This window comes from Callospermophilus lateralis, chromosome 1, assembly GCF_048772815.1.
Source record: "Callospermophilus lateralis isolate mCalLat2 chromosome 1, mCalLat2.hap1, whole genome shotgun sequence".
Taxonomy (NCBI): domain Eukaryota; kingdom Metazoa; phylum Chordata; class Mammalia; order Rodentia; family Sciuridae; genus Callospermophilus; species Callospermophilus lateralis.
The window spans coordinates 156,725,604-156,939,937 of NC_135305.1; the positions used below are offsets into that span (position 1 = coordinate 156,725,604).

General features: G+C 41.4%; 8 protein-coding genes, 1 long non-coding RNA gene and 2 other non-coding genes across 15 annotated transcripts; 5 read left to right on the forward strand and 6 right to left on the reverse strand.

Annotated features, from left to right (window-relative positions):
* Positions 1 to 1,501: 1,501 nt before the first annotated feature.
* Hvcn1 (hydrogen voltage gated channel 1) lies at positions 1,502 to 31,398 on the forward strand. The gene is made up of 8 exons (XM_076852350.2): positions 1,502 to 1,557; positions 1,889 to 1,968; positions 5,964 to 6,003; positions 20,296 to 20,574; positions 24,680 to 24,784; positions 27,299 to 27,530; positions 29,146 to 29,258; positions 29,585 to 31,398. Exons 3-8 carry the CDS (start codon positions 5,983 to 5,985, stop codon positions 29,648 to 29,650), a joined length of 816 nt encoding a protein of 271 aa, XP_076708465.2. The 5' UTR covers positions 1,502 to 1,557; positions 1,889 to 1,968; positions 5,964 to 5,982; the 3' UTR covers positions 29,651 to 31,398.
* Positions 29,926 to 60,066, reverse strand: Tctn1 (tectonic family member 1). Its single transcript, XM_076852227.2, has 15 exons — positions 59,786 to 60,066; positions 55,722 to 55,842; positions 51,033 to 51,163; positions 47,593 to 47,744; positions 45,602 to 45,701; positions 43,854 to 43,963; positions 42,102 to 42,122; positions 37,920 to 38,054; positions 37,299 to 37,424; positions 36,850 to 36,935; positions 36,134 to 36,274; positions 34,452 to 34,614; positions 31,593 to 31,718; positions 30,779 to 30,923; positions 29,926 to 30,009 (listed from the first exon to the last, which is right to left on the reverse strand). The coding sequence occupies exons 1-14, from the start codon at positions 60,027 to 60,029 to the stop codon at positions 30,780 to 30,782; spliced, it is 1,800 nt and encodes a 599-aa protein (XP_076708342.2). The 5' UTR covers positions 60,030 to 60,066; the 3' UTR covers positions 29,926 to 30,009; position 30,779.
* A 14,054-nt stretch (positions 60,067 to 74,120) lies between these two features.
* LOC143407488 (uncharacterized) lies at positions 74,121 to 78,543 on the reverse strand. Its single transcript, XR_013092357.1, has 3 exons — positions 78,480 to 78,543; positions 75,108 to 75,195; positions 74,121 to 74,221 (listed from the first exon to the last, which is right to left on the reverse strand). It is a non-coding gene; the product is annotated as an uncharacterized LOC143407488 (long non-coding RNA).
* A 2,051-nt stretch (positions 78,544 to 80,594) lies between these two features.
* Pptc7 (protein phosphatase targeting COQ7) lies at positions 80,595 to 121,788 on the forward strand. Of its 4 annotated transcripts, none has more exons than XM_076852170.2 (7): positions 81,035 to 81,109; positions 94,342 to 94,597; positions 104,571 to 104,750; positions 111,185 to 111,383; positions 115,091 to 115,214; positions 116,604 to 116,733; positions 117,992 to 121,788. In XM_076852170.2, the coding sequence occupies exons 2-7, from the start codon at positions 94,531 to 94,533 to the stop codon at positions 118,048 to 118,050; spliced, it is 759 nt and encodes a 252-aa protein (XP_076708285.1). In that variant the 5' UTR covers positions 81,035 to 81,109; positions 94,342 to 94,530; the 3' UTR covers positions 118,051 to 121,788. The 4 variants fall into 4 exon arrangements, with proteins under 4 accessions (XP_076708192.1, XP_076708285.1, XP_076708327.1 ...); XM_076852212.2 differs by lacking the exon at positions 81,035 to 81,109 and adding an exon at positions 85,472 to 85,486; XM_076852204.2 differs by lacking the exon at positions 81,035 to 81,109 and adding an exon at positions 93,391 to 93,440.
* A 1,785-nt stretch (positions 121,789 to 123,573) lies between these two features.
* Rad9b (RAD9 checkpoint clamp component B) lies at positions 123,574 to 155,504 on the reverse strand. The gene is made up of 11 exons (XM_076855587.2): positions 155,468 to 155,504; positions 152,612 to 152,682; positions 150,639 to 150,788; positions 150,313 to 150,427; positions 143,056 to 143,155; positions 139,548 to 139,654; positions 132,414 to 132,520; positions 132,259 to 132,323; positions 131,047 to 131,169; positions 129,029 to 129,272; positions 123,574 to 123,711 (listed from the first exon to the last, which is right to left on the reverse strand). The coding sequence occupies exons 1-11, from the start codon at positions 155,502 to 155,504 to the stop codon at positions 123,574 to 123,576; spliced, it is 1,257 nt and encodes a 418-aa protein (XP_076711702.2).
* Positions 155,505 to 155,726: 222 nt separating this feature from the next.
* On the forward strand, positions 155,727 to 165,057 carry Vps29 (VPS29 retromer complex component). Its single transcript, XM_076851816.2, has 4 exons — positions 155,727 to 155,810; positions 161,170 to 161,361; positions 163,933 to 164,168; positions 164,562 to 165,057. The coding sequence occupies exons 1-4, from the start codon at positions 155,808 to 155,810 to the stop codon at positions 164,677 to 164,679; spliced, it is 549 nt and encodes a 182-aa protein (XP_076707931.1). The 5' UTR covers positions 155,727 to 155,807; the 3' UTR covers positions 164,680 to 165,057.
* A 1,265-nt stretch (positions 165,058 to 166,322) lies between these two features.
* On the reverse strand, positions 166,323 to 179,588 carry Fam216a (family with sequence similarity 216 member A). Its single transcript, XM_077110180.1, has 8 exons — positions 179,438 to 179,588; positions 178,782 to 178,950; positions 177,375 to 177,412; positions 171,255 to 171,376; positions 169,107 to 169,236; positions 168,852 to 169,029; positions 168,217 to 168,299; positions 166,323 to 166,605 (listed from the first exon to the last, which is right to left on the reverse strand). Exons 1-8 carry the CDS (start codon positions 179,586 to 179,588, stop codon positions 166,487 to 166,489), a joined length of 990 nt encoding a protein of 329 aa, XP_076966295.1. The 3' UTR covers positions 166,323 to 166,486.
* Positions 175,946 to 176,052, reverse strand: LOC143384556 (U6 spliceosomal RNA). Its single transcript, XR_013089362.1, has one exon. It is a non-coding gene; the product is annotated as a U6 spliceosomal RNA (small nuclear RNA).
* On the forward strand, positions 179,414 to 190,350 carry Gpn3 (GPN-loop GTPase 3). Its single transcript, XM_076851676.2, has 8 exons — positions 179,414 to 179,634; positions 181,876 to 181,984; positions 184,679 to 184,846; positions 186,279 to 186,403; positions 187,575 to 187,690; positions 187,842 to 187,938; positions 188,459 to 188,587; positions 189,131 to 190,350. The coding sequence occupies exons 1-8, from the start codon at positions 179,587 to 179,589 to the stop codon at positions 189,191 to 189,193; spliced, it is 855 nt and encodes a 284-aa protein (XP_076707791.1). The 5' UTR covers positions 179,414 to 179,586; the 3' UTR covers positions 189,194 to 190,350.
* On the reverse strand, positions 186,708 to 186,901 carry LOC143384029 (U2 spliceosomal RNA). The gene has a single exon (XR_013089242.1). It is a non-coding gene; the product is annotated as a U2 spliceosomal RNA (small nuclear RNA).
* A 3,146-nt stretch (positions 190,351 to 193,496) lies between the features above and the next one.
* Arpc3 (actin related protein 2/3 complex subunit 3) lies at positions 193,497 to 207,046 on the forward strand. Of its 2 annotated transcripts, XM_076851449.2 has the most exons (8): positions 193,497 to 193,604; positions 196,572 to 196,671; positions 197,896 to 197,931; positions 200,828 to 200,904; positions 203,089 to 203,157; positions 204,340 to 204,466; positions 205,931 to 206,025; positions 206,743 to 207,046. In XM_076851449.2, the coding sequence occupies exons 1-8, from the start codon at positions 193,599 to 193,601 to the stop codon at positions 206,803 to 206,805; spliced, it is 573 nt and encodes a 190-aa protein (XP_076707564.1). In that variant the 5' UTR covers positions 193,497 to 193,598; the 3' UTR covers positions 206,806 to 207,046. The 2 variants fall into 2 exon arrangements, with proteins under 2 accessions (XP_076707564.1, XP_076707657.1); XM_076851542.2 differs by lacking the exon at positions 197,896 to 197,931.
* Positions 207,047 to 214,334: the final 7,288 nt, after the last annotated feature.

Here is a 214,334-nt window from a genome sequence, read left to right on the forward strand (position 1 = left end):
CCTTCCATGCATTGAGGGGACCTTGCCCTTGTGAATAAGCTGAGAATCTTGAGATAGGAGAAGATCCTGGATTGTGGCGGTGGGGCCAGTGAAAGGAAGGTGCTAAAGAGGTACCATCTCAAATATGGAAAAGGGAATGTTGGTAGTTCAAAGGCGAGTCACTTGAGAATCTGTGATTTGAAAAAGGGCCATTTGGCCTGCGTTTCCCTACATGCAGCAGCACATCATGAGATTCTTCTAGGAAGGATGTCCTTCACATGCCAAAGCAGGAAAAGAGACTTGGTCCCCAGAATCTGGTCATTAGAGCTACAACTGACCTGAATAAATAAGCTCTCTGAAGTAACCCCTATCTTCCAGAAGCTTCCACATCTCCTCTCCTCCCCATATCCCTGAGTGACGTCCCTAAAGTTTCATACCTAGTCCAGAGACTCACCTGATCTCTCTGTCACTCTTTCTTTGTGACAGCATCATACTTTAGTCATTTCTTTCTTCACATTTCACCCTCTTGGGAAGATCACCACGAATGTGTAAAGCTAACATGACTCTCATGTTTTTCTCTTGTCACCCAGTTCTTGTATTAATTGGGTTCCCAGATCTAGCCCAAAAGCCCACAAAGAACCAAGGAGGAAGTGGTGGTTCTCCCTCTCCTTACAGTAATCACAGGGTCCTTATGAGGGGGAGAAGGAACCCTGAGGTGGAAGCAGAGGTGGGGCTGAGTGGCCAGGAGACAAGGAACACAGGCACTTCTGAGCGGACCAAGGCAAGGAGCCTGCTGTCCACAGAGCTTCCAGAGGGGACACGGCCTGCCAGCAAGTTGGTTTTAGCCGTGTAAAGAGCCACTTCACAGTTCGAGTCTCCTGACTCTAAGAGAACACATTCTGGTGTTTTAGGCACTGGATCTGTGGCGACATGTTACAGCAGCAACAGGAAACTCATACCAGCCCCAGGGGCTGCACGGCAACCCCACAAGTAAACCAGAGCAGGCAGAGGTGAGCAGATGGCCTCTGCGCCTGCGAGCCTGGGACCAGTGGCCTGTTGAAGCCACGCTAACAGGACAAACCCGAGGCACAGCCGCTGGGAGGGCCGCAAAGAGCCAGGCGGGCTCCTCTGACCACCCAGGCCTGGAGCAGGGCGCCCCTCCCCTCCTCCAGCCTCAGTCCCATCAGGGGAGCCCTGAGGGTTTCCAGGTTGGCCACCCCCTTAGGACACTCTGGCACCCTCCACCCCCTGCCTGACAGACTGTGCTGGGGACAGCGGACGGGGTCACCCTAGGGATTCGGGAGGCAGGGGTGGCGGGGAGGCTGCGGGGGGCCAGGCCTCGACCCTCCGCGGAGGAAGGAAGTGCGTCCCTCCCCCGCCCCTTCCCGGGCCGCAGATTCCTGTGATTCGCGACGGGCCGCCGGGCGGGACTTAGTCCGTCCGCAGGACGGGGGCGGGGCGGGCACGGGGACGCGCGCTGGGACCCGGCCAGAGCCCGGCGTCGGGGCGGGGCGGGCCTGGAGGAAGGGGCGGCGGCGACGCGGGGCTGCCAGTCGCTGCGGTGGCCGCCGACGCGCGGTGAGTGCCCGGCCGAGGTCGCGCCCTTCTCCCCCAGCCCGACCCCTCAGAGCAGCGGGGACCCTCTCACCCCGGGCGCCCTCGCCGAGGGGACTTCGCCGGACCCGCCCCCAGCCGCGCCCGTGCTCGTCGCCCCCGCGGGCGGAGGGACTCCGGGACCCCGCGTCGCCGGGTGCCAGGCTGCCCTCCCGCCGCGGCCTTGTACCCCTGGGGTCCAGTTCCAAGAACCGTCCTCTCTCGCCGCGTGTGACCCGGCCAGGTGCCATCACTTCATCACCCAGGACAGCAACAGGTGGCGCAGCGCCCATCGCGGTCTCCCTCCCGCTTACAGGTGGAGACGCCGGGACTTGGAGAGGCCGCGCGGTGCCTTGGGTCGCAGCCGAAGGAGGCAGAACCTGAACTCACAGCCAGGTCTGTGTGGAGCCCGGTCCTTCCGTCCCTCTGTCCTGCCCCAGCCCCTGCTGCCCAGGGGGACAGGGACAGGGAAGGCAGGCGGGGTGCCCCAGGAGGAGCCCGAAGTGAGCCCCCCAACCCGTCCCTGCAGAAGGAAGACCTAGGGCAGCAGGTCCTTCAACTGGAAATTCCTTGGAACACCCACTCTTGGGTCAGGGGAGCTAAGGAATAATAATGGTGGGCTAGGTGGGGTGACCTCCAGGAGAGAGGGGGGCTTTCCTCTCAGCCAGCCCCCTCCAGGAATGCTGGAGGTTCCTCTGCCTGGCCGGGGCAGGGGATCTTGCAGGCTTAGCCATGTGACTTTGTCACTTTGTGTCGCTTTCCTTATCTGCCCCCTGGGGTTCAGCCTGGCACCTACCTCACAGGATGCCGAGGAGATTAAGTGAGATGCCTGGTGTAAAGACTTAGCTCGGCTTCCTACCAAGCTGTGTCCCCTCCCTCCCATCCCACACCTCTGGAAGCGCTCCTCCTCCTGGGCCCCTCAAACCTTAGGCTGGTGGGGCTTTAGATCTGCAGTATTTCCGGAGGTCCCCCTACCAGGAACTTGAGTAAAACCAAGATCAGAGCCAGCAACTTCTCCCCTTCGAGTCCCCTGGGGGAAAGCTGATGAGGACAGGGTTTTGACAAGCTTTGGGCTAAGACTTGCATAATTCCAGGCTCCTCTGCGGCCTCCAGCCCTCCCCCACCACATTGCTGTCTAGCAAGGAGGAAGCCCAGAGAGCTCTTGCCACAGCCTAGCTCGCCTTGGTGCCTTGGTTCTCCATTCCCCACCCCACACCATCTCCCCCTAAGCATATCCAAGTCTGGCCTCTGTGTTCTCACTTTGATCCCCAAGTTCAGGCCATTGTCACCTTCACTGAGGGCCTCCCCTTGGCCTCCCTGCAGCACTCTTGACCCCAAACCCTCATCCACCTTCCATACTTGGGCCCCAAGTGATTATTCTTTTTCTTTCTTTCTTTTCTTTCTTTCTTTTTTTTTTTTTTTTTGGGTGGGGGGAGAGGTACTGGGGATGAACCCAGGGCTGCTTAACCACTGAGCCACATCCCCAGCCCTTTTTATATTTAACTTTGAGACAGAGTGTTGCTGAGTTGCTGAGGCTGGCTTTGAACTTGCAGTCCTCCTGCTTCACTCTTGACTCATCTCCTGCCGCTGTCCTCCATCAGGAGTCTCCCCATTCTCCCAAGCTTCTTGCTGTCTCAAGGGATGAGAGCACAGGCTCTCCTTTCCCCAGGAACGCCTTTCCCTGAAATCTGGTCAGGGAATGACTGGTCCCCTTGACATTCCTCAGGAGTCTGACCACTCCACTTGCAGGAGCCTCCCTCGCACACTGGCTGCTTTCTAGTGCATGACCAGGTTTTTTCCTTCCCAGCACGCAGCCGAGGGTGGTGGGGGGTGTGATCTCGCTTATGTATTTCTTTCCTTGGGTTTTTTTTTTTTTGTTTGTTTGTTTGTTTTTTGTCTCCTGGGGCTGAAGCATCAGCCTACCCTTGACCTGACCTCTTTTTCCTTCCTCTTCACCCAGCACAGTTCTTGGCATCTGGTAAAGGTTCAGATAATTTTGTACAATCACCAGCAGAATGTAAAGCACCAGAGGCCTCCATTTCTACCTTCTTGTTGCTCACCAGAGTTCTTTCTGCCTCTCTGCATAGACCTCAATATTGTCACTCTTCCCAGTAGCCCTCTGCCTTCCTCAGCTTTTCCCTAAGGGGGGCCTGTTCTGGATTGTACCCAGAATATCCAGTTTAGCTGTAAACATTGTTGTACATTTGTATAAATATTGTCATTGCTGTCAGATGACTTCTTTGACATATAATTTCCAAAATGAAGTGTTCAGGTCAGGGGTCTGATCATCTTGAAGGCAGCAGACCCTTGTTGCCATTTGCCCATTAGAGCAGTGATCCTCAGAAGTGTGCATAAGTTTCCCCACAGCCCTGTGAGCATCATGCGTTATCACTTTTATTTGTCTTGACTAGTTTAATGGGGGAGAGCCTGGGAGTTCTACATTTTCTGCTGCTTGAATGGGTGAAGCTGGGTGTTCGTGGGTGCCAGCTCTGCTTCCTGTCTTGTGAGGAAGGGACCCTCCAGAGCACCTTGGTCCTTCCCTTCACCTTCATCTGTGTAAAGGAGCTGCTGGAGCCCATCTCATGCAGAAGGGGTGAGGGAGGCCCCGGGGTGCTGGGCCAGGGCTGCACTGAGCTAAACTTGCCGGCTGCAGACGCTGCTCTGTTAGCCAACCAGAAAGAAGCTCTCTGGGTCTGTTGCACCCAGACTGTGGGAAAGGAGAGAAAGCTGGGGTTTGTTTTATTTTATTTTATTTTTTTTGTATGTGAATTTTTTTCTCCAAATGCTAATATTTTACTCTTTTAATTATAAAAATAACACAAAGCGTGTAGGATTACTCATTGGCACATTAAGGCAAGAAAAGACTGGGGAACAACCTAACTGTCCGTCACTAGTGGCCCACACACGTCTCTGCAGGGGACTCCTATGTGGCCATTACAAGGAGTGCCCTTGACCCCCAGCGTGCTGGCGTGGGACCAGCCCCGAAGTGCTGTGCTAGTTTCCTTTTGCCATTGATCAAATGCCACAGACTTGGTTTTTGACACAACCCACATTTGTACCTGTACAGTTCTGTGGGTCAGGAGTCTATGTTCAGTCTCAGTGAGCCTGAAGGGGGCGCCGCCGGGGCTGCCCTGCTTCCTCAGACTCGGGGCGGGGGACTCTGGTGGCCCATCCTACCAACTTCTAGAGGTGCCTGCAGCGGGCCCTTCCTCCGTCTTCAAAGCCAGCAGCTTAGGCACCTCCCGATCTCTGTCTCCTCTGCTTCACATCCACCTCCACTTACAAAGACCCCCTGAGTTCTGGATAATCCCCCATCTCAGAATTCTTACAGTTCAGACTTTACAGAAGCAAAGAGGAGGACAGTCACTCAAGCCCAAGTCCAGGTTACTCCCTCTGCTTCCAAAGATGACCACTGTGAACACTCTCACTGCTTCCCTTACAGACTTAAAAAAAAAAAAAAAAAGCTTTTAAAGCACGTGCGTGTTTTTTCTATGTAGATGGGGCCATCCTGCCCCTGCCATGCTGTGACAGGATCTTCTTTCTCTTTTCTACATCTACACTTGCAGACTGTGCACCCTCCCACTGCTCAGGTGCACAGCAGCCAACCACCCAGACCCCCGGTGGGCGTGAGTCGTTTTCAGAGCCCTCCACTGCAAGGCAATGTCTGTCTTTGGAATTGGAATGAAATTTCCATAGCATTAAATGGACCAGGTTGAAGCTCCTAATTCAGTAGCATTGAGTGCATTTGCAATATCGTGCTGCCATCAAGCCATCCCATGGATCTAATTCCAGATCAGTCATCACTCTAAGAGGAGACCCTTTAAGCAGCCACTCCCTGCTCTTCCCTTCCCCTGGTCCCCAGCATCCACCAGTCTCCTTCCTGTCTCCATGGATCTGCCTATTCTGGCTGTTTCATACAAGTGGGGATCACGTGGTATGTGCATATTGTGTCCAGCCACCTTTTCTTAGCATAGTGTTTTCAAGGTTCATCTGTGTCTTTGCAGGGATCAGTGCTTCATTTCTGTTTGTGGCTGCATAATATTCCATGGCATGGATATACCACATTCTGTTTATCCATTCCCATCAATGGACATAGGGGTTGTTTCCACCTTTCAGAGATGGTGAATACTTCTACTACATATTGTTCACCATCTCCAAAATGTGGACCCAGTACTCCAACAGGAGTTTGTTGGAGTGCTTGTTTTCAGTTCTTTTGGGGTGTGTATCCAGGGTACATGTCCTTCTACATACATTGTGAGCTTTATGCTATTTTCAAACTCTGTTGACACTAAGTTAACATAGACCTAATCTGTAAGGAGAGATTGCCAGGTGCATGCTGGGGCCACAGCAGCAGAGTGACAGATCCAAACAAATATGTTCTTGTTTTCCAGATCCAGAGACCGCAAGAAGATGGCCTCCAGTGACGTAAAGGTAAATTCCTGTTTTAACAACCCTGAGTCACAAAGCCCGGCCCTCCACCTCCTTATGCCTCAGTGTCCTCCTCTGGAAAATGACAGAAAGATTAGTTCCCACCTCAGCCCCAAGGGCTGTCAGGAGGATCAAGGAACCGGGGTCTGCAAACACCAGGGAGATGCTGCGTCTGTTGGGACTTTTCTTTAGCATCCGTCTTACAGGTCAGGATATTTGGGCACAGAGACCTAAAGCCACTTGCTCAGAATCACACAGCTAGGAAGTGGCAAATCGGGTTTCAACCCAGCCTGACTTCACAGCAAAGCTTGGCCTCCTGTGTCCTGTGGCCATTCCATGCAGGACTGATAAATCCTGACCTTGACGTGGGGGTGTGGGTTGGTTGGGTTTGGGGTATATCAGTGGCAAAAGTTGCAAGGGGGGAAGGAAGTGTCGGCTTCCTCTTCTGGAGTTCCCCCCAAGGGCCTAGGGGCCGGCAGGGGCTGGCTGTGGAGGGGCAAGCTACAGGAGCCTACGGTGGCAGGGGGGGTGCCTGGGGCAGACCCAAGAAGCCACATGGGGTCCGCAGGACACAGAGTGGTAGCAACATGTGTGTCCTCACATGGGTGGCAGGTGACCAAGTGGCTGTGAGAGTTAGGTGGTCCCCAAGTTCCAGGTAACAAAGTGTCAAAGAAAGGTGTGGAAACCGCGGTGACTTTTCTTTCATTTGCAATTCTCTGTTAAGTGAACCAAAAAGGTACAGGCAGCTGGGTTGACACCGGCGAGGCCAGCGCCGGGGCACCTGTGCTGGGGACTGGCTTAGCCTCCGCAGCTATGCTGAACAGAGGTGACATTGTGTATCAAGATTGGTGAGGATGTTGGCGTTCAAGTGTGTCCATCTCATTAAGGGAAAGGAAACAATCCATCAAAAGGAAAAAGTCACTTGTGGCGCTATGTTCTTAGGGCGTCAGATGCCGCTGACTGTACCTGCACCGTTATTGCATGTGCTGTGAAGGACAAGGGGTCCCGGGCAGGCCACGGGGGAGTGCCGAGGCCTGGCTTTGACCCCCAGCACCTCGGGGAAAACGCAAAACAGGCAAAGGCACATCCCGATCCCAGAGCTGTGAGAAAACATGGTCTTGGCGTTGCTGATAAAAGCGCTCAGAATGAGAAGCCGTCAGGATTCATGAAGACTCTCTGACTCCTCAGGAAGTTTCTTGGCCATCAAAAAGGCCTGTCCCTGGTCTCCGGTCCTTGATTATAATTGTCAAAGATGCAAATCTGAGAGGAGGTGGTGGAGGAGGTGGGGAGGTGACAGAGGTCTGGATTGTTGCTGTTCCCTTTTGTGGCCTTGCCTTTGCCCCAGCCCCACTAGACGGAGTGGAGTAGGGCAAAGTCTCTTCCCAGGTAAAGCCGGGCAGGGGTCCCGAGGAGGCGGGCGTCTGACTGAAGCTGGGCAGGTGCGGGGGTGGGGGTGTCTTGTCACAGGCCGTCACCAGGGCATGGCCTCTCCAGGGCAACGGGAGGCTGAACCAACAGGGACACATCTTGGGGAGGGCCTGGGGGTCACCACACCAAGGCTGGCCCTGGACAGCACGTCCAGGAGCTGGGAAGAGGGGTCAGGACCACCTGGGACAAACCCGCCTCTTCCTGGCCAAAGATCAGGCTTGTGTTTGTGGTGGAGCTGGTCCGGCTCCTCGTGTTCTGAGAACCGAGCCTTCGAGGCTTTGCTCCTAGAGCTGTTTCATTGACTGGTTCTCTTGGTTTTTAAGAAGAAAACAGCCGTTTTGTGGGAGAAAGCAGTGGGGTTTCCAGCCCCAGGCAGACCTGATTTGCAGTGGCCATGGACGCTGTCCTCTTGTGGGGTCCCTCTCTGCCTCTCCCTGCCTCTCTGAGCCCCAGTTTTCCTCTTCTGTAAAATGGGACAATAGCTTGCAGAGTTGTGGTGGAGGATTCATCAGCACTGGGGGCGGGGGCGGCTGGCTGCAGCACGCAGGGCGTGGACTTCGCAGGCTCCATGGTGAGTACAAGGGGCCCATCGGCCAGCCTGACTCCTCAGTGCCTTGCAGGCAGGGGCATCCGCCCGCCCCATCTGGGGAACCTGGGAATTAGGGTGCTCTGCCTCCGAGCTCTGTCCCCCACCCTTTGCATTTCTTGAGACAGTCCACCAAGTTGTCTCTACTTACAGAGGAGCAAACTGAGAACAGAGAGGCCAAGTGACTTGACCCACATCACACAGCCAGAGAGAGGCAGAGCTGAGGCTAACCTCAAACTTGTGATCCTCCTCCCTTAGCCTCCGAGTCACTGGGATTCCAGGAGTGTGCCACTCGGCTGCTGAGACACCCTTGTAGCCCTTTAGCTCATTCTGGGTGCAGGCTGAGGGTGCAGCTGTGGGCTCTTTCCGGTGCAGGTTGTCTTCCTTGGCTGCACATTAGCAATCACCACACCAGGCCAAGTAAAGCAGAACCTCTGAATCTGGAGGTTCATCAGGGCTTTTTAAAGTTTCTAGGTGATTCTAACGTGCATCTAAGGCCAAGAGCCACTGGTTGGGCAGGGCAGGGTCCCCTCTGTGGAATGTGGAGAAGGAAACGGGGGACCCTGAACTGCTGCCTCTGTCATTTCCATGGCTGAAGCATCACTAAGACATTGTCCCTGGGGACTGAGCCATGCTGGTGACAACTCTTATTTATTTAGGTACTGGAGGTTGAACCCTGGGGCACTATACTACTGAGCTACACTCCCAGGGCCCCCTTAATGAATTTTTTTTTTTTTTAATTTTTAGACAGAGTCTTGCTAAGCTGCTGAGGCTGGCCTCAAACTTGCAATCCTCTTGCCTCAGCCTCCTGAGTTGCTGGGATTCCAGGCCTGCACCATAGAGCCCAGCACAACTCTTAATTTCTGGAAAATATTTTTCCTCTGCGTTTACGAAGCCAGCAGCACAACGTATGCCCTTATGGCTGTTGCTCCAGACTTTGGACCTTGGGACCCTCTCACTTCTCTGATTGTCATCTTCTCCCTCCTCCAGGGAAATAGGCAGGGCCTCTCCCCTCAGACCAGTGACCGTCAAACTCATTGCTGGTCTTGAAATCCATTTAGTGGGCTGTCTTAGGGTATAGAACAGGGAAAGTGGGAAGTCTGGGTGTCCCACACGCAGTAACTGCAGAGTTGGCTGCAGACTGTGCGAGTCAGTACGTGCCAGGAGGCAGGATATGAAGTCTAATGTCTTACTGAAGAGTACTGTCCCAAGCTCCCCACCCAACATGGGACTTCACCAGCTGGGAGCTGGCAGTGTTCACAAGGGTCACCCAACAGGAAGGCATATGCTGGGCAGCCTGGGTTGGTGTCCTAGCTCTGCTTCTCATTGGCTGTGTGACCTGGGGCAAGTTGCTTACCTCTCTGTTCCCAGTTTGCTCATCTGTAAATGGAGATGATTCGGGACCCCCTCCCCCCACAGGGTTCCTGCCCTGTGCTATAAAGCACTCTGCACAGAGCTCCTACCACCGCAGGTGCTCTGGAGAGGGTTCCAATGACCTGTGCCGTCCACTCCTGTAGCTATGGTCTCCCCGCGGCCTTACAATCCTTGTGCCAGATTTGCAGCCAGGCCTGTCGGCTCGGGAAGGAAGCACAGGCTGGGGACCTGGGCCACCAGGTGTGCTCCCAGCTGTAGGGCCCCCTCCCACCTCACGGGCGTTGTTTTATGAACCTCGGACACACTTCCTCCCCACCCCAGAAAAGGAAAACCTTTTACGCTTATTTAAAGACTTCCCTGATCTTAAAAATAGGCATTCCTCAGAACACAGCCTCCCAGGGGGCAGGTGAACTGCTCTCGAAGTCGCCCTGCCTCCCCGCGTGAAAGATCTGCCCAGGGTTTCATCCCTCCATCCCATGTGTGTCCCTGAGGCAGGAGCCCACCTGGCCTGGCAGTGCTCCGTCAGGGACAGGGGTGACAGACTCAGTCACACAAATAGGTGGATGTGAACCTGCAGTTGGGGAGCCCTGGGCCAGTCCCATGAGCTGGAATGCTTGAGAGGGACCTGAAAGAGGGAAAGGAAGCGAGATGACAAGGCGAAGCAGGTTACATATTCCAGACAGCAGAACCTGCATGTGCAAAGGCCCTGCAACAGAAGTGGCAGAGGCAGGGCAGACCAAGGGTCAATTATTGCTGATATGTAGATCAGGGCCACAGTGACAGGCTCTGCGGGGCAGTTCACTGGACTGCCTGGGAGGGGACCAGGAGGCGGCAGAACCAGGGGCAAGTCCCATGGCCTGGATGGCCACTTTGCAGGACCTCAGTGTCCCCATCTGCTAAGGACAGAAGACCACAGCTCGGGACCTTGATTCCTCCTCTTACAGTAACCATCATTCTTATTGCTTTTTTTTTTTTTCTAAATCCTTTTCTGCCACATTTTCCCTCAGCAGAGTGTCTTGAAATAAAGCCAGTAGACTAGAGTTTATATGCTGGATTTATCATTTACTTATCATTTTTTGTTTTTTACATCACTCTACACAAACAAGTTCTCAGCATAAGAAACTAAATCAATGCACATGCCTATATATAAACATATATTAGGTTGAACTTTATGAAATTCACAATTTATACCAGTTTTAACCTACAAAAATGGCATTTTAAAAAAAAGTCCTCATTTATTTCCAGAAAGTTTTCTTGAATTATATCTTTAGTTATTTTGGTTTTCCATATTCAGGGATTCATTCTCTCCCTGCCCCCACTGAATACTCATTTACCACTTAATTTTTTTCTTTCTTTTTTTAAACCACTGAGCTTCATCCTCAGCCCTTTTATTTTTTATTTTGAGACAGGTCTCATTAAGTTACTTATGGCCTTGCTAAGTTGCTGAGCTGGCCTTGAACTTGTGACCCAGCCTCCTGAGTTGCTGGGGTTACAGATGTGCCCCACCTCGTCCAGCTCACCATTTGATTCTTTAAAGGCTGGATCTTCCTCTCCAAATGACAGTTCTTATGGTTAAAACTAACAGGAAAAAATATGGAAAGTTCCTCTTCACCCTGCACGCCAGCCCCACTCTCCTCCACTCCCTGGAGAAACCATGTGGTTTGGGAGGTTGATTTTTGTCAGTTCTCCCAGCGAGCGCAGATCGGGGACTTTCAGCATGGCTCTGTCACTTGCCACCTTCTGCATGGCTGCACACGCTGCTCTGCAGCACGGGTTGACCGTGGTGTATTTAGCAACAGAGTCTGGGGTTGTTTCCAGTTTGGGGCTGACTTAGGGGGCTGTGGGGAGTGTCCATATGAACGTGTGTCTGTTGTTAGGGTGAGTTTTGGTAGAAACCTGTCTGAGCCCAGTTCCCTCCTGCACTCCCATACCTGGCAAGGCAAAAGGGAAATTTTCTTTTTTCTTTTTTTTTTTTTTTTTCCAATTTACTATATTCCCTGGTGCTTGGGAGGCTGAGGCAGGAGGATCACTTGAGCCCAGGAGTTTGGAGCCAGACTGGGCCAGATTGCAAGACTGTGTGTCCCAGAAGAAGAGGAGAAGAAGGAAGAGGAGGAGCAGAAGGAGGAAGATGAGGAAGATGAGGAGGAGGGGGAGGGGGAGGGGGAGGAGGAGGGAGGAAATGTCTGGTGGCCCTTCTACAAAGGGCCTACCTGTCAACATGCCCCGCAGGGGCTCCAGGAGTGCCCACTGCCCTGTCTTATCGCCGGCTGCTGGTGTTTGACACAGTGGGACTTGAGGCCAACTTCGCTTCTCTCCTCTCCACCCTGTTTTCCCTCCCATAGATGGAGAGGCTGTTCCCGTCACTCCACCTGTTTCTGCTGGTCATCAGAGGCGTCGAGTGAGAGCAGGGGGATGGCCTGCAAGCTGGGCACAGAGGGAGCCCTTGCTGCCCGTACCAGCTGCAGAGATGCGCTGCATCTGCCCAGCGGTTTGGGGCCTCTGGAGAAGCTTGATTCCTCCTTGGGGTCCAGGTGGGAGGTGGCCTGGGAGGATGAAGGGACAGAGCATGTGGTCCATAGACAGACTCTGTGTTAGTGTCCTAGGATAGCTGTCCCCGCGTGGCACAGGCTCGGGACCGAGCACAACAGGAATTCCCTCTGACTTGGTTCTGGAGGCCAGAAGTCCAGAATCGGGGGTGTCGGCAGGATCTCCTGTAGGCTCTGGGGGAGGATCTGTCCCAGGCCTCTCTCTAGCGTGGGTGGGGCCGACAGTCCTGGGTGTCACTGGCTTGTGGAGGCATCACCCCTGTCTCCTCCATCTTCACATCCTCGCCTCTCCTCCTAGGGACACTGGTCACTGGATTTAGATAGGTCCCTCCCTCACTCTAGGACGAGTGTATCAAGATCTTTAATTATACAGGTAAAGTCCCACATTCCAAATAAGGTCACATTCTGAGGGCACAGGAGTTTGGGGGACCACGGTTTAACTTGCCGCACCCTCTGAGCTGGGGGATCTGTGCTCTGTGGCTCCCGACTCCTGGGGCCCTGTGTCCCAGAACGTGGTCTCCAGGTCACAGCCCAGGGCAGGCACGGCTCTCCTGGTTTCTGGCAGTGTGTGATTTGGGGTGACTCACCTCCGTCCACGAGACCCTAATGGTGGCAGGGGCTCTGGCCGCTCTTGCCCTTGCTGGAGCCGGGGTGCAGGTGGTGGCCAGTTGGCAAATCAGGTTCCCAAGAATAGTTCTGGGCCAGAGCCAGGGAGATGGGGACCGAAAAGCTGTAGGCTCTGGGAATAGCGAGGTGACTGAATTTCTTAAAAAGTACCTTCTCTGTAGTCGTTGGAGGGCCCTGAAATAGGGACTTTCCCCTCCTGCAGACGGTGGCTTCAGGGCACTGGGGACCTTGTTCTGGCCCCTTCTGGGTCTTGCTCTTGCTTTCTCCCCTCAGGCCGTAGCTGTCCTGGAGCAGCACCTGTCCTGTGCCCTAGCCAACACGCTGGGCGGGGCAGCTCCTGTCACAGCCATGTGCTGAGAGTCCATGGATTAAATACCCATGGAGCCCTCCCAGTGATCAAGGGAGAAGGGTTCCTGCCCACCCCCTACCCCACCCGCAGCACCGCGGCCCAGCTCTCAGAGAGGCGATGGCCCAGGTGCAAGTAGATGGGGAAGGATCGCTGGAAGGCCTCCAGGGAGGCAGGACCTCTGTCCAAAACGAGAGGATGAGCTGGCAGAGGGCAGCGCGGACTACAGAGCAGGCTGGTGGGGTCCCAGGAGCAGAGGGAGTAGGGGTACCTAGAACCCGAGGAGCCTGGAGTAGCCCGGGGTGTGGCAGCCACAGAGAAGACAGGAAGATGAGGCCGGGAGGAGGCCCCGGGAGGAGGCCCCGCCTGGCAAGAGGCCACGCTTGAAAAAAAAACCCATGCTTCATCCTGAGAGGGCCTTGCAGTGGGGGCAGCTTGACTGGGTCGCAGGAGGAGGCCTCTGGCCCTGCCAGGGAAGAGGCTGCTGCCGGGAGGGCGCCTGAGCTGGAGAGGAGGCAGGGGAGGCACGTGGCCTCTGGAGAGTGGAACCAAGGAGGCTCTAGTGAGGAAGAGCCGAGGGACTCTTTCCTCATTGGAGGGACAGTGTGCAGATTTAGGGGAGAAATGAGTTCAGTTTGGGTCATGGCAAACAAAGGACCTCAGACAGCAGGCGGCCGGCTTTGATTTCCATGTGAACCACACTGAGAACACGGGCATGCCAAGACCATCAAATGGGCAGCGTCCCCCAGCCCAGAGCAACCAGCACGGGGACAGGAACATGGCACAGGAGCCTGAGAGGCAGAGACAGGAGAGAGATCAGGAGGAGAGATGGACAAGTGGGTGGTTGCGGTCAAACCAGCAGGAACCGGAGTCTTGGACTTCAGTACAGGAGGGTGGCCTTGGAGACAGGAGTGTTGAGATGTCACAGGGACAGCCCAGGTTCATGCAGGGGGGAGGGAGCCGGGGAGTGTCTATGTCAGTGACTCTATGGTGTAGGTTCTTGGGGTTGCAAGTGACAGAAACGGCTCCACCAAGCTTAAGGCACAAAGGGACTCTATTAGCAGTTCCTGTACCTGAGAGATCTGGGGGGCACGGGGAACCCCGGCAGCAGGTGGGTGAGCAGGCTCTGCAGACACTGGCAAAGGTGGAGAGGAGGGCATTCCTTGTTAGGAGAGTCAGAGCCCACAGGCTAGGGGCTGCCCCGGCCAGGCACCGGGAAGGGCTCCTGTGTCTTGGTCCACCCCCTCCCATGGGTGCCCAGGGGCCAGCGTGGTGAAGCTGCAGGGGCCCACAGAAGCTCTGCGGTCAGCTCTGCCTTAGCCCTTTTCTGGAACTTTTCTGCTTCTGCCAGGACAGTCTTGACTTAAAACCAGAATTATTTTCTGCTCTGCTGGGCGCCACAAATATCTTCATCCCAAATTGCTAAAAGCTGCTTCTTTACTGGTCACGAGGTTTCGGAAAGAAAACTTTCCTGTGAAATAAAAATAATTGTGGTTTTTGTTGAGCACCCTGAGCGTCCACCATGCTGACAAGTGGCTGAGGCAGCCCTCGTCTGCGTGGTGGTGTGTTTCTGGGGGGAAATTATGACCTGGCAGGGGAGGCAGGGATCAGCGTCCTTGGCTGACAGGTATGCAGAGGCTTCTGCCATGAGTCAGATGTCACATGAGACTCAAGTGACACAGATCCCACCTTCATGGAGTTTAAATGCTAAAAGAGAAGAAATACATCAAGGGCGCACCAAACAATTTCCTGTCGGAAACCATGATAAGGGCTCTCAAGAAAAAGTCCAGAGTGTGCCGAGAGGTTATCAAACTGGGAGAGGATCTGTTTAGATCTCAGAGGTCAGGGAGGACCTCTCCGAAGAAGTGGTACTTTAGCCAAGGCGTTAAGCCTGAGTAAGAGTGAGCCAAGCTCAGAGTGGGGAGGAGAGCAGGCCAGGTTGAGTGAACAGCCTGTGTAAGGCTCAGTCGGGGGCAGCATGGAGCATTGGAGGGTCAGATGGTGGCCAGTGTGGTCTGAGCACAGAGAGCAGGCTGTGGGGAAGGAGAAAGGCCAAGCCCCTGGGGCTGCGCATGTCACATGAGGCCTTGCGCTCTCATTGCAAGAGTAAAAGGGCTATCACAGGGAGAAGCAGGTCAAGGGTGAGGGTTCACACAGCCCACTCAGGCTGATGGGCGGAGAGTGCCCTGGAGGAATCAGATCGTCGGAGGCTGTGTGGCCTTCCTGGGCAATGGAGGTGAGAGCTCAGACTGGGTGGTGGCAGAGGAGGTAGTAAACCGTGGTGGTGAGGAGAGAGCTGTACACGGCCCCAGGATCGTGGCTGGGGAAAGAATCAGGAAGCGAGAGACTGCAGGAGTCCCCAGGAGTTCATGGGGGGCTCATCAGCTGTCCTCGGGCCTCCCAGCATCCGGGGAAATCTTATGTCTGAGGTTCCCGGTGCCTGAAGAACGTCGGGGATGGGGCAGGGAGGCAGCCTGGAGCCCAGACTGGATTCCTGGGTGCAGAGTTTTTTAACAACCCCCCCTGCTCACCTCACCTACGGCCTCGCTGTCTTTATAGTGCCGGGGCTTCCCCAGGGCACTTAACTAGAAAATGTAGGGTTCACAGGTTTGTGAAGGAAATGGCATTCTTTGACCAAAGTTAGAGCTTAGAAACGTATAAGGTCCCGTAGATCAGAGGACAAGATGGTGGACCGGGGCCAGAGAGCTTGCCTCTCAGTCTCTCTCAAGTGTGATGCTGCCAATTAGCTGGCCATGAGCAAGCCCTGCTCCCCATCTCTGAAATGCCCCCATTTGTGAAAAACTGGGTGGACCAGCCCAGGTCTTCTCTCTAAGCTCGTGAAACTTATCATGGAAAAATCCTTGAGTGTGCACCCAAGCTGGAGAGAGATTTTCATTTTACTTTGGAAAAAAAAAATATTAAAAATACAAAAGAATGAAATATTGGCAAAGACTTACGTGGTCTTCAACCTGAATTGGAAGATGTTAATGTTTTGTCATATTTTAATCAAATCTCTGGATAATTCGAAAGGATATTTTCCAGGTACAGTTCGAGTACTTTTTAATTCTCACATTTTGACTACTATAGCCTTTACCCTTCCCTGAGGAACCGCAATAATGAATTTGGTGTCTCCTTCTAGTACATTCTTTTGTATATTTTTCCTGCTTGCAGTTCATTGAGCTTCATGGATCTATATGTTTTTATGTATGTATGTGTGTGTGTGTGTGTGTGTGTGTGTATATATATATATTTTTTAATCTATTCTGGACATTTAAAGCCATGATTTATTCAAAAAATTTTCTTCCTTAATCTCCCTACCATCTCCTTTCATTACAACAGACACCAACATGTTAGATCACTTTATAATGTCCCTGAGTTTTTGTGGTTTTTTTTTTTGCTTTTAGCCATTTTTCTTTCCATTTAGTATTTTCTATTACCCTGTCCTTAAGTTTGCTGATCTTTTCTTCTGTAGTATCTTATCAGATGTTAGTCCATCTATTGATTCTTCATTTCATATATGTATTTTTTAGTTCCACAGTCACCATTTGAATCTTTTTCATAGTTTCCTTTATTGAGATTCTTTGTTCCTTCATTAAACTTATGTTTTCCTTGAAATCTTTGAATATATTTGTCATGGTAGTCTTGGTTGGCCAGTTCCATTATCTATATCCATTTCAGTCTTTTATTAATTGATTTTTATACTGATTATGGACAACGTTTTTCTGCTTCTTTATCTAATAATTGTGTGCTGGACAATACGTACTCTCTGTTGTCAAGTGCATGCTATTGTCTTCCCTGACCGAGCATTGAGTTTTGTTCCACTAATTAGTTGGGGATCAGCTTAATCTTTTCAAAGCTTGTTTAAAGTTTTGTTGGGATGAGTCTAAGGTAGCTCTTACTGTAGGCTTAAATTTGGCCTATTTCTATGGCCTGCTTTTCTGGAATTTCTACAAATGCTTAGGTGTTCAATAAAATCTACTTTGGATATTGGAAACTCATACATCCCCCTATCCAGCCCTGTGTTATGGATGGTGGTTATTCAAGTTCACAACTCCCCAGAAGTTCCCTCCACCCCTGAAAGTAAGGTTTTTTCCTTGCTTCCTGGAGTCTGCTCCATACGTGTGAAGTTTAGGACTCAGACGAAGTCCTTGGTGATCCTTCCCTGCCCAGCTTCCTTTCCTCTGGTACTCTCTGAAGGAGGGAGACTCAAGTCCTGAAATATAGTTTTTACCTCCACAGTCCAGAAGGTATCTCTACATATAAAGTCAGAGTGATGGGAGGGCTCAAATCACTTGTTTTACTCTCAGAGATAATGGTGATTTTTTTTTTTTTTTGGGGGGGGGTACTTGGGATTGAACCCAGGGGTGCTTTACTTCAGAACCACATCCCCAGCCCTTATTTTTTTTTTTTTTTTTTGAGACAGGGTCTCACTAAGTTGGTGAAGCTGGCCTCAAACTCTGGTCCTCCTGCCTCAGCCTCCCAAGTCTCTGGGATTACAGGTGTGCCCCACTGTGCCCAGCTAAATTTCATGTCTTATCTAGTTTTATATTTGTTTCTAGCAGGAGGGATAATCTACTACTAATTGCTTAAGCATGGCCAGAAGTGGAAATCCCATTCTCTTACAAGATTGTGCTCATATTTTTACACATTCCAAAAGCAATATGTAGTCGTAATATTTTCCATGAATTCCAAATTTTCACTTGAAAGATTCATGTTATTCCACATCTTCATTCCACACTGGCCAGGGTTAAAGGTCTACCCACGTTCCTGTATTCCTCCGTCCTTCAGATGAGTGTTTCTGGGCGTTAAGTGCAAAGCATTGTCCTTGGCACTGGGTGTGCAGTTGCACAAGAAAGAAAAAGTCCCTCTCTGTGGAGCCTGGAGTCCAGTGGGGGAGGCGGATAATGAGTGCACAGCGACATCCAACAGCAGAGTGTAGGGAGGGGAAGTGAAGCAGGGGATGGAGATGGGTGGGACTGGGGAGTGACTGGGTCTCAGAAGAGGTGAGGTCTGAACACTTCTGCCCTCAGGGAGGGTGTGATCCAGGCAGATGTCCAGGAAGGGGGACCCAGTGTGGTGAAGGATCACCTGAGGGCGTTAGGTAGGGGCGGGACATGATCTCATTTAGGTCTTAGAAAGTTCTCTCTGGTTACTATAGAGAAGGGATGTTGGGAGGCTGCAGGAGGCCACTGCAGTAATGCAAGCAGCAAATTACAGGGAACAATTGGCCAGGAATGTCCTATTTGGAACGCAGTTGAAAGGCAGAGCCAGCAGGACCGTACTGGGTGGGCGAAGAGTCAAGAATGATGCTCTGTGTTTTTGGCCTAAGGAAGTGGACAAATAAAATGTCATAAACTAAAATGGGGACAGTTTGGTGAAGAATGACTAACTCCACTTTAGATGTGCTAACTGTGAAGCTGTCGCGCAACTAAGGAAGATACTCTGCCTGCCTTGGCTGGTCAGTCTGGAGTTAGGGTGGTAGATGGGACTGGAGGTGGCATCAACCAGGTAGAGATGGTTTTTCAAGCCGTGGTGCCGGGTGAGACTTAAAAACAAAAAGAGAGGTGGGCAGAGCCCAGGCCCTGGGAATTCCAGTACTTAAACATAAGGTCTTCCTTTCAAGGATCCTGCAAGAGAGACTGACACGAGGAGAACTAGGAGATTGTGGCACCCAGAGCCAGGGAAGGAGGGATCTACTGTTGAGGACGCTCAGTTCTTTCTTTTTGACTCCTGTATAGCATTCCATCTCATGAATAATGAAGAGACATTTTTCTACCGCCCAGATTATGGCAATGGATATTTGCAGTGAACGTTCTTGAACATGGTACCAACTTGAGCACATGTGGACAGGTTTCTCTTTGGACACTGGGAAGGGATGGAATCACTAGATGATTAAAATACAACTTAAGGGGCTGGGGCTGTAGCTCAGTGGTAAAACGCTTGCCTCACATGTGTGAGGCACTGGGTTTGATCCTCAGCACCACATAAAAATAAATAAAGATACTGTGTTTCATCTACAACTAAATAAATATTTGAAAACAAATTTTTTTTAAAGATACAACTTAACTTGCCCAGACAATGTCAATTGCTTCCCCAAATGAAGCTATTGGTGTCCATTCCTAACTTCAGGGTTCAAGAGACCCTGCTGCTTCACACCATCCCCAGCACTGGATATTAGAGATTTTGAAGATTCTTGCTAATCTCAGGAGTGAAAATATGTGTAACTGTTGCTTCCTTTCACATTTTCCTAAGTACTAGTGAGGTTGAGCCTCGCTGGGCCATTTGCATTTTCTCTTACCTGATCTGCCTGTTAATATCACTGCCCAGTCCTCTTCTTTTCGATTTATAAGATTTCTTCCTGTATTCTGAACTCTAAATCTTCGAGTGTTAAGTATATTGCAAATATTTACTCTCGTTCTGTGAGAAGTCTTAATTTTGCAGGGATGTGTGTTTGTGTGTACACATGTGCATGTCATATGAAAGCTTTTGGTTTGGATGCAGTAGCATCTATTTTACATTTTTTGTGTATGTATACAAACTTTCCTATGCTGAGGCCATGAAGATACCTGCCTGTATTTCTCCTGATACCTTAAGTTTTGTTTTAACATATGCATGTTAATGTTAAGGCATCTGAAACTTATTCTGTGTGTGGCATGAGGTAGGGACTGGATTTTTTTTCCCCCCTAATGGTGAAGTCAGATGTCCTAATTTTTCTAATCTGTTCCTAGTGGTGTGGATTGTTACCACCTCACCTCCAAGTTCCCACAGGGACATGGGTCTCTTTGGACTCTCTTTCCCTGTTCTACTTGTCATATCACCTATTCTTGTACTCATACCTATGAGTGATATTACTTGGTAAAAATGTTGATCTCTGGTAGGATAAGATGGGTAAAGTAAAGGGATAGAATACCTGCTTTTCTTTGAAGTTCTCCCTCTTTAAACAACTGTCAGTGTAGTTAAAACAGCACTGGATGAAGTCCCTGTCCAGGACGGATCTGTGGCATGGAGGCGAGTGTACCCCAACTTCTCTGTGAGACTCTGGGTGTTTTACTGGTCGCCCTCTCCTCCCCACACCCTGTGCTCACCTCCCGTGAGGTCTGAACTACAGGGCGGCTCTTCCGGGCCTGGGGCTGCTGTGGGTATTTTGTGACTGGGCCGTAGTAATTCCGCTGGTTCCTGCCGGCCTGACCGCAGGGACAGGTCTGGCGGGGTCTGGGGTTTCCTGTTGCCTCACCCTCACCGACACTGAGCCCCTGGATTCTAAAAATAAAAGCACCAGAAACCACTGAGACCTCGTGTAGCTGTGCTCAGGGTGCTCTGAGCGCTCGGGGCCACCTGGGCCTGCTCCCCTCAGCCCTGCCTGAGCTCTGCTTTGTCCCGTCCTCCAGGTCGTTCCCCGCAGGGCCACACGCAGGACTCCTGCAGAGAGGATGAGCAAGTTCCTGAGGCATTTCACCGTGGTCGGGGACGACTACCATACCTGGAACATCAACTACAAGAAATGGGAGAACGAGGAGGAGGATGAGGAGGAGGAGCCGCCGCCCGTGCCAGCCTCAGGCGAGGAGGGTGGTGCGGGGGATGCTGAGGCTGCGCCCAGGTCAGCACCCAGGCCTGCCCGCGACTTCAGGAGCATATTGAGGAAGCTCTTCAGCTCCCACAGATTTCAGGTAGGAGGGGCAAAGGTCCAGAGGCCCCAGGCAGGGAAGGGCCTCCTGTGGAAGTCACCAGGCCTGCAGGGAGGGACCCACCTCTGCCACTCCACTGCTCCTTCACAGATGCCCACCACGTGCCAGGAGCCCCGGGCTTACTGGGGTGCCATGGGCCCATCCCATGTTGTCAGGAGGAAATAATCCTCATCATCAGCAGGTGAATGGATAAACAAAATGTGGTCTACCCTCTATCCGAACTACAGGCCACAGTTGAGCCCTGGGCGGGAATGAGGCTCTAACTCATGACACAAGGACCATCCTTAAGGCCACGTCAAAGAGCCAGCGCTCCAGGCCACGAGGTGTACAAAGCCATTGATAGGAAGCATCCAGAAGAGACAGATCCAGGTAGACAGAAAGCAAGTTGGTAGTGCTCAGGTGAGGGGGCAGGAGAGGGGAGTGGCTGCTGGGTGACAGGGGCAATAGCGATATCAGGAGCTAGTGAGTGGCCAGCTGCACCTTTGGGACATACCTAACTTTGCCAAGCTACTCCAATTTAAAAATGATCACTATAGCAATTTTTACACACACACACTCGCGCGCACACACACACACACACACACATACACACACACACACAGCGAGTTAGACGGTAATCATTGGGGGCAGAAAAAAAATTCATCTGCGAATTCAGCAAACAGTATGATTGATCTTGAGCAAGGCCGAAAAGGGGCCCTGCCTCCCAGGGCTCGAGACCCTCACCCTCAGCGTGTCTTCTTGTGAAGTGAGGCCAAGAGTGTCTGCCAGGCTTGAAACCATGGCTGCTCTCCCGATGGGGCCATGTGGAGATGGGGAGGCCTGGGCCTCAAAGAAGAGCAGCGGGAACTGAGCTTTATGGGGTCACAAGGACATTTTGATTTTGAAGGTCAAATGCAGGTTGAGTCTGCTCAGGACCCCACCCTCTGCCCTGAGGGGGGCAGGCTGGTGTCTGGAAGCACATTCTGGGTCCTGGGAGAAAGTGGGAGTTCAGAGACATCAGGGAAGCTCACAGCTCCTTGAAGGTCCAGGTCCCAAGGGAAGCATTTTGGGGACACTACCACAGACGTCCTCCCTGGAGCCCTGTCCCTATGGAAGCAGAGAAGCAGGCAGCCCTGGCCTCTGCCATCACCCACCTTGTTCTAGAGTAAAACAGAAACAAACAGCTTGGTCTTTATCTGATCCATTCTTGGGTGGCTCACAGAAGGGAAGCCACCCAGCGCCTGCTGCTCCTCAGCTCTGCTCTGTGGCTGTGACGGGAACAGAAACATGGTATTAACTTGTTGGGGTTGAAATTCCAAACCCTCAATTTCAGGAGCTGAAGGAAGAAGCCAGCTTCCTTCCAGCTGCAAGGGGAGCCCTGGAGCCCTGGACCACCCCCTCAGGATGTTCCCTGCCTCCTGAATGGACCACTGGTCCACTCAGCCTGCTGGGGATCAGGACTAACACCCGGAGCCAGGACCTCCACAGACACTATTGGGGAAAAGCCAACTGATAACTGTCACAAAATAAATCAAGATGTTTATTCAGTCATGTGACAGTTATTTAAAGAGCATCCACTGAATACAGCAGTGAACTTATCCCTGCCCTCACTGAAGAGGACCTGAGAGTCTGCAGACAGACAAGAATCACAGGGATAATAAGCCCAGGTAGAAGCCCCCCGACAGGGGACAGAAGGGTCTCTGAGCAATCTTGGGAGGCCCAGGGCCTGATGGAGGACTGGGAATCAAAGGAGGTAACGTGTCCCCCAACATTGGAGGGCTGAGCAGGAATGAGCCCTGTGGATAGAAGGGGGATGCTTTCCAAGTACAGGGGCCGTTTTTGCCAAGGGCACAAGCAGGGAAAGAGCCAAGTGCCTTGGAGGGGTTGCCAGGAGGCGGTGACTCACGTGGTGAGCAGTGACCCTGCAGCAGCAAGAGGGGCGTGGCAGGCAGAGGGTTCTCTACAGGGTTGGGGCGTAAACTCATCAGATGGGGAGAGGGGCTGTGGTGGGACAGGGTAGCCAGATAGGAGTAGGGGACAGGAAATCAGGGGTGTTGCTCTCTGATGGTAGCATGCAAGAAGGTTCTGGAATCCTTTTCTTGGGTGGTTTGAGGTGGCCAAGGTGAGATGACAGCTACTGCTGTCCCTTCTCTCATGGGGTAGCTCACCCAGGAGAGAAGGTGGGTGGACCATGTCTCTGTGGAAGCCACCATGGGCAGTGCCCGGAGTGGGGAGCGTTGCTCTTACTCCTGCCTGTGGGCGGGAGAACTCTGCCCTGCACTCTCCTCTGTCCCACGACACACTCCCCAGTCACCTGGGGGCAGAAGAGGTGGCCAACTCCGCTTTCTCAGATTTGAAGCGCCAGCTCATGGAGACTCTATAGCACTGGGAGGTGCTGCTGTGGGGACCTGGGACAGCCACAGGCCTGGCCTGGCCCAGTCCTGCAGGGGAGGGTTGGGGATTAAGGGCTTCTCCAGATTCTCTGCATTTTTCTCTGTGACTCGGCTTCTTCCAGACAGTGCTGCCTGGTGAGCGGCAGATTGAGGGTTCACAGGAGCCAGGATTGGGGTCCAGGCATTATGGTTTTCTTGGTCTTGAATCTTTCTCTCACTTTTGTTTCTGCTTTTTATAAACTCAGGTGAGATTCATATGAAATCAATCATTTTGAAGTAATTCTGTGGTGTTTTTAGTATTGTCAGTGTTATGTAGCCCACCACTCTCTAGTTCCAGAACGTTCTTATCAACCCTCCAAAGAGACCCTGTTCTTATTGAGCCATCACTTCCCAGTCTCCCCAAGGCCTTCTGTCTGTGCTGTCCCTCTGGACGTGCCTGTCTGGACACTGTGTGGAAGGAGGCATACGATGTGTAGTCTGGCCCCTTCACATGGCATGATATAGCACGTGCGGCCCTTCATTCCATTTTAGGGCTGAATACTGGATCTTAGGTCTAAATATCTGTGCCTGGCTTTTTTTTTTTTTTTTTTTTTTTTAAGACTATAAGAACTCTCAGATCCCGTTGGTTCTAAAATAAAACCAAAGATTAAAAAAAAAGAAAAGAAAGAAAGAAAAAGAAAATACCCGAGGCTTGAATCTTTACTAAGCTGCTGAATTTGGATGTGTGTGGAAACTTCCTTGCAGAGCCATTTGCCACGTCATCAAGACATCATCAGACACTTTACTGCAACAACTAACTACAGGTGGAAATGGCCAAAAAGTTAAACAGTCCCTTCTTCATAGGCTCCAACTTGTTGAATTTCAACGTGAAACTGCCAGTTTACAGCAGATTACGTTTTAGAGGTCAAAATCAATGGATCTAACAGCGTGAGAGGCGAGGCCTGAGGTCTGGAATTTCTGAGGAAAGAGGGGTATCACACGGGGTCCCTTGGGGCTCCCCCACTGCTGCCATTTCCACAGACCATGGACTGTCAGAACTCTGTCAATGTACCCCTGCCATTAGTGGCCTCACCAGCAGCATCCCTGCTGCCATCAATGAGACAACCTCTCGCTCTGGCACCCACTGACCCTCTGTAGCAAGTCACAGAGCCCCACTCTGCCACTCAGCTTTTCCCAATTGTCCAGGAAACCCAGGCCTGCTCTCTGTCCCCGACAAGCAGGAGCTGGTTTCTGTGTATAGTGGCATCACTGTCACCTGAAGAGTAGGCAGCCCCTGGAGTCCCCCCTTCCAGATCCCAGAGCCCTGAGGCAGGATGTGTCAGATAACTTCTCCATTATCGGTTCTGTGCACCCTGTGGCGACAGCAATCCCCAAAAATAGAAAAATATAACTTTTAAAAAATGTTTGCCATCTGGGAAGTGGAACTTGGTCTGAGCCAGCGCAGGGAAAAGGTGAAAGAGCAAGGAAGAGCCTGGTGTCGTCGAGGGGCAGTGAGTCAGCAGCAGAGAGAGGTTGGGGGGAGAGGTGGTGGGCAGGCGGCAGCTTGTGACCCTGGGGACCTGCCCCTGCAGGCTCCCTCCAGGAAGGTATTGGCAGTGGCTCTCCCTCCTCGGCACCTGTACCTGGTGGTCTCACTGATGTTTCCAGGCAGCTCCTAAGGGCAGGAGGAGGGCCCTGTTTCAGGCTCACACTTTCTGTCCTCCCACTACCCGCAGGTCGTCATCATCTGCCTGGTCATTCTGGACGCTCTCCTGGTGCTCGCTGAGCTCATTCTGGACCTGAAGATCATCGAGCCTGACAAGAACAACTATGCGCCCCAGGTAGCTTGTCCCCACTCTCTGGGGTGCTCCTGATGTGGGTCACTTCTGTTATCTGCACTGGGGGCAGAGGGGGTGGCTACCACCCAGCTTGGAGCCACAGGGCTTGCTGGGAAGTAGTTTGGGTGTTTTAGTCAATGGCTGGAGAAGAGGCCTGCCTTTCCGAATTTGAGAGAGAAGCATTTAGTACCAGGAGGAAGCTCATTTCACTGAAGCTCGCCAGAGCCAGTCACTGGTTGCAGGCCTATGTAATCAGGGACATGAGGCACGTTCCCCTCCCGGGGGCAGGAGTGTCTTTCTCCTCCTGTCTTCTGTTGGTGTTTTCCTGGTCCCTTCAGTGACATCCACTAAAGGCTGAGCCCGACCCAGATGTTCACCCAACAGGCAGTGGAAACACAGGAGGAAATCCAAGCCTCAGAGGCATCTCCCCCATGTGCTTTGTGGGGGAAAAATGGAATCGCTATTAAATGCCTATCTTTATAAATGGTAAAAGGGCAGAGGCAACCCCGTTCTGTTGTCACCTATGCTGGCCTGGTCTGCAAGGAAGGAGGAGTACCTTTTTTTTTTTTTAATATTTATTTTTTGGTTTTAGGTGGAACAATATCTTTATTTAAAAAAAATATTTATTTTTTAGTTTTAGGTGGATACAATATCTTCATTTTATTTTTATGTGGTGCTGAGGATCAAACCCAGTGCCTCCCGCATGCCAGACGAGCGGGCTACTACTGAGCCATATCTCCAGCCCAAGGAGTACCTTCTCTCGCCCACTTTCTGGCTTTTGTTTTTGGGTTTTTTTGATTTTGTTTGTTTTTGTGCCAGGGATTGAAGTCAGGGGCACTGAACCACTGAGCCACATCCCAGCCTTTTAAAAAATATTTTATTTAGAGACAGAGTCTCTTTGAGTTGCCTAGCACCTTGCTTTTGCTGAGGCTGGCTTTGAACTGGAGATCCTCCTGCCTCAGCCTCCCAAGGTGATGGGATCACAAGCGTGCACCACCTTGCCCAGTTCTCCCACTTTCTTAATAGGATCAATAACATATCTGCCATACTGTCTTTTTCCAAAACTTTTTAATTATGAAAAATGGCCAATACGCAATTTCCTTCATCAGTATACATCCACACGGGCACAGGTATTTCTGCATGGCCATTTGAAAATAAGTCACAGATGTAGCGACACTTCCCCCTTGAACACTTCAACAGTGTAGGAATAAGGTCTTTCACCTGCAGAACTGTCAGACCCAATTCAGTGGTCAGCAGATATATCATTACCACTTTGAATCTCCTCACTTGTCCCAAGATGTCCTCTGTAACATAGAGCCAGCACTCAGCCTTCTCCCCTCCTCATGATACTGACTTTTTGAATTGTCCAGTCAGTTGTCCTGTAGGCTGTCAGAGGTTCTAGGTTAGTCTGGATAAATCCGGACAAAGAGACCCATTAGTTGGTTCCCTAGGTCCAGAGGCTCCGTCAGCAAGTGTTCTCCGTGCGTGGGACACGTTCTTTATATGGCGCCTTCAGGAGTTCCACATAAAGCTGGGTCTCCCACTCAGCGATACTCAGCTAGATCTTTCAATTTAGGCAGCAAATGCTGGACCATACTACTGTCCAGGGACATGTGTCCCTTTGCAGTTATAAATAGCCTGCCTAGTGATACTTTGGTACGACACAAATGTCCCCTTCCCTAGAGGCATGACCCTTGCCTGAGCAGTGAACACTGAGGGGTACAGAATGTGATTTTCTGGTTCCTTCTCTCCCCCACCCTTAGTAATGGCCACCCTTCCATAACCAGGCGCTGTCTTTGAAGCCTGTGTGCCTGCCCCGGCGTGGACCTGAGATTTTTATTTTTTATTCGGTGTGTTAGTCAATCTCAGTCAGCCTTTCTGATGTTCAAATTGTCCCAAATTTGGCCGCTGTGAGCCTCTTCAGGCTGACTACTGTGTCCTTTTGACATGATGCCCTTAAGCCTGTGCATGTCCTTCCTGGCACACGGAACCCAGCTCACTTACTATGTCCTCTGCTCCAGAGCCAGAGGTTGTTTCCCTAGCAAGGTGTTCATAACTGAGATCTGGGGACCCTCTTCACTTGCCCCCACCGTGGTGGTCTTTCCCAGTGGGCACATGTGGGTGGCTCTGCCCAGGCCCTAAGAGTGGAGCAGGATGTCTATGGAGTGCCATGAGAACTTGCTGAGTGGTTCCAATGACGCTGACATTGTTCACAGACAAGGCAAAGATCGCAGGTCTGCGAACCACTGCTGTAAACACCCCATGACATGTCGTTGAGCACGCCCAAGCTTTGCCCTGGGGTGTGTTCCTAGCGGTGGGGCTGCCAGGCTGCAGGGGCGGGGGGTGGGGGTGAACTCTGAATTCTGGCATTGCCCACCTGCCATGCTAGTGACCCTCAGCACAGCACCTGGGCTGGGAATTCTCCCTCTGGTAACTAGCAGGGGTACTCAAGGTCAGTCTCTGTGACCTGCCCTGTGACCAGTGGCACCCCTGACCGTGGCTCTTCCTCCCCTCCAGGTGTTCCACTACATGAGCATTGCCATCTTGTTCTTCTTTATGATGGAGATTTTCTTTAAAATCTTCGTCTTCCGCCTGGAATTCTTTCACCACAAGTTTGAGATCCTGGATGCTGTCGTGGTGGTGGTCTCCTTCATCCTCGACATAGTCCTCCTGTTCCGGGAGCATGAGTTTGAGGCTCTGGGCCTGTTGATCCTGCTCCGGCTATGGCGGGTGGCCCGGATCATCAATGGTAGGTACCCAGCACTCTTGGGTTTCAGAGGGCACAGGACAGAGGGTGCCAAGGCCAGCTGTTTAGTCACCCCAGGAGCCTGAGCTCACATACACATAGTCTCCGTCACAGCCACTGCCTCCTCCCAGAAGTCCAGAAAAACATGGGGCAGGATGTGACTTGGCCACTGACTGCCACCTCTGAGGCCAGAGTGAGACCAGGACACCTGCTCTGGGAACCACCTCTCTCCTTTGGGCTGTTTTCATGATTATCAAAAGATATTAGGACTACAACTCAGTTGGCAGAGTGCTTGCCTCGGATGCACAAGGCCCTGGGTCCAATCCCCAGCACCACACACAAAAAAAACGTTCATGGATATCCATGGAACTGGGCATGATGGCACATACCTGTAATCCCAGCAGCTCAGGAGGCTGAGGCAGAAGGAACATGAGTTCAAAGTCAGCCTCAGCAAAAGCGAGGTGCTAAGCAACTCAGTGAGACCCTGTCTCTAAATAAAATACAAACTAGGGCTGGGGATGTGGCTCAGTGGCCCCCAAGTTCAACGGTACCACCCCAAAAGATTGATTCATGGAAAGGGTTAGGCTAAGGCCCAGGGAATCTCGGTTCTAAACTGGGTGTCTCCTAAGAGGAGCCTACCCCAGCCAGGACACCCAGGAGGCACCATCCAGCAGGAATGCAGGAATTGAGCTCTGAGGAGGTCACAGGATGTGGTAGCCTCTGAGTGGTGTTGATGACCCACCAGAGACCCAGAGACGGGCTCTGGGAGCTCAAAGAGCCGCTCTGTGCCTGTCTGGAGAAGAGCCCTCTCCCCGCAAACCCTGTGCACAGGAGTTCCAGGCCAAGGGATTTTACGTGGAGAGTGACCACAGCTGGCCGATTGCTTAATGGCCTGCCTGTATACCTGCCGCAGTGGTCACCTTCTGACCTTTTTAAAACAGTCTGCAGCAGAAGGCCTGATAAGCTTGGGCGCAGGTCTACCTCGGAAGCCCTCCAGGTGTCCAGCCAGGGTTTGGGAATCCCTGAACGGATGGGCCGTGGTTCAGGGCGCTAAGGGAGGGACAGGGCCTCTGCGTGGAGCCGCTTCCCTTGGTGGCCTGGTGAGTCCTGTATGGCCGCAGCCCCCTGAGCTCCAGCAGGACCTGCAGGGAAACTGGCTGCAGCAGATGTGGGCGGGGTGGGGGCGGCTGGTCACCAGCAAGTGTAGATTTAGCGTTGAGAGCAAAGCTGGGGAAGGACAGAGCCTGGATTCTGTCCAGGGGCAGAGTGGAGGCTCGGTCATCACTGCTTCTGCTGAGGGTTGACCATGAGTGTGGCCAGCCTGGGGCTCCTATGGCATGTCAGCACCCACTGCCATGGACCAGGGCCACTGTCCTGGACAGGTTCTGGGTTAAGGAGCTTCACGGTTATGGCTATTTTAAAAGAGCTCTCAGCCACATGAGCCGAGGAGACACCACACACCTGGACACAGAGGCTCCCAAGGGAATACCCGGCCCTCCTAGTTCGGAGGCCACTCTGTGATGACTGCCACTGTCATTCTTCCCAACTCTATACACATAGAAATCACTTCTCCACCCCCCACTGGTTAAACTAGAATCCTGTGACTCCCCATTTTCAGGGATAATCATCTCGGTCAAGACACGTTCAGAACGGCAGCTCTTAAGGTTAAAACAGATGAATATTCAGCTGGTTGCCAAAATCCAACACCTTGAATTTAGCTGCTCTGAGAAGGTAAGACCTGGGGACAACATCCACTTGCAGTTCCCACCTCAGCATGATGCTTCTGCTCCTGGGGGGCCTGGGCCGGGGGCGCCCTTCCCTCGCGAGTTCCCATCCTTTCAGATTCGGCTCGGCCACCCCTGCCCTGAGCCACCCACTTGCTGCTGTCACTGCTGCAGCTTGGGGACCCTCCCGACTCTGGCAGTTGCCTCAGTAGCCTGAATTCCACAAGGAGTGTAGCTCCCATTCGTATCTGTGTCCCTGGGCCCGGGGCTCACTGGCTCTTTGTCACATCCCTACAAAGGCTCAGAAAGTCCCTCTGTCTGCTTTTGCAACAGGAACAAGAAATTGAAAGACTCAACAAGCTCCTGAGGCAGCACGGGCTTCTCAGCGAGGTTAATTAGACTCCCCCAGCCCGGCCCCAGAGAGGACCCTGCCTCCCTGGGCTGGCCGTGCCCAAGAGTGACCACCTTGCCGGGTCACGTGGTGAGGGGCTTGGGTCAATGCCTCACCCATGGGTCCCACCGGGGCTGTGTTGGACACAACCACAGGAGGCGATTCTTCCTCGGTATGACCCAAGAGCTGCCACCCTGCCACGCACAGCAGCCAGATCAGACTGTTTCCTCATGTTGGACACTGCACTCTTGGCTTAAATATGACATGCTCGCTGGATGATGACTAGTTGTATATAAAATTTAATCTCATCTAATGTACAGTTTTCAAATTTCACATGATTATGCTGGGACCCGTACGTCCTTTCACTCTGAAAGAAAAAGAAAAGCAGCCGCCTTAGCCTCCAGTCCATCCTAGAAAGACCCTTTTTATTCCCATGCTGTTCTAGAGTCTTCTGCTGTCACCACGGGGATGTCATTCCAGGTACCAGGACCCTCCTCTGCGGTATCCAGCATTCTGCCACCTGACAGCACGGTTCTCAATGACCTACAATTAATGTATAGAATAACCTCTCCCCTGAGCTGCAGCCCCGGGGCCTCCCACGCAACCCACCAGCTGGAGAGCCAGCTCTGGCAGGGCCTGGTGCAGGGTGGCAATTAGACCCAAGGCTGCCCTGTAATTCACATGATCTCTTAAGAGGTCCCTCGTGAGGCTCTGCACCCTACTTGCATGATTTTATACAGTATCTTGCTATTTTTGTACTTAGCTTGATAGGACTTGAAAGAAAACCTGAGCTAGAAACAATGAACATTTTAAAAATAACTCTCATTAAAGCAGGGCTGGATGAACTGGAGAGACCCCGAGTGGGCTGCTGCAAGGGCTGTTTTTTCACCACCCCCAAGTCCACTTCCATCTATGACCAACTCTAAATCCAACCCAAGCAGAATGAAACTTCCAGAAGGGGACAAGAAAGCTAGAAGCTGGTCCGGGGCAGCGAGTTGGTGCGGGGGCAACACCAAGGCGTGGGAGGCATGAGGAAGTGGGACGCCTCTGAGGGACTTGCGGCCCCAAGTGCACACGTTCCAGAGGAGAAGACCTCAGACCGAGGTGGGGCTCGGTTTCCTCCAGGGACCACTTACGTCAAGCAAATGGGAAGAAGAAGTTAAAGGGCAGCCTGGCGTTGATGGCTGGCCGCGCTCTGAAGCCCGCCTCTGCAGGTGCAGACACAGCCGCAAAAGTAACCGCAGTGGAAATGAGAACCATCCTTTCATTTCCGGCGCTGGTCTGTAATAGAGTCAGAAGCAAGACCCCCCTCCAGTGTGTGGCCAGGACAAAACGAGACCCCTTTCCTCCTCTTCCTCACGCCATGACTCCTGTCAGTTCATGAAGATGACAGGTTCACTGGGGTCCCTCGGCCACTGCCTCGGCTGACAGGCAGAGTTTACCCCGGCTGTCCTCACCTGACACACCACGATCAACAATCCATTTTCATACGGGTTTTAAAGATTAAATCTAGGGGCTGGGGTTGTGGCTCAAGTGGTAGCACGCTCGCCTGGCATGCATGAGGCACTGGGTTCCATCCTCAGCACCACAGAAAAATAAAGATATTGTGTCCACCTTAAAAATAATAATTATGTATAAAAAAAGATTAAATCTAAACAAGACTGTTAATGTAAATAAAACCTTTGTCAGTGGGTTTCTCCCTCTAAGTAAATAACCACAGCAAAATTGTTTTAACAATCCAGATTGTTTAAAAGCTAATCTCTTTACCAAGTAATAAATGTTACCTGTCATACTTGAGTTTTGTCTGGATTTGTCTTAAACTCTCTTCTGTTGTGTCCTGTTTTGCAGGGCTGGGCATCACAGCCAGGGCCTCCCGCATGCTAGGCAAGGGCTTAACCACTGAGCTACACCCCAGACCCAACCTGCACCTTTAAACTCCATCAGGCCTACCTCAGGAAAGGAGGAGGAGATGAGATTTGCAGTTACGTTGACTATTCTGGCCTGTGGGTTCAGGAGGGACCCGTACTTAGTCCACTTCACCTCTATAACCAAAGCCACTGGAAGCTGGCAGGAATCCTGCAAAACAGCTCCATTAATCAATCTGAATATTACACAACTCCAAGTCAAACTTAATCTGCAGTTCAGAGTTTTAATTACAAAATGTCCCACATATTACAAAATGTTCTGAACAAGAGAATAGACTCTAGAAGTTCAGATAAAAACAGCTTTGAAGAGCACATATTATTAAAGTACTCCATGCTCCAAAAATAGCGTAACACCTCCATCACCTCTGCATCCCTGCTGGTTCTGGAGAGGCCAGCAGCGCTGGGAGTTGTGGCCATCTTGCTCCTCAGTGGTGGGACATTCAGGGACTTAAGGGCATCTATATCTACCTCAGAATGTGGGAGAGAAATAGCCAGAGGAGAGGAGGAAGGGGGAGACCATGAAGCTCCATTGCACAGCATGTTAAATGCACCGAGAGGCTACTTGGGAGACTATGGCAGGCGGATCAAGAGTTCAAGGCCAGCCTGGGCAACTTAGCGAAGGCCCGTCTCAAAATAAAAAGGGCTGGGAGAGATAATAGGTACCAGGCCCTGGGGTTGACCCCAGAACAGGGGGTTGGGAAAGGAGAGGAAATGTGAGAATTATTCTTATTTACTTAACTCCATCATTAGCAATTAAGATGTGACATTGGGTACCCAGGCAGTGTGTGTTGTCAAAGATATTAGCAACACATCTTCTGCACTGAGAGCATGGGGGCCACAGTCCAGATGCCCTGGCCCAGGCTGGAGGCTGCCTCTGCCCCAGGACCTTTGCTTGGTCAGCCCCAAAAGAAAAAGGGGCAAGTGGGCCTGCCAGATCTTTCTCCTGCCTTTAAAGTCTTTTCAGTTGGAAAATCTGATAACTATGGAAGCTGCCTGAGGAGTAGATGGGGATCCCACTGTGTTATGCTACTTTCCTGTGTGTTGGAGATTTTTCCATGATAAAAACATATTTCTAACTGCATCTCTCAGGGCATGGAGAGCTACAAGCCTGCTGAATTTGGTACCTGCTGTAAGTCCTGAATGGAATTCCTTAGCTTGGAATTGCCTTTTAGAAACCCTGCCGTCCTCACTGACATTCTGCTCTGAGGAGACGCCGCAGCGGTCGCCACTGGTGTGAACCAAGCTTGGCAGGGACCCCAGCTCCTTCCACTTGTTTTCCTGCTTAGTTGGTATAATGTGCCCCAGCCCAGCTGAAAGCTCAGGACCCACACAGCCCCAGGCAGGGCTGCTTCCCCACGCATGGCTGCCTCTGCTCCCAGCCAGGGTCTTCCCACTGGAGGGGCAGTAATAACTGGGTGTCTACACCCAGCACCAAGAAGCCAGGAGTGATTTGCAGGGTTCACTAGGCAGCTGAGCTTAGCCAAGGCTGAGCAGCTGAACAGTAGGCACGGAGTGATCCTGGGTCTCTGCTGAGGGAGGGTGGGGTCAGAGCTGTGAGCCTCCTCACCCCATTATGCCCATGCTATAAATATGCAAAGCGGATAATGAGAGGCCTGAAGAAAGCGTGACAAGAAATAGCTGGGCAATTAGGGCAGAAGATGGGGAGCACGCCTCCATGACGCATGGCCCACACTTTGCTAAGACAAAAGAAAACAGTGGGTGGAAGAGTCACATGTGACCAGGAACCTATTTGTAGGATGTCAACTTCCATTAAACTCCTTGGGGAACTTTGAAATTGAAAGCACTCCTGTGGGCTGCCTCTATAGACCAGGGAACATGGATGGGGCAGCTGTGAGGACGGAGGAAGGCTGAGACGGTCCCCATTCTGGGGAGGGCATGTGCAGTACCCACAATAATGGTACAGGTCAATCGTCCCTTATCTAAAATGCTTGGGACCTGAAGTGTTGTCCCCCCGCCCCCAGATTTTGGTATATCTGCATGTGCCTGAGTGATATTTCTTGGTAACAAGGCCCAAGCCCAAATGTGAACTTGTTTCATATACACAAAGATAGACTGGAGCTGACTTCCCCCCTCCCTACCTCCCTATCAGTACTTTGCTGGGTTGAACTCTACCCCTGGCCTACACCTCCTTTAAATTGCCTTTTACTTTGAGACAGGGACTCCATAAACTGCTGAGACTAGCCTGGAACTTGTTCTCCTCCTGTCTCCATCTCCCTAGTCACCAGGATCACAGGCATGTGTCACCATGTCTGGCAATTAGTGTGTTCAGTTTTGACTATGACCATCACATGAGGCCAGGTGTGGAATTTGCCACTTGCATAGTAACGTCGGTATTCAAAATGTTTCAGACTTTGGAGCACTTAGAATTTCTGAGTTTGGGATCAGAGATGCTCCACCTGGAGTAATAAGATGGTGACTGTCAAAGTTTCAGTTTATATAGGGACACTAGGTACCCTGCCAAGGGCCTCATTTCACCCTCCCAACAACCCCATGAGGTCTATACCATGAGTCCCATCCCACAAAAGGGGAAATAGGCTCAAGCCCATGAAATTGCTGACTTATCATGACATTACCAACAAGGGCCAAGCAGTATTCAAGATCCAGGCCAATCTGATAACAGAGCACCCCATCTTCTTCACAAGGATAGCCCCGGCTGCCTGTCACCCCACCCAGAAGTAAAAGGGACTGCAAGCAGGGGCTGGGACTCAGTGATAGAGTACTTTTCTGGCATGTGTGAGGCACTGGGTTCGATTCTCAGTACCACATACAAATAAATATATAAATATTTATTTATATATTTTTAATATATATATTTTTTAAAAAAGGGACTGCAAGCAGACAGCCTTCAACTCCTCCCCTTTACCTTCACGTTGGATGTCAGGGTGGCGAAGTGGACGGGCACCCAGTCCAGTGCATCCTGGGCCTGGGAATTTCCAAATGAGGCCACGTAATCTGGGAAGCCCTGGCCCTTCAGCAGGTCCTTGACCTTCCGTGCCACTAACCGACATGGAAGGGTGCTGGTCAGTCTTTGGGAAGGAAAAAGAGGCAACAGTCATCCACCAATTTTTAAAAGCTTCACTTTTTTTTTTCTTTATCACTTTTGTTCTCTGATTCAGGAGTTCCTCTTGTTTTTTCTTTCTTTCTTTTTTCTTTCTTTTTTTTTTTTTTTTGTGTGTGTGTGTGGTACTGGGGATTGAACCCAGGGCCTTGTGCATGCAAGGCAAGCATGTACCAACTGAGCTATATCCCCAGCCCCAAAAGCTTCAATGATACACATCCCTCTCCAGTTTATTTTCTCACTTCCCAGAGGGATATAATTGGACAGAAGCCAAAGTGTCCCTAACTTTGCAGAATCCTAGCCATGGAGACGCTCCAAAACCATGTTTCTCAAACTGTGTTACAATTCTCTGTATGGGAAGGGTGCTATGGGCAAAAGTTGAGGACACATTGCCTCCCTATGTCCCCCTGTCCCTTCTGAAGCACACTGGCATATGAAAGCCTCTGAGAAGTCCTATGGGAAAGAATCACGGTTTTAACTATAATATGGTATTTCCCAAACTTACTAAATCATAGACCTATGCCTGAGGACATCTTATAGAATAGTATTCCATGGAACCCCCTTTGAGAAATCTAGTCTAAGGGGATCAGAACAATGTAAATGGTGAATGGGAGCCTAACCAGAATAATGACAAAATGACCCTGAGGAGATTCGGCAGGTGTGTGGGTGGTGGGGCAGGGGGGCAAAGGGAAAAGAGCCAAGCCTCCTTCTTCCAGAGGGAGGACGCAATAAAAAAATTTAGAAAGCCCCCCCGAAAAAAAATCAATAAATACATTATGTGCAGATTATTTAAAGATCTGGAGATGGATTCCCAAAAACCCAGCTAGAAGGGTTGAACAGGATTGCACATGGGATGGAGCAAATGAGGGTAGGAACTGCTGGTTTTGGGCTGGGGTTGCAGCTCAGTGGCCAAGTGCTTGCCTAGCACATGTGATGCACTGGGTTCGATTCTCAGCACCACATAGAAATAAACAAAAGAAAGGTCCATTGACAACTAAAAAATATACATTAAAAAAAGAAACGCTGGTTTTATAACAAGTTGTACAGAGCTGATTGACACTTCATATGATGTACATATATTTGATAATAAAAAGATAAATTTTTAAATTTTAATATTTTTAATTTTAAAATTTTAATTTTACTAGATCACATTCAGCCTTCCTTTCACTGTTTTTCTTGTGCTGTGCACACTAAAATTCAGAAACATGGGAAGGACTATCGAGAGAACATTTTTGCTCTGAACTCAGGTGCATCTGACCTTGAACATGAAACACACAAAACTTTGCCATTTTTAGTCTGCCATATTTGGTAAGAAAAATGGTTGTGATCATTTTGCTACTATTCATTAATAATGATAATAAACTATGGTGGCTTTCATATGTGCTCATCTGCTGAGGCAGAGGTATGCTTAAAATGGGGAAGAGTGGGAATGTTCTGTTTTCTGATCAACACAAACAAGTTCAAAGAGAAACAGGTCACTCTCTCACCGTAGCTTGCAGCCAGACTGCATGTTGTAGCCAAACAACACTGGGGTCCGGGTCCCCTCGACAGCTAAGCAGTCCTGCTCAGCCGAGCTGCGGAGGATCGTGAGTTGTCCATATCTATTTGTTGTCTGAATGATCCCAGACATTCACACACAGTTAAGGGACAGTCGCCTGGTGCTAGAGCAGCCTAGTTTCCCATCAGTCAGAAGATGGTATCCCTGTGACAAGGGACGTGAGAGAGTTTCCCAAACCCCCTTCTCTAGACTGCAGGGATGATGACAGTTATTTCCCAGGAGGGGGTGAAATAGTTATAACTGTGTTCCTCAGGAAAAATAAATCCTCAGAAACTGCCCTTCAAAATTAACTCCAAATTTTCAAAATCATTAAGCTTGTTTAAGAGCCTCTGTTTAAATGTAAAATTAAATGCATCCAAACATCAACTTTTCCATCTGAAGATTTCAGTTTCAAAACACCAGCACTTCTCCAAGTCCTGCTATCTCCTCTCAGCCCCTCTGGCTGTACAGCCAGAAAGAGAGACAGAGAGTCAGACAGACTGACCGACTGACAGACTGTCAGACACACACGCACGCACACAGGGCTGTCCTGAGGAAGCTCTGGCCCCGCCAAGTCTCTCCTACCACAGGACCTCAGCAGTAAAGAGGAGCATGGCCCAGGCATGTGGACAGGGACATCAACCCCCACGGGAGCAAAAAGGATATCCCTTCTGAGGCTGAAACCCAGCAGCTACCGGGAGCCCCACAACATAACCAGGGTTTCCACTGAGAGGAACTGGCTTTGTATCTTCCTGAAAGACAATGAAGAAATGCCCCCAGATGATCCTCATTTTAATAAGGAAACAACAGGGAGAAAATGAAATGCCTTTCATAATTGCCAACCAATTAAAGAATTTCTCCCCCTACTCAGAACTATAAATATATCTGCCGGGTGTGGGAGTGCACCAGGCTGCAAAAGAACAAGCTGAGGCCGACAGCAGCCTTATTCCTTACTGCAAGGACCCTGCTTGGCTGCATTACAAACCTCACAGGCCTCACACAGCCCTTCAGGGCAAATGATCAGATGCAGCAAGATTTCTGAACTGATTTTGTCTAAGCAGTTAGGATTTCTTAAGTTGGTACTTAAATACTTAAACAAAATTGGTCAAACTTACCTGAGTAAAGTGAATCTCAAACTTCTGCTGTAGGGGAATCACTGCACTGCTCACTGTCCCCAGAAGGAATGAGACAGCAGCTTTCATTATCTCACCTTTCTCTGTGTATGTGAGGCTGTACTTTACCTAAAACAGAAGGATACTCCAAATACACCTGTCTCCACTGCATCTCACTAACTATATCAATAACTCACATATCCATAGGGAGAAAATCCTTTCCCATCTCTTGCAACTTTTCTGTTGTCAAACTGGATTACAGGTGGTGTTCCCTTGGTATCAGCCCCATGGATGGGGTCACCTGAGACTCTGCCTGACTTCTGTAAAAGATTCCAAGTCAGCTGGTCCAAGTAGATGGAACCAGATCACCTCTGCCGAGGAAACGCCACACCAAGGCAACAGCAGCAACAGCGAAACTTTGATGATTCTTGCAAGTCGCTGGGTTTGTGTGACAAACACCCTCTGATACCAGCATAAAAGCAAGCCGGAGGCCAAGCCAAGAAAAATACCAACACACAGTGAGCGGCGCCCACTCTGGAGGAGTTCAGATGCCCTCTACCCAAGGCACTTGGCTGGAGCCTGCCACACATAAGCAGGGCTTGCCAGGCCACACTGGGCGCCTACCTCGAGAACAACGTGAATGCAGATCCTCTCCTGCCCAGAGCCCATGAGAGTCGGCCACAGCACGTCAGTGTGTTCCAGTCGGGTCAGTGTTTTATTTAGAGACTGGATGACAATGGATTGGATAGTGATAAAGACCTGCAAAGCAAAGAACTGGATTATTAGAGACACTACACTCCATAACCAAGGGTTAAAATAACAACAACAAAATTGAAATGAACCTCTGAAGATCTAGACTGCCAAGTTGGGAAGGCTTGCTACTGAAATGATACGCACAGGATAATTCCTCACTTGCAAAAATACAGATATTCCCACTTACAGACATGATATACACATTCATAAGGAAAACACTAGAGGAGGCTAGGATCCAAACTTGAAAAATTATTACCTCTGAAAACATGTTCACACAAACACTCCTAAATGAATGTTCACAGCTGCCTGTTTATGACAGCTAAAAACTGAAAACAACCCAAATGAACTATCTAAGGAATAGATAAATAAAATGTGGTCTTTCTGAGGAAATATTATTCATCCATAAAAATGGCATATACTATAATGATGATGAATTACACGCTACAATACAGATAAATCTCAAAAACATGCTAAGAAGCCAGACAGCAAAGGCTACCCATATTATATGATTCCATTTATATGAAATGTCCAAACAGGCAAATCCATAAAGACAAAAAAGTAGAATGGTGGTTTCCAGGGCCAGGGGAGAGAATTGGGAAAGAAGGGAAGTGACTGCTAATGAGCACAGGGGGTTTCTTCTAGGGTGATGAAAATATTCTAGAATTGGAAAATGGTAATGGTGGCATGACCTTGTGAATATCCTAAAAACCACTGAGCTGGGCTGGGGCATTTACCTAGCATGTGTGAGGCACTGAGTTTGATCCTCAGCACCACATAAAAATAAATAAAGATACTGTGTCCATCTACAACCAAAAAAAATATTTAAAAAAAAAAACAAAAAACCCTGAACTGTACTTCAAAATGGCAAGTTTGGGGCTTTAGTTCAGAGGTAGAGCATGTGGTGAGCAAGCACTGGGTCTGGGTTCGATCCCAGCATACACACAGACAGGTAAGTTTTATGGTATATGAATGATATCACATACACAATACATGACAACATCAGACACAAGTGCACACAAAGGCCTGCATCTCCCAAACCCAGCTCCTCCTGATGCATCCACACATGTGCTCTTTCTACACATAGCCCCCAGATACATACCCATAAACCTCACAATTGCCCCGAACACACTCTTGACTCAAGTGATATACAGCTTTACACACACACACGGTGGTGATCTCTGGTAGATGGTGGGATCATGGATAAGACAAAACAGACAGAAAAACCTTTAAAACAACATCAAGAAGCCCTGGTGACTCTGATGCTATTAAAGAACACTTATCATTTGTGGCCATCACTAGCAGAGTGACAAAGAGCAAGCAGTCCTCTAAAGACAGCTGGGGCTCTTTGCAAATCTGACACATGCTTTACATTTCAATTCTTGGATACCACTATTTAGGAAAGAACCTGATATATCCAGTTGTTCAAATTGCTCTGAACTCTGCCCTCAATCATGTGCCAACCTATTCATAATTTTAAATTGGTAAGTACTTAAGCTGTCATTTTAGATAAATAAGCTCTCCTTATGTATGTGCTCCCATGACCAAGAAAACCTGCAACTGTCCTGGGGCAAAACCTCTCATATAAAAACATGCCACAGTTTACTCAAAAAAGTGAGCTGTTGTGTGACAAGAGTGGCAGAGAGACAAAACCAATCACCACAGTGCCCTCAGCCTCACAAGGGCACTGCTGGGTTGAAGAGCCAGGTCGGGTGCCCTGGGTTAGGATTTACTAGCTCTTGTTTAAGTCATCAAAAAGACAACCCTAGATTCCTTCCTCTGAACATACAGGCGCCTGGCTCAGTGGAGAGACTGGACTCCAAGAAGCGCGTGTCCAGCCATACACCAGCCTCTGATGAGGGCCATTTGGGGCGAGCACCCAGCAGGCAACAAGTGAAGGCCCAGTTCAAAACTCAGGAGCTACACTCACCCATCAAAACCTCAGTGGAACAATCCTGAGGACAAACCAGAAGGCCTGGTCTAATCTCAGTGTCCCACTGGTCATATGCTGTCCCCAGATTCCCCACAGGTAAAGAACTACAGCAGGAGCTGGGGCTCAGTGGCAGAGTGCTTGCCTAGCACATGGGTTCAATCCTCAGCCCCAGATAAAAATAAAATAAAGATACTGTGTCCACCTATAACTAAAAAATAAATATTAAAATAAATAAATAAATAAAATAAAGGCATTGCTGGGCATGATGATACACGCTTGTAATCCCAGCTGTTCAGGAGGCTGAGGCAGGAGGATCACAAGTTCAAAGCCAGCCTCAGCAACTTAGCGAGGTCCTAAGCAACTTAAGGAGACCCTGGTCTCTAAATTAAAATATAAAAGGGGCTGGGGATATGGCTCAGAGGTTAAGCGCCCCTGAATTCAATACCTGGTACAAAAAAAAAAAAAAAAACAAAGATTTTTAAAAAGGGTATTGTGTCCATCTACAACTAAAAAAAAAAAGAACTGCACACACTAACATGAGAACTCGGAACCAAACTTTCCTGGCTACGTCAGCAGATGGTGGCAAGAATTTGGGGAATAACAGCAGCTTCCCTTAAAGGGGAAACTGGCTCCAATATCTATGTCCTGATCTACTGACACACCCCGAATGCTGCTTTTTTTTCCCCCTTTAATGTAAATGAATCCTTGCTATTGGTTTATATGACTGCCCTTCAGAGTACAAGTCTTGGTGTCACTCAGACCCGAAGCAGAAATCCCGATCTGTCTGCAGGACACTTAGGGAGTGTGTGGAGCTAGTGACGCAAAATCAGTATCCCTGGCAAAGCACAAGGTCTCTGGGACCAGGCAGCCTGGAATCCCATCCTAGCTCTCCCCCTTCCCAGCTCTGTGGCCGTCAGCAAGCTAATTCTGTTACCTGTTTGCGCCAAGTAATAATAATAGGGCCTGCCTCCTGTGACAGCAGAGGCACCCAAGGACTTCAGACTTGTTCACACTCAGAACGCACTGGAACCCACTCAGTGCTTCTCAGAAACACACCTTCCTCATGATGGCTCTCCCTGCAACTGAACCGCGCTCCCAGCCCAGAGTCTCATCACTTAGCCCAACCCACCAAGCGTCCAGTACACACATGCGCTGCCCTGAACTAAGGATTCAGCACACGAGAGGCAGAGACTGTTTGGAATGGCAGAATCAGAGCACTTTCCAGGGGCTGGAGCAATGGGCGAGCTCTCAGCATGACTTTCAAGCTAGGTTTTTTGGAAGATTCAAAGAGGAAGGGGGTTGAGTGAGCTTCTGGCGCCCACCATGCTCCCCCAGGAAGCCCCCCCAGGGCTCCAGGTTCACTCGTGTTGAGTATTTGGCAGGCCCGAGACTGCACCTGGAAAACAAGCTCCTCCAGGCCCACATACATAGTATGAAGTCCAAAGTCCAAGTCCAGAGCTATTTCCTTTCAAACGTGTCTGTGTCCAGAGACTTGACCAGATCAACTGCAGCCAGGACCAGCATCCTAGGTGCTACCTGTGTCCAGATGCTGCGCCCGCACCTTGCACACACAGGCCACTCAACACACAGTGCCAGGCTCCACCCTGATCGTCCACTTGACCCAGGAAGGCAGAGGTACATGGCAGACAAAAAAATAACCACCAAGGTGACTCTTGAACTGACCACTTCCATAGGCTTTGGGAGGCTGTGACAAGCCACCATCTCAGGCCTCCTTGGGGACTGTGTTCACAGGTATGTCTGACCCAGGTGTGTGCTACACTGAGAGCTGGCACCCTGAGCTCGCAGCTTCCCTGATGAGAGACCAAGACAACAGCAGGAGACCCTGAAAGGACGGAAGTCCACAGCACCCTGTCAGTCAAGTCCGCTCTGTTGTCTAAAGGGGAAAAAGTGAGAGGCTGGGTGAGCTCAGTGATCGAGCACTTGCTAGCAGGTATTCCATCCCTAGCACTGCAAAAACACAAACAGGGGCCGGGTTGTAGCTCAGTGGAAGAGCACTTGCCTCACAAGCAGGAGGTCCTGGGTTGGATCCTCAGCACCACATAAAAATAAATAAAAGATACTATGTCCATTTACAACTAAAAAAATAAACAAACAACTCTTACCTTTTTTCCTGAATTAGGCGCCTAGATAAAAAGAAAACATACAAATTTCATTAAGTACAACAAAGAGATAGTTTCATAGCTTTTTCAGACCTTGACTAAAGGCCATGTTCATCCTATTAAAGACTTTTACAGAGGACAACAGAATTTCTTGAATCAAGCTGTTCCATCTGCATGTCTGTATCTACACCACAGTGATCACACTTTCTGTGATCATCTCTGGCTGAAACATGACAGGCCAGCTCATGACTGCATCAGGGAGCCTCCAGGCCTCCGTATCATTCCTACATCTTCCACGTGGCCATAACACTGGGGAAGGCAGGCACAGCCCTGCCCTCCTGCTTACTCGCTGCACAGGTTCTTACTGCAAGGAGACAGGGCTCGCCCAGGAGATTTCCTCAGCCTCCCAGTCTTCCTGCAGCAAGCCCCAGCCCCCTGGTGTTAACTCCTACTCCCAAGCATGGCTGCAGCTCTCCTGCTGAAGGGCTCCACCTTCCTCCATTTCCTGTCACTCTCACTCCCAACCTCATCACCAGACAACCTTTTAGGCCACTGAGAGCTTTGGGGAGAGGGATGTTTGGGAGGCCTGTGCTGAGACAGATAGTACCTGGCCACTCAGGGACTACTGCCAACAACCCTGAGAAGTTAACTGGAAGAACTCAGGGACATGCAGGGCTGGCTTACCAGAGAGAGAGAGAGAGAGAGAGAGAAAAGAGGGCAGAAGAAAGGTTAACCCTTCCACTGGCACACACCTGTGATCCCAACATCTCAGGAGGCTGAGGCAGGAGGATCACAAGTTCAAGGCCAGCCTTAGCAACTTAGTGAGGCTCTGTCTCAAAACAAAAAATAAAAAGGACTGGGGATGTGGCTCAGTGGTAAAGTACTTCTGGGTTCAATCCCCAGTATCAAAAATATAAAATTAAATTTAAAGGGCTGGGGATGTGGCGCAAGTGGTAGCTCGCTCGCCTGGCATGCGTGCGGCCCGGGTTCGATTCTCAGCACCACATACAAACAAAGATGTTGTGTCCGCCGACAGCTAAAGGATAGATGTTGAAAAATTCTCTCTCTCTCTCTCTCCTCTCTCTCACTCTCTCTTAAAAAAAAAAAAAAAATTAAATTTAAAAAGGGAAAGGAAGGGGTAAGCTTAACTTGAGTCTACAGTCCAGATGATTCATGGGGCCATGGACCATCCTCCCTCTGCTTTCCCCACAAAAAAAGGAAATTAGGAGGGGCCCTTGGAAAAAAATCATCTCGGTTTTTGTCACTGAAGAATGTCTCTCCTCTCACAAACCTCCCCCATCTGGCTCCTGTATTCAGTTCCAGTTCAGTCATTGCCACCAGAGAGAAGGGGGCCCTGGCCTTGTGACCGCTTCTCCCTGCTCCAACAATCCCACTTCCTGTCCTCTCCTGCCTATTTCATCTGCTATCCAAAAAGTGGATTCTCTCTTCTTTTTCCAGTCTGTTTATGAGAAAGAGAACGCTTTTGATGCTAATGTGAGTATTTCTGTCACAGAAAAGATTTCGTTGGTTATCATCAAAATGAATGAAATCAAAATATGAGCTAACTACATAAAAATAAAAAATTATTTAAAGGATTATTTCAATAATCATCTATACCAGAGTACTGGAGAAGACAAATTTAAACTTCAGTGTGAATCATGTATGGATATTATTCCATACTTTTCATATTTTAAAAGGGTACAAAGAACAGAAAACATAACTAATAAGTTAGTTCCACTTCAAAATAATTCTTACCCTCAAAATTGTAGGGCTGCTGTAACGAGCCATGCTAAGGGCTTCAATTTCTTCACACTGTTCTAAATCCATCCTTCTGGTGCATGTAACAGCCTGGTTCACCAGAAATGCTGGATGTCATAACATTCCCACGGGGAAAAAAGAAGAAGAAAATTTCCAACTGAAGAAAACTATAATCTAGGTAAAACTGCAAAAATAAGTTACAACATGGATATACACTATGTCTAAAATTGTGCTTAAAAATTAGTTTTCAACTAGGTAAGGCATGCAGGAAATTCAAAAGGCACAAAAAAAGACTGAGTAGTCTTTCTCCAACTCCTGTCTTCCCACCATTCTTTTTATCTAGAGGCAACCAGGATGAAGTTTCCAATATTTCTTCCTGGAAATGGTGTATGCAAACAAACAAACAAAAATATGTAGTTACAAATATTTTTAAAAATTATTTTTCCCCTTTTGGAAACAAATAACACAATGGATATACCATCCTTCCCCTTGTTTTTTCCACTGGATGATGAATGTATCTTGGAGGTCAGGCTGCCTCCGTACAGGAGGAGTTTCTTCCTCCTTTTATAATTAGCATCCTGTTACACAGGTGGCATAATTATTCCCTCAGCTCCCTACTACAGGACACTTAAACTGTCTCTGCTTTTGCCATCACCAAAACACTTCGATCTATTATTTTGCATGTGGGCCAGCATTTCTGCAGGATCAACTCCTGGGGGTTAACAGCTGGCTGAAGGACCAAACATTCCTTCATAATTTTGATACATAAGTTAAATTGACCTTCTAGGGGGGTGGTACCAGTTCATAGTGTCACCAGCTGTGTAAGTGAGTGCTAAGTTCCCCACGTCTTCAAATTTTTTGAGCCTTGTCAAACTGATAGGCGAAAATGGTGTCTGGTTTCAGTTGACACTGTTCTAGTGTGTCCTGTCTTCTCAATAGGATGCATTTCCCTGTCGTCCTTTGCTTAGATGGCTCCACAGAGAGGCTGGCTGAAGCCTCAGAGCACCGTGGCTGCCACCCCCCACTACCTGGGGGCCAGTCAGTGAGTCTCTCGAGCTCCTGAAGGGAAAAGCAGGACTCACTGGGAAGTAAGTGGGCTCGGCTGCAGGCCAGCCCCTCTCCACCACCGCCTGAGAAGGCCGAAGCAAGTAACCCTCTGCCTCTCTGCTTCCTCATCAAAAAATTGGATGTAATATAGAGATGGAATTATATTGTTACAACACATCATGTGCATGTATGAATATGTATCAAGGTCCATTATTATGAATAATTAGAATGCACCAATAAAAAAGGGAGAAAGAATAGGGGGGAAAATAGAGAATGCTCTTTTTAAAAAATGAAAAAAATTTTAAAAATAAAAATTGGAAATATTAACCTGACCCCAAGGGATCAGTGAAAATTAAATGGGAAAACACATGCAATCACTTAACCCACAGTGAGTGTTAATAAATGTTAGCTTTTGACAAGCTCTGGAACTTTCCAAAGCCTACCTGGAAGTGTCTGACAAGTGAGTGGGCTGCTTGCGGGTGGTGGGAGCTCATCTCATCAGGAAAGGAACCAGGCAGCAACCATGTGGAAAAGAAGAGGCCCCCACGGCAGGAAATCAACCTCCCTTGCCGAGGTGCTCTCAGGCCTCTTCAGCCCACTCCTGTTGCAGGTACGAAGGCTGCTGTGTATTACGACCAGAAATGTAAACTAATAACTGTAAAATCTCTGCAGAGAGAGAAAAAGGGCCACCCTCTTACCTGCAGGGTTATCATCAGCGCACAGGGATGACATCAGTGGTGAAGGCAATCTCAAAAATGGAGCTGAAGAGTCATTTGAAGTCCGCAGCTGAGCCCCATACTGTAAACACACAACCAAGATCGCCCATGGCGCTCCTTCAGCACCCAGAGGGCACCTGGCTAGGTGTCATCGGCATCGCAGACGTCAGAGACACTGTGGCCAGCCCACAGGGAACTGACATCTAGCTGTCTCACCCTCTTTTAAAGGATGTGTGCTTCTGGGCATGCGTGTCACTGTGCTTGGCTTCTGAATTTGGAATCCCTCTGGAAGGACCCAGGAGCTGACAGTGTTTGCCTCTGCAGGCAGAAGTTGGGCGGCTGGGCACAGGGGTGAGAATCATGTTCCACTACCATTAATTACTTAAACAGCAGTTGCAGTATACATTAAGTCATATAAAATTTTTTCATAAACCAATTTTATGAAGAAATGCCTTCTTTCCCCAAACCAAATGCCCCATGAAATTCTTCCCTAACATTCAAAATTCAAATTTACAGCTACTGAGCATACAGACAATTGTCTTAAAATTTAAAATTTACCAAAATACCTTGGTGCCAGGAACTATTATAATCTTTTTGAATGATATACCTGTGCATTAATATTTAAAATTTCCATTTATTTTGACCCTAATTTATAGAAATATCTCCTAAGAATTTAATCAAACACACACATACACCTAGGAATGTTCATTGTGGATGATAATAGCAAAGATTGGAAACAAATGTCTGTTAAGAGTGGAATGGCTTGGGCTGCGGATGTGGCTCAGTGGTACAGCACTTGCCACTTGCCTAGCATGTGTGAGTCCAAGGGTTCAATCCCAACTCCACAAAAGAATGGAATAGCTCAAATATAGACACAGGAATCCTTTGTAAATGTTGCCCTAACACTAACTCACAAGTTACTTTCCTATGCCCAGGTTGTACACAGATAAGTGAGACGATACCGCATTCCTCCCGGGCTGTTATGAGGCGATACCTAGAAAGCTCTGCACAGCCCAGCTGGTGCCCAGCAACTCTGAGGCAGGAGGATCCTGAGTTGAAGGCCAGCTTCAGCAACAGGAGAGGCACTGAGCAACTCAGTGAGACCCTGACTCTAAATAAAATACAAAAGAGGGCTGGGGATGTGAATCAGTGGCCGAATGACCCTAGGTACCAAAAAAGTGACCCTAGTACCAAAAAAGACTTGTTACTAAAACAAAGAATTTTCTAGAACAATGTAGGTAACTATAAATCTCACTTCTATATAATAGTATGTATGTTTTTTAGATGGATTTAAAAATTAGGAAGAATACACAACAATGTTTTCACAGTGATTTTCAGCATGAATTGTTCTCCATTCCCAAGGCCTGACACATACTAAGCACATGCTATACCCCTGAGCTGCACCCCGCAATCCCAGCAGTGTGAATTTTAACAGAGACAAAGGGCATTTTGGTTTTTACTTAGGTATCTCTATATTTCTAACTTTCAGAACCAGTACATATTAATTTTATACTTTCCTTTCAAAAAGATGCTTCTGAAAAAGTTTTTTCAATGTTAATAAATATCACATTTTAAAGGTTTACTATAAAATAGCACACAACCTCCTAAAGTCTACAAAAAAAGTAAATACAATTTTGAGAAGAGGGCCAGGCACCAACCAATCCATTCATGTCCCCAGCATCAAGCCTCAAGCATTTTGCTGTTTCTTTTAAGGTTGAGAAAAACAAATTCTGCAGAGACAAAACACAAGCTTATCACAGAATCAACAACCTTAACTACCATGTTCAGAATCTAAACATCCAATTTTAATTTTCATGATCTTTGACTTAGAAGCACAAACATCAATTTTTTTCAGTCTATATTAATTCTTCTGTGTTCCAGAAAGTCAGTTTTGCTGGTGACATTAAAAATCAACTTACAAGGTCAGGGTATCTGTGACACAATGAGCAGACTCAGTCAAGTTCTTGGCTCACCTCATATTTAGTAGTACTTGGAGCATCCAATTTGGTTGAAAAAGAAACATCTGATTCTGCATTCAATGTAAAACCAGTTGATGTTTTCATCAATCTGTCAAAATTGTTTTCATCAGGCACTTCTGGATTAATAAAGGATAATGCAGGTTTATCTGTTTAGAAAAAGTGTTTTAAATCAGCATAAATTATGTGTATATATGACATCCTCGGTATTTTGGAAGTATATTTTAGAAACATTAAGGCTGATGTGAAAAAGACACAGTGTCTTTTTACATATTCACTTCCTCCAGAATTCTCAGAGGCTTGTTAAAACAGCAGGGTCCCAAAAGTTCTCTATAGGTTTAATGCAATGCCAATCAAAATCCCAATGGCTTTCTTGTAGAAATAGAGAAAGCAATCATGAAATTCATATGGAAAAATAAAAGACCCAGAATAGCAAAAACAATGCTAAGCAGGAAGTGTGAATCAGGAGGTATAGCTATACCAGACTTCAAACTATACTACAGAGCAATAGTAACAAAAACAGCATGGTACTGGTACCAAAACAGGCGGGTGGACCAATGGTACAGAATAGAGGACACAGAAACCAATCCACAAAATTACAACTATCTTATATTTGATAAAGGGGCTAAAAGCATGCAATGGAGAAAGGATAGCATCTTCAACAAATGGTGTTGGGAAAACTGGAAATCCATATGCAACAAAATGAAACTGAATCCCTTTCTCTCACCATGCACAAGAGTTAACTCAGAGTGGATCAAGGAACTTGATATCAAATCAGAGACATGGCATCTGATAGAAGAAAAAGTTGGCTATGATCTACATACTGTGGGGTCGGGCTCCAAAATCCTCAATAGGACACCCATAGCACAAGAGTTAATAACTAGAATTAACAAATGGGACTTACTCAAACTAAAAAGTTTTTTCTCAGCAAAAGAAACAATAAGAGAGGTAAATAGGGAGCCTACGTCCTGGGAACACATCTTTACTCCTCACACTTCAGACAGAGCCCTAATATCCAGAATACACAAAGAACTAAAAAAATTAGACAATAAGATAACAAATAACCCAATCTACAAATGGGCCAAGGACCTGAACAGACATTTCTCAGAGGAGGACATACAATCAATCAACAAGTACATGAAAAAATGCTCACCATCTCTAGCAGTCAGAGAAATGCAAATCAAAACCACCCTAAGATACCATCTCACTCCAGTAAGATTGGCAGCCATCAGGAAGTCAAACAACAAGTGCTGGCGAGGATGTGGGGAAAAGGGTTCACTTGTACATTGCTGGTGGGACTGCAAAATGGTGCGGCCAATTTGGAAAGCAGTATGGAGATTTCTTGGAAAGCTCAGAATGGAACCACCATTTGACCCAGCTATTCCCCTACTCGGTCTATTCCCTAAAGACCTAAAAAGAGCACACTATAGGGACACTGCTACATCCATGTTCATAGCAGCACAATTCACAATAGCAAGACTGTGGAACCAACCTAGATGCCCTTCAATAGATGAATGGATAAAAAAATGTGGCATTTATACACAATGGAGTATTTCTCTGCATTAAAAAATGACAAAATCATAGAATTTGGAGGGAAATGGATGGCATTAGAGCAGATTATGCTAAGTGAAGCTAGCCAATCCCTTAAAAACAAATGCCAAATGTCTTCTTTGATATAAGGAGAGTAACTAAGAACAGAGTAGGGACGAAGAGCATGAGAAGAAGATTAACATTAAACAGGGATGAGAGGTGGGAGGGAAAGGGAGAGAGAAGGGAAATTGCATGGAAATGGAAGGAGACCCTCAGGGGTATATAAAATTACATACAAGAGGAAGTGAGGGGAAAGGGGGAAAAATATAAGGGGGAGAAATGAATTACAGTAGAGGGGGTAGAGAGAGAAGAGGGGAGGAGGGGGAGGGGGGATAGTAGAGGATAGGAAAGGCAGCAGAATACAACAGACACTAGTATGGCAATATGTAAATCAATGGATGTGCAACTGATGTGATTCTGCAATCTGTATACGGGGTAAAAATGGGAGTTCATATCCCACTTGAATCAAAGTGTGAAATATGATATATCAAGAACTATGTAATGGGCTGGGGTTGTGGCTCAGCGGTAGAGCGCTTGCCTAGCACAGGCGAGGCCCTGGGTTCAATCCTCAGCACCACATAAAAATAAATAAATAAAGATATTGTGTCCAACTACAAAAAAAAAAAAAAAAGAAAAAAAGAACTATGTAATGTTTTAAACAACCAACAATAAAAATTAATTAAAAAAAAAAAAAAAAAAAAAAAAAAGCAGGGTCCCCGGATGGAGTTGTGGATCAGTGGTATTGTGCTCGCCTGGCATGTGTGAGGTCCTGGGTTTGGTTCCCAGAACTACATATAAATAAATAAAATAAAGGTTCATTGACAAACTACTGTTAAAAAAAAAAAAAAAAAGAAGTAGTAATGGTTTTATATGCACACAGGTGAACAGCACAACAGAAGCCAAAAATATTCATCACTTTCTTCCCACTTTCAGCCCAGGGACTGCTGAGAGCCTGGGGGAAAATATGCAGTGTACAGAACAAAAGGGAAAGAGGGGATGGCATATTTATTGGGCTCATGTTTTGGCAGAGAAAGTGACAGTCACTGGTCAGCAGTCAATTCAGATAACAAATTGCAGTACCTCCACCTATGTTTTCAGTCACAAGGGAAAACCAAAATATATACAAATACATTTCAAGAAGATGAAGAAGGGTTTGGGGTTCAGGTTGGTAGAGCACTTGCCTTGCATATGTGAGGCACTGGGTTCTATTCTCAGCACCACATAAAAATAAACCAATAAAATAAAGGCAGGCTGTCCATCTACAACTAAAAAAAAAAAAATCTTTCAGGAAAAAAGATGATGATGAGGTTTAACTGATAAAACCATAAATATGTCTCTGAACTGTGACACTCTGATAACATTCACACTCACATGTACTTTGGATAGAAACACTTACTTGAGCTAAATACTCAAATAAAAAATAAAGATACTGTTTTCATGCAAATGTACTTTAAAAAAGTAAGAGGAAATAGAAACCACAGGTAATGTTCAAAACTGAACCTGATTTTCAACCATTACGCCAGGAGGAAATACGCTGAAAAAGTCACGTGTGTGTTATATAAATCTGGACTCCCACGCCTGTCTACATAACATAAACACCTTGAAATCAAGAGTGAGAATGGAAAAGACAGATATATAAGCATGATCACTTTCAAAGAAAATGTTCAGGTCACAGATCTATAAAATTACTTTCAGCTATTTTTAAAATGGCCTCAGAAAATATACTTTATACACATGGCCAAAACAGAATGATCACTTCAAATCTAACTGAATGAGATATTTTTCCATAAAATAACTTTAAAAGAAAAACTTTAGTTTCACAAAATATATCAATGTCAAATACTTACAGTTTGTAATGTGAATGCAGAAAATAGATGGATTGATCTGGTCAATGAGTTTAAATACCCTTTCAGGTGGGTTTGCTTTAAAATTCAATGAATAGATGGCTGCTTTTTGAGTACAAAACTGGCTATCACCCCTGAAAATTAAAAAAATAAAAATATATAAAATTTAAGGCATAAATATATGATCTTGGGAAGATGTTTTAAAGCCATCAGATGTTTGCTGGTTGGGGTGGCTCACACCTGTAATTCCAGCTACTCAGGAGGCTGAGGCAAGAGGACTTCAAATTTAAGGCCAGCTTCAGTAATTTAGTGAGCTCCTGTCTCAAAATTAAAAAAAAAAAAAAAGCTGGGACTGGGTAGGTGGCACATGCTTATAATCCCAGAGACTCAGGAAGCTGAGGCAGGAGGATTGCAAGTTCAAAATCAGCTTCAGCAATTTAGCGAGGCCCTAAGCAACTTAGTGAGACCCTGTCTCAAAACATAAAAGGAGCTAGAGATGTGACTCAATGGTAGAGTGCCCCTGGGTTCAATCTGCAGTACCATAACAAACAAACAAACAATTTTCATTTTGGCAGAGAAAGTAACAGTCACTGGTCAGCAGTCAATTCAGATAATAAATTGCAGTACATCCACCTATATTTTCAGTCACAAGGGGACAAAACCAAAATATATCAAATACATTTCAAGAAGATGAAGAAGGGTTTGGGGTTCGAGAAGACATTTATAAAACCATGATGTTAGATTTGAATTTGAAACTTTCCTCTAGTGGAAAAATTAAGTCGGGTGTAACAACCTATAAGGAACTCTTGTCAAGTATGGATAACAGATCAGGGTATAATTTTAATGTTAACAAACCTTGCAAATTCTGAAAGCATAAATTATATAAAATTTTGTAGAACTTCAAATTCTTTTTAAGTACCCAGATTGGATCCAAAATTACTTGTCTTCAAAGGAATCATCTGAAAGGTTTAAGGCTTAGAAATTATGGTACAGTTAAGTCTTCTGTCAATCCCAACTTAGCAAGGCCCTAAAGAACTCAGCAAGACCCTGTCTCTAAATAAAACATACAATGGGGATGTTGCTCAGTGGTTGAGTGCCTCTGAGTTCAACCCCTAGTTGCCCCCTCCACAAAAAAATTATAAACAATCCTCTACAGTTGGTTTAGGTTGTATCTAATTTTCCCCAATTACATATGAAGCTATACTGACATCCTTATACAAACATCTTCATAATGTTTCCAGTTATTTTATTCGGCCTTGTTCCTGGGAGTAGAACTGCCAAGTCAAAAGGAGGATTCATTATTCAAGGCTTCTGTGGCATTGCCAGGTTGCCCTCCAGAGAAGTAAAACATCCATCTTCATCAACACTGTCACAAGCATGCCTACCTTCCTGTGCCCCTGCCAAGATTGAATATTATCATTCACTTTTTTTTTTTTTGAAAGGTTTAAGGCTTAGAAATTACGGTACAGGGATTGAACTCAGGGACACTCAACCACTAAGCCACATCTCCAGCCCTATTTTGTATTTTCTTTAGAAACAGGTTCTCACCGAGCTGCTTAGCACCTTGCTTTTGCTGAGGCTGGCTTTGAACCTGCAATCTTCCTTCTTCAGCCTCCAGAGCTCCTGGGATTACAGGCATGCGTCAATGCACCCAGCTATCATTTAACTTTTTACAGGGCTTAAAGGACTGTTTTAGGAATCAGACAGGCAGAGGGAATGGGAAACTAATTGAAGCGCTACAGCATTCACCAAGTAGGGAACTGATGGTCTTTGGGAACCTGGTATAGCATGGCTGGCTGGAGCAGAGGGTTGGAGATGCAGAATAGCCATAAACTGGACCTGGAAGAAGGTGGAGAAGAATGTGAGTCCAGGCTAAGGGGTTGATAGGTAATGAGAGCGTCTGAAGTGTCTTTAGCAATGAATGAGGCAGGAGTTTCCCAAGGGCAAGTCAGTAGGAATGGGCAAACTCAGGGCTCGGGTGCCTGAGGACTCGAATGATGCCTCTGACTCCTCCAGCTGGCCAGCCTCCAGCTGGGCAGTATCTCAGTATCACATCTCATACCTCCACCTAGTCCCACTATCCCAGCCTTCAGGTAGGGCGGGAGCCATGAGCTTGCATCCGCAGTGGTATCTTACTTGGTTCTCTACCACTAGGCTTGGCCTCAGTGACCCACTTTGCACACTGTTGCTGAATGACATGAGGTGGGACTTCAGGACATCAGAACCCTTCAGCACACACACAGACTCCTTGGGACTGAGTCCCAAGCTCTTCTCCACACCTCTGTGCCACATCCTTCTCTAGCCACGTGAGCTGCCTGCAGATAACTGCACAGGCCATCCTCCTCCACCCCAGGACTCTGTCCAGGCAGTTCCCTGGGCCTGGAATGTTCTTCCCCAGTCTCATGCTGGCCAACTTAACTTGTTCTTTGGGATCCAGCTCAGCTTCCAACATCTTTGTAGAAAGCCCTCTCAGCCTAGTGTCTGAGCTGCCAGTCCTCTGAGTTCTCCCAGGATTCAGGAGCAGAAACTGCATGTACTCATTTGTCTCTCTCCCTCACTGGGATGTTCTCAGAGGCAGGATAAGGCTGAACTTATCTTTATATCTCTGGCGCTGGCACACAGGAGTGCTCCAGAAAGGTATGGTGAAGCCAAGAGCACTGGTGCACGCCTATAATCCCAGAGAGTCAGGAGGCTAAGGCAGGAGGATTCCATGTTCAAGGCAACTTAGCAAGGCCCTCAGCAATTTAGTGAGACCCTGTCTCAAAAGAAAAAAATAAAAAAGGGCTGGGAGTGTAGCTCAGTGGTAAAGGGCCCCTGGGTTCAATCCCCAGTGATAAGGAATGAAAGGCTGCTTAGTGCACAGGGAAGGCCAGGCAGTGGCAGGGGTCCTCCAGGATACATTTAGGGGTATGTAAAGGAGAAAGGCAGGGAGAAATCCATTCATTCAGTCCACTTTTTTTTTTTTTTTTTAATCAAACCTGGGCCTCATGCATGCAGGCAAGTCAAGTATCAAGTATCTTACTAGTGAGTTGCACCCCAGCCCAGTCAACTCTTTTTCAATGAGATCTGGTTATGTGGCAGAAGCAGGGCTGAGATTAAAAAAAAAAAAAAAAAAAAGATTAAAAAAAATATATATTCTTCTTGTGCTCATGAAACATTTGTCCAATCAGCTTATGAATAAATTTACGAGTTATTAGATGACACATAGGATTTGTTGATAGTTTAGTAAATGTAAGTAAACTTTTTGAACTGAGACCTATATAACGAAAATGCTCAGTTAATTAGGAAGAGGACTTTTGATTTGGCTATTTATATTTAGGAGAAAATCACAAAACTTATAAAAAATGAGGTCCTTTCTCAAGGGTATTAGAGATTTAGTCTTGACTTCTATGATAGGGGTCTACAAAACACACCATTTTTTATCAATTTTACTAGACATAGTCATGCCCATCCAATGACTTATCTTTGGCTGCTTGTGTGCAACAAAGGTAAAATATAGAAGATGCAACAGAGACTTGAGAAGACTAAAGTATTTATTATCTGGTCCTTTACAGGAAAAAAAATTGCTGACCCCTGTCCTAAATACTATAGTCTACATCTAAAATTGCCATATTAGCTAATAAAAAAATTTCATTTGAAAAAATGTTATCAACTTTCCTATACTTACAAAGCAGGAGAGCAGATGACTTTTTAAAATTTTTTTTAAATTTATTTTTATTTTTTTGTAGATGGACACAGTACCTTTATTTTATCTTGTTTTTATTTTTATGCTGGGGATCGAACCCAGTGCCTCACGCATGCTAGGTAAGTGTTGTACCATTGAGCCGCAACCCCAGCCTCCTTAGATGATGACTTTTAACAAGGACAACCAGGTATCAAGAAAAGTAATCAGACTACAACACCCATTCTCCAGTCTTTTTTTAAACAATATTAGAAATCTATTTGATCTCCCTCTGGATTGATAAAATGGTTTCTCATGGGAAAAAATCCATTGTATTTCCAAAAAGAATTCAAACTATCATGTATCAATTGTTACAAGGCGCTATAAGGCTAAACTTAAATTAGCTCCCTCTAAATAGTAAATTGGTTCCATCTTGAATAAATGTACATTTTTGGAAATGCTTTTTTTTTTTCAAAAAGCTCTGAAATATGAGATTAAATCCTTTAGATGATTTCTTCACTTGTAATCTGCTGGGAATGTCATTTCCCATTGTTCTATACAATGTGAACTGTGAGAATTCCTGGAAGATTTATATATCAGAAAAGTATAAACAAAGCACTGCTGATTATTTTTCTAATTTTTTGTTGCAAGTACTGTGTCCACAACAAAAGAGGTAAAATTAAACTGCATTCTTCATGTAGGTATGCATGAGACATTCACTGTTAGGGAAATGGGACGTGATATCTGTTCACAACTGAAACTGAAATGTGACTCCATCTCTGAACACTGAGAGATTGCACTGTACTCCCCAGAAGCAACGTGAGCTCTCTTTGGCCTGCATTATCACCTGGCAGGATGCAAATGAGGGAAAGCTGCTGGTTTACATACTGCTTCGCACAGTCTCCCTTCTGTACGATGCAAAACACAGGAAATCAGGTTTGGGGTTTTTGGCCTGGGTGAGTTTTCACTTTCTTTCCCCACATTTTATTATCCTGCTCAAATTTTATCCAAACGAGGTGTCATATACTTACATGACAACTGGAACTGAGCAGGCAGAAAAAACACTGAAATCCATGGAGCTGCAATCAGGATCACAACAGCAGTTGACATCACACTGTGCTGGGGACAAGTCACAGACACAGAGAGCAGCAACTACAGAAAAAAGGAGGGGTAGGATGCAGAGCATCACAATCAGCAGGCAGCGACTACCCCCTGCCACCACAACGTGCCATAAATTAGTTACATATAAAAGTTCCATTTTGTTCTTCCTATTGCACTTCGGGGGGAATTTGTAAAGTGGAAATTAATCAGTTTGACACCACATCAGAGATTTCCCCCAAATGGCTGATCTTTTGACTAGCTTGGAAAGTCCTGTTTGTGCTCTAGCTACAAGGACTCTGATTTGGCAAACTGAACATGAAACCCAGACACCTGCAGTTTTCAAAAATTTTCAAGTGATGTTGATAATTGACACAGGTTGAAGGACAGCACACCTAAGTTCTTTAACTGACCAAAAGGCCCACTGATTCAGTCGAAGATTCTCAAGCCCTTTCCTAGAGATGATGATTCAGAGAAAGGGCCTACTTAAGGCCTCTAGGAAAAGGAGGTGCAATCTTGTCTCTCTCCTCATATGTAACCTGAAGCTTTGAAGCTAAATGCATGTTTACAGACTCTTGTCCAAAAGTTGGATGGGTTCAGGTGCTTAGACAAGTGTTAGGAATTGAGATAATAAATGGGGGAGATTAGGAATCTCCCCATTCAGCAATTTTTAATTAATAATTCATGATTATCTGCATTTCTAATCACTACATTTTTAGATCCAATTTTAACAGATTGAGTATTTATGTGGATAAGAAAAAAAATCCAAACATCCTGAGAATTTTGGGCACTGAATACTCAGTTATATTCTGTCTCAGTTTATCACAATTTAACTTCTCTACTAATTCATTCTCTTTTGAACTGGGAAAAATCCTCTTCAAGGAAATAGAGCATGAGAATAAAAACACGGAATTTTTGGTAGAGATTATTGCTGGGAAGGAAGAAATAAAAGGAATAAAATCGCTGGGTATAATCACCGTAATCCCAGTGGCTCAGAAGGCTGAGGCAGGAGGTTCATGAATTGAAAGCCAGCCTCAGTAATTTAACAAAGCTCTGTCTCAGAATAAAATATAAGGACTGGGGTTGTGGTTCAGTGGTAGAGTGCTTGCCTAGCACTCATGAGACACTGGGTTCAATTCTCAGCACCACATAAAAATAAATAAATAAATAAATAAAGGTATTGTCCATCAATGACTAAAAATATTTTAAAAATTAAAATATAAAAAGGGCTTTGGGGGCTGGGGATATGGCTCAAGTAGTAGCGTGTTCGCCTGGCATGCGTGAGGCACTTGGTTCGATCCTCAGCATCACATAAGATACTGTGTCCACCTAAAGCTAAAAAATAAATATTAATTAAAAATAAGGACTGTGAATGTAATTCAGTGGTTAAGCACCCCTGGGTTCAATCCCCAGTACCACAAAAAAGAAGAATAAAATCAGGACATATGTTTTGCTTCTTTTTCAGAAAAGGATCTCAACTCTAAAAATAATAAGCAAACAAAGGATATCAAGCAAATGTTGGTAGAGAGTCCATGCACCCTTCTTATTTGTATATATGAATTATTCCATGGTAAAAATGAGCTTTAGAAAAATGAAGGCTCAAAAAAGGTATACACTGGGAAAAAAGTATATAAGGGAAAGGTTTTGTCAGCAAAAAAATACACAATGCTTACAAATGTTTTCTGCCTTAAGTTTATGTGCTCGTCTCTAGATAGGGACTCCTTTGTGTGCTGAGTAAGATGATGATGTAACCAGTAATCACTAATGTAGTGAGGCTCCCTGCTTTTGGCGTTTAAAATTACAATCTTGATTTGTTTTCAAAACGCAAAACCCTTGTAGGTAGCTATAAGACTGCGAAGGATAAAGCAATAGTGTTTAATGAAAAAAAAAAAAAAGAAATAAAAGGTCTTCATCTAAGATGCAAGTGCACTTAATCACCCAGCAAGTATCTGTTGAGCACTCACTAGACCTAAGTAGCACTCAGCTGCTCTTCCATGCCTCTTATCATCTGCATGCTTAGCTTGGAGAGTAGGGTACTAAGATGAACAGTATCACTCTCCCACCAGCACTGGCCTGGGGTTATTCTGCAAATCTGTATCTAGTTCTAGAGCCAGCCCCCTGCTCTAACTTTTAGCAGCTGTGCAACCTAAAATTAGCAATTCACTTACCTGAATAATGAAGATAACAGTGCCCACACGTTGGGAGATTAAATAAGATATATCACAGGTGAAATGCGTAACATAGTTCCTACCACACAGGAAGCAGGTAGTTATTACTGTCATGGGCCTAAAGGGTCCTTTAGAAAGACCAAAACAAGTTCAAATTCATCACCCAGACTGGAAGAAAAACCTTGAATATATGTCCTAGTCATAATGATCCAAGCATTGTTTCATTTTGGGGAGAAAGTACATAACTGATGAGGTTCTTATGTGAATGAAAGTCTAGTCCACAAACCCTAGAGATTTTCAGAAACTGAATACCTGGCTATATTCTGTCCCAATTTGTCACTGATTTATTTTTCCTATCAATTTATTAGAACAGGTTAAATGTAAAGCAGAGCTTTGTTTATATATTGAAGTAAGGAATCTATCACTATTATTACCTTCTCACCCGGCTACCCCTTCCAGATTGGATCCCTGTTTACCCCCAGGAGTTTTGTTGGTGCTGGAGATTGAACCCGGGGCCTCGTGCCTACTAAATACCTGCTCTACCATTGAGCCTGGGCCTTTGTCCTTTCTCTTACCGACTACTCCTAGTTTACAAAAGAGGCTCTTTCAAGAAATAATGGTTCAGTAACTGAAATTAAGTTCTAGAGTTCAGCATGTCGGCCAATAAGAACTTTTTTATATACGCATATTCATCCTTAGTTAAAAGTCTCTCAAAAAGAGACAAAAGGGGGCTGGGTTGTGGCTCAGCAGTAGAGTGCTCTAGCACACGCAGAGCGCTGGCTTCGATCCTCAGCACCACATAAAAATAAAGTTACAGGGGCTGGGATTGTGGCTCAGCGGTAGAGCGCTCGCCTAGCACGGGCAGGACCTGGGTTCCATCCTCAACACCACATAAAAATAAAGGCTTTCTGTTGTGTCCATCTACACCTAAAAAAAAATAAATAAATAAATAAATATTTAAAAATAAAAATATAAAGGTATTCTGTCCAACTACAATATTAAAAAAAGAGAGGAGAGAGACAAAAATACATATATACCTACTGGGCATACTCTCAATCCAGACAAAAGATTAAAAAAACAAAAGTTTTTTTTTTTGAGATGATGACCTCCTGTGAGAATCTTTGACTGCTATGAACACTCACCCCAGAAAAATGCATATTCCCAAAATTTTGCCCTCAATCTCAAGGGATCACAGATATCCCCTGAAGACATGAATCAAATTAGATTATAAAAATACTCTCTAAATTTGTAATTCCAGGATTAGAAGATCACTTTAAGAGATATGTTAGTTATCTCTAAATGCAAATCCTAAGAAGTAGGCATAAGCCTTCATCCCTTACCTTCCCACCTCCACTAAATGCAGGAGGAATCCTGAGATTTTCTAAATTGGAATCAACTGACAAAGGCCTTCACCTAGTCAAACTTAATAAGCTAGAACGTTGGCGTCTGTTCTTAATACAAGTGAAAAGTTCAATGCAGCTTCAGCATTGATTTCCACCACTGTCTTAAAACTTTCTATTTAATTTCAACTTCAGCTGCAGGGACACATTCGTCATTGTCATAAGCATTCACGTTGTCCAGGGCCACTGCTCATACTTTCAAGGATTTGACACTGTCCCACTTACGCTCTCTGAGCTTTAGTTTCCCCATTTGTGCGACAGGAATAAGAATTACCTCTTAGGGTTATTGCTGGGGGATCCAAGCCTATGGAACGTTCGGCAATGTCAGCACACAGCAGCCTCAGCTATTACTATTATTACCTTCTCACCCGGCTACCCCTTCCAGATTGGATCCCTGTAGACCCCCAGGAGTTAGCACTCGGTACCCACCGTCCGTAACCGGGGTGGGCCTGGGGCCGGAGGCGGAGGACTCCGGGGTTCTGGAGGCCTCCGGGGTTCTGGGGGCCCCCGGGGTCCTAGGCGACAGAGAGGGTCCAAGAATGGCTGGGGCTGGCTCGGTGGAGCTGAGGTCCTCAGTAGTCACCGCCGGGGTGGCCCTGTCCTGGGCACTCATCGAGGCCCAGCAGCCCTGGAGGACCAGCAGGAGTGGCGCGAGGCCCGGCGGCGGTCCCATGGTGGTGCAGATCCCCGCGCCGCCAGCCGCCAGCGCCGGTTGCCTAGCAACCGCGACAGCCAGGCGCGAGGGATCACGGGAAGAGGCCCGCTAGGCCGCGCGAACCGGAGAGGAGAGGGCGGGGCTTGGACCAGACAGGCGGGGCGGGGCCTGGGCGGGGCTGGGGCGGGGCCTGGTAGAGGGGCGGGGATCCGTGAGGGCGGAGTTCAGGGGCGCGTAAATCCCAATTAGGGTTCTCGGTCGGTCTGCGGTGCTTGCTCAAGAAAATGCGGAGCCCTAGCTACGCTCTCACGGGATCCTAAGTCAATAAGCCAGGGTAGGGCCCAGAAATCAATATTTCTAACAAATGGCCTGATGCAGCTTGTGGGTGACAGAAATTTAGGAACCGCTGTCCTAACGTGACTAAGAGTCTTTCCCAAGAGCATGGGGCTCACTCGTCCTTGAATTCTCTCTATCCCAGACTCTATGGGCACCGGTTTTCCCTTTTTTGTTTTAGATGCATATCAGGGGATCGCCAGCTAGCTTCTGTCTCCGTGTTGCAACTTTTTTTACAGATGATAAACTTGGAAGGAAATAAAGTAGAATAATTTGTAAGTTTTAAAGGGAAAATCAAATGAAATGACCTGGATACTCAAGATTAAGGAAAGCTGCTCCATTCTAAAATGACTTATTTAGGAGGTATCCAAACACGGGAATGTTAACTATACTTTGTCACTTTACAATTAAGAAGTAGATGTCAAAATGCTGAACATATCACGGTATTTATTCAAGAAACTCATTTACCCATTGAGAAGAATGCCAAACAGTACGTATACCAAGTTTATTAAATTTATATGACAAAGTGAAATAATCAAAATGACAAGTTCAACACCTTCCTATGGCTTCCAGAAACAAGTGTATAAATATATAATTGGATCACTCAAACGTATATTACAGATATTTCCAATTTTTTTCTGCAAAGGATTGCATTAACATCTGAGTGAAATTCTGGACTGCTTTTAATAATTGATAAAATACATCTCTTTTTAAAAAACACTTTATTTTCCAAAACTTTCATCTTTTGACTTCTAAATCAAGGACTTGTTTGTTTTGTTTTTGAAACCTTCTCTTTACTTCCAGCCATCTACTTTCTTTTCAATTCTTTTTTTAAAGATAGAAAGAGAAGAGAAGAGAGAGAGAGAGAGAGAGAGAGAATTTTTTAATATTTATTTTTCAGTTTTTGGTGGACACAACATCTTTATTTTGTTTTTATGTGGTGCTGAGGATCCAATCCAGTGTCCCGCCCATGCTAGGGGAGCGCATTACCGCTTGAGCCACATCCCCAGCCCTCTTTTCAATTCTTTAATGTCTATGAATCACTTTGTCTTATATTCTTTTCTGAAATTTTAAGCCTAAAATTAAATTAGGCTTCATTTGGGCTGGATTAATGTTTCCATAAAGCGCCCTGTAGCCCGACCATTTTTTATTCTTATGATTATGTGATTTAAAAATTTTTTTTTAAGTTGTCAATGGATCTTTATTTTATTTATTGAAACATGGTGCTGAGAATCAAACCTGGTCCCTCACATATACTAGGCAAGCACTCTGCCACTGAGCCACAACCCCAGCTCTGATTATGTGATTTTTAAGGTCCTCTTCAAGTCTACCTCCCCACGATTCCAACCATGCTATGACAAGAGTTGGGAAATAATCCCACTACCCTCTTTTGTCCAACTTCAAACTCTCAGTAGATGGCCCAAAAGTCATTTTATGACAGTCAACTTCTTACAAAGTCAAATGAAAATTGTATAAACTCAGATACATTTTGCAAATCTTAGGAACATTGTAACTTTTCACGTAACAAATGACCCATTTCTGCCAGGCTCTTCTCATCTTTCAGATGAAAGCATTTTTTTCCTCCCCTCCTTTGCCCTGGCTTTTCTTAAGCTCCCTCCTTAGTATGGAAGGACATAAGGACTAGCTAACTCTTAGTTCCATTTTTTGCCCAAAGCCCCAGCATTTGTGTTGTGCACAAATGTTTGTGATTTAAAATGTCCATCTGTTACTCTAGGATTTTTGGCATTCACAATTCCTTAAGTCTGTGCCAACATTGGGAGGAATCAAGACAATACAGCTCTTTGAAGTTTTACACTTAGAAACTGCCACATCAGAGAAGCTTGAAAAGTCAGACAGGAAGAGTAGCAAGACAGAAAAAAAGCTAAGACCGACTTCACGAGGCAGTGTCAACTACTATTTTGCTCTTTGGTGTGGCTTGAGGTGAAATGATTGTTGTTATTGTTGTTGTTATAGGCATGATTTTTTTTTTTTTTTTTTTCTGGTACTGGGTATTGAAACTAGGGCATTGAGCTACATCCCCAACCCTTTGCAACTTTGATTTTGAGATAGGTTCTCGCTAAATTGCCCAGGCTGGCCTCTAACTTGTAATCCTCCTGCCTCAGCCTCCTGAGTAGCTAGGATTACAGGTGTGCACTATTATATGTGGCCACCTTTCTTTATTTATCATACCCAAATAGGTTACAAATAGAAAGGCAGAATCATCAAGCTTTGTAAAGGGATTGTTTAGAGCTACAGGGATATCAAGACTGTGTGCTCTCAAAGGATTGGTCCTACCACTTGACTAAAGTATCTAGTTGATTTCCTGGAACGCCCAGAAGAAAATAACTCTTGACAACTTTACCTCTCTCACTCCTTGGGTGCCTCATTAACCAGGGACCATTCTTGTTCAAGTGTTTTCTGAAACATTATGGGGGCAGTAGGGCTATTGGCACAGAATTCACATTTTTGAAAGGTCTCAAATTTACATTTGACCTTTTCTCATACACACAGTTGTGGGTATCCACTGACAGGATTGAAATAAGAATTCTTTGTTGTGCATATAATCTTACTTTCATCCTATTATCAGTCTGAATTGCAGCTCAAATAAGATGGCTGGCTTTTTCTAAAAAACCATTTCTGTTTTTCATGTTTTCAGATGGAAATATTCCAAACACAATGAAAGATGTAGAAAAAAAACACACTATACACGGATTATTCAGATTCTGACGTGGTGTCACTCTGGCCCTTGTTTCTTTTCAGTCAAGTTTATTGAGGGATAGTTTAAATACAGTATAAAATTTTTGTGTATGGCTTTTCTTTATATATATATATACATATATATATTTATTGTTTTAGGTGAACTCAATATTTTTATTTTGTTTTTATGTGGTGCTGAGAATCTAACCCAGTGCCTCACGCATGCTAGGTGAGCATGCTACCACTTGAGCCACATCCTCAGCCCTATGGCTTTCCTTTTACATCAAGGTGTAGATATTTTTAGTATATAGTTTTATGAGTTTTAACAAACACATGCAGTCATATAATCACAACTATGATCAAGATATAGAACAATTTTACCACTTCAAAATGTTCCCTCATGTCCCTTTACCATCAGCCTGTCCTGTAGCTGGGCACAATGGCATACATGAGTAGCCCCAACTATTCGGGAGTCTGAGGCCTGAGGATCCCAAGTTGAAGGCCAGCTTCAGCAACTTAGAGACCCTGTCTCCAACGAACAAACAAAAACATTTTTTCAAAAACCAACAAACTTGTTAGAATAACGAGTCTCTTCTGCTGTCCCAGGTCCTGATAACATTGATCCATTTTCTGTCCCTACAGTTTTCCATTTTCCAGAATGTCACATTCATGGTATGTAGCTGTTGAGTTGAGCCTCACTTCTTTCACTCACTTGAGATTCATCAACGTCACATTTATCAACAGTACATTCCTTTTTACTATCATTGTGAAAAAACACAGCTATAAATTTACCATCTTCACCATTATTAAGTATACAGTTCAGTAATATTAAGTAGATTCACATTGTTGGGCAATATATGATTCTGACTATTTTAGATACTTCTGATAAGTGGAAGCAGCCAGTATTTATTCTTTTGTGACTGACTTATTTCATTAGCACAATATCTGGTTTCCTTCTTTTTAAAGCTGTAGAACATTCCTCTGTGGGTGTAAAATAACCTTTTTTCTTTGTCCATTCATCTGTAAATGGACAGCTGGGCTGCTTCCACCATTGTAAATAATGCTTTGATGAACACGGGCCTCAAGACTCTGCTTTGAATTCTTTTGGGCATCTAACCAGATGTGGTACTGGTGGATCATATGGTAATTCTACCCTAAATTTTTTGAGGAAGCGCTATACTGTTTTCCATGATGGCTGCACTATTTTACATTCCCACCAATGGTGCACGGGGTCCCAACTTCTCCAAATCCTTGCCCACACTTACAATTTTCTGATCTCTTGATGGTGGCCATCCCGACAGGTATGAAGTGATATCTCATTCTGGTTTTGATTTGCATTTTTAATGTGCTTATTGGCCACTTGCATATCTTATTTGGAGATATGTCTATCCAAGCCCATTGCCCATTTCTAAACTGGGTTATCTGTTGTTGAATTGTGGAAGCTCCTTATATATTCTAGATAGTATCTTCTTATCAAATATATGATTTGCACATATATTTTCCTTTTCTATGGGTTGCTCGTCAGTGTGTTGTTTCCTTTGATACACAGAGTTTTTTAAGTTTGATGAAGTTTGTATCATTTGTTGCTTGTGCTTGTAATGTTGTATCCATTGCCAAACCCAATGTCTTGAAGGTTTCCCCAGGTTTTCTTCCAGGAGTTTAGTAGTTTTAGGTCTTACATTGAAGACCTTGATCTCTTTCCCTGCCTTTGTTAGTGCTAGGAATCAAACCCAGGGCCTTATGCATGTTGGGCAATGATGTACCATAGGTTTTAAATCTATTTTAATTTTTGCTCAGGCTCTAAGGTAAGAGACCACTTTCATTTTTCTGCATGTTTTCCCGACATCATTTGTTGAAAAGACTGTCCGTTTTGTGTAGTCTCAGAACCCTTGTTGACAGTCATGTAGCCCTGTTTGCTGTTTTCTCCCAGTCTGATCCTTTTTTATTGCTGACAAGTATTCCAAATATGGATGTACTGAGATTTGTTTATCCATTCTCCAGCTGAGGAATTTTGGTTCTCCCAGTTTGGGGTGGTTACAGATAAAGCCATTACACAGATTTTGTATGAACACACATTTTCAGTTCCCTCAGGTATATCCCCAAGAGCAAGATTTCTGGATGGTATGTCCGTGTATGTTTAGATTTAAAAGAAACTGCCCAAGTCTTTTCCTGAATGACTTCTTTTTTTTTGTTGGCATTGGAGATTGGAACCCAGGGGCGCTTAACTGCGGAGCCACACCCCCAGCCATTTTTATTTTTTATTTTGAGAGGGGGTCTCGCTGAGTTGCTCATGAGGACGTGGTGGGACCACTGCTCTGTCCTCCCCCACCTCAGTTTCAGTTTCTGTGTTGTAAACTTGTTGTCCCCGTGTCCTCGGGGCCAGTTGTTGCCCTCTCGTCCTCCTCTTACTAGCAACCAGCTGGTAAATTCTTGCTGAGCCCTGAACCTGCCTGGATTGGCCCTGTCTTGGGGGAAGGCATCTCTGCCACACCTTGTTTTAAAACCTAAATCTTTTGTGAATGCAAATTTGTTAGAAAGAAGGCAAAGAGTGAAAAAAGGCAAAAACAAAACAGGGTGACCATCTTTGGGTCAAAAACCTCAGCTTTTGAGCAAGCCTGTTCTCCTGACCCAAAAGTCAGGCCCCATGGTCAGATACATTTACTTATTTTTATATATTTCTTTTAATCTTTTTAATGTTTATTTTTTAGCTTCAGGTGGACACAATATCTTCATCTCTATTTCTATGTGGTGCTAAGGATTGAACCCAGTGCTTCATGCATGCTAGGCAAGCACTCTACCACTGAGCCACAACCCCAGCCCTGGTCTGATATATTTATGAAGACAATAAGAAATTTGGAATTGCTGGGTGTGGTGGCATACCCTTGTAATCCCATTGGCTCAGGAGACTGAGACAGGAGGATCTCTAGTTCAAAGCCAGCCTCAGCAACTTAGTGAGGTACTAAGTAACTCAGTGAGATCCTGTCTCTAAATAAAATACAAAATAGGGCTGGGGAGTGGCTTAGGGGTTGAGTGCCCCTGAGTTCAATGTCTGGTACCAAAAAAAAAAAAAAAAAAAAAAGAAAGGGGGGAAAAAAAGAAATTTGGACTGTTCACTTCAGAATTATTGTGATCATAGTTATGAGAAATCTGATTGAAACAAACCCTAATTCCAAACCTCCAAAATCTCCAAGTCCCTACCTTATTGTCAATTTATGAGAGGATAAAAAGATGATCTGATGAGAGAAGAGGAAGCTTAGATAGGTCTGTTCAGACAAAGACTCAAATTGCTGCTTCTTTTATGTGGACGTCATTTGTAATCCCTCAAAGGGAATGAGGAGCGCCTCACCCACCGGACCCCAGCCACAGGCTCTACTGCAGAAGTCAGAGGCCCACTACAGGGGGACAAAGCATTTGCCACCTGTCCCCTCCAGGTGTGATCTACCCGGGAGAGTCCTCCTAAAATGTTATCTATAACACACCAGAAGCTGGTAATTGTAAGTTTCTGGGGAGGAAAAGGGCATCATTCTTTATTATGGGGGTATTACTTGTCAATTGAAACTAGTTAATTTTAAAATTAAATAAGCACAGCAATAAAATGAAATTTAAGAACCATCTTCCCTACCTTGTAGGGTAGCATTCCCAGTTACCGTTAAGGGCAACAGTTGAAAATAGGGCAACCCCTCACCCCCATCTTGTCCAATGTCATCTGCTTAAAATTGGGTTAAAAGCAAAAACATAGAACAAAAACTTGTGAATTATTTTCAAGTCTTTCTAAAAAATTAGACTCAACTACTATAGTACTCTATAGCTGCTCAATAAGACAGTGTTTGCTTTGAAGACGTAGTGAAAATATAGCTATTAAAGCTTTTTAAGCAGAAGGCACAGAAGGAGACCAGCTGGCTGCCCAGGTAACATCTCTTGGCTGAATGATTTTCTTTGCTGATCACCATGATTGGTCTAGCCCTCAGTTTTGAAGTTACAGAAATAAAATCTTTCTAGGACAGCCTAATATATTGGGTCATGGTAAAGAGACCTTCCAGAAACCAGAGGAGAGATGCCCATTTATTGCTGCTACTTATCTTTCAAATCTCACCTCCTCCATCACCCACCAAGGAGGCAGAACTTCATCAGCTCTGGAATAAGACCATCTGGGTTAATCCTATTCTATCCCTTATCAGCTGAGTGACATTGAAAAAGCTACTTAACCTCTCTGAATCTCAATCCCTCCATCTGAAAAATAGAGAAAATGCCTACATGGAGAGTAGCTGGAAGAGTTAGATTCAGGTACACAAACACTTAGCTTAGGACCTGGCAGCATGTATCTGCTTCATAAATAGTGGATTGAAAGTGTCCCTCCCATACACCACCTCTCACACTGACTTTGTCTTTGTATTCCCAACTTCAAATAAATGACTGACACCAAAAGGGCACTCAAAGCTGGAGTTATTACAACTTCTCTAAGCTTCACTTTTACATCCTGATTTCTTCTTGGGATATTAGTGGGTGTGATTGATGATCACCATCTATAACAACGGTGTCCAATAGAAATATAATACAAAACTCAAATGAGAGGCACTTAAGTTTAAGTTGTCTAGTGCTGCATTTTTTAAAATTTTTTTAATATTTATTTATTTATTTTTGCTAGTGCTGCATTTTAAACTGTAAAAAGAAACCACAGAAGTTAATTTTTTTTTTTTTTTTTTTTTTTTTGAAACAGGATCTTGCTATGCTGCTCAGGCTGGTCTCAAATTGTGAGTTCAACCAAACCTCCTGCCTTGGCCTCCCAAGTAGCTGGGATTACAGGTGTGTACCACTGTGACCAGCTTTAATTTAAATAATGTATTTTATTTAACCCAATAAATGCAAAATGTTATCAGTTTGACATGAAATCAAAATTTTGAAATTATTATTTGCCAGGTTTCAGAATAATGAGTTAATTCCTTTGTATCCTCCAAAGATGATCAACAAGTTGAGTTTTTAAAGTATTATGAATATATTGATTTAAATGTATTTGATCTTGATCTTTATTGATGTTCATGTTGTCCCGTGTTTGGCTGTGGGAGCCTTTTCAGATTGAGACTTTATATGTGTATGGTTCTGGGGATTGAACCCAGGGACACTTGACCTCTGAGTCACATTCCATTTCAAGTCCTTTATTATTAATTTTTTTTTTTTTTTTTTTTTTTTTTTTTTTTAGTTCTGGGGATTGAACCTGGGACCTTGTGCATACTAGGCAAGAGTTCTACCACTAACTCATATCCTCAGCCCCCCAGTCCTTTATTTAAAAAAAAAAAAAAAAATATATATATATATATATATATATATATATATATATATATAGTTGTAAATGCACAGAATGCCTTTACTTGTTTATTTTTATGTGGCACTAAGGATTGAACTCAGTGCCTCACACATGCTAGGCAAGCTCTCTGATACTGAGCGAGAGCCCCAGCCCCAGTCCTTTATTTTTTATTTTGAGACAGAGTCTCACTATGATGACCAAACTGGCCTAGAACTTCCCATCTTCTTGTCTTAGCCACCTGAGTTGCTAAGATTACAGGCATGTGCCACCACGCCCAACTGCTTGAGATCTTTTAACATCACCCTAATAGGTTTTAAAATAGCATCTTTACTTTCTGGTATGAAAAAAAATCTGTGATATTCTTGTACTTTCAGACCTGGAATCAACCACTTCTCCTAGGAGTCCTGCTTTTGTCTACTCAGAAATGATAGTTAGAGACCACAATTTGGGCACAACAGAAAATCTATGCTCCTAAATTGCAGAGTTTCCAGATAAAATACAGATGTCCAGCTAAAGCTGCATTTCAGATCAACAATAAATATCCTCAGTGTAAACATGTCCCAAACACCACATAGGGCATACTTAAATACCTAAAAATCATGTTTAACCGGTTCCTTTTTTTTATTTGCTAAATCTGACAATTTTCATGTTATTTATAGGTTATTTCAGTGGATACAACTAATAAATACATATTCTTTCAAGATAAAATCCATCAGATTGATGTTTCTTTTCCTTTTTCCTGTTTTGGTGATGGAGATTGAACCCAGGGGCACTTTACCACTGAGCTACATCCCCAGCCTTTTTTATTTTTTGTTTTGAGATAGGGTCTTGCTAAGTTGCCCAGGCTGGCCTTGAACTTGGGTCCCTTCCATCTAAGCCACCCCAGTAGCTGGAATTACAGGTGTGCACACTGTGCCAGGCCCATCGTACCGATGTTTCTACCTAAAATCAACACTACAGGGGTTTTCCTTAGCCAAACGGATATCACCTGTGTGTCTCTTCTTTGCCATGCCATAAAGCTAGGTTCTTAGCAAAGCCAACAAAATTTGTTATTTTATCCCAAAATACACATTTATCATAGTGCTATAGTACAATGTCAATAACAGAATAACAATATTAATACTACCACCAGTCATATGATGGTTAAAAACAGGTTAAGCCTCATGCAGTGGTGCACACCTGTAATTCTACCTGCTCCGGAGGCTGAGGCTGGAGGATCTCAAGTTTAAAGCCAGCCTCAGCCAATTAGTGAGGCCCTCAGCAATTCAGTGAGACCCTGCCTCTTATTAAAAAAAAAAAAAAATGGGGGCACTGGGGATGTGATTCAGTGGTTAAGCAACCCTGGGTTCAATCTCCAGATACCAAAAAACAAAAACGAAACAAAATAAAAAGGGTAAGATTATTATAGCTACACACTTTTTGTTTGATCCCTGTTTTTATTTTTTATTTATTTATTTATTTATTTTTTTAGATCCCTGTTTTTAGGATGTTGCTCACCTCCACTCATTTCTCTTACTGCTGTCTTTGGACCCAGGATTTACCTGGTTCAAGCTCTCCAGAGAATAGATAACCTGTATTCTCAGTGATTTGGGAGAGGGAGTCACAAGGGGATGGGGGCTGGGGGTAATCTGAGGCCTAAAAGTTTCCCAGATTTTATTTATGTTCACTAAGTGCTATTTTTGGTTCCACCTGTCACCCCAGGTACCTGGGATCTTCAATTCCTGAGAGATTCTGGGATTACAGGGGTGCCTGTTGCAGAATGTGTGTGTGAGCAAGCAAGACGTGACACTAGGTACTTAATAAGCCCTTAAAATAATTTAAAATGTTACTGGAGGAAGGGTGAAGAACTCCATAACTTAGGACAAGAAAAGGTGCATGAATCCATGTAAAGCTAAAAAAGAAAAATTCTGTGCTAATCTTGGCCTTGCGTTTGTTGGGGTTAGCAGTTCCGAATCTTGTAGTTCCACTTTATACCTGCAGATGGCAGCCTTTGTCACCAAAACTTGGTTCCTCTCTCAGGACTGACCCTGAGAGAAAAACTCTTTGTTCACTGGCTGCATTTCACTCACCAAATATTTACTGAGCAACTATTACGTGCCAGGAACTTGGGAAACACCAGTCGTCAGCAGACACGCAGAATTTACCCTTGGCAACGGCTCTAGAATTTCAGAGAAGCTGTGGGCTTTCCCCAAAAAAAACCTTCCCCATAAGTGTGTTTTTATGAAGCAGAGCCCTGAGGTCTAACAGTTTCCCAGATTTTATTTATGTTCAATTAAGTGCTTTTTTTGGTTCCACCTCTCAATGGAGTCCTCGCTCACAGTGAGTTTGCAAAAAACAATGCTGACATCACTTACTGCCGATTTTTTCTTTTTTTTTTTTTTAAGGCCTACTTGTGCTTAAAGAGAAGTTCATAAGCTTTTTCATAAGCTGCACCCTCAGAGAAAAGGTTTGGGATGGTGAGGGCCATTGAGATTGTCACTGATGCAGAAAGGGAGTGGGGGAGTGCGGGGGTGGGGGGAGGATTTAGGAATTATGGGCCAGAGATAACACTCTCAAAATGCTGCCAAATTTTTAAGCCAAACATCTCCTTTTTAGGAAGAATTATCCTAAATTTGGAAATAAAACCAGGAGCAGGGCAGCATAGTTCCGTTCAACATCATCTAGAACATCGTTTTAAAAGCTCACCCCAAATTGTTGAATTCTGTAGCAGGAGTCTGCAAACTTTTTCTGTGAAAGTCTAGAGAATAAACATTTTAGGCTTTGCAGACAATATGCAGCTCAACTCTGCGATTCTAGAACTCAGTGACTGTAGAGCAAAGGCAGCTTTATATGGTCAACAAATGGATATAGCTGTGTTCTAATAAAACTTTATTAAAAATACAAATGGCAGGGCTGAATTGGGCCCACCAGCCACATATCTGGACAAAGACATATACCTGTGTTTGCCTTGCTATTTTCTACTGATTAGCAACTCAGATTCTTGTCCAGTAGCGTTTTAAATTATTTCTCTTCAAAACAAAACAACAAAAGAATCCAGTAGATTTATAGTTTTTATTACCAGTTCTGTATCTCATTAAGTTACTAGTTCCTCAGAATGCTTTCTGAACCAACTTCACTATCTTACTGTTTGTTCTTTGACAAGCTGAATAACTCTTTGACCTGCCTTCATTCTATATTTGGATGAATCATGTTTTAATTTCCAACATCCTGGGCTGTTCCACTTTGTGGAAGCTTTATGTTATACTTTTGTTGTTATAGTTTATGATCCCTTTTGTTGTTCCCTAGTAATTCACAGTAAAACTATTAACTAACAAAGAGCTCTGTGTTCTGGAAAGTGGAAAAGAAAGGGGGAATTAGGAACTGCTTCCCACTCTATTGTCACAATCAAAGGACAGAAATAGAGAAACCCTCCGTAGTGGGGACAGAGTTTTTTTGTGTCTTGGCAGGGAATAAAAAGAAAACCCCATATGATTTCTCCCTACATTCCTTTCCTCTCCGTCCCAAATAAGGCATAATTCTTTATATCTCCAAAAATGGCTTATGGAAGGCGGCATTCTGTTTTATCCAATCTCAGATTTAATCTCTAGGATTTCACTTCCGCATCGAAGTCCTGAATTCTTGGCCTCTTGAAATCCAAAGCAAGTCCCACACAGAGCTCTAAGTTTTGGGCGCACTGAGCAAATACATGTTTGTGTCTTTGTTTATATGGAACAGACTTTTCTTTTTACTTTACTTTTTACTTTTTTCATTGCCTTCGCATAAAACTCCAAACCCTTACCATCACCTCCAGGACCCTACGTGATCTGCTTTTGTATCTTCTTAACCTCAACACTTACCTCGTCCTCCTTCCCTACCTGCTTGAGCCATACTGGTCTTTTTCTTGCTCCTTGACAGAACCAAACTTATTCCTTCCCCAGGACATCTACAGCAGCTATTGCCTTCATCTGGAATGTTCTTCCTCCAGAACTTTGAATGTCTGACTGTTCTCAAATTTTCATGTAAATCTGAGTTCAAAAGACACCTTTTCAGAGGGCTTCACCTCAACCCCACTGCCCTATCTAATTTAGCCTTCCCATTCTGTCATCTCCCTGGTTACTAGTGAGACTGGCTTTCTTTTCATGTTTACTGGCTAGTACAGTTTTCTGTTCTGAATTGGCTCTGCTAGGCATTTAAAAATGTCTTTCTACTAAGTTGTTACTTTTTTTATTTCTTCTTCTTCTTCTTTCTGGTATTGGTGATTGTAGTATGGCTAGACTGCATTTGCCCCATCCTTTTCTCTGTCAACGGATGCTCAGATCATATGCACTTTTTGGCTAGTGTGCACCATGCTGCTATTAGCATGGGTGTGCAGTTATCTGTTGGAGCCCCTGCTTTCAGTTCCTTGGGGTGCACACCCAGAAGTGGAATTACTGGGTCACACAGTAATTCAGTTTTTTTTTTTCATGGAAACACCATCCTGTTTTCCATGGCAACAGTACCATTTTATATCCCACCAACAGAGCACAAGCCTCCCAATGTTTCTGAATCCTTATCAACACTTATTTTCTGTTTTTTGACAGCAGTCTTCCTAATAGGAGTGAGGTGGGAGCTCATCGTGATTTTTATTACAGTTTCTAGGTGACTAGTGATGCTGAGCATTTTTTATTGGCCATTTGTTTGTTCATCTTGTTTGGAAAAATGTCTATTCAAGTTCTTTGCCCGCTTTATAATTGGTGTTTCTTTCTTTCTTTTTTTTTGTACCAGAGGCTGAACTCAGGGGCACTTGACCACTGAACCACATCCCCAGCCCTATTTTGTATTTTATTTAGAGACAGGGTCTCACTGAGTTGCTTAGCGTTCAGGATCATCCTCCTGCCTCAGCCTCCCCAGACACTGGGATTACAGGCATAAGCCACGGTGCCCAGCTGGTATTTTTTTCTTTTTCTTTTTTTGCTGTGTTTGTTGATTTGTAGGAGTTCCTTATATATTCAGGATATCAACCCCTATCAGATACATAATCTGCAAACATCTCTCCAGTTCTGTGGGTTGCCTTTCTCACTCTATTCTATCCTTTGATGTGCAGAGAAGTGTTAAATTTTGATGTTATCCAATTTATCTACTTTTCCTTTTGTTACCTGTGCTTTTGGCATCACATCAAGAAATCATGGCCAAATGTAATGCCAACGAAGCTTCCCCCTGTTTTCTCCAAAGAGTTTCATAATTTTAGCTCTTACAAGAGGCCTTTGATCTTTTTTTTGATAAACTTACATTTTAATGTTGTAAATTACTTTGGTCACAACTTCCCTTAGCAGTTTGTGCACTTTTTCAAAATTATTGAAGCCATTTTTTCTCATCCCTATAGTCTCTATTTTTTTTCTCAAAGTCTTAACAATTTGCTCTTCACTCCTCAAATTTACTCTTTTTTCCTTTATTTTTTGGAATTTAACTTTTGTATATGGTATAAGTTAGGGATATGATTTAATGTCCCCTCCCCTAGAGGGATCACCAATCTTATCACTCTGTTTGAAAATAATTAACTTTCCCACTAATTTATAATATCACCTCAGCTTCCTCTCAGGTTTCTTTTCTTCCTTTTCATATCTACCTCACTGAGATTTCAAAAACTCATTTCCCTTTCCAATCTGTCTGGTCTAACTACCGAGATCACAGTTTTGTTTTGTTGGGTTTTTAAAAATATCTTTATTTTTCATTTATTTATTTTTATGTGGTGCTCAGGATCAAACCCAGTGCCTCACATGTATGAGGCAAGTGCTCTGCCCCTGAGCCACAACCCCAGCTCCAAGAGACCACTGTTTAAACTTTAAAAAAAATCTGCCTTCTTCCAGTTGACAGAGCCAATCTTCCTTTATTTGTCTTTCACTCTTCTTCAAATTTTGTCCTGGTAATATGACAGAAACATATTTTCAAAAGCAACCCAGGACCTCTTTGATTTCCTGAGCAAACCTGTTTCCCCCAGATACAAGCTCTTAAGCATAAGTCTCATGAACTGTCCTCTCGGCTATCATTCATTTCCTCTACCTCCACCCACAAAGAAGCATATTTTCTACCTAAGGGCCCTGTTTTCTCTCTGTCCCCCCACTCATTAATAAAATATACTCCCATTCTATGGGTGAAGTCAGAGTCTAGTTTTCTCAAACTCAAGGTGATCAGGTTGTTGCATAACCAATAAACAAATCATACTCAACCTGCCCAGTCGAATGATTTACAAAGAGGTATCATGGGAAGCAAAAGCCTCCTTCCCACCAGAGCCTAACCGTTTGTCAGCTGAAGCTCTGCCCGCTTTAAGGTAAGCCTTCTCTGGGACAGAAAGGCTTTTTCCCCAGTGATCTAATCCCTGTTCCAGCTGCCTGCTGAGGTCAAAGCTATGCTTACAGTGGTTAGGTCAAGGCCAGCCCCAGAGGCCCTTGTACTCAGGCATTTGCCAGTTAAAATCCTGCTGAACAACTCTGGCTATCACAAACCACCCAGGTCAAGAATCCACTTGACCCACAATTACTTTTAAGCCCAGAGCCCCATCTGCACCAGAAATTGGATCTCTACCTGTTATTTTAGCCCACCCAAATGTCAGCCCTTGTATTTGCCTCTCAAAATTTTCTGAGGAGAAAATTTAAATGAACATTTTGTTGTTTGGTGGGATGATCATTAATTATATTTGTCCACTAAGAAGCAGATGCATGAATCCAGAAACCAGAGCTCCAAAGAATTAGCATTAGAGACCTTGGCTTAGTTATACACATATCTCCCTCTGGATCAAGTTCATTTACCCAGTTGCAGGCTGTGTTACTGCAAGCCTTTTCCATAGGGACAGGCTCCCATGGTGGAGGAGGAGATCATGAGTGTCCAAGGGTCAGGCTACAGCAAAAAGAAAAAGGAGAAAGGGAGAGACATCAGGCTGAGCATCTTCTCCCAAGCCCACCAGCCAGACAATTACTCCTCATTTTATGGAGAGACAAAAGAAAGAGGTCAGAAATTCCCTTCAGTGGTTTTTCTGTTGAAAAGTGAAAGTTCCTTCTCCTCTATGTAAATTAGAAGAGAATAAACTCCCTTCTAATAGTTGCCTTTGGTTTGGGAACTTATTCTTGGTTCAATAATGGTAGCCATGGTACCTAGGTCACATGATGTGTTTGTCAGGATTCGTCGCTTTGCAAGCCAAAACAGAAGAGGCTTAAGCACAATAGGGAACTCATATGATTCAGGGACTGATCTTTGCTCAGGCAAAGCTGAATATAGGGGTTTGAAAGGTGTTACCAGGCCTCTGCGTCTTACCATCTCTAGACTCTGCTGCTCTCCATATTGACTTTGTTTTCTGGTAGATTCTTCCCAAGAAATAGCAAAGACTACCAGCAGGGGTCCCAAGCTTGCATTCTACCAATCTTAGGAACCCTGGTGAGAATTTCTCCTTCCTAATACTTTCAGCAAAATATCATAGCCAGGAGTGGCACCCGCCTGTAATCCCAGAGACTTGGGAGGCTGAGGCCACTGGCTGAGGATCTACTTCAGAGATAGAGGGGAAAAAAAAATCTCATACTTGGGTTTTATTGGTCTGTCTTGGGTCATGTGCTTTCTCTCTGGGCCAATCACTATGACCATGAGAATCAGATGCAACTGACCAGGCCTGGGTCAGGGGTCCACTCTTGGTGCCTTAGCCCAGTTCCACCCAAACCTTGTGGTTTTGGGAAGGGTAGATTATGTCTTCAATGAAAATCAAAATATTATAATCAGAGATTCCAGGAAGTGAATTCTGGGTGGAGAAAATATGAACATCACACAAGATGAAAGAATCACCTAGTTCTTCCAAAGGGTTTTGCAGGGTGCCATTACAAGGCTCAGGAACACCTGCAATTGAGCCCAGCCCTGGCTTCCTATGGGATGCACTTCCGCCCCCTTGGCTGTAAATAAGTTGCTTGTTTGGTGTAATCACTAAGGTTCTTTTATCCAATAGCATTTCTTATTTAGCATCTGTTATATGCCAGGCACTGTTCTGGACAGTGAGAATTGCCATTTCTTCCTTTTGGAATAGTTATATTCCCTTTCAGAGGTAAAGTAGTATAATGAATAAAACGGACAATAGTCCCTGATCTCATGAAACTTACATTTTAGTCAGCATCAGAGAAAATAAGAAAATGCTATGTTTTGAAGAAAAATGCAGACAGGACTGTGGGGGTTGTTTCAGTAGGTAATCAGAAAAGATGGCGTCGGCAAAGCACAGGGAAGCCCTCAGCCTGTGACATCTACTGATCTCTCATTACCCTTATCATCACTGCTATTATCTGGCATAATAAAAGCATTTGGTGACCCATTGGAGTCTCCAGCATTAAACACCCTCAGTTTGATGTATAAGATCCTCTACTGTGTCTTTTTAATTAAGATAGAATTCATATACCATTATATTCACCCTTTTAAAGTATACAGTTCTATGGTTACTGCTATATTGACAAGGTTATGCAACCATTACCACTATTTAATTCCAGAACATGTTCATCACTGCAAAAAGAAACCCTGTACCTGTTAGTGGTCACTCCCCATGGCCCCTGGCAAACACTAATCTGCTCTCCACCTGTTTGGATGTACCTATTTTGGACATTTCATGAAATGCAACCATATGATATCGGCCTTTGGTGTCTGGCTTCTTTCACTTAGCATGTTGACTTTGAGGTTCGTCCATGTTATCACATGTATTAGTACTTCATCCCTTTTTATGACCAAATAAATCTAACCTCCTACTTCCATTTTACATAATTCCTCTTTCTGATCCTAGGATGGAGCTGCACTGAACTGCCTGCCTTTCTCCAATCCCACTCTACATTTTTGAATTTACATTGTTTCCTTCTAGAATGTTTAGGCCCCTGTCTGAGACCTCTAGATGTCCATTAAGGTCTCTTACAAATGTTTCCTCTTGATGAAATGCCCCCAGTGTTCTCTACCCACCATGGACCAAATTACTCCTTCCCAAATACCTCCTTTATTTCCACTGGTGGCACTTATTTTTTTCTCTACATTTACTTAATTTGAACCCTCCTACTATCCCAACTACACTATAGCTGCCACAGAGTCACCAATGTGACTTATTTTAGCCAAATGCCTAAAACATAGCAAGAGATTCAGAAGTATTTTTCCACTTGCCTAGCATTGCCATAACGCTATGGTTCTGAACCAGGGGCAACTTTGTCTCTCAGGAATCTGGCAACATCTGAAGACAGTTGTGCTTGTTCCAGGGGGGTGAGTATGGGAGAGGAGGGTGCTACTGGCATCTAGTGGGTACAGGGCAGGGATGCTGCTAAGCCTCCTCCAAGGACACAGGATGCCTTCTCACAACAAAGACTTATTCTGCCCCAAATGTCAATGGTGTCAAAGTTGAGAAGCCTTTTCATAGACAAATCCTTTTGATTAGGTTAGCAAAAAACTCAGAAGAGATCAGTGTATTAATGTGACAGAAAATTCATGCTTTTTTTTTTTTTTCTTTTTTTTTTAGGAACTGAGGTTGTGGTGACCCCAGTGCAAACCTCTTTCCTAATGCCATAGAGGTGCCCTGGGAGCACAGATGGTATTTTTTGCACTTGCTCTCCTCTGAGAGTGGCAGCTGACCTCCCAGGAATCCTTGAAGTGCTAGGAATGTAACTCCGTTAAGGAAGAAAACTCAGGGCTTCTGAAGTCCAGCAAAATGTCAAACATGGATCGTGCTCCCAGGCGAGGGCAGAAGAGGTATTTTTTTTTTTAAAGTCCCCTCTCCTGGCCGCCCCACCCTGTTGAAACTTCAGAGCTGACCCTGTAATCAATGATTCAGGGGAACCTGACGCCCTATCTCCTCTCCTTTCCAAAAAAGAGCAAGGAAGCTTTCAGAGAAGATTCTGTTTGCCATGTGCTTCGGTGAGCAACCCATTAGCAAGAATCTCATTTGCCGGAAACTCAAGGCACTCAGATCACTTGACTGAAAACAGCAGCCCCATCAGAACCGAGGTTACCGGTTTACAGTCACATCTTATGTTCCTACTCATCCAATCCGACCGGTTCTTGTGACTGACATGGAAATTGGGTAATACATGCCCTGAAAACTAAAGGTCTAGAGGAGTTTGACAAGGCAAGGAATAGGGGTTGACCCATTATTTAACAAAAAATTGTCCTTGGGGTAGAATTACCTGACAGGCCTGCTGGGACTTTTTGGTGGTGTGCATGCTTCAAAGGACAACCTTTAGTGCAGCTGGCAGAGACAGAAATACCTCAGCAGAGAAATCCAAGAGGTGCCCGCCCACCCCCCCTCAGCTGTTTTGGGCACTCTCTAATTCTTGCGCCATAAAAAATTGCAAGGTGTGATTACATTATTGGTATTGGTATGCATTTTATCTGGTAAATTAACTTTTTTTTTTTTTTTTTGGTCTATACATTTGACAAAATCCCACTCACTGTGTGGAGTGATTTACTCAGTTCAATTTTTTGAGGACAAGAACATATAGAGTACTTGGCACCCTGTGAGCTGCAAAAGTGTTTAATGATGACAGTAATTAGGATAACAGAATAATGCGTGTTGAGTGGATGGTTGGCAGGACTATAGGTATATTTAAAAAGTATAAAAAGGAATAATTTAAAGAACTCAGATGGGAATCCCTAAAGTAACTGCATTCCTGTCAAAAGCAACTGGAAAAGGACTAATGTTCCTGGGTGATATATATTTATATTTGAATTAAACTAAAAATTATTTCAAATTAGATAATTTTCCCCAAAGTTCAATTTTCTTTTATTCAATCATTCTGTTATTCAACAAACTTCCTTTTATCATATGGTTCCTATTCCTTATTCCTTCTTTTATTCAGTAAGCATTACAAATTTTCCCATTATGTGCCAGGCATTGCATTAGATTCTAATACTACAATGGAAAATGATCCTTGCCCTTGGAGGAACTTAGATTATAGTGAACTATTTATTCTTTTTTTTTTTTTTTCATTTATTGAAGGAAGTATTTACTGTGTGCCCAGATGTTCTGGGAATACAGCAACGAAAAGCACAGGGCCCTCAGATAATGGAATTACTCCATAATGGGTAGAAGGAAGAGTAAGGGTAAAGATCTTTAAGCAGCTGTGAGCATGGCTGGAGGCCAGTTAGCTAAAAGGACATGGCACGAAATGTGGTGGTAAAGATATACAGGGGCTGAATTACATTACTATCCCCGCAGGGCATAGGGCCTAACCTGGGTGCTTATACATTCATGTTCACTACAAACGGATTGTATCTTCTCATTAGATTACAAACTTCCCATTAGATTTAACTGTTACTCAACTAAATGACTTCAGAAGAGAGTCCTTTACAATAGTCAATATCTGGGGGAGGCTACAAGATATCTTTGTTACAGCTGAGCTGAGAGCTTAAAAAGAAAGGCGAGTTGCCTTTCTTGGTAACGGCTGCCCTCTTATGAGAAGAGGTGGCAGCTGTGGTAGGAGAGAGGCAAGAGGGCCCATTTCTCCAGGCTTTGGCTCTCCCTCTTCTCCCTAGACCAGAGCTAGGAAAATACCTGCTTGGCCAGAGAGAATGTCAAGAAAATTAATATCTGGAGTAAAGAAATTTGGAGCCTGGAATTTTTACTCCCAGTTAGGCAGAACCATCTGCAAAGTTTGAAATGTTTACAGATGACATGTCCACAGTGGCAGTGCTTCTTTCTCTATCAGTGTCCTGGCTACCCTGATAGGGATATTTAACACACTGTTCTTCCTAAAGGGGGGGGAAAACCCACTATGCAAAAAAAGTCTCTCCTTTGAAAATAGACTGTCAGTCTAAACCCTTAAAGCATATTAATTGTGGAAGCATCAGTAGGTCTGTATATCTCTTGTTTTTCATTATGTATTCTACAAGACAAAATGTGACTCCAATTCTGGTTTCCTTCAGGTTTTTGTTGAAAGGGATGCTGCTGTTATTTTTTAAATAGCCTTTAAAAGATACTGTTAAACGGAAGATATACTGTTAGAAATACTGTTAAATACTGTTAAAATGGGAGAAAACGCCAAAGTAGCACACCTATAATTCTCAATAACTTAACCCAAGTCCCACATCTGGGGAATTGTCCTAGGTCCTGGACCCCATGCAGCCAAGTCCAAAGCAACTACAACTCCCAGGAGACATTGTGTCCACACCCTCTGCGCACGCTCGACCTGGGTGACTGCATAGGGCAGCGAGCCCGAGGGGGCGGGGTTTGGACCTGGACCGCGAATCGGGGGCGTGGCTGGAGGCGGGGCCGGAGAGGGGGCGGAGCTGCCGGCGCGGCCCGGAACACGCTAGTGGAGCGGAAGATGGCGGCGGCAGCGGCGGCTGCAGCCGGGACCCCACTTGTGCTAAGGCGGAGAAGCTGCTGGCTCTGACCTCGCTCTGGCTCCGGTGCGCGCGGCGGAGCGTGTGCGAGGCCCTGTGCGGCGGGCAGGGGCGGCGGCGGCTACTGCGCGCCGCCCTGAGGAGCGCCCCGGCGGCAGTGCGACTGCAGCTGAGGAGAGAGCCGGCTCCGGGCCTCCGCGTCCTCCTGTTCCCCCGACCCCCCGCCTCCTCGGGGGGGCGGCGGCGGCGATGTTTTCGGTCCTCTCGTACGGGCGGCTGGTGGCCCGCGCCGTGCTCGGCGGCCTCTCGCAGACCGACCCCAGGGCCGGCGGCGGCGGCGGCGGCGACTACGGGCTGGTGACGGCGGGCTGCGGCTTCGGCAAGGACTTCCGTAAGGGCCTCCTCAAGAAGGGCGCGTGCTACGGGGACGACGCGTGCTTCGTGGCCCGGCACCGCTCCGCCGACGTGCTCGGTGAGTCCGGCGGGGGTCCTCGCCGCCCCGGCCCGGGATCCGCCTACCGGGGACTCCCCTGCGCGGGGCTTCCCCAGTTCCTCCGGGCAGAGAGAGGAGCCAGCGGAGCTCGCGTGCAGGAAGCGCTTACTAGCAGCCAGGCGCCGTGCCAAGCGCTCCGAGGCGCGTTTTCCGTTTGAACACCCCACCCCCCATTTTAGAGATGAGGAAACTGAGGTGCAGAGCGGTCGAGCCAGGTGCTCAAGGTCACCGCCTGAGAATGTGACCAGTCTGTTCCAGTCCAGAGCCGCACTCTTAGTCACTTGGCTGTGTCTGCCCTGGGCGACCTCGTCCTCTCCCTGGGCGACACCTGCAGGCTCCTATCCTCGCTCTGGTTCCTTCCCTCTGCGTGCCCTGAGGATCCCTGCTTTGCGTGCTTCTGACACCACTGCCTGGCCACAAGCTGCGGGATCCAGAGCAGGGATCCAGAGCGGAGTGTCGGGAGTCCCCGACAGCCCAGCCGACAGCCCAGCCGCATTCTTCCACCGTCTGGATCGTGCTGGACCGAATCTCCATCCAGTAGTGGGGCTGCTGGCCTGGTGGAAAAAAAAAAAAAAAAAATTCTCTTAGTGCATTCTCCCAAACTGATCTTGTCCACTTGAGGTCATTGGGGTGGCAGAGAGTCTCCTTGACCCAAAATAGATTAGTTGAACCTGCAGCCAAGAAGGCTTTGAGAATTGGTCACAGCCTTTTCAGGCCACAGGTGCTTCCTAAGGCCTGTTGCAGTTAGTTCCACCTTTGGGGTGTAGGAGGTTAGGGAAGGAGCTTGCAGAAAGGGCTAATTAGAATTCATAAGCAATCAAAAACTACTGTAATGTCTGTCTTTGGAGATTTTGTGTATTTCACAGAATTGTGTGTCATTAAAGCTCTTTTAGAGAATAAAGTACTTCTTTTGAAATTGAAGGACATGCTGTCATTGGATTTACGTTCAGATGTCACTTTCATTTTGCTTCTCAAGTGAGATTGAGTTTTTGGTTACTCTAAAGTATGTTCATATGTTAAGGCAAGGTTTGGCATTGGAACAAATGGTTCTGTGAGTTTTTTATGACAGCAATCATTTTTAATCCAATCTCAGAATAACTGCCTAGTAACTTTGGTTCTAGTGTTTGTGAACAGGAGACTGGAAAGGTTTCCAGTTTAATTTATGAATTACCTGGATTAAATAAAATTATTTAGCATTTAGGCAACACTATCAATGTTAACCTTTGAGAGGAAAACTCTTTAGGGTCAGGGTTCTCACAGATTGAAATTGTACAGATCCACTCTTGGAGGCAGCATGAGGAATTCAGTATATTTTTTTTCAAAGACTATCAAAAACTGTCTTTCCCTATTACACTTAGAAGTGCTTTATGCAATGAATTTTTTTTTTAAAGAGAGAGGGAGAAGAGAGAATTTTAATATTTTTTTTTAGTATTTGGCGGACACAACATCTTTGTTTATATGTGGTGCTGAGGATCAAACCCGGGCCGCACGCATGCCAGGCAAGCTCGCCACCGCTTGAGCCACATCCCCAGCCCCTATGCAATGAATTTGTAACCTGTGCTGCTTTACTTATTTATTTATTTTCCCTTTTTTAGCTTGTTGCTGGGGATTGAACCCAGGACCTTGCACATGTAGGGAAGTACTCTACCACTGAGCCATATCCCTAGCCTACCTGTGCTGCTTTTCAAGTTGAAGCTGGACTGGGGGTATAGCTTAATAGTAAAGCGCTTGCCAAACAAGCATGAGACCCTCCATTGGATTTCCCCAGCACTGCAGAAAAGAAAAAAAAAAGTGTAAAGTTGCAGTCAATAGTACAACAGGACATTGAGGAGATAATGAGACATTAAGGTTCACCTTATAAATCTACTTGTGAAATAGGCTTTTGCGAAAGGTATGTGGTTTCATTTAATGATTTAAGGGTACAGTAGCCCCCCCTTATGCATGGTTTCACTTTCTATGGTTTCAGTTAACTGAGGTCCAAAAATATCAAATGGAAAATTCCAGAAATAAACAGTTGGTAAGTTTTCAAGCACATGCCATTCTGAGTAGCAGGATGAAATCTTGTACATTCTATCCAAGGATTTTCTCATTGATTGTATTCACAATGTATACACTACCCGCCTGTTGGTCACTTAATAGCCATCTTGGTTATCAGATAACAGAGGGAGGGACCTAGTCACATAACTTTGATTACAGTATATTGTTTTAACTGTTCTATTTTATTATTAGGTATTGTGAATTCCTTACTATGCCTAGTTTATAAATTAAACTGTCATAGGTAGGTATGTCTGAGGGAAAATATAGTATATACAGGGTTTGGTACATCTGTGGTTTCTTGACTCCACTGGATATCTTGAAATGTATTCCCCAAGAGAAAGAGAGACTACTGTATTTACTGTATTTAAGTGTATCAAATTCCTATGCCTAAGTTTGATTTAAAAATTTTAGAATGTAGCCTTTTTAGTGGAGAGGCATATTTATAAGGATATGGGAAATTTTGGTCAAACCCATTCTAAAACAGTATAAACTTAATTTCATGCTCTAGCATTCTGACAGGAGCCAGGCCTAGTTTGAGGTTCAGCTTTGCCACTTAGTAACTCTGTGATTTGTGGTCTTGGATGGAGCCTTTCTAGTCTCATTTTCCTTATCTAGACTAGAGGATGAAGGGGAGTGGACTACCTGTCCCTGTAGAATAACAGCTTCTGGCCAAAAGATCATATTTTCCTTTGTTTTGAAAAGATGGCACCCTTTATAATTTTACAGCTCTAATAATATGTATTACTTCCTATCTCATTCACATGAACGCTCTTGGTGGATGTATTCCATTTTGTTTTTAGCAGTAAGTTGGTAGTTCTTAAATTTCTTGATTTACAGCCTCAGAAGATCTTTGATCTTCTCTTCCCAGAAAATGTTCAGAGAGACAAAAGTCTGTATAGGCTTTCAGCAACTTCAGTAAGTGCATGTAGTCTGTCCATGCATTGCCTACAGGTCTATGCATGGGTATCAGATTGAGATCCCCAGCTCTGTACCTTTCTGTACCTAAGCACGCCCAAACAAATGGTTATTTAATGTGATCAAGCAGTGGACATCACCCAGATTTGACAAAGATTGTGCATACACACAAGTGCAAATAGGGAGGGGAGAGGAACAAATAAGGGGCAGGTTCTCCAGGACTGTCCTGTTGTGTAGGAGCTCTTCTGAAAAGCTGTCTTGGGAGTCATTTGAAACAGCTTCCTAAATTGACCTCATTTGATCCTTGACTGCCATGAACCAGTTCATATGATGGTGAATTCAATATTATTTAAGAAAAATTTTTTTTGTGGTACTAGGGATTAAACCTAGAACCTTGCACATGTTAGGCAAGTGCTTTACCACTGAGCTACTCCCCCAGCCCTTTTTATTTTATTTCGAGAGAGAGTCTCACTAATTGCCCAGGAACTTTGAATCTTCCTGCCTCAACCACCTGAGTGGTTGGGATTATGGGCATGTGTAGTCACCCACCTCAGTGAGACTTTAATACTGCTATCTACTCTAGAAGTTGAAGTTATAAACAGAATGGTATTAAAGGCTGTCTTGAATAATAATAGATTTATGTTGAACTTCAGTGCTTTTAAACCTTTCAAGTCCTATAGATAATTTATTTTCTTTGGACTGACACTAAGTATTTGCAACTCAAATTATTCATTGTGGTCATTTAGGACTCCTTTACTGTTGGAATGAAGTTTGTGTGAGGAAGAAAATGCTGTTTTGTTTCTTTAATTTAAAATAGATTTGTCCTATTAGTCATGCAGTGACTAAAAGTATTGGTGCTTCACAACCATTTTTGTAGTCCCCACTGGATTTCTTTTAGGAAAAACTAACTATGGTGGGTGTGGTGAGACATAAGGACCACTCCTAGCCCCTGGAAAACTGGCAAAGGTACTCTCTTTATTAGGTCCAACAGGAGTAAATCAGTACCAGCAGGAGCTGTGTACACTTTTCTTGTTCCTTCTTTCCTATGGGAAGTCCTAAGTTTTCTTATTCTATATGGCATGGCTTCCTAGGTACACAAAAATATGAGAGCTGCCTAGTGTAATCTCTGGGCTTCCCACAGCACTAAGCTACTTAACAGTAGAATCTAAGACTGGAGAATCGCAAGATTTCGAAACCTTGGAATCCAGTTCTTTCATATTATGAATGAGAAATCAGGTCAAATTACTTTAAAGGTACTCTATCCACTGGTTATTGACAGAACGATGATAGCACCTTATTCTTCTCATCCCAGTTCTTGTTCTATTATGCCACTGGTCAAGTTTTCTTGATGAAATATGTGAATTCTGAACCAGTCTGTCTCTAAGTACTACTTTTCCCGCTTAAGTAAGTGTGTGTGTGTGTGTGTGTGTGTGTAACTTCTTTATTCACTCTTGACTCATACCAGAATGCAACCAAAACTCCTCTGCGTGCTAAACCACAGTTTACAGAAATCACTTATTTTAAATGGCAGCATGGTCTGTGCCATGTAAAATCTGACCTCTGAATATTGAGTTATAAAGCAATTCTTACAAAACTGTGGGATGTTTGTTTAAGCTTGATTTAACTTGGAACTTAAATATGAAAATAAAACAATTTCATATTCCAGCCTTCCAGTCTGACTGTGGCCAGGATTTTGAAATGTTTTTTTGAATCTTGCCAGTCTTAAAAATAATCTTAAGGTTTAAAGATTATGTGAGATTAAGCAGTAAACAGATCTAAATTACATTTAGGATATGGAAGGATGAAGTAGAATTTGGTTTTATAGACAACTGATAATTTTAATATACTTAATAGAATCTCTGTATCTGAAAGTAAGTTGTCTTTTTATAAAAGTAATTATTTTGGGAGAGTATGTGCACACTAATTTGTCTTTGAAGATGGCTTTGGAATTCAATGATACTTCAAATCGTGTTAGGAAACCATTGTCATAGTCATATTTTTCTTAAAGTCTTAATTTCAGTTTGATCTACCTGTTGGAAGTTTAAAAAAAAATTAGGCTGTATAATTCACATGCCATAACATTAAGGCCTTTAAAGTATACATTTCAGTAGTTTTACACTCACTACAGTGTACAGCCACTATCACTATTCCAGAACTTTGTCATATCCCCAGAAGAAATCCACTACCCATTAGTAGTCATTCCCCAGTCCTCTGTCTCCCAATCCTTGGTAACACAAAGTAGATTCTGTCTCTGGATTTGCATATGCTGGACATTTCATATAAATGGAATCACACAATATGTGACACTTTGTGACTGTTTTTTTTCACTTAGCATGATGTTTTCAAGGTTCATATTGGAACATGTGTCAAAACTTTTTGTTTCCCCCCAAATGACTGAATAATATTGCATTAAGTGAATATACTACAGTTTGTTGATCCATTCATTCATTGATAGCCCCTGGGTGGTTTTCATATTTTGGTTGTTGTAAATAGTGCTCTACACACATGTATAAGCTTTTGTGTGGACAAGTTTTTAACTTTCTCAAATATATACCTAGGAGTGAAATTCTTGGGTCATATGGTAACTCTGTTTAACTTTGCAAGGCATATTGTTTTAATGTATAATATATTTTTATATAAGGGAAATTTTTTTAAAATTGCAGTCATCAAATATTTAAGTTCTGAGATAAGTTGGTGCTTTTAATATTCCTGATTTTATAAGAATCTATGTGTTTTCAAGAGAAAATTGTGGAATGTTAAGAAGTGTGAGAATTCTGGGTTTAATAAAAGAACCATGTAGTACTAAAAGAAGAACAGGGTCTAAGAAGCCACTGACTAGTTGTTTTCTGACTTCTGAATGTTCTTTTATTCTGTAATAAGATTATGGGATTGATGGATAGAGAAGTTTGCTGTTTGCTTTTCAAACTCCTGCTTCTTGGGCAAGGGATATAGCTCAGTGATAGAGTGCTTGCCTAACATGCATGAGGCCCTAGGTTCAATTCTCAGTACCAAAATAAATAAACTCCTGCTCCTTGATATTTGTCTCAATTTTGCTATATGGGTATATTGTATTTTTTTAAATAAAATACTTATAAGGCACCTTTATTTTTAAATTTTTTTTATTTGTTATTTCTTATGTGTTTAGAGCTACTTCACAAATGTGCAATCTAGAGATTGTTTGCTTTAGTTAAATTTTTTTTTAATTTTTACTGCTTTCTCTCTTATCTTTGTTTAATCTGAATCCTCTAGAGGATTCTGGATGAATCTTCATTTTAGGGTTGGGGATACCAGGGATTGAACCAGGGGACGCTTAACTACTAAGTCACATCCCCAACTCTTATTTTTTTATTTTGAGAGGGTCTCACTAAGCTGCTCAGGACCTCACCAAGTTACTGAGGCTAGCTTTGCACTTTCTTTTTAATTTTTTTTTTTTTAGTTGTAGATAGACACATACCTTTATTTTATTTACTTATTTTTATGTGATGCTGAGGATGGAACCCAGGGCCTCACACATGCTAGCTGAGCATTCTACCACTGAGTCATAACTCCAGCCCTAACTTTACACTTTTGATCCTCTTGCCTCAGCACCCCCTGCTTGGATTACAAGTGTGCATCTCGTGCATCCAGCTGGATTAATCTTTTTGTAAAGCAAGTAATTGGATTTTAAAAGCATAACTGTTTATAATTTTTAGATGATACACTTTTGTAAAGAGATTTTAAATTGCTGGAGAAGGTAGAATACATATAGAAGCTGGTTGTGGAGGATTTGCAGGGGAGGAGTGTTGGGTGGTAGGAGGCAGTTCCCTGAACTTTAGCATGGCTTTATGAAACCAGGCAGTCCATAGCCTGAATGGTTTTAACAGTGTCCAAGTGGAGTTTGTACTCCAGAAACACTACACCAGGTCAGCATATGACCTACAACCATGTCCTTTGAGTAGATCAAAAACTTATGTCAAGTTCAAGCTAAATGTCAAATTCATTTTATATAGATCTTCATGCCTTTTAGAGAGACCTTACCTAGGGCTTGACATTCAGAATTTTCAGGAAACTGCTTTGGAAAAATAAGTTATCAGTATTTTATTTCTAATGAAATTTAACTTTAGTCAGTTGAAAATAGTGTGACTTGTGAGTTTGCCTTTCAAAATTAGCTGATACCTTTAGATCTTTTTTAATGAAGAAAAAAGATCCTAATTTTTTTTATTAGTAGTAAAATTTATGGATCTGTCTTTTATTTGAGTGTTGTTTTCTCTTTCCCTGAAATCTAAAATTATTTGTTTCCTATTAGATGTTTCACAAAGTCACAACATAAATTCAGACTTTTTGCAAAAGCCCAACCTCCTGCAGAGGGTATTAGACTGATAATGAACATTTAAACTTGAGTTGGCATTTGGAACAGCTTTTTAAATTCAGTTTAAAAATTTCAAAAAGGTAAAAAAATGCTAAGTACTCTTGAATAAGATCTCAAACAGGATTGAGGAGAGAGGATAGGTACTTTAAAAGAGTGAAAGTATTTCATGCTGTTTCTTCTAAGCCAGCTATTAAATTTCTCAAAACACATGTCAACCACTACATTATGTAGTGCTTTATATTTTATGTTGTACATTTTTAAATCTTTTTTTTTAATTTTGTTTTTAGTTGTTTGATGGACCTTTATTTTATTTATTTATATGTGGTGCTGAGAATTGAACCCAGTGCCTCACACATGTGAGGTAAGCACTCAACCACTGAGCCACGACCTCAGCTCTTAAATCTTTATAACTCTTTGAAGTAGCTGCTCTTATCTTTAATCTGAATGTTTCTGCATCTATAAAGTTAACTGGTCAGTAAGATTGGTACATGTCTATAGTTTGGACTTGATCCTAGTTGATCCTCTTGCATGTCTAGTGCTTTCAAATGAACGGTTCTTTTTTGTGCTTATAAAAGTAACACCTGTTCAGAAAAGTACCATATAAAATACCTATAACTCATAACTCAGCTATAATCAGTGTGACTCCTTCCAGCTTTTGTGTGTGTAATTGTATGTCTGTACACTATTAAACAAGATTGGGTTAACATGTATTCTGCCCTGTTGTGCTGTTTGAAATATAAGTTGGCAGTATCTCTGTGCTGATAAACATATCTGGGTCATTTTTTTTCCTGCATGTATAGTCTATAATTTATTAAATCAATCATCTATTTTTATTTTTAGTTGTTTAGATTGTTTCCAATTTTCTGTTATAAATAACACCAGGTGAATATCTCTTTAAATCTGAATATTTCCTTAGAGTATATTCCTTGAAGAGGAGTTCTGGGTCAAAGGCAGTGAGCATTTGTGAAGCCTTTGATGTAAATATTCCCCTCCAGCTTAGACTATTTTATGCTATTTATTAGATATTCAGTTGCTTTCTTTCATTAGTAAGCCTATTGTACATCTTGAGTTTGTCACATTTAACTTTTACAAAATTTCCAGGTTCTTAAACAGTTATTTTGAGGTGTGAATAGTTTATTTTTGTTAAACAGTTCTAGAATTGACTGAATTGTTGGTATGAATCCCAAGGACTACTAAATGACTGCAAAAACTTTGCCAGGGACTACAAAAGTGACTTCCTACAAAGAGTGCTTTCTGTTGAAGGACCCAGTACTGTTTTTACTCAGGCCAATTCCTCCACATTTTTGCACTGATTTTTCTTTTACTCATTAACAGACTGAAAAGAAAGAGAATTTATCTCCTTATGAACTGCTGTGACTGTATATTTTGATCTTTAAAGAATACCGTCGCCTAGCAAGTTTTTGAATTGGTAGTTTTTTGACTTGTGCTGTCATTTGAGGTTGATGCAAAAGGCTGCACTGAATGAAGTAAACAAAAATGCTTCAGTTTTAACTTCATTGTTTGAATAGCAGTGTTGGATAGGAAAACAGGTTTGAGCTATTTGCATAACAGCTGGAAGACTGTTCATGACCTTTAGATTGACCACTAGTTGGTAATAAAGGGCTTTTTTTTTTTTTTTTTTTTTTTTTTTTAAGAGAGAGAATCTTTTTTTGTTTTATTGTAGATGAACACAACACAATGCCTTTATTTTTATGTGGTGCTGAGAATCGAACCCAGGTAGCGCCTGTGCTAGGTGAGCACTCTACTGCTGAGCCAAGTTTCCACTTTTTAAAAAATAACTTTATTTTATTTATTTGTCTATTTTCTTTTTAATGTGGTGCTGAGGATTGAACCAGTGCCTCACACATGCTAGGCAAGTGCTCTACCACTGAGCCACAACCCCAGCCTTTATGCATTGTTTTTAAAACTATTTCTCTTGGTTCTTGAGCTGCCACTTTGATCTGATCATTGTTTTTCTCGTTAATGTATACTGAATTCACTGGACAATCAAAGGTCTTTGAATGATAGGGTGTGTTGTAAATACATTCTATACATATATATTAATTTATTTACAGATCTTTTGAATTCAGTGAAGTCAATTAATACTTATCTGTAACCATCTTATTCTTTTAACAGGATTTTAAATTGAAAAATAGTTGACTCTTAGTGGCTTAAGGGAGATAAACTTTTTCAACACTTTAGTCAGGTTTTATAACTGAAGTAAAAGAATAAGGAACAGTGTTTCTGCTTTATGAGTCATTATCAAAGTTTCTCTGAAAATATGTACATGTTGCAGTGTAATAAGGGCAAGGGATAAATTGGAAAGTCTGAAACGAAGCCTTTGCTTCAAACTAGCTCATGCAATAAATATAATTTTTAAAAAATATTTATTTTTTAGTTGTAGTTGGACTCAATACCTTTATTTCACTTATTTATTTTTACGTGGTGCTGAGGATCGAATCCAGGGTCTGGCTTGTGCAAGGCGAGCGCTCTATTGCTGAGCCACAATCCCAGCTCAATAAATATATAATTTTGTGTGAAATATATAGTTGTATTTGTTAACCTTTATTTTATCAGGAGTTTCTAAAACAGGCTCCTTTTTCTCTCAGTGTGATTTGGAGTCCCAGAATCTAGACCTAGACAAAGAAATTCAAGAGAGAATTTGTTCTCTTGTCCCTCATTTCACAGAGGAGGAAACTAAAGCTTAGAGAATTTGGCTAATGCCCTGGGTTCATTCAGTAGCAAAGAAAGCAGAGAGGGGGGTTATCTCCAAACCTCTCTTCAGTGTTCTGTTTGACAGCCTTCTCTTTTTACAGTTCATGTGTGAAGGATCTCGCACTGAACTCCACCCAGACAAAAATCCTTGTGTAATACCAGAATTTGAGGCTGGGTTCCTTTTCTTTGGAGTTTTTAGGTGACAGTTTGTATACCAGTGCATAGGTATTCACTTAACAAAGTGTAGGTATTCTTTTTTTTTTTTTTTTAATATTTACTTTTTAGGTGTAGTTGGATACAATACCTTTATTTAATTTATTTATTTTTATGTGGTGCTGAAAATTGAACCCAAAATCTCGCACGTGCTAGGCGAGCGCTCTACCGCTGAGCCACAACCCCAGCTCACAAAGTGTAGGTATTATAACTTTTCTTTGCAATCAACTGAATTCATGGTTTATTGGTTTCTTCCTGTTAGACCTTGAACAGGTGCTGTGAAAAGACTAAGATGAAAAAAAAAAAAAAAAGATTTCAACCCTCAAGTTTCATAGTCTATAGGGGAAGGCAAATAGATGGACAGGACAGTATAAAAGAACATAACATTAGGTGTGTGAAGCACAGAGTCAGGTCTAGAGAGATGGGCTTTTTTTGTAAGTTGAGGTAAATGAGAAGAATGGTGAGACCCTCCAGATTGTCTGAGATTGAGACTGAGTGCTGAGCTCCAAACTACAGCTGTCTTGACTGCTGAAACTGGGATAAGGAAAGCTATTGACAATTGCTGTTAGAAAAAAGACTGAGACTTGGGCTGGGGATGTGGCTCAAGCGGTAGTGCGCTCACCTGGCATGCGTGAGGCCCAGGTTCGATCCTCAGCATCAAATACAAAGATGTTGTGTCCACCGAAAACTAAAAAATAAATATTAAAAAATTCTCTCTCTCTCTCTCTCTCAAAAAAAAAAAAAAAAAGAGAGACCAAATTGTTGAAGGCCATAATTGCTATGTTAAAGAATATTGTTTTTTTGTTTTTTTTTTTTTTTTGGTAGGAAGTTATAAAAGATATTTTTGCTTTTGTTGAATTGGGTTATTTTGTATTTATTTATTTATTTATTTATTTTTGTAATTGTAGATGGGCAGAATGCCTTTGTTTTGTTTATTTTTATGTAGTGCTGAGGATCGAACCCAGTGCCTCATGCATGCTAGGCGAGCTCTCTGCCGCTGAGCCCCAGCCCCAGCCCTGGTTTGGTTATTTTTGAAGCAGCAGCATATTCAAATGATTCAGCATGGTTATCAAAATGGTACAAAGTGAAGTCTCCTCCTCACTCTTGTCTCCTAGATACAAAGTCCCTCATCTAGGAGGTAACTAGTATTACTAGTTTCTTATGTTTCTGTTGAGAGAATGTTTTAAACACATAAAAGCAAATAAGGATAGCATGTACATGCCAGGTGTTTAGAGGAGTAACATGGACATCGCCATGTTTCGAAAAGATAAGTTGATATAAAAGGTGTAATGGGAGGGGCCGGGGTTGTGGCTCAGTGGTAGAGAGCTTGCCAAGCATGCATGAGGCACTGGGTTCGATCCTCAGCACCACATAAATGTAAAATAATGATATTGTGTCCACCTAAAACTAAAAAATAAATATATATTTTAAAAAGGTGTAATGGGAGAACAGAAGGAAAGACCAATTAGGATGAAAGGGAGGTTGAAGTTGGTTTGCACCTGGCAGATTCTTTAAGGCTTCTGTCCTGGAAATATGGGTGGTTGCAATCCAGGAGATGCAAGAAAAGGTTCAAGTTTGAAAATAGAAGACAGGTTTGGTGCAAAAGGCATTTTAGTGGCAGAATCATCAGGTTTGTGGGGTGCTTTAATACATCTAACCTGGATTGAGTTCTAAGTGCTGGGGCAGTGAGGCTTGTTAGAGTCACCTGTTCCCAAACACCTAGCCCACACTGGGCTTACCCTATAAGGCTAAGCCTGGGCCTCCACACATCATCTCTAGGTGTGGCAAGGGTTGAGAACTGCTGGGGATGAAACAATCATTTGAGGCACTTGGATTATTATAGTGACAAAAGAAAATAGTCCACTTTATGTTTAACTAGATTTTCTTTCTTTCTTTCTTTTTTTTTTTTTTTTGTGTTACCAGAGATTAAACCCAGGGGTGCTTAACGACTGAGCCACATCCCCAGACCTTTTTATATTTTATTTACTGACAGGGTTTTGCTTAGAGCCTTGCTGAGTTGCTGAGGCTGGCTTTGAACTCTCAATCCTTCTGCCTCATCCTCCTGAACTGCTGGGATTACAGGTGTGCACCATTGTGCCCTATTCAGATTTATTTATTTCTCTTTTTTTAAATTAAATTTTCTTGTTGGCTTTTTTTATACCTTTATTTTATTTGTTTTTATTTGGTGCTGAGGATGGAACCCAGTGCCTCCCATGTGTTAGGCAAGTGCTCCACCACTGAGCTATAATCCCTGCCTCTGTTCTTTCTTTCTTTATTTATTTATTTTGAATTTTTTAATATTTATTTTTTAGTTTTCAGTGGACACAACATCTTTGTTGGTATGTGGTGCTGAGGATCGAACCTGGGCCGCACGCATGCCAGGCGAGCGTGCTACCACTTGAGCCACATCCCCAGCCCTGTTCTTTAATTTTTATGTGGTGTTGGGGATTGAACCCAGGGCCTTATGCATGCTAGGCATGTGTTTTACCACTAAGCTATCTCCTCAGCCCCCTAAGATTTCCATTTTAAATGAGGACTTTCTAAGTTTGAATTCTGACACATAGTAGGTGGCATGCACTGAAGAGATGTTTAGTAATTGAGATTACTTCAGAGTCACTTCTAGGAGTGAATATATACTTTGCATTCATCTATGCAAAGTATAGATGAATCTTTTTTCCTTGCATTTTTTTTTTTTTGGAGATACATGTTTATTGTTTAGAACTTGAAAATGTTACTTTTAAATGTTAATGGAATATTGCATAGTGGTATATGTGTAACTGGAAAAGCTGAATGTACCACTCATCTTTTATACATTTCTGTGAGTGTTCATTGTCTTTTGGTTGTGACCACAGACCAGTGTTTGTAGAGCTGGTGGCATACAGACATGGGTCAAAGACTCCTTTTTTCTGATTGCTACAGGCTAGCCTAATCTGTGTGCTGCTAGTTGGACTTCCTCACTGATAGGCATAACTCTCATTTACAGAATGTCTGCTGAGCTGAGCATTGTGGCAGACACTTGGAACACATTATGCTGTTCCACACACCGGCCCTGTGAAGGATAAGATTCTCATTTGCAAGCGAAGATACTGAAGCTCAGAAAGCTGTCCAAGGACGCCCATCCTGGATCTGGAGCTGGAGCTGGAGCTGGAGCTCAGATCTGTCTCCAGAGCCTATGCCCTTGACCTGTGTACACACTGCCTTTCAAGTCAGAAGCGATCTTCAGACTTTCTTTTACAAAGGTGTTTTTTGCTGAGTCTGAATACTATTTAGTTATGAGCTATCCCTAAGCTAATAGTGGAGCAGAGACCCTTAATTAAGACAAATAGAAGCGTTGTTGACTTTTGTGGCCTCGGGCCTGCCTTTCCTTCCAAGGGACCTCCCAAATGCCCTAACTCATGCTGTGAATTGTTTAGCTGATTAATGGTGAGAGGTTTCTGGTATGGATTTAATAGGCATTTACCTGGAGGCCAGGTTTCTCTTCTTAGAGCAGAGTTTCTTAGAGCAGAGCTCTCACCTAACCTTTTTGACTTGTGCTTTATCCTTAGTTTAAATCATAGGGAAATACTCAAAATGCCTCCTCTTCAACGTCTTCCAGACTGATTTTCATCCTTCAAGGCTCATTTTAGACCCTTTGCTTCTTCATGAATTCTTTTCTAATTCCTTCAGCTAGATATGCTCTGATTCTCCTTGCTTTTGTTTTTATTGGTTCATATTTATTTTGTTTTATTATAGTCATGGATCTTAAATTTCTCTAAACCCCCACTACCACAATCATAATCCCTTGATTTTATGTTCCCATGAACAGAACTCTTAGCACGTGTAAATCCGTTTATGTCTTTCACTACAGTGTCTCTCAACATGGTTGGATAACTTTAATATTGAATGTAAAGATAGAATGTAGATTTAATTAGTTCTTGTTATCCCTCCCATAAAAGTAACATATACTCATTGTGAAAAATTGGAAAGTATGAGACATAAAAAGAAAAAAAATTACTCTTTGTCCTACCACTCAATGATTGTTACTTAATTGAAAATGTAGAGTAAAAATAGGATTAGTGTTCAGAAATTAAGAGATAGTCCTCCACTTGGCAGGTTTATCCAAAGAAATTATGTTCTTTTGGGGTGGGCAGAGAACATGTGCCAGGGCTACATGTGACTCTTAGAAATAAGGCCCTTATTTTTATACAGGGGTGAAGAAAAACAGGGTAAATAGTAGCCTCTTCGATGTTAGGTCAGGGATGTACAATTTAGAGGTTGGATGTGGTTCTGCACACCTACAGTCCCAGTTACTCCAGAGGCTGAGACAGGAGGATAGCTTGAGCCTAGGGGGTTTGGGTGAGAGCAGAACCTCGTCTTTAAAAAGAAGAAGGTTATACAGCTTAATTGTTACTAATATTAGGTTAATCTTAAGGACCAGAAAGATTAGATCTAGAAAGATTTAATTATAAAGAGAGAACTTTTCTCTCAGCTTAAAGAGCCAGTGTATATCTTGCCATTCATTGCTTTTTACTTCCTTACATGTTAAATTATTTGGTTTTGTATAACATTCCCTAATGCCTAAAAACTAACAGAAGCCACAGCTTTAATGGAGGCCCTTAATTTGGTAACTCGTGTGTTGTCATTTATTATAATAACTTTATAACTTAAAATGCAACATGATACCCTGCCCCCTTCCTAAATGGTTTGTTGCTTATTCCTATCCAGAAAGCATTGCTAACAGCATTTATCATGTGAGGAAGATACTGTTGCAGGCCAGATAGGAATGAAGTGACCTTTTCAGTGACTTAACCTTCAACTCTGCAGTTTCTGGAGAGAAGGCCAGTGATAATGTGCCAAGTCTATAAATTACAAGTTCCCCAAGCCACAGTAGATAATTTCACATTAAGGCTGTGGTATTTAAAGAAAAGAGGTAAAGTTAGAGGAAGAACTTTTTAAAATTGATTTTAAGTTTCTTTGCCCCTGTTTTCTAAGCCTTTTTCACTGCTGTTTAAGGCAAAGAAACTGCTCAGACAGTCCAGAAATTATTTTCTCAAATTAATGAGTGTTCTGGATAATAGAGAGGGGTATGTCAGAGTGTGTGTGTGTACACTTTAATTTGATTAATTGTTAAGTAATTTCACATTTACTAACTAGTAAAGAATAGTCAGCTATTTTGTTTAGGATTCTAAAACATAAAATTGACCATTTGTTTCCACTCTAATAAGTTATTTTTCATCAATTGTCCTGGGGAGTTCCATTTCTTAGGTTTCATTTTACACATTTTATTATATGATTGAGCCTTTCTTCCTTTCCATCCTTTTAGATTCATTTGAGTTAATTGTTCTGCTTAGAGATTTAAAGGTCTTGACATAGGCTCAGTCTCTGGTGAATCAAAAGATGCAGGTTTCATAGTGATTAATGCAGTACGCTTGCTTTGGGGTAAACATGTCTTGCTTACTAACGCAGGCAGAATAGAATAATCTATATAATTTCATCTCCACAAAACTGAAAGCACTGTTAGTCAAAGCACATTGTACTTCTAAATAACTTGACTGTTGAATATACATTTTTTAATATCCTGCTTTTTGTTCTCTGGGATAATCATTTGCAGATACATTTCACAGTCCTGAATCACAGAGGAGCGTTCTTAAGTATCCCAATAGTTGAGGCTTAAAAAATATTAATATAAAGGTGATCTATTCCATTTGGTAGCAAATTGAATTTATCCTCAGGTGTCATTTTTCTCCAGTTTTTAATGCTTCATGTTGTGATCCCTTTAGACAGTTAAGGCTCAGTCTGAGAATGCTAGATGGTAGTATTTGAAAAAGAGTCTTAGAATGTAACTAGTTTTTCATTAGAACCTTGCTGCAGAGTGACTCCTGCTATTTCTAAACTCTCATGATCTAGCCAGATCCTCAGTCAGTTTCTCCTTTGGAGTTTCAGTTCATTATCAAGTATTCATCCTAGCAGATAAGATGTGATTTACTGACGGAAAAACAATCCCTGTAGAACCAGCTTGTTTCTTTGGAGTGTGAGGCTCCATGTAAAACACTTCAAGATGTAAGGAATAGAGAGGTACTACCTCAGATGCTATGTGCTAAAAATGTTTTTATATAATAAAATTGCTACTGGGCTGCAGACATAGAGGTAGAGTGCTTGCCTCGCATGCACATGGCCCTGGGTTCAATCCCTAGCACCACACACAAAAAAACCCAAAAAACAGAAAACTAAGTTTTCTTCATTGATATTTATATTAAAATTGAATTTTAGTATTCTCTGAGCACCACTTTCTTTTAAAAAATGTTTTGTAAGTTATTGTATGTCCGTCTGGAGATGAGTATCGTAGACAGGGCTCAAGAAGGACGGCAACATCATACTGACAGCTGTTAATGGAGGACAGTGCTTAGTTTAGAAGTCTTTCTCAAGGTGAGCCTTTTGCAGCTACACAGGTCAGTGGCCACGTGTAACTGGGAAGATGGGATTTTAAAAATTCTATGATTTGAGTTTGCTTACCAAACTTTTTTTTCTTCAACCGATTTTCCTAGAACAAAGCTATTAAGTAAAATTATGTAACTAATAAAAAGCTAAGGATTTTTAAAGTACAGCAAACTTTGATTGATTGGTTGTTAGTTTGAAGTACTAGGGAGCCAATCCAGTGGCAGTGCATGCTAGGCTTGCGCTCTATCACTGATCTACACCCCACCCCTAAAACTTTGTTTTCAGATGGTTATACCTATGGCAAAACAAGAACATTGATAATTAGAAAAATAACAATTTGTTGTTACTTAGAATTTTCTTCTCAAAAAGATAACATTTAAATGATAGGAAACTTACCAGCGTTAGTCTTTTCTCTCTCTTAACTCTTCACTTTTAGAAAGCAGTCTATGACAAACTTAATCACATTCTCTCTAAAAAACTCATAAATATCGTATTTGCTATTTGATCATTTTCTACTTCAAAAAAACTATGTTTCCACTTAAATGATAGAACTAAAGAAATTTTCTGTGCCTTAAGTCTCTGCTTAGCCTTTCACTCAGCTATTTTGGATATGTAACCATGATCTTAATCTAATAATAGTTGTAATTGGATTTGGGGCCAAAGGAAACACTTAAGCTAGATGTGTGCTCACAGAATGTTATTAATGGAGACATAAGATGATTACAGTGAATTAAAGGAAGTAGTTTTTTAAAAATATTTATTCTTAAGTTTTAGGTGGTCACAATATCTTTATTTTACATTTATGTGGTGCTGAGGATGGAACCCATGCATCTAGGCGAGCACTTTACCACTGAGCCACAACCCCAGCCCAACGGAAGTAGTTTCTACATTCATTGAAAACTCTTTATCTTGGCATTCAAGGCCTTTTTAGTTATTAATTCAGCCTGCATTTTCAGCTTCTCTACCTCTGTAGAGATTATGACATTCTGACAAACTGGATACTTGGCTATTCCTTAAAATTGATCAGTTTATCATATCTACAGTTATAATTTGATGCCTAGAGCAAGATAAAATTCACAAATGAGTTATTTGGCCAGGAATTCTCATTTCTAAGATAAAGTCAGTGCAAGCATACTTGGGCACCCAATCTTAATTACTCTCTATATCCTCCCTGAGCATTTCATCCACCAGTATGGTATCATTTCTCAGATCCAGAGATGTTTGGCCCTGACTAGCTTTGCCAGCTGCAGACTCAGAAGTTTCTGACTTTATAAAGAACACTTCCACAAAAATATCCCGCTGGCACCTGCAACTCAGTCTTCTAAAGGTGTTTCCAAATCTAACCAGTACTCATCCAGCTTCCCCAAATCCAGAAACCTATTGATATAGGACATATTGAACAGATACCTTTTTAAATTTATTAATTTTTTGTATTTCTAGTCATTTGTCTATTCTTTTATAAAAATATCATTATTTGTTTATTTTTATGGTGGTGCTGAGGTTCGAACCCAATGCCTCACATGAGCAAGGCAAGCTCTCTGCCACTAAGCCACAACCCCAGCCCAGTCATTTTCTATTTTTCTTTTTTGATTACCTTCAACCCCAAAAATCTTACAGTTGATACCTGACTTCTGAACCTCTCTCTTCTCCCAACCCATCCTTTACACTTGCTACCAGGATTATTCTTCTGAAATATCAATTGGTTTATATCATTCTACCCAGAAACCTTGATGACTTTCTATTGTCCACAATAGGAATGTACCACAAATTACATAGGTCATCTTAAGTTTCCTAGAAATTACATTTTAAAAGTAACATGGAACTGATGCAGTAAATTTTATTATGTTCGTTTTATATTCAACATAGTAAGATATTGTCCAATTTTTTGTTGGTGGTACTAAGTTTTTGGAATCCAGAGTGCATTTTATACCTAACAGCAAGCATATCTCAGTCCACACCAGACATTCAAATAGCTAGCAGCTCCCTGTTCAACAGGACAGGTCTATAGCATAAACTCTGAGGTTTTTGGACTGACATTCTAGGCTCTCTCCAACATCAGCCACTGCCCTGCATTTTTCAGTGCCTGCTGGCTTACTCATACCCCAGCTACACCTAGTTGCCTGCCATTCTTTGCTTCTCATTACCCTCCCTGCCTGTGGAAATCTGACCAACCCTCCAGGGCCTGCTGAATGCCACTTCTCATGGTGTCCTGATGGCCCTCACCACTGTGTGTGTGTGTGTGTGTGTGTGGTGCTGGAGATTAGAACCCATGGCCTTGTGCATACAAGGCAGGCAGTCTACCAACTGAGTTATACCCCCAGTTTTCACCACTTATTCTTGACACTCCGTGGCAGCATTTGTGGGAGCCATTTGTTTGGTTCCTGTGCAAGTAGTCAAGCACCCCACGAGGAGGAGAGCAGCTCAGGCAAGCTAGGTCTGTTTGCTCTTAGTGATATTCTTTTGCTGTTGGACAGGTGCTGTGCTGACATCTTTGGGATCTTAAGCAGTCTATCAACAGTTATTTTATATTGCCTTTGAAGTGTATTGTGAATGAAATTTCCTTTACATCTGATCATTTCTACTGTTTAAAAAATGTTCTTGCTCTTTGTGGACTAGAACTTTTGCTTATGCAATAGAGGACATGTTAATTTCTGGATAGAACTAACTGCCAAATACGGATAAAACTAGATTTCAAATGACGTGTGCTGTAGGTTATTCTGGCTTTCACCAGATTCTGATCCTGAATAGGACTCTTTCCATTATATTACTTGTTCTTTGTATGTAAATTGCAGATGTATACTAAGGCTTTTTTCCCCATATATATATATATATATATATATATATATATATATATATATATATTTTTTTTTTTTTTAAGTTGTAGTTGGACACAATCCCTTGATTTTATTTATTCATTTTTATGTGGTGCTGAGGATTGAACCCAGGGCTTTGCACATGCTAGATGAGTGCTCTACCACTGAACCACAACCTCAGCCCCTCTCCTGCATCTTTTTTGGAAAGTTTATATACTTTTTGAGTTTCTGTTCTAAAGAGATTTAACCAGTGACTTTTTGCCTGGGATCCTTTGCCTGTGTAAAAAGCAAACAGGTGCCTGAAAGGTTGTGCTCTATTCTGGGAGAAATCTGATTAGGGCTGTGTCAGGTCAGACTCAACCTGCTGACAGATTATTTAGCGAGTGCCAAGATTGACTCTAAATGCTATCTCAGATTTTAATGGTTTTCTTGTGAAGGGCATTTGTAGATGAAATCAAATTGTATTTAAAGTTAATTGTGACTGTTGGACTAGAGACTTCGTAAGAAGAAATTATTCCCTTGAGCAGGCAGTAGTTCAGAAAAGAATGATTCATCAGATGATGTTACAAGGACTATAATTGTATTCCTTGTTTTAACATAAATTATTGTATTTTAAATTGTGGTGAAATCTTAACCCCAGTAAAGCAAAAGTTCCTCAAAAGAATTTTCTAGTATACTACCTTAAGATCTTTTACTAGTTGGACCAAATCTCCATACAAGTACTTGAAAAACAAAGTAAAATATGATATATTTTCCTGGTGATGTAGATTTCTAGACATCCCTGATGCTGTTCTTTCCCTTACTTCTTCTAGTCCCTAGTCCACTGTTCGTTTCTTGGATCCCAAATGTCTGCAAGCCTTTCTCTGTCCAGGAGTCAGGTGGAAACTGATTGCTTACGGTCCCTCTTAAGGCCCTCCTCCTTCTGTTCTTACTCCACACAGCACTCAGAAGGATTTTTCTTTTTTAAACTTTATTATCATTGTCATTATTTAAATTTCATATAGTGGAAAATTTTAAATATATATCAAAGTAGAGAGATGAGTGTATCTCTCATCCAGCTCCAACAATGATCCATTCATGGCCAGGCTTGTCTCATCTACTCCTCCATCACCCACAGCCCTGTGGAGTTATTTGAAACAAATCCTAGGCTTCATGTCATTTAATCAGCTAGTTTGGAATTGCCCCAAAGTGAAATTTCGCTTACTGGTTGGCCACATAAGGTGGGGAAGGTTGGTAATAAGTTCTTTGCCACCCTATTTTTCATCCTCCAGTTCTGGTTCCTCTTTTTCAGGATATGTTCCATTTTTTTTTTTTTTAAAGAGAGAGAGAATTTTTTAATATTTATTTTTCAGTTCTTGGCAGACACAACATCTTTGTTTGTATGTGGTGCTGAGGATCGAACCCGGGCCGCACGCATGCCAGGCGAGCACACTACCGCTTGAGCCACATCCCCAGCCTTTTTTTTTTTTTTTTTTTATAATTACTATCACCAGAAAAATTAGCTTTGTGTTTCATGTTAAGCAACCTTTTTTTTTTTTTTTTTAATAAAGAGAAAGAGAGAATTTATTTATTTTTCAGTTTTCGGTGGACACAACATCTCCACTTTTTATCTCTATGTGGTGCTGAGGATCGAACCCAGCGTCCCGCCACCGCTTGAGCCACATCCCCAGCCCTCATATTAAGCAACTTTTGTACCAAATGCACTCTTTAAAAATGTATGTGAAGCCAGGCACCATGGCGCACTCCTGTAATCCCAATGTCTCGGGAGGCTGATGCAGGAGAATCTCGAGTTCAAAGCCAGCCTCAGCAACAGTGAGGCACTAAGCAACTCAGTAAGACCCTGTCTCTAAATAAAATACAAAAAGGCTAGGGATGTGGCTCAATGATCAAGTACCCCTGAGTTCAATCCCAAGTACTCCCATTCCCATAAAAAAAGGCGTATATGAAAGTTGCATGTACAAAAAATGTTTTTATGGTTAAGGAGTTTTGTGCTCACGAAGTCTTAAAAATGTTTTAAATTCCTGTGGAGAGGGGCCAGGGTTGTGGCTCAGTGATAGAGCACTTGCTGAGCATGTGTGAGGCACTGGATTCGACCCTGGCATCACATTAAAAAAAATAATAATAAACAAAGGTATTGTGTCCATCTACAACTTAAAAAAAAATTTAAATAAATAATAAATAAATAAATTCCTGTGGAGGGTATAACATAGTAATAGAGCTTAAGTTTTAAAAAAGAAAATCATAGGTGCTCATGGTAAAAATAAAATTCAAACAATACCAAATGCTATGAAATAAAAACAGATATTTTCCTTTTGTTCATTGATTTCGTTCACTTCCTTATTTCCAAAACAACTGTTATTAATATTTCTTACAGATCCTTCCAGAAAAAAAAACAAAACACTTAAAGCCTTAATAATATGTATGTCTGACGTATTCTCTCAGTTCCCTTGAATTTAGTAGGCAAGAATTGATTTTAATGTCGAGAAGAATAACTAGCTTAGTGTTTTGCAAGAGGTTGTAGAGGAGATTATATGATACCAACTTTGATGTTTTATTGATGTCCTTGAAACACTAGTTTCCTCTTGATTAAGGACTCTTAAGCAGACACAGAATTCATCAACAGCTCTGTGGACCTGTGGAATTCTCTGCACTAGTGCTGTCCAGTAGATACATAATGTGAGCCACATATGTAACTTTAAATGGCTTTGTATTTACATTAAATAAAAATAGATGGAGTTTTAATAATATATTCTTTTTTAAATTTTTATTTATTGATTGATATGTGGTACTGAGAATTGAATCCAGTGCCTCACACATGCTAGGCAAGAGCTCTACCACTGAGCCACAATCCCAGCCCTAATAATATATCTTTAGTGCTTTATATCCAAAATATTATTTTGTATAAAATTAATGAGAAATTTTACTCTTTTTTTTTTTTTTTTTTTTTTTAGTTGCTTAAGACAATACAATGATCTTGACCATCCATACATTTGATTCCAATAGGGTATGAATTCTCATTTTTCCACGTGTACAGATTGCAGGATCCATGTGTATACATACAGCAATCCTAGTGTCAGTTGTATTCTGCTGTCCTCCCTATCCTCCCCTCCCCTCCCCTCTCCCCCTCACCTCTCTCTACCCATTCTACTGTGACACTTATCTCTCTCTCTTTTTTTTTTCTTCCCTTCCCCCTCACTCTTATTTTTTCATCCTAAGTTTTCAAAAGCACATTTTAGTGTGGATCAGATACATTTCAAGTGTTCCACAGGCACTTGAAATGGTAATGGCTGTTGTGTGGGACAGCATAGTGGTGTCTCTGAAGGAGGAAGAAAGGGTGTAGAATTTGGTCTTCCTTCCTCCCTCCCTCCCTCCCTCCCTCAAAAAGGAAGAAAGGGTGTAAAATTTGGGTTTGTTTTCTTCTTTCTTTTTCTTTTTTTTTTTTTTTTTTTTAATTTCACAGTTATTGACCACTGTCTGGCATTAAAAGTCTCCTGCTTTTTCGGTGTTTATGTTTTTTTTAAATTGTTGTTTGTGGTTTTTTTGTCTTTGGTGCTAGAGATTAATTGAATGCTGTACCACTGAGCTATACCCAAGCCCTGCTTTTGGTATTCTTAGTGATTGCCAGCTCTGATTCAATTGTATTATCACTAGCGTCAGCACTTTTAAAATATCAGTTTTTGTTCTTATAAAATCAACAGTACTTACAACTCAAGGTAATCCTGCTGAAGTTGAATTCCTGCCAGGTAGGCATTGCCACCCTGTGGTAACTCAAAAGTTTATTCATCAATATATGAAAGACCAAATTTTAAACAGAGAATGTGATTTAGGAATATTAGTATATAAAAACGTTAAACTTGAGCACTTTATTCTGAATTTGGAGTAAGCATGTACTAGTGCATAATAAAATTAATTGTTAGGAGAAGATGGAGTGATAGTTCCTGTGAAATTGGTGATGATATTCTTTATATGTAATTTATTTTAGGGGTCGCAGATGGTGTAGGAGGATGGAGAGACTATGGAGTTGACCCATCTCAGTTCTCAGGGACTTTAATGCGAACGTGTGAACGTTTGGTAAAAGAAGGAAGGTTTGTACCAAGTAATCCCATTGGAATTCTCACCACAAGCTATTGTGAGCTGCTACAAAATAAAGTACCTTTGCTTGGTAAGTAGATACCCTTTGTGTTACCTCTTTAAAGAGTCATTATATGGTTAAAAGTAAAATCAAGAGAGTGATTTACTAGTCTAACTTCTTTCTAAGGCTCTTCCTACTAGGCAGAGTTTGATAAAGAATCTTTGGGTTAACCAAAATTCAGAATACTGCTTGAAGGGAGTGTAAAAAGGTTTAGCAACATTGGAAAACAATTTGATATTGTCAAATAAAATTAATCATGAATGTACAGTATGCCCCAGCAATTCTTTTAGGTATTTATGATAAATGTGAGAAACTCCTGTGCAACTGTATTCCAAGAGCTAGATACAGGGATGTTCTAGTAGCATTGTTGTTATAGCAGAAAATTGGAAACAGCCTAAAAATGCATCAGTAGTAGAAAGATGCATTGTGAAAAGGAACAACTTAAAGCTGCTTGCAGTACTCAGAAATACATTGTGACGGTTAAAGAGGACTTTGCAAATTACTACCTGACAGTTAGTTCTATTCCATGTATTTCATGTACAGAAACCTAAAAGTTAGAACTGTATTGTTCATGGATTCTAAAATAAGGTAAAAGAAGAAAGAAAAGCAAGAGATTATAAAATTTAAAATATAATTCTGTCCTAGGGAGGAAGAAAGGGTCTAGTATCTGGCCTGCAGAGTTCAGGTGATTGCCTGTGGGGAGTGGAAGTTGTAGAACCTCCAGGCTACTAACACTTGATTAGTCCATGAAATAGTTTGGCACAAATTAGATCCCTGTTAACCTTATATTAGGAAACTTAAAAACAGACACCTCTCATTTGCTTATCTAGTATGCTAATGTAGCATCTTTTGGCCAGCTTTCTGCATTTATTTGTTAAATGGTTTCCTGGGAACTTAGCCTTTGGAGCATGCTCTCAGAAAGGGTGTTATTAAGTTTCTGTTAATTGCCAGCACTTTGTGGTTATTAGAAGACCTCCCACCCAGTCACCATCCACACTTAAAATCAGGCTCTGTTCAGTGTTTCTGAAGATTGCCATGTTGTAGAATTTGCCTTCAGTTTAAATCCTTTTTAGGGAGGGTTCCTTTTAATCACTCTGCCATCTTTAGTGTTCTCCATGCTGTGCTTAAATAGCTTGTTTTCCTTCTAACTGAAGAGAAATCATGTCTTGCAGTTTCAATATATTCTACTTTTCTTAATATCTCTTGTTTTGAACATGCAATCTGGAAAATGCTTGGCACAGCAAAACATTATAGATTTATTTCCAGTATTTCTTTGTCAATTTGCTATATGACTTTGAGCAAAGCATTTAACTGTGACCCATTGCCTTCAAAGTTGAAATGGAGAAAGAAAGAGCGCGCCCAGACAAATTCCAGGGGGCTGCTGACTCCTATGTTCCTATGAGTGCCTCTGCTGGCACCTTCCCACCCCACCCCCATCCTTCACTTTGATTGGTGACAGCCAATTACAAAACAGCTATCTTGTTTTGTTTTGTTTTTTGTTAAAATTTTTTTTAATATAGTTGTAGATGGACAGAATGCCTTTGTTTCTTTTTGTTTGGTGCTAATGATCAAACCCAGTGCCTCACACATGCTAGGCAAGTGCTCTGCCACTGAGCTATCTTGTTTGCCCCAGCCCCTATCTTGTTTTTCTTTTTTTTTTTTTTTTTTGTACTTTAAAAGCTTTGGGGCGGGCTGGGGTTGTGGCTCAGTGGTAGAGCACTTGCCTAGCACGTGTAAGGCACTGGGTTTCAAGCCTCAGCACTGCATGTAAATAAATAAATAAATAAAAATAAAGGTCCATCAATAACAACAACAACAACAAAAAAAAAACATGAAGCCCTGGGCACCTGCTCTTTAAAAAAAAAAAAAAGAAGAAGAAGAAGAAGAAGCTTGAAGCTTTGGGGCACTGTGGCGTACATCTGTAATCCCAGCGGCTCCAGAGGCTGAGGTAGGAGAATCATGAGTTCAAAGCCAGCTTTAGCAACAGCAAGGCACTAAGCAACTCAATGAGACCCTGTCTCTAAATAAAATACAAAGAAGGGCTGGGGATGTGGCTCAGTGGTCAAGTGCCTCTGAGGTCAATCCCTGATACCTACTCGCTCCCCCCAAAAAAAGCTTTGAGCTTTTGCAGGTCTTTTTTCCTACCTCTGCTTCCCTTCCTGTTTACCTTCATATAACATGGAGATAATAGTAAAATAAATTTTAAGGACATTTTTTAAGTGGTTTACCTACATTGAATATTGTGATTATTTTTTTCTCCTAAAAGATGCATTGAAATAGCCTTTTGTTGTCATTTTTGTTGTCGTTGTCATTGTCCCCCCCCCCCCGCCCCCCAATCTCTGGGCTGTTTGTAACTAAACTCAGGCAAATTTTGGGAAAGACCAGCTGCTGAGCTTTGCTAAAACTCAGTTGTACTTGTAAATAGTGACAATTACAAGATTAAGTAATTTTTTTAAAAAAAAATCCAGCAATTGCTTAAAAGCCTACAAAATAAACCCAACATAAAGAGCAAGCCAGTGGCTGAATCACTTATTTATCTGAATTTCTAGCTGCTTTGAGGCTGGGTTGGCATCACGGGCTATTGGTTGTACTTCCTCAGAAAACTTAAGTACATATGCAGAGATCTCAAGAAGCCAATGTATCTGAAGAATTTGAGGGGTCAGTCCTAATAAGGTTATCCCTTTCTCTGCTGCACAAAGGCTTAGTAGTAGATTACAAAATAAGGGCTGAGTGATAAAAATATTTCTATTTTAGCCTGAGGGATTTGCCTGAGTGCCTGTCTGTGGGTCAATTGTCTGAATATCCAGCACTCATTCTCAGCTCCTTCTTTTTTTGCATTTTTTTCCCTTGCTTGTTTCTCTCCAAAACATAAGAAGATAAGCTCTTCTCCCAATATTAGGCTATTGAGGCCTGAGCACACACCACCAATTTGAGGAGGCAAAGGAGAAGTATACACTGCAAACCTGCAAGACTGAGTTTGGGTTTGTGCTGTTGCTTCAAATACTATAAAGCTCCATTGCTCAGGAGGATTGATTTTAACCTCTAGGACTACTGCCATGGGGGTAGCAAAAAGCCTGTCTTTGTCAGTAATAGTGAGTCAACATCAGTCCTTCCTGCAGTAAAATTTCCAAGACTATGCTACTCATCGGTCATTTTTCATTCTTAGGATCTAATTCCATCAACCTTCGGAAGATCTTTTTTGTGGCATTCTATTACTGATAAATAGTTTTTGTTAATCAACCTTAGGAAGGAAAACAAATTGGTGATCTTGCTCTACTATAAGCTACGGAGTAGGTTTTGACAATACTTTTAATTAGTTACAACACCCATTTTTTTTTCTTTGACATTTAAGGGATAGGGACTTGTGATCTAACAGTAATGTCAGTTTAGTTCCAACACAGTACTATAAATAACAAGGAAATAGAATTTCTGAACATTAGGATGAGAAGCTTGCTTGTATTTAAGTTGTTTACATTGTTATATATTTTCATTTAAGACATCATTAACAAAAATTAGATACCCATAATGCCACTAAGAAAATTTAAGATTATAATGATTATGCTCAAATCTTTTTCTTCACATTTATGCAAAGAATAATGGTAAATGCAATTGAGTTTACTTTATGCTTACAAAGCCCCATGAGGTAAGTACAAAGGAACTTTGTTCCCCATTCGGTTAGGAAGAAACAAGCCTACAGAGAACAGGTGGCTTGCCCATGGGCACGCAGCTAGAAGACGACGGCACACTGGGATTTCACATAGCTGGTTCCACAGCCTGTTGCTTTGTTTTGCTCTTTAACTGTGATTTTAGTAGTTTAGACTTTGCCTACTGATGCATTTCGTTTTTTAATTTACTTATAGTAAGTTTCACTCTTTGATGGAGTTCTTTAAATTTCCCTTTTTTTAAAGGAAACTTTAATACTAGTTTATAATCTACTTATTTTACCTAACTTATCTATTCTTTCCTTTCCACATTTATATTTTAAAAATACTTTTAGTTGTATATGGACACAATATCTGTATTTTATTTATTTTTATGTGGTGCTGAGGATCAAATCCAGTGTCTCATGCGTGCTAGGCAAGCACTCTACCATTGAGCTACAACCCAGCCCCTCCTTTCCATGTATATTTCTTTAACAATTTTAACAGTTATCAAATAGGTTTCTGTTTTAAGTGTTGACATGACTTAACTAATTTTAATCCTTTGAGACAACTCTATAAGGTAGTTACTGTCATTCATATTTTTGTAAATGAAGATACTAAAGCATGGAAAGGTTAAGTAATTTGCTCCAGGTCACATAACTAGTAAGTGGCAGAGCTAGGATTCAGATGCAGGCCGGCTGAATCTAGAATCTATGTTCCTCTAAGTATTACATGATGGCATATAGCCTTGCATTATATGAGTGTACTGTAACTTAAGCAGTCTCTTAATTTTAGATATTTAGGTTATTTCCAGTTATTTCTTAGTCGTTGTCCCCCGCCTGCCTCCCCCCCCCCCCCATACACACACACAAGATAGGGTCTTGCTAAATTTTCTTTGTTTTTTTCTTGCTAAATTTTCAAGAATGGCCTCAGTTTTTTAGACTGATTCAACAGGATGGTGGTTAGGATGTTTCTAACCCAAGCCAGGACTTGTAAACATGAATTTTCTAAGGTGAAATAAAAACAAACAAAACTCTCCAAAAAAAAAAAAAAAGAATGGCCTCAAACTTGAAATATTCCTGCCTTAGCCTCCTAAGTAGCTGGGATTACATTTGCCATGTGCTCCTCTAATTCTTTCTGATCCTAAACATTGTTTTTTGTACTTAAGTTTTACTTGCATCTCCTACTATTTTCTTGGGATAAATTCTCACAGATGAAATGCTCAATCAAAGAACATATACTTTGTGTGTGTGTGTGAGAGAGAGAGATAGTGCTAGGGATCAAACCCAGGGCCTTGTGCATGCAAGGCAAGCACTCTACCAATTGAGCTACATGCATCCCCATCCCAGAACATGTACTTTTTTAAAAAAATATTTTTTTTAGTTGTAGATGGACATAATATCTTTATTTATATGTGGTGCTGAGGATTGAATCAATGCCACACATGTGCAAGGCAGGTGCTCTACCACTGAGCTACAGTCCCAGCCTAAACATGTACATTTTTCAGGGCTATATTGCCCGCAGAAAGGTGGTTTAATTTTATTCTTTACCATCACAGAATAAGAGTGATCATGTTCCCTGCACTTAGGCCAGTACTATGCAATACCTTCTTTTAACTCTTATTAAGCTAATGTACTGATGAGCTGATCATTTTTTCAAATGTTACAGATTATTTACATTTATTTCTTGGTGAACTGCATGTTTTTCTGGTAGAGATAGGTCTAGGTTTAACTTGTAGTAATTGAAAGTGGTCCTTTCTAGTTGTACCGTCAGCCTTTTGGTCTGAGGAGGGATAAGCCTCCGTGTGCAACAGAGGTAAACAGAGCTCTGTGGGAACTGCTTGGAATGTGGCCTCTTCCCATCAAACGCTAGTCTCTGTAAAGTGAACAGGTTGATTCTACAAGCTACCTCTGAAAATTGGTCTTGTTACTTCATAGTGTGTTATTAGTTTTCAATAAAAGTTCTTTATGACTGCAACAGATGGAAATCCGGTTTAAAATTTTTATGTGCCCTGTCTTAAATGTTAGTGCATTTTGTGAAGAAGGCTTCCTGAGTGACTCATGAGAAGTGTTGGGAAAGTGTAACATTTTGATTCTGGCATTTGAATATTAAAACTTAATAACAACATCCATTTGAGCATTTGGCATAGATTATAGATAGCACTAGTGAAATGAAATAATGTGATTAAATACCAGTCATTTGGGCTGAGATTGTGGCTCAGTGGTAGAGTGCTTGCCTTGCACTCATGAGGTCCTGGGTTCAATCCTCAGCACCACATAAAAATAAATAAATAAAAATAAAGATATTGTATCCACCTACAACTAAAAAAAAAATTAAAAAAAATACCAGTCATTTTTTTCTTTGCCAGTCTCTGCGAAAGGAAGAATGAAAATCCTCAGTGACCCATCTACTTTGTATAATGGAATCTGTTCTTTTTTGTTGTGGTGGTTGTGGTGGTGGGGTGGAACCCAGGGCCTGATGGATGCTAAGCAAGCACTCTGTCACCGAGCTAAACTCCCATCCTATAATCCATTCTTTTCCCACCATGTTGACCCTGATCAGATTATTAGTTGACATTTGTGGGGGTGTAGAGCATAACTAAAACAAATCCTGGGCTAGTGGCATAGCTCAGGAATAGAGCACATGGCTATCATGCATGAGGCCCTAGATTTAGTTCCCCACACTACAGAAAGAAAGAAAAACAAAATCCTATTTAGGCAAGACATTCAAATTATGACATGTTATTCTTTGGAGTTCTGTGATAAAAATGTGTATGTAGAGACCCTAGGGAAAGAAAATAAATGCTGTCCATTTTGTTTCCAGGTAGCAGCACTGCCTGCATCGTGGTGCTGGACAGAACTAGTCACCGCTTACACACAGCGAACCTGGGTGACTCAGGTTTTCTGGTTGTCAGGGGCGGTGAAGTTGTGCACCGATCAGATGAGCAGCAGCATTACTTCAACACTCCGTTTCAGCTCTCAATTGCACCCCCAGAAGCCGAGGGAGTCGTGTTAAGTGACAGGTAATCTCCCCTCAGCCGTTACATTTGAATAGGATATTTCTCACCCACAGGTTCCCTCCCACACCTTGTATACAGTAGGGAACAGGCATTTTGCTATGAAAAAGAAGCCTTAGAATGCTTTCATAATGAGGACCTTCTAGTTGGACTTTGAAAGGTATTTTGTTTGAACTAGTTACAACAGTCAACTTGAATTCCGATAGTCAATAATTTGACAAGACTATGAAGTATTTCAGGTATCAATTTTTAATACCAACATGCATTAGTACATTCAGTTTGTCTGTTAATTTATGTTAGAAAAATGAGTCATTAGTCATTGTTCATGCATGCCACTGCCTGTACAAGTTTTGTGTATATTGTTAGGGAAGCTTATAGACAGACATAATGTTGTATCTGTCAGAATAACTTCCTCATTCTCAGGCCTTCTTATATGCATCCAGTAGAACTGCAGGAAACAGTCAGAAGTGGTCTTGTCCTGCATGTTGTCTATGATAATGTCATTGAGGTGTTCTCTTTTCCTTTCTGACATCTTCTCTCTGTTCATGTTTAAAGTGTTAATACCTTCCTATACAGTTAGAATTTTTTTTGAGTTAACTTTCACATCTTTTCGTAGGTTGAAGTAAGGTTAAGACAGTCTCAGGTTTCACTGTGTTAACAAACTTGTAGGATCTGGCACAAACACTGGCACTTCATAAATAGGTAATGAACCTTTTGTAAACATAGAACCATTCTATCAAGTGCCTTTTTGTTAGTTTTTTTTTCTATTCGCTAGCTCTTATTTAACCAAATCTTAAGTCCAAATTAAGATAAAATGATTATTTCTGCCATCTTCAAATATGAAAAGAACACATTATATAATTAGGTATTTGATGTTGCCCATTTAAAATGTCTGTTGCAGACTTCTAGAGAATAGGAAGTACTTTTTACCTTCAGATTTCAGCAGATTACCATAATTAGAAGAATATTCTTCAATTGTCTATAATACACAGTGATATTAGTTTTATTGGAGTGGGGAGACCTCAGAGCCTCCAGCGCCTCAGTAGATGCCAAGTTCAGCTAATAGTTTTTGGAGAATGGCACTTTAACTCTCCTTTATTTGCTCTTGCTTGTTCTGGCTTTTGAGTGCTGGAGCAGCCCTGCTGGATTACACATGCTATCCTTGGGACACCCTGGTTAGAGCCGCACTCTGCCGGCTTGCCGGCAAGGTGAAGGTGGCTTCCCCTGGATCCCAGAGATAGCCTGCTAGCATGTGATTGCAGCTCATGTTTCAGTGCAGTCAAAAGTTCCCAGCGGCACAGTATGTTCAATCAAAATGGGCAGAACTGCAGCTGGCGGAACACCAAGCTCATGGGTGGGAGTATTAGCAGAGGACAGACTGTCCAATGGGAGCAAGTCTCTCACAGGCAGAATAGCAAAGGCCACTCCTGGGGAAAGAAAAACCTCAGCATAAAATAGAGCATCAGTGCCATCCTGGTCATTAATCTACACTTCTGAAACCTGATTGGTTTTCAAAGACTGAGCAGATGAGTGTCTTGCATAGGAATCAACCTGATTTCCAGTAGTTTTACAAGTGTGTGTGTTTCCTATCTACTGCATGTATCTCTTTAGTTATTGGGCACTCTTTCCATAAAATAGTATTTTAGTCTTAACTTAGAGGTTTTCCTTTAGTGACTGTTTTTACAGAATATTTGTTACATAAATGTGTAAGTTTTCCCTACAAAAGCACATTGCAGAACTTTAGATGTGCCACTTCTTTCCTCAGTCAAGCAAAGAATGGACCAAAAATGTTTTGAGTGCACTCTGTGTAAATCCCTAGGTGTGCACTGATTTTTAGGTCTTTACATATTCTGTAACATCATTTATATAAGTATAGGGGTTTTTCTGTTCAAGCTCAGGTGCCTTGGTTCTGGCCACTCCCATCTGGGTCAGGGCCTTTGAGTTTTTTTCCTGGTATCTATTCCCTAATTACAGGTTAAGGCAGATTATTAAACAGATTATTAAACATCTCATTTTTCCCTCTCCTTGGAAGCCCTGAAGTGGTAAAGGTGGAGAAGAGGGTGAGAATCAGCCTCAAAGGCCCACCTGGGGTTCTCTCCCTTTTTTTTTTTTTTTTGTACCAGAGATTGAACTTGGGCACTCATCCACTGAGCCATGTCCCCACATCACTGAGGTGCTTGGTACCTCAATATTGCTGAGGCTGACTTTGAACTTGGGATCCTCCTGTCTCAGCCTCCTGAGTTGCTGGGATTACAGGTGTGCACCACTGTGACCAGCTTCTCTCCCATTCTTTTTTTTTTTTTTTTTTTTTTTTAACTTTTATTGAAAAATGCTTCTGTGAATGAGATGAAAAGGGCTGATTTACATTTCCCATTGGCTTCTTTTTTGGTGGTGCTGGGGATTGAACCCAGGGCCTTATACATGCGAGGCAAGCACTCTACCAACTGAGCTATAATCCCAGCCCCCTTCTCTCCCATTCTTATGTCTGTTTTCATCACACATTGTGATGAGAAAGATCTCCTGTGTGTGTGTGTGTGTGTGTGTGTGTGTTTGTTTTATTCCTTACTTTGTTTGGCACTAGGGATTGACTGGGGCACTTTACCACTGAGCTACCTACCCAGCCCTTTTATTTTTTGAGACAGGACATCTCTTAAGTTGTTTAAGGCCTCAGCCTTCTGAGTCACTGGGATGACAAGCGTGCACCACTGTGTCTGGCTTCCCATTCTGTTTTTTAAAAGCTGTGCACAAAAAATTTAGTGAACAACTTCCTTCTGTCTGTCCCCAGCCACACATTCTCTAGAAGCAGCCACTGTTACTTTGACTGTCTTCACATTGTTTCTCTGTATTTCGGAGTCTCTACATCTGTGGGTCTCCTCCCTTTTTTTTTCTTTTTGTTACAGAAACAGTTGCATATGCTACACACTGTCTGTGCCATGCTTTCTTCCCTTAACAACATCTTGAAGAGTTTTTTCTTCAATTTGACATACTTTGTTTCTCTAATCATTCGGTCATTTAACAGATGTTTCTTGAAGATGTACATGCCAGTCATACTCATAAATACCAGAGCACTTTGTGACCACTGGGAGATATACAGTCCTTACTGTGCCAGAACCACTGCAGGTGTCTGGAATTCTTAGAGATAGGCACGCTGTTCTCCCTGGATGCCCAGCATCCCACCCTGACTAATGCAACATCCTGAGAGTGTGTACAGGGGAACTGACAAGTGCAAGTGAGTAAGAGAGGATGGAATTTGGTACTGAAGAAGTAGGAAGTGAAGAGTCACTTCCCCAAGGTCATAGAGCGTGTTAGGTCTGACTCAGAAGAGAAGGCGTTCTCCTCTTAATCCACGTGCAACTAATCAGCAGACTCAGTTTTTCTGTTGGTTTCAGTTAACCCATTAAGTCCCCAGTTTTTGGTTCTACAAACATAATTATTTCAAAGTTACCCTAAATGGTATATTTATTGCTCAACTAAGTTTTTTAGGTAGGTATACCACATCTGGAACGATGGGACTAACTGGGTTAAACTTTGGAAACTTACATCAGAGTTTGTTTTCCCATTAATTTTTCTTCAAGTTAGGAATTTCAGAATGACTTTTTTTTTTTTAATTGACTCCATTTAAAAAGCCTCATTGCATTATAAATGATGCCTGTAGGATCCTTTGAATCTCTAAAAGGCTTCCTTAACTTTACCCTGCCCTGTCCTTGCTACAGCCCGGATGCTGCTGATAGCACATCTTTCGACGTCCAGTTAGGAGACATTATCCTGACGGCGACAGATGGACTCTTTGACAATATGCCTGATTATATGATCCTTCAAGAGCTAAAAAAGTTAAAGGTAATTAACTCAAAGGTTAGCCTCTGGAAAGTGGCCCTCTCTGAATAGCTGAGTTTTATTGAGTCATTTATGTTGTCTCAGTAGTTTTAGAAAGGACTATTTTGTGAACTTTAGGAAAATAATATTTCTAATATTCCAAGAAATTATAAAAATTATAAATGGAAATATTCACAAGAGAACTTAAGGAAATAAGAGGCTTCTTACCCAAGCATTTAGTGGAGTGGTTAAAGTAGGAAAAGTCCAGATAAGGACATTTCCTGTTTGTATTTTAATGGTGTTGACTACTGGTTGTCTTTTTCTCTTTTTATTCTTATAATACACCCAGCAGGTGTTGAGACTGGGAAAGACAGGAAATAGCCATCCCAAACCCCAGCCAAGGAAAGCAGGCAGCTAGGAGCCTTGATGTGACCTGAGCTGTCAGCAGTGGTGAACAATTCAGGCTTCTCCCATACAGAGGGCAGGAAGTGAAAACAGGCTGTCCCTATTCTCCTGGCTTTGTAAAAACTCTGGGAAAAATTAGTCTTTTCTAAGCTCTTACCTCTAACTATTGTGACTTTGAGTAGACTTCTTCAATTATTAAGCAATAGTTTCCTCACCTATAAAATGGGGAGTAATAAAGGTCCTGTCTACAGGGTTACTGGGACAATTAACCCAGACCAGGTGAAGGGAATCCTTAGCATCATACCATGTTTGTATGTGCAGTAACTGTTAGGTGCTTACCTGTCATGGGCACTGTGCTCTGTGAATAGAAATCATGCTAAAGCTTAGGTTCTAGTAGGGGAGAGCAGATAATACGAAGAAGGGAATGTTGGTGGTAAATAGTAATGATGCACAACAGGATGAGGGAATGGAGGGGTCACTACTTCAGATAAATTGGTCAGGGAAATCCTCTTGGAGGAGGTGACATTAAAGCAGAGACCTGTTATTTCTGTTAGACTAAAATGCTTTAGCCCTTTGAATGTTACAGGTGAAATGGACCTTGTTTTCCCATCGCAATTTTGCAGATGAGGAAGTTGAAAATAGCAATGACAAGGGTATGGCTTAAGGTTACACAGCGCTATCAGGATCCACTTTTCAGTCCATCCCATTTTAACAAGAATACCTTAAAATTTTCAAATGGGGAAGCAAAAATGGAAACCTAAACTTGAGGGCCAGAGACCATCCCAGCAAAGGACTTTGTGGGAGATGTGTAGGAAGTACCAATGGGCTCAGCATGTTAATCAGAGCATCACATTCACTGTCTTCTCTGACCAGAATAAAACTTACATGGTAGAAAATTAAATAAATGTTACTGTCTTTAAAAAGTGATGTCTGCAAGAAGCATACTTGCATGCAGAAGTCATGTGAGGTGTTATGGTTAAAAATAACTCTCTTATCCTTTCATATCAGAACTCAAATTATGAGAGTATACAACAGACAGCAAGGAGCATTGCTGAGCAAGCTCACGAGCTGGCCTATGATCCAAATTATATGTCACCTTTTGCACAGTTTGCATGTGACAACGGATTGAATGTGAGAGGTAAGCATTCTTTGGTAATGTCATAAGGACTAACTGTGGGAGCTTTCTGGCTGTGGGTGAGACTGTGTCAGTGTCCTCTCCTAGCTTTGAGCCTGTGCCTTTGAGCACAAGCAAATGTACGTCCTGTGTCCTCCCACTGGGTGCCCTTCAAAGCTGAACTTTATCGGCTACAGCAGCCAATGGAACCTGAAGCCCTTTATTGCCACCACTGGACTGCTTGGAACTGAGCCCTAGAGGCCTCAGAGCTCTGCCTGGAGGGCCTGTGCATTCCGAACAGTTTAACATTCTGCCCTTCACGTGTCTGACATTTCTCTTCTCCCTTCCTCTGGCTCTGTGGGACTCGTTGACAGTATTTGCCTGCCAAATTGCCAGAGCGGATTTTGAAAAGGGAAGCAATGTGAAACTGCCCTTGACTGAAGAGTCCTTCTATCTACTGCATGCTGTGACTTTGGGAGCAGGCCAGTTTTGGAGCTGGGATGACATGTTGGTGCTAGCATATCAGAGCTAGTGGAATTGGTCAGGCTCTTGCTGATGTAATATTATGACATGTAGAGCATTTCTTAGCCCTCCAGGAAATGTTAAAATAAGAGAAAACACACACACACAAGCAAGCGCGCGCACACACACCATAGCAGTTTGGCAGATTAGAGTACAAGGCTATTCCTAGTTTAAAAACATTGGGTATGTTTGTCCAAATTAGGGTTGTGGTAGAAGCATGTAACTTTCTTGTCAGGCTGAAGTTACTGTAACAGATTTTGTCTTTACTGTGATGGTGTAAACAGAAGATATGGTGGCCGTTTTCATAGAGCTGTTGTAAAAGAGCAGGGGAGTTTTTTGGTTTTTTTTAAGCTTCAATTAAATTATGTGAAATTTCTTGAGTGTTTTCTTTTTAACTGTTTCTCTTTATCAAATACTTTTTTCTTTTTTCTGTGAGGGCTTATTAATAAGCCAAACAGGCCTGAAATGCAAGCATTTGACTAGGGATTGAACCCAGGGGCCCTCGACCACTGAGCCACATTCCCAGCCCTTTTTTGTATTTTATTTAGAGATAGGGTTTCACTAAGTTGAGTTGCTTAGGGTCTCACTAAGTTGCTGAGGCTGACTTTGAACTCATGATCCTTCTGCCTCTGCCTCCGAAGCTCCTGGAATTATAAGTGTGCGCCACCACACCCAGCACTAGTACTTACTTAAGACCACAGTTTTGAGTGATTTTTTTTTCCTTTTAAAATGTACTGATCAGTTTTCATTCTTGTTTTAGGTGGAAAGCCAGATGACATCACCGTCCTTCTTTCCATAGTGGCTGAGTATACAGACTGACTCACCGAGCTGTCAACTCCTGCCTTTCCTCTCTTTGTCCCAATTTCCCTGCCATGTGTGCTGATCCTGCTGGCAGGACCACGTTTCGTTGCCACTGATCTCAATGGCCAGTGATGTAAGCCTTTTGCCTGTCTTTTTGAGACCCATTGAGATCTTTGTTGAGAACCACTACTGTCATTCACTAGCTCATGTCTGCTGGCAACAGTTGAAGAGAAGCAAGATTTGAAGATTAGCCTTCATTCTCATGGAGGTTTTCAAAGGCTATTACTTTTCAAAAGCGGTTGAAGTATTAAGAATGGGTAATGTTGGTAAAGAGAATTCAAAATTACAGTGTGTTAAAGGGATTTTAAGTCTGACAAGTCATAAATTATGATACGTCTGCTAGAAAACATAACATTATTCATCAAAAGAAATGTCACATGTTTTCCACAGGCACCATCTTGGTTATGGTGATCAGGTGTGGCTTTATGTTTTCATTATAAACTCCTATTTTCCAGGAGCTTATAAATATGCTCTGGGTTATAAGATCTTGATCCCAGAAGCTTTTTTGTTACACATTGGAAGAAAAAAGTAATTATTTTAGCTCTATGGATGCAAATATTTTGTGCTTTTAAAAGATGCTTAATTGTGTTCCCGTGATTAAAGTTTTGGCAGTTTATTGATTAGTCCAAATCACAGGCTGGTTGCCTGATATCCGGGGGAAGGGGGTATCCTTACCAAAATTTTTTAATGGAAATGCTACTCAAGATTGCAAAAGTCCTTAAAGCCTAGAAATTTAGTGCTATGGCTGGAATTCCCCCGCTGTCTGCAAGGTGCCCTGGGTGGGCTCTCTGGGCCCCAGGCTGACAGGTTGAGAATGGACAGCTGTAGGTGGGTTTTTGCTGGCTCACAGTCGTGCTGCCCATGGAGCCCTCAGACCTTCCCCTAGGAGCCTTGCTTTTGCAGAGCATGCACCGAATCACTGCGTCCACCAGGCAAGAGCACGTGTGCAGTGGCAGCAGCACAGAGTCCACAGGGAAAACTCCTAGTGATGATATGACTTTTGCAATTGCCCCAAACAGAAATGTAGGGGTTTCTGAATCAAGCTTAATGTTTACAGTTTCCGAATAGCCATTTTGCAGTGTATAGTTTCCTTATAAAAATTACCCTGAATTTGGTTTCCCATTACCTGCAGGCTCAAACTTATTTTTAAGGTTTATGTACAAGTTGACTGCTGTAAAGATATATATTTTTGAGTCAGTTTTTTCCTTCATTAACTTGGTGGTAGAAAAATATATATACTTAGAAATTCTTAAATTAAAGCCATGTTTTATATATACGTCAGGTAACATTGGTGTATAGATGAGAATGCAATTAAACCTGACGAGAATCTACTTGAGGAGAACACAGAAAGTTTTTTCTCGAGAGGAGATACTGACTCCCTGGTTTATTGCATTAAAACTTACGTTTGAGGTTACCTCAACTTGTTTTAAAAGATTTTGTTTTGTGAATTTGTACTGTATATTTGAGTAACTGTCAAGCTTTTGTTTTATTTAAAATTGTTTAACATGTACCATGTACATGTCATTACTATATTTCAATGCATCATGCTTGTAACAGGCATTTCATTTATAATAAGAATGAGTTATTCATTTGTAAGCCGTTCAATAATTTATCTACTATTCCTTAATTGGCATAATGTTAGATACCTGTTTTGAATCACCTTTAATTAAGTGTCAGAATGCCTTAACTACCCTAACTTGACAAAACAGAATTCTTTGGTAGAGAAGATAGAGGGCGGGTGGGATGTGGAGGGAGACTGTTTAAATAAGGAGAAACTATCATGCTCTGCTAGAATATGGACGCATATGTGGCAAGCGGGGTATTTATTTTGCACAAACTCTGCAGTCTCTGGGTATTTTAAAAAGTAAAGAAAGTTGCATCCTGAAGGGGTTGGTTAAAAGGAATACATTCAAACTAGGATTGATGACTTCAACTCTTTTGTTTGGGTTTGTAATTACTTTTGGTCAGAAGTATGTAGCCTTATGATCTGGATTTCCAATGCCTCCATTTACTTCCTGGTAGGAGCAGTAACGGTCAGGTTATTGGCTTTTCTCTGCTCTCATTTAACCCATCAAACAATCTTTGTAAAGCTAGATTGGTGGTGTTTTATACAACTTGTTTAATCAACTTACTTTTTTTGAGAAATGATTGTTAAAAACTGTCAATGTGGTTGTTCCAGTGACACTGAAAATAATGGGGCAAGAATTGAGTTTCATGGTGGAATTGACTTTGGACCTGGCTTGTAGTTTAGTACATAAAATACCCTGTTTTCTTCTTTCCCCTGTCCTTTTTGTGTTATGCACTGCATTTTATGACTGCTAGGGGTCAGGACGAGTGCTGTTTAGCAAGTAACTCTCCTCCTCTCACTGGTCAGAGGCTGTGTGGGACCCAGAATAGCATTCTCCAAGTCTTACATGCAAGCTTCCAGGGGTGTGGCTGAGCTATACCACTTGTTGGGTCTAATTCTGAACCTGATGTGTGTGTGTGTGTGTAAACTGTATTTTAAATCAAGCAGTGTAAACACACATACACACACACACACACACACACAATTTGCCTCATGTAGTGGACTTTTATAACAAAAGAGAAAATTTGGATTTCTAATTTACAAGTGGCAAATTATTTATCCCTCTCTGGATGCACCAAAGACCAGTAAAGTTTATAGCTTTTCCATCTATATTTATAAAGCAATACTGTATTATAAAAATCAATATTTTTATCACATGCTTGAAAGTTTTATTTTGTTCTGTTTTAAAATGTGCACTCAACATATCAGAACCTTGTTTCTTCCTATGAACTTAAGCTGCCTGCGCACAAAAAAACAAACTTTTTTTTTTAACCAAATGGAGATGAAGTAGATAAGAGTCCATAGGCTCTTAAAAACTGGAAGAAGAAATGAGGGGGGGGGGGGACAAGTTGTCCCAAATTATTATACTCATATGGTTGATGGGTACTAACTCCTAAAGAAATCCATTCCAGGTATGCATGTCTGGGGTTTGGGCTGTGTCTAGAGTAGAAAAAACACGATTTTGAGCTTTGCAGATGGAAGTGTCCTCTCCTGTCAGCTGCGTTAGTTCTGGATAGAGAGTAACCCGAAGATGAAAACCACCTTCAGTACCACCAACCTACTACATCATGTAACAAGGCAGGAATTGTGAGAATTTACTGAGTCAGTTTTGAGTGTTCTGGAGATGGTCAGTAAGATTGGCGAGAACTGTGAATGTTTGTACCTCTGGATAAGTTCATGGTTCCTTGTCACCTTAATACGAGCTATCTTTGATAGAAGCTACGAAATTCAGTTGGAAACTGAATCACATTTTTATATTTAACAAATTTTACAATACCAGAAAAAAACAAAATCTGCTTATAAAACAAAATACAAAGCAGAAAACATTTGGGTTCTATTTATTTGTTAAAAGAAAATTAAATTAAATTGAACTTCTCAACTAAAAATGTCCACATCAGAATTTAACTGTTAGCAGGTAGTTTGTGGCAAAGATGGCTAAATAATTAAGCAAATTTGAATATGTGTATACTAATAAGCTGCTTTTTTTTCTGTTGAGACTATCATTCTTTGTCTTACCCAAGAGGCAATTACCTGATTGGATGTCTGAAATATAACTTATGCAGGAATAGTTCTGTAAATACATTTAAATAAACTGTAAAGATATTTAATAAATATAGTATTTATACTAATCTGTGTACTTCTTTTGGTTTGAATGGTAACTAAACAAGGCACCAGCCCTTAACATTGTCCAAGCTCTCCATTTCCAGGCCTCTTAGTCAGCCTTCAGTGAATCTGCACTTTGTGGCTGTGCATTTCTGTCCTTCGCAATACTTTAATTGCCATAGCTCATTCTCATCCACTGCTTTACTACATCCGTTAGCTCCCTCCATACTCATCAAAATGGACTCATAACTGAATGTGAATACAGAGGTTTTCTCTGCTGAGGCTTTGTACCTCCTAAATGGTACAGAGTGAAATTACAAAACAAAACAAAACAAAACAAAAAACCCTGGTGTGTGTATTCTTGGCACACTATCAAAATTCTAAAACCCAAAGTGTGTACAGTAGAGCAGCATAACTTGTCTTCTGCAGGCCATGCTACATCAAGGCTGCTGCTGAGATTGGTGTCTATTTTTTAAAAATACATATATTTATTTTTTAGTTGTAGTTAGACACAGTACCTTTATTTAATTATATGCAGTGCTGAGGATCGAACCCAGGCCCTCGCATGTGCTAGGCGAATTCTCTACCGCTGAGCCACAACCCCAGCCTGAGACTGATGCCTATTTCAATGAAGAAATCAGAAACTTCACCCTCAGCAAGGAGACCTACAGGGTTACTTTTGTGTGTAAAAGTTCTCTATAGTCATCTGCATTTGTTACAAATATGAATTCAGTGTTAATCATTGGTATAAGCATAAGAGACATAAATTCAGCCTACTTTGAAAATGTAGTTGAAAATATGTGGGCATTGCCACTTTCCACAAAAAGCTTGGTGAAAGCCAATTTTCATTCACTGAGAAACATCTTGGGATGAACTTGAGTTTTTATTAGGTTATTGTGGGTAGCCATGACTCATTACTAAGCTACAAGAGCCAAATTCATTCTGGTTTCATTTAAAACTGTTCACAGTTCTGAAGCATACTAATCCACTCAGCCACCTTTTCAAATTCCTCACAAAATCTGAAGAACAATTGCTTGCCAGTTAACACTTCCTTATTGTTTGATGGTTTCTCAAAGACTTAGCAATAAGATGTTACAGAAGGCTGGTTCCTGGGGTTATAGAACTGCAAACAAGTCTGGGGGAGGGAGAGGCTCTCACCATCAGGTATTACATAACAGTGTTTTTGTTCCAAATTTTTAGTCTTGTTTATGCAGGTAAGAAGCTAATTCTTAAAGGGGCAAAGAACAGACATTTGTATCCCACATTCCATTCCAAACCCAGGCTCTCTTGTGTGGAAGTTCTATGCTATTTTAGATAATACAGAAATGTTTGACATCGAGGGCTAGGGGTGTAGCCAGTTAATAGAGTGCTTGCTTTGCATGCACCAGGCCCTGGGTTCGATCCCCAGCACCACCACCACCACAACAACAACAAAAAAAAAGTTTGACATCATTTCCATTAAATTCTTTTTCTGTATCACATTGCAAATAAAAAATCATCCCTGAAAATCTGTTCTAATTGAAGGCTATGAAATCAAATCTTTTACAAAATACAAAAAGACTCCAAAGTGAGGGAATGATTATTTTTTTCTAAGGGCTACTTCAAAAATCAGAATTTTTTTTCAATGGACAAAAGTGATGTTATTTGGAAAACCTGCATAACTTTTTGCAGTTTCTGAGAGTCCCAAACTCCAAAATGTTCACAAATACAAAATACTGGACTACTAGTCACAAAACTGTTTCAAGACATCTTGATGCACTCCCATATCTGTTGTACACTAGGCATGAAGACTGGGGCTTAAGGCGAGGCTATCACTGAGCTTTAGATGTGGAGACAGTGCCATTAATCACATCCTCGTCACTGTCACTTGCTATCGCCAGACTGTCCAAAGGGCAGTTGAAGTGTTCTTGCTGGTCAGAAGAAACAGCTCCAAAGAACATGCAAGAAAACTAGGGAGAAAAAAAAAACTGCACTTTATTCCAAAGTGAAAGTTTGCCCAATTAATGCTCAAGGTGACAGCCCTTGCAGAACGCTGCCAGTGTGGTCCTAAAACCAGACCCTTCCCTAACTTCAGAGGCCCAAGATGACCTTCAGCTGGGGCAGAGTTCTGCTGCTGACTTCCCCTGAAGCCATCAGAACTCCAGGCTGAGCCAGACCCTATGCTGGCTGTGTGAACTGAGCCATCTCTTCTCATTTTCCTGCTCTTTAGCCCTGTCTAGAAAGCTTCTGACCCCACCACTTCACAAGCTTCAGATGTGATCAATGAAAATGGCCACATCCTTAAAGTTGGAGGCTATTTTTTGCCTTCATCCACTCAGGTCGTCCCTCACACTGCCTTCCAGTGCAGTCCCTACCCTACCTCGGGGGCCGCTCAGCAGGCTCACCCTCTTCTACCCAACCTTGAACCAGGGCTCACTTTCAAACTTAGCACAGCTGGCATTTGGGACCTGATGACTGTTGTGGGCTGTCCTGTATTGGGAGATGCTGGGCAGTGCTGCTGGCCTTTCCCCACTAGATGCCAGTAGCACCCCCTTCCCAAATTGTATCATCCAAATGGCCCCAGACTTTACCCCAGGTCCCCTGGGGGAGGAAGCCGCCCCTGGTTAAGAACCAGGACCTTAAGTGTGGACCGTCCTCTTGAAATTACCATCTGTGTGCCAGGGAGACTCCAAGATTGAACTTCAGTCATCCTACTGCCTGCTTGGTGTCACCAGTTGCCATACTCAAGTCTTTTTTTTTTTTTTTTTTTTTTTTGTGGGGCTGGGGATTGAACCCAGGGTCTTGTGCATGCTAGGCAAGCGCTCCACCAACTGAGCTATATCCCCAGCCCCATACTCAAGTCTTGAACCAGGTCCTCAAAACCTAAATCACCCCGATCTCTCCCTTTTTCCTTACCCCTTCTAACCAACCCATGTCAAGAGTGTTACCTCCTAAGTTAGCTGTCTCACTTCACCACTGCCTCCACCCCTCATCTAAGGAGTGACCAACTCAGAGGCTGTAACTTTCTTGCCTTACCACACCCCATTTTTCACATGGCTAAAGTTCTCTTGTAAACATTCAACACCATCAACTGTTAAATCCCTTCAAAGACTTCAAATACCAAGGTACTTATAAGGCTGTTTACACAAAGTCCACAGGACTCTTCCAGCATAAGCTGGCCCTCATGTAGCTTCCCCTTGAGCAATGCATTGTCTGCCTCTGGCAATCTGCTCCCAGCTGCAGAACTCAGGTGTCAGTTTCTTAAAACCAGAATGCCCCTCCAACTGCAGGGCCTTTGCACCTGCCCCCCCAAACTCACTTCCTTATCCCTTCTAGCTCAGCTTAAGCACGAGTTTCAAACTGAAGACCCCCCTGGTCTCCTGGAGTAGGCTGTTTAGCACCTTAAATCTCAAAGCACCCTGAACTTTTCATTGAACTTACCACAGCTTTTAAAAACTTCCCTATTTTTAGTCACATGACTTTTATATCTGAATTTAGTCCCTATACCTTATACCCTCTTTAGTCTCTAAACAAGTTTGGGAACCTTTTTTATTTTGCTGACCAGTTTCCCTCACGTGCTCTCCAGGACACCTGCCTGCAGGAAACACTGGTGGAAGTCCATGGGAGCAGCATGAATGAATGAATAAGCCCCATTCTTGGGTCATCTTCAATTTTGTATCAGAAGATGGGGATGCTCTGTAAGGTGGCAGTTCTGACAGCAGTTTGGGCTCCTCACTCCACATAGAAAACTCCAGCTTAATAAGGGTCAGTATGGACTGATGTCTGTGACAGAGGCCAGCCAGGAGCCAATTAATTAGGATCCTGTTTGTACTGCTGCAGCCTGATACTTTTCAGACTGTACTTACTATTAAAATATCAGCTAAGCCCACCTGCCCTATAAGCAAATGTACAATGTGTACAAATGGCTTATACTTTGAAATTCAATCACAAATACACCTTAATAATGAGTGATTACAATAAAGAAAGGACACTTTGGATTAAAAAAAAAAAAAAAAGCAGCTTGGCAGGGCTGGTGGCATGATAGACCACACAGTGCCCCTGTGGACTAAGCCCACGAACCTGTAAAGGTGTTATGTCACGTGGCCAAGGGGAACAAAGGTTACAGATGGAGCCAGGGTTGCGAACAGCTGGCTGAACCAGCTGGGGGGCCCAAGGTGAGCACAAAGATCCTTAAGGGTGGAAAGAGGATGGAGAGGGTTCGAGTGAGCAATAGGAAAAGACATAACGAGCCAGCGCTGGCCAGAAAGATGGAAGGGGACCATGAGAGAAGAGTACAGTGGCCTCTAGAAGCTGGAAAAGGTAAGAAACAGACTCCCAATTCTCCTGAACGTCAGTTCTGCTGACACCTTGACCTTAGCCAGTGAGCCATTTCAGACTTGGACCTTCAGAACTGTAGGATGATACCTTTGTGTTGTTTTCATGGCACAAAATTTGTGGAAATTCAGGGCTGGGGATACACCTCAGCTAGTAGAGTGCTTGCCTCTCATGCACAAGGCCCTGGGTTCAATAAATCTGTGGAAGGAGCATAGGAAACTAACACACTGGCTTTCGCCATAACTGCAGACACAATCTCAAAGCCTTGACCAAGGACTGTTGAATGTGTATCATCGTATGCACATATCCCTCAGGGACGTTCATGGTGCCCCATGAGACCGGGAAGCTTAGGTGGACTTTGGTTTTTGAGAGCTGCCTGAATTTGCCATTGGCTTAGGGTAAGTGCTATTTTCTATCTCTCTTCTCTTTGGCCTTTAAATCTCACATGGCTGGATAATGGAGACTTCCCCATGTCTTTCAGTGAGAAAACTTGACAGCGTCCATGCAGCCAGACAGTAGCCTCAAATCCCATGTGAACTGGACAAGAAAAGAATTAAAAGTATGTCTAAATGTTATATGTGTGTGTGTGTGTGTGTATGTGTGTTCCCTATGTTACTGCCCCTGAGAACTGTATATAACTCCCTACATTGAAGAAGCCACTGGTCATTATTTAGGATATAGAACTCTGTTATAGCTAATTTTGAAAATCCCCTTTTCCAAAGTAGCACAGTTAGCATATATGTGCATGCACACACACACACACACACACACACACACACACACACACACGGTGAACCATCTGGAATTTTGTGAGACCACCAGAGAGGTTTTAAAAACTTTCTTAGGATATCCCAAACCAGGGTTGAAGGTGTCCACACTACTGGCAATGCACTAGAAAGAGAGAAATGAGTAGACTCAGGTCTGCCCTTGATGAACTCACAGTCTACCTAGCAGAGTAAATTAAGACATAAAAAAATACTAAAAAAAAAAAAGCAAAAAAAACACCCTTTTTTATGGATCTGGTAAATTGATATCAAAGCTTAAATTAAAAACAAATTGAGAGGCTGGGGCTGGGGCTCAAGTGACAGAGTGCTTACCTAGCACACGTGAGGCACTGGGTTCGATCCTCAGCACCACATAAAAATAAAGATATTGTATCCACCCAAAACTAAAATATAAGTATTAACAAAACAAAACTAAACTAAAAACAAATTGAAAACAGGAAAAAACTGACACAATCCACAAAGGGATACTAACCCATCAGCCATGAAAACACACCTGGAAGCTGTCATAATGCAGTGTTGCCCTGACACATGCAGAGGCCAAGATTAGCAGAACAAAAAGTCCAGAGATAGATTCCAACCCCTGATGAACTTAATACAAAGCCAGGTATGGTGGCAGGAGCCAGCCCCAGCAACTTAGAGAAGCTCTGAGCAACTAAGACCCTGTCTAGAAATAAAAAATAAAAAGGGGCTGGAGATGTGGCTCTGTGATTAAGCGCCCATAAATTCAATCCCCAGTGGAGGGGGGAGGAGGGGGGGGCATATAGAAATTCTTATGCTATTTTTGCAACTTTCCAAAAGTCTGAAATTACTTTAAAATAAAATGTTAAATAAGCCAAGTAGTAGGATGGGCCACATAGTGATGGAAATATAGGCATCACATGGCTCTGGCCTTGTCAGGTTCACAAACCTGTTTTCAGTGTGCATGGCAGACGCCGAGCGCCAAGCAGAGGTTCATCCTGAGGCCACTGTCCACACAGCTTGCTCAGCCAGACACCGGATTGCTAGAGAAGCAGCCTATCTGCTGCCCGCGCACACGCCTGCTCTGTTTGGGGCGGAGAGAAGAATGGGAAGCCAGGTGAAGACTGTGTATATTAAGTTCCCCAGGGAAAGTCCCTGAATGCCATTCCAAGGAGTTCCACCGCAATGTGAGGGGGAAGTGGAATGACCAAGAGCCTAAAAGCAGGAGAGTGCTAGAGAGTAGTAACGAACATTTGCGGAGCACTGACACGCCAGGTATGTCTGTGAGTGCGTTTTTCAAAGATCCATTTAACGGATATAATTATCTCCATTTTTCTGACAAAGAAATTGAGGCAAATATCAGTAACTTGCCCAAATTGTACAGCTGATGAGTGGCAAGAGAAATTTGAATGCAGGAATTTGAACTCTAGAGCCAGGGCTCTGAACCACTCATTGTCCACCTAAGGTTTGAAGCAAGTGTCCCAGCACACCGTGCAAAACCAGGGCGGAGGGGAAAGGGCCCCAGGGCCGGCCAGGCCCTCAGCAGGCCAGGCGGAGCGCAGCGTGGCCTCGTCCTTGCCATGTGGAAGCCAACAACTCCCCTTAAAAGTGGAGAATTTAAGAGAGCTGAAATGGGTGTCACGGAGCTTGCAATTCTAAACATCACTGTCCCTACTGAGGAAACTGGAAATTTTGGTGAATTTCAGGGTCCTGAAGTCCCAGGAAAATGATTTTGTGTTGTTGCCTGTGAAAAAGTAAGCACAGTGTGACCAAAAAAATTACTTCTATGACTTTAGCATGTTGTTGGAATTAAAATAGAGCATACTATAGATGATCCTAATTTATTCTTGAAAACAAATGCCCACATCTCTACTTAGAATATGCTTTGTTAGAAATTACTGAGAAATGTAACTATTTGTATTGATAGTTTATAAATCAGATTTTTCTCATCGGAGACTAGCTTCACACCTCCTCTAACAAAAAATAATAAAACAACACAGGGGCCGGGGGTAGCTCAAGGGTACAGAGCTTGCCTAGCATGCATGAGGCCTTGGGTTCAATCTCCAGCACCACACACACAAAAAAAAAAAAGAAAGAAAAAATAAATAATTCACAAGAGGCTGAGGTGGGTTGGGGCACAGGGTGCCCAGGGAGACTGGTGCTGACACTTCTTGACTGAGTGTCAGTCAGTCCACCTTTTTCCTCTTACCTTCTTGAGGTATGGAGAGCCTGGCCCTTCCTCTGTGTCGCTCACAATGCTTTCAGGTACTTCAAAGATGTTGTCTCCACTTGCTTTCTTCCTTTGAGGGCTGCCACAGTTTTTCCCTGCAGAGTTTTTGGTGGCAGCTTCCCTAGGATAAAGCCTCTTGGGTGCTGATTTTCTCGAGATACACTCTGGAGTCTGGCTGGTTCCACTTTTATCAGCCTTCGAATTTGACCGTATCATATCTGACCTGAGAGGTTAACAGGGATTAAATGAGCTATTTCTTTGAAATAAATAAATATATATATATATATATATATATATATATATATATATATATATATATATACACTTTTTTTTTTTTTGAGGAGTACCAGGGATACTTAACCAGGGGTATTTAAGTACCAGGAGTACTTAACCACTGAGCCACATCCCCAGCCCTTTTTATTTTTTATATTTAGAGACAGGGTCTCACTAAGTTGCTTAGGTCCTTGCTAAATTGCTGAGGCTGGCTTTGAATTTGCAATCCTCCTGTCTCAGCCTCCTCAGTCATTGGGGAAATATATATTTTATATAACTAATGGAATAATGTGAATGACAATGATAGTGTTGATTTAGAGGATGTACTTAGATAATACAGAATTAATTGTTGAAACCTACCATTTATGTATATGATCATTTAGAAACTCCTTTGACTTCATATTATATGTTAACAGGATCAAGTGAGAAAAAAGTTAAATAAATTATTAGAAATCTGTAGAATGAAACATCATGAGGTCATGAAAACCTATGTTTTGGGCCTGGGGTTGTGGCTCAGTGGTCAAGTGCTTGCCAAGCACAGTGAGGTTATGGGTTCTATCCTCAGCACCACATAAAAATAAATAAATAAAATAAAGGTATGATGTCCATCTACAACTAAAAAAAAAAAAAAAAAAGCTGTACATGTTCAGTGCAGATGCAAACTTAAAAATATAAATAAAACCTATATTTTCAAGTCATAATCAATGATGCTGGAACACACATATTCACAATATATTTTATGGAGAAAAACCAGAATACAAAACAACACATTACATGATCCCACTCCTTTTTTATTTTTGGTACCAGGGATTGAACCCAGGAGTGCTTTACCACTGAGCCACGTACGTGCCCAGCCCTTTTTAATTTTTAATTCTTTACGTTGTTTAATCCTTATAAAGTTGTCAAAGCTGCTGAAACTTCTGATCCACCTGCCTTCGTGTCCCTAGTTTCTGAGATTACAGGAACTCACTATGTGCCCAGCCCAATCTTGTTTTAAAATACAAGTATATGGGGGTGGGGGGAGTCTGAAAGAAAATTCAGTGAGCTAAAATGTTAATAGTAGCTATTTCTGAGTGGGGCAATTATGGGTGAATTCTATTTTATTCTTCTTTTTTAATATTTATTTTTCAGTTGTAGTTGGACACAATACCTTTATTTTTTTTATTTATTTATTTTTATGTGGTGCTGAGGTTCAAACCCTGGGCCTCGCACATCCCAGGTGAGCGCTCCACCGCTGAGCCACAACCCCAGCCCCTATTTTCTTGTTTGTACTTTTATGTATTTTCCAAAATTTCTACTATAACTTTGTGTGACTTTACAACAAATTATGCCTCCCACCAAAATGTTATTAAGGAAAAGAAAAATAGAAAAAAGATAAATGGTTATCCCTGTATCTGAGAAAGAAGAGTTTTATGTAATGAATAACATACTTTCCTGCAAAACTTGACACTGAAAATTGAAAATGAGTTTTGAATGATAACAAAGATAAATCAGATAGCCCTGTTAAGTTCTGATCAGAAGAGAAAAAAACAAATATCTGATACAACATTGGTGAAGTTTCAACATTAGGATTTGGTGTTACTCTAGCTCTTCTAGATTGGGACAAAATTTCTGACCTAATGTTTTACTCCCCACTTGTTTCCTAAGTGAATGCCACTGAATTATTTCAGAATAAGATGGCATGGCTTTCCCCAACCAATAACAAATTTAAAACATAGATTTACCTTTTTCGTGTCTGCGACAGACACAGTGATTGTGGCGAAGATGCCTGACTTGGGTCATCAGCCAAGGTAGCCAAAATAAAGTTAGCTTCCAGTAGCATGTCATCAATACTCAAAGCCATTGGTCTAAAAGGGCAGAGTCAGAGCAAAAATAACATTTATTTTCTGGTGGTCATTAAGAATGCATTAAAGACTTGGAGCCTCAGGTTTAAACATGGTCATGTTTCTCCAGTATTATCTCAATGAGCAAGGAGATCAAGTCTACACACTGAAGAAATTTGACCCTATGGGACAACAGACCTACTCAGCCCATCCTGCTCGGTTCTCCCCAGACGACAAATATTCGCGACACCGAATCACCATCAAGAAACGGTTCAAGGTGCTCATGACTCAGCAAGGTGCTCATGACTCAGCAACCGCGCCCTGTTCTCTGAGGGTCCCTTAAATTTCATGTTTCGTCTGTCACCTGCTCTGTTTCGAAGAATCCGTAACCCAACCACCCATGCCCTTTGGAATCCAGTCTCCTCCGATTGCCTTTGATCATGCTTGTATGAGGCCATCATGGTGGCATCCTCTTTAAAGGGAACACGTTTTTCATATTTTGAATTATTGCCAGGTTATTAAAGATAAAATGATTTGGAAAAAAAGAATGCATTAAAGATGATAATTATGGAATAAAAAGAAATAGTAGCTATCCTTTCATGTGGGAATCTTTAATAATCTCAAATAACCACAGTCCTAAGAGCTGAAAGATCCCTTAGAAATCATTAAATTCAATTTCATAAATACATCTCAACCCAATCCCATTTAAAATTTTAGTTTGGAGCGGTTGAGGATGTAGCTCAGTGGTCCAGCACTGGCCTCATGTGTGAGACCTTGGGTTCCAGCCCCAGCCCCACAAATTTTTGCTCTGAAATATATAAAGTCTCATAGTTTCATAGGGATTTTAACTTGCTTAAGCCATATATGGTTTTCTAATTAGGCAATTTATTCAGCAGCATATCAAATTTATAAATGTTTCACTCTGCAAAAACAAGTATCTTTCTCAATCAAGTTTCAATTTAAAAATGCCATTTGGCATCTTTCAAAACTTTACTTCGATACATGAAGCTAGTAAAGTTAAGGAAATCCTGGGGTGTGAATTAATTTCACCATGATTCAAAGGGTTTTATTATCACAAAAGAGTGAAACTCAGAAAAGTTCCCAAGGACCTACTTTCCAGGAAAATCAAAATGAATGGATATAGGAACATGGATAGCTTCTGAAAACATCAGCATTCCCTGAGGAAGAAAATAAAAAAAAAACTTTAAATCTTTATGAAAAATACCAGTAAAAACCTGAATTTGAATTTGACACAAATATTTGTTTACCTTCAATTCTTTGAAGCAAAATGTTATTTCTGTATCCAACCCAATCTGAAAGAAGTCAAACTCATCTGGGCCAAAAGACATCTCACTGTACACAGAATTTGTCAAATCTGTTTAATGTCACAGAAAAAAATAAAGAATAAAATGAGTCCCAGAGGCATTTATTAAATTTTAATGTGAAAATATAAAGGATAGGTAAAAAAAAAAAAAAGTCACAAATTCTTTGACATTCCTTGAGAAGTGGGTTCTATGTCTACATCCCTTCCCCTTGAATCAGGGTAGGATCCAGAGTGCTTTGACCAAAAGGATATGGCAAAGAGACCTGCACTGGATTCTGTGTCCAGACCTTAAGAGACTGGCAGTCTCTTCTTCCTGTCTGTGCAATACTGACTCTTGTAACTCAGCTACCAGGCCATATGAAATCCAGGGTGCATGGTCACGGGCCCTGCTGAGCTCCCAGCATCCACCAGAAGCCACGTGAGTGCACCTTCTTCACATCTTCAGATGATTCCAGCCCCATCCACCATCTGATAGCCCTCGTTCCCCATTCTCCTCCCAACCACTGGCAACCATTAATCTATTTTCTGTTCTCTGGATTTAGCTATTCTGGATATTTCCTATATGTGGACTCATTTAATATGTGGCCTTTGGTGTCTGGTTTCTTTCACTCAGCACAATGTTTCTCAAGATTCATCCACACGGTAGCCTCCACCCAGACTTCATTCCTTTTTATGGATAAATGATGTTCAGTTGTATGGAGAGATCACAGTTTCTTTATTCATTCATGAGTTGAAAACATTTGGCTTCCATTCTGTGGCTATTATGAGTAATGCTCCTATGAATATTCATGTGGACCATGAGGCAGAGCTCATAGTCCTAAAGATGGCAAAGGAACAATACAAAAAAAGCCTGGTGCTTTGATGAACATGGAATAATCATTATCAACCACTATTATTTTATTTTCTGCCACTCATATTTAAAGATAATTCTAAATAACATACCCTACAATTTTTAAATTTTATGTTCCTTTAAACAGAAACAAACTTCACATCTTACTTTTTTTTTTTATACTGAGAACTGAAACCAAGGAGGGCTTTACCATTGAGCTAAGTCCACAGCCCTTTTCTGAATTGCTTAGGGCCTTGTTAAGCTGCTGAGGCTGGCCTCAAACTTGTGATCCTCTTGCCTCAACTTCCCAAGTTTCTGGGATTACAGGCATGTGCCATGGTGTCTGGTCATATCTTCTTCTTCTTCTTCTTCTTCTTCTTCTTCTTCTTTTTTTTTTTTTTTTTTGGTACAGGGGATTGAACCCAGAGGCGCTTAACCACTGAGCCACATCCTCAGTCCTTTCTGTATTTAGAGACAGGGTCTTGCCGAATTGCCTAGGGCCTTACTGAGTTGCTCAAGCTGGCTTTGAAATCTCAATCCTCCTGCCTCAGCCTCCAATTCCATCAAGAAAGTAAAAAACAGGTTTACAGCGTGCACCACCGAGCCCAGCTTCCAGACATATCTTATGTCATCTATTCAAAAAAAGATGATTTGACTTAGTTCAACAATGTATTATAGCACACCCTGATGTTTGGAATTTTACATGTACATTTCAAGATAATCAAGGATTTATGTATTATTCCCTCTATTATATATTCTTGTATGATTTAAAAATTGAATGATGGCTGAGCATGGTGGTACATGTCTGTAATCCCAGCAGCTCAGGAGGCTGAGGCAGGAGGATCACAAGTTCAAAGCTAGCCTCAACAACCACGAGGCACTAAGCAATTCAGTGAGACCCTGTCTCTAAATAAAATACAAAATAGGGCTGGGGATGTGGCTTAGTGGTTGAGTGCCCCTGGGTTCAATCGCTGGTAACCCACCCCAAAAATTGAATGATGTACCAAAAATCATGCAATGAAAGAAAATAGATGAGTTGGCTCCATCAAAATTTAAGACTTTTGTGGGGCTGAATTTATGGCTCAGAGGGAGAGTGCTCACCTCGCATGCATGAGGCACTGGATTAGATCCTCAATACCACATAAAGATAAAATAAAGATATTGTGTCCACCTATAACTAAAAAAATTTTTAAAAAATTAGGACTTTTGGGCTGGGGTCGTGACTCAGTGGTAAAGCACTTGCCTCACCTGTGAGAGGCACTGGGTTCAATTCTTAGCACTGCATATAAATAAATGAGTAAATGAAGGTCCATCAACTACTAAAAAAAAATTTTTTTTAAGTGATAGAGGGGGGCTGCGGTTGTGGCTCAGTGATAGAGCGCTTGCCTAGCATGCATGAGGCACTAGATTCGATTCTCAGCATCACATACAAATAAATAAAAGTCCATCAACAACTTTAAAAAAAAAAGTGATAGAGGGCTGGGCTGTGGCTCAGCAGTAGCACTCTTGTCTGACATGTGTGAGGCACTGGGTTCGATCTTCAGCACCACATATAAACAAATTAATAAAATAAAGATCTATCAACAATTTAAAAAAGTGATAGATAAAGTTTAAAAAAATTTTAAGACTTTTGGGCTGGGGATATAGGTCAGTTGGTAGAGTGTTTGCCTTGCATGTACAAGGCCCTGGGTTCAATCCCCAGAACCACAAAAAAAAAAAAAAAAAAAAAAATTAAGACTTTTGTGCTTCAAAATATTCCATCAAGAAAGTAAAAAACAGCCAGGAACAGTGGTGCACACCTGTAATCCCAGCAACTTGGGAGGCTAAGACAGGAGGACTGCGAATTCAAAGCCAGCCTCAGCAATGGTGAGGCGCCAAGCAATTCAGTGATACCCTATCTCTAAATAAAATACAAAACACGGCTGGGGATGTGGCTCAGTGGCCAAGTGCCCCAAGTTCAATCCTTGGTACAAAAAAACCAAAAAGAAAGAAGAAAAGTAAAAAAACCCCCACAAAATTGGAGGAACTATTTGCAAATCTATATATAATGAGCTAGCATACAGAATAATCAAAAGACAATCCAAATTAAAAAAAAAAAAATGAACAAGGGATTTGAACAGACTTTTTTTCCAAAGAAGAAATGACCAATAAATACATGAAAAGATACTCAACATCATTAGTAATTAGAGAAATGCAAATAAAACCCAGAATGAGGCACTACCTCCCACCCACTAGGCTGGCTGTAATCCAAAAGACAGACAATAACAAGTATTGTCAAGGATATGAGAAATCAGACCCCACATGTGGCTGGTGGGATGTACAATAGAGCACTCATTATTGAAAAACAATATGGCAGGTTTTCAAAATATTAAATATGACATTACTATAAGACTCAGCAATTTCACTCCTAACTATATACCCAGATAAATAAAAACACATAATCACAAAAAATCTTGTAGATGAATGTTCATGTTAGCTCTATTCCTAAGAGCCTTATTCATATGAAACAATAAAAATGTCTTTCATGGTTTAGCAATGAGGCTTCTCCCAAAAGCTCATGTGTGAGTTAATACAAGAAAGGTCATAGGTGAGATGATTAAGTTATGAGAGTCTTGACCTAATCAGGGCATCGTCCACTGATATGGATTAACTGGGTGGTAACCATAGGCAGGTAGGGTGTGGCTGAAATAAGCAGATCACTGGGGGTGCATCTTTGGGGTTTTTATTTTCCCTTAGTGAGTGGAGCTCTCCCTCTGCTTTTTTGTGGCAGAGGTGTTTTCCTTCTCTGTGCCATGATGTTTTGCCTCATCTTGGGCCCAGAGCTCTGGGATAGGTGATCTATGGACTGAAACCTCTGAAATCATGTGCCAAATAAACATTTCCTCCTCTACATTGTTCTTGTCAGGTCTTTTCTTGTCAGCAAAGAATAAACTGACTAAAACAATGCCCATCAGGGGCTGGGATTATGGCTCAGCGGTAGAGTGCTCGACTAGCACGGGTGGGACCCAGGTTCCATCCTCAGCACCACATAAAAATAAAGGCATTGTGTTGTGTCCATCTACATGTAAAAAAGAAATATTAAAAAAACACATGTTTTCACAGAAATGTATAATTTGTTAAAAAAAAAAAAACAATGCCCACCAAATGGTGAATGAATAAATCAAATGTGGCATAACCATAGAAAAGAATATTATTCAGCAATTAAAAACGAAGTACTGATAAACACTATAACATGGAACATCCTTAAAAACATTGTGCTAAATAAAAGAAGGCAGACTCAAAAGGCCACATGTTGTTTGATTCCATATTTCATACAAAATGTCCCAGGATAGGCAATCCATAGATACAAAAAGTAGATTAGTTGTCACTTAGGGCTGGGGCTGGGAGGAAATGAGAACAAATCCATATAGAATAAAAAATGAATGTATTCTTTAAATGAATCACTCATATAGTATATAAGTTATAACTCAATAACTCTTTTTAAAAATTATTCATGATGAATTTGGAGGAACTACCTGTAATCTTAGCAACTTGACAGTCTGAGGCAGGAGGATCAAGGATCAGAAGTTCAAGGAAAGCCTAACAACTTAGCAGGACCCCATCTCAAAATAAAATAAAAAGGGCTGAGCCAGGTGTGTTGGCACATGCCTGTAATCTCAGCGGCTTGGGAGCAGCAGAAGGATGCATTCAAAGTCAGCCTCAGCAAGCCAGCAAGGCCATAAGCAACTTAATGAGAACTGTTTCTAAATTAAAAAAATAAAATAAAAGGGCTGGATGTGATTAAACGCCCCTGGGTTAAATCCCCAGTACCAAAAATTAAAAGTAAAAAAGGGCTGAGAATGTAGGTCAGTGGTAGAGCACATCTGGGTTCAATCCCCAGTACTGAAGGAAAAAAAGGAGGAGGAGAAAAAAGGAGGAGGAGGAGAAAAAAGGAGGAGGAGGAGAAAAAAGGAGGAGGAGAAGGGGAAGAAGGAGAAGGAAGAGGAAGAAGAATGAATTTGGAGGGAAAAGGCACTTGTTTGTTTGTTTCTCAAATCCCATCCCATTTCCTCCTCCTCCCCCTCCCCTCCTGACAATATCTGTGTACTCTTTGTAAGTACCTTTGTTCAAAAGAGAAATTCAGTATATTTTATATTCCTCTTGCATTCCTGATTTCCACAATTTAGAGACTACTACAAGAACATTTCACATAAACTGCTTATGTAAAAATACCAGAGTTCTAACATAAAGTGATGTGAGATGAATAAAATTCACACACACATAACATGACTTTAATAGTTTCTTAGTATATCAGTACCTTCATTCAATCTTCTGCTGTTCTAACTGAAGTATAAAAGATACACCAAACTATCTCTGGATAGCAGGACTTCAGGTGACTTGTTTTATTTGTGCTTTTTTTTTTCTTCAATGAACATGAATTATATACATAGTAAGAACAAAGGTTAAATCATATGTATTTTTAAAAGGGTCCCACGAATACCTTAAATATGCATTCATCTCAATCAGGAAGGCTCCCACACACCCAGTGTTTCAAAATAGAGGAGGTTCCATAAGATTACACAATGAGATGTACCATAACTACTCATTAGAAAGCTGCTTATGAGGGACAGTGCTCACTGGTTACTAAATAGCCATCTATTCAGAGATGGCACTAGCCCAGCACGGGTTTTCCACATCATGTACTCCCAACTGCTAAAATCAGAATCTGGGGGACCTGAGGGAGGCATTTGAGACAGTGGGGGAGAGCCTGCTCTCTGAAGCCTGTATGATTGTGGACCACAGGCCACTACCACCGCATGCAGCACCAGGCCCGTCCCACAGTTCCTCTGGGCTTCAACTTCAATAAGAGTACTGAGATAGAACAAGAAAGGCCTGAGTTGCCGGTCATGTTTTTCACCTTTAACAATAAGCTGGTTTGCCCCAGTTATGCCACCTGCTTTCTTTAAAGCTTCCAGGGGCCCCTCCCTGACTTCCACCTGCGCAGAATGCCCGGCTCTGACAGTTTTGGCCTTCCTGGGGTGGCAGTCTTGAGCCCTTCACCGTCTCTGCAAACAGTCCCGGCACACGTGAGCAAGTAGCCAGGTCGAGCCGCAGACCCGGCGCCGAGGGCAAAGCCCAGAGAAGTGGGCACAAACCCTGAACCCTGGAAATCGTCGCCGATGTCTCCCCCAAACGGCGCCCCGCGCCGGACTAGCGCACGTCTCCCTGGCGCTGGGGCTCCAAAGCCTCGCCTACCTGGTGCCGGCTGCCTCTTGGTGATTTCCATTTCCAGGTGGGCTGATCGGCCACGGCGCCACATCAAAGTTGTTGGGAAGATCAATGAATTCGCAGCGGCAGCTCTAGGACCCACCCTGGCACACACCGACCCCATGGAAGCCTGGTTCTGCTGGCTTTTCCCCTTAAAATGATACGGTTCCTCCCTTAACATCACCGAAAACAAAAGATCTAGGGTCAAGACCCCGCGGGTTTTCACTCACGGTCAAAACCCCACCGCAGGCGGGCGCCCCATTGTTGAAGACCCGAGGCCGAGGCGCGGCCGCATCTCCAGGTAAGGAGGCCCACGCCGCCAGGAAACGCTAGGAACAGCTGACTTGAGGAGTGGTCACACATTTTTGCCCCGTGTATGTGCTAAATGGAGTAATTAACATTTCTAATTAAAAGTTACTGTCTCTTCTTGCTTAGTCAGGATCATCTCCACGAGCCTGGGCGCGGTGGCACATGCCTGTAATCCCTGCGGCTGGGAGGCTGAGGCAGGAGGATCGCGAGTTCAAAGCCAGACCCATCAAAAGCGAGGCACTAAGCAACTCAGTGAGACCCTGTCTCTAAATTTAAAAAATACAAAATAGGTTTAGGAATATAGCTTAGTGGTTGAGTGCCCCCGAATTCAATCCCCAGTAACAACAACAACAACAACAACAAATCATCTCTATGGATTGCTGACCTCTTTGCTTTTCTTTTTAAACACACAGGGTGATAGAAGATAAGAAATAGACCTTAAAATCTTAACTGAAAATATATTTCCCTCAGTAACCATTCTCTTCATTTTAAAATAACCTGAATTTCAAAACCAAATATTTTAATCAGTATTGTGTTAAATGTCCTGGATCTCTTAAAAAAAATTATGATCTTTCTATATCTTACTGCTTTTTAGACACATATATTATGCTATTAATATGCCCTGCAAGGCTAGCAATGAAGATAGCCAGGAAGGAGAATCCATCAAAGCAAGGCAACAGATATTATCCTTACCCATGGAATCCTCACTAGAACTCTTGAGGCAAAAATTCAGTGGAGTAACAGCAAGGGTGACCTCCTCTTGACTTGATGTAAAAAGAACAATCGCCTCAGCAAGTAGTCTATAAAATGTAATGAAATGTCTTAACATCACTTGGAAAACAAACAAAAAGACAACCTTGTTAATTGGGACTTGAATCTTTAATCTGGAAATTAATAATTAGCCTGCGCTTAAGAAGATGTACCCAAAAGGCCTGTTTTCTTTCTTATATGTCAACTGTCCTATGTCTAGTATATTTTTAAATTATAATTTCATTTGAAGTCCAAGAGAATAGCAAAATACATCTGACAGCTGCAGCATGAACAAAAACACCACATCACATATATTATGTGTGTGTTTATAGACATATAGAAGTACATTCCTTTAGTTGATCTGAGATCAGACTGAAAAGGGAGACAGTCATAAATGAAGCTGTTTAAATACAGCTGGGGTGAACTATGCTGGAGGCCCAGTTAAGGGGGTGGAGTTTGATAAGCAGCCTGCTGCCTGTATTTTCTTTTGTTTTGTTACTTTCCTGGACAACCAATTGTCTGTTGCTTTCAAGGCTCTCTGGATATCCCAAGTGCTCAATACAGCTTTCCTGAGCTATAACTCACAGGTAACACAATACACAGATTTAAAGTCTAATTTGCATTTTCCTAATGACTTTTTATCTGTTTTACCTATGTATTGGCCATTTGAATGTCCTCTTTGGGGAAATGTCTATTAAAATCCTTTGCCCATTTTTTAGTTGGGTTGTTTTTCCAAAGATTTCATTACAAGTTCTTCTCTCCTTTTGAAATTGAAGTGTTGTTAAATAAAAGTGAAATTCTTAGAATTTATGCAATCTTGGTGTCAACCTGATGTTAGACATTAGCTTAGCAGTGTTTACTGATGTCTAAATGTCAGGAACACCAACCAAGTTCATTTGAGAACTTTTTCATTGTTGAGGGAGAGGTGGTGAGGGGTGTTATACAACTCCTTCTCTTCCTCCTCTCCTTCCCCCCACCAGTTCTGGGAATGAACCAAGGGCCTTGTGCAAGTGCTAGGCAAAATGCTGTACTACTGAGTTACACCCCTAGCCGCTAAGAAGCCAACTATCTTCATACAAGAACCAAATGCTAATAAATATATTTTTTAAATGCCCAAGCTCACTACTAATAAGGAATACACAACAATAAAGAATATCCAATAATACCATTTTTTTTACCTATTAGATTTGCAGACATTTTAAAGATTTATTACATCCTCTACTTAGAAGAATTCTCCTATATTTTGGTAGGAATGAAGACTGACCCAAACTTCACATGGCAATTTAATAGTATCTATGCAAATTTAAAATTTGTATAAGCCTTTGACCCAGTAATTCCATTTCTAGGACTCTGGGTTAGGCAGCCTATAACATGGCCCCAGTGATCACCAGCTCCTGATATTCACGCCCTTAACCTCTTTCCCTTAAATAACATGGGGTAGATTTCTTTTCTTTCTTTCTTTTTTTTTTTTTTTTAATATTTTTTAGTTGTAGTTGGACACATAACTTTATTTTATTTATTTTTATGTGGTGCTTAGGATCAAACCCAGAGCCTCACATGTGCTAGATGAGCGCTCTACCGCTGAGTCACAACTCCAGCACCTACATTCATTTCTAACACAGAGAAAATGGAAGAAGTGATGAGATGGCAATTCTGAAATTACAGGATCAAAAGACCTTGGCCTCTGTCTTGCCAGTACTGTCTGTGTTCTCACTCATGTTCTTTATCTTGCTCAGAGCAGTTATCATTTGTGAAGACACTCACGCAGCTATAGACAGGCACATATGGCAAGGATCCCAGGCCTACCAACAACCACATGTTTTCCCAACAGCCCTGGCAATGAGCTTGGAAGTGAATTCCCCAAACTGAGCCTTTAGATGAGACTGTAGCCCCTTGCAATGTCTTGACTTCAGCCTCATGAGAGACCTTGAGCCGTAACACCCTGCTAAGCCACACTTGTTACTAGAGAATAAAAAATGTTTGACTTTGAAGGCACTAAGTTTTGGGGAAATGATGAATACACTATCTTGTGTCCTGACAGCAGAATTATTTATGACAGCAGAAAGTTGGAACAACCTAAATTTTCACCAAGAGGTTAGAGTAAGCAAATCATGGCTCAGATATATAATGAAAAATTATTATGTAATCATTCAAAAGAATAAGATTGATTTAAGTGAACTGATATAGAAATATGCTCACAATTATATACTAAGATTTAAAAAGTAAGTTGTAGAAGAAAAAGAAAAAAAAGCAAGTCATGGGCGGGGGATGTGGCTGAATAGTGGAATGCTTGCCTAGCATGCACAAGGCCACAGGTTCCATCTCTACCACTGTGGGCAGGGGAGCAAGTGGCCAAACAATACGGAGAGTAGAACATTTTCTTAAAACAAACAAACAAACAAACAAAAACTATATATGTGTAGTAGGTGATATTAAGGAAATAGATATTTATAATAATAGGGAGAAATACCAAATTGTTAATAAAGGGGACCTGACTGCCAAGTGGGACAGGAGGTGGCAGAGAATACTTACATTATTTACCTTTGCACACTTCTATATATTTGGATGTATTAAAAGGAATAGGTGTAACTTTTGTAATTAAAAAAATAACCTGTGTAACTCTACATCATGTACAATCAGACAAATGAGAAGTTACACTCATTTATTTATGATGTGTCAAAATGCATTCTACTGTCATGTATAACTAATCAGAACAAATTTTTTTAAAAACCCAAAACAATAAGAAGTCAGGCTTAGTAGTGGATGCCTGCAATCCCAGCAATTTGGGAGGCTAAGGCAGGAGGATCACAGGTTTGAGGCCAGATTCAGCAACTTAATGAGACCTTGTCTTAAAAAAAAAAAATAAAGGATAAAAGGGATAGGGACATAACTCAGTTGTAGAGCACCCCTGAATTTAATCCTTAGTAACACATACACACGTGAGTGCATGCGCAAACACACACACACACACACACACACACACACACACAAATAAGGATAAAATAAACTTTGGCTCACAGCAAAAACTGGGTATAGTTTCACTGACAAAAAATACTTCACTCATTATCTAGAGAAAAAAAGCACTTAGGGATAAAATCAGTCTGCATTTAAAATGTTTAAAAAGTTTCCTACTGCTGTATGTTCTAAGATTTAGATAGGTACCATATAAATGTAAGTATTATGAGATAATATATTCTTCTTCTTTGATAGAACTTGATGTAAAAAATCATGATAGGATATTTTTAGAACATTCTTGGCCACTAAATTATTGCTGCTACCATTAGGCAGTTTTCATCTACTATATCAAATTTCCTTTTGACCCTGTAAAGTGATTTTTCTAAGTCAAGTTTTAGCTTTAGAAATAAAAACCTGTAAGTAGGGCATTATTTTTTTCATCCTGTGGCCATACGATATTCAGAAAAAGAAAAATAAACAACATAAAACTCATTACCTTGGCTGAATCATCAGTGTATTAGTACACATATTCTTCTCAAAAATAACTTGCAAAGGCTGGCTTTCTTGAAAACACACATTATGAGTTCTTTTAATACCTTAAAAAGAACAAAGTGAACTCTTAATCATTTTAAGCACAAGAAAAACAGATTTTTTTGAATCTTTAATTTTGACAGCGCAAATAAAATAAAGTAACATTTGCTATATGGCAGGTGCTCAAAGTTCAGAGCAGCACTGTTCCTCAATGAAATCTGTTACCGCTCCCTAGTGGACACCAGGCAACATGACACCGAGGACCAGGGAGGCAGTGGAGAACCCCAAATCCTCTGAAAGACAGTTCCTTAATTTGTAAAACAGTCACCTCCCACTATAGATCATATCTCTTTCAGCTTCTCTTATCCAGATTGATTTTTCAGACAGGACTTTTGGCAGTTAGACCTCCACATCTGGTCTGTGAATTATTTTCCCTTTTGAGAAAAAAGAGAGGTAGCAACATAAGTTGAGTATCCCTTATTCCAAATGCTGAGACCAAAAGTGTTTCAGATTTGGGAGTTTTGGGGATTTTGAAATATTTGCATAGACTTTACAGGTTGAACAACCTTAATCTTAAAACTGGATTTCAGACCTCAACACCCTTCAGATTTCAGATTTTTTGGGTTAGGGATGCTCCTCCAGAATGAGTCTGACCCTCAAATGAATATGCTAGGAAGCACACATTTCACATACATCCTCTGTGATCCTCGCAATATCCCTATAGTGTAGAGGCTTAATCTCAGAAGAGGAAACTGCATCTCAGTGAGGTTACGTGACTTTTCAAGGTGATACAATTTTAACAATTACAATTAAAACTATGAATCTATTTGCATACAGAACCCATGCAATAAAATCCAGGGGGGCTATAATTTTATAGCATAATAATGTTATACTGAAGCTGGGTATAGTGGCACATGCCTGTAATACTAGTGACTTAGTAAGCTGAGGCAGAAGGATCTCAAGTTTGAGGCCAGCCTCAGCAACTTAGGAAGACCCTGTCTCATAATAAAAAATAAAAAGGACAAGTATGTAGCTCAGTGGTGGAGCGCCTCAGTACCAAATAATAATAATAAAATAATGTTGCAGTGAGAATCAAAGGGCTCACCAGAAACATTTCTCAACTTATATGTTTGGTGTTTTATTGTTCTTTGTTTTATTTTGCTGAATTAATAACAAAACAATGTTTATTAACTTAATATTACTGAGTGTGTATCTAGCTGTATTAACCAGCTTGGACTGAATGAGAAAAAATCACTCCAAAATTTAGTAGCTTAAAATAACCAGCACTTGTTACTTCCCACAATTTAGCTGAGGGCTTTTCTGGCCTAGGCTGGGCTTAGCTGTGGTCAGATCACGTAGGATGGCCTTGTTCCCTATTTGGGCCTCAGCAGGAACAAGTGGGAGAGTTGGGACAGGTGAGGCCTCTCCTCACCTAGCCAGGATTGCTCCCGGAGGCCACACCACACTTGTTCTCATGCTGATGGAAAGGTTCTCAAGTGGTGAAAGCTGACAGGCCTCTTGAAGTCCCGGCTTGGAACTCACACAAAATCACTTCTAGTGAGTTCTTCTGGTATCAAAGCAAGTTTCCAGTCAGCCAAGATTCAAAGTGGGGAAACATGCCCCAGCTTGTGAAGAAGAGTCTACAAATAATTTGGGAATTTTTTTTTTTGTAATATACCACATAGGGATGATTTTTAGAAGCTGGAAATATCAGAGAACAAATCAGACAAAAGTCTTTGTCCTCACAGTTTACATTCTAGTAAGGGAGACTGACAATAAGAACATAAATGTGTAAAATAATAGGCTGTGGAGGGGGAGATGCACCCCCAGAAAGAAGTACACCACGGCTTTTGAATCCTGGACAAACTTACCAGTCAATTCTAAGATCTTTGCTTTTGCCCTGAGCAAAATCGGGAGCTATTTGAGAATTTTGAGTTTGAATGATATAATCTGACCTATATTAAATGGTGGCTTTTTTAGGAAGGCACAAAGCTCAAAAACTAACATCTCTTACTTGTTTTTTAAAATATTTTCTTGTCACTTATGGCGAGATGATAATAGGTATATGTAGAATCAAAGATAACAAAGAACAGCCAGTGAAAAGGAAGTTGCCCTCCCCTGGTTCCTGCCTTGGCCCCCACAGAAGCCACTACCATCACCGTGTCTTAGGTAGTCTTGAGAAATAGCCCATGCGAATCAAAGCACCGTCTTACCCACAGAGCATTTGGATCAAGTGAACACTGGTGTTGCAGAGGGCTCAGGCTGAGGAGTGTCTTTTTCGCTATCCCTGAGGCTACCTTTTCCTCTACTTCCTTCCTTTCCCTTTTCCTTATGAAAGGCCCTGAATGTTCTCAACCTACCCCTTGGCTCATACTGCTTCCTCCTTCCACTGCCACCTGCTGGAAACTTGCCAAATGAGACATCACTAGCCAGAAAATCTTTCCACCTTGCCTCTCACCCAAAGAATATTCCACTACATCCTTTTAGAAACAATTTGGCTTCACTGCACTAGTTCTTTTAGTCTAATACTAATTCTCCTTCATAGAATGCAAATGAGATAAAAATTTTAAAATTTGTTTCCTCTCTGGGTCACTTATTAACTTTAGTGTACCACAAAGTACTGTACTATAATAAGGTGTGGAGTTTTCACCAGAATTTACTTCCGTCATCAAGAAAGTCTTACTATTAGGGGCTGAGGTTGTGGCTTAGTGATGGAGCACTTGCCTGGCACATGTGAGACACTGGATTCAATCCTCAGCACCACATTAAAGAAAAAGGGCTGGAGATGGGGCTTAGTGGTTAAGTGCCCCTGAGTTCAGTCCAAAAAAAAAAAAAAAAAAAGAAGGTCTTAACTATTAAGCCAGGCAATGCCAGGTACTGGCAGGGGCTAGTGGAGGTTGTGGCAGGAGGATCTCAGTTCAAGGTCAGCCTGGGAATTTGGTGTGACCCTGTCTCAAAATAAAAAACAAAAGGGATGGGAACATAGCTTAATGGTAGAGTACTTACCTAGCACATGTGGTATTGATTCAATCCTCAATATGCCCCCATCACACACACACACACACACACACACACACACACACACACCATCTTACTATTAAAAAAAAGCCAGGCACTGTGGCATGCACCTGTCTCAGTCTACTTGGAAGACTAAGGCAGGAGTATTGCTTAAGAACAGGAGTTTGGGCAACATTGTAAGTTCCCATCTCTTTAAAAACAACAATCAAACAAACAACAGCTAAACTAAAGAGAAGATTTAGTAATGTATTTGTCTTAAATTCTGACATAAGCTCATTATTAGGCCATGAACTCAGACCAGTTACAGATAATTTGGACCACTCTAAAGACCAGTGCTCCTGTCCATGGGTACTTGATCCTATGCTGGAGTTCTTGCTACTTCATAAGCTCAACTTAGAACTTCTCTCAATGGATCCAGAGAACTCTCTGAACCTGAAGCAGTACAGCTAAGGACCAACCGTTATGATAGAGATGTTATATTTGTGGAGTTTGGAATTTCAGAGAGAGGACAATCTGGTACACCTTCGAGTCTAGTAAGTTATTCAAATTTTTTTTTCTTTAAAATCATTTTGAGTCATTAGTACACTTGGAGAGTACTCTTTGAGGAAAGCTTAAGACTTTGAGTCCAGCCCTTTGTACTTCACTTCAGTAAAATACATGCATGAATCAGATTTTATTTTCCCTCAACTAAAAAAAAAAAAAAAAAGTACACTCTCTTTTGGAAGCCCTTCTCTACTGGAGATCTAGCTCCTAGAGCCAGGACAGAATTACCAGCAGGGTGTTTTACATCATGTTCTTTAGGGACAACCTACTGACTTTTTCTTAGCAACTCTGGGGCCAGGGCAAAAGGAAATATGAAGGACTGGTGATAGAAGACATCCTTTGATTTATTAGCAGATGCTAAACAATGTAGAAAATCACTGTTCTGAATGTTATTTATGGTTAGATTCACCAGGTTATTGATGTAAAGCTGCAGGTTATTGATGTAAAGCTGCAAGCATAATTTGCTGAGCAATACAATTCTGGAGAGTACAACTACTTAACCCAGTTACTGTAGCAGCATCTATGCCCTGCCCCCTTCTCTCCTGCAGCATTCCCTTCCCTAGTTTGTAGCAGCCATGAGATTGGATAGGACTGACTCCTCTTTCAGCTCCAGGGGTGGACTCTCTCTAGCACAAACCAATCCATGTACTGTTAGCCTTGCAGTTGGATGTGGTCCAGATATTGTAGTAAGCCAGGACAGTTAGGGAACAGGACTCCCCTGGCTCCCAGGCTTAGTTTAGGTGGTTCAGTTAGAGAAAAGTCAAGCATTTATGTTCAATGGATGTGCAAGATAAGAATTTCACTCACTCCTAAAAGAGGATACATGTAGCTCTTACTGCTACTGGAATCACCTTATTTTGAGTTTATAAGTGAAGCTCACTTCAGGATAAAATCTGGAAAGGAAAGTTGAATTGAAAATTTTTTTTTCTAAAAAGTCAGAAGAAAATGCAGCTTGGATTGAACCTTGCCTGTGAACTATTTCAGACTCCATATGTACACAAGCCTAATATTCCTCTTTATTGTTTAAGCCAGTTTGAATTGGATTATCTGGGCCTTTTTCTTTTTTTCTGTTACTAAAATGTCCTAATTCATTCAACAATCCTTCAAAAAGCATTAAAAATTAACCAATCACAAATATTTATTTGAAATTAACCAAGCCACTTGGCTATTTAAAAATCTACTGGAGACAAGGAAGAGGATTGCTATAAAGACAGCAACAACTAGGGAGTACTCCCTCTGCACCAGGCACAGAGCTCTGTGCTTCACATATGCAAGTTCACCTCAGCCTCATTGCAACCTGTAATGTGAGGGTAGGCAAGATGATCGCCATTCTCCAGAGAAGAAAACAAAAGTTTGGAGAATTCATGTGCTGCAAGAAGCTAAGATAAAGTGGAATGAATTCATACCCACATCTTTGGGATGTTAAGACATGCTCTTTGCATGATTCTGCTATCAGATAAACTAAAGTTCAGAGAAGGGAAAATAATATCAAACCATTGGTATTTCTAAGGAAAAAATAAGGATTATAAATGTACAATGAAATTTAAATATATTTTGAAAAGCGTAAGATAAAGTTAAGAAAAATGTAACAGTAAAGAGGCTGGGGTTATGGCTCAGCAGTCACTTAGCACGTGCAAGGCCCTGGCATCCTCAGCATCACATAAAAATTAATAAATAAAATAAATATTGTGTCCAACTACAATTAAAAAATAAATGTTAAAAAAACAAAAATGTAATAGTAAGATATCTTCCTTAAGGTCATTCTATTACAAAAAAAGATTTGGACTAATATCACAAGTGGAGATGTGTGTGTGTGCACTACTAGGGATTGAACCTGTGTGTTTTGTCTCTGAGCTACATCTCCATCCCCTTTTTTAAAAAAAAAAATTCTTGTGGGGTGTTGGGGGCTGGGGTTGTAGCTCAGTGATGGAATGCTTGCCTCGAACCCATGAGGCACTGGGTTTGATTCTCAGCACCACATAAAAATAAATAAATAAAATAAAGTTATTGTGTCCATCTACAACTAAAAATATAAATATTTTAAAGTTTTTAAAATTTGAGGCAGGGTTTCATTAAATTACCCAGGTTGGCCTTGAACTTGTTAGCTTTCTGCCTTAACCAAGTACCTGGGATTACATGTGTGCACCATCACATTTGGCAAAAACATTTTTAAAACATAAAATTCTTCCTGTTAACTTAAAATAGCAGTGATCCTAATAAATATAACCAATGCTATCCCTTACAGAATATACAGGCTCTTTTCTAAATAAAAGAATGCTTTACTAAGCTTTGAATCCTTATAAAAATCATAGAAGGCTGAGACTAACATATATTATGGCCCCATTTTACATATTGAGAAAAAGTGGCACAAAATATAAAATAATTTGCTGTAGGTCTTACCACAGAGGGGACAGAACCAGATTTCACCCTAGTGTTCATGGCATTCAGAGTCCATATTCTGAATCAGTATGCCATACAGGTTAAGAATGCAAAAGTCCTTGGCTGGGGTTGGGTTCAGTGGTAGCACACTTGCCTGGCATGTGTGAGGCACTGGGTTCTATCCTCAGCACCACATATAAACAAATAAAATAAAGGTCTATCAACAACTAAAAATAAAAAATAAAAAAAGAATGCAAAAGTCCTGTCAGTACAACATTTTAATATCTTGCTTATAAGCCTGAGGTCAGGAAATGTGAAAGCTTGGTGTAACAGAGAGAATAAATGCGAGCTTTGGCTCCCAAAGTGGGCAGGATTCAAATCCAGGCTCTGTGACTTATTAGTTCTGTAACTTTGGGCCTCCTTCAGCCCCAGCTATGATAATATTCTACTCCTAGACACTTTCAATATCAGCAGGCATTATTTTTTTCTGTTCTTACCTAGGAGCATTTGTGACTAATACCATAGTATTAGTCACATAGCACATAGCATTTGTGACTAATACCATAGAGTAATCAGTCAATTTTAGAGTAACCAATTTAAATTCAAATAAGCACTTTATTTATTTATTTTTTTTAAAGAGAGAGAATTTTTTTTAATATTTATTCTTTAGTTTTTCAGTCGATACAACATCGTTATTTGTATGTGGTGCTGAGGATCGAACCCAGCGCTGCGCACATGCCAGGCGAGCACACTACCGCTTGAGCCACATTCCCAGTCCCAAGAGAGAGAATTTTAATATTTATTTTTTAGTTTTCGGCGGACACAACATCTTTGTTTGTATGTGGTGATGAGGATCAAACCCGAGCTGCATGCATGCCAGGCGAGTGCGCTACTGCTTGAGCCACATCCCCAGCTCTCAAATAAGCATTTTAAAATAGCAGTTTGTATGTAGGTATAGCTTGTGCCATTCACAAGTCATAAGAAGGAAATAATTAATACCAATCATCTTATAATACTCCTACAGAGACAGTTAAGATAATACAACTGCCCTACCACATAACTACACAAATCCTAAGCAACAATGTTTATGTGACATCTTGAGAGTCTGTAAACAAGAATCATATTAAGAAGCAAACATGGGCTGGGGATATAGCTCATTTGGTAGAGTGCTTGCCTCACATGCACAAAGCTGTGGATTTAATCCCCATCACCACACACACACACACACACACACACACACAAAGAAGAAAACACAAAAATTTAAACCACTTTGAACACCTACCATGCTTGCAGAAGAACTGAATAACTATTTTGCATTCATCAGAGCTGGTGAATATTTTGCACTTTTCTACATTTCTTTCGAGAGAAGTCAGACATCTAAAGATGGGTAGAATTGACTGTAACACAAACATAGTATACATATTAAGAACATACCTAATATGGTTGTTTTATCTGTTTCTTTAAAACTAACAAGGATGTACGTAATATTCATAAATACGCAGAATTGTCCTGCATGCCATCTGAATTACCAAGTATAGAATATATGTTATATCCTATATAATAAATATTTCTCCAATGCAAGAGAAACCCAGGACTACTTATATTTACCTTCATTCCCAGTTTGCAATTTAAATTCAATGCTCTGTCATTATCACTCATTTTCATTGAGGTTGACCATTGATAATGTTGAAAAAATACAGGAGAGAACAGGACACATCCATATGCTGATCGAGAAGAATTCATTGATCTTAGAGCAAGCTGGGAAAAATAAGAGAGCTAATTAGGAGAAAACCAACTTTCTTTAAGTGATAGTTGAATACTTAAATTCAATTATGTTTAATATCCTAGTTAAATAAGTTCAATTATAATGCCATGAAATGTTAACTATGGACTACACCATTCAGTGTATATTGAATTTGCATATGTACATACATATGTGTATGTATCTATATTAAATTGAAAATGAAAATGCCCACAGGGGCTTTAACTTTAATGGATGAAGTGGCAGAAGGTGATATAAAAAGGAGTTATAGTAAATTGGTGGTCTCATACCTCATCTAAGGGAGAAAAACCATTACTTGGTTCTGGTTAACTAATTCCTTTGTGACTGTAAGCCCCAAAATTATCAGGTCTTTTAATTTTATTTATCTGTTTGCATTACAATCCCAGTCCTGGGTCTTTTACATTTTTAAGAGAAGCAAGAAATTCAGATTTTTATGTGGACTCTCACAATTTTTAAATGTTAGAAATTATTTCAATTTTTGAGGGAGTATGCTGGAATTGAACCCAGTGCCTTGTGCATGAAAAACATACATTCTACCACTGAACTACATCTCCAGCCCCTCTATGAAAAAATAAACAAACAACAACAACAACAAAAATAATAGTGTAGGTCTCACAGAATATTTCTACAGGCCACATCTAGTCTCTTGATCACCAGTGTATGACTCCTGACTTGAATAAATTATGTTTTTCTGCATGATTTCAAGTTTCCTGTGCTCTAAGTATACTGAGATATATAAAATAAAGGTGAACAATGAAAGGGATAACTGTAATTTCTGAATTTCCTGGTTCCATTCAATCTGGACTAGGATCTTTAAACATTTCTGTCTTACTGCATGATCTATTACTTCACATTCTTATTTATTTTACCAGAGAAAAACCTAAATAAACCCTCCAGATCTCTTGCTCTTAGTTGACTTTTAAAAAAATCACTGATTGGGCTGGGGATGTGGCTCAAGCAGTAGCGAGCTCACCTGGCACGCGTGCGGCCCGGGTTCGATCCTCAGCACCACATACAAACAAAGATGTGTCTGCCGAAAACTAAAAAATAAATATTAAAAATTCTCTCTCTCTCTCTCTCTCTTAAAAAAAAATCACTGATTTTGGAGATCACAGAGATGGAAATAAATTATTAGCCTCCCCAAAGCTAATAAATAATTAGCCTTCATTAGCTTTGGGGTAGATATCATCTCTGACATGTGAGTTATGATGATAGGTTGTATAGGTTACTTTTTAGGGACTTGAAGGCCACTTTTGCTGAAAACATTGACTCTTCACTTAGGCATGCTTATGTCCAATGGGTGACTGGAATAGGATGAAAAGACTCTGGCCTCTCTGCCTCCAAATTGTGTATTTCTCCTTTGCTGCCTTAACCTTGGATCAGGTTTTCACTCAGCTCTGCATGTAGACATGTTGTTCACTTGAGAAATGTTTTACCCAAAACTATGACACAGTGTTAACTAGACTTGTTTAGCCCACTTCAAGGCTAAAGACACCATCACCAGAAACACCAGACATAACTGAAGTAAAAAAGAGGTGGCACCCCAAGTTCCTGGAAGATTTCTACCTGTTCCCAGAAAAGATATGAATTTTCTTCCTTTTATTAGCCTATCTCTCTCCCTCATTATTCCTGTCCTATATCCAAAACCTCTGAAGCCCCTGGAGTTGAGAAGTTGATGTGCCAACAGAGCGCCCTCTTGCCCCATTCTTGGACATTAAATAAAGCCTTTCTTTCTCCCCAACTCGTTTCTGGGACATTGGTTTGTCTGTGGGATGAGCTTTACTTTGGTAACACTTACACCTTTTTCAGATGGGTCTAGCCACAGCTCATCACTCACTCGGGATAAAGCCTGGATTGCTTTCCCAAACACTATGGAGAAAAAGAAAAAGCACTGTTTACATTCCTTCTCTCTAATAACAAAAACAAACCACAGGGCTACTTCATCAAGCAGAGGACTCAAGATAAATTCATAAAGATCAGTGGAATCTACTGAACAATTTGTTCCTGCAGCTCAAATTCTTTAACAGATTCTTCAATTGAACAATTCTTCCCTGCCCTGTGGGTATAATTCCTAGAGAGAGAAATGGAGGCTTTTGGTTTTGCAGATAATACGCATCAATCAACTATTGGTAAAATGGAAATAGTACCCACCCTTTGTTGCCTATTTTGCAACACATAGTTCAGCCTGGTTCTACCATTCATTCTAATTCATGGACTGTATAGGCAGTAATAACATTCAGCTTTTCCTTGGTTTCCAATAAACTCAAGTTAGCCATAATGATCTCAACTTCTGTTTCATGTCAAGTCCTATCAGAACATATGAAAACCAAAGTGCAAGATCTCAAAAGGGGTTTATTGCAATATGTTGGATTCATCTTTGGCTGAACTTTTGTGGTATGATTGACCTGGAAATAATGCTTTTGAATTCCTTCTCCTGCATATATTGGAACAATTTCCTTAATCAAAATAGGATGTTTTGACTTTTGGTTTTTGCATGTTTTATACAAATATCTAGGGACAAATTCTTTAATTAAATATATCTGATAGACAAATTGTTCAACGGATCCATATAGCATTTTCTAGACTAATGACACATTGCTTTAAGAAATACAGTATAATGCCTTTGGAAAAATGCCATCACATAGTAGGAGTCAATAAATTTGCAGAATGAGTGTATAAACTTCAATGACATTCTTTCTTCTATATGTCTGCAGTATTGTGTGGAGCTGTTGTGGCAAGGAAATTTCCATACTATTGCATTTTTTTCAATTTGGTTTAAATAAATCTATTTGCAAAAAATATATGGAAAAAGGGCATGGAGAGGATGATTTTAAATGTTTTAATAACTCCACAGCTGGTCATGTCAAAAAGCATCACGAGAGGGGCTGGGGCTGTGGTTCAGCAGTAGAGTGCTCACCTAGTATATTCGAGATACTGGGTTTGATACTCAGCACCGCATAAAAAATGAATAAATAAATAAAATAAAGATATTATGTCTAACTACAACTAAATTTTTTAAATGTATTACGAGAGAGAAATTAAGAGTATTCATCTCTGCTTGAGGTTAGCATGGGGAAATACCAGATTTTAGCATAGAAGATGTCAGACTTTCCCATCAAACACACTTGCATGTCCTGTTAGAAAGAGAGGCTAGGGCTGGATGAAATATTGATCTGGCTTGGGTTAATACCATTAATGTTCTTATGAATTATGAATAAGTAAAAAACATGCAAATATATAGAGGAAACTATGCTGTAATATAAATGGATGGACCTATCAATCTACTGAAGAACATAAAAAAGAAATAACAATCCCAGAATTCAGATTGCAATGCTAAAGAATCACAAGTGTGCAGACTACGAAAGATGGGATGACCTAAATAAATAAATAATTTTAAAAGAGGCATGTGTCTCTTCACATTTGCTTCCTGGATTGCCTGATGCAGACCTTTTATTCACCCAATGAATATGTATTGATCACCTACTAGACTCCAAATACAGCCCAATGCACTGGGGTACAGTAATGAACAAGACAAGATTAGTTCCTTCCCTCATCACATTTACAGTCTAGGAAGGAAAGCAAAATTAAATAATCACAGAAAATTGGCTATTGATGGGGCTGAGGTTGTGGCTCAGTGGTAGAGCACCTGTCTAGCATGTGTGAGGCACTGAGTTTGATTCTGAGCACCACATATAAATAAATAAAGATTCCTGACAACTAAAAAATATTTTTTTTTAAAATTCCCTATTAAAAAAGAAGGTGCACACTGCTAAAGACAATTTCCTAGTACTCTGGGAACAAGTAACAATGGGGGGACTTGTCCTTCCCTTTCCTGCTCATTATTATTTTCTTATATTTGTCTTCAACACAAATGAAGCCAGTCACAATACAAGATAGTTTTCAATGACCATTTTCAGGCTACAATTTATAGAAAGCCACCGCTTTTCTAAATGCTTTCTGTATTAACTTCCATTTTAAAAGGGCCATATACAATGAAGAGCAGTTCCACACATTCCCTTTTGTTTATATTAATTTCCATTTCATGCCTACAACAAACCCTACTAATGAAAGTGCTTTTCTAAAGTACTGCTAAGGTTCCCATTTTACAGATGAGGAAACTGAGACCCAAGGTGATTTAGTGGTTTTAAAATCGTACAATCTGCTGGGCGTGGTAATCCCAGCGATTTGGAAGGCTGAGGCAGGAGGATCACAAGTTCAAAGCCAGCCTCAGCAACATCGAGGTGTTAAGCAACTCAGTGAGACCCTGTCTCTAATAAAAAATAAAAGGGATGGGGATGTGGCTCCGTGGTCGAGTGCTGGGTTCAATCCCCAGTACCCAAAAAAGATTAAATCTGTGCAAAAAATCAGGCTTATTTTTTTTCTGGGCACTAAAATACTTTGTCCACACATTATTTTTGTCCCCACTCTTCCCCACACGCTGCGCAGTACTGAACACTACGCCTCAACGGAGAGGGGCCTTCATCCTGCCGTCAGAAGCCCCGAGGGCCCTTGTGGGGACAGGCAGTGGTCAGGACGCGACTTCAGCGCTGGCGCACAAAGGCAAAGGGGAAGAATGAGGCGACAGTTGAAGACACGTCGTTGGCTTTTTAGACTTTTCCTCTTCTACACAGGGAGGCAAAAAAGGCTGCCCCACCTTTCACCTGACTGCCATTCATCCCGCACTTCAGCATGGCAGCGGTTGCTGAAAGGCAAGGTTGGAAGGCGCAGGTTAGCTTGCTGGCCCCAAATGCCCGGATGTTGCCCGCGTTTTTCGAAGCTACGCAGCCTCAATTCCTCCCACTCTCACTCCGCCTCCACTAATTCTCAAAGCTCAGGTTCGCTTTCCGGCGGTAAAAGGACTGTGCGGGTCCCCGTAGGGCCGTCTCCAGTCGACCTCGTTTTTCATTGGTTGAGGGGAAAGTGGGCGGGTCACCGAGGAACCTGAGGAAGAGGGCGGCTGCTGTTCTGGTGACTGAGCGGAGCCCGGTGACAGGATGGTGAGGACCGTCGCTGGCGACCGAGGCCTGGCTGTCGGCGGGGTTGCTGCATCGTTGGGAGCCATGGGGGATTTCAGGACGAGGGCTTGGGCCATCCCGGAGGCGTTGGCGAGCGCGGCCGAGGCGCCGGCCTGGGGAAGGCCCAGGAGGAGGGCTAGGAAAGGAAGGGAGCGGCCACCTCTGGGTGCGGGCGGTCTCGCCCCTTGGCCCCAGGGGCCAGAGTATGTCCGCGGGTGGACAGGGCCTCAGCTGCCTACCCTGTCACGAGTTCGGTACGCTGGAGTAGGGAGGGCCTTGGGGCCTACACCTCCAGCGGCCCCCTGCGCTCCCAGGCGTGCCCTGCTCCTTTCCAGCTGGTTGGGGTGTGCTGGCCGCCACCCCGTGTGGCGAAAGCTGGCCTCTCAGTGCCTAGCGGGAAGTTATCTCCGCAGAACTCACTGGCTGTTCAAGTTTGCCATCAAGGCAAAGGGAGCGAGAGCCGATCTCTCCGCCCCTGGAATGACGCGCAGCTGCCCTTGCTCTCCGAAGGCAGCGCCTGGCGCGACTCTCTAGAGCAGGATTCCTTGATGGGTGTGTGAATTCCATGAAATTATTTGGAAAATTTTGTGAACATGTGCTTTTTTTTTGGGGGGGGGGGAGAGCCAGAGTTGGCGCCAAGGGGTATTTTAGGGAGCTTTACCGCATTCCTGCATCGTATTTCCCCATGATTCCCCAGCCAGCTTCAGGCTGTCCCCCCTCACCCCCATAGGTTGCTAACCTTAAAACCCAACTACAGGGGCTGGGCTGTGGCTCATTGGTAGAGCACTTTCCCACTTTAATCCCACTTTCCTAGCACGTGTGAGGCACTGGGTTCGATCCTAAGAACCACATATCATGTCCATCTACAACGAAAAAACAAAACACCAAACTACATAAAAACTGGGGAGCTGCTGCTGTAGAGGGTTCATAATTGTAATCAGATTTTCTAAGGTGTCTTTGGCCCTCTAAAATGTCAACTGTTGGCAGAGGAGCTCTGTTATTCTTGATGTTTGTGTTGGTGGAGTTCAACTGGAGGAACTTCTCTCTGATCATTACATTTTTTAATACTGTTACTATTCTATAACAAATAGTACCTTTCAAAAGGTGGTTTATAAGGTGATAGTCTAAAACTTGAATTGTATAATTGTTTCTTTAAAGGCTTTAATCCTGGCCTGGTGTGGTGGTGCATGCCTGTAATCCCAGGGGTTTGATGGCAAATTCGAGGCAGCCTTGGCAATTTAGATAGACCCTGTCTCAATATAAAAAAATAAAAAGGGCTGGAGGTGTAGCTCACTCGTAGGGAGCCCTGGGTTCAACCTCCAGTACCAAAAATATGTAATAATAATATTATTATTGTTATTAACAAAGGCTTTAATCCCACTTTTGGCTTCTTGCTTCTAAACAGACTCCAATTTACAGTAATGTTGAGACATTTATCCAAGGGAGAAGAAATACTTTCCAGCCATGATTCCAAATTCATGTTTCAGAAGTTGTTTAGAAAGGTGAACACTTTTGGGGGGTAGATGGACTTTTTATATGAAAAAGAAAGAACTGAACAAAATTTATCATCAGCTAATTCTTTTATGAGTAAAAACATTGTATTTGGCAAAGAATTTTAGGGACATTTAACACTGTACAGTGCCCAGAGTCTGTGGGCAGCAAATTTAGATACCAGGAAGGTCCAATTTTAACTGGATTAATGTGTCTGATTTATTATTTTTGTGACATTTTTGTTACTTGATACATATTTATGGTATTGTATACATCCTCTATGAAAAAAACAGCTGCAGCATAGTTTTTCACTACTAGAACTTTGAACATAAGAGAATTAAAGCCAATATACCTGAAGGATAATTAGAGCCCAAGAATCCAGAAGAGATTAACCTTTAGGCTATTGCCAATGAATTTCCAAATTGTTTTCTAAAAATTAAAAACTTTATTCTAAAATTTTAAACAGAAGAGAAACAAAAGAGATGGGAGTCAACGTGGAGAACAAGATCAAGTAGAAAAATAGAAAAACTGATAAGGCAATTTTATTAAAAAGTGAGCATTCGTGTCATGTTTTAAAGTACAGCAAATGGTTCTTTGGTTATTATTTTGAGCACAGCTGATTTTTAACATTTTCTTTCTTAACAATTAGAAATCATTAACAATTTTTTGCATATTCATTTGGTGTGGGGTTTTTTTGTTGTTCTTTTTTTGATTTGTTTCCTTTTGTTGCTTTCTTTTAACATTAGTCATGTTTCATCCTTTTTTTTCCCCCCATCCCCCTGTCTGCAATCAACTTCTTCATTCCACTAAGGCTGGGCACAGAGTAAGTTTCTTCTCTTAGCTCCTACTAACAATGGTGGTTGGATGGCTGTTACTGACTGAGTTTCTCACCCTTTTAAGATCTGTCAAATAGGAAGTAACCAAATTCCCATGCTTTGTTTGGGTTGTTTCTTTTTATGAATTTAACAAGACTGCCATATCCAGGATCTTTTGCTGTCTTAAAAGACTCTATAATCTGTATCTAACCTAATTTGTCAAAGTGTGGAATATTGGCAGAGACACTCCTGAACATATATGACACTCTTTCCCTTATAACTTTGTCACCAGCAGGAAACCAGCGGATTCTGCCCTACTAAGAATCCTTAATTAATTTGAAATAATTTCAGTGTGGTCTTCATACAGTTGTAGCTTTAGACTATTAATAGTCTTGGATATATGTGAGGATAATGCAGAGTGCTTTGAAGAATTTAGGTCATCAGTCATAAAGTATCATGACTAATTTTCTTTCTAGTACATTCGGATTGAATGGTTCATTCATTATTAGTCCCAAACATGTTCAACCTCTAATAGACATATACACTGTTATGAATTTGTTCTTTTTTAAATATAAAAATCTATTTTTTATTTTCTTCTCATATGCCAGCTTCCACATTAACTATGTACTTCAATCCATATCTGAAAGGAGTCCACTTTAGAATGAAGATTGTTCTAGGTGCTGGGGTTTGTGGCTCAGAGGTAGAGCACTTGCCTACCATGTGTGAGATACTAGGTTCGCTCCTCAGCACTACATAAAAATAAAAGATATTGTGTCCACCTATGACTAAAAAATAAATATTAAAAAACAGAATGAATATTGTTCTGTATCAAGGTGTTTTTATATTGATTACCAATGAGGGTGGAAACTTTGTAGAGTTTTTTAGTTCTACAGAGTTTATGTCCACTAAGCTCTCCATTGAAACAGGTCATTGCACAAATAACTATTGAAACTATGTTTATAAATTATAAAATGATATTTATAAGCTATAAAGAAGAAACTTTATTTAACAGTTTCTCTTAAAATGTGCTAATTTTGTAACCTCATGTTACTTCAGTTACCTTGTGTCCTGATAACAGTTCCTTTCCTTTGCAGTCATTTTTATTTTTGTTGCCAGATGAATCAAACTTGCTTTAGTAATCATTTTAATTTACACATTAAGTATTTAATGTTTTCTTTGATAATATTGAGGAATAGTCATGCCTTAGTTAAGGATGTTGACCAAATTGTTATATCATGTGCAAACACATGTGTAACAAAGAATCCCACTATTGCATATAATTATAATGCACCAATTTAAAAATATGGGGAAAGGGGGCTGAGGTTGTAGCTCAGTGGCGGAGCACTTGCCTAGCATGTGCAAGGAACTGGGTTTGATCCTTAGCACCACATACAAATTAAAAATAAAGGCAGTCTATCCATCTATAACTACAAAAATTAAAAAATATATATAAAGGGAAAAAAGGCAGAAAAAAAGCATGAACCTTTATGGATAGGATATCTATAAAGGAAAACATCCTGTATGAAATGAAGGTGCTTAAACTAAAAACATTAAAAAATTGATTATGTTGTCTTTTTGAGGGCAGATTTTTTGATTATTATTATTTTTTTTTTTTTTTAACTGGGGGTTTCTCTGAGGGGCACTCTACACTGAGCTACATCCCCAACCTTTTTTAAAATTTTATTTTGAGACAGGGTCTCACTAAATTGCCAAAACTGGCCTCGAACTTGGATTCCTCCTGCCTCAACTCTCAACCTCTCAAATAGCTAGATTACAGACATGTGCCAACATGCCTGGCTGAGGACAGAAATTATTTTTAAATTATCTTTTTTTAACAATATTCTGTTAAATGACTAAATTATATAATGTTATTTGTCAAATCTTGAAATTTTACAGAAGTGGGGGTTTTTATTATTTTTTATTTCAGAGCAAAATATGATTTTGTCCTCTGAGACTATGTTGCAACTCTAAACTACCTCCTGCTAAATTCATCACTTATTTAACTGACTTTTCTTTTTTGTTTTAATCCTCTAATGCACATGAAAGATTGTGAATTTTTTTTTAAGTTTGGGAATTATACTGACAGTACATAGGTAATTTAATCTAGGTAATAAAAACATGACAGTGAGAGTTTCTAATGAAGGAAAGTGAAAATATCAAAAAAGGTTATAATTCATAAGCACGTCTTTATTGTAACTCTGAATCATAGGCTGTTTTTGTACCTCTGTAATGCATAGCTAATAGTTGGAAGTAACAAAAATGGTAAATTTTGGCTTCTATTCTCCAAACTGTCAACCTAGTATATGCATCAATTACAGAATTAACTTCTCTCTCATTAAATTTTTAATAATACCCTTTAATAGTGCTTCTGGAATTAAGATATAAATTTTACGTTACAACTACAGAAATATGAATTGCCCTATAAGCCTTCAAAATGCCCAGTTCTATAGGGTTCAGTATTATACGTTTCATTTTGTGGTTTTGTTTATTTCAGAATAATTTATAGATCTCTAAATAAGTCACTTTGGAATGCTTGATTTTATTCTTGATAGGTAGAATGATTATCTGTATTGTGTATACTTAATTGTTTATGACCAAAATAAAATGATTGATTTAGGGGCTGGGAATATAGCTCAGTTGGTAGAGTGCTTGCCTCGAATGCATAAGGCCCTGGGTTCAATCCCTAGCACCACACACACACACACAAAAGATTGATTTAGAAAAGAGTGTATTATTATGTGTTTTGATTTGAATAGTCATGATAGGAACTATATGAACAACTTCTATCAGGTTCTGGAATTTCTGATAAATTTAATTTAAAAAGGGAAGTTATGGAGAAATTTTTTTGAAATTTTTTTTGTAGTTGTACGTGGACAGCATGCCTTTATTTTTGTTTATTTTTTTGGGGGTGCTAAGGATTAAACCCAGTGACTCTCATGTGATAGCAAGTGCTCTGCCACTGGCCCCAGCCCAAGAATGTCTTTTTTTTTGACATCATGTTTAATATGCTTTATCTCATCTTGACACTTTTAAAGTTGGTGTTGGTATTAGGAGATCTGCACATCCCACATCGGTGCAACAGTTTACCTGCTAAATTCAAAAAACTCCTGGTACCAGGAAAGATTCAGCACATTCTCTGCACTGGAAACCTTTGCACCAAGGAGAGTTATGACTATCTCAAGACTCTGGCTGGTGATGTTCACATTGTGAGAGGAGACTTTGATGAGGTGATGTATTTGCCTTTCCTTCTCAGATATTTCCCCTTCTTAATTTTTACTTACATAAGCTTTTTCCTTTAGACTAGGGTATCTATATTGCTAAGGTCTTTTTCTCTTATCTCTCTTTTTAAAAATTTCCATCTATAAAATTACTATTATCACTTATCTGAGATGCTTAGGACCAGAATTATTTTGGATTTCAGGTTTGTTTTGAATTTTGGAATATTTCTATACACTTACTTTGGGGATATGAATCAAGTCTAGAAATGAAATTCACTGTTTCATTCATACACACTTTAAACACATAGCCTGAAGGTAATTTATACAATGTTTTCAGTGTGCCTGCATTTTCAGGAAAGCCTAACATGTGGCATGAGGTGTGGAATTTTCCATCTGTGTCATTGTTTGGGTCACTCAAAAAGATTCAGATTTTGGATTTTCAGATTAGGGATGCTCAACCCATATTACACAGATGTAAACTACCCCACAAACACTTTAAATAATTATTCCTACTAAATAAATTGATGCTGAGTAAAGTGGCTTTGTTACTATTTTTGTAGTGCCATCTTTTAGCTTCTTTTTTGTTGCTGTGAACTTCTCACCACCACCATCACCACCTTTACTGACCTATTATTCCAAGCTACCACATCACTTTCCTGTGTTCCACTTTCTTCACTCTACCTTTCTTTCCTCCTGTTTATTCTTTAAGAAGCAACCAGAGTGATCCTTTTTAAGTAAAATAAGACCCCATCGCTACTCTATTGACAGGGATTGGCTATAAAGCACAAGAGAATTAAAATGGAATGAGAGAAATATTCTATATTTTGAATGTGGCAGTACTTACACAGCTGTATGCATTTATCAAAACCCATTAAGTTGAAAAAAATTGTACACCAAAGAGGATTATTTTACTGTATGTAAATTATACCTTAATAAATCTAACTCTAACGTTCTAGAGTTTCAATTTTGCCCAATAGTTAATGAGACTTTTCACAAATTACTTCTCCTAAAAGATTAACATTAAACAGGGATGAGAGGTGGGAGGGAAAGGGAGAGAGGAGAGAAATTGCGTGGAAATGGAAGGAGACCCTCATTGTTATACAAAATTACATATAAGAGGATGTGAGGGGAAAGGGGAAAAAAAAATCAAGGGAGAGAAATGAATTACAGTAGATGGGGTAGAGAGAGAAGATGGGAGGGGAGGGGAGGGGGGATAGTAGAAGATAGGAAAGATAGCAGAATACAACAGTCACTAGTACGGCAATATGTAAAAACGTGAATGTGTAACCGATGTGATTCTGCAATCTGTATACGGGGTAAAAATGGGAGTTCATAACCCACTTGAATCAAATGTTATGAAATATGATATGTCAAGAGCTTTGTAATACTTTGAACAACCAATTTAAAAAAAAAACAAATTACTTCTCCTTTTTGACTTTTAGTAAATATGATTAGAATAGATAATTTTTAGGCCCTTACCAATGTAACTTAAAAGACAAAAAATTATCTAACTTGGTTGGTACTCTCTAACAAGGTTCTTTTATACCAAACCAAATGGACATAGTATGGTCTATTTTTTTTAACTTTTTTTTTTTTTTTTTTTAAAGAGAGAGTGAGAGAGAGAGGGGGAGAGAGAGAGAGAGAGAATTTTTTTAATATTTATTTTTTAGTATTTGGCGGTCACAACATCTTTGTTTGTATGTGGTGCTGAGGATCGATCCCGGGCTGCACGCATGCCAGGCGAGCGCGCTACCACTTGAGCCACATCCCCAGCCCTTAACTTTTTTTTTTTAGTGATTTTAGTTTGGATAAACTATAGGTGGTATAAAAGTCAAAGACCGGAGTAATAACAAGGACAGGGGCAAACTTCTTATTCATAATTAGAATATAGATCTGGTTAATTAAATAAAGGGTTTCCATCTGTTATTTTAAAGAAGTCTAATTAGCAAGAATTCAATCTTTTTTTTTTTTTTTTGTCTCTAATTTGCTAGATCCACAAACCCTGGAGCCGTGCTACTAGAATTTGGATCTTAGTCACTTACTGGCATGTAACCTTGGGCAAATTATTTTAACCTATTTGTGCCTCAGTTTCCTCATCCTTAAAAGGTTGAATATTTATACAGTGATTTTTTAAAAAACATTTCTAAAATACATGTTTTTGCCAGGCATACACCTGTAATCCCAGTGACTCAGGAGGCTGAAGTAGGAAGATCACAAGTTCAAGGCCAGCCTCAGTAACTTAGCAAGACCCTGCCTAAATAAATAAATAAACAAACAAACTGGGTATGGTGGCGCATGCCTGAATCCCAGCAGCTCGGGAGACTGAGCCAGAAGGATTTCCAGTTCAGAGCCAGCCTTAGCAACTGTGAGGTGCTAATCAACTCAGTGAGACCTTGTCTCTAAATAAAATACAAACTAGGGCTGTGGCTCAGTGGTCGAGTACCCCTGAGTTCAATCCCCAGTAGCAAAAAATAAATAATAAAAAATACTGGGATGTAGCTCAGTGGTAGAATACCCTGGATTCTATCCCCAGTACCAAAAAATAAAATTCATGTTTTCTTTATCTCTTTCCTATATTAGAATCTGAATTATCCAGAACAGAAAGTTGTGACTGTGGGACAGTTCAAAATTGGTCTGATCCATGGACATCAAGTTATTCCGTGGGGAGATATGGCCAGCTTAGCCCTGTTGCAGAGACAGTTTGATGTGGACATTCTTATCTCAGGGCACACACACAAATTTGAAGCATTTGAGCATGAAAATAAATTCTACATTAACCCAGGTTCTGCCACTGGCGCTTATAATGCCTTAGAAACGTAAGTAGTATACAATTTAGAAATTTGGGGGCTTTAGTAAAGTTAATGATTGTGTCTTTGACATTTCATAAAAGACATGTAATCTTTTAAATAACTGTGTACTTTTTAGCAGTCTTCTTTTGGTAATTATTCTTTTGAGTATGTAAGTAATAATCAGATTTTTGAGTTCAAATTGTTATCTTTTTTAATTTTATTTTTTTTAGTTATTGGTAGAACTTCTGTTTTTATTTTGTTTATATGTGGTGCTGAGAATTGAACCCAGTGTCTCACACTTGCTAGGCAAGTGCTCTACCACTGAGCCACCACCCCACCTCCTCAAATTGTTATCTTAAATTGATATTTATAGTGCTGTTTCTCTTTAGTACAGAATACTAACTTTTTTTTTTCTTTCAGAAATATTATTCCTTCATTTGTGTTGATGGATATCCAGGCATCTACAGTTGTCACTTACGTCTATCAGCTAATTGGAGATGATGTGAAAGTAGAACGAATTGAATACAAAAAATCTTAAAGCCATGCCTGTTCATGATTTTCTGGGTTGTTTTGTTTTTTTTTCATTCCTTTGTTTAAGTAATTAAATGCTTAAGAGCCACACAGTTGTATTAACTTCTGTAATATTTTGCAGTAAGAAATGTCTTTTTTGTTTATACATAAGTGCTCTGAGCTTCTTGTAAACTATAAGAATATATTTGCAGTATATAGTTTCTATGGAAAAAAAAAGTCCACGACACAGTAGATAGTCATGTGTTTAGAAAAATTTATCCTTGACAATATCTTCAAAGTTAGTATTTGGACTTTATTGCAAAGGTAGTGCATGAAGAGAAAGAATTTAGACTTTCTGTATACATTTTTCTCTTCTCTAGTAATAAATGTTTACCTTTCATTTATACTTTTTTGATAATCTGTGTTTAATTTTTTTAAAAACATAAAAATGAAAGACTAAATGAAACCGCAAAATTTAAGTATTAAAGGGGTAGTTGAGATGACCTCTCAGAGCACTCTTCTCTTACAAAATTCTATGTCATAAAGTTGGCCTCACATTTTATTTTCTACATAATGTCTCATGTTGATTGATTAAATCAGCAGTGATTCTTTAAACTGTTGCTACTCCCATTTTTCAAGATTTAACAACATTTTTAAAATATATTTTTTTTATTGTATTTGGACACAATACCCTTATTTTATTGATTTTTTTTTTAAGGTGTAATTTTTGAAATTTTCTTTTTTCACAGTTTTTTTTAAAATATGATTTTTAGTTGTAGATGGACACAATACCCTTATTTTGTTTATTTAATTTGTTTATGTGGTGCTGGGGATCGACCCTAGTGCCTCATGCATGCTAGGCAAGCACTCTACCATTGAGCCACAACCCCAGCCCTTATTGATTTATTTTTTTTGTGTGTTACTGAGGATTGAACCCAGGGCCTCACACGTTCTAGGCAAGTGCTCTATCACTGAGCTACAAACCCAGCATTTTTTTTTTTTTTTTTTGGGTAAGAACCACTCAAGTTTCTCTGGGAAGCTCACTAAAGTGCAAATGTAAAGAATCCTGTCAATAGTGCAACTATTGGGCTGGGGATGTGGCTCAAGCGGTAGCGAGCTCACCTGGCATGCATGCAGCCCGGGTCCAATCCTGAGAGCCTAATTTTTTTATAAGATAAGGCAAATCTGTACATTTTTAACTTGCATCAAGTAGCAACTATTTATTGAGCGCCTACTTTGCAAGTAATGATAGTCTTTTTTTTTTCCCTAAAGAGAGAGAATTTTTTAATATTTATTTATTTTTTTTAGTTTTCGGCAGACACAACATCTTTATTTGTATGTGGTGCTGAGGATCAAACCCAGGCCGCACACATGCCAGGCAAGCGCACTACTGCTTGAGCCACATCCCCAGCCCCAATGATAGTCTTTCAAATGCTATTATATATCTGAGTATTCCAAACTTGAAGGATATTAGAATATTGCTATTTTAGAATTTAGCATAAGTAGAGAAAGGAATTACATTCATAATGCATTTGTCAGGTTTAAAGAAAAATAATTCATTTTTAAGTGACAAGAAAAATTTTAATTGTACCTAGCTAGAAATACAAGCATATATTACATATAAATTTTATTACACTAATATCAATGGTACATAGAACTATATCAGACCAATCATATTGTTATAAAGCTTTTGAACAAACTAAAATTCATGACTTAATGGTGAACAACACCATCCTAAACATAAAGGACACAATTCGCAGTCCCTTGCCTTCCCCTTTGGGACACAATATCTTGATGTTAGGTGGTGTCTGAATTCAGTCCATAACACAAGACTGTCAAGTTAACATCAGATGTTCTCCCCTTTCTTCAATTGACATTGATTGCATACACTTATTTAGTAAATCTTCTTCCTTTTTTTCTTCATTCATGTATGATTCAGAATCATTTGAAGAAACTGAAGGAATAATAAGAATTTATAATGTCTGCTTTGAAACATTTTCAAAATGACCTAGCTCATTAATTAACTTTTAGCAGAGATAATCACCTTAGTCCTCTTACTCTTAAAAATAATAGATACACAGTACTATATTCTAAACAAGTTACTGTATAACAAATTCTTTGTTACTAAGTATTCCCATTGGTTTTCTTTCTTCCCTCTCCTCTCCTCTTTCTTTATATGCAGTGTCAATAAGTGAATCCAGTGCCTCACACATGCTAGGCAAGTACTCTACCATGGAGCTACAATCCAAGCCCTCTCCCATTGGTTTTCAGAATCTTTTGGTCAGGGAGAAAAAGCGGTCAGTTATATCTTCAGTGTCTTTCCATTTTCCTTTGGTTCTTTCTCTGGGGGGCCACAGTGCCTTTTCCCCTCCCCAGGGTTTCCCTAACTGTTCTTTTTGGAACCAGACTTACTTTTTCCCCTTTCTCTAATTTCTTGGGTAGGTATTAGTATGGTTTTTACAGCAGAGCTGGGTTGATGCTGTTGTACAGCAATGGAATATCAATTCAGAAGGCTTTACTTCCCTACTTCCTAGCCAGTATGGCACTAACTAGAGAATTATTTCATTTCCACTTATAACTCCATTATAATTCTGAGAATTTCTGATCACTCAATTTGTCTTCCAGTTTTTCCTTTTTAATTCTGCAGTATTCTATACTTGTGGTAGAAGGATCCTTTATGCAGATCTTTTTAAAGTCTGGATTTGACTGAGTTGCATCTATAAAACGTTGATACTATCACCTGCTTGGCATGCTTTCACTGGTTTGTTGAATATCAGACAAGATAGTATGAGTGATATAGCCCTTTGTAAATTACTAAGTGCTATAGAAAATATGCTGTCCATGTAAAAATGGCACTATCTGGGCCAGGATTGTGACTCAGTGGTGGATTACTTGCCTAGCACATGTGAGGCATTGGGTTTGATCCTTGGCACTACATGGAAATAAGTGGATAAAATGAGGGTATTGGGTCAGTCTACAACTAAAAAACAAAAACGGCACTATCTTATTAAAGAAGTGTGATGGCTCAAAAAGATATTTGTGGATCAGGGTTCTGACAAATTCATTCTCTGTTGAGTTTTGGACCTTGATATTGTAAATATATTGAGAATTAGAAATACTGTGGGCTGGGGAAGTAGCCCAGCATGTGCTCAGCATGTGTGAGCCCTAGGTTTGATTCCCAGCATTCCCAAAAGAAGAAAAAGAAATAATTTGAATCTCATTCCCTTGAGCTGTGTATTCTTTTAATTGAGAGCATAAACTATTTCATGTTTAGGGCTTTTTAAAATATTTTTTTAGTTGAAGATGGACACAATACCTTTCTTTATTTAATTATCTTTATGTGGTGCTGAGGATCGAACTTAGTGCCTTACACATGCTAGGTGAACGCTCTACCAGAGTTACAGTTTCAGCCCCCTCATGTTTAGTTTTTTATTTGGAACAATTAAGGCAGAGAGCACATTCCAAAACTTGTAATGTCTTCATAATAAAAGTGAATCTACATTTAGTTTAATATTTTTAAACCTAAGATCTTAAGAAATGCATATTTTTTAAATTACAAATTTACCTGGTTGCATGAATAGTCTGCCAGGTCTTCTAAAAATCTTCAGTGACTTACATCTTATTTTAGATGCATGCCCAGTTTTTAACCTATAATAAAAGGAAGTATCTTAATTGGAGCCAACAAAGTGAACAACTGCTTAATGCACATGGAAATCTACACAAATTATTTTTTTTTTTAGCTACTGGAATTACCAAAGAGACCGCTTAAGTCCCTAAATAACTCCTGTGATTTATTAATCCTGAAATGCAAAGTTAATTATAGAAGTGCAGTTTGAATACTGGGGCTTTCTAATCTCTTTTTTTCCTCTTTTTTTTTTTTTTTTTTTTTTTTTTTTGAAATACTCTCCAGTGCAGAAGCAACCATAACTCTCCTTTTGCAAGTATTTGCATTTTTTAAAATTTGAATGGGAATATATTGAAATGATATGTCTGATCAAGTTTTTTACAAGTCCACAAAATATGTTCTTTAAAAAAGTGGCTATTTCAATCAGCTCAGTAAAGAGAAAGATCCTTTTGTGCTTTCTGTCCACCTAGTCTGAATTTAGTAAAGTGAACATACTAGGGAACACAAACTAGTATGAGCTACCCTTCAGATAAAATTGGGCACATTCTCTCCCACTTAAACCTCAAGAAACAGACCCTTCTTTGTTTCTCACTGGTCGCCAAAGGGAATGATGTATGATCATTTCAGGTGCAGATATGGCTGCAATGTTGGAAGACTCCTCCCTCTCCAGTTGGTGTCGCCATATAGTGCAAGAGTAATGCTGTTTCTGTGAGTAAGGAGAGCAGAGGTGGCTCTTATGATGAGTGAGGACACCTGTCATATAAATCACCACAGTTAGATGGCCCTCTCATTTCTTGAACTAGTGAGACACCAACTGAAGGTGTACCTGCCTGGCTTTTGTAAGCTGCGTTGAATCACATACATGTACTGCCTCTTCATCAAGGTCCTCAGGTAGTTTACATTATAGATCTTAGCAATGCTGCACAGATAACGCTTCTGGCCTATGGTGAGGTCTGGATGCTAAAAGAATAAAAGAATTTATGATCAGCATTATAGAACAGAGGTTGACAGTCTCCCTTATGTGAAAGAGTGGATGTTTAGGACAGCTGTGCCATTTGTACATTTGATTTAAACAAATTAAACTATGTTAACGTGGCCAAAAGAAAAAGAAATGGCCATTTAAAGAGTGCAAGTGGGGGCTGGGGTCGTATCTCCGGGGTAGAGTACTTGCCTGGCATGTGTGAGGCTGGGTTTGATTCTCAGCACCACATATAAATAAGTAAAATAAAGGTCCATTGACAATTTTAAAAATTAAAAAAAAAAAAAAAAGTGCAAGTGAGCTGGGGATTAGCTCAGTTGGTAGAGTTCTTGCTGCCCTGGGTTCAATCCCCAGCAACACACACACACACACACACACACACACACACACACACAATGAATAAAGAATGCAAGTGATTTTGACATTCCACTCAAGTAATCCAGATGTCCTTTGAGCTTTGAGAATCCCCTGCCCTAGAGGAATAAGGGAGTGAATCTGCTGTTCTGCCAGCAATTTTTACTTTGTGTATACTGCATTTTACCTTCGCGATATTTTTTTAAATATTCATTTTTTAGTTTTAGGTGGACACAACATCTTTATTTTACATTTAGGTGGTGCTGAGGATCAAACCCAGTGCCTTGTGCATGCCAGGCGAGCACTCTACCACTGAACCACAATGCCAGCCCATCTCAATATGATTTTTGAAGTATAACATAGTACCTAAAATTAACCCAATGACTCTACTTATGTTTAACTAAAGTCTTTTTTCCAGTACCAGAATAACTATCAATATTGGACATACTGAGGGACAGTTAAAAATCTCCAGTTAAGTAATTCTGAACGAGTATACTTCTGATTTTGAAGTACATGCTTGATTCAAGAGTCTACTATATGTATATATATACACACACAGAATTTACTTTACAATCTCTCTTTTAATGGAGTCTAGCTACGTAACCCAGGCTAACCTTGAACTCCTAAATTCAAAAGATCAGCCTTCCAAGTAACTAGGAATACAGGTGCACCACCACACCCAGCTCTTAGAACTGGTATTTAGTGAGCGTACAAGTAAATAATTGTAAAACCCTTAATGCCATTTCCTTTACCTGCTGCTTCTAATTTTGTAGTTCTTGAGTTAAATCTTTATAAGGTTGGGTTTTCAACTTTTAACTCTAGAATGACTTTTTGGGGGGACAAGGGGTAGTACTAGGGATTGAACCCAGAGGTGCTGTGTCACTGAGCTACATCCCCAGTCATTTGTATTTATTTTTTAAATTTTGAGACAGGGCTTCACTAAGTTGCTGAGGCTGGTCTCAAATTTGTGATCCTCCAGCCTCAGCCTCCTAAGACACTGGGATTACAGGCATGCAGCCAGTAGAATGGAACTTTCCTTGAGTATCTTTGTGTTTGAGCTTCCTAAGTAAAGATGCATTAAATCTTTTTAAATTTTTTGTTTTAGTTAGTTATACATGATAAATTTTTTTATTAATATTTATTTTTTACTTTTAGGTGGACACAATATCTTTATTTTATTTTTATATGGTGCTAAAGATCAAACCCAGTGCCTCATGTATGCTGGTACCACTGAGCCACAACCCCAACCCACATTAGATCTTATGATAGGAAATCTATCATCCTTGCATTCATTCATGAGTTTACCCAAGAGATATTTATTGATTCCCAGACAATATGCTGGGTAAACTTTGTAATGTGCAATGCCTTAACCTCTTGGTAAGTAGTATTTTTGATAAAAAGTTCAGCTCTGGGGCTAGGCATGTAGCTAGTGGTAAAGTGCTTATCTAGTATGAGCAAATCTTGCATTCAATCACCAGTAGTGAGGAAAGAAAAAGTTCAGCTCTGACTTCAAATAGTATTGATATTTAAATGTTTTTCTGGGACTGAGTATAGCTCAGTGGTACAGTGCTTGCCTAGCATGCGCAAAACCCTCTAGTTGATCCTCAGCACCACAATAAATAAATAAATTTCCCTCAAAGATTACCTTTAAAAAAGATGCATCCTTCATTGATTTAGGGATGTGAATTGTTTGAATTTGAGGTGTTTTCCATAACTCTTGCAGCTTGGCTATGTGTGAGTTTACTCTATGTCCACCTTTGATTCTAACTGTAAACAAGGATATTATGAATTTCAGAAGCAAAAATCAATTCAACAAATTTAATAATATCTAGTTATTTACATGTATTATTATGGAGTAGTAATATGAGTATTTTATATCAGGTAATTTTTAAGACTATGATATGCGATTTGGTTTTAGAACACAAACATCTTGAATAGACATGTCTCCAAAAAAGAGACACTAATAGCCAATAAACACATTAAAATATACTCATTATCCCTAATCATTTGGGAAACACAAATCAAAAACAGTGAAATACCATTTCATACCCATTAGGATAACTATCATCAAAAAACATAACAAACCACAGGGAACAGTGGCACATACCTATAATCCCAGTGACTCAGGAGGTTGACGCAGGAGGGTCACAAGTCAAGGCCAGCCTCAGCAATTTATGGAGGCCCTAAGCAACTTAGTGAGACTCTGTCTCAAAAAATAAAACGAGCTGGGGATGTAGCTCAGTGGTTAAGCACTCCTGGTCTCAATCCTGGTGCATGCGCAAGCGCGCACACACACACACACACAAAGAACCAAATACGAAACAGAAAAACAGGAAGTGTTGATTAGGATAGAAAGAAATCAATAACCTTGTGCATCATTGGTGGGAATGTAAAATGGTGTAGAACTGGAAAATAAATTGAATTGCCATGTGATTGAGCAATTCCACTTTTGATCTAGCAATTCCAAAAGAAAGCAAGGACATAAACATATTTGGACACACTCATGTTCATAGCAGCCAAGAGAGGGAAGAAACCTGAGTCCATCAATGGATTAACAGATAAAACAAAATATAGTATATCCATCCAGTGAAATATTAGGCAGCCAAAACTAATGTATCCACCTAAAACTAATGATACATAAATAAATAATTTTTTTAAAAAGGTAATTCTGACATATGCTACTGTATGGTACCCTGGGAACATTAAGTGAAATAAGCCAGTCATAAGATTAATACTATATGATTTCACATATATGAGATACCAAGAAAAGACAAATTCATAGAAATGATGGGCGTCCGGCTGGAGTCATGGCTCAGTGGAAGAGCACTCACCTAGCATGCATGAGGCACTGGGTTCAATCCTCAGCACCACATAAAAATAAAATAAAGGTATTGTATCCACCTACAACTAAAAATTATTTTTTTAAAAAAAAAGAAATGATGGGTATCAGGGGCTGGAAAAAAGGAGAAATAGGGATTTACCATAATTTGATATGTGAAATTTTAATTTAGGAAGATGGCTGCACAACAATTTAATTCCAGTGAACTATATACCTAAAACAATTAAAATGTTAAGTTTATTTCCTACGCAAATAAGTAAATAAATTGTTACCTAACCCAACAGTTTCTGAATACATTGCTTGGACTGTATGCCCTCAAACAAAAAGTACTCTAAGCAAATACTAATCTTTAATTACTAGGCTTCTTTTTTTGTAGAGGTGTAGATTAACAATTCTGAAGCTACTTCTTATGTATTTTAGGACTAACAAATAATTATATCATAGTTAATGGTAGCCAGGTTTCATACTGTTGGAGAAAAAGTTACCCATGAATAAGGAAAGAGGAGGGCACAGAATGAACTATTAAGTAAAAATACAGAAATAGATATATGTGTGCCATGTAACTCTAACAAGTTAGGGTGGGGACTTGGGGACCATTCTGCTCCCACGGGCTCCTTGGAGAAATGGCTGACACAACAGTACACTATTTTATAGCAAAAAGTAAAATGGAAGGGTTGGAATTTTAGTTCAGTGATGAAGTGTTTGCCTAGCATGCACAAAGCCCTGGATTTGATCCCAGCACCAGAGAGAGGAAAAGGGGATAACAAAGTGCTCAAAGGATAATAGAGACAATTTAAAACAGCATAAAAGCCATTTCTAAAGGGTTTACACTGGTTAAATCTCAAATAATCTGAGCAGAAAAACAATGACAGTGAAGGATTTAACCTATTGAATAAAATAAAAATCCATACATTCATAAATAAATACATAAACAAATTCATTTTTTAAGAGAGAAAGAGAGGAGAGAGAGAGAGAGAGAGAGAGAGAGAGAGAGAGAGAATTTTAATATTTATTTTCCAGTTTTCAGCAGACACAACATCTTTGTTTGTATGTGGTGCTGAGGATCGAACCCGGGCCGCACGCATGCCAGGCGAGCGCACCACCAATTGAGCCACATCCCCTGCCCAATAAATAAATTCATAAATAAATGATACAATAAATACATAAACAGTTGGTAGAGAAAGGAAAATTATTCCTTATAACAGGAAACCAATTGAAAAAAATGTAGAATGAGGGGCTGGGATGTGGCTCAGGGGGTAGCGTGCTTGCCTGGCATGCGTGCGGCCCGGGTTCGATCCTCAGCACCACATACAAAGATGTTGTGTGCGCCGATAACTGGAAAATAAATATTAAAAAATTCTCGGGCTGGGGATGTGGCTCAAGCGGTAGCGTGCTTGCCTGGCATGCGTGCGGCCTGGGTTCGATCCTCAGCAACACATTCAAAGATGTTGTGTCTAACGAAAACTAAAAAAAAAAAAAATATTTAAAAAAAAATTCTCTCTTTCTCTCTCTCTCTCTCTCTTTAAAAAAAAAATGTAGAATGAGCGGTAGAATTAGAAACATCATCTGTTTCTAGCCATCATAATAATAATGAATTTAGTGCTGGGTGTGATGGCGCATACCTGTAATCCCAGTAGCTCAGGAGGCTCAGTAGGAGGATCTGAGTTCAAAGCCAGCCTCAGCAAGGGCAAAGTGCTGGACAACTCAGTGCAACCCTGTTTTGAAATACAATACAAAAACAAGGCTGGGGATATGACTCAGTGGTTGAGTGTCCCTGAGTTCTATCCCTATAACAACAACAACAAAAAAAAAGATTAACCCACAGCAAGTGTCTCCTAATATAATGAACCAAAGTGAACTTGGCATCATTCTGCTGTATTCCTATGAGAAATGTGAAAAGCTAAATCTTGGGAGGAAAGATCAAACAAACTCAAGTTGAGGGATAGTCTACAAAAGAAATGGCCTGTGTTCTTCACAAATGTCAATGTCAAGAAATACAACTCGGCTGGGCATAGTAATGCCTGTAATCCCAACAGCTTGGGAGGCTGAGGCAGGAAGATCTTGAGTTCAAAGCCAGCCTCAGCAACTTAGTGAGGCCATAAGTAACTCAGCAAGACCTTGTATATAATACTAGGCATGGTGATGCACACCTGTAATCCCAGTGGCTCAGCAGGCTCAGGCAGGACAATTTCGAGTTCAAAGTCAGCCTCAGCAAAAGTGAGGTGCTAAGCAACTCTGTAAGACCCTGTCTCTAAATAAAAAACAAAATGGGGCTGGGGATGTGGCTCAGTGGTCATGTGCCCCTAAATTCAATCCCTGGTACCAAAAAAAAAAACAAGATCGAAGGCTGGGGTTGTGGCTCAGTTGTAGAGTGTTTGCCTAGCACATGTGAGGTACTGGGTTTGATCCTCAACACTACCAAAAAAAAATTAATAAAATTGGGGCTGGGGTTATGGCTCGGCGATAGAGCGCTTGCCTCTCATGTGCAAGGGCCTGGGTTCGATCCTCAGCACCATATAAAAACTACAAAAAAATAAATATTAAAAAAAATAATAAAATAAAGGTATTGTGTCCATCTACAACTAAAAATAAAAACAAACAAACAAACAAAAAAACTAGATAGAGTTAACTTTGGGGGAATCTGAATGAAGATCCTAAACTTTCATGTATTATTCTCACAAATTTTCTGTAAGTCTCAAAGTCAAAATTTCAGAAATGTAATTTATTCCTAAGGTAAATAGTAAAGTGTTAGTAGTAAATAAATTGTTGAAAAAATGGGCTTTAGGGCCTGGGTTTTGACTCAGTGGCATGAGCAGATTGAGATCCTCAGCATTACAACATAAAAAGAGAAAGAAAGATGGATTTTACTCATTGCTTTGAAGACTACCAATTTTAGTTGTGGTAAATCAGATTAAAATAACATCTGTAGCAAGGCATGATGGCACACACCTGTAATCCCAGTGACTTGGGAGGCTGAATCAGGAGGATCACAAATTTGAGGCCAGCTTGGGAAATTAGTGTGACTCTGTCCCAAAATAAAAATGGCTGGGTTATGTGGCTGAATTAGGGTCTTGCTAAATTGCAGAGGCTAGCTTCTAACTTGCAATTCTCCTGCCATAGCCTCTAGAGCTGCTGGGATCACAGGCTTCTGCCACCACACCCTGCCTTTTCAGAGTTTTTACTAGCATATATTTGTTGTTTATTTGAATAGAAAAATCCTACACTATAAAAACCTTTCATTATTATTTTGATATTTGTTTAGAAATTTGTTTTTTTTTTTTGTACCAGGTATTGAACCCAGAGACACTCAACTACTGAGCTACATCTCCAGCCCATTTTAATTTTTTTTTTTAATTGAGACAGGGTCTCCCTAAGTTTCCCAGTTGTCCTCAAACTTGCAATCCTCTTGCCTCAACCTCCTCAGTCATAACATCACATGCCACTGTACCTGGATGCTTTTAATTTCTTTTAAATTATTTTTTATGGTTTAATTTTTTAAAAATATGGAATGCTTTGTGAATTTGCATGTCATTCTTGCACAGGGGTCATGCTAATCTTCTCTGTATCATTCCAGTTCTAGTATGTGTATTACTGAAGAGGGTACCCAGCTGCTTTTTAAATATAGTCAATCTATCAAATATACCAATAATTACTTTTTTTTTTCAATTATTTCCCTCCACGTCTGGGTTGTTTTAATCTTATTACTTTTGTTTATTTTTCACATTTTACTATAATTCAGTAAGAATTTTGATGAGGCTAGGCACGGTGGCATATACCTGTAATCCCAGCTACTCTGGAGGTTGAAGTAGGAGGCTCACAAATTCAAGGCCTGCCTGGACAACTTAGACCTTGTCTCAAAACTAAATAAATAAATAAATAAATAAATAAATAAAGGGCTGAGGATGTAGCTCAGTGGTAGAGTGCCCTTGAATTCAATTTCCAGTTGGTGGAGGGAAACCCACAAAGTAAAATATATACACAACCATGTTATATATTTACATTATGTATATACATATACATATACATATACATATATGGGTGTGAATTTTTTCCCTAGGTAGTTGTAAGGACTATACAGGGACTATGCCAAGGAAAAGCAAAGAGAATCCAGGTTTACGCATGTGTGAGGCACTGGGTTGGAGTCTCAGCACCACATAAAAACAAATAAATAAAAAGATATTGTATTGGGGCTGGAGTTGTGGCTCAATAGTAGAGCACTTGCCTAGCATGTGTGAGGCCCTGGGTTCAATTCTCAGCACCACATTTAAATAAATGAATAAAATATCCCCAGACAAGAAATATTTTGTGGACTTTGAAGCTGTTCAGTTTAGAACTTCCTCTTTCCATCCATGTATAAAACCCAGACTGTGCTCTGCAACCATCAGTTTTGAACACAGCCCTTTTAGAGTTTATGGTTAATTTTTTAAATATTTGATGTCAGATAGCTTTTAAATTTTTTTTTTCAAGAATGAAAGGAGGGGCTGGGATGTGGCTCAAGTGGTAGCACGCTTGCCTGGAATGTGTGCGGCCCAGGTTCGATCCTCAGCACCACATACAAACAAAGATGTTGTGTCCGCCAAGAACTAAAGAATAAATATTAAGAAAAATTCTCTCTCTCGCTCTTAAAAAAAAAAATGAAAGGAGTAGGATTTATTCAAGTGAGATGACTGAAACAGAAAGCTTTTAAATTTTTTTTTTTTCAAGAATGAAAGGAGTAGGATTTATTCAAGTGAGATGCCTGAAACAGAACTCTTGAAGGGTTAAGAGGGAACCCCAGGTAAGGATTGCCTTGAAAATCTTAAAGACAGTTTACCAAAGATGCTAGTAAAGTCTTATTTTAAAAAATCCATTGCCTAAGTAGTTACAGGCAAACTGGTTTCTCTGAACCCTGTTATTTGTGTCATCTGCTCTTTATGCACTACTCACCAGTACCTTTGGAATTCTGATAATAAAGTCCAGCTGATCTGTTAAAAAAAGGATATAAATAATATGTAATATTAGCTTTATAAGCACTAAAGAATGTATTTCAAATGAAAAGGATAGTAACATATATGCTTTTTGCTTTTCATGTTTCCCTCAGACTATCTTGCAAAATTTTCTCTTGCAAGTCTGCTTAAAACCTAATGGCTCCAAGCTTTTTCCAAAGTGAATTATCAAATTTCTACCGTACTTTAAAAGACTTGTTTTAAGCTAGATTTGGACTCTTATAGTTTCTTAATCTAATTCCTACAGTTAGCTCAATTAAGTAGTTTGGATTTTTCTGTTATTCATCCCATTTCCTTGCTCTTTAATAAGGTAATTTGGTTACTGAAAAGACTGTCCTTTGAAGAGTAAGGTGTGCTGGAACTGATAAAATTAGTCTGTAATGTTTCCGATTTCGTAAGAACTCTTTTTGACTTTTTCTCAAATTAAGACAAAACCTGCTCCCTTCCTACTTCCTGCAATTTATTCAATGACCATGAGTTTACTGATCTAACATACTTAGGATTCAGCACTCAGCCAAGCACTGTGAAGAAAAGGAAAGCACACTACCTCATCCCACCTCTAAGAAGTCTTTAAATAGCACCAGATATTTAAATAATAATAATAATGCCAGTCACGGTGGCGCACACCTGTAATCCTAGCTACGCCAGCGGCAGAGGTAGGACTGCAAATTCCAGACCAGCACAAATTAGCGTGACTCTGTCTCGAAATAATAAAAAAAAATGCTGTGGATATAGCTCAGAGTCAGAGCGATTACCCAGGAAGCACGAGGCCTGGGATTCCATTCCCAGCGCCGCGCGGGTGAGGAAGAGCAACCCGTGGCTAAGGGTGCAGCTGGAGCCTGGACCTTGGGCTGAACTGTACTGTAAACCGCTAGCAGCTCTCGCTTTTAGGGAACAAAGGAAGGATGGGATAAGGATAGCCTCCAGCAGTGATTTCAGTATCTCAACTATCTTCATCATCATTGGCTATTACAAGCTCCCATCTAACAGAATGGTGCTTAATGTCAAGGAACCGGCTTATTGACTAGGAAGCCCTCCGGACGTTTACTGCCTACTCAGCTCCCCGCAGTTTTCCCAGCAGGTTTTGAAACGCCCTCTCGGGGCAGAAAGATGCACGCAGGCGACTGTCTCAGTGATCAGCGTTCAGTCACTGCACCAAGCCCCTCCCCTAAACAGCGAATCAGCCACCATTATTTTCCATCCTGACCACTTTAACAAAGCTTCTCCCCTCCCCTCACTTCACTGCGCAGAGGACCAGTCCACGAGCAGAGCTGCCAGCCCCCACCCGTCCCCTGCAGGGGCTGACGCTCAGAGCCGAACCCCCAACCCTCGGGGCCCGCAGCCTCACCCGCTGCCGCCACCCCCGGTCCCGGGCACAGCGGGCGGCTTTGCGGAATTGCTGCACTCGATCCAGTCGGACCCGGGACCCCGGCCCGGCATCTCCGCGGTGCCACGACCGCGAGCAAAGTGCGGGAGCAGCTTCCCTCTCTCCCCTCCCCCGTCGGCACGCGTGCGTCAGCCCCGGAGATATTGGGGTGAAAAAGAGGACGACGCCGAATTCTAGCCCCTCCGACGCCGTGCGGACGCGGCCCGAGTAGCGTCGGGAGAGAGCGAGGAGGGCAGATTCACAACCCCGGAGTTCAACTGGGGGAGGGGCGGGAGTCCTTTAGTTGATCGAGCGTCTGCAAGTTAGCATCTTTTTATGGAAGGGACGCGTCACAAGGAGGAAACATAAGCGCTCCTTAAAACAAAAGGTGTCCTCCACGTCAGCGTTCCAGACCCTCAGCAAATTTGCAAATCTTGGGTGTCACCATGTAAGTAAAATCATGGACCACGGCACTAGGCGGAGGGATGCCAAATGATATCCGTTATCCGTTATCCCCCAGGCAACCAGGGTTGGCAAATTTCCCAACCGCAGATTTCTGCCCACTGCTTCTGCGCATGCGCAATGCCCTCGCCGCGTTTCTTCAGGAAGCGTTCCTCATGGTATTTGGTCCGCGGAACTCTCCGTAGTAAGAAGTGTGGCCGAACAAAAGGCGTAAACGGACTGTTGATTTCTATTGGTGGGCGCTCCGTGTTCCCGGAACTCAGTGGGCGTCGCGCGAAGGCTGAAGGGAGTGTGGCGGAGGGTCCGGGGGAACCCGAGAGCCGGCATGCCTCGGTATGCGCAGCTGGTCATGGGCCCCGCAGGCAGCGGGAAGGTGAGGAGAGAGAAGTCGTCGTTCGTGGGTGGCCAGGGATTCGGGAAGCGATGGGGCGGTCGGCTGGTGTGCGTACTAGGGACCCTGAGACCCTGGGCGCCCCGCTTCTCTGCTTCAGTGTCCGTTTTGGTTTTGTTTGGATGGGAAAAGATGGTAGTTGTTAATCTTTACTGGATACTTTTGCACTAGCCACCTCGTTTATTTTCACGGAAACCCGGTGAGATAGATCCTATAACCCTCCCTACCCTCCGCCCACTTTACAGGTAAGGGAAAACGAAGACACAGAAAGGTTAAGTTCTTTGCCCAAGGTCGCACAGCTAGTAAGTTGTTGCCAGAATTTAAATCCAGTGCTGTCAGATTCCAGAATCTGGCCTTGACTCGGAGCCACCGAGGTTAAAACAGGGTCTTTACTGTTCTTTACTGTCAGAACATTTACTTTTGTTATTATAGGTGATATCAGGTGGTGTGAGGACTGCATATTAGGGAGCGTGGGGTCATATACTGGAAAAGTTGTTCCCTTTTCAATTCTTTCAGTTCTTCACTTTGTAGTGAGGTGAGTTCAACTCTCACTTAATCCCTTAGTCTTTTTTTAAAGTATTTTTTTAGTTGTAGATGGTCACACACATTTATTTTATTGATTTATTTATATTTTTATGTGGTGCTGAGGATTGAACCTAGTGCCTTAAACGTGCTAGGCAAGCGATCTACAGCCCCTACCCCTAATCCCTCAGTCTTGGGGAAAGGGCAGATTTTAGATTCAGAGCTTTTACTAGGAAACAGTATTTGGCTAAGATTGTAAGCATTGAAAAGTTGTATGTAAATGGGCCGTGGGGGTACATGCTTGTAATCTCAGTTACTTGGGAGGCTGAGACATGGGGATGGCAAGCTCAAGGCCAGCCAGGGCAATTTGAGGACTCCTTGTAGTCAAAATAAGAACCAGGTAGATAGATCCTATAACCCTCTCTAAACCGCCCCCCCCCCCCCGCCCACTTTACAGGTAAGAGAAAAGGAAGACACAGAAAGGTTAAGTTCTTTGCCCAAGAAAAGCTTGAGCTTGCCATCCCCATGTCTCAGCCTCCCAAGTAACTGAGATTACCAGCATGTTCCCCCACGGCCCATTTACATACAACTTCAATGCTTACAATCTTAGCCAAATACTGTTTCCTGTAAAAGCTCTGAATCTAAACCAGGTAAGGTACCACATGCCTGTAATCTCAGCTACTGAGGAGACAGGAGGATTACAGGTTTCAGGCCAACCTGTAGCAGTAAGAATCTGTCTCAATAAATTAAAAGGGATGGGGCTGTAGCCCAATGGTTGTTTGCCTAGCATGTGCAAGGATCTGTGGTCAATCCCTAGTACTGTGGGGGGCAGAAGAAAAGTTGTTTGTAATTTTATACCTTCATCCTTATGATAAATATAATATAATTGGTTTCCATTTATAATAATAGCAAATTTTTCCTTGTAAACAGATTTAAGCAATAATGTTAAGGGCACTAAAATATAGTAGACATGGTATCGATCAAATAACATAAGTGGGAAAAACACTAGAATTTTGGAGGTGTTGTGTGGCTTTAGGCTTTAATTAACATGTTCTGAGCCATTGAAATCTTGATGTTCCCTCCTCTTGGAATGTTCTCTTGGGTTGGCAGGCTCATTCCTCTGTGCTCAGATATCCCCTACTCAGAGACATCATCCTTGACCATCCTACCCTAACGCTTCATTTGGACTGTATGAGTCCTAGAAGAGATACTATGTGTTAGGTGCCGCACCATGTAATCAGAAATATTCCCTTAAATTCCACTTGTTGGGCTGGGGATATAGCTCAATTGGTAGAATGCTTGCCTTACATGCACAGGGCCATGGGTTCAATCCCCAGCACCACCACCACCACCAAAAAAAAAAAAAAAAAAAAAAAATTCTACTTATTGCATGTTAGATCAGTAAGGAGTCTTAGTGATCATGGAAAACATCTTAGAGATGAGAAAATTGAGGGGCAGAGTGAGTGTTTCCCAGGGTTACCAGAGAATCAAGACCAGGTCTGGATCTGCAGCCCACACAGGTGTCCTGATTCCTAGTCCAGTGCCTTTTCTTTTGTTTCTAGCTATAATCAGGGTTGATGAAAGCATAGGTTTGGCCTTAGTGGATCTTGCCCCAGAGAGTCTGGAGAAACCTTTTATGGGTGTGGAGGGTATCGCTGCATTGCCTGTTGCTCTAACCCATTATATCCTGTGACACTGCAGAGCACCTACTGTGCCACCATGGTCCAACACTGTGAAGCCCTCAACCGGTCTGTCCAGGTGGTCAACCTAGATCCAGCAGCAGAACACTTCAACTACCCTGTGATGGCTGGTAAGTCCTAGCATAGCCTTCCCTTCCTTCAGGAACAGTAAGGGTGCTGGCTGCTTAGCACAGAAACTGCTTTCGAGTGAACAACATGAGGCTGTCATTTGGCGACATGTGTTCATGGTGATGTGTGTGATGGTAGCCTTTTTTGATCCTTAGTTAAGACTTAAAAGTGAGTGGACTTCTCTCTTACTTCTTCCCTTCTGTCCCCGCTTGGCTAGACCTGTTATGGTAAATCTATAGTAAAGCTTATTAGGTTGTAGCCAACAAAAGGAACTCAAGCTAGCTTAAATAAAGAGGTCAACCTTAAGTAAAAACTTCTCACGTATACTGGAGGTACAGATATTTGGGTAAGCAGCATTTGGATTCATAAAGCCCAGGACTGGATGAGCTCATGTTGGGAGGGAGACAAGGATCCAACACTCAGCCTTGACAGTGTCTTTTCAGAGGTCCAGTAGAGGCAGTTGATGTCAGTAAGGCAGGAGGGAAATATGACTTTATAACAGCCAGGAGAGAATGTTTCAAGAGATGGTGGTTGGTAGTGTCAGGTACAGCTGAGAAGTTGTGTAAGGTGAGGACACAGCAATGGCTGTTATATTTGGGAACACAGATTTTGGTGACTTCGATAATTTATTTCAGTGGAGTGGCAGAGATGAAAGCAGACTGGACTGATCTCAAGTGAAATGCAGGTGACCTGTGCAGATTCTGAGAGGAGACAACTTAATGAGGAGGTTTTGCTGTGAAAAGGAGCTGAAATTAAAATTCTTTTTCATTCTTATTTCTCATAATGACATGTTTGATCCTTGAGAATGGCTGTAGGTACAGTTGGGGAAGGCAGTGAAGAGAAAAGGGATGTGGGATAGTCCTCTTCCTTGAGAAAAAGGCATTGCATTACTTTGGGATCATTTGGTTAAGCTCTCAAGCTAGCTTAAGTAAAAAGATGTGTTAGGAGACTTAGGGGACCACTCACAAAACCCAAAAATAAGATTTTATGACAAGTTAGAACCCAAAACTCAACCAAGGCCAGCTTTCTTGCCGTTTCTGATATATTTTCTCTTCCTTATAGACCAGCTTTCTCTGCATCAGGATGCATGTTGCCCAAAGAGGTCCCCAGGTTCACATCACTCTCTGGTCCAAGTGTTTTACTGACTGACTAGTGTCTCCTTAATTTATCTTCCTAGAAGATCAGTCCAGTCTTGGGTTGGCTGTTTATTCCTGAAGTAGTGGTTAGGAAGGTATTATCACTATAAATGTGCTTGTGAGCTGGGCTCAGTGGCACACACCTATATTCCCAGCAGATTAGGACACTGAGGCAGGAGGATTGCAAGTTCAAAGCCAGTATCAGCAATTTAGCGAGATCCTAAGCAACTCATTGAGATTTTGTCTCTAGTAAAATACATAAAAGGGCTGAGGATCTGGCTCAGTGGTTAAGCAAGTGCCTCTGGGTTTAGCCCCAGTATCAAAAAAAAGAAAAAAAACTGTGCTTGTGGATGAAATATCTGTTCACAGAGAACTGTGAACAGAAATTATAGGTTTGATCACATAAATAAGTAAAAACCTAAGGTAGGAAATTATGGATATTGATTTCTGAAACTTAAGATAACATACATATACCAGAATTTTTAAGCCCTTCCTGTAGGTGATTTATTTCATATAATTCTCATCCTTCTATCCCAGGATGTGTGATTCCTATCCCTATTTCCCATCTCAGCAAAAGGAAAATGAGGCTCAGGGAGGTTGGGTAGCTTGCCTACGGTCATCATGTTAAGAGACTGTGGCTTTTTTTTTGTTTTACTTTTTTTGAAGTAGGTAATAACATATTTACATGATTCAAAATACAAAAGGTACAAAAGAATAAGCATACAAGAAAATATCTCCCTCCCAGCTCTGTCCCAGCAACCAAAACCCCCTCCCTGGAGAAAACCAATATTTTCAGTTTCGGTTGTACCCTTCCATAAATAGTCTATGTATGTATTTTTTCCTTTTTTTTTCTTTTTCTTCAGTATTAGGGATTTTAAAAAAAGGCACTTTACCACTATAGCTACATTCCCCAGCCCTTTTTATTTTTTATTTTGAGACAGGGTCTCACTAAGTTGCAAAGGCTCTCCCCTTACTTGCGATTCTTCTTCCTCAGCCTCCTGAGTCACTGGGATGACTAGTACACATCCCCAGCTTGATGATATTCTTTCTTTTTGTTCGGGGTGGGGTGGGGTGGGGTGGGGTACTGGGGATTGAACTCAGTAGCACTCAAACACTGAGCCACATCCCCAGCCATATTTTGTATTTTATTTAGAGACAGGGTCTCACTGAGTTGCTTAGCACCTCGCTTTTGCTGAGGCTATCTTTAAAGTCACAGTCCTACCACCGCAGCCTCCCGAGTCTCTGGGATTACAGGCGTGTGCCACTGCGCCCAGCATTGATGATATTCTTGCACAGAGTTCTGTGCCATGCATTTTTCACTTAATAACATACCTAAGAGATTATATTAGTTCTTAAAGAGCTGCATAATATTTCACTGTGCCATGTCTAGCTATACCTTAATGTATTTGCTCAGTTCCCTATTGATGGACACTGCCGCAGTACAAAACCATGTACATAAATAACTTCATATGTATGATTTTGAAAATTAATCATTATTATGGTGGTGGGTAATCATTTTTGAGTGGATGCTTAGATTTAGGGCTTGTCTGCCCTTTTTAGACATCCGGGAACTGATCGAGGTGGATGATGTGATGGAGGATGATTCTCTAAGGTTTGGTCCCAATGGAGGATTGGTATTTTGCATGGAGTACTTTGCCAATAATTTTGACTGGCTAGAGAACTGTCTGGGCCATGTAGAGGACGACTACATTCTTTTTGATTGTCCAGGTAAGTCAGCAATTTGAATGTGTTGTTTTCTTGAGGCTGTGATAATTGTGACCTCAGCAGAGGTATAAATTAGTATAGTATTTGTAGCTATAGACTGTACCCAAGCTGGGGCTGGGGCTGTAGCTGTAGCTCAGTGGTAGAGCGCTTGCCTCCACAGGTGAGCTACTGGGTTCGATCCTCAGCACTACATTAAAATAAATAAATAAAGATATTGTGACCATCTACAACTAAAAAAAAAAAGAAAGAAAGAAACTAAAAAATAAGTTACCAATCTCTTACTTGTTGTCTGTCATTATTCATCGAGTTCATCAAGTGCTTGCTTTGTATGCAGGGAATGTCATAGACAGCAAGGGAGCCATGGGCTCTGCTCTCATGGAGTCACAGTCCAGTGGAGTGTAAGACAGTGTAACCAGAATCACCTCACCTATTGTGAATCAGCATCCACATATCAGAGAGAACATTTGGCCTTTGTTTTTTTGGGATTGGCTTGTTGCATTTAGCATAATATTCTCCAGTTCCATCCATTTACTAGCAAATGCCCTAATTTCATTATTTTTTAAATTTTTTTAGTTGTAGATGGACACAGTATCTTTGTTTATTTATATTGTGCTGAGGATTGAACCTAGGGCAATTTCATTATTCTTTATGGCTGAGTAATATTCCACTGTGTATATGTTCCACATTTTCTTTATCCATTCATCTGTTGAAGGGCATCTAGGTTGGTTCCATGGCTCAGCTACTGTGAATTGAACTCACTTTTGATTGGCAAAAAAACTGAAGTGTGCCTGGGTGTGGTGGTGCATGCCTATAATCCCAGCTACTCAGGAGTATTGAGACCAGCCTAGGCAATTTAATAAGACCCTATTTCAAAATAAGAAGGGCTGATTTGGGCATTGTGGCCTGTAATCCCAGTGGCTGGGGAGGCTGCGGCAGGAGGATTTTGAGTTTAAAGCCAGCTTCAGCAAAAGCGAGGTGCCAAGCATCTCAGTGAGATCCTGTCTTTAAATAAAATACAAAATAGAGTTGAGGATGTGGCTCAGTGGCTGAGTGCTCCTGAGTTGAGTCCCCAGTTCCAAAAAAAAAAAAAAAAAAGGGCTAGGGGTGTAGTTTAGTCGTAGAGTGACACTGGGTTCAATCTCTATCTAGTACCCACCTCATGCGTACTTACATACCAAAGTGTGAAGAATTTTATTTTCTTCATAAAACTGGGTAGTCTGTTTGAAATTTGCTAAAATTCATCTTAAGTTTTGTGACTACTCTGAAAGACTATAAGACCTCTTAAAAATTGAATGTATTGTTACTCAGGATTGACTTCCCCATCTTTGGGGAAAATTTATGTTCTCTCTGTCTTGAATTACCCTATTCCTGATTGTACTGTTCTCATGGTGTTCTTCCTGTAGATTGTACTGTTCTCATGGTGTTCTTCCTGTAGGTCAGATTGAGCTATACACTCACCTGCCTGTGATGAAACAGCTGGTCCAGCAACTGGAGCAGTGGGAATTCCGAGTGTGTGGAGTTTTTCTTGTTGATTCTCAGTTCATGGTGGAGTCATTCAAGGTCTGAGGATAAATCTGTTAAGAATTTTTCAATCACGAGTGTAAACGGATGACTATCCCTTTTGATTATTGTATGATTCTGGATATTTCACAGACTATTTCAGAGTCACTTAATATTTGTTAAATTATTATGCTGATATATTTAAACTCAAAAATAGTAAATGATGATTCAGAGATTTTAGGGAACTGTTTATTAAAGAAAATTGAGACAGATGGGTTATTTTTTTAAATAATGGGTTTTTTTTGTTGTTGTTGTTTTTAAGAGAAACCAACAGCAACCTGCTTTTAACAACTGCAAGAATAGGGTGGAGTGCACCATTCCTGGACGTACTGTGTTGATGCCTGGAGTGGATGGAGAAAACTCCTATTCCATCTCCCTGCTCCAAAAAATCCATTTCATGTATTATCTGATAGAGAACGTGTCAGATAGTAAACTGATTAAAAAAGAAAGCTACTATACTAATTACACTTGATCTTAGCCAGAAGACCAAGAAGCAGTGAAATAATGTATTTTTTAATACTCTATTTTTTAGTTGTTGATGAACCTTTATTTTATTCGTTTATTTATATGTGGTGCTGAGAATTGAACCCAGTGCTTCATGCATGCTAGGCAAGTGCTCTACCAGTGAGCCACAACCACAGCCCGATAATGTATTTTTAAAAATAATAAAATAGGGGCTGAGGCTGTAACTCAGTGGCAGGACGCTTACCTAGCACTTGTGAGGCACTGGGTTTAATCCTCAGCACCTCATAAAAATAAACAAATACAATAAAGGCATGATGTCTATTTACAACTACAAAAAATAATAAATAAATAAGAAACAACAAAATAGCCTTTTTAAAATTTTCTGAGGATCTCTTGTTCAGTTTATGAACTAAATCAAGATTTATTTATCATTAATAGCTCTTGAGTATTAGATGAGTAAGGAGGTTGATAATACTGTCTAAATTGAGATATGTGATCACCGTAGATTAAAGCCACATCTTTCCTTAGTATCCTCACCTTTGGGAGCCGAGGTTCAATCATCTGATTGAGTGGTCTTTCTCTTTAATATTAGCACATCTTTTACTAGGGCCAGTTTTCTCCCTGGAAGGGAGGAGTAGAAGCCTGTCTATTTGGAGACTTGTTGGGAGCAGTTGATTCATCTTCCCTTTTCTGTTTCCTCCTCCAGTTTATTTCTGGCATCTTGGCAGCCCTGAGTGCTATGATATCTCTAGAAATTCCACAAGTTAACATCATGACGAAAATGGATCTGCTGAGTAAGAAAGCTAAAAAGGAAATTGAGAAGTGAGTTCATTGTTCTTCTGTTACCATCAGATTTCAGTTGAAGAGACAGACCTTCTGTTTTATGGAAATGAGAGGTTCTGACAGTCTGTAAATCTAGTTTCCTGATTTATTCTTCCTTTTATTCATCAGACTTCTTCCTCACCTTTTAAAGGTTTCTAGACCCAGACATGTACTCCTTCTTAAAAGATTCGACAAGTGATTTTAGAAGCAAAAAATTCAAAAAGTTGACGAAAGCAATTTGTGGACTGGTAAGCTTTTGAAGTGTAGAGCTTTGGGTTTCTTCCACCTTTCCATGTGTTTGCCCACATCTAGTCAGTGACCTCCTTTCTGGGAAGCACAGACCAACACTACTTCCTGCATAGAGAAGAAGGGTGGGAGGGAGTATGGGCAGGCCTGTCAGCAGTTTAATTTAGAAATAGTTACTATCAGTGGTCAATAAATTAACAAAATATGCCTACTATTTCAAGCCATTTGGCAGTTGAGAACTCTTTGTTCTCTTTTTGACATTTCAGCGGGTGTCGAATTCAGATAAATCCCCTGAAACAGTATGCAATGAAGTGATGAGCCAGTGTGTGTGCTCGCTGGTCAGAGCTCAGGAGAACCAATAACAATTTGTTACTCTTGTCTCTGGCTGCCCCTCCTCTGTATCTGAAATACAAATATTTTTAATCAGAAGTACAAATAGTTATAAAAACTCATATCAAAGTTGAAAGTTACATATTTTGCCCAACTTCAGAATGAACCTTTTTTGAAATCTCCTATTTGTAGATTGATGACTACAGCATGGTTCGATTTTTACCTTATGATCAGTCAGATGAAGAAAGCATGAACATTGTATTACAGCATATTGATTTTGCCATTCAGTATGGAGAAGACTTAGAATTTAAAGAACCCAAGGTAATTTCTGATTTTTTTTTTTTTTTTTTTTTTTTTTTGGTGAAAATATTTGCCAGCACTCATTGACCCCTTACATAACCCAGGCAACTCCTTAGGGTTTTGTCTTAGTGATAGCAGTTGCCTGAGCTTTTCTGGATAATCTCCAAAATTGACATTTATTTTTATGTGGTCCTGAGGATTGAACCCAGTACCTCACACATGCTAGGCAGGCGCTTTACCACTGAGCCACAATCCCAGCCCTTATTCTGCCTTTTATTGAGGTATTGTTATTGAATTAAGTCTTTGAACTCAGAGCTTGAGGGTATGTACAAAAAGGAGATGAAATCCATTTGAACTTGGGCTGCTCTCACACATCAGTGAAGAGACTAATGATAGTCGTCAATTATGCCTTTTCTTAACCATTGATGATTACCTATGAGCAACACCTGGAGCCGGTCCTTCCTGGTTCTTAGTTCCATATCGAGCATTACCTGAATAATATGTAAACACATGTGAGGGGAAATAAACGAATGTATTTTCTGTTTTGTTTTTCCTTTGTGTCAGGAACATGAAGATGAGTCTTCCTCTTTGTTTGATGAATATTTTCAAGAACGCCAGAATGAATGAATAATTTACTAAAAAGTAACTGTATGTGAAGAGCTTGTGGCCAAATCAGCAGAGAATGCAAATCTTCAAAGGATGCAGTAGTAGACAGCTGCTTTTTTTAATGAAGGAAAAAAAAAAAAAAGAATACTTGGCCCTTTATCAGGAGCATGCCTGAGTCAAGTCCTGAGTTAAAAGTGAAATCTTGCCAGACACAGTGGTACACACCCTTTAACCCCAATAGCTGGGAAGGCTGAGACGGGAGGATGGAAAGTTCAAGGCCAGTCTTTTCAGGGCTGGAGTGAAGCTTAGTGGTAACATGAGCAAAGCCCTGAGTGTAAGCCCCATCACTGCAAAAAAAAAGGAATCTTTTAGTGGTATTCTAACAGCATCAGTTGAGTTTTTTTTGTTGTTGTTTGGGTTTTTTTGTTTGTTTGTTTTTTGTTTTTGTTGTTAATGTATATTAAACCCAGGGGCACTTGGCCACTGAGCTACATCTCCACCCCTTTTTATTTTGAGGGGGACAAGTTCTCACTAAGTTGCTGAGATTGGCCTTGTGGCTGGACTCAAACTTGCAATCTTCCTGTCATCGCCTCATGAGTTGTTGGGATTACAGGCATGTGCCACCACGCCCAGCATCAGCTGAGATTTTAAATGTCAGAATTGTAAAGAGGGTTGGGGATGTAGCACAGTGGAGGAGTATTTGCCTAGCATGCACAAAGCTCTGGGTTCAAACCCCAGCACTCAAAAAAAAAAAAAAAAAAAAGTGGGGGAATGAATGCACATAGATTTGTACATAATATACATAATATAAATTTGCACCTGGGATATATATAATTAAGGACATTCTAACTTTATTTTTTGCTTGGATTTTTGTTAACAGGGGGTTTCTTCAGGGGCATGAATTACTGTAACAAATTATACAGATGTATATCCAAAGGAAAAATCCACAAGGGTATAGGGTATAGATAATGCCATTGATTATCTTATGTTCTTATTTTCCTACATTGAATATGTGTTTTTTGTATAATTAAAAATTAAATGTGGTATGTACTTGGAGCTCTTTCACTTCACTGCTGTTAATATGTTGTTATGTTAGTAGATCATAATTTTTGATACATTTATTTCAAGCTGTTTTGATTTGAAAACAATTCTGCAATAAATATATTTCCTGTATCATATATACATGAGTTTCTCCAAGGGACAGCCATGAGAATAAACTTTATCATTGACTTCAACTTTATATAATGCCAAACAGCTTCTCAAAATATTGTACCATTTAGGGGCTCAGTGGTAGAGCGCTTGCCTGGCGATGTGTGAGGCACTGGGTTTGATCCTCAGCACACATAAAAAAAAATAAATAAAAAATAAATAAAGATATTGTGTTCATGTATAACTAAAAAGTATTTTTTTAAATATTGTACCATTTAGAATTTAATAGTGGGAATAATTTCTACATCTTCAACATTATCTTATGTTTTTGAACTTCTTAGTTTTGAGCTATCTACTGTTTGTTAAGTAGTATTTTATTGTCTTCTTAATTTTAAAGTCCTGCTCACTACTTAGTTTTACAGCTTTCCATGTGTGTCACCAGTCATGTTTTCCTTAACTATGTGTTCATTCTTATGTTCAGAAACAACATATAATCTAAATGCTAATCTTTCACTAATCATATATGTTGCTAAAATCCCAGTTTCAACTTAATTAATTCTTGGATATATATTTCATTTAATAAGATTTTTTCACTTAAAAGTATCTGTGTTTTGAGACATATATGTGTATGTAGGAAAGAAACAGAAAGGTAGCACTAACCTTTCATTACACTCTTATTTTCCAGGTGGAACTTGAAATTCATAGCCAAGTAAATTTTTAAATGAGTGAATTTTCCCAAGTGTCAATGCCGGCAGGGATTGTTTTTAGAAATTTAGTTTATAGTTTTTGAGCACTTCAAAGTTTATACATTCCTTGAGTAATAAAGCATTCACCAAAGTGCAGACGACATAACTTCTTGGCACATTCATTTGTTTTCAGTTTGGTTTTTTTTGGTGGTGCTGGGGATTGAACCCAAGGCCTTAGTGCATGCAAGGCTAGCACTCTACCAACTGAGCTACATCCCCAGCCTTGTTTTCAGTATTTCTAAGTTAATTTGTATTAGGTATGAGTGCAGGCTCTGGGAACGGCAAATTGGCCAATAGATTAAACCTAGTATAGGCCAGGATCTCTTTCATTTCATCAAAAACAGGCCCAGTGTTCCATTAGTCATTTGGCAACTGATCTGCCAGCTAATTCAAATTAAGACTTGCAACTCAGGTTATATTTTTATCATTCTTTGTTCTGGATAGCAAAAGTATACCTGCAGTGTCAAATCTGATCCATTTTAATTAAAGAACCAAAATGAGAAGACATAGGTATCAGTGTTAGTTTGCTCTTGGCAGCCAGCTTGGGAGATAGGTGTCTGAACCATGGACTGACCATGTGAGTTATTTTCAAAAGACGAATTTGAGGACTGGGATGTATGTAGCTTAGTGGTAAAGCACTCACCTCACATGCAGAAAGCCTTGGGTTCGATCCCCAGTTAAAAAGACCACTTTGTGAAGAACATGATGAGTGGGCAACATGGAGTATGCCAGTCGGCTTGGGGACTTTGCTGTAGCCCCTGGAGTGTGGAAAGGTGAAAACACTCTTATTTCTCAGGGCTACTGATTCTTAGAAATTTTGCCCCTTGGGAGGGGAAGAAAGAAACTTTTATTTGCCCTCTTCTTGCTATTCCTCCCTGGTTTAGCTTCTGGAGATTCTAATATATCCATGGGGAAGAAAATGAGAAGCTAGATTCTGTTGCATTCCTCTCTGAATATTGGGGTTGAAAATCTGACCTTCCAGGCCTCAGGGATTTTACTGTCTCAGGGGAGCATAATATGACTCTGCACAAATTTAATGAGGTTCTGTGGGTGCCTGACACTGAATAAAATGGCAATGCTGAGGGCAGACAAGGCCTAACTTGAATGGGTCTGCCGTGCTGGCCAGCAAGACTACCTGAAAAAAGGAAAACTGCTAAGGGATGGGAGAGTGGAGAAAGTAACAAATGAGTGATTAATAGGACACTTCTAAAAAGTACTATTTGGCTAGAGACCCAAATGAGAAATCAGATGTGGGAATAAGAGAGAGAATATTTCAATCTTAGGGGCTGGTAGAAAAAATGGTTCCCAGACAGCAATGAATTTTGCTTTTCACAAGAGGTGCTTTCTAATAATGAGTTTTCACTATGCTCCAGGCATGTAAATTCTAAGCATTTTTCAGGTTATTTCATTCTCCCAAAACAATGAGAAATACTGTCTCCATTTTCAAGTGAAGAACAAAGGCACAGAGAGGTGAATTAACTTGCCCAGAATTAGCTAGTACATGTTGGAACTGGGACTTTAAAACCAGTGTCCACTTCTCAACCATTACACAAAGAATGGCAGAAACTATACACAAATCCCTTCTTCGCTATGCTCTTCAATTTCCCCATTTTAAAAATGTTTTTATTAAGCCAGGCGCGATGGTGCACACCTGTAATCCCAGTGGCTTGGGAGGCTGAAGCAAGAGAATCCTGAGTTCAAAGCCAGCCTCAGCAATCTAGCCAGGCCCTAAGCAACTTATAGAGACTCTGTCTCTAAATAAAACATGAAAACGGGATGGGGATGTGGCTCAGGGATTAAGCGCTCCTGGGTACCAAAAAAGAAAAAAGAAAGTTTTTATTAGTGCATTATACTTAACACATAATAATGGGGGTTTGTTCTGATATAATTTAGCTTGCTTCATTTCAGTCGCCAAGCTCTTCCTCTTTCCCTCCCCAACTTCCCTTTTTTGAAGGCAGTCGGTGGAGTTCATTCACTCAACAAATATTCACCGATGCTTACAATGTACAGTGACTGTCACCGGCGCGGGGTATACCAGTGAACAAAGCAGACAAGAGCCCTGCCTTTTTAATATTCACAAGGGTGGGGCAACAGACGACATCAAAAGGAAACGCAGAATCAAAACTGAGGGGAAAAGGTTTTCTCACTTAAAGTAGGGGGTTGGAGTGGGGTTGAATTTAAAAGTGTGATTAGGTAATTAATTCTTCACTGAAAAGGTGAGCTTTAAGGAAAAACCAAGGTGACTACTCACTGGGATACCGTAAGCCTCAAACACCTCCCTGGTCGGCACGCGTTTTACACATGCGCGGTACTCAGAGCCCCTGCCCAGAGCTCGGACGCCCCCTGACGCACCTTCTGATCCGTGCAGCCGCAGCAGTCGGCGGCGAGAGGGCAAGGCCGGAAACGTCGCGTCCTCCTCTTGCCCTCCCCTTCCGGCTCACTTCCGCCTACTCGGCCCTGGTCCCCAGACCGGAAGCGCCGCGCTTTAACTAGATCTTGCTCCTCTGAGTCCAAACCCCAGCGCCGCCAAGATGCCGGTAAGGGTTCGAGCCCGAGTTGTGGGGACACAGTGGGTGTTGGGGAAAGCGGCGGGAAGTCGTGCGCGTGCTGAGAAAAGCGGGAGCCTGAGAAGGGGAGAGGCGAGGAACAGGACCAGTCTCTTTAGTGTTGGGGCGGCCGGGGGTGTCGGCGTGGGGGCGCGTGGGGCGCGGCAGTGTGGCCCGGCGGCCGGGCGAGGGAGGAGGCCGCCTGAGCCCTTCCCGGCCCCTTCTCTCCAGTCTCGGCCCCTTCCCTCGCCCCTCTGCTCCCCCTGAGGCCAGCTGGGACCGGAAGACTCACTGCGGCCGCGAATAAAAAGACTACGCTTTTTATTCTTTTTTTTTTTTTTTTTTTTTTTTGGTGGTGGTGCTGGAGATTGAACCCAGGGCCTTATGCATATTAGGCAAGCAACTGAGCTATGTCCCCAGCCCCTGTTCTTCATTTTTCAAGCCCAGAGTCCAGCTTCTTTTTTCTGCCAGCGCCAGTTCCTCCTCCGCCTTAGGGGGCGGGTCCCGCCTGCTGCTTGTCATCTGTCAGACCCCACTTCCCGCACTGACCTATCGCCTCCGCGAGGCGGCCATCTCCGATCCAGCTGGGTTGAGAAATCCTTCGCCTCGGGGTTGGCTTGGGTTTCCAGGTGTTTCTTTTTTCGTGTGCATGGGGATAGGAGTGAAAATTGATGATGGCCCGGTTGTCCTGCGGGTCTGAGGGATTTGTCGCCATTGTGGTTTCAGTTTTGCAGATAAGGAAAAAGGTGATTCAGTGACATGCATTACATTCAACAAACATTACTGAGCATCTGCTGCAGGCTGAACACTTCTACAGCAGTGAGTGAGGCCAACAAATCTCCACTTTTAAGGAGTTGACAGTCTAATAGGGAGACAGACAATTAAAAAATGTAAACAAATAGCGGAGTTTCAGATAGTGACAGATGCAATGGAAGAAATAGGTGGATAACAAGACAGTTACTGGTGAATGGGACGGCAGAGCTGGGGATGTGGCTCAAGTGGAAGCGCGCTAGCCTGGCATGCACGTGGCACTGGGTTCGATCCTCAGCACCACATAAAAATAAAGAGATGTTGGTCCACCGAAAACTAAAAAAAAATAAATATTTAAAAAATTATCTCTAAAAAGAAAAGGAGCAGGCCATACTTACACTATGTATTTCACAAATTCCAAATCCCATAATTATTTGACTCCCAGACCAGAGCTACACACTTCATAAAGTATTCTGTTTGCTTTATTATTATTATTATTATTATTATTATTATTATTATTATTATTTTAGTGGTTATATATAGTAATTGGGTTTCTATTTAATTCTTTTTTTAAAAATTTTTTTTTAAGAGAGAGAGGGGGAGAGAGAATTTTATTATTTATTTTTTGGTTATCGGTGGACACAACATCTTTCTTTGTATGTGGTGCTGAGGATTGAACCTGGGCCGCACGCATGCCAGGCCAGCGCGCTACCGCTTGAGCCATATCCCCAGCCCCTCTATTTAATTCTTAATTGAACACGATGGAGTTTTATTTAGTCATAAAGAAGAACAAAGTTGGGGCTGGGGTTGTGGCTCAGTGGTAGATCACTTGCCTAGCACGTGCAAGGTGCTGGATTCCATCCTCAGCACCACATAAAAATAAATGAATAAAATAAAGGTATTGTGACCAACTACAACTAAAAATAAATATTTTTTAAAAAGAAGAAGAACAAAAGTTATATAATTTGCAGGACAATGGATGGAACTTGAGAGCATTATATTAAGCAAAATAAGCCAGACTCAAAGTTAAGAGGAAGGGAGGAGAGAAGGGGAAAGAGGAAATACCGGGGAATGAAATAGACTAAATTATGTTATGTGCCTGTATGAATATGTCATAATGACGCCCTTCTATTATGTGTAATTATAATGCACCAATAAAAATTATTAAATAATAAATCTCAAAGTGACCTTATGAAGTAAATACCATTATAGTTTATTTTGCAGAAGAGGAGACTGAGGTCCACAGAAATTAAATAACTTTCACACTAGTGGTAAAGCAAGATTTTAAGCCAGAACTGTAAAGCTCTGGGCTCACTCCAGTTATGCATAAAGCATCCTGGATTTCTCTGTGTTATTTATTTTGCATCTGCTTTCTCCATTAGCCTGAAAGTTCTTTAAGAACGAGTACCACACTGGTCTTATATCAACTGTATCACTGTCCCTTGCACATAGAAGATGCTTAGTAATCATTTGGTGAATTAACAAATCTATGAATGGGTATGTTGTCTTCTAAAAAGCCAGACATCTTTAAAAAGCAGAAGTAGGAGTCAGCATTCAAATTGCTCTCACAGGTACTCTTTTTCCCTCTCCTTTAACTCACACCTCCCCACTAAAAGTGGTGCATATCACTCATCATACACATTTTACAAATTTGGAAACAGGCTAAGGGAAGAAAAGTGATGTTTTTATTGAAGTCATAAAGCCAGAAAGTAGCAAAACTGAAAAGGTAGTACTTGGGTCCTGGTTTAACTGGAAGGTGGGTATCCTGATATATTCTATTTGCCTCTTTCTGTAATGAAAATATTTCCAGCAGTTATCACTGTGATGTCACTGAATACAAAATTGGAAGACATACACAGTAGCATCCTATCATACAGTATTTCTACTACAAAGATAGAAAAGGCCTAAAAAAACCCTGAGAACATAGACAATAGTAAAATGTAATTTTTTAAAATTGGGAAGTGGTTGAATACTTATTTTTTTTAAATATAATTAATTATAAATTTACAAATTTAATTTTTGACTGTGTTTAATAACTGCTTGCATAATTCCTCAGAATTTAACAATTGGTTTTCAGTCAGTAAGAGCCAGCTCCAGCACATTGCTGCTGCCATCCCTTCTTCTTTTCCTTTGGAAGAATGTATTTGTCATCCCAGTGACATTTGCTATCTTTCTGTTTCTGTTTTCTTACCTGGTTTGCCACTACAGGCTTACCACTCTTCCCTCATGGACCCTGACACCAAACTCATTGGAAACATGGCCCTGTTGCCTATCAGAAGTCAGTTCAAAGGACCTGCCCCTAGAGAGAGTAAGTCTAAACCATTATTTTCAAATTTTGCTATGAAATGCCTAAACTTCTGACATTAAATCTGGGAAATTCGAACCTAGTCCTACCTCAGATTGTTCTCTTCCTTCTGTTTACTTGGTGGGTGTTATATTTTTCAAGACTGAGGTTGTATGTTGCATTTAATAGGAAACTATGTTATTGTGATTTCTCTGGAATATTTTGTTGAGAGAAAATGTGCTTAATTTTGGAAACTGTTCCTGCAATCACTGTCAGTCTTTTTATTTGGGGAAGGGGGTGGGGGTAACTGGGGATTGAATTCAAGAACACTCAACCACTGAGCCACATCCCCAGCCCTATTTTGTATTTTATTTAGAGACAGGGTCTCTCTGAATTGCTTAGTGCCTCACTATTGCTGAGGCTGGCTTTGAACTCACTATCCTCCTGCCTCAGCCTTTCGAGCCTCTGGGATTACAGCTGTGTGCCACTGCACCTGGCTCACTATCTCCCTTTTAAACTAAACTAATGCTCTAATGCTGCTATCTGTGTTGAATGCCATGTCCCCATCCTTTCTCTGGCATCACAGTGGGAAAAACAAACAACAAAAAGTATTTTAACCTCTTCCCCATCTAAATATTTTTCCTTTTTTCATTCTTCAGGATCTTCATTTTTAACACTACCTCATTGTTATATCTTTTTTTACTTTTTTTCAATTGGTGCATTGTAATTATACATAGTAGTAGAATTCATTATGCCATGTTTGTACATGCACATAAATGATCAATCACGTTCTCCAATACATTCCCTTTCCTTCTTCTCCTCCCTCCCCTGATCTGCTTTCTACTCTAAAATATATATATATATTTTTAATATTTATTTTTTAGTTTTCGGCAAACACAACATCTTTGTTTGTATGTAGTGCTGAGGATCGAACCTGGGCCACATGCATGCCAGGCGAGCGCGCTACTGCTTGAGCCACATCCCCAGCCTGCTACTCTAAAATCTTAAATATGCTCCATAACATTACTGTGTCTACTCTTTTTTATTTAGTTATTTATTTTAGTTGTAGTTGGACACAATACCTTTATTTATTTTTATGTGGTGCTGAGGACTGTACCTAATGCCCCACACATTCTAGGCAAGTGCTCTACCACTGATCCACAGCCTCAGCCCCTACTCTTTTTTTTTTTTTAAGTGTATTTTTTTAGTTGTATGCGGACACAATATCTCTATTTTATTTTTATGTAGTGCTGCAGATTGATCCCAGTGCCTCATGCGTGCCAGGTGAGCGCTTTACCACTGAGCCACAGCCCATTGTATCTACTCTTTTTTGTTTGTTTGTTTTAATATTTTTAGTTGTGTATGGACTTAGTGTCTCTATTTGTTTTTATGTGGTACTAGGATGGAACCCAGTACCTCACACTTGCAAGACAAATGCTTTTCCACTGAGCCACAAGCCCTTATTGTGTCTACTCTTGCTTTTTTTTTTAAATTTTCTTTTTTTGGTAGCTGTTTGGTTTTTTAATTTGTTTTGGGGTACTGGGAATTGAACCCAGTACTTTGTGCATGCTAAGCATAAACTCACCCACTGAACTACATTCCCCATCCCTCGTCACTCTGCTTTTTGAAACATTTCTACTGTTCAGAAAGCCTCATTCTGGGGCTGGGGTTATAGCTCAGTGGTCAGTGGTGGAGCACTTGACTAGCACATGTGAGGCACTGGATTCAATCCTTAGCACCCACAAATAAATAAATAAATAAAGGTATTGTGCTCATCTACAACTAAAAAAAAATATTAAAAAAAAAGCCTTATTCTGTTTTCAGACACAGATTCTTCTGACATATTCTGAGATGTTCTGCCAACAATATAATTTGAATTATGTTAGACATGGTTTCCCTTCACCCAGCAAGGGTCTGGATTGAGTTCCACTCATGGTTTACAAGACCATAGTTATAACTACAAGTTTTGTACTGATCCCATCTCCATTCCTCTGCCAGACTATTTGACTTGACCGCCTCTTAATTTAATTCTGTTTTCAACACCAGTTGAAAGTTAAGTAAACTTAATAAATTTGGTGAGTCACCATGGTTTTTATTTGATTCTGAGAAAAAAAAAGAACAGATGGAAAAAGACACAAGAAGAAGACTAATAATATATATATATAAAATTATACTGCAAAGAAAGCATAAGAATCAATGTTGGCCCAGATGTCTTGAGAAGAACACTTTCTACATGGTTACAAATACCATATAGTACATCAGAAGGTACAGTAGAACAAGGATGGAATAAATCTACCACCTTTGCAATTCTTGGGCCCTCAAGGGAGATTGAGACCCTAAGAAACCAGATAAATTGAGGGGTGACCTTGTTTCTCTTCTTAAAAGGACTAGATTAATACTAGAGTGAAAGCCTGTATTGTGAGCTAAGTAATTTAGCATTAATTAATTGTGAGGCTGGGGTTCTATCCCAATGTTAGAGTATGTATTTAGCATATGCAAGGCCCTGGATTCAATCCCTAGCATCCCACATACACACAGATTCCTTTATATTCAGCAGATAGCTTTGGAGTGCCTTTTATATGCCAAGCACTCTTCTAAATTCTGAATCATTTTCACTTCCACCACCTCCTATCATTGTGTTTAGAAGAACTAGCTGATTGCATTCTCTGAGGAAAATTCCTTTTCCTAAGAAAATAGATTGCAGGGAATATAAGTCTGGAGTTAGAATTCCATTGAAATTCTTCAACAGAGGAATAAACGGGGATAAAGACAGCTGAATTGCAGAGAATTAAAGCTTTGAGGTTACTTTGCATTTCTGTTTGTGAGGGATAACAATCAAGGACAAGAAGTATAAATAAATGTCTTGGCATTACTGAAACCAGCTGCCGGATATCAAGACCCTGGTATTTTGACCTTTTTAAAATTTAAAAAAAAAAAAAAAAGGAGAACCAAAAACTGCCAGAGAAATTGTGCAATGACATCTGTCTCTGTCACAGCAATATTTCTGTCTTTCTCAGTCTGTAACCTTGTCCAACAGCTTTTTTTCCGCCCCAGGGCTAGTGATTGAACCCAGGCCCTTGTGCATGCCAGGCAAGAGCTCTATCACTGAAAACTCCTAGCCCCCAAGTACATTTAAGTCATCGTTTTGGGGTTTTGGGTTTTTTTTTTTTTTTTTTTTTGCCATCCTGGGGACTAAACCCAGGGGCTTTACCACTGAGCTACATCCCCAGACCTTTTTAAATTTTATTTCTTAATTTGGGACTGGGTATCCCTAAATTGCTGAGGGTGGGCCTTGAACTTGTGATCCTTCTGCCTTAGCTTCCCGAGTAGCTGGGATTACAGGCATGCACTACCATGCCCAGCTAAGTCATAGTTTTTATTTTTATTTTTTTAAGAGAGAGAATTTTTTTTTTAATATTTATTTTTTAGTTTTCGGCGGACACAACATCTTTGTTTATATGTGGTGCTGAGGATCGGACCCGGGCCGCATGCATGCCAGGCGAGCGTGCTACCACTTGAGCCACATCCCCAGCCCCAAGTCATAGTTTTTATAAAAAGAAAGATATATGTCTGAATCTCAACAAATTTGAAATAATTGAGTGTTTTTTCCTCTGAAACTACACTATATAAAAATTATATTGAATATCTTTTATTTAAAAAAAAACACTTTGTTAAAGTTAACCTATATCTCAGTCTTTTTCTATAAATGCATTGAGAGAGGCTTTGAATGATGTTCATTAAATGTTAATAGTAGTTGTTTCTATGTATCGGGGATTTGGGGTGATAATTAAAAATATATTTTTGTATTAATTGAATTATTTTTAAATACTTGTTTAATTGTAATTGGACATCATTATTTCTATGTGGTACTGAGGATTGAACCCAGGGCCCCACATTTGTTAGGCAAGTGGTCTACTGCTGAGCCACAGTCCCAGCCCCTTAATTGAATTCTTTTTCTAATGAGTGTATATAAGTTTTACAAAAATGACCCCCCAAAAAGTTATGTACTTGTTTTTCTAGAACAAGTTTTTTAAGACAATTTCAGTAACCTCATTTTATTTTGTTCAACTTCAGGACACTTGGGACTTATGTTTGGTGGGGGTTTCTTTATAGCTTTTTATAGGTGTTATGGTTTGCACTTGGCTGCTGATATTCTCTGCCTTCCTCCCTTCCTGATTAGCAAAAGATACAGATATTGTGGATGAAGCCATCTATTACTTCAAGGCCAATGTTTTCTTCAAGAACTATGAAATTAAGGTAAATTACAGTGCTTGTAGTTTAACTTACTTTTTTGATGGGGATAATATCTACCTTGCAGTTAGGGTTGCTGTGAGGAGTAAATAAAATAAAATGAGATTGTGATTTTAAAATTACAGAATAGTGCCTAATGGTAGACTCTGTATAAATATTAGTTTTATTTTTTTTCCCCAAAGTGTGTATCAGGTGTTGGCAAACCGTAACCTTAGGGCCAAATGTAACACACAACTTCTTTTGGTAAATAAAATTTAATTGGACACAGCAGTGTACATTTGTATGCATATAGTCTGTGGTTATTTTCCTACTACAATAGCAGTTGAGTAGTTATGACAAAATCTGCATAGGCCAAAATGCAAAAAATGTTTACTATCTGACCTTTTCAGAAAAAACTTGCCAACCCCTGGTCTGGACTTATCTTTTTTATTCATCATTAATTAAGGATCTGTTATGTGCCAGCCCTATATTTGTGTAGGACTCATCCACAATCAAAAGGCCTTAAATGCTTAAATGCTTTTTTTTTTTTTTTTTTTTTTTGTTACTGGGGATTGAACACAGGGATGCTTTGCCATTGAGCTACATCCCCAGCTCCGTTTTTAATTTTTTTTTTTTTTATTTTGAGACAGGATCTTATTAAGTTGCTTAGGGTCTCACTAGGTTTCTGGCCTCCCGAGTCACTTGAGATTACAAGTGTATTCCACCAGACACAGCCTATTATTTTTTTTATATACAGGTTGAGCATTTCAGATTTGGGGTTTTTAGATTAGGAATGCTCAACTGGTAAAGTCTGCAAATACTACAAAATTCCAAACACTCCAGAATATGAAACGCTTTTCTGGGCCCAAACATTTTTGATAAAGGACGCTTAACTTGGGCTTTTGTGTCATAGACTTGATATTGAGAAGTAAAGAAACTTATTTGAATAAACCTCGCCTGCTTTCCTGACCCCTCTTCTCTATTTTTCTGCTCTCAGTTCCCATGAAGAGGATGGTCAAGGAAAAGGTAGAGAGGAGTAGAAGAAAAGGAGAGGGGAAATTTTTAAAAATTTTATAGCTGGGCTTGATGGTACATGGTAATCCCAGACACTCAGGAGGCTGAGGCAGGAGGATTATAGATTTGAGGCCAGCCTGGGCAACTTAGAGAGACCCTGTCTCAAAAATGAAAAGAAAAGGCTAGGATGTAGCTCAGTGGTAGGGGGCCCTGAGTTTAATCCCCAATACAGGGGCGAGAGTCAGAGGTGGGGGCAGTTCCTGAGCTAGGATGTAGCTCAGTGGTAGGGGGCCCTGAGTTTAATCCCCAATACAGGGGCGAGAGTCAGAGGTGGGGGCAGTTCCTGAGCAAGTTACAAAAAATGGTGAGGAATTTTCCTGGTAGTGTCCTAAAATATGTAACCTTAACCTCTTGCCAAACTTTTACTTTTGGAATCAAACAGGATATGGAATCTTTTATGGGTTCTTGATCTACATACAAATTGTCTGAACATCCTGTGATATTGATGATGTATTTTCTATATCTAATGCACGTCTAAGTATTGTATTTTTACGAGGTGTGAATAAATATTGTAATTCTGCCACATTTCGCATATTTCATCATCAAATATATGGTCTTAAAAAAAAGGGAAATATATAGCTTTAGTTTTGTTGTTGTTTTAATAAATCTTTGTGAAGTTGGGCCTACATTTGATCAATAGCTGTTGTCTTCACGTTTTCTTCTCAGTTAGGTCAAGATGTTAGGCTTCTGGAGTTCTTCAAGAACATGTCAGATGTGAAATAATTGCTTCCTTCTTTTGAGTAATGAGTGTTTCTATCCTCGGCAGAAATCCTCAAGTGAAAGGCTTTTAAACAATTAGCCAACCATATGGTGTGTCTCAGGTTTTCCAGGCAGCTTTGTTAATCCTCCTTCCTAAGCAGAGTGAGGGGCTGTTGGCACAGCTCCTCAGGAACACAGGCCGTCATCCGTAGCAGCTAAGAAAAAAAAGGGTAGCCCCACAGCTCAGGATGGAAGCCAGTGGCTCCTGCCCAAGGGAGCTTGAAAGACCATGTATGTGTTTGGAAAATGACACTTTTTGATGCTATGGTAACTATATTGTCAGGATTTTCAGTAGATAATCAAAAAGCAAAGGCTGTATATACATGGTTGTTATGTATTTTTTGTTGTTTTAATGAAGATTTTGTTTTCCCCCCATAGAATGAAGCTGATAGGACCTTGATATATATCACCCTCTACATATCTGAGTGTCTAAAGAAACTCCAAAAGGTAATTAAACTTGGATAATCATATTTCCTCTGACTTAGAGCATTTACTTAAGAGGAAAATCTGAATGTAGTTCTTTGAATTTATAATGTGGTTGACTAACATCCCCCTCCCCCCAAAAAAAAAAGAGATAGTGATGATTTCAAAAGGCTTTGCACGTGAAAGACAAAAATCTTGACAAAGAATTTTGCTTGGCTCAGGAGTTCTTGATCCTGGAGTCCAAGGATAGAATCCAAAGGTCTGAGAGGTTAAGTGGCAAAAATTTCATTTTTCTTCCCTATAACTAAAATTTAGCATTTATTTTAGTTATTAACATAGACTGTCCACAGTAGTATTAGCAATGCCTATGACTTTTTCTTCTATGGTATTCATGATATTTTCATATTATATTGGTGTTGAAGATATTTCAAAGTTTATCTCACTCATCTTAGCTATTAGATCTTACTGTTTTGTGCACTTTTAAAAAATGTGTGATTTTAGCCAGGCACAGTGGCACACATCTATAATCCCAGCGGCTTGGGAGACTCAGACGGGAGAATTGCGAGTTCAAAGCCAGCCTCAGCAATGGCGAGGCGCTAAGCAACCCAGTGAGAACCTGTCTCTAAATGAAACACTAAATAGGGATGGGAATGTGGCTCAGTGGTCGAGTACCCCTGAGTTCAGTCTCTGGTACCAAAAATTAAAAAAAAAAAAAAAAAGTGATTTTAGATATTTTATTGTGTTTCATTATAATTGTTTTCTCTTGAAGCTGGGTATAGTGGCACAAGCCTGTAATCCTAGCAGCTGGGGAGGCTGAGGCAGGAGGATCACAATTTCAAGGCCAGCCTCAGCAGTTTAGTGAGGCTCTAAGCAGCTTAGACCCTGTCTCAAAATAAAAAATAAAAAGGGCTGGAGATGTGATTCAGTGGTTAAATGCCTCTGGGTTCCATCTTTGATACCAAATTAATAATAATAATAATAATAATAATAATAATAATAATTGGTTTCTCTTATGTTAATTATGTTTCTTTGTTTTGTTCATTTGAAACATTTCTCTGAGAAGGGGCCCACAGGATTTACCAGACTACAAAAGACACAAAAAACATTATGCTCCTCCCTTAGCTGCTTAAACTAAAAAAATTATAGTTTGGATATTATTATCCTATTCCTTCTTAAATGTGTGTGTGATTTTGTTATTGTTTTTAGTGCAATTCCAAAAGCCAAGGTGAGAAAGAAATGTATACCCTGGGAATCACTAATTTTCCCATTCCTGGAGAGCCTGGTTTTCCACTTAATGCAATTTATGCCAAACCTGCGAACAAACAGGAAGACGGTAAGAACAGGATTTCTGTCCTATCTATGTGAAGGTTTTCTCTGACATTCTACCTTCCTCCTTCTCTTGCCTTTATCAGTATACAGATTTAAAGTGGACTCATTGGGACTTACATTATCTTTTATTTTAGTTGCAGATGAACATACTACCTTTATTTTATTTATTTATTTTTATGTGGTGCTGAGGATCGAACCCAGGCCTCACATGTGCTAGGCAAGTGCTGTACCACTAAGCTACAACCCCATGCCATCTTTTTTTTTTTTTTTTTTTTTTTTAAGATACTGGCAAAATCGGCTGGGGATGTGGCTCAAGTGGTAGTGTGCCTACCTGGCATGTGTGAGGCACTGGGTTCGATCCTCAACACCCATAAAATAAAATAAAGATATTGTGTCCACCTAAAACTAAAATATATATATATATATATTTAAAAAAAAAAAAAGATACTGGCAATTGAACTCAGGGGGCACTCAACCCCTGAGCCACATCCCCGGCTCTATTTTGTGTTTTATTTAGAGACAGGGTCTCACTGAGTTACTTAACAACCTCACTTTTACTAAGGCTGGCTTTGAACTCGAGATCCTCTTGCCTCAGCCTCCCAAGCCACTGGGATTACAGGTGTGTGCCACCAAGCCTGGCTCCTAGCCCATCTTTTATTTATTTCTTCATTTAATTTTTTAACAGTACTAAAAGTGAACCCAGCAGTGCTTTATCACTGAGCTACACCCCTGGCCTTTTCTGTTTTTTATTTTGACACAGGGTCTTGCTAAGTTGCCTAGGCTGTCCTCAGACTTGCAATCCTTCTGCCTCAGCTTCCTAAGTAGTGGGGTTACAGGCATGTGCCACTGCACTCAGCATAAGTACAATATCTTTTTAACTTTCACAAAAAATTCTTGCTAACAAATATGACATACAGAGAATCTTTTGAGCCAAAATTAATATAGTTACAAAGCCATTTGAACTGTCATTTATTTTTCTTATCTCATATTGAATATATAGAAATATATTGCTGCTGGGCACAGTGGCGCACACCTGTAGTCCCAGCAGCTTGGGAGTCTGAGGCAGGAGGATTGTGAGTTCAAAGCCAGCCTCAGTAAGTAACTTGGTGAGACCCTAAGCAACTTAGTGAGACCCTGTCTCTAAATAAGATATAAAAAAGGGCTGGGAATGTGGCTCAGTGGTAAACCATCCCTGGGTTCAGTCCCTGGTAACAGAAAGAAAGGAAGGAGGGAAGGGGGGAGGGAGAAAGGAGAAAAAAGGGAAGGAAAAGAACATATTGCCAGAGTTGATATCTAGACCAATGGCCAATACATTTGGGCATATTTTCAAATACTTTTTTAAATTCTGAGGGCTGGGACTGAAGCTTAGTGGTAGAGCATTTGCCTAGCATGTACATGGCTGAGGGTTCAATCCCCAGCACCACACACTCAAACAAAAATTACAGCCCAGTTTTAAATTCTTTTTTAGAAGTCATGCGAGCCTATCTACAGCAGCTAAGGCAAGAGACTGGACTGAGACTTTGTGAAAAAGTTTTTGACCCTCAGAATGATAAACCCAGCAAGGTAGGACCCTATTTTTTGCCTGTTTCATTGGTAAATCACCTTTTACCTCTGCTGAACACACTGAAGTCTTCCATTGCAAGAACACTTAATTTTTGTGTTGCCGAAGAATGTACTTGGTACATAATAGTTGACTAGATCACAACAATGAATTGCATCTAATAAGGAAGTTTTAGTTGTGTGTTCTTACATTGGGGCATTGTAAACCCACAGAACAGGTTTGATTTATCTGATATCTTGGATATATAGTCATCTCTCAGTACCTTCAGTACCACAATCTGTGCCTGTTCAGGTCCCTTATGTATACAATAGCATAATATTTGCATGTAACCTATGCACTCCTCCAGTATGCTTTAAATCATCTCTGGGTTATTTATAATCCCTGATAAAATATAAATGTTATATAAGTAACCAATATATTCTGTTGCTTAGGGAAAGTGACAAGGAAAAAGTCTAATGTGTTCAGTATAGGTATAGTTTTTTCCCCTAATATTTTCTATCCATGGTTGGTTGAATCCTTGGATGCAGAATCCACGATATCAAATTGACATACTTCATCATATTTTGAGTGGCCAGAAAAGTTTACTTGTGCCTTTAAGGAATTTATAATGAAAGAGATACTGGACCAATATTAAATTTTATTATTTAATTAATTTGAATTCTGACTTACCTTGAAATTGCACTGTCATGTGTCCATTCTGTCTTGTCTTCCCTTGTTAGTGGTGGACTTGCTTTGTGAAGAGACAGTTCATGAACAAGAGTCTTTCAGGACCTGGGCAATGAAGGGCGCCTGGGCAGCCAGTCTCCAGCACCTTGGGCAGCATTTCACAGCAAGATATACGACCCTTTGCCTTTATCTCTTAAAGTTTTATACAGAAGCAAGAAGAGAGCATGACTCTACTTGAAAAGCTCTTGATCAAGAATTTGGGGGTTGGGGGTGAGTTGTTGAAGGATAACTTGAAATTTTATGCAGTATTAAGCTGGTGCTTAATAAGAATGAATAATAAAGAACTTTCTAACGTTTCATGTCAGAAAAACTTTATTGCTTATCTTTGACATTCAATTAAAAATTTTTTGAGATAAAATTCATGTTCCATACTCTTCACCCTTTTAAGGTATATACAATTTAGAGGCTTTTAGTATATACCTAAAGTTTTGCACCCATTGCCACTAACGCCAGATCATTTCATCACCCCAAAAAGATGTACCTGTACTTTTTATCCATCACCCTCCCTCATTTCTGCCCAACCACTCTTCCTACCCTCCACCAGAAGTAATCTACTTAGTCTCTAGATTTGCTTATTCTGAATGTTTCATATAAATGGAGTCATACAATATGTGGCCTTTAAATTTTTTTTTTTTAGTTATAGTTGGACACGATGCCTTTATTTTATTTATTTATTTTTATGTGGTGCTAAGGATTGAACCCAGTGCCTCGCACGTGCTAGGTGAGTGCTTTACCACTCAGCCCCAGTCCCAGCCCCAATATAAGACCTTTTGTGTCTGGTTTCTTTCACAGCATGTTTTCAAAGTTAACCGTTCTATAACATGAATCAATACTTCTTTTTGCTTCATTTTTTTTTTCCTTTCTCTGTGTGTGTGTGTGTATGAGAGAGATGTACATAACACAGTATGTATAGAGTCACTACTTACATCTACAGTGTTGTACAACTAGCACAGGATATTTTTCAAAACTTTCATTGCATAAAATGGAAACTATAACCATTAGGCCTCTCATGACCTCTAATTTACTTTTGGTCTCTGAATTTAAGTATTGAGGGTAACACTCATGTAAGGGGAATCAAACATTTATCCTTTTGTATCTGCCTGCCTTAACTTAGCATAATGTCTACAAAGTTTACCCACGTTGAGAATATAATAAGTTTCCATTCCTTTGTATGGCTCAGTAATATTCCATTGTGAGGATAGAACACATTGTGTTTATCCATCAGTGGGTGAACAGTTGCTTTGTATCCATTTTTTGTTTATTTATAACTGCTGCCAAAACATTCATGTACAAATTTTTATATGGACATGTTAATTTCTCTTTGATTATGACCCTAGGAGTGGAATTGCTGAGTCATAACTATGTTTGACTTTCTTAAGAACTGCCAGACCATTTTTCCATAGCAACTGCGCTATTTTGCATTTCCTCACTGACGCTTGTTCCTTCCTACCCCAGTGGATGTGAAGTAAAATCTCATTGTTTTTTTTTTAATATGTCTTTAGATATTGTTAGACCTTTATTTTATTCATTTACTTATAAGTGGTGCTGAGAATCGAACCCAGTGCCTCACACATGCTAGGCAAGTGCTCTACCACTGAGCCACAACCCCAGTCCCTCATTGTAATTTATTTTTATTTTTTAGTTGTAGTTGGACTCAATGCCTTTATTTTACTTATTTTTATGTGGTGCTGGGGATTGAACCCAGGGTCTCACGCATGGTAGGCAAGCACTCTACTGCTGAGCCACAGCCCCAACCCCTTCATTGTGGTTTTGATTTGTATTTAATGACTAATAATGAAAATTTTTTCATGTGAATACTGGTCACTTGCAACTTCTCTGAAAAAATTTTTGTTCAAATCCTTTATCCATTTCACTTGACTTGCCTTTTTGTTGTATAATTTAGGAGTTCTTTATATATTCAAAACAGTAGACCTTTATCAGATGTGTAATTTGTAAAAACATTTTTCAGAATTTGTGTGGATTTTTTTTTACTTTTTTGGAGGGTGGGGGGGATACCGGTGATTGAACTCAGGGCCACTCAACTACTGTGCCACATCCCCAGCCCTATTTTGTATTTTATTTAGAGACAGAGTCTCACTGAGTTGCTTAATGGCTTGCTTTTGCTGAGGCCGGCTTTGAACTTGAGATCCTCCTGCCTCAGCCTCCCAGGCCACCGCTCCTGGCTTTTTTTTTTTTTTGAGACAGCATCTCCTGAGGTGCCGAGGCTGGCCTCAAACTTGAAATCCTCCTGCCTCAACACTGAGGTCTTTCTTCTTTTTTTTTTTTTTTTCCTCTTGATGTGTCCTTTAAAGCACATAAATTTTGGTTGGGCACAGTGGTGCACACCTGTAATCCCAGCGGCTCAGGAGGCTGGGACAGGAGGATCACTAGTTCAAAGCCAGCCTCAGCAAGGCGAGGCGCTAAGCAACTTGGTGAGACCCTGTCTCTAAATAAAATGGACTTGGGCTGTGACTCAATGGTCAAGTGCCCCTGAGTTCAATCCCTGGTACAAAAAAAATAATAATAATTTTGGTAAAGTCCCATTTGTCTATTTTTTTTTAGCTGATTTTGACAACTTATGTTTTTTTAGCCTTATGTTTTCTTTCTTTTTTTTTTATTGGTTATTCAAAACATTACAAAGATTGCAGAATCACATCGGTTACACATCCACATTTTTACATAATACCATAATAGTAACTGTTGTATTCTGCTACCTTTCCTATCCTCTACTATCCCCCCTCCCCTCCCCTCCCATCTTCTCTCTCTACCCCATCTACTGTAATTCATTTCTCTCCTTATTTTTTTCCCATTCCCCTCACAACCTCTTATATGTAATTTTGTATAACAATGAGGGTCTCCTTCCATTTCCATGCAATTTCCCTTTTCTCTCCCTTTCCCTCCCACTTCATGACTGTTTAATGTTAATATTTTCCTCCTGCTCTTCCTCCCTGCTCTGTTCTTAGTTGCTCTCATTATATCAAAGAAGACATTTGGCATTTGTTTTTAAGGGATTGGCTAGCTTCACTTAGCATAATCTGCTCTAATGCCATCCATTTCCCTGCAAATTCCATGATTTTGTCATTTCTTAGTGCTGCGTAGTACTCTATTGTGTATAAATGCCACATTTTTTTATCCATTCATCTATTGAGGGGCATCGGGGTTGGTTCCACAGTCTAGCTATTGTGAATTGTGCTGCTATGAACATCGATGTGGCATAGCCTTATGTTTTCTCCTAAGCATTTTATACTTTCAACTCTTACATTGAGGTCTTTGATCCATTCTGAGCTAATTTTTATATACGAAGTAAGATAGGATCTATATTCATCTTTTTGCATGAGGTTATCTAATTGACCCAGCACCATTTGTCAAAAAGACTATTATTTCCCTATTGAATTATCTTGGCTTCCACGTCAGTTACCAAGGTGGGCATGATGGTGCACGCCCAACTTGGGAGCCTGAGGCAAGAGGATCTCAAGTTCAAAGCCAGCCTCAGCAACTAATGAGGTCCTAAACAACTTAGCAAGACCCTCTCTCCAAAATGTGGGCTGGGAATATGGTTCAGTCATTAAGCACCCTGAGTTTAATCCCCAATGCCAAAAAAAAAAAAAAAAAGAAGAAGAAGAAATTACCAAGACAGGCACAATGGTGCGTACCCATAATCCCAGCTACTTGAGAGGCTGAGGCAGGAGTGCAGGAGACCAATCTGAGCAATTTAGCAAGACCCCATGAAAAAAATAAAAAAGGACTGGGGGTGTAGCTCAGATGTACAGCACTCATGGGTTCAATCCCCACTATTCAAATAATAATCAGTTATCATAAATACATGGGTTTATTTCTGGAGTCTAGGTTGTCTATCCTTTAGTGACATTCACTTTTATATTTAGCCAGTTTTATTCATTTAAAAGATTTTCATTACTTGACAGGAGTAGTTATTTGAGTTTTTCCAAAAATTCATGGGACCAATATTTCCTGGTATATGAAGGTGTTTTTTTTGTGTGTATGTGTGCCAAGGATCTAACCCAGGGCCTCATGCATCAAAGACAAGCACTCTACCACATCCCTAGCCCAAGGTTTTAAATTAGATAGTTCAGGAAGTGTGTTGAGTCTTTTGGGCATAAAGTTATTGCACTGCCACCCATGTTATACCTTTGAGTATTTGGCTCAAGTGGCAGTTGTTTTAGTATCTATGTTGGAATTATATTTGCCCACAAGTACAGAAAATCCAGAAGGCCATGCCTTGGGATTTTTTTCTCTCTTTTGAATCTGGAAGTAGTCCCTGAAAGCAAATGAAAGAGAATACAAAAAGAAAAGAAAGGGAGACCTCAATGGGTCAGTGATGCAAGCATCGGAGGGGCGCAATAAGGGTCTGAGTTTACAGAGTTCAGCAGGTCCAGGTCATGGGAGGAGTTTGTCAGTTACTTTTGGTGGGCTTACTTTCGGGGGCAGGGGGATTTTGACAGATAAGTAAGATTGTAATAGGTCAGATTCCTGAACTCCCTTATTCTCTGAGGATTTTACAAATCTCCGTTTCCTTTAGTCCCAGAATGGAGCCACTTGAAGATTCATCAGTGGACCCCAGCTCCTCATATTTTCCTGCTCCACTTTGCTTTACATGTGGCTCTTATCCTTAGTTTCCAGGTGGCTCTTTAACTTCAGTCTTGGCAGGATGCAGGGAACAGAGCCAGAGGGGCACCCCAGCAGAGGATTGCCTTTCCCCTCTCCCAGAAAGCCTGCCTGGAGACTTGGATGTGTGTCTCCTTGGCTTCTAACAGCAAGGGAGTATGGGAAGGGGAAAAGAAAACTAGGCGGCTTGCTGCTTTAATTATTTGTGTTGTGCTGTTAGGAACAAACTATATATGTACAAAACTAAGTTTAAATTTTGTTAAAACCAGAACTTTTAACTGAGCTGGCACACATCTGTGTCCCCATCTACTCATGGAGCCTGAGGTAGGAGGAGCACAAGTTTGAGTCCAGCTGCAACAACTTAGACCCTGTAAAAGGGGCTGGGGATGTGGATCAAAGGTAGTGCCCCAGGGTTCAATCCAGTACGCAGAGCAAGAACAAAACGAAGCTTTGTGTTGTTACTTGAGAAACTAGACTATTTCCATTTTGGTTTTATGGATAAATATGTAATTTTATTATGCAAGTTCAATGCTCTTGAATCTGTTCACTGAAGACCTGAATTATAGACTTAGTTAAGTACCACATTCCACATACCTTGAAAGTACAGAGACATAAAACTTACACCAGGGGTTGGGGGTGGTGAAACTTAAGCCCCCAGCATGCATGAATCCCCAGTACCAAAAAAGAAGGAGCAACAGAACTCTTACTGGGCAGATCCATGAAAGATCAGTCTTAAATCCAAAGAGTGTTGTACTTGGGTTGTTATTAGTTTTTGTTTTGTTTCCTCCCAAATAAAATTCTTACCAAAATTCAGATTCTTTTTTTTAAAATGTTTATTTTTTAGTTGTAGCTGGACACAATATCTTTATTTATTTATTTTTATGTGGTGCTGAGGATCGAGTCCAGGGCCCTGCATGTGCTAGGCGAGCACTCTACCTCTGAGCCACAACCCATGCCCCCAAAATTCAGATTCTTGATGTTTGCGTCAAAACCTCTGCTACAGACTCAGAGGCATGTTAAAAAGAAAGAAGGAAAGAAAGGCTCAGTGATTCATTTCAAGAATAAAAGTTTGGAGGCCAGGGTTTTGGCTCAGCAGTAAAACGCTTTTATAGCATGTGTGAGGTGCTGGGTTCGATTCTCAGCACCACATATAAATAAATGAATAAAATAAAGGTCCATCAACATCTAAGTTTTTTTTTTTATAAAAGCAATTGGCATAAAAAAATAAAATTTTGTTTTTTACAATTTTTTTTTTTTGAGTGTGATAGAAAAACCACTTATTGCTATCCTGTTCTGTGAGTGCCAGCAGGGGGCGCACAGGCAACAGAAGCTGGATCCTTTGGGGCTGAATTGAGTGTTGTTTTTTAATATGGGTTTGCAAAGGATTAGGAATAGATTTTACATGAAGTATAATATTATGGGTTTATAAATACAGCTTTAATCAAAATGTAATGCTGACATTAAAAGAAGATTATTACAAGGTGTAGTTTTTTATTTAATTGTAGATGGACACAATATTTTTATTTATTTATTTTTATATTTATTTATTTTTATATTTATTTTTATATGGATCGAACCCAGGGCCTCACATGTGAGAAGCAAGCGCTCTACCACTGAGCTACAACCCCAGCCCAAGGTGTAGTTTTTTAGGGAAAGCAATTTAGAAATAGCTATCAAGTTTTTAAAAATTTTATATGTGCTGGGATTTAACCCAGGTCTACCACTGAACTACACTCTAGTCCCTATCAGATTTTTAAATATTCACTCTCTTCGATGCAGCAACTCAATTTAATCTCTATTCAGTGCTGAGAAAACATACGCACACCTGGAAATAATCCACTCATCTCTCAATAGGAAATTGAATAAATTTTGGTACCTCCATAAATTTTAACATGATAATATGATGCAGCCACTAAAAATAATAATGGCCTTTTTCTGTCTTGTCATGGAAAATTGTCTTAGGAGACATTGAGTAAAAGAAAGTTGAGGGGCTGGAGTTGTGGCTCAGTGGTAGAGCGCTCGCCTAGCACATGTGAGGCACTGGGTTGGATACTCAGCACCACATAAAAATAAAATAAAGGTATTGTGTCCACCTACAACTAAAATATATATGAATGTATAAAAAAAAAAAGAAAGAAAATTGAGGCCAATGTTAAAGTATGATCTCATTCTTGTTTATTTAGTTGTACTCCAGGAAAAACTAGGAGCACATACCCCAAACTTTCAACAGTGATTATCTTGGGGAAGGAGAGATTAACAAGACTTGTATATTCTGAGTTGTACATGTCTATAATTCAATAAGATTCAATAATTTTCTTGATAGTAGGGGAAGAGGCTGCTTTTGGCAGGGTGGATTGGGGGTATAGCTCAGTAGTAAGAACACTTGCTTAGCTTGCTATAGGCCCTGGGTTCAATTCTCTCCATCCAAAACAAAACAAAGAACTACTTTTTTAAAATGAGATTGAGCACACGCCTGTAATCTCAGCGGCTTGAGAGGCTGAGGCGGGAGGATAGAGAGTTCAAAGCCAACCTCAGCAAAAGCAAGGCACTAAGCAACTCAGTAAAACCCTGTATCAAAATAAAACACAAAATAGGGCTGGGGATGTGGCTCAGTGTTTGAGTGCCCCTGAATGGAATCCCTGGTTCCCTTAAATAAATAAACAAATAAAATAAAATGAAATCGGTAGAAAAGAATTTTATAAAAAAATGAAATTAGCCAAACAGTCCAGTAAAGTCAGTCAACTTATTCTCTTTTCTCAAGCATCCTGTTTCCATTCATTATTTTAATATACCACTAATTACTGTCATCACATGGGTAGAAAGATTACAGTATATGAAATATTTGAACAAGATTTATGTGAGCAGTCTTACTCTGAATTTTACTTGTTCCTAAAATTATTAGTGCTAAAGACCTTAATAAAAAAGAAAGTTGAGGCCAGTGTTGAAGACTTTAATAAAAAAA

Coding starts and splice junctions, on each gene's coding strand:
- Hvcn1 (XM_076852350.2), top strand. CDS start 5,983: ATGGCCTCCAGTGACGTAAAG. Junction 27,531..29,145: donor GGTGGCCCGGATCATCAATG/GTAGGTACCCAG, acceptor CCCCATTTTCAG/GGATAATCATCTCGGTCAAG. Junction 29,259..29,584: donor AATTTAGCTGCTCTGAGAAG/GTAAGACCTGGG, acceptor CTTTTGCAACAG/GAACAAGAAATTGAAAGACT.
- Tctn1 (XM_076852227.2), bottom strand. CDS start 60,029: ATGGGACCGCCGCCGGGCCTCGCGCCACTCCTGCTGGTCCTCCAGGGC. Junction 38,055..42,101: donor CGCCTAATTCAGGAAAAAAG/GTAAGAGTTGTT, acceptor TTTGCTTTGCAG/GTCTTTATCACTATCCAATC. Junction 30,924..31,592: donor TCTCCTCCTCCTTTCCTGAG/GTAGGCCTGATG, acceptor ACTCTATTACAG/ACCAGCGCCGGAAATGAAAG.
- Pptc7 (XM_076852077.2), top strand. CDS start 80,887: ATGTTTTCGGTCCTCTCGTACGGGCGGCTGGTGGCCCGCGCCGTGCTC. Junction 111,384..115,090: donor GGAGTCGTGTTAAGTGACAG/GTAATCTCCCCT, acceptor TCCTTGCTACAG/CCCGGATGCTGCTGATAGCA. Junction 116,734..117,991: donor CAACGGATTGAATGTGAGAG/GTAAGCATTCTT, acceptor TTCTTGTTTTAG/GTGGAAAGCCAGATGACATC.
- Rad9b (XM_076855587.2), bottom strand. CDS start 155,504: ATGCTGAAGTGCGGGATGAATGGCAGTCAGGTGAAAG. Junction 132,324..132,413: donor TTTGCTTCAAAGAATTGAAG/GTAAACAAATAT, acceptor TTTCTTCCTCAG/GGAATGCTGATGTTTTCAGA. Junction 129,273..131,046: donor CTGTCGCAGACACGAAAAAG/GTAAATCTATGT, acceptor TTAACCTCTCAG/GTCAGATATGATACGGTCAA.
- Vps29 (XM_076851816.2), top strand. Junction 161,362..163,932: donor TGAGAGGAGACTTTGATGAG/GTGATGTATTTG, acceptor TTCCTATATTAG/AATCTGAATTATCCAGAACA. Junction 164,169..164,561: donor GCTTATAATGCCTTAGAAAC/GTAAGTAGTATA, acceptor TTTTTCTTTCAG/AAATATTATTCCTTCATTTG.
- Gpn3 (XM_076851676.2), top strand. CDS start 179,587: ATGCCTCGGTATGCGCAGCTGGTCATGGGCCCCGCAGGCAGCGGGAAG. Junction 184,847..186,278: donor CATTCTTTTTGATTGTCCAG/GTAAGTCAGCAA, acceptor TTCTTCCTGTAG/GTCAGATTGAGCTATACACT. Junction 186,404..187,574: donor TCATGGTGGAGTCATTCAAG/GTCTGAGGATAA, acceptor TTCCTCCTCCAG/TTTATTTCTGGCATCTTGGC.
- Fam216a (XM_077110180.1), bottom strand. CDS start 179,588: ATGCCGGCTCTCGGGTTCCCCCGGACCCTCCGCCACACTCCCTTCAGC. Junction 178,951..179,437: donor CACACTTCTTACTACGGAGA/GTTCCGCGGACC, acceptor ATCTCCGGGGCT/GACGCACGCGTGCCGACGGG. Junction 169,237..171,254: donor AGGATGCATCTTTTTTAAAG/GTAATCTTTGAG, acceptor TTATTCTTTTAG/CATCCAGACCTCACCATAGG.
- Arpc3 (XM_076851449.2), top strand. Junction 200,905..203,088: donor TCAAGAACTATGAAATTAAG/GTAAATTACAGT, acceptor TTCCCCCCATAG/AATGAAGCTGATAGGACCTT. Junction 204,467..205,930: donor TGCGAACAAACAGGAAGACG/GTAAGAACAGGA, acceptor ATTCTTTTTTAG/AAGTCATGCGAGCCTATCTA.